This window comes from Pararge aegeria, chromosome W, assembly GCF_905163445.1.
Source record: "Pararge aegeria chromosome W, ilParAegt1.1, whole genome shotgun sequence".
NCBI classification, from domain to species: Eukaryota; Metazoa; Arthropoda; class Insecta; order Lepidoptera; family Nymphalidae; genus Pararge; species Pararge aegeria.
The window spans coordinates 1,442,611-1,707,030 of NC_053207.1; the positions used below are offsets into that span (position 1 = coordinate 1,442,611).

The 264,420-nt window shown below is 35.4% G+C and overlaps 12 protein-coding genes and 1 long non-coding RNA gene across 13 annotated transcripts; 7 read left to right on the forward strand and 6 right to left on the reverse strand.

Moving 5' to 3' along the window:
- The first annotated feature begins 8,861 nt into the window (after positions 1–8,861).
- Positions 8,862–9,916, forward strand: LOC120635919. Its single transcript, XM_039907130.1, has one exon. It carries the CDS (start codon positions 8,862–8,864, stop codon positions 9,900–9,902), a length of 1,041 nt encoding a protein of 346 aa, XP_039763064.1. The 3' UTR covers positions 9,903–9,916.
- Positions 9,917–11,735: 1,819 nt separating this feature from the next.
- Positions 11,736–12,500, forward strand: LOC120635921. The gene has a single exon (XM_039907131.1). It carries the CDS (start codon positions 11,736–11,738, stop codon positions 12,498–12,500), a length of 765 nt encoding a protein of 254 aa, XP_039763065.1.
- Positions 12,501–35,982: 23,482 nt separating this feature from the next.
- On the reverse strand, positions 35,983–37,559 carry LOC120635922. Its single transcript, XM_039907132.1, has 2 exons — positions 36,089–37,559; positions 35,983–35,990 (listed from the first exon to the last, which is right to left on the reverse strand). The coding sequence occupies exons 1-2, from the start codon at positions 37,557–37,559 to the stop codon at positions 35,983–35,985; spliced, it is 1,479 nt and encodes a 492-aa protein (XP_039763066.1).
- Positions 37,560–45,170: 7,611 nt separating this feature from the next.
- LOC120635923 (uncharacterized protein K02A2.6-like) lies at positions 45,171–48,998 on the reverse strand. Its single transcript, XM_039907135.1, has one exon. It carries the CDS (start codon positions 48,996–48,998, stop codon positions 45,171–45,173), a length of 3,828 nt encoding a protein of 1,275 aa, XP_039763069.1.
- Positions 48,999–57,016: 8,018 nt separating this feature from the next.
- LOC120635924 lies at positions 57,017–62,353 on the reverse strand. The gene is made up of 2 exons (XM_039907136.1): positions 60,832–62,353; positions 57,017–60,561 (listed from the first exon to the last, which is right to left on the reverse strand). Exons 1-2 carry the CDS (start codon positions 62,351–62,353, stop codon positions 57,017–57,019), a joined length of 5,067 nt encoding a protein of 1,688 aa, XP_039763070.1.
- A 15,714-nt stretch (positions 62,354–78,067) lies between these two features.
- On the forward strand, positions 78,068–79,082 carry LOC120635949. The gene is made up of 3 exons (XR_005659319.1): positions 78,068–78,403; positions 78,489–78,572; positions 79,021–79,082. It is a non-coding gene; the product is annotated as an uncharacterized LOC120635949 (long non-coding RNA).
- A 42-nt stretch (positions 79,083–79,124) lies between these two features.
- LOC120635947 lies at positions 79,125–81,373 on the forward strand. Its single transcript, XM_039907156.1, has 4 exons — positions 79,125–79,184; positions 80,020–80,260; positions 80,366–80,554; positions 80,903–81,373. The coding sequence occupies exons 2-4, from the start codon at positions 80,074–80,076 to the stop codon at positions 81,166–81,168; spliced, it is 642 nt and encodes a 213-aa protein (XP_039763090.1). The 5' UTR covers positions 79,125–79,184; positions 80,020–80,073; the 3' UTR covers positions 81,169–81,373.
- A 5,442-nt stretch (positions 81,374–86,815) lies between these two features.
- On the forward strand, positions 86,816–90,992 carry LOC120635948. Its single transcript, XM_039907157.1, has 2 exons — positions 86,816–87,067; positions 90,863–90,992. The coding sequence occupies exons 1-2, from the start codon at positions 86,846–86,848 to the stop codon at positions 90,950–90,952; spliced, it is 312 nt and encodes a 103-aa protein (XP_039763091.1). The 5' UTR covers positions 86,816–86,845; the 3' UTR covers positions 90,953–90,992.
- A 7,911-nt stretch (positions 90,993–98,903) lies between these two features.
- Positions 98,904–113,432, reverse strand: LOC120635944 (ankyrin repeat and zinc finger domain-containing protein 1-like). Its single transcript, XM_039907153.1, has 11 exons — positions 112,975–113,432; positions 111,961–112,170; positions 110,979–111,145; positions 109,250–109,525; positions 107,282–107,504; positions 105,938–106,076; positions 104,364–104,670; positions 103,216–103,376; positions 101,330–101,471; positions 100,861–101,013; positions 98,904–99,495 (listed from the first exon to the last, which is right to left on the reverse strand). The coding sequence occupies exons 1-11, from the start codon at positions 113,096–113,098 to the stop codon at positions 99,352–99,354; spliced, it is 2,046 nt and encodes a 681-aa protein (XP_039763087.1). The 5' UTR covers positions 113,099–113,432; the 3' UTR covers positions 98,904–99,351.
- Positions 113,433–115,754: 2,322 nt separating this feature from the next.
- On the reverse strand, positions 115,755–120,368 carry LOC120635925. Its single transcript, XM_039907137.1, has 4 exons — positions 120,283–120,368; positions 119,057–119,420; positions 117,104–117,251; positions 115,755–115,981 (listed from the first exon to the last, which is right to left on the reverse strand). The coding sequence occupies exons 1-4, from the start codon at positions 120,366–120,368 to the stop codon at positions 115,788–115,790; spliced, it is 792 nt and encodes a 263-aa protein (XP_039763071.1). The 3' UTR covers positions 115,755–115,787.
- On the forward strand, positions 120,270–121,966 carry LOC120635926. The gene is made up of 2 exons (XM_039907138.1): positions 120,270–120,843; positions 121,388–121,966. Exons 1-2 carry the CDS (start codon positions 120,496–120,498, stop codon positions 121,964–121,966), a joined length of 927 nt encoding a protein of 308 aa, XP_039763072.1. The 5' UTR covers positions 120,270–120,495.
- Positions 121,967–121,976: 10 nt separating this feature from the next.
- Positions 121,977–123,695, reverse strand: LOC120635935 (protein ANTAGONIST OF LIKE HETEROCHROMATIN PROTEIN 1-like). The gene is made up of 2 exons (XM_039907147.1): positions 123,156–123,695; positions 121,977–122,991 (listed from the first exon to the last, which is right to left on the reverse strand). Exons 1-2 carry the CDS (start codon positions 123,603–123,605, stop codon positions 122,170–122,172), a joined length of 1,272 nt encoding a protein of 423 aa, XP_039763081.1. The 5' UTR covers positions 123,606–123,695; the 3' UTR covers positions 121,977–122,169.
- An 8,989-nt stretch (positions 123,696–132,684) lies between these two features.
- Positions 132,685–198,018, forward strand: LOC120635927. The gene is made up of 5 exons (XM_039907139.1): positions 132,685–133,356; positions 185,696–185,884; positions 191,985–192,256; positions 195,776–196,310; positions 197,119–198,018. Exons 1-5 carry the CDS (start codon positions 132,685–132,687, stop codon positions 197,935–197,937), a joined length of 2,487 nt encoding a protein of 828 aa, XP_039763073.1. The 3' UTR covers positions 197,938–198,018.
- The last annotated feature ends 66,402 nt before the right edge of the window (positions 198,019–264,420 follow it).

Here is a 264,420-nt window from a genome sequence, read left to right on the forward strand (position 1 = left end):
AAGAAACCCATCCTACAGCCTAGAACTCTTTAATTTCCGATAGATCACTACTTACACTAAAAAATAATTAAAATTGAAGCCTAGAACACTCGTACTTTAGACTGCATATCACACGTCAATATTTTAATGTCTAAAAAATTAAATAACAGATAGTATAATTTTTTTGGCAACCCTATAGACCACACAGCCTAGAACTCTTTCATTACTGATAGAACACTTCTTACACTATAACACAATTAAAATTCAAGCCTAGAACACTCGTACTTTAGACTGCATATCACACGTCAATATTTTAATATCGAAAAATTAGATTACTTGATTTGTATTTTATTTAAGAAACCCATCCTACAGCCTAGAACACTTTAAATTCCGATAGATCACTACGAACACTAAGACATAATTAAAATTGAAGCCTAGAACACTTGTACTTTAGACTGCATATCACACGTCAATATTTCAATGTCTAAAAATTAGATTGCTTGAGTTGTATTTTTTAAAAAACCCATCCTACAGCCTAGAACTCTTTAATTTCCGATAGAACACTACTAACACTAAGACATAATTAAAGTTGAAGCCTAGAACACTTGTACTTTAGACTGCATATCACACGTCAATATTTCAATGTCTAAAAATTAGATTGCTTGAGTTGTATTTTTTTTAAGAAACCCATCCTACAGCCTAGAACTCTTTAATTTCCGATAGAACACTACTAACACTATAACATAATTAAAATTCAAGCCTAGAACACTCGTACTTTAGACTGCATATCACACGTCAATATTTTAATATCGAAAAATTAGATTGCTTGAGTTGTATTTTTTTTAAGAAACCCATCCTACAGCCTAGAACTCTTTAATTTCCGATAGATCACTACTTACACTAAAAAATAATTAAAATTGAAGCCTAGAACACTCGTACTTTAGACTGCATATCACACGTCAATATTTTAATGTCTAAAAAATTAAATAACAGATAGTATAATTTTTTTGGCAACCCTATAGACCACACAGCCTAGAACTCTTTCATTACTGATAGAACACTTTTTACACTATAACACAATTAAAATTCAAGCCGAGAACACTCGTACTTTAGACTGCATATCACACGTCAATATTTTAATATCGAAAAATTAGATTACTTGATTTGTATTTTATTTAAGAAACCCATCCTACAGCCTAGAACACTTTAAATTCCGATAGATCACTACGAACACTAAGACATAATTAAAATTGAAGCCTAGAACACTTGTACTTTAGACTGCATATCACACGTCAATATTTTAATGTCTAAAAATTAGATTGCTTGAGTTGTATTTTTTTTAAGAAACCCATCCTACAGCCTAGAACTCTTTAATTTCCGATAGAACACTACTAACACTATAACATAATTAAAATTCAAGCCTAGAACACTCGTACTTTAGACTGCATATCACACGTCAATATTTTAATATCGAAAAATTAGATTGCTTGAGTTGTATTTTTTTTAAGAAACCCATCCTACAGCCTAGAACTCTTTAATTTCCGATAGATCACTACTTACACTAAAAAATAATTAAAATTGAAGCCTAGAACACTCGTACTTTAGACTGCATATCACACGTCAATATTTTAATGTCTAAAAAATTAAATAACAGATAGTATAATTTTTTTGGCAACCCTATAGACCACACAGCCTAGAACTCTTTCATTACTGATAGAACACTTCTTACACTATAACACAATTAAAATTCAAGCCGAGAACACTCGTACTTTAGACTGCATATCACACGTCAATATTTTAATATCGAAAAATTAGATTACTTGATTTGTATTTTATTTAAGAAACCCATCCTACAGCCTAGAACACTTTAAATTCCGATAGATCACTACGAACACTAAGACATAATTAAAATTGAAGCCTAGAACACTTGTACTTTAGACTGCATATCACACGTCAATATTTTAATGTCTAAAAATTAGATTGCTTGAGTTGTATTTTTTTTAAGAAACCCATCCTACAGCCTAGAACTCTTTAATTTCCGATAGAACACTACTAACACTATAACATAATTAAAATTCAAGCCTAGAACACTCGTACTTTAGACTGCATATCACACGTCAATATTTTAATATCGAAAAATTAGATTACTTGATTTGTATTTTTTTTAAGAAACCCATCCGACAGCCTAGAACTCTTTAAATTCCGATAGATCACTACGAACACTAAAACATAATTAAAATTGAAGCCTAGAACACTTGTACTTTAGACTGCATATCACACGTCAATATTTTAATGTCTAAAAATTAGATTGCTTGAGTTGTATTTTTTTTAAGAAACCCATCCTACAGCCTAGAACTCTTTAATTTCCGATAGATCACTACTTACACTAAAAAATAATTAAAATTCAAGCCTAGAACACACGTACTTTAGACTGCATATCACACGTCAATATTTTAATATCGAAAAAATTACATAACAAAAAGTTTAATTATTTTTGGCAACCCTATATTCCACACAGCCTAGAACTCTTTAATTTTTGATAAAACACTACTAACACTACAACACAATTAAAATTCAAGTCTAGAACACTCGTACTTTAGACTGCATATCACACGTCAATATTTTAATATCGAAAAATTAGATTGCTTGAGTTGTATTTTTTTTAAGAAACCCATCCTACAGCCTAGAACTCTTTAATTTCCGATAGATCACTACTTACACTAAAAAATAATTAAAATTGAAGCCTAGAACACTCGTACTTTAGACTGCATATCACACGTCAATATTTTAATGTCTAAAAAATTAAATAACAGATAGTATAATTTTTTTGGCAACCCTATAGACCACACAGCCTAGAACTCTTTCATTACTGATAGAACACTTCTTACACTATAACACAATTAAAATTCAAGTCTAGAACACTCATACTTTAGACTGCATATCACACGTCAATATTTAAATATCAGAAAAATTTTATTACTTGAGTTGCATTTTTATAGCAACCCTTGACATACCACAGCCTAGAACTCTTTTGTTTCCGATAGAACACTACTTACACTATAACATATTTAAAATTCAAGCCTAGAACACTCGTACTTTAGACTGCATATCACACGTCAATATTTAAATTTCAGAAAAAATTTATTACTTGAGTTGTATTTTTTTAGCAACCCTTGACATACCACAGCCTAGAACTCTTTTGTTTCCGATAGAACACTACTAACACTATAACATAATTAAAATTCAAGCCAAGAACACTCGTACTTTAGCCTGCATATCACACGTCAATATTTTAATATCGAAAAATTAGATTACTTGATTTGTATTTTTTTTAAGAAACCCATCCGACAGCCTAGAACTCTTTAAATTCCGATAGATCACTACGAACAATAAAACATAATTAAAATTGAAGCCTAGAACACTTGTACTTTAGACTGCATATCACACGTCAATATTTTAATGTCTAAAAATTAGATTGCTTGAGTTGTATTTTTTTTAAGAAACCCATCCTACAGCCTAGAACTCTTTAATTTCCGATAGATCACTACTTACACTAAAAAATAATTAAAATTCAAGCCTAGAACACACGTACTTTAGACTGCATATCACACGTCAATATTTTAATATCGAAAAAATTACATAACAAAAAGTTTAATTATTTTTGGCAACCCTATATTCCACACAGCCTAGAACTCTTTAATTTTTGATAAAACACTACTAACACTACAACACAATTAAAATTCAAGTCTAGAACACTCGTACTTTAGACTGCATATCACACGTCAATATTTTAATATCGAAAAATTAGATTGCTTGAGTTGTATTTTTTTTAAGAAACCCATCCTACAGCCTAGAACTCTTTAATTTCCGATAGATCACTACTTACACTAAAAAATAATTAAAATTGAAGCCTAGAACACTCGTACTTTAGACTGCATATCACACGTCAATATTTTAATGTCTAAAAAATTAAATAACAGATAGTATAATTTTTTTGGCAACCCTATAGACCACACAGCCTAGAACTCTTTCATTACTGATAGAACACTTCTTACACTATAACACAATTAAAATTCAAGCCTAGAACACTCGTACTTTAGACTGCATATCACACGTCAATATTTTAATATCAAAAAATTAGATTGCTTGAGTTGTATTTTATTTAAGAAACCCATCCTACAGCCTAGAACACTTTAAATTCCGATAGATCACTACGAACACTAAAACATAATTAAAATTGAAGCCTAGAACACTTGTACTTTAGACTGCATATCACACGTCAATATTTCAATGTCTAAAACTTAGATTGCTTGAGTTGTATTTTTTTTAAGAAACCCATCCTACAGCCTAGAACTCTTTAATTTCCGATAGATCACTACTTACACTAAAAAATAATTCAAATTCAAGCCTAGAACACACGTACTTTAGACTGCATATCACACGTCAATATTTTAATATCGAAAAAATTACATAACAGAAAGTTTAATTATTTTTGGCAACCCTATATTCCACACAGCCTAGAACTCTTTAATTTTTGATAAAACACTACTAACACTACAACACAATTAAAATTCAAGTCTAGAACACTCGTACTTTAGACTGCATATCACACGTCAATATTTTAATGTCTAAAAAAATTGAATAACAGAAAGTATAATTTTTTTTGGCAACCCCATAGACCACACAGCCTAGAACTCTTTAATTACTGATCGAACACTTCTTACACTATAACACAATTAAAATTCAAGCCTAGAACACACGTACTTTAGACTGCATATCACACGTCAATATTTTAATATCAAAAAATTAGATTGCTTGAGTTGTATTTTTTTTAGGAAACCCATCCTACAGCCTAGAACTCTTTAATTTCCGATAGATCACTACTTACACGAAAACATAATTAAAATTCAAGCCTAGAACACACGTACTTTAGACTGCATATCACACGTCAATATTTTAATATCGAAAAATTAGATAACTTGATTTGTATTTTTTTTAAGAAACCCATCCTACAGCCTAGAACTCTTTAAATTCCGATAGATCACTAATAACACTAAAACATAATTTAAATTGAAGCCTAGAACACTCGTACTTTAGACTGCATATAACGTCAATATTTTAATGTCTAAAAAATTAAATAACAGATAGTATAATTTTTTTGGCAACCCTATAGACCACACAGCCTAGAACTCTTTCATTACTGATAGAACACTTCTTACACTATAACACAATTAAAATTCAAGCCTAGAACACACGTACTTTAGACTGCATATCACACGTCAATATTTTAATATCGAAAAAATTACATAACAGAAAGTTTAATTATTTTTGGCAACCGTATAATCCACACAGCCTAGAAATCTTTAATTTATGATAGAACACTACTTACACTATAACATAATTAAAATTCAAGTCTAGAACACTCGTACTTTAGACTGCATATCACACGTCAATATTTAAATTTCAGAAAAATTTTATTACTTGAGTTGTATTTTTTTTAGCAACCCTTGACATACCACAGCCTAGAACTCTTTTGTTTCCGATAGAACACTACTTACACTATAACATATTTAAAATTCAAGCCTAAAACACTCGTACTTAAGACTGCATATCACACGTCAATATTTTAATATCGAAAAATTAGATTACTTGATTTGTATTTTATTTAAGAAACCCATTCTACAGCCTAGAACTCTTAAAATTCCGATAGATCACTACTAACACTATAACACAATTAAAATTCAAGCCTAGAACACACGTACTTTAGACTGCATATCACACGTCAATATTTTAATGTCTAAAAAATTAAATAACAGAAAGTATAATTTTTTTGGGCAACCCTATAGACCACACAGCCTAGAACTCTTTCATTACTGATAGAACACTTCTTACACTATAACACAATTAAAATTCAAGCCTAGAACACACGTACTTTAGACTGCATATTACACGTCAATATTTTAATATCGAAAAATTAGATTACTTGATTTGTATTTTTTTTAAGAAACCCATCCTACAGCCTAGAACTCTTTAAATTCCGATAGATAACTACGAACACTAAAACATAATTAAAATTGAAGCCTAGAACACTTGTACTTTAGACTGCATATCACACGTCAATATTTTAATGTCTAAAAATTAGATTGCTTGAGTTGTATTTTTTTTAAGAAACCCATCCTACAGCCTAGAACTCTTTAATTTCCGATAGATCACTACTTACACTAAAAAATAATTAAAATTCAAGCCTAGAACACACGTACTTTAGACTGCATATCACACGTCAATATTTAAATTTCAGAAAAATTTTATTACTTGAGTTGTATTTTTTTTAGCAACCCTTGACATACCACAGCCTAGAACTCTTTTGTTTCCGATAGAACACGATTTACACTAACATATATAATCTATGCATAGCACATTCGTACCTTCCTGCTGCAATGATGAAGACTGTGGTTGTTCCAATTGTGAAAAACAGAACTGGGGACATTTGTGACAGGACCAACTACAGGCCGATCTCCCTTGCTACGATTGTTGCCAAAGTGCTTGACAGTTTGCTTAGCACCCAGCTTGACAAATATATAAGCCTACATAATAATCAGTTTGGTTTCAGACCTGGTCTTTCTACAGAGTCAGCCATTTTATGTTTAAAGCAAACTGTCAAATACTACTCAGTAAGGCGAACACCTACTTATGCCTGCTTTCTCGACCTTTCCAAGGCATTTGACCTGGTTAATTATGATATTCTGTGGCAGAAACTAAAGGATACTTGTATGCCCGAAGCATTCACCAGGATCTTCAAGTTTTGGTATAAGAATCAGATAAATGTCGTGCGATGGTCCGAGACATATTCAAAGCCTGGAGTGCGGAGTTAGGCAGGGGAGTTTGACCTCCCCAAAGCTCTTCAACCTATATATTAATGCACTAATAGAGGAACTCAGCAGCTCTCGTCTCGGATGTCATATCGATGGAATATGTTTCAACAACATTAGTTACGCAGATGACATGGCAATGCTGAGTGCGTCTGTCTGTGGATTGACAAAACTGTTAGGTATTTGTGAGAACTATGCCAGAAGTCATGGCTTATACTATAACGGTAAGAAAAGCGAATGCATGGTTTTTGAGGCCAAAGGAAAAGCACTGCTTTCTTTCTTCTGCTTTCCAATCGGGCATGCTCTAAGGGTTTTATATAAACTATTTCCTTAGGCTAAGTTTACTAACAACTTAACTTAATTTTAACTTTGTATTTTACTAACCATTTATGATCCAAGTCGGTCGAAATAAATGAATTTTATTTTTATTTATTTTATTTATAAATAAAATTCAAGCCTAGACGCTGCCCACTTAGCACAGTATCTTTTGAATAAAGTACGTAGCTATACGTGCTACAGTAATTGTGACTGCGGTTATACAAATCGGCGTGAATACACATTTATAAGTGTCAATATTGACAAAATTCTCTGCCATGGTTTTCGTCATACACAAGAAGCAATCAACGATTGCATAGCTATTCAAAGATCTTGTTTCAACTGTCACAAGGAATTAACATGCCTATTTAAGTACGGCTCGCATTTAGTACTCGATATGTCAGTCATTAGTGATCCTGGTTATACAAACCAAAATAATATTTACCGACTAGATTCATTTCAAAAAATAATTACAGTTCGTGAAGCTTCATATATTCTAGCTGCTGTTATTAATTTCAATAAACAGCAGAAACATTATGTCACATACGCACTGGCCGGCGAGTTCTGGTATAAGTATGATGGCCTCAGAAGCAAACGCGAATCCGCCACTTCAAGAACTAAAATAACACCCCATCTTATTATATACACAACATGTGGTACCAGAAATGCCCAATAATAATTTACATGAAGCCATAGTCATGCCATCTAAGCCGAAAAGCTGGACAAAAAAAAACAGAAAATTGATAATTAAATGACCTGTAAGTGAAATTCAATCATAATTATACGAAGGTGCTTTGTCCGAAGGGGATTAGTTAACCTAACTTATATATACTTATATAGATGTAGTCTCACATTTGAGTCGCCACTACTGAACACTATTTTTGAGAAAACATTTCATATATGTGTGCAGATATTTTTTAATTTTCTTTGTGGGTAGGAAGTACTTTTGCTTGTCGGTCCACCTTTGGGACAACTTATTCCTTTTAGAGTTATGTATCAATATTTTCGGAACTTCTCTAGTGTATGATACCCTGGGTGGGAGGAAATAACTAATCCCCTTCGGACAAGGCACCTTCGTATAATTAAGAGTTTGCATAAATGATAAGTTTGCAAAGTCTCAGGGTTCAAATACCTCAATGGGTGTCCCACAAGGCTCGATTTTGGGTCCTTTTCTATTTTTAGTGTATATAAATGATCTACCGTACCATGTCAGTGGAACATGCGACATTGTATTGTTTGCAGATGATACATCTCTAATTTTTAAGACTGATAGGAGTAAAGATAACTCTGACGAAGTAAACCGTGTTATGTCGCATGTGTCGCACTGGTTTACAGTTAACAACTTACTTTTAAATGCAAAAAAAAAACAAAGTGTGTCGAATTTATCTTACCAAATGTAAAGAAAATTGATAAAAATATAATGATAAATGGTGAATCACTAAAAATAGAGACTTCCTCAGTTTTTCTGGGCGTGACCTTGGATAATAAGCTACAGTGGGGTGCCCATATAGATTCACTAGCGGTTAAACTAAGCTCGGCTGCCTACGCAGTCAGAAAAATTTGACAGATTACTGACGTTGAAATAGCTAGGCTAGTTTATTTTGCGTACTTTCATAGTGTTATGTCCTATGGAATCTTGTTATGGGGTAAATGGGGTTGCTAGCAATTAATAAAACAATATCAAAGCCGACTTTGATCATGTCCGTCTGCTACGTTTGCAATGTAAAAGTAACTGTTACCCAAAAGCGAGTGAAATGTTCACTAGCCCAATGTTCATATCTGTATCACCTAGAATGTGTGGAACTCCCAGAGGACTCACCAGCCGTGCGGAGTAAGTGGGTTTGCCCAGCTTGCGTGGCTTCGCGACCGAAAGGAGATAACAGTAATACACCGGTGCAAAACAAAATACCGGGATTGTGTGACAAAGTGGACCCCCCTGCCTTTCCTGTAACTCTGTTTTCTGATAGTGAGACTATGGTGTCTGTTAATGCGATGCAAGACTTAATTCGCGCTGAAATTAAATCAATGGCATGTGGTATTAATGACTTATTGAGGGAGTCGATAGGCAAGGAACTTAAGAGTATAAAGGTTGATCTGTCAGAGTTCAAATCCTCTTTTGAGATGTTCAGTGCCAAATATGAAGAAATCTCCAAAAGGGTGGACAACATAGAAATAAATTTAAAAATGTTAAAGTCTACTAAGTCTGAAATTAATGCTGTTTGTACATCTTTGAATAAAATTGAAATTGAACTGAACACAAAAGAACAATGGGCCAGGAGGTCCAATATAGAAATCATTGGGGTCCCTGAGAAAAAGGGAGAAAACCTATTGGTTATCTTAAAAGAACTCTGTCTAAAAGCTGATTTCCCTATAAACCCGGATATTGACATTGATTTTGTGACCCGTGTGGCTCCTAGTATTAATAACTTGAAGAAGCCCAAGCCCATTATAGTGAGATTTTTAACCCGCCACAAGAAAGACAATAGCCTGAATCGCCTCTGTAAGCTCAAAAATCTACAAGCAACTGAGATTGGATTTGTTGGGAGCAACTCTTCGGTTTATTTTAATGACCACTTAACTCGTGCTAATAAAGTTCTCCTACAACAGGCCAAAAAACGTGCCCAGGAGATGAACTATAAATATACTTGGGTCAAGCATTGTTGTATTCTAGTGCGTCGTGATGATACTAGCCCTATTATAAATATCTTATCTGCTCAAGATTTAAACAGTATAAAATAAGTGATTTATTGTTTTTTGATTGGGCTTATTATTATTTTCATTATGTTTATGAAGCATTTGTTACAATGCTCCCTGTACTGAGTTTTGTCATATTATGTTCATACCTTGTAAATGTTTTTCAAGTAGTCTTAATTTTATTATTTTTTGATAGTTGTTTTTTCATTTTAAAGCCTATATGTAACTTGGTAATTGTAAAGTGTATAAGTTATGTATATTCTTACCTTGTTTATTACATGGTATTTTTTATGATCCTTAAGGAAGTAATAATAGTTACAATTTATTTTGTTAATGTTCTGGACAAAATAATGCATGTGGTGGGTTTAAGCTCCAGATTGCTCTCTGCAAAGGGAGATCATGCCTGTGCCAGGCAATGGCTAGGTGGTATACTGGGGTTGATGTTGACGTTCATTAGATGCATTTTTTGTCTTTACTTGTTACATTTATCTTCCTTTTATACATTATCTAGGGGTTTAAGAGGTATTTTGATTCTCGGGTGTAATGCTAGCTTCAATGTATGTAGGGATTTTTATAACTTAGGTCACAAGTTAATCTTTGTTATACTATGTGTCATTTGTTATAAAGAATTTGTTTCAGAGAATACAAATCAAACATGTTGTGGTTGTTATGTGGGGCATTTGCCCACAAACCCTTATTGGTGCAGTACCAAGGTTCCAAGACTTAAATCATACTCTCCTATGAAACAGGATGACTGTGCCTGGCAACTGGATGTTTATAGGTGGATGATGTTGCTGCTGCTTTTTAGTTGCTCTTTATATTATTTATTTTATGATTCATACTCTAATTTTTCATCTAATGGTGTTAGAGCTATTACAAAACTAAGGTTTAGTTTAGATTTTTATACCATGGTTAATAGGACAATTTTTACTAAGCTCTTGGCATGGGTAAGTTATGTCATAATACTTTTTTATTATGATTTTTTGGTGATGATTTGTAACTTTTATTATTTAGCTCATAAATCAATCTTTAAGCACTTATTTGAATGGACAAATAGATCTAAAATTCAGATTAACTTTTTTTTCATCTTTATGTATCCTTATTATTATAAAACTTTTCATTCCTTTATGTTTGTTATTGAAGTGTCAATTTCAACCCTGAATTTGAGTAATTTATGTTATTTATTTTATATAATCCAAGTTTATGTTAAAGGGTCATTCTAAAATCACAATATATTACCAAAATGTACGAGGCCTGCGAACAAAAACACAGTCGTTTTTCTCGAGTATGCTTACTTGTGATTCTGATATAATTCTACTAACAGAGACATGGCTGCTGCCTGGTATTAATAGTTCAGAACTTTTTGATGAACGTTATAATGTTTACAGATGTGACAGGAGCTATGATCTGCGTGGTGACTCGCTGGGTGGGGGGGTTTTAATTGCAGTCTGTTGTAGTCTTAAAGTGTCTGATGTTTCTTGCATACCTTCTTTAAATGCCGTAGGTGATATATTGACTCTTATTATTACAGTTGGTGAGGGGTCCCTAAAACTTCGTTATCGTTTGTTCATCTGTTACTTTCCACCATGTTCTTTACTGTTTGATGCTTTGACTGAGTTCTTTGAGAAGGTTAGTAATATTGTTATTGTTATTGGTGCATAAAAGTCAACACATATTGTAGAGAGCTCTTCAATATTTATTTACTTTAAAAATAGGAAACAATAGTATTAATTTATAAAAATGTGTTAAATGACACCCACCTTCCAGCAGTTACTCCTTAGCTAACTCTTAATTACCCTTTTGGACACCACCTAGTGAGTACCACCACCACATATAACCTATTGTGAATACCATCTCTATAACACAAGCTACAATATAATGGACACTATCAAGCAGTCTCTTCAGGAGTTGTCTCAGCACTTTAACACTACAATGGCTGAATTCCAGCACAATTTGAGCACATCTATTCCTGCCACTAGCCCAACTTCAAATATATCTGCTCAATTCAGCATGTTCAGAACTTTTGTGCTATCTGCTCTTGAAAATCTGCAGCAACAGGTTGAACATCTCTCGAAGCAGCAGGATAAACTTGAAATGAACAGCAGAAGAAAGATCTTACTAGTTCATGGCATTCCTGATGTTAACGGTGAGGATACCTTAAAATTAGTGGTTAAAACTCTGTCCGACCACCTTAATATGCCTGATCTATCTGTTGCTGATGTCAGTCGTTGTCATCGCATGGGAAGCATTAAGTCTGGTAAACAGCGGGCCATACTTCTAAAGTTTAAACAACTGTCCCTCAGAAATCAGGTCTGGTATGATAAAACCAAGCTTAAAGGTACAGGAATAACCCTTTCCGAGTTCCTTACCAGGGACAGGCATGCCATTTTTATGGAAGCAAGACAACGCTTTGGTGTTTCTAAATGCTGGACCAAAGATGGTTCCATATTCGTCGTACAGTCAAATGGATCGCGCCGCAGAATTGTTGCGAAATCTGAACTCGACAGCATTCCCTGTGGTTCTGATGTTCAAAGACCAGCACCAAGTGCTGTGGTGGCAAGCTCTGCCGCTGCGCCACCGAAATCTCGACCAGCAGCTCTGCCAGCACAAGTCAACCGGTCCAGGCGTATCGTCAAAAAGTGATTTTTGTCCTAAGTTAGCATTAAGATCTTTTCGTGTCTCTTGTCCTACCTATACTTGTATGTAACTTATTTACTATTAAGTATTGCTTCGTAATTTCTTGTTTATATTTGTTATCTTGTCAAAATCGGGGTATGTAAATAATTAATAGTTTGTTCAATTCAATTCAATTCTTGTTTATGGCTTTTGTCTGCGCCAACTGGGCACAAGGTATTTCGCCAATGTCTTGTAGATGAAGAAGGCACGAAGGAGATTGATCGGTGAAACTAATGAAAAGTTAATTTTGAATTTGTACCAAGAAATAGTTGTTATTAGCTAGTTAGCTCTTTAACCTAAGGACACAGACAACACATGCATATATATCTTACACGGATATTTTTTGTACATTATACTTTAATTTTATTACTTACTATATATTTACATAAAAATCTACAATAAGGACTGAAAACAAACATTAAAAAACATTTAACACTCAAAGGACGGGGGACTTTGGGAGGAAGAATGGTGGGATTATGAAGGTTAACTCATGTTTCTTGGGACGTAAACTTTTACAGTTCCACTGTAGCAGGGTTATTGGGCCCATTTTGGAGTAGTTTAAAAAGTTGGCTTAAGTTTTTGGCAACGTTGGGCGGTAAGGGAATTTCACTACATGGAGCGACAATACTAAGTAGAAATTCGGAGATAAACTCAAGCATTTTACCTTGGGAGGGAGGGTTCTCAACATTGTTGTTGAGAGCGCATCCATTAGGAAGGGATGAGGAGTAATCACCGACAATAGTCTGAACAGCTTTTTTATCGTAGCCCTTTGCTAGAGGAGCTCGGGGACGAGGAGAGCGGAAAACTGTTTGCCGGTAGGAGGTTTTGGAGGAAGTTACATTAGTAGGAGTAAACATTTCTTTTGTTATCTCAGCATAGGACCTGCGGACAGGAGGAAACTGAGATGATGCTTCAATGTAAGATTTATTATTCTGAGACATGACCATTTTAATAGATTGCTGCCTGGAGAATTCTGGGCAGTCTTTATCAGTAGCAAAATGACTACCAGAGCAGTGTAAACATGTAGATAATTCCTTGATGACCAAACATGAGTCACCTGTATGGGGCTGAGCACATCTGTAGCATCTGGGCTTAGATCTGCAGATTGTTTTAATGTGGCCAAAACGGCAGCAGTTCTGGCACTGTATTGTTGGAAGTTTATATGTTTCAACTGGCAGTGAGGTGTGGTATGAATATACCTTAGCAGGAAGCATTTGCCCCCTGAAGGTTAGGACAACAGATTGGGTAGGCACCCAAGTGATGACACCCTCTGTGACAGATTTTCTGTTCAGTCGCCTTGATTTCAGAACCTCACCACAGCCAGGCGGGAGCTCTAGCGAATCAACAAGCTCGTCCATCGACCAGTCCACGGGAACTCCTTTCACCAGCCCCATTCTGGTTATGTTGTATGTGGGAATTATAGCTCTATATTTGCATAACTTCAAAACTGGACTAACCAGAAAGTTGTTGGCAGCTTGGGCAGAAGTAAACTCTACAGTAATTTTGTTGCGGCCTATATTTTTGACGCCGTCGTGGATAATTGAACCAATTTTGTGTTTGTGCAAGAATTGACCGAAATTTATAGCCCGTAATGACGCTCCAGAGGATGGGTCCTCCACTTCCCGTGAGACTTGGACGATAAAAGGCCCATTATCATCGTCAGAGTATGACTTGGCGCCTTCGGTGAAGGAAGGATGTATGTAAAGGCTTTGAACGGATGGGTTTACCTGAGTAGGATCAGTTATAGTTTTTTTGGCCGCATATACGTTGGTATCCTCTCCTTGTCGTTTGCGAGACGAGGCTGATGCCCCCGGGTCGGGCGGCTCAGGAGGTGTATCTAGATCCATTTTACTGGAAACACTATAACTACAGACACATAATAAATATTTAACCAACACCAAATACGGTTAGATTTATACGAATATCACCAATAACAACTATTTCTGCTGCTGTGTAAATTCACATAAAACACCGAAATTACACCGGAATCTCACTAACACGTGTGCACAAATTGACAGGCCAAGTTACAGTTCAATATAAACAACACCAAATCCTTTTCAAGACGAGTTTACAGTAAAATCAAAGAAAAATTTGAGAAAACCGCGTCCGCCATGTACGAAGTTTCCCGCCGAAAAACTAATAGTTTGTTGTGACACTAAATTTGGTCCTGTTGACTCGACAGTTTGACACTGACATTACAGATGACAGTACCAAAGATAATGCAAACGTTACGTCACCTACATGGCCTATGGTCATGGTATGGGCTATTGACGCGTTCCGTTTAACATATATTTGAATAGTTTAATTCAATAATAACCAAGTAAGTCAATAGATAAAAATTTGCATTATTGCAAAGATTTCATTTTTCTGTTTTTATTTTATTTTTATTTTTTATTTTTTATGCTTGTGTTTGAACTACTTATTTATTTAAAGATAGGTTTAGTTTCGGCTGATGGTCGCCACATGGTGTGATAAATACCAATTTTTATGTTTTTGTTTTTTAAGTCGGTTACTGCTGATGGGTGGTTTTTTTGGCGCATATTAGTATTGTTTTTATTTGTTTCTGTTGTAAGATATAATTATCAAACTATATTTTGTATAAATATTTAAAATCTATATATTATACACATATTTATATATCTATAAATAAACATATTTAAGTTATGATTAGCGATGACGGTATGTGCAGTGATGGGTCGGATGGCGGTAGTGGCGTTTTCTCAGAATGCACCTCAACATCTGATGACAGTTTCCACAGCACTTCTTTTTCTATAAATTCGGCTCTAGACTCTGCCTTCTCTCCGCACTCTAAAAGTTTTAATGTTATTCATATTAATGCGCAGAGCATCCCTTCCCACTATCCAGACCTCTTAACTTCTTTCGACGTTAAAGACATACATGCTATCCTGGTATCGGAAACGTTTCTCAAGTCTTGTCTGCCTTCAACTTCATATTCCTTGCCAGGATTTCATTTAATCAGAAATGATCGAACTGGGAAAGGTGGGGGAGGGGTAGCCATATATCTCCGTAGCCACATCCCCTTCTCAATTTTAAATAAGTCGCCTTCCCAATACTGTGATTCTTCTGAGCATATTTTTGTTGAGGTTCTTTTTGGTTCTCTGAAGCTTTTGCTTGGGGTGTTTTATAGTCCGTCACTGCGTGTTGACTATTTTGATAGTTTTGAGATTTTATTAGATAGTTATGTCCCAAGTGTTGATCACACTATTATTATGGGTGATTTTAACACTTGCCTTATCAAGAATGACTCACGAGCTAGGCGCCTGGTAAGTATAATTAATAGCGCCAATTTAAATCTGCTCAGCACTAATGCAACTCATTTTTTTCCCAACTGCGTACCTTCACAACTGGATTTAATGATCGTCTCTTCACCTGAGCGTATGAATGTGCATGGCCAGCTTCCAGCCGAAGCTTTTTCATATCATGACTTAGTATTCTTATCCTATAAAATTCGCCCGCCCAGGGTTAAACCTACAGTCGTGATGCGGCGAAGCTTCAAGAGCTTTGATAATGATAAGTTTATGCATGATCTTAGCCGGATTGACTGGGATGTTATTTTGGATGCCCCGGATGTAAATGATAAAATTTCAATCTTTAATTCTCTTCTTATTGATCTATTTGATGTGCATGCGCCTCTTCGGCCAATTAAACTTAAACATCTTCCAGCTCCTTGGCTTACTGTAGAAATAAGGGGTTTGATGGCGAAGCGAAATGCTGCTAAGTCGAAATTTAAAATCAATCCATCACCTGAAAATTTACAAAAATATAAAAAGGCACGTAACCTTTGCAACAAGACTTGTCGCGATGCTCAGCGTAACTTTATACATACTTCTTTGGATAGCAAGGATTCAGCCAAGATATGGAAATTTCTTGACGCTATGGGCATTGGACGACAGCGTAAATTATCCGTATCTGGTTTCAATATTGATACTGATGCCCTTAACAAACATTTATCCACAGTAACAATATTAGATGACGTAACCAGAGCTCGGACCCTGAATAAAATTTCTTTGCAGCCTAAACCTAACCATGCAGTATTCAATTTTGACGCTGTCACTGCTGATGATGTCAAAAAGCATATTATGGCTATCCAATCTGATGCCATTGGTAGTGATGGTGTTAGTCGCAAAATGATTATGCTAGCTCTTGCTTATGTTTTACCTGTACTTTGCCATATCTTCAATAGTTCTCTCTTCTCTTACTCTTTTCCTAATGTGTGGCGGCTGGCACATGTCATACCTATTTCGAAAATTAACCAACCTTCATCTTTTTCTCATTATAGGCCTATCTCTATTTTACCTTTCCTGTCAAAAGTCCTGGAGCGCATTGTTCATGGGCAACTATCTCTATTTCTTAGGAAAAATAACATTTTAAGTCCCTATCAATCTGGATTTCGTCCTGGACACAGTACTACTACAGCCCTTGTTAAAATTTGCGATGATATTGGATGCGGTATGGATGAACAAAAAGTAACAGTCTTAGCATTACTCGATTTCTCTAATGCTTTCAATACAGTAGATTTTGAAATTCTTCTGGCTATTCTTGATTCCATAAATATATCCTGTAATGATTTAAATTGGTTTCGTTCATACCTCTATGACCGTAAACAGTGTGTACGTATTGATAGTAAGTGTTCTTCTTGGTGCAGTCTCAGTGCTGGTGTCCCACAAGGTGTTGTTCTTTCTCCTCTACTTTTTTCCATTTTTATAAACTCATTGACAGATTTGCTTTCGCTGTCTTTCCATCTCTATGCTGATGACTTGCAGATTTATACGCCAACCTCTGTTGATGACATATCGGGGGCTATCACTCGTTTGAATTCGGACCTGAACTTAATTATAGTCGTAAAAATGTAATAGGCCCGTTTTGACATTTGTCATCGCGACGTAACTAGTTATGGAACCATAAGACTCTGTACTCGATACTCACGATAAATCAATTCAAGTTTGTATCAGTACTTGATTGATATTATTATGTATTGTAAAGTGTTCGTTCGTTCAAAGTATTCCTTTAACTTCACAGCCAATACGCGTGACTGGCTGTTGACTATACGTCCACTTTTCAACATGTTGAAACAGAGTTAGTACTATATAACAACAAACACAAAAATCGAGTCAAATCACTATGTTTAAATTAATGTCCAAATTAGAAGAGCCATAGTTAACGTAATAGTAAACAATATATATCAAACTTAAACGAGCGCACAGTCAACTTTACAAGATATGGAACGAAAAATTGCGCAGTGCGCGCGGGGACGCTTCAGTCATGTGCCGCTTGGTCAGATACATCATCTCAGACTCATTATTTAGAACCCATTTTGAGAACCAAGCTTATTCTTTGCAGTAAAGATAACTACACAATATTTAATTTCGATATTCAGTAAAAAAATGGTTACAGCTCTAGTATAAAAAAAAAAAAGACTGAGAACGTAACTGTTTTCGAAACGTTTCGCAACAATTATAAATTGCATGCTACTATGAAGTAAGCGCAAAAAGAATACTCGCGATATATTCTTTCATATTATTTAACGTCCCAAAAAAATTTACGTATTTTTTAAAACACTGTATGTAATTGATTTTTATTTTTTTGTTTCTTTCAATTTCGTTCCAAGTTACATTCTATGGTCTTGCACAAATGTCAAAACGGGCCTATTACATTTTTCCGACTATAGTTCATGGAGTAAATCGAGTGGGTTGTCTATAAATGCTAGTAAATCCCAGGTCATCTTAATCGGCAGCCGGCAGAAAATCTCTAAAGTTAGCTTCTCGTCTCTTCCTTCTGTAGTCTTTGATGGCGCTATACTTGAGTTCAGCAGTTCTGTTAAAAACTTGGGTATTATCATGGATAATACGCTCTCGTGGGGTCCTCAAATATCCGAGCTTAGTCGCAAGATCTACGCTGTAATTGGTAGGCTTAAAAGGTGGAAATACTTTTTACCTATTCGTACCAAAATTTGTCTGGCCCACTTTCTTTTACTTCCTATAGTGGACTACGCAGACACGTGTTATTCTGATATACCCCAGTACCTTCTTAATAAACTTGAGCGGCTCCAAAATCTAATCATAAGATTTATCTTTTGGCTTAAGAAATTTGACCAAATTACTCATTACCGTCAGCAACTCAAGTGGGTAACTGTTAATGATAGGCGAAATATCCATATTCTTACTTTACTTTATTCTCTTCTATATAGTCCTATCTCTCCGCTTTACCTTAAAGAGCGTTTTTCCTTCTCTCAGCATCTTGTCAGTCTCCGGTCAGCGAATGACAACAAGCTTGAGATTCCCTTATCTCGCTCTCAGCGCTATAACGAGTCATTCACTGTTAAAGCTGTAACACTGTGGAACTCGCTCCCCTGGGAAATACGTCATTCCGAAACCATTCACCTGTTTAAACATCGCTTAAAGAATTATTACTTATCTATGTAATTGAGTAGTATGTAAGTTTATAATAGCATAAATATATATAACATATATCTATCATAGTATATATAAATTTATGTTGGTATTTGTGTAGTTAATATGTAAATGTAGTATGTATGTTCATGTAAGTTTATATTACATTTCTTTTTTTTTTTGTTTTTTTTGTAACTTACTTTATGCACCATCCATTTTCCACTCTTTTATCGGCTTCGTACGCTCAGGTTGCCTTTAAAAGATCACTTTTAGTGATAAGGCCGCCTTTGCACCCTAGCACTAAGTACTATTACTGTTTTCCTTGTATTTTCCTTTTTTTGTTGTGTTGCAATAAAGTTTTTCTATTCTATTCTATTCTATTGTTCTTGAACATCCTGATGATAGATTTATAATCATAGGGGATTTCAATATTGGTCAGGCCCAGTGGACTGATTCGAAGGAGTCAATGAACCTTTACTGTGACATATCTAATCCTTTAATTGAGTCCCTTTCGTCTTTCTTATCCTTTAATAGTCTACAACAGTTTAACTCAATAAGAAACGACAAGGGTAGGATTCTAGATTTGGTGATTGCTAATTTTAAGTGTAATGTTTCCACCACTGATTTTTGTTTGGCTGCCATTGATCGTCATCATCCGGTGCTAGATATAGAGTTTCTTGTTAGGTCAGAGCCTCAACTTAGTTCTCAACCGCGGGTTGTACGCTTATTTCATGCTGCCGATTATAATGAAATTAATTCTGCTCTTGCCGGTATCGATTGGATTGATATTTTAAATGTGGGGAATATTGATATGGCTGTATCATGTTTTTATGATATAATAAATGATATTATATAAAAGTATATTCCATCTAAAAAAGTTTACGATAATAATAAGTATCCTATGTGGTTTAGTAGGCCTCTCATTAAGATAGTTAATGAGAAACTTAAATTCCACCGTAAATGGAAGCTATACGGTAATTTTGATGACTATGACACCTTTTCCCTCCTAAGATTGCGGCAAAAGAATATGCAAGAAACATGTCTAATCTCTTACCGTCGTCGTGCTGAAGAAAAAATTCGTAGTAATAGTAAATATTTTTGGAGCTATGTTAAGTCTAAGAATAATATTTCTTATTTTCCTGATACGATGTATTTTGGTAATCAGTCTTCATCCCAAGGTAGTGTGATTTGTGATTTGTTTAATAAATACTTCCATTCTGTTTTTGAATCTGACGGGTCTACTAGCGCTCCAGAAGAAACAGAATGTAACAACACTGTAAATTTGAACTCTGTAAATATTTCACCTTCATTAGTATCTTTATATTTAAAAGAAATAGACGTTACTAAAGGCACCGGTCCTGATGGTATACCACCAAAATTTTTACGAGAATGTCGCATCCACCTATCCGTCGTGTTATCTGTTCTCTTTAACTTGTCATTAAATATGGGCAAAATGCCACACATCTGGAAGAAATCATTTATCATACCAGTCTATAAGTCTGGTGACAAGCACAACATTGAGAATTATCGCCCAATCTCGAAACTTTCTATAATACCCAAGTTGTTTGAGAAAATAATTTATGACTCCATATATAGTAGAGTCCGACCTCGCATAATTAATGAGCAACATGGCTTTGTTAGTAAAAAATCAACTGAATCTAACTTGTGTGAGTTTATTGATCAAATTATTTTAGCTATGGATAGTGGTTACCAAGTGGATTGCATTTATACTGATTATTCGAAAGCATTTGACAAAATTAGTCATGAGTTGCTTTTAGTCAAATTATTTAAGTTTGGTATTCATGGTGACCTACTCCGTTGGGTTGAGTCCTATTTGCGTGATAGGAGCCAAGCAGTCGCCGTTAAAGGTTTCTGTTCATCATTCATGCCTATAACATCAGGTGTCCCGCAAGGGTCACATCTTGGTCCTCCCTTCTTTGATATCTTTATAAATGATGTTGCCCAAATTTTTTCAAATTCTAGTTGTCTTCTATACGCTGATGATAATAAAATTTTTAAAATAATTATCAACGAAGCTGATTGTGATGCCCTACAATATGATCTTGATAAATTGTGTGCATATTGTCACTTGAATCGTTTACAGCTAAATGTAAGAAAATGTAACGTTATTTCATTTTCACGTAAAAATAAGAATTTAATCACAAGGAATTATTATCTTAATAATATATTAGTAGAAAGCGTACATTTTATAAGAGATTTAGGGGTTACACTTGACTCTAAATTAACATTTAAAACCCATATTGAGGATATTGTTTCAAGGGCTTACCGTCTATTAGGTTTTGTCATGAGAGTTGGAAGAGAATTTGAAAACTATAATACTCTTATACTTCTTTTCAATTCTTTGGTTAGACCATTATTGGAATATTGCTCTGTTGTTTGGAATCCGAGATACAATATTTATATTAATATGTTAGATAACTTGCAAAACAAATTGTCTAAGCACTTGAGGTATCGTTTTTCGGGATCCAGGCAGAATCCATTTACTTCAGACTGTCTGAAACCCCTCCAAGCTCGTCGACAGGTTCGTGATATTGTTTTTTTGTTTAAAATTTTAAGGAATGAAATTGATACTCCAAAACTACTTAGTAAAATTGGTTTTGTTTGTCCAAAGAATATTATATCTAGGCGAAAATCCCCTCCATTTTATTTGCCCTTAGTCAGATCAAAATACGCTCTTAATAGTTATATTTATAGAGCTACTCAAAGCTATAATAATAATTTCTCGGATTTAGATTTATTTAATCTTACTCTTGCTCAGTTAAAAAAACATCTTTATTCTAAATTCTAACTTCTAATTGTTCTACGTAAAAGTTCTACTTATGTTTTCACATATCTACTTGGATTGGATGGATATTGTTAATAAGGGTATTCCCTTATTTACATTATCTGTCAATAATATGTGTTTATACATATTTTAAAGTTTTATAATTATGTTATAAGTTTGCTGTCAATTTTAATGTATTTCGTTAGATTTATTAGCGGCTACTTAATTGGTGTATGTGTTATTTTCTTTGTACTAATTTTAAGTATTAAGTATACTGTTTGGGCCTTAATAAATAAAATAAAATAAAATAAAATAAAATAAAATAAAGCAGCTGATATCGAAACTATATTTATATTGCAGAAAAGAGCTGTACGGTCAATATATAAACTTAAATCACGCGAATCCCTCCGTGAGAAGTTTAAAGAAATAGGCATACTTACTGTAGCTTCACAATATATTTATAACAATATAGTATTTGTAAGACAACATATTAGTCTTTATAAACAAAAAGTGGACATAAACAGTCGACTTACAAGAAATGGTCATAAATTAGTGTCATCTGCATATCGTCTGCGTAAGGTACAGGGATCATTTGTGGGATTGAGTATACGCTTTTATAATATGATTCCTAAGGTGGTTTTGGACCTGCCAATGCACAAGTTTAAAGAATTTGTAAAAACACATTTATTACAGCGAGGTTACTATACAATTGATGAATTTTTTAATGACAAGGTTGCTTGGAAGCATCCGGCTCCGCTTTCAGCTCTCACAAGATAGAAAAATGAATGTTAAAATGCAAAATGTAAATTGTTGATGTTGGAAAAGAGCAACTGCTGAGTTTCTTGCCGGCTTCTTCTCGGTAGAATCTGCCTTCCGAACCGGTGGTAGAATCACTACAAACAGACAGACTTGACGTTTCAAAAGTGCTTATATTTAGGCCTACTTGAAATAAATGAATTTTGAATTTTGAATTTTTTGAATGATTGAATTTCACTAACAGGTAAGCTCATTTAATCATCAATTATATATCAGTGCCTTGTCCTTGGCTGTAGGATGGGTTTCTTAAAAAAAATACAAATCAAGTAATCTAATTTTTCGATATTAAAATATTGACGTGTGATATGCAGTCTAAAGTACGTGTGTTCTAGGCTTAAATTTTAATTGTGTTATAGAGTAAGAAGTGTTCTATCAGTAATTAAAGAGTTCTAGGCTGTGTGGTCTATAGGGTTGCCAAAAAAAATTATACTTTCTGTTATTTAATTTTTTAGACATTAAAATATTGACGTGTGATATGCAGTCTAAAGTACAAGTGTTCTAGGCTTCAATTTTAATTATGTTTTAGTGTTCGTAGTGATCTATCGAAATTTAAAGAGTTCAAGGCTGTAGGATGGGTTTCTTAAAATAAATACAAATCAAGTAATCTAATTTTTCGATATTAAAATATTGACGTGTGATATGCAGTCTAAAGTACGAGTGTTCTAGGCTTGAATTTTAATAATGTTATAGTGTTAATAATGTTCTATCGAAAACAAAAGAGTTCAAGGCTGTGGTATGTCAAGGGTTGCTAAAAAAAAATACAACTCAAGTAATAACATTTTTCTGAAATTTAAATATTGACGTGTGATATGCAGTCTAAAGTACGAGTGTTCTAGACTTGAATTTTAATTGTGGTGTAGTGTTAGTAGTGTTTTATCAAAAATTAAAGAGTTCTAGGCTGTGTGAAATATTGGGTTGCCAAAAATAATTAAACTTTCTGTTATGTAATTTTTTCGATATTAAAATATTGACGTGTGATATGCAGTCTAAAGTACGTGTGTTCTAGGCTTGAATTTTAATTGTGTTATAGTGTAAGAAGTGTTCTATCAGTAATTAAAGAGTTCTAGGCTGTGGTATGTCAAGGATTGCTAAAAAAAAAAATACAACTCAAGTAATAAAATTTTTCTGAAATTTAAATATAGACGTGTGATATGCAGTCTAAAGTACAAGTGTTCTAGACTAGAATTTTAATTGTGTTGTAGTGTTAGTAGTGTTTTATCAAAAATTAAAGAGTTCTAGGCTGTGTGGAATATAGGGTTGCAAAAAATAATTAAACTTTCTGTTATGTAATTTTTCGATATTAAAATATTGACGTGTGATATGCAGTCTAAAGTACGTGTGTTCTAGGCTTGAATTTTAATTATGTTTTAGTGTAAGTAGTGATCTATCGGAAATATATATATATATATATATATATAAAAATAAATATAAATATACACAAATACATACAGAGCAAATATATTAGTTTATGACTCCGTAGATAAATAATATTCCTTTAAACGACTTTTGAAGATGCTTAATGATTTAGACTGTCTTATGTCTCTTGGCAATCCATTCCAGAGTATAACCACCTTGACTGTAAAAGAATTTCCATACGCATGCGAGTGACTGGCAGGAACATGCAACCTGTTGTCATCCTTAGCCCTCAAATAGCACTGAACATTGCTACCAAGAAAGTTGAATCGCTCTTTTAAATATGGTGGCGTCTGAGGATAAAATAAAATAGAATATAAAAGACAAAGAGCGTGCAAGTTCCTACGTGATCGAATTGGTAGCCAGTTTAACCGAGAACGATACTCGGACACATGATCAAACTTACGTATACCAAAGATAAACCGTATACATACGTTCTGCAGCTTCTCCAGTTTATCGAGCATGGTCTCTGATAAATCCAAGTAGCAAATATCAGCATAGTCTAAAATAGGTAATAGAAGAGAATTAGCTAAGAGAATTTTAGTTTTTAACGGTAGAAACTTCTTCCACCGTCTCAAGTATCCAACAGCGGCAAAAATTTTGCGACTCATTTCAGAAACTTGAGGTACCCAAGACATTGTATTGTCCAAAATTAGCCCAAGGTCTCTGACTGCACTGTTCCAAGGTATAACAGTACCTTCAAATAGAACAGGTGGTAACCTGTTATATGATAGAGAGGAAAGGAAATAAGAGCTGCCTATTATAGTTACTTGAGATTTACTTGGATTTACTTGGAGACCAAATGACCGACACCAAGCCGCAATTTTATTTAAATCAGTATTAATATTATCAATGGCAACGGCAAGATTATCAATAGCCGCCGATGCATAAAACTGCAAATCATCAGCGTAAAAATGATAGGACGAAGATAAAACAGATGACACTGAGTTTATAAAAATTGAAAATAGAAGCGGAGAGAGAACACCACCCTGAGGTACTCCGGAAAGAAGTGGAAGAAAGGAAGATAGTTTACTGTCCGAACGAATACATTGCTGACGATTACATAAGTAAGACCGGAACCAGTTGACAACGTGAGGTGAAATGCTGACTGTCTTTAGAACAGCCAAAAGTAGATCTAAGTCTACGTTGTTAAACGCATTACTGAAATCTAAGAGAACTAATACGGTAAGGAGTTTATTGTCGATAGCGAAACGAATATCATCGCAGACCTTGATCAAGGCTGTTGTTGTGCTATGACCACGACGAAAACCGGACTGGAGGGGGCTTAAAATATCATATCTGGTAAGATAGAGGCTAAGTTGCTGATGGACAATACGTTCGAGAACTTTAGACAGAAACGGAAGAATGGAGATAGGCCGAAAGTTTGAAGGATTTACAGGGTTACGAACTTTAGGAATAGGAACTACATATGCTTTACACCACACGGTGGGAAATGCAGCTGAAGTAAGTGATGAGTTCAGTATGTGAGACAATACTGGCAAAACACCATCAAGCGCTGCAATTATCATTCTCCTACTTATCCCATCAACCCCAGTCGCATCAGATTTAATAGCAAAAATATGCTTCTTAACTTCATCGACGGTTGTATCACTGAACTGGAATTCAGGTCTTTCGTGTGTAGGCAATGAGTAAAGATAATTAAGCGTCCCTTGTTTAATTAGCGCATTGAATGAACATTTGGCTATAAAGTGTTTGTTAAGGCTCTCCAAGTCAATGCTTTGCGAATCTTGCTGACGCTGACGACCGATTCCCAGTGAAGCCAGAAATTTCCAAGCTTTGTCGGCATTTTTTTGATCCACTGATGAGTGAATATATTCACGCTGAGCATCTCGACAAATTCTGCTACACCGATTCCGTAGCTTTTTATATTTTGTCAGGTTGGCATCTGTCGGATTTAACTTATATTTACTTTTTGCTTTATTGCGTTTGGACATAAGCAGCTTGATGTCATTAGTGAGCCATGGTGCAGGAATATGCTTAATTTTGATTGGCCGGAGCGGAGCGTGTATATCAAAAAGTTGGGTCAAAAGTGAATTAAATATATTAAGCTTATCATCTACAGAAGGTGTGTCAAAAACAATATCCCAGTCAATATTATTAAGATCTTCCATAAATTTATCATTATTAAAATTACGAAAACTACGACGCATAACAATAGTCGGTTTTGCCTTAGGAGGACGAATTCTAAAGGAAACATAGACCAAATCATGATAAGAAAAAGCCTCCGCCGGCAGTTGTCCATGTGCGTCTACAAGATTTGGAGAAGAAACAATCATGAGATCTAATTGGGAAGGAAAACAGTTGGGGAAAAAATGAGTAGCATGCGTAGGTAATATTTCAAGATTAGAGCTGTCAATAATAGACAATAGACGTTTTGAACGATAGTCATTTTTAATAAGGCACGTATTAAAGTCACCCATAATGATAGAGTGGTCCACTGTTGTTAAATACTCTTCAAGTATAGTCTCTAAAGTATCAAAATAATCAATATGAAGCGAGGGACTATAAAAAACCCCAAGTAGAAGTTTTTTTGAGTGTTGTAGGCTTGAATTTTAATTATGTTATAGTGTTAGTAGTGTTCTATCGGAAACAAAAGAGTTCTAGGCTGTGGTATGTCAAGGGTTGCTAAAAAAAATACAACTCAAGTAATAAAAAATTTCTGAAATTTAAATATTGACGTGTGATATGCAGTCTAAAGTACGAGTGTTCTAGGCTTGAATTTTAATTATGTTATAGTGTTAATAATGTTCTATCAACGTTTTTGATAAAGCCTATAAACACTTCAACAGCCTAGACAGTAGATCTAAAAGGAACGTTTGTAAGTGGATAAAAATCAATACAGGATTTGCGACACTAAAACGATTGCAGTAAGAAGTTTTACTAAGACCGAAAGTTTTGTTTCGATACGCGAAATCGACTACGACTGCGAGCGTGCAAATGTGCTAAGGGTAAAAAGTCTTTCCCCATCAAATAAATAAATGAAAATATCATAATAATGTACTCAAGACTCCCCAGTAAACTGGTTAAAAGTAAAAGTCTTTTAAACTGTAATAAACCACATCCGAGCATGTTCACATTGAAATTGCCTGGTCTCCCCGTCCTCCCGTGTCAAACGGATGGTAACCCCTTTAGACCCTGACCTATTACCCCCATCTCTCCCATCCCCCTTAATTCTTAAATCTAGACAGATTACGAGTCTTAGAATATCTACGTCGAGTTTGTAAACACTTATTTTTCTTCAGTTAAAGGCAAATCCGCGTAACTATTACGCACCAACGCCAACATTAATAATCAATCAAATCCAACATATTCATTAAAATTAATTTTGGTCAGAACATTTCAATTATAAGTATAGGTATTAAAGAAAATGTAGATAGAGCGAAAGTACAATCTCATGTTAAATGTTTTTAAGGAGAAGTAGAAAGCTTCTGAAATCCATTGGTTGATATTATAGTGTATTCTTAAATCTAAGTAAAAAAAAAAAAAAAAACTGCATTGATAACCTCTTCCTTTATTTGAAGTCGGTTAGAACTATGAAAGAAGAAATAACCTACCCTACCCAGTAATGCGGAAGCGACTTAGGAAGAATAAGTTAAAAGTAGTTAATAATTAGTATATACAGTGGCGTGCATTGCATATATGCAAATAAGCAGTGCATACCCTACCCTCAGGGTCTTAAAGAGCCTTCAGATAGGACCATTAAAGTTTTGCAATTAAAAAAACACTAAGTAAAAAATATATGAAAGCGCCATCTAGTAATGAGCGGCCAAACTTCTAGGTCAATTGTCGCTAGACAGGCGACAGCGCAACCAGCGCGCGCGAGGCGCATAGCGTACAAAATAAAATCTTCTACTTCGTATTTTAATTTTTAACCGTAAATGCTAAACATTTACCTTTTAAAACACGTAAAAATCTCATGTTATCTATTGCAGGGTAAATCAATTATTATGAATCACTCGACATATGACGCCCTCTACTGTTGCATAGAAATATCAAATAAAATAAGCACGCCCAAAGAAAGAATCGTTCTGCTAGATGTGTGCGTGCAAGTTAGTAGTGTGTGTCGTGTAATGTTATAATCGTGCGCTTCTACTTACAAGATTAGCATCGGTCTTGTGTGAACAGTTTCATTCATAAATTCTCTATTCTCTAATTACGTGTTTCATTTTTTCTATGAATAAAATGATTTGCTTGGTTTGTTATTGTTGTTAAAGGTCATTATTCTTTTTTTTAGAATTAAAAACATTATTCACAAATGTAAATACCTTTTAGTGTCTTTTAAGAAAATTAAGGATCTAATATTATCGAATTAGTCTTTCGTTTTGAAAATAATCTATGAAACCAAACGCTGTCTCAATTTTGAAAAATGAATAATTTAGGTTTTCCAGGAATCATTGGAGAGTGAGTGGTGACGCCATTTTTACTTTCGGGGAATCATCACCATAAAATGGAATTTTCTTTGTAAATTTAGTGGACTGTATATTTTAGGGTTTGCTGGATTCTTTTCCCCTTTTTAATGTTAAACTATGGCTTTAAAGGATATAAAACAAGGGATAACTAGGGTTGGACAGAAAAGTATTTGCACGTGGACTTACAGTTCTTCGTAATGCAGTTTTCCCTTGATTTCTCGTCACTTCACAAGGTTTCACAAGTTATCACTAAACACTAAAGCACTGATGTAGGTTTAAATACTATTAATCGTCCAGTACAAGGTTCTTTGGCCGGCCGACCATGTGGTTTTATTGAATGGATTAGCGGAAGATTGACGTGCGTTTGCCGCGGATATAGGTGTGCAACTAATTAGCGGCGTGATGCGGAAAGATAAGGAAGCGGATATATAAAAAATGGAAGATGGAAATCCATAGTGTAGCCATTATCTATTACTTCGACCACAGATTAATGAGAATTTATCAAACATCCCCCGGACATGAAGGAACCCTTCATAAAACGGATATAAACATAATTGCAACTTATAATACGACCTAATATTGTAAGTATACTATACAAGAGTAATGCGTAAAGAGCAATAAAATAAATTAACTAAAGCATAATAAGATTAAATGAGAACTAGTGATAAAATTATTGAGTTGGCAGCGGACATAACTTAACGATAGGCCGGATATAAGTCCCGTTCTTAGTTTTTATTTGAACTACGCGGACAACTCCATCTTTGCCAGGTAGCACCTTAGTAATGACCCCAAGTGGCCACTGTAAGGGCGGCGCGTTTTGTACAATAACTATCACAACAGTCCCTATTGTAAGCGGATTCGTGGGAGTGTTCCACTTTTGACGCACTTGCAAATTGTGCAGATATTCCGTTCTGAATCTCTTCCAGAATGACTGAATCAGAGAATCCAATAAAGAAAATCTAGACAAAAGACCAGCGCGTTCTCCAGTTACGTCTGGAGCTGGAATGAATTCCAAAGGTACGGTTGAAAGAAAATGCGAAGGCGTTAGCGCAGAGGGTTCAGAGGGATCTGAACTTAAAACATACAGAGGTCGACTGTTAAGTACAGCCTCAATTTCATTAAGTACAGTAAGCATTTCCTCGTATGTCAGAATTTGTTTGCCGATTACGCGAAAAAGTAGAGTTTTAACACTTTTAATATTACTCTCCCAGACTCCTCCAAAATGGCTTGCAGTTGGTGCATTAAGTTTCCAATCTATACGATATTTAGCTAATTTGGAACTAAAGTCCTTATAATAATCTTCTGACTTTAAAAAGGTATGTAACTCATTCAAATAAGCCTTGGATGAAACGAAATTGGTCCCTTGGTCTGAGTACAGGACTTCGCAATTTCCTCTCCTGGCCTGGAATCTTTTGAAACAATTTAAGAAGGCGGCAGAACTCAGATCAGAGGCTAGCTCTATATGAACCGCCTTTGTAACCAAACAAACAAATAGGCATATATATGCCTTCTGACTACGTATGCCGCGTTTCCTAGTCAATGTGATATAGAGAGGTCCAGCGTAATCTACACCTGTGTGTAGGAATGCCTTACTTTTCTCTATCCTACACTTAGGAAGGTCAGACATAAGTGGAAATGTAGGCTTAGGATTATGCCTAAAACATGCATTGCACTTATGTATGCGTTGACGTACCACACAACGAGCGGATAATATCCAATATTTTTGTCTCAATATAGACAGAAGCAATTGAGGGCCAGCGTGTGAATGATTACGATGATAGTGATCAATTAACAGATCTATTATGTGTCCCTTCTTGGGTAATAAAATTGGGTGTTTATGCGAGTAATCTAACGACGAGTAAGCAAGACGTCCACCCACTCGAAGAATGTCCTCAGAAACAAAAGGAAATAATTTTCGTAATTTTGACAAACATGGTTTATTATTTTTAATGTTGTCAATATCAGTCTGAAAGACTGAGCGTTGTACTGTGCGAATTATCAGTAATTCAGCTGCTTCAGCTGTAATAATATCTCTGCGCGGAAGTTTTTTCATGAATCTGAGTACATAAATCGTGGCGTGAAGAAATTTAGTCCAAGAAGAACATTTAGATCCAAGCTTTATAATTGTATATTCATCGTGCGATATTATTAAGTGCGTTGTAGTTTTCTCCTCAACAAAGGGCGACTTCTGAATCAGAAAACGCGAGTACTTCCTTTATTTTGATGCGGGTTGACAATATATTATATACTGAATTTACAAGTCGAGCAAGCAATACTATTCCATTTAACTCTAACCTAGCTAGCGTGACCGTTGGTTTTACCGGTGCTACACAGGATTTAGAGCAAATAAGTGTAATTATAGGCCTTTGATTTCTGTTTTTAACGTATAAGTATAAAACAGAGCCAAATGCTTGCTCACTAGCGTCAGAGAATGCGAGAAGATAAATTTCAGAAGTGTCTTCTATTCCAACATGACGAGGATACTTAAGATTCTGAATAATAGGCAGTTCAATTATATAATTTTGCCATCTTTCACATATGTGTTGAGGGGGACACTCGTCCCATCCTATTTTTAGAAGCCATAACTCCTTTATGAGTAATTTAGCGAATAAAATGACTGGACCAACAAGACCTAGAACGTCATAAAGACGCGCGGTAGCTGAAAGTATAGCTCTTTTGGTACAATCATTTTGCGGTTGCGAAACTCGTAAAAATAAATTCATCAGATGCGGGAAGCCAATGAAGACCAAGAATCTTAAAGGAGTCATCAGTGTCAAGAGAGATCGACTCAGATTGGCGGTGAAATGAAGGAATGTGTCCGAGCAATTCAGTCGAATTGCTGGTCCATTTCACTAAGTCAAATCCACCAGCCTTAAACAGTTGTATCAACTCTTGAGCTATCTTTACCGCTTCATCTAGAGATGAGGCGGAAGAAGCTAGGTCATCCATGTAGACGTCTCTCTCAACAACTGATGCAGCGAGAGGCCATTGCTGGCGCTCGTCACTAGCCAGCTGGCGCAGTGTGCGTAATGCCAAAAAGGGCGATGAGCGGAGACCAAAGGTCACTCGAGTAAATTCATACATTTCAAGTGGGTCCTTTGCTGAAGATCGATAAATAATGCGTTGATATTTGCGATGCGGAAAATGCGGACATTCAAAAGAATGTTAAATATGTCTGCTTGCAAATTGCAACCAGTATACAAAATATCATTTAAAGATAATTTCCTATTTGCGGAGGGTTCTTCTATTTTAAGAAGAGAATAATCAGTGGGACAAGAACCATCTAGTACGATTCGTACCTTGGTACTCTTGTCTTCGCGTATCACTGGATGATGCGCTAAGATATAACCTGGTGAAGCAGGTTCATCAGGTGGTAAGCGTGTGAGGATACCCTTATCAAGGTAATCCTTAATAACTTCATTATATCTAATATGAAGTTCGGGATCTCTAATGAATCGTTTTTCCAGATTGAGAAAACGCTTCTTTGCGGTAAAATACGAATCACCTAATAAATTAGGATCTTCTTTAAAGGGAAGATCTACCGAATATGCTCCGTCCTGTTGCTGTACAGTGGAAGCCGTATATATGTCCTCACACCTTTGTTCATCAGGACTTAAGAATTTGCGGGAAGGAGGCTCTTCTATTGTCCAAAATCTCTCTAACATTTTATCTAAAGGTTCACTCGTGAAAAAACACAAAGCGCGGGAGTTATTAAGTTTAGATAAAATAGGTGCATCGCCCATAAATATATAACCCAAAGAGGTTTCAAATGCGGAAGGCATATTTTCATAACCATTTATTTTATCAGCCATTGCTATTTTGCGATACACATTTACCCCTAGTAATATATCAATTGGACCAGGTTCTGCGAAATCATCATCAGCCAGAGGTAAATTTTTAATAGGACCATCAATGGCTGTGATGTCTACATGAGAGTCAGGCAGTTGAGAAGTGATTCGCTCAACTACAAGAGGGCGTATTGAGTATTCATTCGCGTCATTAAAACGAGATTTAAACGTAAATTCTGAAACACCAATTATTTTTTGCGATACTCCGCCGATGCCTTGAACTTCAGAAAAACGACTCTGAAAGCTAATAGGTAGCGAATATTTTTCACAGCAACTGATTGAAACGTAATCTCTTTGCGATGCGGGATCCACTAGGCATCTTATAAGATGTGCACAATTATTTTTGTCATACACTCTTATTTTCGCAGTACCTAACAAAGTGGTTGTTGTGACGCGTTCTAAACAATCATATGATACGTTACATACCAAAGTGGTATTCGTGGTCTGAGATATAAAATTATTTTTATTTAGTGTATTTTCACTAGAGGAGCTCGTCGAAGGTGCCTCAGTAATAACTGATGACACGCGAGGCGAATTAATTGCGTTAGGAGATGTGGGCGGTTTACCTATGTTAGATTTGGACGTTTTAGGTAATAAATCTTTAGCGTTGTAATTATTGCGTTCAAAATGCAATTCAGTATGATGTGATGCCGATGAGCACTTTTTACAGTTTCGCTGAGAAGAGCAGTTTAAAGTTTTATGATGAGTCGACAAACATCGGTTACAAAAGTTATTATTTTTTACATGTAAATGCCGCTCATGCGGAGACAACTTCATAAATGCAAGGCAAGAATAAAGATGTGTGTGTTGACCAATTTTACACAAACTGGAAGCTGCACTATTTAAAGTATTTACAGTTTCTGTACTTACAAAACTTTTGGTAGAAGGCTTCGGAATCGAATTACCCTTATTAGTTCTATTTTGAGGTAATTCTAATCCTTTATAAAGAGAGCGCGACATTACTTTATTCTGTTCCTTCACAAATTCTATAAGACTCCTATAGGTAGGAATTTGTTTTTTGCGATTTATTATCTCAAACATTTTAACTGTATCAGCATCTAATTTAAGCGTGGCTAAGTGAAAGAATATAAAATCAGTAAGATCGATTTTTAATTGTTTGAGAGCTTCTACTGAAGAATTAAATGTATTTATAAAGCTATCTAATGAATTAGCATTAGTACTAGCAAGCGGTTTAAATTGCAATAATTGGTTTAAATAAGCGCAGGCTAACGAACGCGGATCGTCGTATTTTTGTATTAACGCCTCCCAAATAATAGGATAATTTTCTGCGGTGGCTGGCAGTCCTGCACATACAGATGCGGCTTTCCCTTTTAACCTACCAACTAAATAAAATACCTTTTCATTATTGGTTAAGTTAGGATTATCATGTATCATGTTTTTAAACTGCTGGTAGAACAAAGGAAATTTAGTTAACTGACCGTCAAACTCCATTAAGTCTATAGGCGGAAGATGGGATTTTAATTTAGGAAAACTAGAAATAGGACGTGCGCTGTCATTCTCTGAACTCGTATTAACAACATTAGAGTGACGCTCCATTATTTGTTTGACATAGCAAAACATTTCTTCAAATGAAGTCCACGATTGGTAATTAATCATAGCCTTTGGATTCAACATTAACTGCGCCTCATTGAATAAATCTAAATTTAACTCAAACTCTTTGCGTAAAGTGTCTATGTTTGAAGCCTGAGACAATAAAGAAGGCAGCTTACTGCTGTCCGATTCGACTTGAATAGCGGTGTCAAACATTATTTGCATACGAGCAAATATAACGTCCCGTTTGCCTTCCAACAACCGTAACTTACATTCTTCCTTGCTATATGGACTTGGTGAAGAAACCGACTCTGGTTTATTTATTTTGAAGGAGTAAACCGAATTATAAAAATAAAAATATAATAAAAAAGGTATTGTGTTTGCAAATGCGTCAAGAAATGCGTAAAATATATAAAGTAGTTGCAGTCTTATAATAATTTTTTTTTTTTTTTTTATTAACGATAGGCCAGCGTTTGACGACAATCATGCCCGTTAGAAAGCAATGATGAGGTCTAGGTTGGAGCACGCTTGCCTAGAAAAAGCCTATTCACTCTAGCCTTGAAGGTACCTAAATTATACGTGGCAGGAAACACAGTTACCGGGAGGGCGTTCCACATCTTAGCGGCACGTATCAGAAACGTGGATAAAAAACGTTTCGTGCGTGTTGATGGGATATCAACCACATAAGGATGCCACCGCTCTCGGTGTCTCGCTGTTCTGTGGTAAAACGGGGAAGGGGGAACAAGATTGTGAAGTTCCTGAGCACACTCACCGAAGTATATCCGGTAAAAAACCGATAAACAGGCAACATTGCGTCGGTGCTGGAGACTATGTAGTTTCGCCTGCGTTAACGAATTGTCGCCTATAATTCTCCTGGCGCGACGATCCACCGAATCCAAAGCTTCAAGTTGGTACTTGGCAGAGCCACCCCACAGGTGACTACAGTACTCCATGCAGGTTCGCACTTGAGCCTGGTACAGTGCGAGGCGTTGACCTGGCGTGAAGTACCGCCTAACCTTATTGAGGATACCAAGTTTTTTAGCTGCCACTTTGGCTTTGGACTCGATGCATTTGCCAAAATTGAGATTGGATGAGATGTTGACACCCAAGCGCTCAATATGGTCGCTAATTGGTACGGATACACCCCGGAAAGTGGGAGCCAAGGTGAAAGGGCTCTTTTTTGCGGAAAATAAACACGACTGCGTCTTGGCAGCATTGAACTTAACCAAATTGGCGTCACCCCAATCAGACACCTCTTTTAGAGTCAAGTTAATACGCTCCACCAAGGACTCTCTATGCTCAAGGATATCATTAGCACTGGCCCTAGGGCTGGACAAGTACCTCTCCGTAACGGTGCTGTCATCAGCGTACCCAAAAAGATTGGGATTCAAAAGATCGTTGATGTGTAGCAGAAAGAGAGTAGCGGAGAGGACAGATCCCTGAGGAACACCGGCATTGACAGCCATGAGGTTAGAAGAGTGGCCATCGACAACCACTCGAAAAGACCGTTCCCTCAAAAAATCAGATATCCAGCTGCAAAGGCCAGCAGGTATTCCGTAAGCAGAAAGCTTACTGAGAAGGCCGCCGTGCCAGACCCGATCAAAAGCCTTGGAGATATCCAGAGAGACAGCAAGTGCCTCACCGTGTTTCTCAATGGCTTCGCCCCATGTATGAGTGGCATTCACTAGAAGAAGAGTAGACCGGTTCTTACGGAAACCATACTGTCGGTCTGATATAAGATCGTTTCCTTCTAGGTATGAGAGGAGCTTGTTATTGAGTACACGTTCCATAGTTTTACAGAGTATGGACGTGATGGCAATAGGTCTGTAATTGGCCGGGTCCGCACGACTACCTTTCTTGGGTACTGGCTGCACATTCGCAATCTTCCAAGATTTTGGGACTTGAGCAGAATTTAGAGAGAGTCGAAACAAGCGTGTCAGCACAGGAGACAACTCAGGAGCACAGTTCCGCAGGACAACTGCAGATATACCATCTGGGCCACTGGCTTTACTCACGTCAAGGTTGCGAAGTGCTTTTAAGACCTCGTGCTGGTGTATATGGATCTCAGACATGACTGAGTCGCACGGTAGAAGGCGGCGCGGTGGGGGGGTACTTCCAGCATCCAGACGAGAGTTTTCCGCAAACAGAGATGCAAGGAGATTTGCTTTTTCTGCTGCAGACACTGCCAATGACCCGTCAGGTTTCTGCAAGGGCGGCAGCGAAGAACGACAAAAGTTTGCCTCGACCGACTTCGCGAGTGACCAGAAAGCTTTACTACCACTGGGAAGAGCAGCTAGTTTACGTCCAATGCGATTGGTGCGGCCGAAGCGAGACTTTTTGAGGACCCGCTTGTAGGATTTGGCGGCAATATTGAATTCTTTTTTCTTATCCCTGACGTCCAAAGCCTTATGAGCACGAGCATCCGCCCAAGCTACGAACGCAGACTGTTTTCGTGCCTCTGCACTGGCACATTCAGCGTTGTACCACGGGGGAGTTTTGCCAGCTAGTGATACGTCAGAGAATGGTATGAAGAACTCCATTGCCTGACGTATCACGCCTGATATAGCTTTCTCACAGCTCGAAGGGTCTTTGGAAGAGAAACAAATTTGCCGCCAAGGATAGGATGCAAAGAAATGACGCATCTCATCCCAATCTGCCAACCTGTATCGCCACACTCGTCTCTTAACAGTGGAATCAGAGGCGGGAGGGTAGTAGTTTGATACAGACTTCACCAGACAGTGGTCGGAAGTACCTAAGGGAGCTGAAACTGACACCGAAAAACTGTCTGGGTCGGTTGTTAGCAGAAGGTCCAAACAATTGGGTGTATGACCGTTAACATCAGGTATCCGCGTGGCTACGTGAACGAGCTGAGAGAGATCTAACGATAATGCAAATTTGCGCGCCTCTCTCCCAGCATGATCGGTTTTCTGGTACGGGTATAGCCACTCTTGGTGGTGGGCATTAAAATCCCCCAGAAATACAAGCCTAGCAGTCGGATACCGACGCTGAACGGTATCTGCCCTTTCGCAGAGATAGTTGAACAGCTGAGTGGTCTCCTGGTCGCCGCTATGCGAACGATAGACGCACGCATAAATCGTACGCTCTAAACCCGTATCTACCAAGCACCACAGAACAGAGAAGTTTGGTACCTCCAAATTACGGAGACGTTGGCAGCAGATGTTGTCTCGAACGTACATGCAGACCCCTGCGCGAGGTTTAAAATTGTGCTCAAGCGAGTACCCGGGGTACTGCAGGTATCCTACATCTGCAGGACTGACTATTTGCGTCTCCGTAAGGAAAAGCATATGCGGCTTAGAGGTCTCAAGATGGTGATGAACCGCGTAGAGATTGGAGTGCAGTCCTCGAATGTTAGAGAGGTGCACTGTGAATGAGAGGTAGTGCAGCCGCTGTGTAACCTTACTTCTTTTTCTGTTACGCTTCATTATTATGTGGGGGTAGTGGATAGGTAGGGGAATTGGAAGTTGTACGAGATGCAGCATTTTAGATACCATGACCTTCGTCACCGCGACGCTGATGGTAGACTCGACTGGAGACCGCGGGGACGCCCGAACCCCCCTGGGAATCGCCATCGGGACCTCTCTCCGGTCGCCAACCGGCACGATGAAGGCCATCCCAGGATTTTTCGCGAGGTGGCGGGGCAGCCTTTCATAGGTGGCTAACCTACTAATTGGGCCCCCTACTACCTGCGGTCGGCCAGCGGTGCACCGTGCTTCGGATCCCGCTGCTCTCCAAATCGAGACGCCCGGCGCCATGACAACACGGATCAAAACCTATCATCAAATGCAGCACAACTGTACAAACCCATTTCCCCTCAATTAGCTACTACGAGCATCGCTCCGGAACACGACCAGTCGTATGACACAGTAAATCGTGACACATGGCAAATCATTTAGCGGCGCGGCTTTGCTCGCAGGGTGGTATTTCAAGCCACGGACCAAACCTACCACCTTTGTTTTTGTTGCTCATTTTGCACCACCCAGGGGCCACGTGTAGGGTAACGAGGGTTCCAACCTGTCTTTGGTAAAAACCTACGGACGCGAGCAACTCTGACCCCCAAAAACATAATAAACACACAACCCCTTTATAGACGCGAGCGGTTAAATAAAAGCGTTATAATGCTATTTTAAAAACTAAACCGGCAAAGAACTAGGTATAACAATTAACAAGTTAGAGGTCATGCGTGACCTTGAATGCAGCGAGCGACAAAAACGACTGCGGCCGAGCGAATTGTTTGGTAGGTATGATGCGTTTGAAATAGATATCTTTACCTACGATTCATCCGTTTTTAATACTAAGTAGCGGGATAAAACTATATAGAAATACGAAGCAAGCGGTGCGGAAAAGAGATATATAATTATAAAATACTTAGTACTTCTTTACTTAGTAAACAAAACGTTAAATCTATTATGTAGATAATATCTTAGCGGTATTAAAATTACAAACTGAACTAGTGAATACCTACAATATAGCGTACTTTAAGTTGCATAGACTAATAATAATTCCGAACTTTAAAGCCATAGAATGTAATGATTAACGAATTTAAATCCTAAAATTATGAATTTAAATCGAATCGGCCGATCTTCGGATCGAATGACTAAAATTTATGAAATTCCATGGAAGTGATCAAATATTTTTTATGAAATCGGCTCGAAGTGACCAAATTTTATGGTGACGCCATTTTTACTTTCGGGGAATCATCACCATAAAATGGAATTTTCTTTGTAAATTTAGTGGACTGTATATTTTAGGGTTTGCTGGATTCTTTTCCCCTTTTTAATGTTAAACTATGGCTTTAAAGGATATAAATCAAGGGAAAACTGCATTACGAAGGAAGAACTGTAAGTCCACGTGCAAATACTTTTCTGTCCAACCCTAGTTATCCCTTGTTTTATGCCCTTCCAATCCTACTACTACACACACAGCGTCACCTTGTTGCGAGTTAACCCGGGTTTCGCCACAGTCTGTGAAGCCTGATCGGCCTTTGACCGTGACCTTTTTCGCACTTTCTTGTCGTACATGATCCACTTCTAATCAGCTTCTTCAAAAATGGTTCGGTTTCATTACGTCGTAATAAAGAATCACTCAATCAATGAGTACACGGTTCATTAGGTTTCTTTCAGTGAGCTCGTGAGGTACCCAAATATCCAACTTTTTTATGTACCCAGTTTTTTTTCAAATGTGCCTAAACTGTTTTGTGGTCAATTCCCAGTTCTTCAGCTACATTGTACCTACTGATTTGCCCATCTTGGTCCACTTTTTCAAAAATGGCATCCATTATATCCGTCATAGGGCTCCTCCTAACCAGAGCGAGGTGCATCTTTGACATCAAAATTTCCGGATTGAAACGCTAAACCCAAATTTTTTTCGCGGCTTGCGTTGCATTTTTACCTTTTTTGTAGTAAAATTTTAAAAGGTAAAAAGGAATTTCTTCATTAGATTCACTCATCTTCACACATTTTCCTAATTTGATACCAAAACCAGCCAGATACAAATAGTATAGCCAAAGACATTTTATTACATGTTCATACATACTATAATGCGAAAAGACTTTTTCCCCAACCTATTAGATTTATTAGCTATAAATTTCATAAATAGTTCATAAATAATCGCTTAAATAAGCTTAAGTTATAAAATAAACACTGAAACAAGTATATACATTGAACAATTTTTAATATTATTTTCTCTTCGTTACAGACAGTGGCGTGCATTGCATATATGCAAATAAGCAGTGCATACCCTACCCTCAGGGTCTTAAAGAGCCTTCAGATAGGACCATTAAAGTTTTGTCATTAAAAAAACACTAAGTAAAAAATATATGAAAGCGCCATCTAGTAATGAGCGGCCAAACTTCTAGGTCAATTGTCGCTAGACAGGCGACAGCGCAACCAGCGCGCGCGAGGCGCATAGCGTACAAAATAAAATCGTATCGTATTTTAATTTTTAACCGTAAATGCTAAACATTTACCTTTTAAAACACGTAAAAATCTCATGTTATCTATTGCAGGGTAAATCAATTATTATGAATCACTCGACATATGACGCCCTCTACTGTTGCATAGAAATATCAAATAAAATAAGCACGCCCAAAGAAAGAATCGTTCTGCTAGATGTGTGCGTGCAAGTTAGTAGTGTGTGTCGTGTAATGTTATAATCGTGCGCTTGTACTTACAAGATTAGCATCGGTCTTGTGTGAACAGTTTCATTCATAAATTCTCTATTCTCTAATTACGTGTTTCATTTTTTCTATGAATAAAATGATTTGCTTGGTTTGTTATTGTTGTTAAAGGTCATTATTCTTTTTTTAGAATTAAAAACATTATTCACAAATGTAAATACCTTTTAGTGTCTTTTAAGAAAATTAAGGATCTAATATTATCGAATTAGTCTTTCGTTTTGAAAATAATCTATGAAACCAAACGCTGTCTCAATTTTGAAAAATGAATAATTTAGGTTTTCCAGGAATCATTGGAGAGTGAGAGAGTTAACAATAAATATGGTTTCTATTTATTGTTTACATATCAAAATAAAATAGCGTTCGTACCCATACTTACAAAAAATTAAAGACATATTTTGACTAATTTCGATTGCAATATTATCATTAGCATATTCGATCGCCATTATTGTTTACCTTCGAACAATGCTGTATGGCGTTGGTGATAAATAAACGGTTCAAGTGCATAAATTCAGTAACTTATAAAAGTTTGAGTAGTGATAGTTTAATGTGTTAAGGTTAATTTATAGTTTATTCATTCATTTTATAATGAAAGCATATTCGTGCGGTCTTTGTTTGGGTTCAGTGTGCCTGGAAAAAGTACTTAGAGAAAACTTTAATTTCTATCCCTACTTATATCGTAAAATTAGAAATCATTCGCAAAGGAAGGAGTGTACCAATGTTACAAATATCCCAAAAAAAGGTGATAAAGTAACACGTATATTTAATAATAAATATTACGAAAACTATTCTTGGCTAAGCGGCTTTGTACACACCAATCGATTAATTTGCTTTCCTTTTGTTTTATTGTCCAATATACGTAAAGTGTGGAATGATAAAGGATATTGTGATCTTAATAATTTTCATAAAAACGCTAAAAACTTGATATGTTGGAAAAATATTATCATCATCAGTGTGCTTAGAAAATGCTGCCGAATGGTGTGTCATAATTTTGTGACGTAAATCAGGGTATGTACTTTTATTCAATTAGCAGTAGATAGACGATAGTATTAAATCAATCAAAAATATAACTGTCGTAAAGTAATTTGATAATAAACCGACATACCTATCTAAAATCTAAATTTTAATTTTACTTTATGTTTGTGTTGAACACCTTGTGCATACCCTGGGTCCAAGGGCTATGCACGCCACTGAGTATATACCTTCAAAGAAGATAGCGGGCGTGTAGTTGTCCTGCGTAGTAGTCATACATAGCGCATGCCACGGATCGACCGAACCGTGCACGTACGCGACCCGACCGGCGGGTATGTTTAAACCACCGAACTCTTCATTAGTCCACTCAGCACACGCGTTCACAAACACAGAGTCAAATCTGTAACGAAGAGAAAATAATATTAAAAATTGTTCAATGTACATACTTGTTTCAGTGTTTATTTTATAACTTAAGCTTATTTAAGCGATTATTTATGAACTATTTATGAAATTTATAGCTAATAAATCTAATAGGTTGGGAAAAAAGTCTTTTCGCATTATAGTATGTATGAACATGTAATAAAATCTCTTTGGCTATACTATTTGTATCTGGCTGGCTTTGGTATCAAATTAGGAAAATGTGTGAAGATGAGTGAATCTAATGAAGAAATTCCTCTTTACCTTTTAAAATTTTACTACAAAAAAAGGTAAAAATGCAACGCAAGCCGCGAAAAAAATTTGGGTTTAGCGTTTTCAATCCGGAAATTTTGATGTCAAAGATGCACCTCGCTCTGGTTAGGAGGAGCCCTATGACGGATATAATGGATGCCATTTTTGAAAAAGTGGACCAAGATGGGCAAATCAGTAGGTACAATGTAGCTGAAGAACTGGGAATTGACCACAAAACCATTTTTGACGGAGCTGATAAGAAGTGGATCATGACCGAACCATTTTTGAACTGGTGATGAGAAGTGGATCATGTACGACAAGAAAGTGCGAAAAAGGTCACGGTCAAAGGCCGATCAGGCTTCACAGACTGTGGCGAAACCCGGGTTAACTCGCAACAAGGTGACGCTGTGTGTGTAGTAGTAGGATTGGAAGGGCATTATTCATTATAAGCTGTTACCACCAGGCAGGACCATCAATTCTGAATTCTACTGCGAACAACTGATGAGATTAAAGCAAGAAGTTTAGAGAAAGCGGCCGGAATTAATCAACAGAAGAGGTGTGGTTTTTCATCATGATAACGCTAGACCTAACACATCTTTAGCCACTCAGCTAAAATTAAGATAGTTTGGCTGGGAGGTGGTAATGCATCCGCTGTATAGTCCTGACCTTACACCTTCAGATTTCCACCTGTTTCGGTCTCTTCAGAATTCTTTAGGCAGTGTCAGGTTAACATCACGAGAGGACTGCCAAAACTACTTGTCGCGGTTTTTTGATTTCAGAAACCCCAAAATTTCTATAGCAATGGGATTATGTCCCTACCTACCTATGCCTAATTTATGCAAAGGAAGAAAATAAATTCCAAAAACTTTTTAATGATGATAGTACTTCTAGAAAAAGAGGTAGTATTTAGATTTTATTACAACGTTCTACATAGATACTAGTTTGCGAAAAGACTATTATTCCCGCAACCCACTTTTCCGCAAATTTCTCCCTATATCACATTTCAATTTGTATGTCCACTTAAACTAACTTTATAACATTACTATCAGCAGGTGGATCAACTGAATTCCAAACTTTTTTCTCCAAAAGTGACAGATACTCTACATTCATAGCTTTTTGCCACCAGAGGAGTTTGATAACTTTATTGCCTACACATATGTTTGTGGCTTCTCAAAAATTCTGGTCTACATACCTATTTTATAATCGCCATATTTCGTCGGCGGTGTACCACGTGTACTGCGGATGGATGGATCGGCAGCTGACAGACTCCTCTGTACTAGTCGCCACTTCCCCTCCAACTATAGCGCCGCCGACGTCTCGCGTCGTTTTTTCTCTCTTCCGCCTTTCCTCAGCAGAAGACTCGGCATCAGTAGAGGCCTGCTCTACCTCACTGTTGTTGCAGCAGTCATCGCCAGACTCACCATCTGTTAATTCATATCAAAATCATGTGATTTATTTATATTATATAAGACGAGAATAACGATATTCATCAATGTCAGCACATTTATTTTCAATAAAAAGTACATTAGGAATGTGCTTTTTACTATACAGAATAACCTTCCTTGGATTTATTTAATGGTTCTATAAATCGGTAACGCTGAATAACCGACAAAAATGCACAACTTTCTCTTAGCGTTCAATTTATTATGTAGACTAGACTGCGGGATTAATGAATAGGCAATGCATCCAAAAACAAAGGTTTCCTTTACAAATAGTGTGTCGGGACCACACTTCCTCAGTGTTGCTTCTGGTATTCAAATACATCTGCTGAGTACAATGCGGTAAGGTAAGCTGGTGAGCTGTTCCCTTCTTCTCTAGGAAACACTTAACACTGCCCCTATGGTAATTCAAAATCAAAACCAATGTTATCAAAACGCAGGCATTTTATATGTTACGCACTTACGTAATAATTATTTGATAAAGCAATCTTACACTTCACACATTTTCTTGAATAAATATCTAAAGTTTTGAAGAGAAAAATTATTAGTAGTAAGGGCGAGTAAGTACCTTGCATTTCCACAGCTGGAGTCTCTCATAGGGCTCCACACGTCACTATGGATGAGTTCCAAGGGTCGGCCAACACGTTTCGTAGATCTTTTCGGAGCCCGGGCCACAGGCTTTCCTTCCAGGCAGGCGCAAACTTGTTGAAATCTTCTTTGTCATCCTGAAATGAACATACCTTTAAGACAATGATACCCTAACCGTCTATGCCATAAATCAGTATTCATGTTAAGTGTTATTAGACTTAACTAACTTTGCAATATTGACTTCCTGCGCTTGATGTAGGACAGTCATCGATTGCTCTTTTGCAAAACAAAACATTCATTCTATCAGTGACGTGCATAGAGGGTATGTAAAGTATATGCAAATGATACAAAATGAAGAAGGTCTCCAGTACGAGTTATACAAAACTTAAGGATAAGCATTGTAAGAGTTACAAAAAGCCTACCCGTAAGTATTTATAGATCTTACTGGAGATTTTCTTCATTTTATATCATCTGCATACCCTGTACATAGCCTCAATGCACGCACTGCATTCTATATACACCCACATAGATTAGCAGATATAACAGGCTGGTGTTGTATACTACAACTGTCATGGACAAAACACCCATCTACATTCATGATCACAACCATGCCTCTTTCACATAATTTAATAACAGAAAACAAATTTTGCAGACAACTACGGAACGTTAAAAACATTGTTTAAGGTTTTATCAAAGTTATTTATGCTGTTTACATGAATATCTGTAGAGCTCTCCAGTTTAGTCGCTCCATCATCACAAGTGATCATCCTTTTCCATCCATCACCACGGAAAGATCTGGAGCAGTCTTATTCCTAGCCAGGACTGCACGGACAATGTGATCAAAAGAGTTAGTGTTTAAAATTATACAACTTTAGGAAGTAACAGTTTCTACCCTTAGTAAAAGTTTGTTCACTGGCAATACAGTACAGCGTCGCTGGTACAGTTGCTTTCGAGTATTGTAGCAGTATACTTCAGTTAAATTCAATGTATATCCAAACCCTGTTTTAAAGCCTATAAACACTTCAACAGCCTAGACAGTAGATCTAAAAGGAACGTTTGTATTATGTATAAATAATACGATATTGCATAGTAACACGTTTATTGAGCTAGGTAGCAAAACTTGACAGTCTATACATGTGTTAATTAAACTACCCACTTGGTTTTACTTTTGTTAAGAAAAGGTAAACAAATGATGTAGATACTTATATATGACATACCTTTCCCCCAAGTATGTCATGTAAATTAACTAAAGTTTAACAATTTAAATCAAGAAATCCACAGTACACTATTAAAAATATAACATAAAATTAAACAAATAAAGTAATCAATTTATTCATTATTTTCATTAAAACAACTGGGTCTAGAATATGGAACTTTAGAATGAACATTTCGTTTAGTTCTGATCTTCCCCCCTGACGTTTCAATTTCAGCTGATTTAGGTATTCCTAACATCTCTTCCCATTTTTCTGCACTTGGTATTTCAATAATAGGATCATTTTCTGACTCTTGCTCTGATCCGCTTCCTAAATCATTATTCTGTTCATTTTGATCAATCTTATCTTCCTCAGTCTCTGCATTACTCCTCTCATTGTTGTTTCCACCAAGTATGTCACTTGTTTTCTCTCTATTAATTTATATAATACTTTAATTATTTGATCTATATGACGCCGTAAAACTGCACCATCTTCAGTTTGTACTCTGTAATTAGATGGGCCATCTTTTTCGAAAACTTGACCAGGTAACCATTTTGGCCCGTTTGTGTAATTTCTGTACATTATTTTTTGTCCCACATTAGTTTCTCTGTTTTTCTGTTGTGCATTATTTATTATTTGACCTTCAACCTTTTTATACTGCAGGCTATCAGGGTGCAAAGAATCTAAGACCGTGCGTAGGCGTCTATTCATCAAAAGTTCCGAAGGGCTTTTATTTGTTTTAGAACACGGAGTCACCCTAAGACCTAGTAACATATTTGGAATTTTTATTTCCCATGATCCATCCATCTTCCGAAGCTTTTCCTTCACTGTCTGTACCATCCGTTCTGCCAAGCCATTAGTGGCCGGGTGATAAGGTGCGGATGTCACATGTCTAATTTTGTTAGATTCTAAAAACAATTTCATTTCTGCGGACACAAAAGAAGTTCCGTTATCTGATACCAGGGTTTCACAAATACCATGAGTAGCAAATAAGTTCCTTAAATGACGAATCACTGATGCCGAGTTAGTACTATTTGTCATTAGCACTTCAGGCCATTTAGAAAAAGCATCAACTACTATAAGAAAAGTTTTATTCATAAATGGTCCTGCAAAGTCAATATGTATTCTGGACCATGGTCTTGAAGGAACGATCCACTCGTGTGATGATCTTGGAGGCATATGCCTATTTTCTAGACACCGAGTGCAATTATTTACTAATTCATTTATATCATCGCTCAATTGTGGCCACCACACATAATTTCGGGCCAATGCTTTTGTGTGCACAATTCCATTATGCGTAGTATGCAGCATGCGTAAGATGGTTTGTCGAAGAGGTCGTGGTATGACGACACGACAACCTAATAATACACAACCATTTTGTAGAGAGAGCTCTGATCTATGTAACCAATATACTCGTAAATCACGATCGTTAACTTTGTTTGGCCATCCGCTTTGTAGAAAGTGAACAACTCGGGAGAGAGTTTGATCTTTCTTCGTTTCAGAGCATATCTCAAGCGCGGTAAAAGGGAAATCACTAAGATTTTCCGCCATCAGTAGTATTTCATAGAGAGGTTGTTCCTCTTGATCTGGAACAGGTAGCGGCCATCGACTTAAACTGTCTGCATTGCCGATTTCAGTTCCTGGTCGATAAGCAATGCTATAATCGTGCGCAGTTAATGCTATTGCGATTCTTGTCAAACGAGGTGATAAAATACATGGCATTGGCCTTTTTGGATCGAATATTCCAAGTAGGGGCTTGTGGTCGGTTATCACAGTAAAATTCCTCCCCGCTAAATAATTGTGAAACTTTTTAATGCCAAACATAATGGCAGTCGCTTCTTTGTCCAACTGTGAATACCGTCGTTCGTGGGAATTTAATGTCCTAGAACTCATTGCGATCGGTCTTTCTTGTCCGTTTTCCATCACATGCGATAGCACTGCCCCAACGCCATATTGTGAACTATCACACGTAAGAATTAGTGGTTTGTATAAATCATAATGAACTAATGTGGTTTCAAATGTAAGCAACTGTTTAGCTTTATTGAATGCATCTCGTTCCCGTTGAGTCCATTGCCATGTTTGAGACTTATCTAGTAGTCTATGTAATGGCTCAAGTATAGTTGCCTTGTGGGGTATAAACCTTTCATAAAAATTATACAGTCCTAAGAAAGCCTGTAACTCCTGGACATTCTGTGGTTCTGGCGTCTTCACTACAGCTTCTATTTTACTTGGAGCTGGGTGGATACCTTCTCCATTAATCACAAAACCTAAAAATTCTACTTTTTCTTGAGCAAATTTACATTTGCTCTTGTTAAGACGAAATCCAGCCTTTTGTATCCTGTCTAGAACTGTTTCAAGTCGTTGTTGCATTTCCAGCATTGTAGGACCACTTACAATTATATCATCAATTAAGACTGCCACTCCTTGAACTCCTGCTAGCAATGCTGTCATGAGTCTCTGGAATATTCCAGGGCAGGCTTTGACTCCAAAAGGTAACCGATGTACGGAGTAGAGACCCTTGCATGTGTTTAATGTTAACATTTTAGCAGTGCTGTCTTGAACTTTCACTTGTGTGTATGCTCTATCAAGGTCTAAGGTTGTAAAGAACTTCGCACCTGCAACTGTAGCAAATACCTCATTTGCTGTTGGCATGGGGTAGGTGTCCGACTCAGTTGCTTGGTTGACAGTACTACGGTAATCTCCACATAACCGAATGTCTCCAGACTTCTTTATTATTGGCACAACAGGTGTTGCCCATTCTGAATAAGATAAAGGCCTCAGTACACCTTCAGCCACCAAGCGATCAATTTCCTCTTCAACTCTAGCCTTGATAGCATATGGTACTGGACGAACCTTGAAAAACTTAGGTGTAGCACCAGGTTTGAGATGTATGGTCACTGGATCTCCCCTAAATGTGCCCAGTCCATCCCTGAAGATGTTGCTGTATTTTAAAATTGTCTTCTCAATGTTCACAAGATCACTGTTAGCTATAACATTGATATTCAATGCAATATTCAATGGGCCCAGCCAATCCCGTCCCAGAAGATTGGGGCCCCGACCCTTTGCTATAATAACATTTAGTGAACATTTGATGTCTCTGTATTGAGCTTGTAGTTTAGCTTGGCCAAGTAAGATTACAGGTGTATCTGTCCATGTACGTAGAGTAAGGTTCACTGGTTGAAGAGTTATATGTTGGTTCTGATGTTCTATATTCTTCCAAGTGCATTCATTTACTAATGAAAAACTTGCACCTGTGTCTACCTGCATCACAACAGGTATATTCTCCAATGATACTTCAACAACAAATGGTAATACTTTGTTTTCACAGTTAATGCTGTAAATACCATTCAAGTGTGTATCTGTGTGTTCATCATTTGTGAAATTAATATTTCTCTTTAAAGATTTCTTCTTTACCAAGCAAATCTTCTCAATATGGCCTCGCTTCTTACAGAACCGACAGGTGGCATTTATAAATCTACATTCACCACCATGACGATCACCACACCGAAAACATAGTCGTGTATTTGATCTAGTTTGTACTGCATTTATGTCCATCTCTTCCACTGAGGAGCTTTGAGTTGTTGTTGCTGCTGCACAGTTTGTACTTGTGCTGCTATTTTCTGTACCCATAGATGAATGAATCATATGGTAGTCTTTTCCTGCAGTCTCTGCTGCTAACATGGCATCAATAACATCTTGATAATGCAGGTTATCTTTTTTCAAGAGTTCATATTGTAGACGACGATCTTTCATACCACACACAAGCCGGTCACGTAGCATCCGTTCTAATTCCATAAAATTACATTTTGAGCTAATTTTCCTCAACTGTGCAATATATTCTGATGCATTTTCATTAGTATTCTGGTTCCGTGTGTAGAATTTATATGACATGGAGATTTCATTTGGCTTTGGGCTATAATGTTTTGTTAAAATTGTTTCAATTTCAACAAATGTCACATCACTAGCTTTCCTTGGTGTAATCAAGGCCAAAAGAGTCTCAAAGACTTCCGCTCCACACACAGTAAAGAAATTCGCTCGTTTGGCGCCGTCTAACATGATGCCATTAGCCTCAAAACAAAACTTTAACCGGTCGATGTAATTGTCCCATACATCCGTTTTTTGATTAAATTCATTAAATTTCACTGATTTGTGGTCCATTTTAATTAAATTTTCGCCTCGTCGCCACTATTATGTATAAATAATACGATATTGCATTGTAACACGTTTATTGAGCTAGGTAGCAAAACTTGACAGTCTATACATGTGTTAATTAAACTACCCACTTGGTTTTACTTTTGTTAAGAAAAGGTAAACAAATGATGTAGATACTTATATATGACAGTTTGTAAGTGGATAAAAATCAATACAGGATTTGCGACACTAAAACGATTGCAGTAAGAAGTTTTACTAAGACCGAAAGTTTTGTTTCGATACGCGAAATCGACTACGACTGCGAGCGTGCAAATGTGCTAAGGGTAAAAAGTCTTTCCCCATCAAATAAATAAATGAAAATATCATAATAATGTACTCAAGACTCCCCAGTAAACTGGTTAAAAGTAAAAGTCTTTTAAACTGTAATAAACCACATCCGAGCATGTTCACATTGAAATTGCCTGGTCTCCCCGTCCTCCCGTGTCAAACGGATGGTAACCCCTTTAGACCCTGACCTATTACCCCCATCTCTCCCATCCCCCTTAATTCTTAAATCTAGACAGATTACGAGTCTTAGAATAAGTTTCAGGCAAATCCGCGTAACTATTACGCACCAACGCCAACATTAATAATCAATCAAATCCAACATATTCATTAAAATTAATTTTGGTCAGAACATTTCAATTATAAGTATAGGTATTAAAGAAAATGTAGATAGAGCGAAAGTACAATCTCATGTTAAATGTTTTTAAGGAGAAGTAGAAAGCTTCTGAAATCCATTGGTTGATATTATAGTGTATTCTTAAAACTAAGTAAAAAAAAAAAAAAAAAAACTGCATTGATAACCTCTTCCTTTATTTGAAGTCGGTTAGAACTATGAAAGAAGAAATAACCTACCCTACCCAGTAATGCGGAAGCGACTTAGGAAGAATAAGTTAAAAGTAGTTAATAATTAGTATATACAGTGGCGTGCATTGCATATATGCAAATAAGCAGTGCATACCCTACCCTCAGGGTCTTAAAGAGCCTTCAGATAGGACCATTAAAGTTTTGTAATTAAAAAAACACTAAGTAAAAAATATATGAAAGCGCCATCTAGTAATGAGCGGCCAAACTTCTAGGTCAATTGTCGCTAGACAGGCGACAGCGCAACCAGCGCGCGCGAGGCGCATAGCGTACAAAATAAAATCGTATCGTATTTTAATTTTTAACCGTAAATGCTAAACATTTACCTTTTAAAACACGTAAAAATCTCATGTTATCTATTGCAGGGTAAATCAATTATTATGAATCACTCGACATATGACGCCCTCTACTGTTGCATAGAAATATCAAATAAAATAAGCACGCCCAAAGAAAGAATCGTTCTGCTAGATGTGTGCGTGCAAGTTAGTAGTGTGTGTCGTGTAATGTTATAATCGTGCGCTTGTACTTACAAGATTAGCATCGGTCTTGTGTGAACAGTTTCATTCATAAATTCTCTATTCTCTAATTACGTGTTTCATTTTTTCTATGAATAAAATGATTTGCTTGGTTTGTTATTGTTGTTAAAGGTCATTATTCTTATTTTAGAATTAAAAACATTATTCACAAATGTAAATACCTTTTAGTGTCTTTTAAGAAAATTAAGGATCTAATATTATCGAATTAGTCTTTCGTTTTGAAAATAATCTATGAAACCAAACGCTGTCTCAACTTTGAAAAATGAATAATTTAGGTTTTCCAGGAATCATTGGAGAGTGAGAGAGTTAACAATAAATATGGTTTCTATTTATTGTTTACATATCAAAATAAAATAGCGTTCGTACCCATACTTACAAAAAATTAAAGACATATTTTGACTAATTTCGATTGCAATATTATCATTAGCATATTCGATCGCCATTATTGTTTACCTTCGAACAATGCTGTATGGCGTTGGTGATAAATAAACGGTTCAAGTGCATAAATTCAGTAACTTATAAAAGTTTGAGTAGTGATAGTTTAATGTGTTAAGGTTAATTTATAGTTTATTCATTCATTTTATAATGAAAGCATATTCGTGCGGTCTTTGTTTGGGTTCAGTGTGCCTGGAAAAAGTACTTAGAGAAAACTTTAATTTCTATCCCTACTTATATCGTAAAATTAGAAATCATTCGCAAAGGAAGGAGTGTACCAATGTTACAAATATCCCAAAAAAAGGTGATAAAGTAACACGTATATTTAATAATAAATATTACGAAAACTATTCTTGGCTAAGCGGCTTTGTACACACCAATCGATTAATTTGCTGTCCTTTTGTTTTATTGTCCAATATACGTAAAGTGTGGAATGATAAAGGATATTGTGATCTTAATAATTTTCATAAAAACGCTAAAAACATGATATGTTGGAAAAATATTATCATCATCAGTGTGCTTAGAAAATGCTGCCGAATGGTGTGTCATAATTTTGTGACGTAAATCAGGGTATGTACTTTTATTCAATTAGCAGTAGATAGACGATAGTATTAAATCAATCAAAAATATAACTGTCGTAAAGTAATTTGATAATAAACCGACATACCTATCTAAAATCTAAATTTTAATTTTACTTTATGTTTGTGTTGAACACCTTGTGCATACCCTGGGTCCAAGGGCTATGCACGCCACTGAGTATATACCTTCAAAGAAGATAGCGGGCGTGTAGTTGTCCTGCGTAGTAGTCATACATAGCGCATGCCACGGATCGACCGAACCGTGCACGTACGCGACCCGACCGGCGGGTATGTTTAAACCACCGAACTCTTCATTAGTCCACTCAGCACACGCGTTCACAAACACAGAGTCAAATCTGTAACGAAGAGAAAATAATATTAAAAATTGTTCAATGTACATACTTGTTTCAGTGTTTATTTTATAACTTAAGCTTATTTATGAACTATTTATGAAATTTATAGCTAATAAATCTAATAGGTTGGGAAAAAAGTCTTTTCGCATTATAGTATGTATGAACATGTAATAAAATCTCTTTGGCTATACTATTTGTATCTGGCTGGCTTTGGTATCAAATTAGGAAAATGTGTGAAGATGAGTGAATCTAATGAAGAAATTCCTCTTTACCTTTTAAAATTTTACTACAAAAAAAAGGTAAAAATGCAACGCAAGCCGCGAAAAAAATTTGGGTTTAGCGTTTTCAATCCGGAAATTTTGATGTCAAAGATGCACCTCGCTCTGGTTAGGAGGAGCCCTATGACGGATATAATGGATGCCATTTTTGAAAAAGTGGACCAAGATGGGCAAATCAGTAGGTACAATGTAGCTGAAGAACTGGGAATTGACCACAAAACCATTTTTGACGGAGCTGATAAGAAGTGGATCATGACCGAACCATTTTTGAACTGGTGATGAGAAGTGGATCATGTACGACAAGAAAGTGCGAAAAAGGTCACGGTCAAAGGCCGATCAGGCTTCACAGACTGTGGCGAAACCCGGGTTAACTCGCAACAAGGTGACGCTGTGTGTGTAGTAGTAGGATTGGAAGGGCATTATTCATTATAAGCTGTTACCACCAGGCAGGACCATCAATTCTGAATTCTACTGCGAACAACTGATGAGATTAAAGCAAGAAGTTTAGAGAAAGCGGCCGGAATTAATCAACAGAAGAGGTGTGGTTTTTCATCATGATAACGCTAGACCTAACACATCTTTAGCCACTCAGCTAAAATTAAGATAGTTTGGCTGGGAGGTGGTAATGCATCCGCTGTATAGTCCTGACCTTACACCTTCAGATTTCCACCTGTTTCGGTCTCTTCAGAATTCTTTAGGCAGTGTCAGGTTAACATCACGAGAGGACTGCCAAAACTACTTGTCGCGGTTTTTTGATTTCAGAAACCCCAAAATTTCTATAGCAATGGGATTATGTCCCTACCTACCTATGCCTAATTTATGCAAAGGAAGAAAATAAATTCCAAAAACTTTTTAATGATGATAGTACTTCTAGAAAAAGAGGTAGTATTTAGATTTTATTACAACGTTCTACATAGATACTAGTTTGCGAAAAGACTATTATTCCCGCAACCCACTTTTCCGCAAATTTCTCCCTATATCACATTTCAATTTGTATGTCCACTTAAACTAACTTTATAACATTACTATCAGCAGGTGGATCAACTGAATTCCAAACTTTTTTCTCCAAAAGTGACAGATACTCTACATTCATAGCTTTTTGCCACCAGAGGAGTTTGATAACTTTATTGCCTACACATATGTTTGTGGCTTCTCAAAAATTCTGGTCTACATACCTATTTTATAATCGCCATATTTCGTCGGCGGTGTACCACGTGTACTGCGGATGGATGGATCGGCAGCTGACAGACTCCTCTGTACTAGTCGCCACTTCCCCTCCAACTATAGCGCCGCCGACGTCTCGCGTCGTTTTTTCTCTCTTCCGCCTTTCCTCAGCAGAAGACTCGGCATCAGTAGAGGCCTGCTCTACCTCACTGTTGTTGCAGCAGTCATCGCCAGACTCACCATCTGTTAATTCATATCAAAATCATGTGATTTATTTATATTATATAAGACGAGAATAACGATATTCATCAATGTCAGCACATTTATTTTCAATAAAAAGTACATTAGGAATGTGCTTTTTACTATACAGAATAACCTTCCTTGGATTTATTTAATGGTTCTATAAATCGGTAACGCTGAATAACCGACAAAAATGCACAACTTTCTCTTAGCGTTCAATTTATTATGTAGACTAGACTGCGGGATTAATGAATAGGCAATGCATCCAAAAACAAAGGTTTCCTTTACAAATAGTGTGTCGGGACCACACTTCCTCAGTGTTGCTTCTGGTATTCAAATACATCTGCTGAGTACAATGCGGTAAGGTAAGCTGGTGAGCTGTTCCCTTCTTCTCTAGGAAACACTTAACACTGCCCCTATGGTAATTCAAAATCAAAACCAATGTTATCAAAACGCAGGCATTTTATATGTTACGCACTTACGTAATAATTATTTGATAAAGCAATCTTACACTTCACACATTTTCTTGAATAAATATCTAAAGTTTTGAAGAGAAAAATTATTAGTAGTAAGGGCGAGTAAGTACCTTGCATTTCCACAGCTGGAGTCTCTCATAGGGCTCCACACGTCACTATGGATGAGTTCCAAGGGTCGGCCAACACGTTTCGTAGATCTTTTCGGAGCCCGGGCCACAGGCTTTCCTTCCAGGCAGGCGCAAACTTGTTGAAATCTTCTTTGTCATCCTGAAATGAACATACCTTTAAGACAATGATACCCTAACCGTCTATGCCATAAATCAGTATTCATGTTAAGTATTATTAGACTTAACTAACTTTGCAATATTGACTTCCTGCGCTTGATGTAGGACAGTCATCGATTGCTCTTTTGCAAAACAAAACATTCATTCTATCAGTGACGTGCATAGAGGGTATGTAAAGTATATGCAAATGTTTATTTAATTTTCATTTTCATTAATTCTTCATTTTATATCATCTGCATACCCTGTACATAGCCTCAATGCACGCTACTGCATTCTATATACACCCACATAGATTAGCAGATGTAACAGGCTGGTGTTGTATACTACAACTGTCATGGACAAAACACCCATCTACATTCATGATCACAACCATGCCACTTTCACATAATTTAATAACAGAAAACAAATTTTGCAGACAACTACGGAACGTATTAAACATTTTTATCAAACTTATCTATGCTGTTTACATGAATATCTGTCAGAAAAGAAAAAGTCTTTCCCCATCAAATAAATAAATGAAAATATCATAATAATGTACTCAAGACTCCCCAGTAAACTGGTTAAAAGTAAAAGTCTTTTAAACTGTAATAAACCACATCCGAGCATGTTCACATTGAAATTGCCTGGTCTCCCCGTCCTCCCGTGTCAAACGGATGGTAACCCCTTTAGACCCTGACCTATTACCCCCATCTCTCCCATCCCCCTTAATTCTTAAATCTAGACAGATTACGAGTCATAGAATAAGTTTCAGGCAAATCCGCGTAACTATTACGCACCAACGCCAACATTAATAATCAATCAAATCCAACATATTCATTAAAATTAATTTTGGTCAGAACATTTCAATTATAAGTATAGGTATTAAAGAAAATGTAGATAGAGCGAAAGTACAATCTCATGTTAAATGTTTTTAAGGAGAAGTAGAAAGCTTCTGAAATCCATTGGTTGATATTATAGTGTATTCTTAAAACTAAGTAAAAAAAAAAAAAAAAAAAACTGCATTGATAACCTCTTCCTTTATTTGAAGTCGGTTAGAACTATGAAAGAAGAAATAACCTACCCTACCCAGTAATGCGGAAGCGACTTAGGAAGAATAAGTTAAAAGTAGTTAATAATTAGTATATACAGTGGCGTGCATTGCATATATGCAAATAAGCAGTGCATACCCTACCCTCAGGGTCTTAAAGAGCCTTCAGATAGGACCATTAAAGTTTTGTCATTAAAAAAACACTAAGTAAAAAATATATGAAAGCGCCATCTAGTAATGAGCGGCCAAACTTCTAGGTCAATTGTCGCTAGACAGGCGACAGCGCAACCAGCGCGCGCGAGGCGCATAGCGTACAAAATAAAATCGTATCGTATTTTAATTTTTAACCGTAAATGCTAAACATTTACCTTTTAAAACACGTAAAAATCTCATGTTATCTATTGCAGGGTAAATCAATTATTATGAATCACTCGACATATGACGCCCTCTACTGTTGCATAGAAATATCAAATAAAATAAGCACGCCCAAAGAAAGAATCGTTCTGCTAGATGTGTGCGTGCAAGTTAGTAGTGTGTGTCGTGTAATGTTATAATCGTGCGCTTGTACTTACAAGATTAGCATCGGTCTTGTGTGAACAGTTTCATTCATAAATTCTCTATTCTCTAATTACGTGTTTCATTTTTTCTATGAATAAAATGATTTGCTTGGTTTGTTATTGTTGTTAAAGGTCATTATTCTTTTTTTAGAATTAAAAACATTATTCACAAATGTAAATACCTTTTAGTGTCTTTTAAGAAAATTAAGGATCTAATATTATCGAATTAGTCTTTCGTTTTGAAAATAATCTATGAAACCAAACGCTGTCTCAATTTTGAAAAATGAATAATTTAGGTTTTCCAGGAATCATTGGAGAGTGAGAGAGTTAACAATAAATATGGTTTCTATTTATTGTTTACATATCAAAATAAAATAGCGTTCGTACCCATACTTACTGTATGCGCCAAGTTATATTAAGTTATTTAAGATTTTTATTTCGAATGAGTGGACTGTATTTTTTGCGGTAAATTGGTGTACAAAAGAAAGATACAAGGAATCAGAGCACAAGGAAGACAGCACTTACTTGACCTTATTTTTCATGGGTAGGAGCACGCCGTCCGTTGATCCAAATATTCCTCACGAAGTCCTCTCTTCTCGAACACCACCACTTATGTTATATTTCGGCACACACATAAATATGGGAATTATGCTTAAAAGGATCTCATTGAAACTTTTAAGGTATATTATGATATTTTATGGCTTATTTTCAGGCAGCCAGTAAACTCGTATTGCCCGTTACTTTTCGCAATCGGAAAGCAAGTCGTCCGCAAACGTCTTAATCGTTTGCTTCCGTTAATTTAAGTGACAGCTCTGCGTTCTAGTGTTTTTGAGGCGTATGAGGGCGCCAGTCTCTTCACGGAGAATCGTTCAGTGCTGTTTTAGGTTGGACATGGGAGAATAGGAACACCAATGAAATTATAAATTATTATTTAAGACTTAATTATAACTTGGCGCAACCATCCACCCGCCCTTAAAGGGTCACCTTTAAGAAAAGCTCTCATAAGGTATGAGGTAGAATTGCCTCTTTTAAGAACGCGTATTGCGCATGGGCGTATTTTATATAAGTATGTGTATATTTACGAAAGTATATTAAAAAATATTAATTATTTGTAGAATTATTATAAAAGAGAATAAAGTCTTAACGTATGAGCTACTTAGTACTAAATTATGAAACTATAATTGTTACGCTTATTGCGTCGGAAGAGGGCATAAGCGAACGACCGGACGGACGTAAGTTCTCCCGGAAATTTTAACGGTCGCTACGCGTATGACGCCGTCTTTCGAGGGATGCACTTTCTCTACTACTGCTAGAGGCCAAGCCAGAGGCGGTACGTTGTCATTTATAACTACGACGACAGTTCCCGGCGTAATAGGTACGGAAGGCGTATTCCATTTCAAACGAACTTGCAATCCGTGCAAATATTCCATCCTCCAACGATTCCAAAACGATTGGACCATTTTATCTATTAACGAGTACCTGTCAACCAAGTTAATTTTTTCTGGATTGACATCAGGCGCAGGCAAGGAGAATAGAGGCGCAGTATGTAGGAAGTGACTTGGAGTAAGAGCCGAAGGTTCGGCAGGGTCAGAGCTTAGTATTGTTAGCGGACGCGAATTGAGAAGACATTCGACCTGAATGAGCACAGTGCAAAGTTCCTCATAAGAAAGGAGCTGTTGCCCTATGACCTTGAACAGGATCGTCTTAGTCACCTTGATCATACTTTCCCATGAACCTCCAAAGTGTGGGGAATTGGGACAGATGAATTTCCAAGTTATGCGATTTTCAGCGCATTCCTGCTCTAGCTTCGGGTAATATTCTTCTCTTAGAAATTTATAGAGGTCCCGAAGGTAAGAAGCAGCACCCTGGAAGTTTTTAGCATTGTCGCTATGCAGCACCTGAACAGGACCACGACGTGATAGGAATCTTTTAAACCCGGCGAGGAAACTGGGGGTGCTGAGTGAGGTAGCAACCTCAATGTGCGTAGATCTCGTAGTGAGACACGTGAACAGCACAATATAAGCTTTCTCGCTGTGTACGCCACGGCGGCGTACAGGAACGTATGGTATAGGACCTGCATAATCGCAGCCGGTGAAACTAAAGGCTTTCAACGCTGGACGTGTACGTATATCAGGAAGATCCGCCATCAGCGGAATGGTTGGACGCGGTTTAAATCTAAAGCAAGTATTGCACATATGTACTCTTTGCCTGACAATACGGCGTGCCGACAGAATCCAGTACCTCTGACGAAGCAGGGCCATTAGGAGTTCGGGTCCAGCATGTAAATGTTTAATGTGGTAATAATCAATGATTATATTTACCACGTGGCCATTGCGAGGCAATATAACCGGATGTATTTTTTCAAAGCTAAGTCCAGAGTTGGCGAGACGACCACCAACGCGGATAAGTCCATCATCAATAAATGGTCTTAGGCGATTAAATGCCGGTGAATATGTTTTATTATTTTTAATAAGAGAATATTCTTCAGCAAAATGCTGATTTTGCAGAGCGCGAAGCATTCTATTCTCTGCGAAATTTAAGTCGTCAGCGGTAACTGCACTAGTGCCGCGACGAGGCAGTAATTTAGCAAATCTACAAATGTATACAATTATACGTAGAAGTTTGCTCCACGAAGAAAAACGGAGAGCAAGCTCGTGTAAGTCGTTCGGGAGTATAGGTTTACACACAGTGTGTATAAGAACCTTCTTCTCGGGTATGTCTTCAATAGACTCTCCCTCTAGAGTTTTGAGTGGCCACTGAGACGGATGCATTGATGCCCATGGTGGACCATGCAGCCACAGAGGGTGTGAGAGAAGCTTCTCAGGAGTTACACCTCTCGATAGAATATCAGCAGAGTTCTCAGTGCCAGGGCAATGATAAAAGTTGTCTGGTGAGATATTCTCAGTTATCTGTACAACGCGATTCGCGACAAAAGTCTGCCATCTATGCGGTGAACTTTTTATCCAATATAGGGCGACTTTGGAATCGAGAAATGCATATGTAGCCTTGATTGGAATACGCTCAGAGTAAGTGTCATGTACTGTACGAAGCAATTTCGACAGTAGGACGCCACCTAATAGTTCGAGACGAGCAATTGAATGAGGTTTCGTCGGCGAAACTTTACTTTTCGCACAAGCAAGACGCACAGTGTTACCAGTAGGGGAGCTAACGTGTAAATAAACGACAGCACCATAGGCTGCGAGACTAGCATCTGATAGTCCCAGGAGAGTAACCTCACAGTCTGTTGTCACGCCCACATGACGCGGTATGTGTAGCTTATTTAGAGCTGGCAACTCATCGCAAAACTGTCTCCACATCTTAATGATGTGTGGTGGAGCTACAGTGTCCCAATCAAGATTTAATTGCCAAAGCATTTTAATTAATATTTTGGCATACACGACTGTGGGAGCAACGAAGCCCATTATGTCCCACAGACGGGCAACAGTCGACAAGATGGAGCGCTTAGTGCATGTCACATCGTCGGGCACAGAAATTTTAAAATAGAAAGCGTCATTTCCAGTATACCAATGCAGACCAAGTATTTTATGGTGCATGGTTTTGTCAAACTCCACTTCAGTCGGAAGTTTGTGGGACGCAGGAAGGTTATCTAAGACCTCGCGAGAATTGCTGTTCCACTTAACTAATTCCCACTGTGCACCCTTAAAAAGATCGATCATCTGCAGCGACACAGTGACTGCCTCTAGTTCGCTTGGAAGCGAGAAAGCTACGTCATCCATATAAAGCGCGGGTAGCACAATGCTATTCGCTCGTGGATATTTTGCGCCGTCGTCATTCACCAGCTGTCTTACCGTGCGCAGTGCATGGAAGGGACTGGAAGTGAGACCGAAACAGACTCGATTGAACTGGTATAGCACAAGAGGGTCTTGTGGATTAAAGCGGTATAAGAAGCATTGATAGCGACGATCAGCTTCGCGCATAACGATTTGTAGAAACTGTTCTCGGCAGTCGGCTGTCATTGCCACTGCATGCAGACGAAAATTCAAAATTATTTTAAAAAGATCTCCCTGTAAATTTTGACCGGAATGTAGCAGATGGTTCAGTGCCTTTCCAGAACTAGAACGACAAGAAGCATCGACGACTAATCTCAGTCTCGTCGAGAGTTTGTCTTCACGTAAAATCCCCGTGTGTGGCATCACGTAAATCGGAACAGGATCTTTAGAATCATATGAAGGCGCGGGAGAAATATAATCTTTCGCGAGATAACCTTTTATGACGTCATCATATGCCGACCTGAATTTATTCGAAGCTTCAAGCTTTCTTTCGAGGCAGATGAAACGTTTCTTAGCTATGTCCAAAGAATTCCCTAGGGAATATAGATCCTCTTTAAATGGCAGCCCGACAACGTATCTGCCCGTATCGGGATCTCGGACAGTAGTCGAAGTGTAGAAGTCTTCGCATTCATTATCATCAGGATTCTGAATGGAAGCGGAAGGAAGTTCTTCAAGTTCCCAGAAACGCTTGACTAAAGAGTCAATAGCAGGAGGCTCTTGAACGAAACAACATGTCAAGGCCGTATGAGTATTTATAGTAGGTATCGTAGGCGCATTGCCCATGAACACCAGACCTAACACCGTGCGCAATGCAACGGGCACCGACGGGTCGCGACGTGACGTATGGACGTCGTCGGGGAGAAGCAAATGTGGAAATAGGGAAGCTCCTATTAAAGCATCAATTTTATCAGGTACGCCGTAACTCGCATCGGCAAGCGGAATACCTTTAAGGTGTGATAGGACTGCCGTATCTATCACAGCCGTAGGTAATTTGTCTGTCACTTTATCAACAACAAGTGGCGAGATATTAAAACTAACGTTATCATCAAAACGCGAATAAAACGTCAAGTCAACCGAGCTGGATTGTACAACCTTCTCAATTCCACCGAACCCCTTCACGATAGTACGTTCTGTGAATTTAGTTTGCAAACCCAAGCGATCACAACATTCTTTTGAGAGGAAATCGGCCTGCGAAGCAGAATCCAACAATATACGTATAACTTGCCGTTCACCATTACAGTCGTAAACAGCAACTTGTGCGGTAGCCAATAAGACAGTAGTTCGCTTGTCTTCCACACGATTCATTAAATTGCTATTATACACCTGCGTAGCGCTTGTAGACGGGCTTACGCGCGTAGCGCACAGTGCTACGTCGGCGCGATCATCCGCTACGGGCGATGACGCGGTAACGGTAGGTGCGTTCGGTGGCGGCATGACGGTATTCAACTGAGGCGCGCGGGAATGTTCCTCGCGCTGGTCAAAGTGCAGCCTTTTGTTATGTTTCTGACCACACGAACAGTGCGGGGAGACTTCACATTGCCCGACTTTATGTTTTATAGACAGGCAGTTCACACAGGCATTCTTCTCCTTGACGCACTTAAAACGTTCTTGAGGAGTTAATAATTTATTAAAGTCAACACATTTATATAAATGCGCATGTGTTATATTTCTACATAGACACTTGGACGTAGGCTTATCAACCGTGCTTATATAGGCCTGATACTTCGGCGCATTGCCAGAAGTCCCGTTATTCAAATGTTTTATATTTTTATTATGACGTGTATTAGAAGGGTTTGTGACATTCGTATTCGTACGCTCAAACACCTTCGCGCGTGTTGTGATAAATTCCACAAAGTCGTCGAAAGTAGGTATATTCTTGCCGCATTTAATTTCAAACGCGCGTACACTCTCAGTATCGACCCTTTGTGTAGCTATATGTAGTATGATAAGATCAGCTAGGTTCTCTAACTTTAGGTTTTTTAAAGCGCTTACTGCGCCAGCGAACCGGTCTATGAAATCTTCAAAGTTAGTCGCAGAGGGAGTCTGAAAACCCTTATAGCGAAATAATTCATGTAGGTACGCGGAAGTCAACATACGTTTATCATCGAACCTATTGACGAGTGTTTGTAAAATGAGCTGATAATTCTCAGCGCACGGAGAAATTCCAGCGATTGCGCTTTTTGCCTTCCCTGTCAGCTTCGGTAACAGATAAAATAGCTTTTCTGCATCTGTGAGTGATGGATTATTATCTACTACTGACTTAAAGGTCGTATAAAACATCTGAAAAGATTTAATGTCACCATCGAATTCTAATATTGATATGGGAGCTAGCTTCGGCTTGGCTTTTAGCAGCGCGGAGGTCGCATTATGTATTTCTGGTGTCGTATTTAAAGTTGAGCATTTTGTATGAGTTCGTTTGACCCTATTATACAAAGTCTCAAAAGCATACAGACTTTTGTAATCAGGTTTTGCATCTGAATTTAAGTTTAATAAACGTGTATTATAATCGTCTACAATAGACTCGTACTTTAAACGCAATGAATCAATTTGTGAAGATTCGTCTAGAAAATGTTCTCTTTTTTCAACGTTCGTATGAACATCGGGTTCACGAGATAAGTCAAAGACATTTTGCATGATACCGAATATAGCTTCACGTTTAGCAATTAAGATAGACAGTTTAGTATCCTGAATCTCCTTATCACTTTCGCTAGTTTTAGAATCTACTTTAGGAGGCATTTTACTAAAGTGTAAGTGAGACAATTATCTAACAATCACGAAATACCTATATTTTTATGTGAGTATGATAGGTTAATAGCCAATCATATACTGGTAAATTAAGTAGGTCGCGCGGAGTGCGGATAATATGCGCAAGCGCGCTTCGCTCGATATTACGCGTGGTCGGGTTATATCGAATGTTCGATCGACCAGAGGTTCGTATAGACAAATCTCGACCTTATATGCTAGGTCTTACGACTCTTGAGTAAATGTTTCACAACCGAAGGTACTACGATAATTAATAATTGCAAGTTTTAAGATTTGTTTTAATTGTTAATTCAATTTAAATACACTAATATTTATCGAAATATACATAAATATGTGTAGATAATTAGTATGTCTAACTGGGGAAATAGCTAGCTCAATGCTATAATGCCGCTTATGCCAGTATTAAGACAAAGAAAATAGATGACGCAATGACCTATTTTATTTAAAATTATATTATTTCAATTATTAGAGCCTATAGAAGTATTCTAACAAGGAAACTAATGCTTCAATACGTTAATATGAAGGAAATGCTGTAAATATCCGGCTCGAAGGACCAAAATAAATATGTATGCGCCAAGTTATATTAAGTTATTTAAGATTTTTATTTCGAATGAGTGGACTGTATTTTTTGCGGTAAATTGGTGTACAAAAGAAAGATACAAGGAATCAGAGCACAAGGAAGACAGCACTTACTTGACCTTATTTTTCATGGGTAGGAGCACGCCGTCCGTTGATCCAAATATTCCTCACGAAGTCCTCTCTTCTCGAACACCACCACTTATGTTATATTTCGGCACACACATAAATATGGGAATTATGCTTAAAAGGATCTCATTGAAACTTTTAAGGTATATTATGATATTTTATGGCTTATTTTCAGGCAGCCAGTAAACTCGTATTGCCCGTTACTTTTCGCAATCGGAAAGCAAGTCGTCCGCAAACGTCTTAATCGTTTGCTTCCGTTAATTTAAGTGACAGCTCTGCGTTCTAGTGTTTTTGAGGCGTATGAGGGCGCCAGTCTCTTCACGGAGAATCGTTCAGTGCTGTTTTAGGTTGGACATGGGAGAATAGGAACACCAATGAAATTATAAATTATTATTTAAGACTTAATTATAACTTGGCGCAACCACTTACAAAAAATTAAAGACATATTTTGACTAATTTCGATTGCAATATTATCATTAGCATATTCGATCGCCATTATTGTTTACCTTCGAACAATGCTGTATGGCGTTGGTGATAAATAAACGGTTCAAGTGCATAAATTCAGTAACTTATAAAAGTTTGAGTAGTGATAGTTTAATGTGTTAAGGTTAATTTATAGTTTATTCATTCATTTTATAATGAAAGCATATTCGTGCGGTCTTTGTTTGGGTTCAGTGTGCCTGGAAAAAGTACTTAGAGAAAACTTTAATTTCTATCCCTACTTATATCGTAAAATTAGAAATCATTCGCAAAGGAAGGAGTGTACCAATGTTACAAATATCCCAAAAAAAGGTGATAAAGTAACACGTATATTTAATAATAAATATTACGAAAACTATTCTTGGCTAAGCGGCTTTGTACACACCAATCGATTAATTTGCTGTCCTTTTGTTTTATTGTCCAATATACGTAAAGTGTGGAATGATAAAGGATATTGTGATCTTAATAATTTTCATAAAAACGCTAAAAACATGATATGTTGGAAAAATATTATCATCATCAGTGTGCTTAGAAAATGCTGCCGAATGGTGTGTCATAATTTTGTGACGTAAATCAGGGTATGTACTTTTATTCAATTAGCAGTAGATAGACGATAGTATTAAATCAATCAAAAATATAACTGTCGTAAAGTAATTTGATAATAAACCGACATACCTATCTAAAATCTAAATTTTAATTTTACTTTATGTTTGTGTTGAACACCTTGTGCATACCCTGGGTCCAAGGGCTATGCACGCCACTGAGTATATACCTTCAAAGAAGATAGCGGGCGTGTAGTTGTCCTGCGTAGTAGTCATACATAGCGCATGCCACGGATCGACCGAACCGTGCACGTACGCGACCCGACCGGCGGGTATGTTTAAACCACCGAACTCTTCATTAGTCCACTCAGCACACGCGTTCACAAACACAGAGTCAAATCTGTAACGAAGAGAAAATAATATTAAAAATTGTTCAATGTACATACTTGTTTCAGTGTTTATTTTATAACTTAAGCTTATTTATGAACTATTTATGAAATTTATAGCTAATAAATCTAATAGGTTGGGAAAAAAGTCTTTTCGCATTATAGTATGTATGAACATGTAATAAAATCTCTTTGGCTATACTATTTGTATCTGGCTGGTTTTGGTATCAAATTAGGAAAATGTGTGAAGATGAGTGAATCTAATGAAGAAATTCCTCTTTACCTTTTAAAATTTTACTACAAAAAAGGTAAAAATGCAACGCAAGCCGCGAAAAAAATTTGGGTTTAGCGTTTTCAATCCGGAAATTTTGATGTCAAAGATGCACCTCGCTCTGGTTAGGAGGAGCCCTATGACGGATATAATGGATGCCATTTTTGAAAAAGTGGACCAAGATGGGCAAATCAGTAGGTACAATGTAGCTGAAGAACTGGGAATTGACCACAAAACCATTTTTGACGGAGCTGATAAGAAGTGGATCATGACCGAACCATTTTTGAACTGGTGATGAGAAGTGGATCATGTACGACAAGAAAGTGCGAAAAAGGTCACGGTCAAAGGCCGATCAGGCTTCACAGACTGTGGCGAAACCCGGGTTAACTCGCAACAAGGTGACGCTGTGTGTGTAGTAGTAGGATTGGAAGGGCATTATTCATTATAAGCTGTTACCACCAGGCAGGACCATCAATTCTGAATTCTACTGCGAACAACTGATGAGATTAAAGCAAGAAGTTTAGAGAAAGCGGCCGGAATTAATCAACAGAAGAGGTGTGGTTTTTCATCATGATAACGCTAGACCTAACACATCTTTAGCCACTCAGCTAAAATTAAGATAGTTTGGCTGGGAGGTGGTAATGCATCCGCTGTATAGTCCTGACCTTACACCTTCAGATTTCCACCTGTTTCGGTCTCTTCAGAATTCTTTAGGCAGTGTCAGGTTAACATCACGAGAGGACTGCCAAAACTACTTGTCGCGGTTTTTTGATTTCAGAAACCCCAAAATTTCTATAGCAATGGGATTATGTCCCTACCTACCTATGCCTAATTTATGCAAAGGAAGAAAATAAATTCCAAAAACTTTTTAATGATGATAGTACTTCTAGAAAAAGAGGTAGTATTTAGATTTTATTACAACGTTCTACATAGATACTAGTTTGCGAAAAGACTATTATTCCCGCAACCCACTTTTCCGCAAATTTCTCCCTATATCACATTTCAATTTGTATGTCCACTTAAACTAACTTTATAACATTACTATCAGCAGGTGGATCAACTGAATTCCAAACTTTTTTCTCCAAAAGTGACAGATACTCTACATTCATAGCTTTTTGCCACCAGAGGAGTTTGATAACTTTATTGCCTACACATATGTTTGTGGCTTCTCAAAAATTCTGGTCTACATACCTATTTTATAATCGCCATATTTCGTCGGCGGTGTACCACGTGTACTGCGGATGGATGGATCGGCAGCTGACAGACTCCTCTGTACTAGTCGCCACTTCCCCTCCAACTATAGCGCCGCCGACGTCTCGCGTCGTTTTTTCTCTCTTCCGCCTTTCCTCAGCAGAAGACTCGGCATCAGTAGAGGCCTGCTCTACCTCACTGTTGTTGCAGCAGTCATCGCCAGACTCACCATCTGTTAATTCATATCAAAATCATGTGATTTATTTATATTATATAAGACGAGAATAACGATATTCATCAATGTCAGCACATTTATTTTCAATAAAAAGTACATTAGGAATGTGCTTTTTACTATACAGAATAACCTTCCTTGGATTTATTTAATGGTTCTATAAATCGGTAACGCTGAATAACCGACAAAAATGCACAACTTTCTCTTAGCGTTCAATTTATTATGTAGACTAGACTGCGGGATTAATGAATAGGCAATGCATCCAAAAACAAAGGTTTCCTTTACAAATAGTGTGTCGGGACCACACTTCCTCAGTGTTGCTTCTGGTATTCAAATACATCTGCTGAGTACAATGCGGTAAGGTAAGCTGGTGAGCTGTTCCCTTCTTCTCTAGGAAACACTTAACACTGCCCCTATGGTAATTCAAAATCAAAACCAATGTTATCAAAACGCAGGCATTTTATATGTTACGCACTTACGTAATAATTATTTGATAAAGCAATCTTACACTTCACACATTTTCTTGAATAAATATCTAAAGTTTTGAAGAGAAAAATTATTAGTAGTAAGGGCGAGTAAGTACCTTGCATTTCCACAGCTGGAGTCTCTCATAGGGCTCCACACGTCACTATGGATGAGTTCCAAGGGTCGGCCAACACGTTTCGTAGATCTTTTCGGAGCCCGGGCCACAGGCTTTCCTTCCAGGCAGGCGCAAACTTGTTGAAATCTTCTTTGTCATCCTGAAATGAACATACCTTTAAGACAATGATACCCTAACCGTCTATGCCATAAATCAGTATTCATGTTAAGTATTATTAGACTTAACTAACTTTGCAATATTGACTTCCTGCGCTTGATGTAGGACAGTCATCGATTGCTCTTTTGCAAAACAAAACATTCATTCTATCAGTGACGTGCATAGAGGGTATGTAAAGTATATGCAAATGTTTATTTAATTTTCATTTTCATTAATTCTTCATTTTATATCATCTGCATACCCTGTACATAGCCTCAATGCACGCTACTGCATTCTATATACACCCACATAGATTAGCAGATGTAACAGGCTGGTGTTGTATACTACAACTGTCATGGACAAAACACCCATCTACATTCATGATCACAACCATGCCTCTTTCACATAATTTAATAACAGAAAACAAATTTTGCAGACAACTACGGAACGTATTAAACATTGTTTAAGGTTTTATCAAAGTTATTTATGCTGTTTACATGAATATCTGTGCTCTGTCTCTGGCTATTCTGCGCCATCCTTTTGGCAGGTCATCTTCCCACCTTTTTTGTGGCCGTCCTTTTTTCCTCTTGCCAACTCTAGGGTACCAAGATATAATTTCTTTAGTCCATATTTCTTTCGAGGATCTAACCACATGGCCAGTCCAGCGCCATTTTAGCCTCTTAATCTTTCTGGGGACATCCATTACTCCTGTGGCCTTCCTAATTTTCCTTATGCTCCACTTGTCTTTCAGCTTAATATTCAACATGCTCCTTTCCATTCTATGTTGGCATACTTTGAGCTTCTGTTGGTGAGCTTTTGTCAATCCCCAGGTTTGACATCCATAAGTGAGGATTGGGAGAATACACATGTTATATACCTTGGATTTGGTTGGCATTAGAATATCTTTGCTTTTTAGTACTTCTTTGAGTGACCAGTATCGAGCCCAGCTGTTGTTCACTCGCCTTTGCAATTCCTTGTCCATCTGCATGTTTGGTGAGATTATTTGTCCTAAATAGACATATTCGTCCACATATTCTATCTCTTGGTTGTTTACTTTTATAGTTTGTTTATGCCTATTTGTCATAACCTTCGTTTTGGAAGTGTTGATGGTGAGACCTGCTTTCCGGCTTACTGATGCTAGTTGGTTTAGCATTTCTTGTAGTGTCTGGGTCATCGGTAAATAGCACTAAGTCGTCTGCGAATCTCAGTTTGCATCCATTTATATTAATTCCCAACTCTTCCCACTGTAGATTTCTAAAAATTTCTTCTAGCACAGCTAAGAAGAGTTTAGGAGACAAAGGATCTCCTTGCCTTACTCCTTTCTTTATTTTGAACTCCTCTCCAATTCTTTCCAACTTCACTTTTGCTGTGCTGTTGCTGTATATATTTCTAATGAGTCTGATATATTTATTTTCTATTCCTTGACTGGCAAGGGCTTTATATATGTAGTTGTGAGAAAGGGAATCGAATGCCTTATTGTAGTCTATAAATGATATATAGTATGATTTACCATACTCATTATATTTTTCAACAACTTGTTTCACTACATGTATGTGGTCTACTGTTGAAAAATCAGCTCTAAAACCCGCCTGATCTCTAGGCCGTTCTTCGTCTAACCTTTTAGTGAGCCGGTCTAAGATGATTTTAGAAAATATTTTATAAATTGTTGTCATTAGGCTTATTGGTCTATAGTTGTCCATATTGTCTCTGTCCCCTTTTTTGTGAACTAGCACTATAGTTGACCTGGTCCATTGTTCTGGAACAACTTCCTTGTCCAAGATGTTATTGAATAGGTTAGTCAGTGGGCCAAGCAAAATGTCTAATATCCCCTTTAGCAACTCGCCGGTCATTCCGTCCTCACCAGGGGCTTTATAGTTTTTTTGAGATAGAATGGCTTTCATGGTTTCGCCTTCTATGTGGGACTTCCTCCACGTTTGGGCCCTGGGCCGATATTGATAACTTGTTGAGCTATAAAGATCCCTGAAGAAGTCGGTGGCGATTTTGCAGATCAATGCTCTTTTTGACGTTTCCATTTCCTTGTTTCCTTTGTTTTTACCCTTCATTTTTGGTATCCAAGAAGAATGATTTTTAAGTTTATTAATTGCTCTCTTGATTCCTTGATTGTTTTTTCGATTTCAAAATGAATTCTGTTGAGACGTGTCTTTTTCTTATGGTGTCTTATACTTGATGTGATCTTTTTACTAATTTTTTTTTTATCTTTTTGATGTTCTTTTTTCTATCTGTTAACAATTTTGTTCTTTCGTTTATTAATATCCTTGCGTTATTTGTATATCCTATTCTGTCCTTATTTGTCCGTTTCATGTTATGTGTTAATTCAGTTCTTAGTTTGGTTAGTATTTTTTCAAGTTCATTGTATTTTTCTTGGGTGGAATAGTTCGATTTAAGGTTGTCTAGTTGTTCTTTAGCTTTATTTCGTATATTTTCTGGGATTGGAATAGGTATTTGATCCGATATGTTTTTTATGCGTTTTCTTGTTTTCCGCTTGTTAGTTATTTTTAAGGTGGCTCTAACCATCCTATGATTTGTACTAAAATTGAGTTGATTTATAATGCTAACATCATTAAATAAATTAGGCTTGTTAGTTAATATAAAATCTATTTCATTTTTATGTTTCCCATCCGGTGAGATCCATGTCCATTTCCTGTTTATTTTTTTCTTGTAGTAGGTGTTCATTATTCTTAAATTTTATTCAAGAGCAAGATCGATTAATTTTTGTCCGTTTTTATTAAGCTTGCCTTGGCTATAGAGACCAATGACATTGTTTTCTCCTTCTTGCTGGCAACCTATTTGGCTGTTGAAATCTCCCATTACAATTTTGTTTTTGTTGCTTTCTTCAATGGTGTCCAGTAGCGATGCATAAAATAAATCTTTATCTTCTTCCTTGGCTTGTTCTGTGGGTGCATACACTTGTATAATAGACCATGGATCTTTTCCTTCTTGTAAAGCCAAATCTAAAACGGCAATTCTTTCTGATTTACTTCTAAATTGTATAATTGATTCTTTTAGTTCCTTTTTGACCATAAAACCTACTCCATGTAGTCCTTTAGTTTCCCCTTTATAGTAAAATATATAATCCTTATACTCTCGCACTTCTTCACCTAACCGTCGAATTTCGCTCAATCCTAATATATCCCAGTTTATTTTTTCTAGTGCATTCTCTTTTCCTTTTATGGCGTTCAATATATATTTGGGTAAAGGTTTAGGTTTAAATGAATTTTCAAATTTTTCTAATTTTCCTAATTTTTGTAAGCATTCCAGAGGGTGTTGGTCGGACATCCCAAGGTGACCAGCCTGATTGGGATCATTTATTGTTGTTTTGTTTTTTCTTCTGTTTCTGACTTTTTAGTTTTCCGTTTGCGGTTGGTGTTACTTAGTTGCTAATTCTTGCTGCTGGTTCCACTAAATGAGAGCGATCTCGCTTTGTCAAAATAGTGAACTCTGCCCATTTTAGTCTTGTTGATGTTCAGTTTCTCGTCATTAGGTAAGTTTGGCGATGTTGTAGGTGACCTTTTCCGTTTTTCTTTGTTTTCTTTTATTATTAGTCGATCGTAGGAGATAAACCCTTCTTTGCCTTTTTCTAGTTCTTCTTTTAGTTTATTCTTTAATTCTTTCCTTTTCAATAGTACTTCTTTGGGATAATCTTCTGTTACATATAATTTTCTGGAAGATGCTTTTTATTCCTTAGAAGTTCCGCCAGTACAATGTGAGTGACATGCATATAGGACGTGTTTTACCATCATTCTTTTTCCCTATTCTTTGAACGTTACTTATCTCCCACTTATCCCAAGCTTCTATCCCTGTCTTCTCACTAACAACGTTCAGGGTTGTAATGACACAATTTAGTAGGTCAGTTAAAGTAGTTTCGGTTTCTTTAACACTGGGATAATTACATTATTTTTCCTTGATTGTCTTTCCAAGTGCTGTGTTTTGGCTTTCAGTGTTTCTACCTCCAGTTTCAACCCAACTATGTCTTTCACAAGAGGTTTTAGTTTTTCATCCATGGTTACATTCATACATTGATTTATATTAGCCGTTTGTTGACTCATCTCCTCCTTCATTTTATTCCATAATAGTTGAAATTGGGGGTCCATTGCTAATTAAAAACTACCAAATTAGTAGTAGTTTATTTATATCTGAGCAATGGCAATACTACCTCTGGATGTCAAGTGTCATGTTATGTCTAATAAAAGTCGTTGGTTGTTGGTTTCCTATAGACTGATGCAAGTCATTCATACATAGACAAACTTTCACCTCGATGTCCATAGATGGCGCTACTTGTATTAATTAACATTATATTTGATAATATTCTAACACCCCCACTTTATCAAAATAACAACACTTTCAAAGTATTACATACAGTGGAGAGGTAAAGCTACACAAAAAAAACTTTTAAACTCAATATACAATAACAAATACAGTATACAGTCCTGCCTTGGCTATTCTAAATTAACAATTCCAAAATCTTTCATGAACTTATAATGTTTAACAGCTGGCAGACCTTTGGTTAGCAAGTCAGCAGGCATGTCAGCTGTCGACAAATATCTAGCTTCAATTATATCATTTCTTAAAACTTCTCTGATGAAATGATACCTGACATCAATATGTTTGGACCGTTTATGTGACTGATCATTATTTGCTAACTTTAATGCACTCTGACTGTCATTGTACATAATAATTTTTACACAAATGTACAGGAACCAATTATTTCAAACTCTAACTTCTGTAAATATATTGCTTCTCGACATGCTTCCGACAAAGACATATATTCTGCTTCACAACTACTAAGAGCAACAGTTCTTTGTTTCTTGCTCTCCCAAGAAATTACAGCGCCTGATTTAGTGAAACAGAAACCAGTATATGAGCGTCTGCCAGTATTGGGCAAGTGATGCACTTGCCCAATCAGCATCCACAAAACCTACATGCTCTGCACTTTCTTTAGAATATTTTAAACAATAGGTTTTAGTCTGTGATAAATATTTCAGAATTCTTTTTGCACAATTCCAGTGTACATAAGAATAACAGTTGTTAAACTGCCTTAAATAACTGACTGAAAATGAAATATCAGGACGAGTTAGGACAGCTAAGTACATTAAACTTCCTATTAATTTTTGATAAGGTAGCTTTTGTTCACATACATTAGACTTATCAACATTCAATTTACATTCTATAGGAGTTTCTACTGACATTCAGACATATAAAATTTTTCAAGTAACTGATTAATATACTGTTCTTGATCTAAAGTAATTACATTGGTGCTTTTGTTAATGTTAACTCTCATGCTCAAATAATTTCTTACTTGACCTAAATTCTTTATTTTAAATTCTCTATTAAATTATCAAATTCAGACTTACAATTTGAATATACTAGAAAATCATCGACATACAGTCCAACTATAGTTTTCTTATTATCACTATGATTTTTAACAAATACACAGGGTTCTAATTTACATTTTCTAAATCCTGATTTACATAGTATCTCCTCAACCCTTTTATACCATGCTAGAGGTGATTGTTTTAATCCATAAACAGCTTTTCTCAACTTTAAAACTTTATTTGAATTATTTATGGGAAAACCTTCAGGTAAATGCATAAATATGCTTTCTTTTAGATGACCATTAAGGAAAGCTGTTTTCACATCTAGATGAGTGATATCCATGCCTAACTGGACACTTATGGCAAACAACAAACGCAGGGTTGAATCACTGGACTGAAGGTTTCTTGGTAATCAATACCAGCCTTCTGGGTTAAACCCTTGGCTACAAGCAGCGCACGATATGACACTTTATTGTCTGAGTCAAACTTTTTTTTAAACACCCACTTACATTGCACTACACTCGCGTTGCTGGGAGTATCGACGACTTCCCATGCTTGATTGTCTTGGAATGACTGCAGCTCCTCTGCCATGGCCTGCAACCACATCAGTCGCTCTGGCCCACTGATGGCCTCTGCATATGCCAGTTCATCTTCTCCTGTAGCTGTAGCACACATGTTGACAATACCGTATCTATCTGGCTTTCTCCTCTGACGCTTCTCTGTTACTTCTGAAACTGGTGTAGTAGAGTATGCGTGTGGTATATCTGAAGCTTCTTCTGTACTCTGTGGAGCTGAACTAGTCTGTTCAGAGTTCAGGTTTTCTCCACAAGCTTCTGACTCTAAACTTTCTTCTTCTTCAACATCCAAATAATCAGATTCTGAAGAACTTGATTTGTTTAGGGGTTCAAGTTTCACCACAGATTCCTCTACCAACTCCCCCACTGAATCTGTGCTTTCTAGAGAAACAGTTACTGTCTCTTGACGCTTGGGTTTTTCTTGTATTATAACATCCCTACTTGTGGTGACTTTGTTCTTTACTGGGTCATATATTCGGCAACCTTTGACATTATCACTATAACCAACAAGTATATGTTTTCTTGATTTTCTGTCCCACTTGGCTCTTTTTTCTTTTGGTGTGTGCACCATCACTGGACTCCCATATACACGGAAATGTTGTAAATCTGGTTTCCTAGCAAACCACATCTCATATGGAGTCTTTTCAATACCTGAAGCTGTAGACCTGTTTTTGAGATATACTGCAGTATTTGCAGCTTCTGCCCAAATTTTTTTTATCTAATTCTGCTTCAAAAAGTAGGCATCTAGCTCTCTCCACAATGGTGTGATTGCTTCTTTCACTGAGTCCATTCTGCTCTGGTGTGTAAGCATTTGATTTTTGATGAATTACCCCTTCATGTTTCAAAAAATCTCTAAAATCATTGAAGTATATGAAGGTCATTCTGGTGAAGTCATCAATAAATAGCAAAAAATATCTTGCACCACCAATGGATTTGCACTCCATCGGTCCACAGATGTCTGAGTGCACAATCTTATGCGTAATCTTGATTGTTTGCCTTCACAGCAAATTTGACAGCTAGACTTACTTGTCACAAATTTGTCTGAGTAATCCATTCCATTGACTAAACCTTGCTTCATCTTGTTCATAGCTGTACTGTTTAAGTGTCCAAGCCTTCTATGCCATGTTTGTCCATCTACTGTTGATGATGATAACAAACAAGTCTCATTTTGCAAGATTAACTTGTATACATTATTTACAAGTTCAGCTTCCGCAACTAGATTGCCTAATCTGTTTTGTATGAGGCATCGGTTGGGTTCAAACACAACACTATTTCCATTTCTTATCAATTCACTGACTGATAGCAGGTTAGTCGCAATAGTCGGTACGCACAACACGTTCTTCACTGTAACCTTGTAACCGAAACTCGTCGTGACATCTACGTCGCCGGCACATGAAATAAATAAACTTGACGAATTCGTCCTATTTGTCAACCAACTTTCGTTTGTAGTTATATGTGTACTGGCTCCCGAGTCAACATACCAGTCACATTTAATCAAGTTACCGCTCAGAAAAACAACACTAAATGCATTTGTTTGCTTTTTCTTCTCTTTTTTTTCGTTTCTAAATGGACATTGATACATGAAATGTCCTGATTGTTTGCATTTGTAGCATGTTATTGTTTTATTATTTCTGTCATTTGAGTTTGACATTGACGTACTCGGTGCATAGATATTCGGAGTGAGTCCGCCATTTTTGCTATTGCTGCCAACTTTACCAAGTTTCTTTTTCTGCCAACTTCGAGCAATAAATGCTGAGTTGTCATTTCCATTCACTTCAACAGAGCCGCCATTTTCCATACCTAACAATTTTGTTTTTATGGAATCTGCCGTGATCTGGAACCCGGAATGCTCTATTGCCATGATCATTGGCATAAACTTATCTGGTAAACCAGCTAGTAATAATGACCCAACCCAATCATCGTTTATAATAAATCCAGTACCGCTTAATCGGAGCGAAGTTTCCACAATCTGCGTAACGTAACTAGTCATATTTGCACATGTTTCTAGTCTGATGGAGATTAAATGACGTAACAAAGTTATTCTTCTTGAAAATCCGCGTCATCAAATAGAGCTTTGAGTTTTGACCATAACTCCTTTGTTGTCTTCGTCTCCTTTATGCGCACAAACAATGATGTGTCAATAGTCAGGATCAATTTTGCGCGTGTTCTGGCATCTGCTACTGCCTGTGCTGCATCTGTCGCCGCTGCTTCTTGCTTGAGGTATTTGTCAGTGTCCTCAAGAACTAGCAAGTTTTGTACGGCGAACGCCCAGTCATCATAATTTTCACGACCCTTGAGCTTTGGCACACTCGCAATAAGACTTGTACGCGTAAAATAAACTAACAAACTAACAATAACTCTTCTAAAAACGCAATAACTTTAATTTACTTTACAAAATCTGAGTAGCCCATAACCTAATAAAAGTCGTTAGTTGTTGGTTTCCTATAGACTGATTTAATGCAAGTCATTCATACATAGACAATAGACAAACTTTTACCTCGATGTCCATAGATGGCGCTACTTGTATTAATTAACATTATATATGGAGGGTAGAGGTAAGGAGGATCATCTGTGTATATGAAAGTGTCGTCAAAATGTATTAAATTAGGATGGCGCCACATTTGCATCAAGGTAACTCTTAAAAGAAGCGCCAAACCAAATATTGTTAGAGTAGGCTTGAAAAATAAACAAGGAAGTAAGGTTATATTTACCACAATATTTTGTACAACGTAAGTTGTTGAAATTCTCAATAATTAACTACTTTAGTCGATAATGACATTAAATTTTTTAACTCGGCATACTTCAATTCATCTACGATTGCTACATTCATACCATACCCTGTGCATCCACCAGCGCCATTGTGGAGGATTTTTGAACTGTTATTTAGCGCATACACTGGACACTTTTTCAACTTTTCTCCCATATAAGATGACTCTCCTTACCTTTACCCTCCATCATGGAGTACCTCTATACTCCATGCCCTCCATACAACAAATGAATAATGCAATAGCAATCGTCACAGATTATAGATACATAAAGTCAAAGACTACAAACGTAACTTTTTTATTAAAGAGAGGCGAGTAAAGGATACTAAACATACAGCCATCTCGCGAGTTTATTAGTAGTTAACTCTTTAACCGGCAGCACTCTTATAATTCAAGCACATTCAACTAAATGCAAATAATTGTATGGTTTATACCAAAACAGAAAAAATCGAATGTCGATTTACAAGGGTGATATATCGATTCAGTGAATCGACACAGTACTTCATATCGATTTAAAAAAACGATATTTTCTGCATTATAATAATCGAAGAATCGATTTTTCGATTCTTCGATTAATCGATCTCAGATCGCCATCCCTAGTATAGTGTACAATCTATGGACACTGCAGTGGTAAAAATATGAGTTTCGTAATAAACACGTTAATGTTCTATTTTCTATTTATTCCGTAGTGAATCAAAAGCAGACATTAAAATCGATTAGTAGTATACCTTATTAGTTTGCTTGTGAAATTATATTGTGTTAACAACATGGAGTACCAAGACCAGGCAGATTACAATAATATTATTGATAAATAATAAGCACCTTTGGCGAAGTTTTAAGCAGAGACGTTATGAGAGATGTTATTATACAACATCGTTGAAAACTTTGGGGGAGACCGTAAGTAAAATTTATTTGCCATATTTTAAAAACGTATTGTGATACACACACTCGTGAATTACATCAAACTCATTTGGACGCATCCATCTGTGTGTTTGTAGGTGTGCATGTGTTTGTATACGTATTTGTGTACAGTACTGTATATGATACATATTGCGCGCCTCTTTCTATAAGGCTATCGTTAGGGCGCAAAGCTAAAAATCTGCTTAAAACAAGCCTTATGTGTATGCTTAAAAGGTTCAGTTTAATTTGCAGGTAAATTGTAAACTCTTACTAATATTTTCCCGGGATGCAAACCCTGCATTGATTTATTTGGCGACTGCGCAGTATTGATTATTGCCGGTCAGACCGAAACACAAACATCCTTTGTTCTGCCCAGGGGTATGGAGGGTAGAGGTAAGGAGAGTCATCTGTGTATATGAAAAAGTGTCGTCAAATGTATTAAATTAGGATGGCGCCACATTTGCATCAGGGTAACTCTTAAAAGAAGCGCCAAATATAAATATTGTTAGAGTAGGCTTGAAAAATAAACAAGGAAGTATGGAGATACAAGGAAGTAAGGTTATATTTACCACAATATTTTGTACAACGTAAGTTGTTGAAATTCTCAATAATTAACTACTTTAGTCGATAATGACATTAAATTTTTTAACTCGGCATACTTCAATTCATCTACGATTGCTACATTCATACCATACCCTGTGCATCCACCAGCGCCATTGTGGAGGATTTTTGAACTGTTATTTAGCGCAACAACTGGACACTTTTTCAACTTTTCTCCCATATAAGATGACTCTCCTTACCTCTACCCTCCATACCCAGGGGGTAACAACTTTGTATGAAGCTATGACAGACTGTATGTGGAAACATTTAGAATGAAATGGTAGATATACAAGAGGAAAAGAGAAAAAAAACAGTGGTGCTACCATTAGAAAAAAAGTCGATGGAAATTTAATAATCGATTTCATTAATCATCATTATCGACTTCAGTGAATATATTTTTGTTAAAAATAATAGTAAAACAATCATATTTCAAAATTTTACTAATTTCAAAACTATAGTTTGATAAACGTCATGTGTTAATTTGTTTAAAATAGTTAAAAATCTTTTTTACATAATCAATTTCAATCGATGTTTTCTCGTATTGCCAGCAATCGGTACTGGAATTTAGAGTAGTGGCAATAAAACAAGTGAATGTCGGAACCGGATATTATGTTCACAAGTTTACATGAAAAGTTTTCGTTTGGAGCGAACGGCAATTTTTCATATTTTCTTTGTAAAAAGTTTTTCTGTTCCGAAGTGTTTCTACTTTTCTCTCCCTGTTTGCTTGAGGAAACTCGCAGCAGTGCGATTGAGCCTAATAGAACAAGACGACGGACTAATTTTATTGTGAGACAGGACTCTTTTATTATTGTGAGAAAGGACTCTATTCTATTGTTGTTTAACATGGCAGATAAATATAGAAAGTGTGTGAAGTGTGGTGTATCTGCTGCGCAAGACCCTACACTTACTTTTCATTCTTTCCCGAGAGCTGGAAAGGCATCTAATTTAGCAAGATAGGTAATATAGTTTATGTAATTATCACTTCGCCGTTTTATTAAATGACTAAAATATTTCCTAAAAACACCATTAATTTCTTTAACTTCTAAAGTGGTTTTGCTATATTACTTACTAGTGTTGTTATTTTGTTTCAGGGTTCGGCTTTGGGCTGAATATTGTTTTGAAAATATTGCTGAAGTGGAGTTGAAAGACCATAGGTTAATTATAGAGGCCATAAGTTATTGTGTAGTAAGCATTTTGATCGCAGTGCCTTCACAAATGAGACGATGAAAAGGTTAAATCCTAATGCTGTTCCAAATTTGTTGTTCCCACCATTATTAGCTGAATTGTCACAAATGGAAGATTCAACGGTATGATATTTAAAACTTTTTTGTTAATTTTATAAATTTTTTATTTAAAAAAGGGTTGTAATTTTTTCTGCATTTTTTATTTCAGACAACTTCAGTGTCTACTGTGTCTTCATCTTTTATACAATATCTGCCTAACTCGCCTCTAAAAGTTCAAGCACAGCAATTGGACGTAAGTATCATGCATCATCTATAGACTAAAACAGTACACTGCTGGACTAAAGCCCTCAAGAGGGAAGGGTATGTCTATAATCACCATGCTGGGCAGACGGGTTAGTGATTGCATTACTACGAATAGTTTTGCCCGCAGCTTCACTCACATTCAAATAGATAAATGTAAATAAAATTCAGGTTTTTTTTCTACTGGAAGAAATCTTGTTTTCTTCATTTGTGACAATTTGCATTCAAAATTTTCATGATGATCACTTGAACAGTGAGTGTGAAAGTGTAACAATCAATCTGTCATAATCTTCACCAACATCATCATGCATGCAACTTTCAGGCATGTGGGTTCCTTCACAATGTTACTCTTCACCATCAACGCAAGTGACATGTAATTGCTAAACAAAGTAAAATATACAAACTGTAATATAAATTAAATGGATATTTCTGTATTCCAGATTACTTTTGTGACTCAACCTGTCAATTTGAAGAACACAAAAATTAACAAACATTTTAAAAGGTGCAAGAAGTATATTAATAAAATACACAGACTGAAGAAGATGTTAAAAAAAGGCAAAAATTCTGCAGCAAGTAGAAAATCACTATTAGACTCTCTCAAAGAGTAAGTACTTAGAAAAATTAAATGAAAATTTAAAACCTGCATTTGGTGTGCTTTTACAAAGCCAAATGGTTAATACACCTAGAAAATTAAATGGTCGTTGCTGGACTTTAAATGAAAAAATCATAGCACTGGCTATGTATAAAAAATCCAGTGCATGCTATAGATTGCTCAGAAGATTGTTTTGCTTGCCAAACCCTGGTACTTTAAAAAGTCTTTTAAATAAAGTAAATTTACCTTGTGGAATTGACAGTAAAGTTATGGCAAATTTAAAGGAAATTACACTAACACAGTCAAAAACTGATAATTTGTGTACATTAATGTTTGACGAGATGGCAATTCGAAAAAATTTGTTATATAATCCAAGAACAGACAAGATTGAAGGATACCAGGATCATGGTTCCCAAGGTAGAAGCCAACAAATAGCATCACATGCATTGGTTTTTATGTTGGTAGGATTAAGAAAAAGGTGGAAGCAACCAATAGCCCACTATTTCTCAGGAGAATCGGTAACAGCTGATAGACTTCAAGCAATTATTAAAGACTTGCGTAGATAAACACTAATATTTTATAACTACTCCCTTTACTAAACTTTGTAGTTATTCCATATACAGTAGAAGTAGGGGTGAGAAGTATGATCAGCAAAATTTCAATTACCTTCTAAAAGATACCTTGAACAATTACTGTAATATTTTAACATATTAACTTTAAATAATATTAAACCTATACATAATAACCCTACCTATAAGCAGAGGAACAGATGGTGGAAAGTACCTTTGTATTATTCTATGCAGATACCTGTTTTATATTTATTTAATCACATTTTTTTTTATTTTAGGTATTGGCAGAATGTTACTTAAACAATTTAAAAGTTGTAGCAACAGTGTGTGACATGGATGGAGTAAATGTAAGAGCCATAAATTCCCTAGGGTCCACACTAGGGACACCTTATTTTCAACTTCAAGGAAATGAAATTGTGACTATTATGGATCCCCCACATCTCCTCAAGTGTTTTAGGAACAACTTTTTAAAACACAATATTGAATGTCCAGAAAATTTTTCAATACATGGAACAACAGGTACTATCTAAATTTATATATTATGATTAAATTGTATTCTGCAATAGTAAATAAGACAATAAAAAGTAAATTGGTAGGTACTGCAATGTTGTTTTACGATTTCAGGACTGGCAAAATGGAAGCATATCCAAGACTTTTTTAAAGTGGACAATAAAAATCCCAATTTCGTATTAGCACCTGCACTCACAGAACAACATATTAATCCAAATGGGAAGCAAAAAATGAAAGTGAAGTTAGCAGCACAAGTTTTAAGTCATTCGGTTGCTGCAGGATTGTTTGCTAAAGTGTCTTCAAGTAAGTTGCTTATATATTAATGTGTATCTTGAGTTGCTACAAATAGGACAAGTCCTACATATCATAACAAAAGACCTTGAATTAAAAAAAACCATAAATGCACACCCTTTAGCATGGTAAAGCAACAGTGAGCAGCAGCAGTGTCTACATTATTATAGATTTTGAACTGATATATTCAGTAGTTACTTTAGTTTGTCAGATATTTATAACAACCGAAAATTGTATGACAATTTAGTAAAGGAAATAAGCAGGCATAGAAATTTACTTTTCCTTTGTTCAGATTAATTTATGCTTATTAAAATTAAATTATGGTTAGTTTGATATTTTATTTCATTTTGTATCTTTCAGATCACATTTCCCCTGATGTTGTAGTTACAGCAACACTCATCAGCAAAATAGATTCTATTTTTGATGCATTAAATGCTGAAAGTCCAGATTTAAAAAGAGGGAAGAAATTTTCATCAAATCTCAGTAAATCAAGTGGACATTTAGAGCTATTCTCAGAATTAAAAACATTTTTTAAGAATGTTAAATTTATTGGGGCTTGTGTGTACCCCTCCTTCGGCCAATGGGTGGATACGAACAATTGGGGCTGTAGAAAGGCTTTGGCATAATTTGCAAAAATTAAAAATACTGGCAATTTCTACCCGAAGACTAAACCAAGACCCTTTAGAAAATCTCTTTGGTTGTATACGGGGCCACTGTGGTTCCAATCCTAACCCAAATGTGCAATAATTTATTGCTGGTTTGAAAACCAGCATTGTAAATAGTTTAAAATATAAATGTAATAGTAAAAATTGTGAAGATGATGCTAACACACTATTAACTATAGTCGTAAAAATGTAATAGGCCCGTTTTGACATTTGTGCAAGACCATAGAATGTAACTTGGAACGAAACTGAAAGAAACAAAAAAATAAAAATCAATTACATACAGTGTTTTAAAAAATACGTGAATTTTTTTGGGACGTTAAATAATACGAAAGAATATATCGCGAGTATTCTTTTTGCGCTTACTTCATAGTAGCATGCAATTTATAATTGTTGCGAAACGTTCCGAAAACAGTTACGTTCTCAGTCTTTTTTTTTTTTATACTAGAGCTGTAACCATTTTTTTACTGAATATCGAAATTAAATATTGTGTAGTTATTTTTACTGCAACGAATGAACTTGGTTCTCAAAATGGGTTCTAAATAATGAGTCTGAGTTGATGTATCTGACCAAGCGGCACATGACTGAAGCGTCCACGCGCGCACTGCGCAGTTTTTCGTTCCTCATCTTGTAAAGTTGACTGTGCGCTCGTTTAAGTTTGATATATATTGTTTACTATTACGTTAACTATGGCTCTTCTATTTTGGACATTAATTTAAACATAGTGATTTGACTCGATTTTTGTGTTTGTTGTTATATAGTACTAACTCTGTTTCAACATGTTGAAAAGTGGACGTATAATCAACAGCCAGTCACGCGTATTGGTTGTGAAGTTAAAGGAATACTTTGAACGAACGAACACTTTACAATACATAATAATATCAATCCAGTACTGATACAAACTTGAATTGATTTATCGTGAGTATCGAGTACAGAGTCTTATGGTTCCATAACTAGTTACGTCGCGATGACAAATGTCAAAACGGGCCTATTACATTTTTACGACTATAATATGACCACATATTTAAAAACTAGAACGCCTGTACCAGTGTCATCACCTAATCAGTTGTATGATATTGATGTTACTGACATTAATGAGGACACAGAGGATAATGCGGAGAACTAGGCATGTGCCTATGTATGTGGATTTGTATTTAAAAAACTTAAAAATAATACATGTTGCAAAGAAATTATGCTATCGAATTCTATAGAACCAGTGCACATATTTAATAGTTTTAAGGCATATAATGAAAGAAAGTCTAGCTTGAACTATGTTACTGCTGAGTTCATACAATGCGTTGAGTTATGTGCAACTTACATTAATGAATTTTTGAATATGAATTCACATACGGGAGAGTTAAAAAAAACATTAAATATAAAATTAAAGGACAGAATATCCTTCAGCTGGTTAGATGGATGCATGACTCATAAAGTTGAAAACACTACTCATATTCTTAATAGTGTGTTAGCAATATGCATTAAAAGGTTTTGTATTTTAAAAAACAGAACTTTTGCGGCAGAAGCTAGTAAAAATTCATTACTAAGAAAAATAACTATTTTAAAACATGTATAAAAATAATAATAGATATAACCAAATCCTATGTTGTTTTTTCTTCACTCTATCTGCATACGAAAAAATAAGTAAAAAGAACTATTTTGCAAACTACGATGGCTGGAATAAAAATATGTAAAACACCGAATTATTATTCTACGGTGTTTTAAATATTTTTATTTCAGCCATCACAGTTCACAAACTTCCAAAATTTCATTCAATAATTTCCCGCCACAATTTTCGTTGTGTGGAACTATTAAATAAATAATAAATAAATAAATATACTACGACAATACACACACCGCCATCCAGTCCCAAAGTAAGCGTAGCTTGTGTTATGGGTACTAAGATAACTGATGAATATTTTTATGAATAATATACATAAATATTTATAATATACATATAAACACCCAGACACTGAAAAGCATTCATGTTCTTCACACAAACATTTACCAGTTGTGGGAATCGAACCCACGGCCTTGGACTCAGAAAGCAGGGTCGCTGCCCACTGCGCCAATCGGCCGTCAAACTATTAATAGATGGCGTGGCGGCGAATAGTCTGCACATTTTTGTATGTAGTTGTACTTCTTCTCCTTGGAGTAATATTGTTCTGTGGTTCTGCCTTAGTTTGAATCTGAAGTTACATTTAGGTATGTGATTTAACCCACATTTAATGTATTTTACAATCTATTATGATCTATTATGTACTGCAGTGTTTTAGAATGTTAGTGTCTTTTATACAATATTGATTGATTTAAAGGTAATGATGTTTGTTGAATATCTGCTATTTTTGTTTTCAATGTAAGGCCTTGCTTTTGATCTGTGTTAGTTTAGTTATACAGTTAAACTTGATTTAGATGGTACCATAATTATTGATATGTCTTAAGTGTAAAGTGATGCTGCTATCCTATTGTAGTATGTTAGGGTATGTTTCTTTCATTATTTCTTCTTCTTTGCCACTGTAATCTGAATATTTTTAAAGTTATAGTTCTTTACACCTAATGCACCAAAAATTATGAAAATCAAAATCTTATTATATGGCTATTTCTTGAGTGTGTGTGTATGTCACTGAACTCCTAGATGGCTGGACCAATTTGAATGAATTTTTTGGTATACTTATGTTTGGGTGGCACCTTGGATGGTTTAGATTCACAAATTAGCCTGACAGATGGCGCTGGGGTCCGCTAGTATATATATATATATAAATATCTGCAGCTATTTCTTGAGTGTGTGTGTATGTCACTGAACTCCTAGATGGCTGGACCAATTTGAATGAATTTTTTGGTATACCTACGTTTGGGTGGCACCTTGGATGGTTTAGATTCACAAATTAGCCTGACAGATGGCGCTGGGGTCCGCTAGTATATATATATATATAAATATCTGCACTTATAATAAAACTGTAATGGGTCGAATTCTGTACACTGTACTGCACATTCTGTAATTTTTTTTTGGAGGGTACTCTATAACCTATATTGAACCCTAAACTGTAATATTTTTCTGTATCTGTGCCGCGCATCATGCTGTAACTACTGAATGAATTCAAATGGAACTGCACAATTTGAGTTCATACTACAAAGTAGGACATAGGATACTTTTTTATCCTAAAACTCAAATCTGAAAGTGAAAGCTTTTTACAATTTTATAACCATAACTCTGTCAAATGTAAATCAATTTAAATAATTGTTTTGTATAGGATAGGTTGACATTCAACTTTGATAGTGAAATTGTTTGACAATTTGTCACCATAACTCTGTAAAATGTAAATCAATTTAAATATTTCTTTTGTATTGGATAGGTTAATCAGTTTAGTTTTGCTCAAATTTTGTGTAGATATGATGAATATGATTAGAGATACAGGACAGATCTCCTCAGCGGGCAGCAGAAAACCCCTCATTTAAGGCATAACAATACTGAATACATGAAGTGTAACCACATTTACGATGACTTCAGCGCTAGGACTAAATAAAAACTGTTAGAAATTTTCATGGTAAACTATTAGCATACAAATCAACTAACAATGCGAGTTTGTTTCTTTTAACGATTACTATTCCTTGTAATTGATAGGAGCTGAGACTAATGGATAACAAATTATCTTTCATACTTCCAAAGACGGGCACCCATCCATTTACTGACTTGGGTCATCATAGCTTACCAACTGCTATCGACTAATATGTAGTGCTGCTTTTATGCCAAACATTATTAATGCAGTCATTTGATATGGGGAATTCAAAGTATTCAATGTATAATTTAATCATTTTAATAATCCTCAGGCCGGGCATTTGCGATTTAAAATAGTGGGTGCCTAAAGCTCCAAGAGCAACTGCGAATTTCTTTAAATATGTTGAAATAGTATCTGTACCTAATATCATAGTTTTGAATATTAGATCCTTCCAGTACAATTGAACAAGAAATTTGTTTGGTATCTGATTTACTGATGTAGGTATAGAGTATATAGCAGTATGCTGCATCTTGTATTTTTCGCGGACGTCAAATCTAGTATAATAAACCGTGGGGTTACGGTAGATCAGAATACATTTGTTGTCCTCTGCCTTCGGATGTTTTACGGGGCGTCCAAGGGAATATAACAGGGATTGACCAGCAGCATTCCCCTCGTACTTCTACCATCTGCTGTCATCATTAACCCCATCTTTATGCATCAGATGACATAAAGCAAGTTGCTTTGGAACTCCCTTCAAAACACCTATTTCAGCAGTGGTATTCAGTGGGCTAAATTGATGATGATGATGATGATGTTACCTATTTTTGTTATAGTTACTGCACCACTCTTAATGATCATATATATATAGCTCGATGGTCAGAGGGCGCCACATAGCAGGATGTGTGCCTACACCTGCCATGCCCTGCATTCACCTGATGGTTTACCGTTTACCATTGGGTGGACCCTCTGCTAGCATTTAATACTTCTTTAATTACAATATAGCTTAGTAACATAACAATTAATAGCATGAATGCATGAATGAAGCTTTATTTCTTAATTTTTGACTGTTGTCCTGTCTTTGTGAGTATCTTTGAAAGAGCTGAAGTTTCTTAAAAAATTGTTGTTGTTGTTTGTGATTCAAGAAGACGTTTCTTAAAGAACAATGGCGAAATCTTATTTGACTAAAATTTAAGCGCCTAGTGAACACACCTTTATCTATATTTTATCAAGCCTAAAACAGTAAAAACCGGGTATTAAAATTCATTTTATACAAAACTTAATTGACTAATAATTAGTTATCTATTTCCGATTTTGTAGTTTGTAGATACTTTATTTTGTTTGTAGAAATTCTGTTCGATATAATCACCCTTAAGCTCAATAGATCTATGAATGATTTTTTCTAAAACATCGTAAAAATATTTTTTATCCAAATGAGCCAAATTTTTTACCCCTTAAGTATTTTTTTAATTGAAGAACCAATAAAAATCACATGGGGCCGGATGGCCTCCTTCTATTTTTCTAGTATTGTTGCGTAGTATTCTCCGGTTATGGCCCTTCCTTTTTCCTTGTTATCAATCAGTATTATCCGCTTACAATCCCAATGCAATAACCATCGACTTTTCCGCCGACTCCGACACTTTGAATTTCTTTAGCGGTGGTTTTCCCTTTTTTTGCCATTGCATAGACTTGCTCTTGTTTGGACTCAGGCTCTAAGTGATGAACCCATGTCTCATGGCCGGTAACAATCCGCTCCAAAATCTGCGCAGGTTCGTCTCCACAGAACTAAAAGAATTGGTTTGACGTATCGACGCGTTGCCGTTCCTGAAGTGGTGTGAGCATTCTCGGTACCTATCTTTCACTGACTTTTATCACAGCAGGTTCAATTTTCTCCATAGTTTCACTTTTCTTCCGGATTGACTTGTAAAGCAGTCGAGTGTTCGTAAACGAATAACGCAATATAGCTGAAACTCAATTTATCATTTAAGACCCTATTTAGTATGACACTAAGCGAGTGCACCTATCCTCACTCCATCCCCTCTATTCCACGAACTTCCCCCCTCGTATATAATAATTAAAAATAAAGATATTTGTCTAATAATAATTTTTTAACGATTTTCCACAGTCAATTAGCAAAAAAACAAGCAGAAATGACAAAAGCAGGCAAAGAACCCGAAGTACCTGATTTCAAGAAATTTATGGATTTGGATTTTAAAAATAAAAAATTAGAAGAGTGGCGTAACAATCTGCCAGATGACCTAGCCGCCAGATTGACAAAGGAAAAATTATATAACCTATTCCAGGACGTTTCTTATGACATCTTATCTGAACTGCTTATGGCTCTTGATAATAATTTCCAAGAAACTGTTGAGGTAAGTAAATTTTTATAAAGTTTACTCATCTTGTGTGTTAATTTACAAGTAATAATATTTATTTAGGTAGATACTTGCTCACTACCATCGCTTAAAACTTTATTTGTAAATGTCAGTTTTATTTGACTTACCTTGGCTTCCCTATGTATTATAATTATGAAACAAAACGTCAATAATATTCGGTTGTTACTTATGATATTGGCATTTTGTCGTAACGGCCACTTTGACCTCAAGTGGTTACGTAAACGCTTTGGTTACGAATTCTAATTTAAAATTTATACAACTATTTACTCAATCTTTGGTGTTTTGAAACCCCTTTACTTCATTGGTTTTTTTCTCTTTTTCTTTGCTTTCACTCAGTTTACAAAATGAAACGAGTTTCCTTGGCACCAGTGCTGCAGAAACGGCTCGAAGGACTAATGTAATAAGTTTGACGGCGGTGTAGCAACAGAAAACACAGTGCGTTTTTGGTTCTAACGTTTTCGTTCTGGAAAGGAGAATGACCAGCATAGTATGGATCTTGGGCCACTTTCTAATATTTCTGTATCTGGATAAATGTTATCATAAAATATCTTGATTATCCTTATTTCAATTTTTTTTTTTTAATGGAACCCCAGATTCAGAGGAAAATTAAGGTTATCTTCAATGAGAGTCACAGGGCTCCAAAACACAACACTGCATTCGTTTATGCTTATACGTAGGAAATATAATTATTATCTCAACTCGACGTAAAAAACACAAACCTGCATGAGAGTGAAACTAATTAAATTCAATGCAGGCAATAATGACAGTGATATAAATACGGGTGCATTTTCGATACATCTCGGTCTTGGATAAGACTCAGACGATGCAAAGATACCTCCGGGTGTCTTAGATGTGACCGATTTTTTTTTTTTAGATTATATAAATATAGATTTTTTAGAGTTTTTTTTTTTTATTCTTATTGATTAAAGGGCTTTTATTTTGCACAAACATGATATAAGCGAAATAGGTCTAAATTTATTCGAGTTTCCTGCTTTAGGGATAGCAACCACCTGTATTCTACGCCACTGGCTAGGAATATAACCTGTCCTGAAGATGAAATTATACATTTTAAGTAAATATTCTTTAGCACATACAGGAAGATTATAAATCATAGAATATGTAACCCCATCGTCCCCTGGTGCAGTGTCCTTCTTTTTTAAACAGCACCGTGTTAAGTACTTAGGTATATGGTTGGATCGGTCGTTATTGTGGAGCAAACATATTAATGAGTTAAGTCAAAAAACAATGAAAATTTTGAATTTACTAAAAATTTTAACTGGTCCGTCTTGGGGGGTCCACCCGAAGCATTCAAGAAAACTTTATATATCTTTGCTCCGTAGTAGACTTGACTACGGGTGTTTTTTATATGACAATAGTGCAAAAAGTCACATACAAAAGTTAGACAGAATACAAAACCAGGCATTGCGAATAATTGGGGGTTTTATTAAGACCACACCCATTCATGTAATGGAGTCGGAGTTATGCCTACCGCCGCTGTATCTGAGAAGATATTATTTAGCAACTAAGTACTGCTTTAGAACTCTAAGCTTTTCTAAAAATACGACTATTGAACTGTTAAATAACTGTTATACACTCCGTCAAAATAGTAGGTATTGGCGGAGAAGAAAGACTCCATTAGTGCCTATAATTTATAATGAAATTAAGCATGAGAAGTTACATTCATGTAGTTCTCTGCAAATGTTCACATTGAATACTTGGGTCACAAATATTGACATTAATAAGGTCATAAGTACAGACTTGGATAGTATTAAACAGGCTAAAAGGTTTTATGAAATAAATTCGTTAAGAAATTGTATTGTACAGGAATTAAATAGCAAATATGGTGATTATCATATATTATATACGGATGGTTCTAAATCAGACGAAATTTCGGGAGCAGCGTTTCATGACTCCGGCTCTAATAACATTTTATTTAAAATAACTTCAAATGTTTGTATTATGTCAGTGGAATTATTTGCAATCTCAGAGGCTTTGGCATATGTGGAAGCGTCGAGATACAAAAATGTTGTGATATTTACTGACAGTAAAAGTGCCTTGCAGCATTTAGCTCGGTGCGCCTCTGGGCTCAGAGGTGTTCCGGTAGCGTATGCCATTTTGGCAAGGATTAATAACGTTTTGCAAAGTTTTGTCGAACTGAGACTGCAATGGATACCATCGCATATAGGTTTAAGAGGAAACGAGAAGGCTGACCTGTTAGCAAAAACTGCATGTTTGGAGGGAAGTGAGGTTTTTGTAATGCCAAACTACGCAGAGGTAACCGTGAAATATAAAAGTAAAATTTATGATATGTGGAAAGAATATTTTGATAGACGTCCTAAAGAAAACGGAATTTGGTATCGAACCATACAGAGTCAGCCTCCTCGAAAGCCTTGGTTCGAAGTTGGTAAGTTAAATAGGTCTATGATCAAGATAGCGCATAGGTTGCGTTCTGGGCACGTTCCATCCAATAAATTTTCATTTTTAATGCGGAAATCGGATTCTCCAAATTGTGATGTATGTGGGGTAGTGGAAGATGTACACCATTTGTTGATCGAATGTGCCCGTAATGATCAAGGTAGAAGGACATTAATAAGGGATTTAAAATTAAACCTTAGTGATATAGGTGTGTTTCATACCATCTTGTCTTCCCCAACTTCTGGGGAAGCCAAAATGATATATGATTTTTATAGAAGTAGTTATTAATAAGTTGTACAAGAATAGAAAGTTACGATAGGGCTGACATATTTTGATAAATAAAAGCCCTTTAATCAATAAGAATAAAAAAAAAAAATCTAAAAAATCTATATTTATATAATCTAAAAAAAAAAAATCGGTCACATCTAAGACACCCGGAGGTATCTTTGCATCGTCTGAGTCTTATCCAAGACCGAGATGTATCGAAAATGCACCCGTATTTATATCACTGTCATTATTGCCTGCATTGAATTTAATTAGTTTCACTCGCATGCAGGTTTGTGTTTTTTACGTCGAGTTGAGATAATAATTATATTTCCTACGTATAAGCATAAACGAATGCAGTGTTGTGTTTTGGAGCCCTGTGACTCTCATTGAAGATAACCTTAATTTTCCTCTGAATCTGGGGTTCCATTAAAAAAAAAAAAATTGAAATAAGGATAATCAAGATATTTTATGATAACATTTATCCAGATACAGAAATATTAGAAAGTGGCCCAAGATCCATACTATGCTGGTCATTCTCCTTTCCAGAACGAAAACGTTAGAACCAAAAACGCACTGTGTTTTCTGTTGCTACACCGCCGTCAAACTTATTACATTAGTCCTTCGAGCCGTTTCTGCAGCACTGGTGCCAAGGAAACTCGTTTCATTTTGTAAACTGCGTGAAAGCAAAGAAAAAGAGAGACTCAAAAGGAAGATGTGAGTTAAAAGTAACTGCCATTCTCATAACAAACCTGCTACTATTTTTTACTACATCATCATGAGTGTTCAGATTAGGCTGAAGCAGCACTATTAGGCTTCTCTATATAATTACTTTATTAGCATAAACCTTTCATTCTGTATTTCATATATTATTTAATGTATTAATACAGTATAGTTTACATTTGGTATTTATACGAGGTATATCGGTGCATGTCTATGCATTGTTACTCTTCGTATCAGTAATTTCTTTAAGTGCCTACTTTTTTTTTTAAATATATTTAGCTGAAGAACATTTTTATGAATATAATACGTAATAAATATAATATACAGACACTGAAAAACATTTATGTTAATCACACAAACATTTTCTAGTTGTGGGAATCGAACCCACGGACTTGGACTCAGAAAGAAGGTACGCCCGTTGCGCCAGTCGGCCGTCGTACAGTCGCCAGCTCTACTTGAATTTTGCTCACAATCGAGGGCTTCTGGAAGAACACTCTTTAGAGATAAGTTGTCCTTGTGTACGTCCTGTCCTGTTTGCGTTAATTTTTTAATTTTTGTTACTAAATAAATAAATAACTAGCACCTTTTATTTCGATCACCAACCCTTCCGTTAGGCAATTCCCAGCTGTGGACTGTTATAGGCTTTTATAGGTTGGTTTTAGGGAAAAATCTATGGATCGGAACCCCGAATACATATTCGTTTTTAACAAAACATGCTTCAACAATCACGCGACCGATGTACCGAGAGTGGAAAGTACGTCGGGTTTTCATATTTTCCTATTTCCGCCGAGCGATATGCCCGTCGCGAATTCGATGCAACGTTCCGTGTGATAGATTTTGCTTTAAAGTTTTCCATTGTTAACTATTTCTACCATTTTCTCATAGCAGACTCTTAATATATTTCTTGGCTTATAGAGTCTTATCTTCATCATCACATAGACCGATTGATGATTTATGTGATGATGATGATGATGATGATGATGATGAAACTGTGTAAGGCAAGCACTGCTAGACATAGGTCATTTCTAGGGGGTTCCCCGTGACTGTACCTTAGCCACGTTTTCACGTAGGATCGCTACTTCAGCACCTTGTGACGCCTACATCCATCGGTCATCGCGGAAAGTGATAATGCAGTCTCAGATGATAGCGACCTAACATGCTAGAGGCAGTGGCGTGCACAGGGTTTCCGACCAGGGTATGCATAAAGCAGGTACATGGCATGAAATGGAAAAAATCCCCTCCAATACGAGTTATATAAAATAATTTGGGTATGCAGTGCTTATGTGCATGTATGAAGTGCACGCCACTGGCTAGAGGCATTTATATTGAATAATACATTGAACTGGGACACTAAACCGCGTGGTGGAACGCATTCGTGGGTAGCATGGTAACTAGCTAGGACCGAATCCTTCTTATCACCAGATCAGACAGAAGAAAATTCAAAAATTTACCATTCCGAATTTTCCCGGGCATAGAACCCGTGACTTCCCTTTCATAAGGCCGCATAGCACACCACTGCGCCAGGGATGTCTAACAACTGTCCGCACACACACACACACACACACAGCTTAGAAAGTGGGGTTCTTCTATGAGCGATAATAGCCGTCGGATATTCCATGCAATATATCAATATACTTATATTGTAATATGGATTATAATAAAGATTAGTTTTATAATATAAATCGACAAAAAAAAACATTTTTAATAGATAGCAGTACCATCTGATTACAATATAGGGCCAAAAGAGATTGAAAAGTTGAGTAAGTATCATTTATTGAAAACTGAAGTCAGCCGTTTGTGGGATACTAAAACGACTGTTATTTCAATTGTTGTAGGTGCAACAGGTTTAATCGCTAAGAGTATTACAAAATATATAGATAAGTTAGGCACGAACATTCACATCAGCATTCTTCAAAAACAAGCAGTCATACATACGTCAATCATTCTCAGCAAAGTTCTAGGTGACACTGTGTTTTTACACAATACTCAACCAGACCAGCGCGTACAAAACACACAACAACCATCAATTACTCTAACATTAATTAAACACAAAACACGCGGAAGTCATCAAGCGGAATAAATAGATCTTACCCAAATCATACACAGACTCATCACAATAGACGACGACAGATAGGCAGAGGGAGGAGAAGAAGAAGTACAGAACACCATAATATAGTTACATAGAATTGGGATATAGATATCGTTTTTCCTGCGAGTTGCGGGACGCAATAATGTATAACAATAATTTATAACAGCCGACACAGGAAGTCGAGAAAGTGAAAATCACGAAGAAAACAAATAAGATTAGTTTTAAAGTCGTTCATTGTTAGGAATTTAATCTTTTACTCAAGACCTTCTTCCTGTTGTTTCTTGACTTGAAAGTTTACTTGGGTTAATACTATGACCTCTAAACGAAAGTAACATTGACCCATGAACTTCATCATTACCAAATGCTCACCTTATTATTGTCTCTAGGGAAATAGGTTCTTCCTACTTTGAGGATAGCCGTAAAACACTGACCTCTATGAGCGTACTATCGTATAATAGAGGTCACTGCCGTAAATGTACCCAAACCAATCTGGCATGTTGTTGCATAGACCTTAGAATAAAATGTTTGCTTATTAATAGGGTGAATATATGTAACGAATAGTAACTCTTTTTCTGATAGTAAGTACCTATCTAAGTTTTGACTTTATGATTAGCTTACATTATTATTGCACTTTGCAAATTGCCGTTAAAAATTACAAAGTTACCTGAACTTTGTTTAAAGCAGATACCGTTTAGTTAAATAGAAGAAGAAGAAGAAGAAAAAGAAGTCTTTATTGCACATACAAATAGAAAGCCAGGCACAAAGGCGGCCTTATCGCTAGAAGCGATGTCCTCCAGACAACCTTTGGTTTAAGAAACATTACATAAAACGGAATATTGCAATACCCGAATTTGCTAATTATATACATTACTTGTACAATGCATACTAATACTACATATATATAGTTAAAGCATATATATTTATATAAGCCACGTATAAGTCCAATGAGTGTGAGCGAGACAATGCGAGAAAACATGATCGTGTTTTGGCAGTCGACTACTGTTAGTAGTCAATGACCACCAGTAAACAAAAAAAAAATTTAAAAAAACTTATTACTGTTCACACCTTTTAGTACTTTTATATAATTTTTCCTTTATGCACACCAAAGACACTCACATTATATTCTATTTTTGATTTTAGTTTTTCATGTTTAATAATTTTAGATTTTGTTTATTATTTACCTCTTTGATGCTTTTGTATTTCACGATGCCCTTCAGGGGTAAATAAGCTTGTGTTAATGTAAAAATATCTTTTGTTTGTTTATATGTTATTGTCCTTTTTTATGAATATTTTGTTATTTTTTAGTCGCGAGGATTCAGTGATAATGGGGCTGGCTGAAAACCAGTGCTGCGCGCTATAGTATGCAGCTATACTGAGCCAGCTCCTTTGTCACACATTTATTTTTATTTTTATTCTTTAACAATTTTTTTTTTTTATTATATAGACAAGTGCTTGACTGCAATCACACCTGATGGTAAGTGATGATGCAGCCTTCGATAAAGCGCGCTTGCCTAGAAGATGCCTATTCACTCTTGATTTGAAGGCACCCAGATTATAGGTATCGGGGAAGACGGAAGATGGGAGGGCATTCCAGGCCTTTGCGGTGCGGATGAGAAAGGAAGAAGCAAAACGCTTCGTACGTGTTGATGGTATTTCAACAACGTAACGGTGCAGATTCTTTCGGTACCTCGCAGTTCGATGGTAGAAAGGTGATGTTTTTATGATACAAATGTAACATTTTACACAAATGTGTGACAATAAAGACGATTTTTCTTTCTTTATTTCGGCGCGGCGCTTAATGTCATTCTATCGCGTTCTGGTTGCTACCACAGAGATGATAGTAACATATTAAATCAACGTAACAGAGTCTACCTGCCGGAGTACGTAGTGCTATACAATACTCTTTGTTCATACGTTATTGATTATAAAACGTGTACTTTTCCTCATTGCTATAGTGTGAATTATTTCATGAATTGCATTCTGAAATAAGTAGTCGAGCAGAATATTAAGAGATATTTATTGTAACTTGCCCGGCTTTTCGGCTTCTATGGTATTACCGCCATAGCTCCCAACGGGAGGGTTTGCCCACAGAATCGAGAACATACATTGAAGCATCGAAAACCACTCCATTTTAGGATGGTTTCTCGAACAAAAGGTTAGTCACTTCATACCATTGAGCAGAAGATGAGTTATTTTTATACCATTAATTTTCTAAGCGTTCACCATAAAATATGAAAATGTGAAAAAGTTTGTAAGCTAGCCACATTCCGCGGGTGTAAAGTAAGACGTGCGCGGGGCGTTTTCACTGTTTTCGGACACAATGCACTGCACACAATAATGTCTGAATGAGGATTCTGTATGTTTTTAACATGAAGAAAATCTCTTGCACGAGCTATAAATACTTAAGGGTAAAGCTTTTTATAACTTTTACAATGCCTATCCTTGAGTTTTTTATAACTCGTATTATATATCATCTGCATACCCTGTGCATACCCTCTATGTACGTCACTGGTGATCACAGTACTTAGATAGTATTAGTAGGATTTTGATGCCCGTTCACCGACACATTCCTTAGTCTCCCTGTACGATAACCGCGGTGGTGACAATTATACTCTGATCTGCCGTCTACACACGGCATCTTACCGACTGTCCTTACTCTGTAGATATTTATAGAAGTACTAGCTGTTGCCCGTTTTAAAAAGTAATTTTTCAATTTCTCCACAGTAACAATACCTTAAACAACTGTCTGATCAGTCTTAGCTCCTTCTTTCACTTACAAAGAATAGTAATCGTTAAAGAAAGAATCGAAATCGATGTGTTAGTTGATTCATATGCTAAAGGTTCACGAAGAACATTTTTAACATTTTTTATTTAGTCCTAGCACTGAAATCCTCATAAAAGTGGCAGCAATTATGTATTCAGTATCGCTAAGCCTTAAATGAGGGGGTTTGCTGCTGACCGCTGAGGAGTTCTGTCCTCTATCTCTTAATGTCGGGATAAAATATCCTATATTACTTCTAATACTTTCAAGAATATGTGAACAAAGTTTCATGAGGATCGGTTAAGTAGTGTGCTAATAGTAATAATCTTTATTTCAGTCATCATTTTTTTGTTAGTAAAAATACATTATTTCTGTAGAACTAAAAGATAATAAAAAAATGCATAATATTATTCGAAAAGCGCCGACCCAAAATAATGGGAAAAGAATAGAGCAAACAAAATAATATTATTTGAATATGCGAATCAGTGCCGCTCCAATCCATTTAATATAGCACACAGCTGCAGCAGTAACTCATATACCTGCTGTCCAGCTATCATCTCCAGGATGCTGTTGGTGTACCCACGCAACCTTCTCACCAGGGAGCCACATCCTTTGCGCATTGTGGCATAGAAGCAGTCGACTCTCGCTTCCGCAAACATCCCTGATGCGCTACAAAAGCTGGGCAGCTTCATCAACATTAAGAATGCATTAATATACTGTACTCGGAGAGCGTTGTAAGTTTTCAAATAGTCCTGGCCTACTTGAAAAAACGTGTAGCTTTTAGCCAAGGTTTTGTTTACTCCACCAATCCGCTCCAGGGTGGTGACTACCTGAAACCCTCCTCAATTATGGGAGGGATTATTGTTATGACGATGATGATGAACCAAGGTTTACATATGAAGAGCACTAGTAAATATATCACAGTCCTACTACAGTTATTTGCTGTTACTTTTTCACTTTCCCTTTTTTGACGGCCGTCTGGCGCAGTGGGAATCGACCATGCTTTCTGAGTCAAAGGCCGTGGAAAATGTGTGTGTGATGAACATTCATGTTTTTCCGTGTCTGGGTGTTTATCTGCATATTATAAGTATTTATGTGTATTATATTCATAAATATATAGATGGCGTTTTGTTTTGTCGTAGTAGATTTATTTATTTAGTTTATTTTAAAAACTTTAAGATAGGACCTACATCATTCTAGCCCTGTACCTTTCATATGTAAATCTAACTTCAAGTTTTAAATCTCACAAAAACTTCCTTCGCTCAATAAAACACATATATATCATGATAAAAATGTATTGCTATTACAGTTACATTGTAAATCATATTATTATCCCTCAAATAAGTTACTTATTGTATACAATAAAACATTATGCACTTTAAATTACAGACAACTGTAGAATGTACGACTGTGAAGGTTCAATTAAGGCTTTTACCTAAAGCCGCGGACTTTTTCATTACTTTATGTGATTGAAAAACCAAGATCATATCAGTGTGGCCAATGTCAAAGTCAAAACTTTTCTATAAAAGGCACTTTTGATGCGTGTTCAAATATTTTTCCTATTGAAAAAGACCTTATCTATTTTTATGTAACTCTCCTATAAGTGGGAAGACATAGCATTGGGACAAGCCCGCACTGCAAAAGAATACGTGCGATATTTTACCTCACGATTTATACTGCTGCGAATAAATTTAATTTAATTTGAGATTTTTGACAGTATTTAAAAAGTTCACGGCATATACAGAGTTATAAAATAGTATATTGTATGGGTATCTTTGTGTGATAGTAAAATATAGAATTGCAGAAAAAATATGCACGGTTTTGCAGTGCGTGCTAGTTCGTTGATTTTCCCCCATTGTGTCTCCTTAAATTTCCGAGTTTTCGAAATATCCCACTTCTAACACCAAATATTGCTAAGGGACGGCTAACTTGTCGAATTAGCGTTTTTTGTGTTGACCCAGGTCAATAGTCAGGATCTCTCTCATAAGAGAGTGAATTAGAATATTTATTGAATGGTCCAGTACTTTTGTAAGAATTCCAAATAAAAGAGCTGCCTTCCAATTTGCTCCACGGAATGAAAACAAATAGGTGTTTTATTGTGCGCTGATCAAGAAAATCACCGGATTTGCGCAATACAAATCCCAGCCGTCTGGTGATTCTGAGCTCAGATATGAGTATGAAAAAATTAATTTTATGTCAAAGGTGGCGATTACGCGATTCACACAAATACGTTGATGAAAGTCGCTCTGGGAAAATTGTCTTCAACCATCCTATATGAACGCAAAACAATTACTTCAAGACGTTAGTGATAATCGGGACAAGGCACGGGGGCTGAGTGACACCTATATTCAAATTTCCACCAATACTTATCTTGGCAGTAAAACATGGTAAATAATCAGTAAACCAATGGGACAGTTTTTAACATCGATGACTAACAATGAACAGATGCATGATGCGTTTCTGCACGCCAGCCTGCACGCCAACGCGTACGCATGTCGTCCGTCCGTAAAGTTTTGTTTTCAGAAGTGGGATAATCAAAAAAAAAAGTTGCTTGCAATGATTGGAAGTATCCGACCAGTAATAGAATTTCCTGCCTTCATTTACTGCACTTAAAATTGCGGATCATAGCGCACTAAAAACTACGCGAAACTTAATTGTTGCGTGACCTCAATAATAGCGTGATTTTAGTTATTTGAGATTGATCTTAGACATTAAGCAAAGTTGAATGACACGCGTTCTTTTTATTGTTTGATCTTCACTATATCTTAGTTTTAAACTTCGAAGTCTTAATCCTAATCTAGGGGCAGTACTTTAAAGTGGTCCCTTTTAATGAAGGCGAAGATGGATGAAGATCTTCGGAGATGGTGGACGGAACTTCTCAGTAAACCAAACATGTCACTCGCTATTGCAATTGTTCAGTTAAAGTTTTATACATCTTTCTAAGTAACCAGAAAAATCTTAACCTTCTTTTCTGGTCCCTACCCTTATCTCACACGGTCAGCAGAAAACGTCTGATTCCACTAACTTCTATCAGCCGTCAACTCATTATTTATACTACTCCTCTAACACTTAATATTTTAATTTGTAACTATTAGAAGCGTCTTAAGCTATAATGCCGTTATTCACCGAAATCTTGTTCCAAGTTACGATTGTAAAACCAGGAAAAATAAAGTCTTTAAAGGTAGGTAACCAGTACTTATTTAAAAATTTGTGTCAAAAAGCCGTAATTTTACGACGGACCCAACAACCCCTCTGTAAGTACTTTTAAAAATATTTGACTTTCATTTTATGGTTAGGCATTATAGCTTAAGACCACAGGCTACTACAGCAAGTTGTCGTAACTATATTTTAATATTTATTAATATATAAATTAGAAACTTAACAACCCCCGACTTTCAATATGTGATTTTAGACTCTGAGATGGTGATAACAAAAAAAAAACCCGGCTAAGTTTGTTGTGGGCTCTTCTTAGACCAGGGCGCGTTTGGAACCCTCCTAGCTTTAGTTTTAATTTAACAAATGCAGTTATCACCATCACTAACATTAAGATGTTAAATGTATGAACGCTTCATAAGTGCCTGTAATAAGGTCTACATGAATAAAATAATTTTGAATTTGAATTTGTACATTATTCTACAGGCCCTTATGTTTGATTCACATATTGAGGAAGTTGAGAAAACAATAGTAATTTGCTATTTTACGGTGGCGGCCATCTTGGATTTGAAATTTGTCACAGTGCACAGTATCGTACTAGTTAAGCTCTTTAAATTGATACCCATATTTTGACAGTTGTAAAACAATATATTATCCGCCATCTTGGACCGATTTGCATCTTAGGACAGTTTCGACCAATTCACCATTGTAACAAATAAAACAAAACCAAAATCGATTCCACCGTTCTGGAAACACCATGCCACAAACAGACTCACGCACAGACACCTCAAAATCATAACAACTCGTCGTTTTGCGTCGGGGGTTAATAAAATGAACTAAAAAAAACTTTTTTTTTTACGCGCTATTATGCAAAGGTCGTAAATTCCGATGGTTCTGTAAACACTTGATGGAGCAAAATGAATAGTTGTTGTACTCAAACGGAGGCCTTGGGAGCTTCGACCCGCATAGGAAGCATCTCATTATGAGATCAGCTCTTACCTGTAAAATATTTTTTTTTTGTATCATAAAAAAGTAAGTTATTATTGATCCGTATTCAGATTGGTCAGAAAATTGAAACACATCGCAGGGCAGGTGTTTTTATTATTTCACTGTTGAAAATTAAAGAAAAGAAGTACATATATAAATAAATGATAGGTAAAATAGTAATAAAGCTGCATTTCATCATTACCGGCCCACTACGAGGCACGGGACTCCTCCCACAATGAAAAGGGGTTAAGGCCGTAGTCCACCACGCTGGCCCAGCGCGGTTTGGTGGACTCCAAACACATTTGAGAACAGTAACTCTGAGGCATGCAGATTTCCACACAGTTTATTCCTTCACCGTTGAAGCAAGTGATATTTTAATTTCTTAAAAAAACGCACATAACTTAGAAAACTTGGAGGTGCGTGATGGGGTTCGAACTCGCACAAGCTCCTACGCACTATCTGCTCCTACACTCCTGCGCTATCGCCCCTTACTTCATACGCTTATTCCATTTAAATTTACAAAATGTTTCAATTCTTCCAAACTACATGTGTTAGTTCTTTGTTAGTGTGATTTTTAATAAATCCTAAGTTAGTGTATGTTAGTCCTTATGTTAGATGAATCCCAAAGGATGGGTGAAAGCCTCCTCCATATCTTTCCACACTTTTCTGTCTTGGGCAGCTTTCATCCACTCCGTCCCGATATCTATATCCGATGTGGATTATATAAAAAGATGGGGTCATCTTTTCTGAGGTGTTGAGACTCATCAATATCATATAATAGTCAACTGCTGGACAAAAGACCTCTCCCACCGGGAGGGTTAGCTCATTATCACCACGCTGAGCAGAGATGGATAATTTTTCGCAAAAGATGGTATCGCTAGTATGATGGCAGTAAACAAAATACCTGTTGAAGGTTGCATTAGTATATTTCATAAGGAATGACTCTGTAAAAATATTAAATCAAAAGAAGCATGTTTATTTTTCCATACAAACTAGTTAAAATATTTACTTTTGACAACCCTATTGAAGATACAAAACCGACACGCGCATAGTATCTACGCTACGCGATACTACGATACTTCGATACGCGAGTGACTTGATTTTAATTTTGCATGTGATGGAAAGGATGTATGTATGTGTGTATTTGCGTAGTATATTTGTAATGATTTTCTTTCTTTCAGTAAAAACTCAAATATTATTAGCGTTTCGGTTTTACAGATAAGTCTCAGAGATAGTAAATAATGTACCTCTAAAATACTTTGAAGTAATATTTCGGTTTTCATGTACACGTTATGTGTGTATAGTTTCTATAGAAGTATTTATAAATTATTTGTAGAAGAATCGAGAATTCGAGTAAATAAAGCATTTTAGGTTTACCTTCTGAACATCAGTCATGTTCAGGAAATTATTTATCTTGTTCTTCTCAGCTTGTTTTTCCTTGTCCCGCTGTCTCTTTGCTTTCTTCTGCTGCGCTTTCCGCTCTTTCTCTTGCTCAAGCTGTTCCGGTGTGACAGGGCCGGGGATGTGAGACTAAAAAAGAGAGGGAGAAAGAAAGAGAAGTTTATTAAACGTAGTATATGTCTGTGGTAAGAGAAAGTTTCCGCTCTTTCTCTTGCTCAAGATGTTTCTGTGCGAGAGTGGAGAAATCTATACCAATATTATATCATCACAAGCTGGTGCCCGCGACTTTGTCCGCTTTTGTTTTTATTTAGTTTTTTAATACACTAACATTAGTGTAACATGTTAAATGTATGAACGCTTCATAAGTGCCTGTGATAAAGTCTACATGAATCAAACATTTTTGAATTTGAATTTGATACATATATATTAATTACATATAACTTACCTTATTGTAATTGTATTTATCCGGAAACTGAGCCTGAAACAAACGGAAGGCAATACGCGTGTCCTGGTGGGGAGATGCGGCGTATGGAGTTTGAAGCGCGTGGTTACGTATGCACGGGTCACCACCGGCGGTGAGGATTTGACTGTAAAAAACGAGAAATTTTGTCGTAGCTTTCCGTAGAAAGAGAACATCACCGCAGCTTCCAGAAAAAGAAGCATTCAAGCAAGCAAAGTGCTTATATTAGGCCTACTTTAAATAAATGAATTTTGAATTTTGAACTAGATGGCGCTGTTTAGATTCCACACAAATCTTAGATAGCTTTCACGCGATCAAATAGGTAGACTTATGTAAACTTACACCTGCGACTTAAGGCGAGTTAAGTACAGTACGAGTACCCAAAGGTTAATTGAAGTGAGTGGAAGGCGACGACGATATTGTTCCGGCCGATAGAAATCTTAATAACTTAATGGTGACGTGTTATGTACGCGTCACCTTGTCGTGTTAAACAAAACATTTGTAATATCTCTTAAAAATAGTCAAAACGGGTAATTCCACCTAGTCGCATGACTGTTTTAGTAGACTATTTTTACCAAAAATTTTAGTTTAAAATCTTTACACTGGCGACTTTTTTTTAATTCCTCAAGTTAGCCCTTGACCGCAATCTCACCAGCTGGCCAATTATGATGCAATTTAAGATGGTAACGGGCAGTTACCATTATGTAAGGGGTATAGCAGTTGTATTGCCATACCCCTAATCGGTTTCCGCGCGACATAGTACCGGAACGCTAAATCACTTAGCGGCACGTCTGTCTCGGTAGGGTTGTAACTAGCTACGGTCGAAGCCTCCCAACAGAACTTATAGTAGTTTTTAAACCACATTGCCAAATAAACAAATAACTTATGCACGACGTTGTGAAAAACAAGTGCAAGATTTTAAGTATTGAATACTTAAAATCTACTTCTTTCTGTATGTTTCTGTTTTTGTTATATTTTGTATATGTTAATGTTTTGGTATACAAATAAAGAGTTTAATAATAAAAATAATAATATAGTGATGTTGTGATATAGTGCTAGTATATCGATCAGTGCGCCGTGCAATCGTTGTTGACATAACTATTCCACATGACGATAATCTGGTGAAAGCTGAACAGGAAAATTATCTAAATACTTGGACCTTGCTGACGAGATTACCGCCATGTGGAATGTTGAGTCGACCGATATTGTTCCGATCGTCATTTCAGGTCAATGGTCTTCTCGCGAAAAGCTTCGACCGACATCTTAAGAAGCTTTCGCTTGGTTGTTGGATCTAGGGTCGGATACAGAAGGCAGTAGTCCTTGAAACGGCGCGTATTGTGACGAGGTTCCTCACTCTGGAGCCCTGACCGCCGCGCCGGTTGCTTGGGCATTCAAAAGCCCCGCAAGCGGAAGGTGGAAGTTTTTTATTTAATATTTAAGCATTGTTAATAATTTTAAAAAAATAAAGAAAAAGGATAAATTATAGAGTCAATAAAATAATAAAATACTAAATGCCATTTCTAGTGTATTGTTATTAAGATTTCTATGTTCTGGCCCAACTTAGCGTGGAATGAGAGCTTTAATAAAACAGTTATATTTGACGGCCGACTGGCGCAGTGGGCAGCGACACTGCTTTCTGAGTCCTAGGCCGTGGGTTCGATTCCCACAACTGGAAAATGTTTTGTGTGATAAACATGATTGTTTTTCAGTGTCTGGGTGTTTATCTGTATATTATAAGTATTTATATGTATTATATTCATAAAAATATTGATCAGTCATCTTAGTACCCATAACACAAGCTACGCTTACTTTGGGGCTAGATGGCGATGTGTGTATTGTCGTAGTAAAAAAAAAAAAAATTATATACTCACGTCACCATTTCAGGTTTCTCCGCAATAGCCGCTTTGTGCAGTGCGGTGTTGCCATCCACTGGGTCTTGAGTGTTGCAAGCCGCTTCGAGTTCAGCTGCCTCGAAATCTTCCAGTATAGTCTCCAAGGAGTTTAGATCCTTGCCCGATATTATTTTCCACATCTGTGGAGAATCGTATCGTATTCTTTAAAACATAATAAAACCCTAACAATCACACCTTCATTAAATAAATATATTACATCAATGCACACATCGCCATCTAAACCAACCTTGTATTATGGGTCCTAAGATAATTTATAAACAATCTATACAACGTGTAACCGAACTGCGAAATAAATTTGAAGGATGCATAAGTATATTTCATAAGGAATCACCCTGTAAAATCGAATCGAAAGGAGCATATTTATTTTTACATACAAACGAACTCAAAACATTCTAAGTGTTTAATTATGACAACCCTATTGAAGATAAAAGACTGACACGCGCATAGTACCTACGTTGACGCGTACCTAATAAAGTGATAGGAGTCACATTATTTTAATTTTGCATGTGATGTTAGGGCTCTATCTTATTTCTTTATTTCAGTAAAAACTATGGCAGTGGTTTACTCAAAAACTATTAGGTTTTCGGTTTCTATAATGTACCTCTAAAGCCTGTGAAGTATTATTACGATTTTCATTTTAAGCAAAAACTTTGTAAAACTTTTTATGAAAATTGCGCGGACGGAGAAGTGCGACATTTTGCCACACTTATAGGTTATGGAGAAAATACTTTTTTTTTATTACGGTTAATTAATGCATTAAATCAATAAAAAAAACACACCCTACCACGTATTTAAAACCAACGCATGCACACCGCGCTAAAAGTGATGATGCAATCTAAGATGGTAGCGGCCTAACCTATTAGTGAGTATGGCAGTTTTATAAAAACCCACAACCCTTATCAGTTTCTACGCAACATCGTACCGGAACGCTAAATCGCTTAGCGGCACGTCTTTGTCGATAGAATTACTAGACCAGCCCAGAGGAAATTTAGAAATTATAAATTCCCAAATTACCCTGGCCAGGAATCGAACCGGTGACCTCCAACTTAAAACTATGGCGCTCACCGGTAGGTCATCAAAATATAGTACGAATGCTACTGACAAACCTGTTTAACATTCGCTGATATTTTCAACGGCGGCTTCTTGACCGTCTGTTTAACTTCTACCTTCTTTTTCTTTTGCACTTTTACATTATTTTCTTTTTTCACAGCCACGTTAGTCTGCTCACTATCGGAGGAGTTGTCAATCGCGCAGTCATTTAGGAGGTCTTTTCGAGAGTCAGTGATCACCCCGTTGGTGCTTTGCTCTGAAAGGGTCTTTATCCAACCCACTGGAGTCTCAGAGTCAATGAAACAAGGTCCTTCGTCTTCGCTTGATACGATTTGCGTGGGGAGTTCACGGGGTGTGCGTTCCCTGAAAAAAATAACTTTTACTGAAATATTTGTTACTGGAATAATGTTACTAATCGTAGATTACTGTTACTGGTAATATGAAGGCTTATTGGTGGCCGTGATAGGCCTATTTAAATAAAGAATTTTAGATTTGAATATATGTAACTAAAATATCCACAAGGTACTAAACATTTTACTGCAATAAGTAAATAAAATTGATGACTCTTAAGCAAGCTTTCTAGACTATATTATACATAATGACTAATTTTTGAAAAACTGCCCTATTATGTACGGAAGTATCTACACTATAAATAAATAAATATAATACGACAATACACACATGTCCATCTAGCCCCAAAGTAAGCGTAGCTTGTGTTATGGGTACTAAGATGACTGATGAATATTTCTATGAATAATATACATACATACTTATAATATACAGATAAACACCCAGACACTGAAAAACTTTCATGTTCATCACATAAATATTTTCCAGCTGTGGTAATCGAACCCACGGCTTTGGACTCAGAAAGCAGGGTCGCTGCCCACTGCGCCAGTCGGCCACTAACCAACCAACTATCCAAAAAGTATCTTATTTTTACAGAAATTAAAGGTTTTCTTGATACAAATTGCAAATTATATTTAAAAACGTATTTGCTGTCAAAACGCTGTCACGGCCGCACTCGTGACGCCATAGACAAATTAGACGTTGACTTAGTCCGTGTTCCAAAGCTAAAGATTATAAATTTTGGTATTAGCAACAAAAACTTCGCAACTTATAGTTCGAAATCACAAAATACTTGATATACGAAGAGATGTTCTAAACCCAAGCGGTGTAAAATTATGATTATATAGACGTGACGTCATAATTTTGAATTCAGCGTTTAGCCTGTCACGACAACGGCTCGTCAGATTTTGCAGTTTTATTTACTGAAAATAAATACCAATCTCACTTCGAATATAACAATACATTCTTTTTTTTTTTTTGCCTCGGTTTGATGAGTCTTGATATATCATTAGATAAATACAATATTTAAGAGATTCTTTGTTACTGTTATCATGACTATTGGGGTTACCAAAATATAATCTAAAGTATACTTTAGATTACTTTATTACCAATATTTGCTATGTTACTGTTAAACTGTAGTAAAAAAAATTACATACAAAAAAACCGACTTCGGTTTAAATGGTATACCAACTAAAAATAAATTACATTTTAGTTTTAATTAAACTTGATTGCTATTGCTTTAAGGTACTCAGGTTAGAAGTAGATGGTTTAGGTTACTTACCTTGATTTAGCTCTATCGATCGGTTTGCTCTGACCCTTCTGCGTTTTCTTGTTACGATCAATGCACGTTTCAGAGCCCGTTTTAGTAGCTGGCTTGCTGGTCGAAGCGATCAATGCTTTTTGGAATAGCTCCATGGTATCTAAGCACACATATTTACAAGCATAAAATTTCATGTTTTTTTTTCACATTAAAAAAAATACAAACATGAGCTTCACTATTAAAAGGCCAACAAACATTAAAACATATTTTACTTTGACAATTTTTTTTTTCAAATCGAAAAGTATAGCTCCCGCCCTTATCTTATACAACGTGTTAATGAAAAACTAAATAAAACTTCACGTGCCTTAGAGGTATATTATATACTGTCTCTGAGACAGATACAATAAATATATTATTTACTGTCTCTGAGACGTATCTGTGAAGCCGCACCGCTAATAGTTTTAGAGCACTACTTTAGTTTTTACTGAAAGAAATCAGGTACAGTCCTAACATTACATGCCAAATTAAAATCATGCGACTCCTATCACTTTATAAGGTACGCGTCGCGTAGCTTAGGTACTATGCGTGGGTCGATCTTTTATGTTCAATAGGGTTGTCATAAGTAAACACTTACTGTTTTTTATGAATTAGTTTGTATGGAAAAATAAATGTGCTTCTTTAGATTTAATAATTGTACAGGATGAATCCTTAAGAAATACACTTGCATCCTTTAAATGGATTTCATAATTCGGTTACCCGTTTTTTATTTAAAAAAAGGTCCTCATTTTAGTTTAAACTAGATTTTTTGTCTACTTAAAAGTTATGTCATCCTTGTCGCAAATTAGCGATATTATATATTTACGAGTATATATATATATTATTACATTTTTGTTTTGTGGAACTGAAGACTAAACAGTGACGCAGAAGATAAACTTACAGCGAATAGGTCCTACGTCTAATATAATTAAAATTAATAATCAAATAAAAGTTTAGTTTCATCATGTCAACCCATTACCGGCCCGATGCAGGTCACGGGTCTCCTCTCACAATGAGAGGGTTTAGGCCGTAGTTCACCACGCTGGCCCATTATGCAAAACTCTCAGGCCATGAAGCTTTTGTTACAATGAAGCTTAATATTTTTAATATTTTCAGTTTTTACTACTAACACTTATTTGTTATTCTTAACCTAAACCGCCTAGTCGTCCGGATATTGTTTTTCTCCGAACCAGAGGTTTAGACCAATGGCAAAGCAAAACAGGCTGTAACTTTTTTGTGAATAAAGTTTTGTTTTTAATTCGATTAAAAGCCTCTGGTGTAGAACTCCAAGCATCCAGTAAGTACAAATAATTCTTGTTAATATCTCACCGTACACCTCCACGCTGGCAACTGTTTCATGGACCCTCTTCACTTCTTTATAAGTAGGTTTACGGGTTGGAAAAGGTAGCGCCCTCACACGAGGGTCCTCCCGGGTCAATGGGGAATTCTTGCCGAATAAAGCAGATTGGTTAAGCGAGCCGGAAGCGCGGTAGAGTATTAGGTAACAACCCCTCAGGTCTTCTATCCAACTGGCCATAATGTCTTGGACATGCTGAAAATGGAATATGAAATATGAGAGATAAAAATATGATTAATATTTGCTACTTCTGACAGCCCCCTTATTGCCACCGGTTAAAGTAACATTATTCCAATATTAATAAAGTTTTTTTAGTCTGTGGGAATTATAATCTGTAGTCTGTCGCCACCAACAGTGTACATATTTCTCATGTAATATAGGACATATTGATGCGTACAAAAAAATGTACACAGTTAAAGCAATACAATTTTTCTATTCTATTCTATTCTATTTATAATAATTATTTTAACCAATTGACTGGACATAGGTCTTCTGTAGGTAGTTCCACAATCCAAGGACTCGCCTGATATCGTCTGTCCACCTCGTTGGAGGCCGACCTGCGTTACACAAAAGGGGCTGGAATTTCGACCTTAATTCGAAATTCCAGCACCTTAAGGCCCCAACGTCCATCGGTTTTCCGAGCTATGTGCCCATTGCCACTTCAGCTTCGCGACTCGCTGGCTAGTTCTTCTACAGATCTCCTCATTTCTGATTCACGTAGAGATACTCCTAGCATAACTCTCTCCATAGCCCGCTAAGTGACTCTGAGCCATCTTATGTGGCCCAAATAAGCGACCACGTTCCGAGATCTCCCAAATTAACTGTCATTTAAAAATAATACTGCGTTAAGCAATGGAAGTAGGCCGCTAGATTCGGTACAGTTAATCTTTACTAATAATCTAGTTATTTCTATATCTTATCTATTATCGCGTAGTCTCTGGAACTAACAATCTGATTTGTAAAATCTTAATTGTATTTCATATCTCAATTCTTGGGCGAATTCAAAAGATTGTGGGCTATTTAAAATCACGTTGCAACAAAGCCGAGCTAAAATAAGAAAAGTTAGAAACGCTTAGTTATAAAGTCAAAGTCAAAGTCAAAAGTATCTTTATTCAAGTAGGCCCATAGGTGGCACTTTTGATGCGTACATAAGGATTACACGGTAGTGAGATGATGGCGATAACCACATTCGTAAACTTAAAACTAAAGCTACGAGGGTTCCAAACGCGTCCTGGTCTAAGAAGAAGCCCACAACAAACTTAGCCGGGTGTTTTTTTTTTGTTATCACCATCTCACAATTAAAATTCATTTTGTATTATTAGAAGAGCAACGTAGTTAGAGCAATAATTTACACCCAAGCTTTTTTATCGTTTACGTAGTCCTTTATACTATAATAGGACTTTTCTATAAGCTTACGTTTAATACAAACTGAACTTTTTAAGAGACATCTCCAAGATGTCAATTAATGTTAAAGGCGATGTGACACTGTGGGATGCATTAATATGTAGTTTATAGCTCTAACTAGTTTGCTCTTCTAATAATTTTAAATGACAATGTGAGATGGTGATAACAAAAAAGAACACCCGTTTGTTGTGGGCTTCTTCTGAGACCATACCCCGGACTACACCTTAGCCCTTTCTTGCAATCGCACATGGTGGTAAGTGAATTTGCAGGATAAGATGGTAGCGTGCTAGCCTGTTAGGGAGTATGGTAGACATACTCCTACTTGGTCTCTACGAGACATCACATCTGCACGCTTAGCGGCACGTCTTTGTCGGTAGGGTGGTAACTAGTCACGACCAAAGTCTCCAACCAGACCAGACCAGAAAATTTTCAGAATTATTAACCGAATCCGGGATCTCCAACTTAAATTCACAGGCCGTTGCGCTAGGCAGGTCGTCAAAAAGGAGTCATAATGTTTAGACAAATAAACAACTTACTTGTAAAAATTGCGCCTGATTGTACCTCCTTAAACTTGCACCAGAAGACCTTGGGGCATTGCCGTGCTGATCTCTATTAACTTGAGCCTGGCCTTGTCCCCTCCGAGTCACATACGAATGATGGGTCTTATGAACAACAGGAACTCCTCCGGAGAAGATGGCCCCAGCAAAGTGGCCACCGGAAACCATCAAGATCGCCCAGCGTTGATAGCCACCGATCGCGAGACGTTGGCAACGCTCAACCCACGCATCACCTCCATCTGTTGACAGCTCCTCCTACAAATTTGTGCAAATCTTGAGGAAATCTGTTGGTATAAATTAAAAACCTTTTGTGTAATATAGGAACCGAAATGCATTATGACAATGTACAAATGTACAGCTGGAGAGTGTTTTTGCGGTGAACATGAATGTTTTTCAGTGTTTGGGTTCATTGTATATAATAAGTACCCACAGGTACAGAATAAGAACGGTTTAGACCGTAGTCTATGCTGGCCAAGTGCGGATTGGTAGACTTCACATACCCTTGAGAACGTTATGGAAAGGGCTCAGACATGCAGGTTTCTTCACGATGTTTTCCTTCCCCGTTCAAAGGAAAAGAAATTAAGAAAGCAAATAACTTCAAAAGTTAGTGGTGCATGCCAGAGCTCGAACTCTGTCTCCACGAAAGAAAAGTTGAAGCCCACAGTTACCCACTAGGCTATCGCCGCTTCTATTTGTTTATATCATCTATCTTCTATATTTATAAAAGAGAAAGTGTGTGGGTATGTTCCGTATAGGCTCCGAAACGGCTCGACCGATTTCAATGAAACTTTCAGGGAATCTCCGGATTGAATCTCTTGGCGAGTAATCCTGTAAAGTTTGGTGACGATCGGAGCACTCCTATTTTTGAACTGTCACACTGTCAAATAAAGCTTTTATTTACTATGATGATATTCTATTGTTGGGTGTACATGGGTGTAGATAATGATCTTCACCCGCTCGAGAAGAGAATAGAAGAGAATGAATACTGAGAGAAATAAATGATTTAATATATTATGAGACTTAAATTAAAAAATGAATGATGTAAGTTTATTGTTTAAATAATATAAAGCAAAATCTAGCCCGGCGAAGCTGGCTGGGTACACTAGTTCATAAATAAATATTCATCAGATATCTTAGTACAAATAACACAAGCTATGGTTTCTTTTTTTTTAATTTATTTATATTTATTTAGTGATAAACAATTGTAGACAGTAGAATGATCTAGTTTCTTAAAGGAAACAGAAACCAGTCCACTCAGACAGTCATATGTCTCAGTCATGAGCTTTGCGCCTTCAGAACATGCAAATTTAAGAAAATGTTACACACTCTTAGACTAATTTTAATATATCAGGAACTAAATGTAAAGCTGAGAAATTTGCTAGTGTTGTGAAATAGGCAATGTCAACTAACAGTTTATTAAGGATTTAATTTTAGTGCCTTGCTGGCCCAGTTGTTAGCTAGCAAGAAATGTCACTTTACAGGTTTGATTCCCAATTCAGGCCTTGTGTTAAAAAATTCTCAGTAGCAGATCAGGGTTCATATATTTATTGGCTTCGAATGTTAAGCCAATACTGATTAAATTATTATTTCTATCATGTGATAAGGATCACTATAGAAGCCATAATATATAGAAGCTAATAATCAAAATTATTTTCCAAAAACTGATTTCTACTTCCTACCAAGTGATAAAGTAAGCAAATATAAATACCTTCTTATGATGTAATATACACCTGTATACACAGAAAACCTTGCCCTTGTAATTGGTAAAGAACGCCTTACAATGCCTAGTGGCAGCCGCAAATAAGTTGCTTGCAGGATTATTGCTGCTGCCGCTCTCCGTCTCGGAATCAGTTCCTGAATCACTACACTCATCATCTGCAAGATACAATAAAATAAAATTAGTATGATGCCGCATAGACATTTGGTTATGAGTTTAAATGAAAAGCCCAATAAAAAGTTAATCCTCTACCATCTTCATCGTTACTTACCACCAGGTGAGATTGCATTCAATGGCTAACTAATAGGAAAATACAAAAAAAAAGCAGGTTAAGCAGGTAGCTGTTAAGTATTTTATGCAGTTTTTTTTATCTATAATTAACCCTGTTTAAAAGTGGGACAGACTAGTAACAGAGTGGTTTTCAAATCACACTGTAATTTCACACAGGAGAATCGGTGATAACCCAGTGGTCAAGAGCTTGACTTCACTTTTGGTGGGCCAAATTCGAATCCCACCACACACATCTAACCTTTCAAAGTGTGTGGTTTTTTAAATAATTAAGATATAACCTGCTTCAATGGTAAAGGAAAACATTGTGAGGAAACCTGCATGCCTGAGATCTTTCCATAATGTTCTCAAAGATGTGAAGAGTCCACCAATCCGCACTGGACAAGCATGGTGGATTACAGCCTTAATCCCTTCTCATCGTCTGAGGAGACCCATGCCCTGTAGTGGGCCGGTAATGGGTTGATATGATGATGACACTGACTGTATTTTACTGTATATTGATTATTAATAAACTAGTTTCAAGCTTTGCAGCTGTTAAGAATTATTAGATAAGAATGTGATACAACATGAAGGAAAATTGTAGAATAGTGCTGTGTAGTAATACAAAAAAATGTAAAATACTGAGAGTTTAAGGTGAGCAGATGTAGAGAGATTCTTTCTCCTAATTAAATAATATTGTACGTACCATTTCTAGAACTAAACTGTCCTAAAGTCAGAGCAGCTTTTCCAAAGAGTTTCCTTTTCAAGTTATGGGTGTGCCAGTGGTGTTTATAATGGGCGGTTTGCTGGGATCTAGACGTAAATGGGCCAATTCCACAACATGAGCAGCAGTTGCCATCTGTAGCACCATTGATTGTCAAAGTGTTTAGACGTTTTAATACACTGGCTTCATCCACTGAAAATAGTTAATGTAAAATTATATTATATTCAACTAAACTTTTCCTCCTCTGAGACATGGACCCTGAGAGTGCCTGAGAAGAAAAGGAGAGGAGAAAGTTGGGAGTGAAAAAACTTAGCATCAAAAAGCCCCTACCTTGTTCAGTTCAAGCCTGAATTCACAGTTTCTTTGGACACATGTCCAGGCGTAATGAGATGTCCATTGAGTGCCTGGTGGTTCAAGGTAGAGTAAAAGGCACCAGAGCATGTGATAGGTCAGCGATTAGATGGACAGGCCAAGTGAAGGCCTCAATCGAGGCTCCTCTACATGAATTCTCATGAAAAGCTACGGTTAGGGAACAGTGGCATGGAATTGTAAAGCGAGCCACACACCCAGTTGTTGAAATTTTGTCTATCCTCAAAACTTTCAGTGTTACCCAAGTACATGCATGGCTGTTAGCAACCTAACTGTTACTCTACAATGTAACTCTCCATCCTTTTAACTTGTGGTGTGAAGGACAAACAAACACACTTTTGCATTAATCCCATTAGATAGAATTGTCTACATACAAAGTTAAATGGTAGGGTGTTGCTTTGTAAATTGGGCAAGTGTTTCTAAACAAGTTGTGAGTATATTCAACTTTTTTCATTACACTTTTTTTTAGTAAATCTTAAAATTGAATATATCCAACATTATTATTATTATTGTACATTAATTTATTAACCAAAATTGTACAAGTAGTGGTTAATATGGTGCAATCATAAATTCTTACTAATTTTACCATACACCAATATGGATGAAAAACAAGTGAGCATAACTTACCAATTTGATGTGATTCAGTTATCATACAAGCAGCCACCCTTATGCCTCTAAGCAACTTTTCATATTCATTTAAATCATACACTCTCACCATGTTCGTTTTAACTACATCCGTTTTCGGTGACATTGCGAAATAAGCTTCTACTACTTATTTTAGAAATATACGATAATGCCAAACACGTAACTCTTAAAAGATATTCCAAATTTGATTTTATATGTTATTTAATAATGTAAGCACACTGTATTCTAATATCACATGGCGGACTTCAGATTCCTATACTGTATAAGTCAGAACTCAGAGGGTTATTAAAAATTGTTGTGTAATATGTATTTTATTACTAAGCTTTATAAAACTAAGCACATTTTGTAAAAAAAGAAGTCAAACCTAACCATTTACCTACATTAATCAGTCGGCTGACTTTAGGTTTTGTCAGTTCTTCTGTCAAATCTTTTGACAGTTGCTGGACAGTTGCTACTTGGTTGCTGTCTGCCATCTCAAAAGAATTGTCAAGTTGACAACATCGATTAGGTAGGTATCTGCAAACATGACAGTTTGGCCATACCAAATGGCAGTGATCTAAGCCATTGATATCGAGAATGAAAGACACTAGCTGACATTGGCTAATCTGTGTAAAGCCAGAAGAAAAAAAAGAATGAAAGATATCGAGTACATGTAAAAAGCTTGCTCTTCTTGTTTTGATTTATGGATTTTCGTAGTGCCAAAACAGCACAATGTACTTTGCCAGTATCAAGTAGCTTGGAATAGACACAAACTAGAGAGGTCAGTAAAAAAAAAAAAATGTCTGCTGCTATAGTAGTTGTTCGTGAAAAGCTTGCTATTTGACAAATATTATTTTTGATAGCCAGACTACAGATAAAATAAACTATATTTTTAAACTAGAACCAAGGCTGTAGGTACATTCTTGCTCTTTTAGCTCTCAATTACTTACAGACTATAAAAACGTTTCAAATAAGCCTACATATAATTCAGACTAAGACCTAGATTTTAAACAGACAATAAAAAGCGTTTCAAATAAGTCATCTCATAATATTCAGGACTAGGTTAGGTTCCTATTTTGTATTTTCAAGTTGTATTTATATTTTCAGTTACGCATATTTAATAAGTACCTATTTTTGGTTTTAAGTAATAACCACTCTTTATTTTTAAAGAGACTCGATATGTTAAAATATCGTATCAATACTGTTATTTGCACAGTAAATTTTGTTTGGTATACCTACTATTAATTTGCCTCCTTACACTGTTGTGTTTATATTCTCTTTGACTAGTACATTGCTAAACATGATGCACGTAATAGGCTTGTTTCGAATTCTCGTAATAATAAATAATACAGTGACAGTAACATGAGCTATTAATTGTACTTACCTACCTATCGTACCTATTAAACCTTGCCGACGGTTGGGGATTTCCAAATATTTTACCGACAACGTTGACTTGTCTGTAGAACCTAACCTCCTAAATTAATCTTGATGATTGAATTTACTAATTATACTGTATTCTTCCCAGTAAGAGCTAGTTGACTACAATAGATAAAGTCCGCAAATCAGCATTGGATTAGGGTGGTGGGTCAATAAACACCATAGCCTAATTCCCCTTCCACATGGGGCAGTGTCCTATGTGGGAGGATAAGAGAGTGTGGAGTTCGTCTGGTAGTAAGAAGTTGGGAAACTAGCGGAGAAAATATTAATGCATTACACTGCAACTAAAAAAGTTTGCCCTTGCCTACAATCTCACCTGATAGTACTCGTAAGTGATGATGCAGTTTCTACGCGACATCGTACCGGAACACTAAATCGCTTAATGGCACGTCTTTGTCGGTAGGGTGGTAACTGGCCACGGCCGAAGCTTCCCACCGGACCAGATCAGAGAAAATTCAGATATTATAAATTCCCAAGTTGCGGTAATCGAACCTCGTACTTAAATCCATAGCGCTCACTGTTGCGCAAAGCTCGTCAGGTCTGGTGGAAGGCTAAGGCATGGTTGGTTACTAGTTACCATTTTACCATAAAAGACGTGCCGCCATGTGATTTGCCATAGGTTACAATACCGTGTGGAAACCATAGGGATATTGGTTTAGTATAACTGACATACCTTTATACTAAACCAATTATAACAGGTTAACAGGTTAATTGAAACAGGTTAACCCGTTACCGTCAAAAGCTGTGGGTTCGATTTCCACAACTGGAAAATGTATGTGCGATGAATGTTTTCAGTGTCTGGGTGCTTATTAGTATATTATAAGTATTTATCAGTGATGACTTACGGTCCAGAAACTTGGTCGCAAACTATGGGCCTCATAAGAAGGCTCAAAGTCACTCAGAGAGCGATGAAAAGAGCTATGTTAGGAGTATTTCTACGTGATCAAATCAGAAATGAGGAGATCCGTAGAACAACCAAAGTTACCGACACAGCTCAATAAGTCGCTTAGCTGCAGTGGCAATGGGCGGGGCACATAGGTCGGAGAGCCGATGAACGTTGGAGTTGGTAAACGCAGCGTTGGTCGACCCCCAACCAGGTCGACATCAAGCGAGTAGGTAGCCGCTGGATACAAGCGGCCTTCAAAACACCTATGTCCAGTGGACGTCAATCAGTTGATTTGATGATGAAGTATTTAACTATATTATTTATAAAAATATTCATAAGTCACAAGCTACGCTTACTTTGGGACTAGTTGGCGATGCGTGTATTGTCATAGTATATATTTATATTTATAAAAGCAATTTGAAACTTCAACTCTATCTTCAACTCTAGCGACGGTCTTCACTATCGAGTTCAAGAAAGCACAAGAGTTTTTTTACTATTTCCTTCCCATAAACTTGGGACGGCCATATCGGAACTCGCTAACAAATCTGAAGTTCTTCAGTATGGCCCTGAATTTCCCCTTTTTCTTCAAACGGCCCATGTGCTGCAGAGTCCTGATTGCGGGCATAAAGCGATACACTGCGTTCATCTCGTCACCCATACAGAATAGGAACGAGGATTCCACGTAAGCTAGAAAAGAAAATAAAAATCGTTTCGAAAATTTTCATCATCTCATCATTCTCAGAGAATAATTAATGATTCCACTTCTAGATACAGACCTTTCATAGGAGAAAAGATTTAAAAGCTGATTTAATCACGCCAGGGTGATTACGACACATGCTTGCGATAGGCGTAAATGTTGCCATCTTTGCTGTCAAACGTTACTTTTGCATATTAATTGTATGCAAAATTGATGTATGGCAGCAATAATCGCAAGATTGAAGCCCGTCTCAAGCCTTTTATGAGGTACGATTTCAATCTGCCTTAAGTAAATTTTCAATATTTAATCTATCCGTGATCCGATTTATTACTTAGCAACGTTGTTGTTAGCGGTGATAGCGCATTGGGCACGGGAATTCGAGTTCGAATCCCAGCACGTCTAACTTTTATAAGTTATGTGCGTTTTAAGTTCCTAATTAAAATAGCACTTGCATCAACGGTAAAGGGAAACAGCGTGAGGAAACCTGCATGCCTGAGAGTTCTACATAATGTTCTCAAAGGTGTGTGGATTCCACCAATTCCTACTGGGCCAGCGTGGTGGACTACGGCCTTACCCCGTTCTCATTGTGGGAGGAGACCAGTGACCAGTGTAGTGGGCCGGTAATGGGTTGATGTGATGGTGATCATGAACGTTGTTATTTTCAAAAAATATATAAGTATATTAAATTTTTTTAACAAATAACTACTTGGCTAAGCAACTTATCATCATATTACAGATAAATAAAAAAAAAATATAAATATACTACGACAATACACACATCGCCATCTAGCGCCAAAGTAAGCGCAGCTTGTGTTATGGGTACTAAGATAACTGATGAATATTTTTTATGAATGATATGCATAAATACTTATAATATATAGATAAACACCTAGACACTGAAAAACATTCATGTTCATCACACAAATATTGTTCAGTGGGAATCGAACCCACGGCCTTGGACTCAGAAAGCAGGGTCGCTGCCCACTGCGCCAAACGGCGGTCAGATAGATTGAATGTAGAAAACGGACGTTAAACGAGACCCCAATTAAGGCCGTAGTTCCTATCTACTTAATATGTAAGAAACTTACAGGAACCCTTTGTAAAAAACTTACAGGAGCTATGTGAGGTACTGCTCTTATTTTCCCAGAACATCTTGCACTGTGCCACGTCCATGAAGCAATGGTTCTGGAACATTAGCGACGGCTCTCGAGCTACCACACCAGGAACACCGCAGACAGGGGCGTAAGTGTCTGGACATTTCTGTATAATAAATGCATATTTAGCTTCATCATGGCCATTATCAACCCACTATCGGTAACAACAGAGCATCCTCAGTATCAGAATTAGGTTTAGGCCGAAGTCCATCGCGCCCGCCAAGTGTGGGTTTGTAGACTTCACAACCCTTTGAACATGTTTAGTAGTAGTAGAAAGCTTTTTGTGACAGAGCTCGTCGTTGAAGTACTACCGCCGAGCTTATGTCTGCCGCTAAGCCGCATTATTGCAATGCTGTGATCTGGTCTGTAGAGCGTGGTTATCGTTTTAATTACATGAGGGTGAGGCACAGAAAGAAAGAGTGGCATTCCTTGCTGTTGCCTTGTTTATATGAGATGGTGTACCACAACACATCTGCTTGGTTCGGTAACTATAATTAAAAAAAAAAACATCATGGAGAACTCTCAGTTTTTATCATGATATTTTCCTTCACGGTTAATGCAATTGATATTGAATTATGTAAAACGCGCTTAACTCAGAAAAGTAGAGCTGGAGATTGAAATCCGTCCCCCCTGTAAGGGAGTCTAAATTTCTAACTACCAAGGCTATTAACGAATTTTTTTGCTTTAAACGAATGTTACCATTTGCCACCTACCTACGCTCCGCCATATTACAAGTTGTGACGTCATGCATCATAACAAAATTCATTCTTATAGAATTACTTAACTAGTAATAACTTGCTTTTTATAATTCGTAACAACACTATCTAATTATTTTATGTTTAACTAATATCGTAAAATATTGTTGTTTAACCGGTGACTGAGCCGTATAAAAGTAGAAGCATTGCATTGTCAAACATTCATTCTGTATCACGTACTTTATGGGGAATCTCTGGCGGTAATAGATCAAATGTAATAAGTGAAAACGAGTATTATTCAAGTCTTATCCCTACGTTCTCCAACACGTACTTATTCGTACTCCGCGATAGTTGATACCTTTAATCTGTCGGTCCCGGTTGTTATTTTTAGTTAGAACGCTACAACCCCCGCAACCCCCAATTCTTGAGAGTCTACCCTCTTATCCTTTAATCCCATGACAGAGGAGGTATTTGTCCGGAATTTTGACATTGATTCCACTACAAGTCAGCCAATATCTCATGTCTGTAATCTTACCAAAACAATGGTGTAAGTTATGATGCAGTCCGAGATAGTGGAGGAATTGCCTATTAGGGTAGGGGCAGATATATCTAGCTCGTACCCAGTGGCATGCATAGAGGGTATGCACAGGGTATGCAGACGATATAAAATAAAGAAAATCTCCAGAATGAGTTATAAAAACTTAAGGGTAGGCTTTTTATAACTCTTACAATGCCTATCCTTAAGTTTTTTACAACTCGTACTGGAGATTCTTTTCATTTTATATCATCTGCATACTCTGTGCATACCCTCTATGCACGCCACTGCTCGTTACCTTTAATTGATCTCTACGCGGCATCGTACCGATCGCTTGGCGGTAGGCTAGTTAGTTAGGACAGTAACTAGCTACAAGAGAAAGTAATTTTGAGAGATCATGTTCTGAAAACCTTCTCCTCGCCCAGTGGCATGCATACAGAGTATACGCAGTTAATGCACTAAGCGGATAATATAAATGGAAATAGTAAGAGTTATAAAAAGCCTACCATTAAGTTTTTATAACTCTCTCTGATTTTCTTTCATTTTATATCATCTGAATACCCTGGGCATACCCTCTATGCACGTCATGGTTATCTCGTAAGGCCTTCGCCCAGCAATGGGATAATGAAAACTGCTAATTATAACAAGAGATTAATAAAATTAAACGGATCAAAAACTTACAAAAGGACATTTATGGTAGCACGAAGAAAGAGTTGGCCTGCAAAAAGTATCGTTGCTGATGTTTTCCGGCTTTGAAATCCAGGGTACAAATACTTGTACCGGCCCCGCATATTTCAGCAACTTCCTTCTAGTATTCAAAGGAACTTCCTTTAAAGGCAAATCAAATACGTGCGACGCAGCAAAGAATGTATCTATGGAATCGTTTATATTGTCGTAATGTCCGAACATTTTACTGTTTACTACAACCAAACTTTCTTTGATTCCTTCTTTATTCCCTTCACTACTTTGCTTATAGGTTTGGTTTTCTTCTCCAACGGCTATAGTCTTGCTGAGTTCAAACACATTTTTGGTAAACGCTTTTTTACTTTTTATATCTTCTTTACTATTATTAAACTCAGCTTTACATAAAAAAAGATCTGTTATTGTAAATGGCAGATCATTGTTACAATTGTACTTAGTCAATTCGCAATTATTTTCAAAAAGTCTTATCTTATAGCCAATACCATCATGCCTTAATCCACATATCTCAGTGTAATCACATATAACACCACATTGATCTGCTTTTTTTAATTCAACGAGAGCATTTATATTTCCTTCACTAATTTTCATGAATTCATCAGATATATTGTAATCTGTTCCAAATAATTGATCACAGTATTCCGTATTAATTAATCCGTAAGCTGAAAGAAAGGTGCATTTTAATCACAGTCATAATTACGATACCGTTTTTAATCATAATCTAAATGACGACGATTAATTGATTCCCAGCTTGTTACATTAACGGCTGTCCGTATATAATTATATTTTATAATCTGCCCATGCGTTGACGCTTAAAATTAAATTTTCGCCAACTGTGCGAAATTAACGCGTTGTATACCTACAAGCGTTACTAAAAATAAATGTTAATAAATTACTACCTTAACGAGGCAGTTTTTAAAACATTGACGTTGTTTTTCAAAGGGTGTATTTAACTCTCTTGCTGCGAAAACAAACAAACAATGGCACCTATTAAAATTAAAAATCCAATAAACGCTGAATTTAATAACGCGAAAAACATAATTAAAACATTACACCTCACTGGTCAAAGGAGTTCGCTCGAAAATGAATACGTATCAATTATTAGGTGCACTGACTATGCAATATGAAATTTTACCAATCATAAAATCACGAATAAATATTGAATATTTCGGTGCAGTGTGTGTAATGCCGCATTTTCATTAGGGGACATTTGTAGCGCGACTCTGTCGCTCGACACGAAATTCACGTGTCTCGCGCGATGTCGCCCGACGTCGTCCGACGTCGCTTGGGACATTTACGGGTCGCGCAACTTGTCGCTAGTCGATGGTCTGCGAGCGTCGACGCGCGCGACTTTCGTGTCCCTCGACAGTCGCCGGACAGGCTTTGAGTGGTGAAAACGTGTGTCGCTTTGTGTTGCGAAAATGGCAGTAGTGTGGTCCAACGAGAATATATTGACCCTGATCGAGATGTATCAAAATTCGCAATTATTGTGGGACACTTCACATCGTGATTATAAAAACAAAATTAAAAAAAATGATGCATGGGAATCTATCGCGACTACATTAGATATACCTAGAAAAGACGTCGAGGGAAAAATGCATAACTTAAGGTCTCAGTTTCTCAGGGAGAGAAAAAAAATTGCAAGCTCAAAATCCACTGGAAGTGGAAGTGGGGATGTTCACAAAAGTACCTGGTTTGCGTATGATTCGCTGCTTTTCCTAGTAAAAGGGTCGACAAGTTCAGGCAGTATGGACACTATGAATACTCAGGTAAGCTCCCGTTAATATTGTTTCTATTTTTTTTATTTTGTACCAGTTTACAAATCATTTTTTTTTGTGCATCACTGGATATTGAACTATAGTGTTATATATTTTTGGAATCTACTCATCATTTTCTAGTTGATGATAGTATACTTAATCTCATTTTCGAAAAATTTTTTCAACTTCAGTCTTTAATGCGGGACCATAGTCACCCCATCAATTTTTTTTTAATTTTACTAGCCTATGTAATAAGCTAAGGATTCTAACAATACCTCATTCATAAAAACCGTTCAGGCGTATAGAAGTTATGGTGGAATATAGGAACTCACATACATACATACATACTTGAACCCTGAAAACAATATACTCCTTTTTTCAAGCAGTCGTATAAAAATACAGCTTATATTCTATAGATAATCTTCCTTTGGTAATAAATGCACAATTAAAATCTCTGTAGTTTTTTATACAATTTATTTTTATTTCTTGTCTTTTGTTCTTCGCCTGCGAAACTGTGATTTAATGTTTGTTTTACACTGATTTTTTCCTTTTATAGTCATCCGAAAGTTCGGTGGCACTCGAAGAAATACCAGTGGCATCGCAAGTATTAACGCAACCACCAGAGGCATCAACGTCGCCGCCATTACCAACTCAACCAATACCGGTGCCGCTTCCAAATACTCAAAATAAAAGGAAAAAAGATGATCTGAGTGAGGTATATGAAATAATGAAGAGCGCAAAAGCCAGGATGGATCAACCAAAAGACGAATTTCAAGTTTACGCCGACTATGTAGCTTCTGAGTTAAGAAATATAAAGAATGAACATGCTGTGCTACAGGCGAAGTACTTTATTAATAATATCTTATTAGAGGCTAGGATGGGAAAATACAACTATGCAGAATACCAAACGGGAAGTAATTCAAGCCATACTCAAAGTTATGGATACCGTTCTGCTCCTCAACAGTCATCCTATTCGACAAATTCTGTTAATGATGATATAGTAACTGCTAATGCTTCTCATGTTAATAATGATAATGAAGCACCAACTGCACCAACTTTCACAGAATTACGACAAATTGAGAATATTGAAGAACTAGTTTCCCACTTTGAATCAGAAACGCAAAACAAAGAATAATTATAATACTTATAATAATACTAATAACGTTGATTTTCTGTCACTTAAACATAGATTTTTAAAAAATAATAGTTAATAAATACTTAAAAATAATGAAAACTTATTAGTTAGTAGTTTTTTTTATATGATGCTAAGTTTATTATCATTTATTCCTTGGTCTTTAGCCCAAAGCTATAAAAAACATCATTCAAATTTCTTGCAGCCTATGATTGAATAGTTTGCCATGGGACACTTCCTTGAGCACTGCAGAAATATTCAGCAAAGAGGTTTCTTATTGTCTGAGCGGATTGAGGAGGAGGTCTGCCTTGCCTACTTAAGTTCCTCATATTATTATTTGTCAACTCCCTTCGCCACGAACCTTCCACAACATTATGACCAGCGTCTTCTAAATCAAATGTGGTATTTGGTGTATACCTCGCGGTTGAAGTTGTATTACGTCTCAGGAAATTATGTAGGTACACGCAAGCCATTACAACTAATTCAGCATTTACTGGACGTAATGGGATAGCTTTACGAAATACGCGAAACACTACAGACATAATGCCAAAAACATTTTCAACAATTCTTCTTGCTCTTGACAGCCTGTAGTTGAAAATCCGCTTTAAGCTTCCCTTTTCATGAATGCCGGGGTAGGGCCTCATCATGTTTTCAGAAAGTGCAAATGCACTATCTCCCACTAGAACGTATGGTATTTTCGGACCACCTTGGACCAGTGGCTCAGGATCTGGTAAATTCAGTTGCTCTTCATTAAGTGCTTTATAAAATGTAGTCTCCTGGAATACTCCACTGTCAGACGACTTCCCTTTTGCACCACAATTAACATATACAAAGTTATACTCAGCATCCACAATTGCTAAGAGAACTAAGCTAAAATTCTCTTTGTAATTATAATAATCACTGCCAGAATTGGGTGGCGCTTCTAGTAACACATGCTTTCCATCTATCGCTCCGATGCAGTGAGGAAAATTCCATAATATTTCAAAATTACGAGATTTCTCTTTCCATTCATTTACATCGGTTGGCGTCTGAAATACAAGAATAATATTAATAAATTAACATACAATATTAAGTATCAATATAAAATTTAAAATACCAATATAGTTTACCGTAACCCTTACTTACGGTAAACGTTTATGGTATTATTACTGTAAGTAAGGGTACATGAGATTAAATAATATTAAATACTTACTTTAACAAAAGAATTTAATGCCTTTATCAATTCTTTGCAAACTTCTGGTATAGTATGACAAATTACTGATTTTGACACTCTAAAAGTATAGGACAATGAACCATAACTATCGCCAGTTGCCAAGTATCTCAATGTTATAGCGAGTCTGATGTGAGGGTCGATAGATTTCCGAAACTTTGTATCTTGCTTGACTACGGCCGGCCCAACCATATTTAAAAGTATCTCAAAATCGGTTCTAGACATTCTAGTAAAATTTTCGAAAGATCCATCGCGCATTCGAAGACTGGTTATTAAACTTGAACTTTCCCTTTGGAGCAAATATTCCCGGACCCACCACCTCTTTTTTTTACGTTTTGCTAATGTCTTCCGAATAATTATGTAAGCTGCACTGAACAACACTACTTCCTCGGGCGACATACTGATCACGACTGGCCAATGTGAACGAGTCATATGTCGCGGGACATTGTCCCACAACTTTTGCAGAGACAACTACGTGAATGTCGAGCGACAAGTATCTGCGACATGTCGCCTAGTGAAAATGCGCCTTAAATCAGTGTACTTGAGCGTGGGGCGTAATGAAGTGCATCGAGGCAGAGGGTGGTGTACGTTACATTTTTACCCTCCATTTTAGTTAGGGCTGGCGGATCACTCTGAATACCGAATGTCTATCCCAGATTTATCCTACCTGGAAACGTGCAATTACTATAGTTATACTTTCTTTTATAATTTGTTTTTTTAATATTTGATTGGTTTCAAGCAGTATTAATGTCTTGAACACTATGCTTACACGAACATAGGTACCTACCTATGTTTTTGTTCCTACGAGAAAAACCTGCGACTTCCCAATATCGTATCGATAATTTATGAGAGACAAAGAGATTTACTCACTGATTCATTGACATACCGACCTACTATTCACGAAATCCCAGAAGCGAATAAGTCTACGAATTTGTGACTTAATAATTAAGTTCGTTTTAGGGTGTTCAGTGAAAAAGTAAGCGTCAAAAGACACCGACGCTCGTGGACAAAAAAACCTGCAGATTTTTTTTAAACAATATGCCGTGCGATAGCGGCAGATCAAAATACGTTTGTCACCACCCCACTTCTCCGGCGGGTGTCGTTCGAGGCGTTAAAGGAACGGAATTTTGGGCTTCCAGTGTGGTGTGGTGTAGATGTTATTAATTAAGCCGTCAGATATGTTTGGTTTTATCGTATTATAGCAAATTAAGCTTAATTCATTGTTTAGCGGTAGATTTTTAGATTTTTTTGTCCCAATGCTGGGCACAGGACCCACCACGCTGAACCAATGCGAGTTGGTGGGTTCACGAATATTATCGCAAGTGATGTTAACCGGGACCGACGGTTTAATGTGCTCTTCGTGGCACGGTGGTTAACGCAGCTAATTTTCTAACTTAATGTTCTCAGAAAATAAACAATACCTCAAAAATTTTGTTCCGACCCGGCATTCAAACCTAGAACTTCAGCTGGATCAAAGAGAACATCATAAGAAAGGATTTTATGAAAATCCACGCAGCCCTAAGGCATAAAAATTGCATAAAAGTTGGATGAAAATTGATAAAATATGTTTACCGTTCGCCTCGTCAACATTGCATCCGTACTTCAACAATTCGCATTCGTTTTGAAATACTTTCAGACGGAATCCTTGCCCCTCGGCCCGCAGTCCGCAAGTCTTACTAATATGTCCGCTCTGGCAGTTCAATCTTGAGCAAAATTCAATTTTCTCCACATCTATAACATTGTTAACCTAGACCAATAAAGAAATTGGATTGCAAAATTGATAACTTTCATTTCAATATATTTATGTTTATTGTCTGGATATTAAATATACATGTTGGAATCTCAAAGTCTGTATCATATTAAACTACTGTAAAAATGATTTGTATATTTTTCTTGGTGCACCAATATCGAGTAATATTTCATATTCTTCATATTTCACTTTTAGTAGGTACAGACTACGGATAATAATCTAGAACAATTTAAAACAAATCCTTGGTGTTTTTTTCAACTAACCAAGTAACGTGAATATAGAATTGAAATACTCGTAGTTAAAGGAGAACAAAAACTCAACACACACAAACCAAAACGACCGCGCTAGCACGTCCGTATTAAAACCTATAAAATATTATTAAAAAAGTCGGAGTAGTTATGAAGCATTTTTAAACACTTCAACTGAAAAATTGATTAAAAGGTCACAGCGCGCAGCGTGAAATAACACATCTTAATTATTCCGACCTTATGCCACGTTTGTTTTCGTCAGCAGGCTAGTCCTGTGTAGACTCAGTTACAATAAAACCCCTTTATTTTACTATGTAACAATAAATACGCATACAATTGATTTTGACATAGTCCTAATCAAGATGAGGGCAACGTAAATAGGTATAGCGATTAATGTTATAAGCGATGCTAGCCCATTAGGTTAGGACTTCGGCTTCACTTTCGTACAGATACTGGGAAACATGGCAGAGCTCGATTCACTGCTCATAATTTCTGAGGTATCATTAGGTTTCTTTAAAAGTGGTACACATTAATTATCGAACAAACAAAGAAAAACGATCAAACTTCATTCGTTTCCTTTTTTAGGGTCAACTAAAAAACTAAATAGGTAAATTCATAGTTTTAAAAGTAAGTATTTATAATTTCTGAATTTTCTCTGGTCTGGTGGCAGGCTTTGGCCGTGGCTAGTTACCACCCTACCGACAAAGACTTGCCGCTGAGCGATTTAGTTTTCCGGTGCGATGTGGCGTGGAAAACGATTAGAGATCACTACCACGATTAGAGATTAGCATGACTACCATACTCCAAAAAATAATAACGAAGTAAGATATTCATATAAAAAAGAATGTGATTGTTCAAAATTAGACATATTTTTTTCTTATTTTACTACTAGTTTAACCCTTTGTCTGTAATTGCTGGTGGAAAGTGATGTACTCTCCACTGCACCAGGGAAGTTGCCAAAACGCTAACACCCGAAGTATATTTTATAGCCAAATGACTTTTTAATATTGTGTTGTAAAGTCAACATCTCCTGGGGATGCTTTGTGGCCGTTTTCACTCACGAAGAACAAGGCAGTCCCTTTATAATCGGGAATTGGTGTCGGTTTAAATTTAGTAGCCAGTTATCTATTTAGGTTTAAAGCCAACAAGAGGGGCATGCCGTAGTGGGTTTAGTTTGGGTATACCCCTTTCAGAGGTCCCACATAACCTCCGTCCTGCCCAAGGGTCCTGCCCATATAAATAATAGGAATCTTGGAATCAGCTCCTACGATTTTCATGAAATTTAGTATACAGGGGGTTTCGGGGGCGATAAATCGATCTAGCTAGGATTTATTTATATTGGAATCTCGGAATCATTTATATTGGACATATGACTATTTTTTTAAGTCGACTCATTCGCGGACGAAGTCCGAAGTAGTAGTAAGTAGTAGTCATGAATAACATGAATGTTTTTCAGTGTCTGGGTGTTTATATGTATATTATAAGTATTTATGTATATAGTATGTGTGGGTACTAAGATAACTGATGAGTATTCATTAAAATATTCATCAGTTATCTTAGTACCCACACAACACAAGCTACGCTTACTTTGGGACTAGATGGCGGTGTGTGTATTGTCATAGTATATTTATTTATTTATTTATTGGCGGACCAAGCGTATGGCCCACCTGATGGTTGGTGGAATACCATCGCCCATAAACATAGCAAGACTTCGTAGGGCATGCTGGGAACACGTCTTGCAACGTGCCGCCCAGTGCCCATAAACCTGAGGCGTGAGTGTTAAACCTCAAAAGCCTGTAATTAATTGTGAGGTGATATTAAACCACGGTCTAAGCAAAATAGAAAACACCTGCTTCTTATAATATGATGGCTCATTTTAATAATGAACCCCTAATAAATTCGTTGGTGAATTCATTTTAGTATTACATTTGAATGACGAAACCCAAAATATGTAGGCACAATGTATGAACACCAAAACCGTGAATATTTCGGCCGTCGGTGAATGTATTTCGGTAACATCAGGTATTGATTTTCGGCTTTGTGTGATTTACATTGTTCCGTGTACCTGCGGATGGCTGAATGCTCTACGTATTTCAGGTATATACTACGGCAGTCAGCACTGATAATTATCAGTAAGAGGCGTGGCTACATCAAGTATCTTGCTTCCGATTGGTAGGTATAGTTCGTATTGATTTATAAACTGGTTAACACCCACCCATGTTTTTTCAGGGTTCCGTTACCATACAAGAAAACCCTGTAAACAATTGCTCACAATGCAAACCTTTCCATAAATTTAAAGCATGCATTCGTTAAAAAATTTGCCCGCGACTTTTTTTCGACGTCATAACATCAGTTTAGCTGCGAAGCCGTGGTTGTTTAACAAAGGTTTTTTTTAATAAAGAGTAAAGCTTTTGCAGCCTTCTTTGTAGAATCTGCCGTCCGAATCGGTGGTAGAGTAAAGCCTGTAAGTATATTTGGCGTTTTAAAATTGTTTATAAAGTAAGCCTAATTGATTTAAATAATTTTATGAAATAATGAATGAAGGATCGTGCGCTCTTTGGCAGTTTAAGTAAGCGTAAATTGTGAAGGAAGAAGGGAACTTCGTACCTCCGGGCTGCTACTGAAAACTTTCGAACAAATACCAAACAACTTTTGGCGCGACCCTAAAAAACCGATATCAAGCTAAAACAGGTTTTCAAGTATCTAGGTCTATGGCAGTGTAAATAAGAGCAAAGGCTCTGAAATGAAATTAACCAATGTCTATCTCCGGGCTTTTCTAATTTTCACTCCAACACTCAGCAAATTCAGGAAGGCACGAGAAAAAAATAAACCGACATAGAGCTTAAAACATAAACCCAAATATCTATTACTAAACGTGGCATCACGTTGAAATAGTTACACAGTGCTTTTCCACGCTCTGACATCAAAAGGTTTTCCCAATTGAAGTATAAGAAAACACTGCATAACTAGCCGCATATTCCTAAACCGACCTCAAGCTAAAACCCACCAACGCGCATTGATACGGCTTGGTGGATCTGCTTTAAACCCTTATATATAAATAATAACGATAATATTAATAATATAAGTTTAATATAAGTTTTTAATTACGGTGCGTGGATCAGAAAATGCTTTATAACTTCCAGATATTTTAATAAATTGATGACAAATGTGCTAAATATTATATTTTAATTGGTGAATTGTAATATCAAGAAATCATTAAAATTATATTTGATTCACAGGCAATTATCATCACTTAGTGTCGGTGGGTATTTTAATAACGGGTACATTTTCGATACGCTTCAGTCTTATGTGAGATTCGGACGATGAAAAGATACATCATGGTGCCTTAGTCGTTATAAATTGTTAAAAATTATAACCACTATACCAACGAGGTACTCGAAAAATCATTGAAAAAAATAAACCATTTCTACCGGACATCGAGCAAGAAGGGGTGAGTCCCCCTATCGAATCGGGGGCAGTGAATTTGCGTTTTATGCTATGTAATTTACGTAAACATGTTTGATACCACAGAATTTAATTAAAACAGACTGACATACCTTTGACGAACCTTCAGAACACAAGGTGTGCTATGGCATAATAAGTGAAGGTCCTAGGTTCAAGCAGGGGCAAGTTGGGAATTTATAATTACTGTACTCTATTCTGGCCAAGACATATGATAAACCGATTTCTCTTTCCAGTACGAAATCGCGTAGAAACAAAGTGCTCCCACTCTAACGAGATGGGGATTGGGATAGCTTGAACTCTGCCTGAGGCAGTAGAAAAGCTTTTATAATGAAAGGTAGCTACCCGTCACTATACAAGCGGCGGCGACCGCCTCAACAGGGAAGCTGACAAATCGCTGTATGTACTCTTGACAGGTAGGCCGCTAACATTTTAGATAGCATCACCAGGTGAGATTGCAGTGAAGAGCTGAATATTCATGAATTAAAAAAATTAAAGACCGATATAACCCTGCTTACTGCTTTAATGCGAATGTCTTATGTCTGTAATGTTTGTTTATCCGCTACGAATGGTGCGCGTATTAACCCACTTGTACTATTTGCGTGTAATTATATTATACGTGTGCACATCGTCCATCCCTACAATCTTTTAAATCTGTATATTTGTTCATGGTAGCGACGGCGTAAACTGCGTTCGTAAACTTAAAACTAACTTTAACGTATACAAAACGTGTTCTTACTTAATAAAAAGCTCTCATAAACTTCGCCTGACGATCTTTTTTTTATCAACGTCTCACGTTTTCGTTTCTGCACGACATAGTACCGGAACGCTATGACTTAGCGTGCCGGTACGAATAATTAACGTCCCAGCAGTGGGACGTTAGTATGCTATTGATTAAGCCCATAATATGAGGCTTGCTTAGATTACCGTGACTTTTCAGGGATTCATAATATTATTACGACTTTCTAAAAAAGCTTTTAATGACTTTCCTTACTTTTTTCTTACTTACCTGATTAACGCATAAAATAGATTAATTACAGAATGATCGAGAAAATACAACTTGTTTTTCGTGTTTAGCTTTACAAATACACCTCTTACGTTTTTAACGCCAAGCTCCTATTGTCATTATAATGAGTTGTTTTTATACCTTTCGAAGGGCAGGTATCAAAGGTTACGTAATTGAGGAAAATTCTCGGGAAAATTGTAATGGAAATAAAAGACGTCTATTTGTTTGGTAATTAATTATGTTCACATGGATTGGATCTAATTATTTACTCCTTTAATTGGTCGACCTCCTTGGCGCGCTGGTGAGTGCGGTAGGATATGGCCTTATAAGTGGGAGATCCCGGGTTTGATTCCCGGTGGGGTATTTGGATCTTTTTTTAAATTTTGGTCTCCACCGTACCGACCATGACGTGTCGCCAAGTGAGCGTTAAGCGTTCCGGTACGATGTCTTGTAGAAACCAAAAGGCAAAGATCATCATTTAAGATGAGATGAAAGTCACGAGCTAGTTTCGAGTGGAGTAGCAAATAATAAAATTTAGGTACTGTTACAGTAATTTTATAAAGTGGGTAACTTTTGATAACTTTAAATTCATATTGGCCAGATTTTTTATAATTTTTTTTAGGTTTTTTTATAAATACGCTATTATTATTATTATTATTTAGTAAAAAAATAGTATTCAAGAAACAATTAAAATTATATTTGTCTGTATGTCATGAATTTATGTTGTACAATAAAAAATCATGACATTGAGTAATGAGTTGGTGGGTATTTTGATATAAATACGACATTATCGATACACCGTCAGTTCTGCATGGACTCGAACCATACAAAGATACCTCCATGTCTCTTAGTCGTTATCAGTAGTGAGATCTAAGAGTTGAATACTAGCTTTTACCGATGACTTCGCTTGCGTTACTACAGTTTTTTGTCAATTTATGATTTATCTAGTCCTTTTCTAAGTTAAAACGTGTAAACAAGAATTCATGACGATGGGCGTAGTAGTTAAGTAAGACGTGAAAGTTTGATTAACAAAGTCACTTATTAGTTAGTCATTCTGTCTCAGTTATAAAAGGGCCTAGAACCCACAGTCCAGCCGTGCAGTAGGACTGCAGATATTTGTAAAAAAAACGGTTAGCCTCGCACAGCTAGAATGTTTCTCTGAATTCATATTCTCAATTCATAATCTTAAATTTTAACAACTTGCATTTCGGTTTTCATTTACACGTTGTATCTATCTATCTACATATATATATATAAAAGAGAAAGTGTGTGGGTATGTTCCGTATAGGCTCCGAAACGGCTGAACCGATTTCAATGAAACTTTCAGGGAATCTCCGGATTGACCTGGCGAGTAATCCTGTAAAGTTTGGTGACGATCGGAGCACTCCGATTTTTGAACTGTCAAATACAGCTTTTATTTACTATAATGAAAACTATTGTTGGGTGTACATGAGTGTAGATAATGATCTTCACCCGCTCGAGAAGAGAATAGAAGAGAATGAATACGGGGAGAAATAAATGATTAAATATATTAGGAGACATAAATTAAAAATTTAATGATGTAAGTTTATTGTTTAAATAAAATAAAGCGAAATCTGGGTACGCTAGTAATATATAATTCAAAAAAGGGTTTCGAAGACCCAACTCGACCGACAAAGTAACAAAAGTAGTCGAGACTGGACTATCAGGGTTAAACGTGTTAACGGCAGCGACGTCGTATTGAATGACGTGCTTAGATCGAGAGTGCCTGTCGATAACGTGACGTCCAGCTCTTTGTTCTGACTTTATATGATCCCCTTTGTTGCGCGAAAATAACATGAAAGCCGAGAGAGTTTTTCCAAGCAAAATATCGGACTACGTCTCAACGTTAGATTGGCATGAACTACTATTTCTCTCGGGAAACACGATAAGCTTTGTTAGAAATAAAAGGAGTACTATTACAACTCTGACAAAAGCCACTGCAATGTATATTTTACCCTTTCAATATCTTTGGTACAGAACAATGGCAGCGCCATTATGAGCGTTGACATGAGCGGATAAGATTTCAGTATGCAACACAACATTGAATTGACAGCCGGTTGGCGCAGTGGGCAACGTCTGTCTGTCTGCATCTAAGGCCGTGGGTTCGATTCCCAGAAATGTTTGTGTGAATGTTGTCATGAATGTTTTTCAGTGTCTAGGTGTTTATAAGTATTTATGTGTATTATATTCACAAAAAATATTCATCAGCTATCATAGAACGCATAATACAAGCTACGCTTACTTTGGGGCTAGAGGGTGATGTGTGTATTGTCGTAGTATATTTATTTTATTATTTATTCATTTATTAAGCGTTATAAATTCAAACAATTGATTTTTTGTTTCCAATTTACCTTAGATTAAGAAAGCAGAGTCGCTGCCCACTGCGCCAATCGGCCGTCAAATGTGTATGTGTGTATGTGTTACTATATATAACAACTCCAATCTTCCTGCAACATTTTAGTTCGACTTTTATTTATAAAAGTTATAATTTAAATTTATCCCTACTAATATTATTAATGTCAATGTAAGTTTGTTTGTTACGTGTTCACGCAAAACTACTTAACCGATCTTCATGAAACTTTGTACACATATTTTTGGAAGTGTTTCATTCACACATGTCAAGCGATAAAGCTAATCACGTTACGCGTTTATAATTAATAAGTATAATTTTTACCTGCGTTACAGTTGCCAAGTTAAGGTTTTTGTATACCTAAGTGACGGGAGAATCCTCCTGAGTGTTATCTCAGCAAAACATTATTGTTTTCGTGCAATAAAAAGATTTTAACTTAGTGATTGTGGTGTCGCAACAATTTTTTCAATCTTTTTTTTTCGTTTCACCCTCATATGTGGTCGATAAGAGTAATATGTGTCACGGAATAGTTCGAATCTGCCTTGCTGCTTGTTTCTTGGACCAAGATCGAACCCCGGTGTGAAAGGACGCAGATTTTAAATTTTAATATTTTTTATTCACATTTTAGTTTTTATTTTTATTCTTTTTTTTTTTTCTCAAACCTTAATTTTACCATGAACTGTAGTGCCTGCAACTCCAGTATTTCTGTCACTCAAAAGCGCGTTAAGTGCTCTAACAGCGACTGCTTGCTACTATACCATTCGGAATGCGTTAACTATGACGAGATTTCTACCCATCGATCTAAGTGGATTTGCCCAACGTGTGTTGCCAGCCGTCCTAAAGAAGATAATAGTAATACTCCAATATCTAATAAGGGAAAAGGTATTCAGCGTGCTGAAGTGGTTCTCTCACCTACATCTGTAGACCTGTCTCTTGATTCTATCATGAGTGAAATACGCAGTTTTCGAACGGAAATGAATAAAAAGCTTGAACATCAGCAAACTACTTTGAGTAATTTCAATGTAGCCTTAAAGAAATTACAAGAAGAGGTCACGGGAGTCATCATAAATTTTACTGGTATTCAAGAGGAACTCAATGAGGCAATCAAATCTCTGAAATTTTTGTCCGATTGTCACGACGATCAAAATACTTTGAATAAAGAATTGACGGCTAGAATATCAAAGCTTGAAAGTGAAAATTCTGAACTACGATCTAAGTCATCTGAGATTGAATTTAAGATATGTCAATTGGAGCAACAGTCACGTGACAGTAACTTGGAAATTCAATGTGTACCCGAACATCGGTCGGAAAATTTACTGACGCTAGTAAATCAATTAGCTAAGGTGGTAAATTTCGAGCTTGGATCTAGTGACATTTTGAACTTCCATAGGGTTGCAAAAATGAATGCCGAATCGAAACGTCCTCGTAGTATCATCGTAAAACTATCAAGCCCACTTAAACGAGATAACTTTTTGGCGGCGGTACGAACCTTCAATAAAAAACACGCTGCCGACAAATTCAATACTTCTCACCTAGGGATTGCTGGGAATAAGCAGCAGGTTTATGTCACGGAACATTTGTCCCCAAATAATAAACGTCTGCATGCAACTACTAGAATTGCAGCTCAGGAAAAAAAGTACAGATACGTATGGGTTCGAGGAGGCCGTATCTTTGTGCGAAAGAATGATGAGTCACCGCCAATACAGATAAAAAGTGTAGACGCCCTACAATTATTGTGATTTGTTTTGTGATTTTATTCTTTCTTAATTTTTTTTTTGTAACGTTCCTACCAAGATTTTAAGTTTTAAAGTTTTAACAGTTTATTTTAAAATATTTTATCAAAATGTAAGGGGTCTCAGAACGAAAACTGATGAGCTATATCAATCCATACTACACACTGATTATGACATTATTGTTTTTACAGAAACTTGGCTTAATGAAACGGTTTTTGATCATGAATTTATAGATGATAGATATATTGTTTTTCGACGCGATCGTGCATCGACCTCTTCGTCTGTTAATAAAAAGGATGGTGGCGGAGTTTTGTTGGCGATTCAAAAGAAATACCAAGTTCATAGAAAGTTTGGGTTTGAATCTATTTGCGAAGATCTTTGGGTTTCCGTTGGTATTGGTAACAATACATTTTTGTACATATGCGCTCTTTATGTCCCGCCCCCGGTAGATTTAAAATATTTAGAAGTGTTTTTACAAAACATGACTAATGTTTGTCAAAACACAGTATTAGCATCACATTTTCTGCTTATAGGAGATTTTAATCTGCCACAAATTTCCTGGATTCCTAGATCTGATAGTCTATCTCTGAGCCCTCAGTCCTCCAATCATGTAACAGTTCATTATTTTCTCGACACATTATCTTTCTGTAACTTACATCAATACAATCCTATTTATAATGACAACAATCGAATGCTTGACTTAGTTATATCTAATTATTCATCGTTCACTGTAACCCAGTCTTTTTCACCATTGCTCCCCATAGATTCGCACCACCCTGCCTTAGTTATCGATTTTAAAAATATCACTGAAAGATTGCTTAAAAGTAATTCTGCTTCTTCCCTTAACTTTAATTTGTGTGATTTTGAGGCCATTAATTATGACTTGGCTCAGATTAATTGGGAAGTGATACTCAATTCGGTTGAGTCCGTAGATGCTGCAGTAGATACATTCTATGGTTTACTGATGCCAATTATCTATTTGCATACACCGATGTCGAAAAGTAAAACTAATAACTATCCTTTTTGGTTTTCGCGCAGCTTGATTAAATGTCTTAAAGAGAAAGCGAAGTATCACTCTAGATACAAAAAATATAAAAACAATAGAGATAAACTTTCATTTGAAATAATTAGAGACCGTTGTGATTTATTAATCAAACAATGTTATACAAAGTTTAAAAAATCTGCTGCAAATCATTTACGTAGTAATCCTAAATATTTCTGGCGATTTTGTAATCATCATAAGACCAATTCTACTCCAATTCCAAATAAAATGTTTTTTAAAAATGAATCTGCTAAAGGCGGTCAGGAAATATGTGATTTATTTTCTAAATATTTTCAATCAGTTTATGATGAACGCACTCTTACTTCTCAAAACTCTCTTATGTACGATTGCAACCTATACTACAGAGAAACAATTACAACGTCTCATGTTAGAGTGAACATAGATGAGGTTTATAAATATTTGCTCACTATTGAAGTTAATAAGGGCAGTGGTCCCGATATGGTTCCTCCGATTTTAATTAAGAAATGTGCTAAATATCTTGTGTATCCCTTAACTTTCATATTTAACCTGTCATTAAGATCTGGTGTATTTCCAACTAAATGGAAAATTGCTCATGTCACTCCAATACTCAAATCTGGCGCGATTGATAACGTTGGTAATTATAGGCCGATTTCAATATTGTCATCCTGTGCCAAAGTTTTCGAAGCGCTTATACAAAAAAAACTTATTTTTCTTCTGAGAAAATATATTAATACCAATCAACACGGCTTCCTGCCGCGTAGATCTACGACTACTAACCTCATTGGGTATGTAGCTGATATCGCTGAAGCATTGGATAATAAAATGGAAGTTCATGCAGTTTATACTGATTTTAAAAAAGCCTTTGATTTGGTTAATCATGATTTATTATTACTTAAACTTAATCATATGGGTATACATGGCTCCCTATTAAGGTGGTGTGAATCATATTTAAAAAACCGATCTCAACTAGTGTCTCTATTCGGTCACAAGTCTGACATTAAATCAATTCCATCCGGAGTTCCACAAGGGTCTCATTTGGGTCCACTTCTCTTCTTGATATTTATTAATGACCTTAGTCTTACACTCACATCAAATTTTCGTTTTTACGCAGATGATCTAAAAATTTATCGCGCCGTTAGAAATAAAAATGATTCTGAATTACTTCAACGAGATATTAATAATATTGTTAACTGGTGTAATAATAATTTAATGGCATTAAACTCCGATAAATGCTTACACATTAAATTCACTAGAAAAAAAATAACAAATAATACAGTATATTATGCGTATAACGACATTCCGTTACGGGAAGTAGAAGTTGTCCGTGATTTGGGCGTACTTTTTGATTGTTCACTATCTTTTCGATACCATTTTGACTCAATCGTGAAAAAAGCTTCAAAATTGTCAGGTTTTATATCCCGTCAGATGAAATTGTTCCGAGACCCTTTTTTATCAATTACTATCTATTATTCTTTGGTACGTAGTATACTAGAATACTGCAGTCCAGTTTGGTGCCCCACATATAACGTACATAGTGTCCGATTGGAACGCGTTCAAAAGCGGTTTATCTACCACCTAGCGTATAACGATAACAAATCTCGTGAGTTGGACTCGTACGAATCACGCTTACGTTCGTACAATATAATGTCACTAAAGAACAGACGTAAAATGCTAGACATGATTTTTTTTTTTCAAAGTCATCAATGGAGACATTGAGTCAACGGAAATATTGGAGAGGTTGAAGTTTTGTGTACCGCGTTCGGGTAGTCGCCTGCAAAATCGGAAACCGTTTCATTTACCTTTTTGTCGGACCAAGGCAGGACAACATGCGCCTGTCTTTCGAATTTGCTCACTTTTAAATGCTTACAGAAATAACTGTGACATTTTTAGTACTTCTTTGACCTCATTCAAAAAACATGTCAAACATTTACTTACATAACTTAAATTAATTTATTTTTCGTTTTAATTTTATATCATCACTATTCATTGTATAGTATTGCAGGTATGCAGTTTTAAATTTTGCTTTATTTGATTAGCTTTTAGATTATCTAAATTAAGCATGCTGTGGTCATTTCTAGAAGGTTTCAATCTCTGTCTTTCTCTTGTATTTATGTTATTCTCATGATAACGTCATTGGTTGTTACCAGTTTAATGATCCAAAAAAAAAAAAAAAAAAAAAAAAAAAAAAAAAAAAAAAAAAAAAAAAAAAAAAAAAGTGTTACAAATAATATAGGATACTTTCTATCCCGTCATTAACCTCGGTTCCTTTGTTGAAAGTGGTTGACGATTTTACACCATACCTCCGACAAATTATAACCTATTTATATAATTATTTTTGTACTATAGAGGTTATAATATGTGTTTAATTTTGCTTAAACTGCGTAGATCTGATGAATGTGGTTGGAGATAGAGGATAGAACTCCTCAGCGGACAGCAGCAAATTTAAGGCGCTACTGAATACATTAATTTTTTTTAGAACTACAACTAAATTGAATGCCACATCAAAAAACAAAATCAAACGCAGACGAAGTCGCGGGCGGGCAACAGCTAGTATAAAATAAAATTTATAAAAACACACGTTTCTTTTTAAAGTTCTTTCTATATATTTTCTATACATACTTTACTAAAAAGGTATGACTAGTTGATTTACATTGTGAGACAAGAGAAAAAAAATTGAGTGTACTAAATTTAGAAGGGCGCGTTAAAATTAAAATAATTACTGCATCGCTACGAGATGTTCATTTCAGAACGCATAGGGTTACATATGCAATTAGCAGCACCTACCAACATCAAAGGTCTGCCGTCGACAGGCTCGTTCAATCAATATCGAATATGCTGCCCCAGGCGCTTGTCAATATGTCCGTAACGTCCACTTGCACCGGAAGCTTGTTTCAGTATCATGTTCGGACGTGTTTATAAACAGGATACATATATATAATACCTTTAAACGCAAACAGTTCTTGTATACATCAAAAACATATATGTTTTTTTTTCTTTGTTCCAATACTAGTTAGCCCTTGATCGCAATGACGTTAACGGGCTAACCTGTTAGGGGAAATGGTACCGCTGCGTTGGGAGGTCGTCAAAATGTATAGAAATAAACTAGCGGACCCCAGCGCAAACTGCCGGGCTGATTTGTGAATATAAACCATCCAGGGTGCCCATACCAAAAAATCGTTCAAATCGGTCCAGCCGTTTAGGAGGAGTTCAGTGACATACACACGCACACAAGAAATATATATATAAAGATATACCAAAACAATACACATGTCGCCATCTTATCCTCAAGTAAGCGTCGCTTGTCGTACCTACTAAGTGGAGAGATGAATATTTTTATGAATATTATATTTACATAAATACTTATTAGGTATATACAAATAAACACCCAGACAATGAGAAACATTCATATTCATCACACACACATCTTCCATTTGTGGGTATCAAACCCAGCAGCCTTGGAATTAAATATGTAATATTATGTATAATATATATATATGTATATATATACACATATATATAGGGGTTTTTACATAATATAATACAGGGGTTTCGCGGGCGATAAATCGATATTGCTAGGTAATACGTCGTTTTACCCGTGTTTTCAGGAAATGAACCGTGTTTTCGTGACAATATCATTAGCTCGGGTGGAAAATCGGGCGGTCCCCAAACCACAAGAATCACTGTTGAACTAAAGGGTTGTCACAACGAGCGGATTTCGCAATTATCACGCTGGGCAGTCGGGTTGATTTCGAGTCCAGATTATTGTTTTTTTTCCCTCTTTTTGCTCGGTATTTTTTTCCTGATTCACCGAAAAGAAATGTGTAGCAAAAGCGTGGCCGCGCTGAACATCTGAATTTTGTTAGATTTTTTTTATTTAATGAAATCATCAATCAACCAATTGAGGGCTTTTAGAAAAAAACCCACGGTCCTGTGCGGCTTGTTTCCAGCGGCTCCCAACAACTCGCTTGATGTCGTCTGTCCACCTCGTCGGCGGTCAAGCTGCGTTTACCGGTGCGGGATCGCCATTTCATCACCTTTGGACTCCAACGTCCATCGGCTATGCTCGGAGCTAACTTGCCACGACTCGTTGAACTATGTCGATAACTCTATAAATAGTGTCGGTAACTCTTCTTTGACAAAATACGTAAAAATATTAATGTTCCTTGGCTCGATGAGAGGATACCTGAAGCCTTAACAACTAGGCTATCACTTTTTATTAGACATGTAAATATTTTATTATATCTAAAATAGTTAATTTATTTTGGAAACGTTTCATTTTTTGTTTGTGCTTGGATCCATGAAGGAGCTTACAGCTAATTATGAACGGGCGTGTTCAAAACTGCATAAACCGACCGACCGATGGGAAAACACGCGTACTAAGCTTCTTAATATATACAATGCTGCGAAATGTAATGCTCGGAATTTGGCGAAGACACAGATCTGCTGAAAAATGTAGTTACCACCTATACAAAGTATTAGTAGATATAGGTAAGTAGTGTTTTGTTGGAATTTAGTCGGACTTAGTGCTTACACGTCGGCGGTTTCCAACGCGCACCTGTATAGGAAATATTATTTTCCCGTCATCACAAAGCATTCTGTAATGCGCTTAAATGAATGCGAAACCGTATGAAATACAGAAATTGCTTTCAAATTATTTGAACCGTTCCCCTCACATTCGCTGCATTACGAAACTCGCAAGCTCTCAAAATTGTGCACGTAAAATACCTGAGCTGTTTATGAAGCTTAATTTAATAACACATTATTATTGCGTAATATTGCAGTTTTATTAAAAGTCAACTTTTTATCGGTTTATTTTGACAGGGCACGGGTCTTTTCTCAGCATGAGAATTGTTTAGGCCGTAGCCCACCACGTTGCCCAAGGTCGAGTTGTTCGACTTCACTCGTCTTTGAGAACGTTATGCGGAACGCTCAGGCTTCCTCACGCTGATTCCTTCACTGTCAAAGCAAGTGGTATTTAAATAGCTCAAAGTAAAATAATACACAAATAAAATCTTATATACCTCCTGCCACACTGAGAAGTTAAGGCCGTAGTCCACCACGCTGGCCCAGTGCAGAATGGTGAACTCCACACACCTTAGGTAACATTATGCAGAACTCTCAGTTATGCAGGTTTCCTCAAGATGTTTTCCTTCACCGTTGAAGAAAGTAACATTTTAATTGCTTAAAATGCACGTAACTTAGAAACTGCGCTATCGCCTATACCTACCAAATCACTGCTGGACCAAAGGGCTGTCGCAACGAGAGGGTTTAGCAATTATCACGCTGGGCAGTCGGGTTGATAACCGCAGTAAATGGTAGCATTAGCAGAGATGACGTTGCTCTCCGTCACATTCCTTTAGTCGCCTCGTACGAGACCAGCGGGAACAAGAGGGGTAGTGACAACTTTATTCAGATCTACCTTCACCACACGGCACAAAGTTTCAAATTCATTGAAATACTCATTATTCATTGCTGAAGCGGTGTCATCTAGCTACAGCGCCATCTAGCTACGTTGTTAAAATATTTGGTTGAAATGGGTTGTTACATTCGACAGAAATCTGATGGTAAAAGGAAAATGAAAGCGGACGAAATAAAAACAGAAAAATTTAAGCCCGTTCACGTCTAGCTTGGCTTTTTGGAGTACCATAATAATTCCTCGGTGTACGAGGATTTTTTTTATTAGATTATCCAGCGTGTGTGAAATGCAATTAGGTCCGAGCGCGTCGGTGGATGGGGTGTCTGTCTATTAAGGATCATGATGTGATGAGAGTCGTAAACAAACTGATTTGCATGGGTCTTTTAGTACCTATTGTTTATTTACACTGTACTCTTTTACAGATTTAACAACAGATTTCTTCGAGATATAATGTTAGTGTAGATTAGTGATTTGCTTTAAAAGGAAGGCAATTTTTGTAAAGTTACTTAACCGTGGTTCTGTTACTATAGCCCGTTAATTCAACTAGCTTGAAACTTAATTATCGGTGCACCTCGATGGGCTTTTTTATCAGTTTAACTGCATTCAGGCGGAGGAAATGTAGTTACGTACGAGAGGGCGTTTTGGAGTGACCTTTCGTAGCGGCTAATGAGTCGAGTGGGAAACGCGTAGCATTTTAAAAGGTTTCACATGTGATACTATTATTATTTATTATTATTTATTTATCTACTCAAACTCATATTTAAGTATTTATGGTATATTAGGATATGTATTAGTATATTTATTTTTTTTATATTTATCAATAGTATTTTTAATTTTTTTTTTTATTTGTGTAGTCTGGTTTATGTATTAGTATGTAGATATTTGTATGTATGTACTAAATAGTGTACCCCACCTATTTGTTTTCTTTTTAGTTTTCCTAATCCTAAGGTTGCCTGGCAGAGATCGCTACTTAGCGATAAGGCCGCCTTTTGTATCCTGCTTCATTCTTCATGTGTTTGTTCTTTTTTTGTCTTGTTTCTTTGCTTGAGTGGTGTACAAATAAAGAGTATAAATAAATAAATAAATAAATAAATAAATATTTTGAGAATCGATACAGTGCCTGTATCGTATGCAGAGATGTTAATACTTACTAATATTATGCGAAAGTGTGTCTGTTTGGTTTGTCCTCAATCAACTTGATTTTTGGCATGGAGTAAGTTGAAAAGACGGAGAGTAACATAAGCTACTTTTATGCCCGAATAATAAATGGATTCCGTGGGATTTGTAAAAGAATAACGCATTTCCTGATGGACATGTGTTATTATTACCTGAGGCGTAGGTCTTAATCACTGTAATTACATCCTTCAGACCAGTTGCGTGCACTTCATACATGCACAAAAGCACTGCCTACCGTAAAATTTATATATAACTCGTTTAGAACATAAGAGGTAAAATAATAACTGTCAACTGCTAAATGGGGTGAATAAACTAACCAACTGTTCGAGAAACACAACTAAAGTGGAGTGGTTTTTGATGCTTTAATATTAGTAGTGAACACGGTTTCTGTATGTTCATCATTCTGTGCTGTATCCCTAATCGATTATGAAGTCATCGTTTCGCTTAGGCGGTATAATACATAATCCGCTGTCGGCACGTCTTTAATAATAATAAATATACGGTTAATATATGGTTGTTGGATCAAGGGTCGGATACAGAAGGCAGTAGTCTTTGAAACGGCACGTATTGTGAGGAGGTTCCTCACTCTGGAGCCTTGATTGCCGGTTGATTGGACATTCAAAAAAACATGTTTTTTCTTATAAATTTTTAAGTGCTTTTTTTTTCAAGCATTGTTAGAATTAAAAAAAAAATTAAAATCAATAAATGATAGAAAGTTATAAATATACTGCGATAAAACACACTTCGCCAATTAGTTCCAACGTAAGGGTAGCTTGTGTTACAAGTACTAAGATAACTGATGAATATTTTTTTGTGTAATATACCTTGCACTATCCCGTTATCTCGTATGTTATATGTTTCTTCAAACAAAGGTTGTCTGGAGGAGATCTTTTTAAGCGATTATTTTGTTGACCTGGCTTTCTATTTATTTGTATGTGCAATAAAGACTTCTTCTTCTAGACACTGAAAAGCATACTTATTCGTCACACAAACATTTTACAGTCGTGGGAATTGAACTTACGTTCTTGGAAGCAGAAAGCAGGGTCGCTGCCCACTGCGCCAGTCGAGCGCCAAACCCTAGGAAGACCTAGAAAATTCAGTAAATTAATAATTTCTCAATTTTTAATGCCACGCCGGTGGCATTAAAAATTAAATCCACAGCGCTTACAACAGGGAGGTGGTTAAAAAGAGTTCTGTCTCTCGATTATTTTTCGCCCTTCGCCCGCCCTAGCCCACTGACATAATACACCCTCTCCGGCTGCCGATGAGTATTTCATTAAAGCTAGACATCTATAATTGTATGTATCGTTTCGTATTTTTATGAAGGGTAAAGGTTTAGATCAATAGTGTTCTCGATATGTCTCATACAAAACCTCACTGTATGTTGTTTAACTAAATCGATTACGAGGTTTCGATTCCTAAAACTTTTTTGATTGGGTTTATTCACGGCTAAGTTTGTGAGTGTGGAGTTGGTTAGGTCCATAATAATATACACAAACCTAACTGAGAATGGGTGCTCAAGTATCGGTCAATCTAAACTTAATACCGATCTTAAAATGTTCACACGGCAGCTTGAATTTTACCTTTCGTTCGCACGTTTGTATAAGATTAAAGCATTATCCGATGATGCATCCAGAAAATAATAACTAATATCTCAAAATCTGTTGATCGACAAAGTTGTATTACGAAGAAAAGTTACCCAAACTGCATTTGAAGACACATTTACAGCTTTGACTAGAAAAGTTTAGTTAAAAAACTGTACACTTAAACTGCCCATTTTTATTTAAATTCAAATCTAAAAGTTTTGAAATCTCTAGTACCGACGGCGGCGTGATAAATATCGGGGTCTCGAGGTGCATAACTGGAAATTCCAGCATTGGTTAACCACTCCAGTAGGTTAGTACGCCCTAGTTGATATCAAGACTCGCAAGGAGTCTCTCTTGACAAGTAGCTCAAAACTGTGGAGTATGAGATGTTATAACTTTAGTTTTCAAAACTATCAGATTTAAATTGTGCAAAAATGGGCAATTTAAGCCTTAAGTGGGGTAACTAAATATTTATAGTGGATGTTTTAAATGTGTCTTTACTTGCAGCCAGTTTGAGTAACATTTCTTCGTAATACAACTCAGTCAATCAACATAATGTGAAAGTTTAATCGTTATTATCTGGATTGCATCATCTCATGCCAACGTGCACGGCTGTGTGGCAGGCCTAGTAGCAGCCTAGAGTTTAGAGTTACAAGTTAAATTTAGATTGGCCGATACTTGAGAACCTGTTTTAAGTTCGATGTAGTCTTATTAATACGGATTTATTTAATCCATTTTTGAGATGCAATCGATTGAAATTCGCTTTTAACCTGGAGCTCTCTAAATTAGTAATGGAAAACTAAAACCTCTTCCCGTGCAAGCGCGAAGACAAAATTCCATAGTACGATAGATCTTAGGATGCAAATTAAGGAGTAACCTAATTAAAAAACAACAGGTGGGGTCTCAAGGTGCTAAAGTGGTGCATGACTGGAAAGCTTAAAGCATAGGTTTACCACCATAGTAAAAGAAAAGGCGAGTTTAAAATTTGCAGGGAGTGTTCTCAAGTCGCTGTTCACAACCAACACAAGAGTGAAGTCTATGAATAGCATATATACTGAAGATACTATAAGATTATCTGACTTTGCGCTACCGATAAAGCCGTGCCACTAAGCGATAAACCGGCATCGCCAGTACGATGCCGCTTAGGAACTTACTAGTATGGGATTAATATGAATGCCATACCTCTAAGAGGTTAGGCTCTAGGTTGGAACTTGGCCTGAAACACAGCCGTGTACGTTGGTTGGAGATAAACGCATGCCCGGTGTATTCCAGAAAATAACGAATTAAATTTAACACCCAAACAGACTGCATTTGAAGGCAAATTGAAAACTTTAACTGGAGATTTTTAGTTACATCACGCTTCACTGAAATTGCCCACTTTTGTTAAATTTAAGTTTTAAAAGTTTTGAAAACGCTTGTACCGACGGCGGCGTGTAGATAAATTGGCCTACCAATATTAAAACACCTAATGCGATAACCGTTGGGCTCCGAAGGTGCAGGAGTGGTGAATAACTGGAAAGCCCAGCATTGGTTCACCACCGTAGTGACGACAAAAGACGACATTAAAAGTCCACATAAGACTGTGGAGTGTATGAGTGGCATATATATTTGACATCTCAGTGTCAAAATTAGCGCTGTGGTATTATAAAAGGCAGGTTCCAGGTTCTACCTCCGGCAGGAGCAGGCATACAGTGCCAACACTAAAACGGAAAATGGTTCTTATTTTCAATATTTTTGTTGTTGAGTTATATGGAATTTTTAATTAGCTGAGAAATTATTCAGTTAGGTCAGTATGGTATCAAAACTGGATACCGATCATAAAATAGCGTGAAAGGTTGCATACTGCATTCTCTGGGTTGAAACTTTGCCCGACATACTGCCGTCCACGCCAGTATGAGATGAAAGCATGTTTCGATGATGTATTCCAGAAATTAAAGTTGAAAGTTGCATAGTTATACGAAAAAAAGTTATACAAACTGACTGCATTTGAAGTTTCATTAAAAAAATTCACTAGAAAATTTTAGTAACGCAACTGGAAATGTTTAGTTACACCACTTTTCACTTAAATTGCCCATTTCGCTTAAATTTAAGTCATAAAACTTTTTAAGATCATGTTCCGACGGCGGCGTGTAGGTAAATTGGCCTACCAATATCACACATCTAGAAAATGAGATAAACTATTGGGTCTCAAGGTGCAGAAGTAATGCTCGACTGGAAATCCTCATACATCTAGTAGATGGACAATGCATATCAATAGTCGCAAAGAGTCGCTGTTCACAACCGGCACGAGTTTGTGGAGTATATGAGTAGCATATAACATATGGGGCAAACTTTGTGAGTCAGAGGTGAGCGCTGTGGTTTTATAAGTGGTGGGTTCCGGGATTTATCTCTGGCAGGGGCAGGCGTCTAGCGCCAGCAGGTAAGATCTATTGCTGTCCCAAATAATATCTTCATACTTACACAAAAAAGCATAAATCAATAGTTTCACTGTGTCAAGTCCATAAGGCGATTTCTACATGAAATAAATAAATAATAATTATTATTTTAATATTTCTACTTTTAAGTCAGTGAGTTACGCAGTTTCATACTTTTACAGTGATCATCGTTTCATTCATTAGTGGTTAAGTTATGTTATTGTTCACAAATAAATAAATAAAATATAAAAAAATACGGAATTTTCAATCATGTCAGAAATGGTTTGGTTTGGTCCGTATTAAAAACCCGGAATCGGACTAAGAAAAAGTTCTCAAGTATCCATCAATCAAAACTTGATACCAACCTTAAAAAGCAAATGTCTGGAAAATTATTATGATCTCTGAATTTTCTCTGGTTTTGTCTGAGTGGGAGGCTTCGGTCGTGGCTATATTTTGTCAACCTACCAACAAAATCGTGTCGCCAACCGACTAAGCGTTCCGTTATGCTTCACGTATAAACTGATTAGGGGTATAGAATTAATTCAACTGCCATACCTCTAACAGATTAGGGTCTAGGTTAGAACTTGGCCTGCAACACTGCCGTCGTTATGAGATAAAAGCATGCCCCGATGATGTATTCCAGAAAATAATGAATGAAATCTCTTATCCTGTTGATTAAATAAGGTTGTAATACAAAGAAAAGTTACCCAAACCGACTGCATTTGAAGATTAATTGAAAAGTTTTACTGGAAAAGTTTAGCTACACCGCTCTTCACTTAAATTTCCCAGTTTTCTTATATTTAAGAGAGAGAGATGAGTTCGCAAAACTTTTAAAGTTTTGCGAACTCATCTCCCGACGGCGGCGTGAAGACAAATTGGCCTACATCTAGTGCGATAAACGTTCGGGTCAAAAGGTGCAGGAGTGGTGCATAACTGAAAAGCCGAGCATTGGGTCACCACCATAGTGGGTGGAAAGTCATGTTCCAAATTCGCAAGCAGTTTCTCGCACTTTATATCCGACAGATAACTGTGGACTGTATGAGAAATATATTACGTATAACTTTTGTAGGCTTAAACAAATAAAACTAAAAAAAAAAAAAAAGTAATAAAAAACAAACCAATATGTTTACAATTCATGCGAGCTTGCCATCTGTAATCATAAATCTGTTTCTTTACTTACATCTCTGCAAAGTTGTAGCACTCTGCTTGACAAATGTAAGAAATAAAATATTTTTTTCATAATTTAACTCGACACTGTTACAGTATATTGTATTATCTTACACTATATTCTTTGATATGATATGTAAATTGATTTTTTAAAGAAAATATCCTAGATCGTATCCAATCACAGCTATTGCCTGCATTTATACACGTGTTAGGAAATAGGGAATTATAGCACTTTATCTATGATAAACCCGATGATTATATTAAATATATCAACAAATCATAGTTTGTATACTCATTGATAATGTATTGAAAATAGAATAATGGACTTTAGTAGACTGTCAAATAAAAGTATAGGATCTATGGCGGGAGACGCGAGTTTGACAAGTTAGATTGGCGGCAAAGAAAAAGTGAGGACGGATTTAAATTAATTAATTGAGAAAAGGAGATTAAGTAAAGTATTGTGGATAGAACGTTACAAATTGGGAATAGATGATTTATAATGGAAACGATAAACGTAACGAAATACTGTTGTGGCGGAACAAGAGTTGTATATACTGGTGATGGAGTTGAGATAAGTTGTTAAAAGTTGTTGGTACTATGGTTGTACCTGATGTTGCATCAGATAAGTATATCTCATCCTTTGGGTTATTTATTGGTATCATATATGGAGCCCTAGCATTATTTTACACACACAGTTTATGTAGCAGAGGTTGCTCTATACAAACAACTTGTTCCAAAAGTCCTGATGTTATAAGTGATCATAGTAGTTATGTTTTAACTGTCTTAAAATATGTCTTGTATCAAAGGGCCTAGCGTTATTACATATGATGTTGTAATTGTGTTTATAAGTTGTTTTAATTGATTGAATAAAAGAGCAACGGTAGAGTTTCTTGCCAGTGGTCTTCTCTGCCGAAGACAGCATTCCGAACTGGTAGTAGAGTCATTTGAAGGTAACAAGTAATATGAATTATAGAGAAGCCTAATATACAGTATTAGAGTCAGTCTAGTTGTTTTATTTCACTCCTTGGGAAGTCAGGTTTATCTAGTACTGACCCACAACACTGCTCTAAAGCAGGTTGGTGGGCTTTAATGATGTCTTTTATAAAATGAATACTTTAATATGAGAAACTAGGTATTTAGCTTCAATAATACTGTTAATTAATGAAAGATCTAAGTGCCATCCTGAACATTGTTGGTATTGAAGTGAATAAGTGAATACCTGGGCCTTTCCATTTCCTATTTTTTTTTAGCATCAGAAGTGGGATCCTATTCATGTCCAATTTATGCCTTTCTCTAATGCAGATTTACTTTTTTTTAGAACCATCCTGTGAAATGTGGACATAGTAAAGAGTTTGATGTTTATGATGATGCCTCAACTTTTTGCTGCTATGTGCTGAAACAGAAACACTCTGGAGACAAAGCACCATGCTTGTTGAAATTCTATACAAGGATATGTGGTCCGGAGAACCAATTGATGTGATATTTTTATTTTTTATTTTTGTTGTTTCTACTTTGCAAAGATAGTACTTATTATTTGAAACTGGTATGGCCTAGTGGCTCTTTTTTACTTGGAGTCAAAAATAAATTTGATTTATATTTGTTTTGTTTGTTATAAACCAACTAGTCAAGTTAGCCAAACAGAATGTGTGATAAGTTTGATTAATTTGAATTATCAAGTTTTATTTAATTAATAAGGTTAGCCAAATGGAATTTGTGCTAAGTTTTATTATTAGTCTGTCCAGGTTAAAATAAATTAACTGGTCAGGTTAGCCGAACGGAATGTGAAATAGATTTCTCTTTTGATTCTTATTTATTACATACAAGATTTCAAGTTTATATTGAGCAACTAGTCAGGTTAGCCGAGCTGTTAACTTTTATTTAGGAACTTTTCTATGTACTTCGAGATCGAAGTACTTGTCAGGAAAGCCGAGATAGGAGAGATTATGTAAATTATTCAGAACATATAAAAGAATACACAAAAAACAAAACAAAAAAAAAACAAAAAAAAAAAAAATTTGTTGGTAGAATAGAATAGAATATGATTATGTATAAGAACAATACATATAGGGAAAATGACTACTGAATAGCTAAATGAAATAGTTTAGTGTCTATGTTGGATTGTGCGAAGAAAATAATTGGGAGTCAGCTTAAATGTTATGGGTTAGGTTAGTAATCTTTCAGTATGATGGTTAGAGAAGTTCTTAAAATTATCTAAGAATAAATACAAATATAAACTAAATTAATGTTGCTGCTGCAAAGGAAAATATATTAGTTGCATTATAAATAATTATATTATACTTAGGTCTACAGTTGTTTAAATTTTCAATTTCTATTTGAAATTTTAATAGTCCTTGTATGATAAATGATTCTGTTAAACAGGTGGTTTAATTGATGTTTAGATTGAAATAAAACATTGAATAATAGAAATAACAATTGAACAAACATTGAATATACTTTGGCTTTTATGATGAGATGATAAAAAAAAAAGATGTAAACTAATAGAAATAATTCCATCGTAGCGTTTTTATATTAATTTATTTATATTTATCTTATATATTACTTGACTTGGACAGTGGAAAAAATATGAATATCACCAGTGGGTGATGATGTTATTGATATCACTTGAGAGTGATGATGATGTGGATATCACCAGTGGGTGATGATGTTATTGATATCACTTGAGAGTGATGATGTTGTTGATATCACCAGTGGGTGTTGGTGTTTTGGTATATATTGGTTTGACTATTAGACTGTACCGATTGCATCTGTGACTAAATGAGACTAACAATGTTAATGACAGAATTGATGGGAAATACAATTACCTATGTGGATATTTTGATAAAGTTGGACTAGAGGCAAAAGGATAAATTGTTTGAGATTTATATTGAGATGGAAATATTTGGATTGTGATTGTACATGTTAAAATGTACAAGATAAATGAAAATGAGTATTTTTGATTTACATTGTTGAAAATTAATCATTTTACTTTATTAGAAGTATTATATTGTTGTAATATGTTAAATGGTGTGGAATTTTAAAGAAAATTTTTTTTTTTGGTCTCTTTCACTTTAATTATTAATGTTTTGATTATGCCTATCTTTTGATATAATATTGTTTACAGTTTATTGATAAAAGTGTATACAGAATGTAACTGATTTGATGATATTTGTGCTTATATACCATTTAAACTAACGTTATAGAGGTGTACATAAGATTATGTACTTGTTGGGATATTCTATGTACCTAAGGACTTATGATACAAAACATATACCTAAAAAAGAATAACCCTATGTACTTCGAGAACGAAGTACTTGTCAGAATGGCCGTGTTAGGAAATAGGGAATTATAGCACTTTATCTATGATAAACCCGATGATTATATTAAATATATCAACAAATCATAGTTTGTATACTCATTGATAATGTATTGAAAATAGAATAATGGACTTTAGTAGACTGTCAAATAAAAGTATAGGATCTATGGCGGGAGACGCGAGTTTGACAAGTTAGATTGGCGGCAAAGAAAAAGTGAGGACGGATTTAAATTAATTAATTGAGAAAAGGAGATTAAGTAAAGTATTGTGGATAGAACGTTACAAATTGGGAATAGATGATTTATAATGGAAACGATAAACGTAACGAAATACTGTTGTGGCGGAACAAGAGTTGTATATACTGGTGATGGAGTTGAGATAAGTTGTTAAAAGTTGTTGGTACTATGGTTGTACCTGATGTTGCATCAGATAAGTATATCTCATCCTTTGGGTTATTTATTGGTATCATATATGGAGCCCTAGCATTATTTTACACACACAGTTTATGTAGCAGAGGTTGCTCTATACAAACAACTTGTTCCAAAAGTCCTGATGTTATAAGTGATCATAGTAGTTATGTTTTAACTGTCTTAAAATATGTCTTGTATCAAAGGGCCTAGCGTTATTACATATGATGTTGTAATTGTGTTTATAAGTTGTTTTAATTGATTGAATAAAAGAGCAACGGTAGAGTTTCTTGCCAGTGGTCTTCTCTGCCGAAGACAGCATTCCGAACTGGTAGTAGAGTCATTTGAAGGTAACAAGTAATATGAATTATAGAGAAGCCTAATATACAGTATTAGAGTCAGTCTAGTTGTTTTATTTCACTCCTTGGGAAGTCAGGTTTATCTAGTACTGACCCACAACACTGCTCTAAAGCAGGTTGGTGGGCTTTAATGATGTCTTTTATAAAATGAATACTTTAATATGAGAAACTAGGTATTTAGCTTCAATAATACTGTTAATTAATGAAAGATCTAAGTGCCATCCTGAACATTGTTGGTATTGAAGTGAATAAGTGAATACCTGGGCCTTCCAACCTCTATATTTTTTTAGCACACGCATGTGGTGGAGATTTTGGTATGAGGTAAAAGCATTTCACGATGATGGATTTCAGGAACTAACGAATAACATATGTTGAAATTTGTGTAAGGAAGAAAAATTATCCAAATAGACTGCATTCGAAGGCACGACATAAAAAATTGACTACATTACACAACTGTTCATTTAAATTGCCCCTTTTGCTTAAATTAAGGTCTTTAAAGTTTTGTAAACTTATGCACCGACGGCGGCCTGTAGATAAAGTAGCATTAAACAACTATAGTGTGATGAACGTTGGGATCCCAAGGTGCAGGAGTGGCCCACGACTGGGAATCCCAGCATTGGTTAACCACCCCAGTAGATGGACATCAAGAGCCGCATGGAGTCGCTGTTCACAACCAACACTAGACTATGAAGTGTAACCTTTGTGATGCAGAGGAGAGCGCTGTGATGTTATAAGTGGGAAGTTCTGGGTTCTATCTCCGGCCAGTGCAGTCAGAGAATTTATAATTTCTGTATTTTCTCAGGTTTCGTCTTGGTGGGAGGCTTCGGCCGTGGCAAGTTATCACAGTGTTCCGGCACGATGCCGCGTAGTAATTGATTAGGGGTGTAGAATAAATAAAACTGCCATACTTCTAATCGATTAGGAAATCAAAACTTGGCCTGAAACACTGCCGTACACGTCGGTATGAAATAAACGTATTTCCAAATAATCCACTTAAGAAATAAATGAATACTTTATAACTAAAAACCATATTTTGTTTATTGACAAAGTACAAAGAAAAGTTACCCAATCTGACTGAATTTGAAGACAGTTTTACTACGTTTTACTATGTCCACTGACATGCAGCCGAGATGATGATGCTGATGTTGAAATTAGGTATAAATTATCAATATATCACATATACCCGTCTGTAGGGTTAAACAGAACGTATTATTATGCCCAGCACTGACATGATGATGATCAAAAGTAACGATATAGAAATTGGGTATATATTATCAATAACTGTAAACGGCTGTGTCCTAACTGACAGACAGACAACCTACAACACAAAAAGGGAACTTCAACCTAGGAATTTGAAATTCTGAGACAAAATTCCAAATTCAAAATTCATTTATTTCAAGTAGGCCTAATATAAGCACCTTTTAAACGTCAAGTCTGTCTGTGTGTAGTGACTCTACTACCGGTTTGGAAGGCTTCTACCGAGAAGAAGCCGGCAAGAAACTCAGCAGTTGCTCTTTTCCAACATCAAAAATTTACATTTTACATTTTAACATTCATTTTTCTATCTTGTGAGTGATGAAAGCGGAGCCTGATGCTTCCAAGCAACCTTGTCATTAAGAAACTCATCAGTTGTATAATAACCTCGCTGTAATAAATGTTTTTTAACACATTCTTTAAACTTATGCATTGGTAGGTCCAAAATTACCTTAGGAATAAATCGAAATAGTTCCTAAGCTTACCCAACACCCTCCATATTATATTGTAACGCATACACTTCCTTTAGCCCTAAGGAGTTCGGTGGTAGAAACTTAGAAAGGTCAGGGTAGATGCAAATAGTTCCTGAAAACACTTTCCAAATTGTATTGTAACGGATACTCTATATCTCTTGATCCTTGTAGAGCTATCGAAAACAAATTGTAAGGAAAACTCCATTTTACTTAACCTGTTCTTATTACAAACGTTTCTTTGTTTGCATTACTTAGTATGACAAATTGTGAAATATTTAAATAAACAAACAAACGTTTTGTGTGCTAAAATAAATAAGAATAATAAGGGGATTTTTTTATATGTTTTCTGTTATTGAAGTTGAATATAGTTTGGGGCTAGATAGCGATGTGTGTATTGTCGTAGTAAATTATTTATTTAATGCAAAAAATTGTTTGTATAATAAGACAACTAAATAAAAAAGGGTTCAGTGTAAAATAAACTACTATATATTAAAACGCACATAAAAGAATCCGGCGGCGTATCGACAAATTGGCCTAGAAAAGTTTAGTTGAACTTCAGGAAAAGCGGGGAACTTCGGGGAAGCGAGGGAAAGCGATGGAGAGCGAGGGGAAGCGAGATGAAGTGCCGGAAAACGCCCCCCCCCCCCTTCATTGGGCGGATAGTCGTATAGGGTGCCGCCCACCTAGCCAGCCGGAGAGCAGCCGAGAGCAGTCGTTAAGAGAGCTTCGACCGAGTAACACGTCTCACTAACTAAAAGCACACTAGCTCACCTAGTTATATATAATATATATATTATGCAAATAATTTATATGAATATCAATAGTCAAGAATTTTAATGAATTGAGAAAATTTTAATAAGTGATGTTTCTAAAAGTTAAGTTCGTGTTTCATCAAGAGGACTGCGGTAAGTACAACATATTATATATACACTACTATGTCTATTTATGTATGTTTATATAAATATATATGTTCTAATTAAACTATAGTGTTTTTATTATTTTTTTTTTAAGTATATGTGCACTTTTTTTTTAATTTTTAATTTTGATAATTTTGTTTTTAAAGTTTTATTTTTATTTTATGCACTTTTAACGTTATTTATTTTTCTTTTATTGTACAATGCTGAGTTTTATATTTATATTTCGATCAAAAAAATGGTTGTGTTTAAATTGTTTGCTAACCGCTGCATAATGTTGCAGAATACGTTGCTATCGGAAAACTTCACTTTCAAGAACCACGGTGCGATAAGTGAACATCGGAAACAGACAGAAAATACCGGAAGAGCATAACGGGACAATAAATCTGCAGTATCTTTTGCAAGCAATAAGTAATGAAAATGCTCAGTTATCGGAATGAACAATTTCGCATTTTTTGGAAATCCCTTGTTTACTGCAGCGGCATATTTACTTCAAGAATCAGCAGGACAGCGGCGCTTGAAAATTTTTATTCTTTAATCAACCCGTTAAAAAGGTAATTATTATTTCTAATATTCAATTATTAATTATTTCTTAATATATTCGAATATTTTAAAACTTGATTAGTTTCCTTTTTGTTTTAAATTGATCTTTGCGCCGTATAAATTGTGACATTTTTAAATTAAAGTATAAGTACTTCGGAAACGGTATTTTATTTTTATTCGTAACAAAAACTAAATTAATTTGTGTTACAGGTCTTTCTTTTCCTGGGATATGAAGGTCAGTAGTAGTATAACAGCTATATTACAGCAGCTGCGGAGACTTCGGAGAAAAATATAACTTTATTTTTTTTTCCTAACGTGGTTTGAACTCTGCGATGCAGATATTATAAGCCTATTTGCATTCATCGATTGCCTGCGAAAACTACAAGGTGTAATTTAAAATACACTGAAGCACAGAAATCAAAAATGAATCCACAGTTTGTTATTCATCGAGACGCAGTTCAATATGTAAAACTACAGTTAGACGACGTGAAAATTTTCTAGCTGCCACCGGAATCGCGCGTGCGCTATCAGCAAATGTAATTTTATTTACGAGTATCATCCAAGCAGATTTTACTCACCTGAATCATCTAACCACACCGACCGAACGGCCGCTGGCCCGTCTTCTTTCGTCCAAAGATTGCGCGTAATTTAGATAGGATATAGGATATTGAGACGGATTTAGAGTTTTTTTTTCTACTAGGAACACAGCACGCGGTCTAGTATGCCTGGTCTGCAGTAAGTCACGGATGGTTGCGAAGATACTATACTATAGTTTTTAGGAATTCAATTGTAGTTTTTAGCAGTTTAAGTTGGCAGTAATGCACGCGAAACATTATGCGAAAACTCCTCGGAAAGCTAACACTGACCACGATGATGTTTGTGGGAACTGTATTATTTGTAAAATAACTAGGCAAATTTTGTGTAAGCGGTCGCCCTTTGGCGTTTCAGCCAAATGTTTTAAAATTGCGATGTCCATTCTTTTGTTATGTTTATGTGTATTTTGCATCGATCAATAGTGAACTGGAATCTATCTATACTTATAATAAAACTGTAACTGGAAGATTTCTGTACATTTAATATATTTTGAAAATTTTGATCGGGGGATGCTTTATAATCGATACTGAGTCCAAAACTGATTTTTATTTAATTTTTGTCCGTCTGTCTGTCTGTCTGTCTGTCTGTCCGTCCGTCCGTCCGTCCGTCCGTCCGTCCGTCCGTCCGTCCGTCCGTCTGTCTGTCTGTCTGTCTGTCAGTCTGTCTGTCTGTCTGTCCGTCCGTATGTCTGTCTGCCTGTCTGTCTGTCTGTCTGTCTGTCTGTCTGACCGTCTGTATGTATGTCTGTCTGTCTGTCTGCCTGTCTGTCTGTCTGTCTGTCCGGGCATCACGTAAAAACTACTGAACGGATTTAAATCAAATTTGGTATAGTGGTAGCTGATATCCCGGGTCAACATATAGGATACTTTTTATACCGATAAACAGTAAGCTTCCTCCGGGAAATGGGATGAAAATTTTTATCAATTTTACTTCATATCACCGTTAAATTTGCACCGATTTTGATAATTCTAAATATGGATGGATGGATAGATGGATGGATGTTTGTTACGCTTTAACGCCACGACGAATGAACCGATTTGGCTAAAATATGAGATACCTACAATATACTCTGGAATAGCTCATATACTTCTTTTTATCCCGGAAAAGAAAACAGCTTCTACAGGATAACATTTTTTTCCGCTTTTGTCTTTCAAAATCCGCGCAACGGAGTTTTAGATTGACGTGGATTTTTGGATAGGCATAATTGAAATATTACAAAGCTTTTCAATTTTTTTTGGTTGAACGCGCTAATCTCAGAAAATGCTTTTTCAATTTTTATTCTTTTTTTGGATTGGTAGTAACAATTATGGCTATACAACATCACGCTACGACCAATGGCTAATATCATTAATGAAAAATGTTGCATCCTTTTCGAGAGATTCTCATGCGTGCGATGCGTGAACGGTAAACGTTACGCCAAACGACGGAAGTATGAAGTAAATACATCAGAATTGTCGGAATTGTTGTTTCTTTAAAGTTTTATAAAACAGTCCGCGACAACTTACGACAATTTTTTAAGTCGACTCATTCGCGGACGAAGTCGCGCGGGTCCGCTAGTGTTTAAATAAATTAAATTTTATCTATGTCCAGTCTGTCTTACTGGAGTAGTGGTAGCACTGTGGTCTTCCAAGTGGGGGACCCGGGTTCGATCGAGCAAAAACAACTAGCCAATTTAAATTTTTGTAAATTATTCTTCGTTCGGTTAGTTAGGGGCCTTCGGCAGTGCCTAGTTGCTACCCTATTGACATAGATGTGCCACTAAGCGATTTAACTTTCCAATACGTTACCGCATAGAAACCAAATAAGGCTGTGCGTTTAATTTAACTGCCTTACTATTAACAGTTTATTTTTATCAAGGGCTAGCATGTAGGGGAAAAAGATATTCCATAAATTATATTAAAGTGACGGCACTTTAATTGCTTTTTCGGGCTTTAAGCACAAACATATTGACTTTTAGTTAAACTAAAGGATATTATATTGAGTGAAATCTTATTTTTCAGTCATTTTTAGACTATTTACAGCACATATCTAGTTCTTTATTGATCGAAAGTTATGTTTTGTACATTTTTAACTAAACTTTCCTTGCGAATTTATTATATAGGTATTGGAAAATACTCACTGTAATTTTATTAGTATTAATAGTATATGGACAATGCATTTATTCTATACTTATAGGCGAATGTCAAATGCGGGTGATTAATAAAATTAATTTGTATATCTACATTTGATATTGGATACAATCTTATGTGAAAATGTAATTTACCCAATACCAGAAATAATGAGCTTCTTCGCTTTTAACACTACTGTTTGTTCTATTTAATTGCTGTGTGTATAGAACAAAGGTGATTCCTTTGTTCACAATAATATTATCGGAAAATTTATTCAATTTCTATCATGACTGCTAGTTATTTTAACAAAAGAAAAGTCTTTAGGCCAAGTGGGACATTAACTAAATATGAAATACCATTCTTCGAGTTTCCTCTTAATATTGATATCATTATATTCTTTACTACCATCTATTATTTGATAGTTAATATGGGCGACTTCAACCAAGTACCAACTATTTTAGGTATATAGATACCAAGAAAGTGCTAGCTTGGTTTTGTGTCGGATGCTCGTCATGCAGATAAACGTATTTGTAGTTCCGGACAAATAGGGCTGTCTCTATCCTGGAAATTGGATGATGTAATATTTTTTCGTATAAAGTACCTACCATTCTAACATTTACCAGAACTCGTGTAAATTTTTCTGTGCGATCATTGCATTTATAGGCCGTCAATGATGAATGGTGAATAGGCTGTAGGTACATCCAACGAAGTAAAAATCTTTGCGTTCGTATACTTTTAACTACAACCGCCTTTATATTGGTCTAAGTCTACATACTTTGTTCTTCAATCGGTCTACAAATGTAAATATTCCGTAATTAAGTCTTTTGACTTATTAAAGTTATTATCATTCAATTGAGAAAGTCTATTCTTAGTAACACCAAGATGAGGTGATATCAGGGCTGGCTGCCAATACCGTGGAACGCCTCAACGGCTAAGAGGACTTGTTTAAGTATTCAAATTTGATAGTCCATTTTTAGTTCAACGGGATTGGCTCCTGGCCAGTAATCTCCTTAACGGCGAAGAGCGTGGACATGAAATTTTGTACACGCATTCAATTTTGATAGTCCATCCCAAGTTCCGACGACGCATAGCTGCTTCACTGGGGGTTTGATCACGACAAGGAGATACACCTCAACGGCTAACAGCACAGAAAGGATTGTTTATCCCACGCAATGTAATGTGATACTCCATCCTTCCATGACACGGCTACTGCCCTCAGGATTGGCTCCTAATAAGTGATCTCCTCAACGGCTAAGAGCGCAGGCACGTAATTTTGTACACGCTTTGTGATAGTCCATTGCAGTCCGCTGCATAACTGCTCCACTGGCTCCCGATGAGGAGAAACTCCTCAAATTTAAACTTCAAATGAGATACTATGTGATACTATAACTATGACATAGCTGCTTCTCTTAGGTTTGGCTCCCGGTGCTAACTCCTCAATTTCTAAGAGGGGGTTGGCTATCGATAAGACAAACTCCTCAACAACTTACAGCTCCGTCGGGATTTTCCAACATACGCATTTAAATGTAAAACTCTATTCTATGCCATGGCTGCTGAACTCAGAGCTGGCTCTCCTATTAATGTCACAATAGAGTGAACGGTCCGTAGAACTAGGCTAGGAAAAGTCCGACAATCATCCAATTTTATTCTAAATAACAACGATTCTTTCTGTATAAAAATATTACCCTCAAACTTAAATTTACTGCAGGTCTTGTATTTATTTATATAAATCATTACAGTTTTTGGTTGGTCATAAATAAAAATAACCTGAAGTTAACTTAGCTGAGGGTCATTAGTCGACCGCATCGTTGCCGTGTGGTGACGGCAGATCAGAATACAATTGTCACCACCCCAACTCTTCCCGCGGGTGTCGTACGAGGCGACTAAGGGAATATAACGGGAAGCGAGCAGCAGCTTCCTCAATACTGTTATCTATTGCAATCACTTACCCTTCCGCCCAGATTGGTGATTATGGGCAAACCCTCCTGTCGGGAGGTCTCTAATCCACCAGTGGAATTATATAGGCTATTAAGGATCTGGTATTCAGAAGTCGTCCTCTACTGAAATAGTCGTCCTCTACTGATTTTAACACACAATTTAAAAGAAAGAATATAATGAATCTACTTCAAATTTCATCACTCAAAGAGAGGTAGTAGTCCTTCAGACGACTCTTACATATCGGAAGGGAACTACTTCCACGGATTTCAGCAGGCAGATTGTTTCAGAGCATAATTGCCTTAAAGGTGAAAGAATTACTGAAGAACTTCGTACAAATTAACATGTGCATCGCTAGCCTAGCATGCTTGTATTCCCCAGCCGTCCGGTCCCAATCAGGCCTCAGCACGGCTAACTAGGTACGAGACAAAAATTATATCCCTCGATTATATCATCAGGCAAGGGAAAAAATTAACATATCCACCAGCCAAAGCATGGCAACGTGGACTAGGAGAAGTTTTAACCAGTTTTTTATTACACGTATACTATAATGTGGAAGAAATAATTTTGAATCCTTTCCCCGGGGAGAAAAAGTTCCCTGTCCATGCTAGGGTTTTGACATCGTGATGGGGACCGGAGGAATGGGAGTTGTGGACCTGGACTGGTGATTTCGTTCGAATAACAGCTGTGCGTTTGCATGTATACCACCCATACTTTTTTAACATACTAGTAAAATAATAATTATTATATTATGCTTCGTACAATATAACAGACGTATTATATCATTCTTTATTTGAAAAGGCACACTTTCCAGGTGATCCCATTTAAATTTTATCAAAATCGGTCGAGCTGTTATTAAAAAATCAACAATAATGTAACTCAAAGTAGCAGATTTTCGCTTATAAAGTTCACTATTTGGCATGCGCTGTATCAACAAATATGTACTACATGATGAAAGCACTCATAATTACCTACAAAAACGTCCGCGAATAAATATATCGTTTTATTAACTGATGGGCCGACCTCCAGCGATCATACTTTCACTTGTGATTCGTTAAGATATGTTCGTATATATATAAAACGAAAGATTATCTTCGAGAATTAAGGTATTACTTCACACAGTTACACTTACAGTGTTTTATCGGTCATACTGTCACTTGGGTATTCCGTTAAGGAATGTTAATACACTTTAGATTGTCCTTTACATTTAACGTATCACTTATTACTTTTCATGATCATTCAATCGTTTCATCTGCATGGGTAACGCTATTTTTTTCCGAATGACGTATGTTAAAAATGCAGAGTAGAATGTTGCTAGCCATTCTTATACCGAGGGTGTCGTAAGAGGCGGCTAGCGGGAAAGATTAGAGAACCAATAATGAAATTTAGAAATGTCCAGCCAAAATATAATAATTACTTAATTTATTTTTTGTTTTAATAATAGTAATCCAATAACATCGAAAAGAACAAGTATGTGCTTTTATCCGCAAGCAGATGTGTAATAAATGTAAATAAATAACCATTTATAAGGAAATGACATTACTTAATTAATGGTTATTTACTAATTAAGTATCAATTACTTAATAAATAATCATTAGGATTTCGCTTCTCGTAAGTTTTTTTTAAACTCATTTTGATTACATTATTTTTTTTCCAATTTATCACAGTGTTACTAATTCATGTAGGGGTATAGGTTTAAGCAAGGCATGTAATTATGCTCCCTTAAAGAACCTTTGATTTAGACTATGGAAAACGAATAGCTATAACACAAGCTATCCGGCGGTTTCCACTGCTAAATCTAGGTTTTGCTGCTTAAAGGACAATGAGTCCTTTAAGCAGCAAAAGTAATCACACTTAATGTATATATTAAAATATATACATAAGAAAAGACTTAAAACAAAAGTTATGATATACAATAAGATACAATAACATACTGTAAATTAATCCAAAAGTTTGAAAAACTAGAAAAAAAAAAATATAAAACTACAAAAAGACAAAAAAGAAAAAGTTTTAAATAAAAATAAGTAGACTAAAGTATCGCATCGTATACTTAGATCATAGATATATTATAATAAATGAAGGAATAAGTTTAAAAGGTAGTAGCTTTAAAGTGTAATATTTAAGTAATACGTACGAAGTATAGTCATTAATAGAATAGTTTAAAATAAATAATATGCTAATCAGTTGAAAAAGTAAATTAAAAAAACAAAATGAAAAAGAAAAAAAAACAATAATCAAGTTTTAACTAATAGTCAAGTATTAAAACTTGAATGTTAAAACATTATCATACATTTAATGCATTTTCAAGTAGATTTTATATAAAAATACAAAAAAAATATAAAAAAATGCCTAGAAGTTAGTTAGACTAAGGTATAAACAGCCAGATTATAACAATTATAATATATTATATAAATAAGTTTGGAAGGTAGTCGCTTTAAAATTAAATATATAAATAATACTTATGTTGTATAGTCTTTCATATAATAATTTTTAATGAATAATATGCTAGAATAGGACACTTTAAATAAGTCCAAAAGTTTCAATAAGTAGATGAAAAAAAAACTGAAAAAATACAATATAAAAAAAGAAAAAAAAACAATAATTAAGTTTTAATTAATATTCAAGTATGAGAACTTGAATATTAGTTAAAACATTAACTTACATTTAAGGCATTTTAAACTAGGTTTAATATAAAAAAACAAAAAAAAATATATATCAAAAAAATGCCCAGAAGTTAGACTAAGGTATATACAGTTGCATCATAAACATTATAATATCTTACATGAATAAGTTTAGAAGGTAGTAACTTTAAAATTAAATGTATAAACAATACTTATGGTTAAAAAAGACATGATAGATTAAGTAATTATTAATGGTTCCTTGCATAATATGAGAACTGAAATCAGGGATTTAGTAGATGTTTCTGAGTCTCCTAGGCACCAAATAACAGCATGAAATCATCCATTTAATTTGTGTCTTTTCTAAGTGGGCATTAAAAAAAATTTCAAAGCAATTCTTTAGCAGGCCGATGCTATTACTGGCTCCCTCTCTCTGGACCTTAAAGCTCCGATATCCCTCATGAACTCAGCATAGGTTCCTATTTAGGTACGCTGATTCAGTATCGATGCGTACTTAGGTCGGGGAGCGTTGAAATAGCATTGTTCGCGATACACAGCTACTTAAAAACTATTATGTCACGTTACGTTATAATTAAAATGTTCATTTTACCAATATAATGTTTATTAAACTGTAAAGATGAAAACAATGCTGAAAGGAATAAACGGAATTGCTATCAAGGATGCACCTCGATGAAAGTTTCATGTCCGAAAGTCACAATTTGACCAGAACCGCTATAAAAATCTTATGGAAAGAGTTATCAACTCATCAGGGATCTAAATGCCGGCAGACATATTTCTTGGGACAACAATAAGTTTCAAGTTTGAATAAAATGATAAAACAAAAAAAAATACCAAAACATGTTTCCAAAATAAAATAATTAAAACAAATAGTAAATAAAAAGTACTAATAAAATATGAACACAAGTCTTAGTTTCATAATGTTTTCTATGAAAATATAGATACATTTAGACATGTCAATTTAGTTCAATTTGGAGATTTATGTTATTATAGATTCTAAAAACTATTTAGTCATGATTACTTAAAAATAAATTAGAACTAATATAGTTTTAGTTTTTTTTAAGTTTTTTTTGTTTTTTTTATTGGCATTCAGCCAAAAAATATTTAAAAATACAAAAAAAATATAATATATTAAATATATTACGACAACGCACACATCGCCATCTAGCCCCAATGTAAGCATAGCTTGTTTTATGGGTACTAAGATGACTAATGAATAATTATATGAATAATATACACAAACATTGTCCAGTTGTGGGAATCGAACCCACGGCCTTGGCTCAGAAAGCAGGGTCGCTGCCCAGTGCGCTAATCGGTCGTCAAAAAAAAACAAATATTAGGAATTAAAGTTATTATAGTTCAAAATATAATTATTCTAACATATTTATTATAATGCTATATTACTATATTAAATGAGGTAAAAAAATAGAAAAATAAAAAAAGCCCAAAAAAATGATAAAACTTGTAAAAAATAAAAAAAAAACAAAATTTGGTAAAATAAAAAAAAAGTATGTGCGCAATTTTAAAATAAGTTTTAACGCAGCAAAAATAAAATAATAAAAAAAAAAAAAGACAGAAAATAGAAAAAAAAACACAAAAACCGTAAAACAAAAAAAAAAGGAGTTCTTGTAAAATAAAATAAAATAAAACTAAGTATTATTAAGGGTACTATTAAGATAAAAAAGTGTACATAAATCTCTTAACGAAACTTATTTGACAGGTCTAAAAAGGCCGAAAGTAACACTATCCTCTTCACAACGTTCTCTTTAGGATAGCTCTACTTTTAGATCGAACACTATATAATTTTTGATGAAACTACAGTTTTATTAAGCATAATAAATATACAAATTAGTTAGTTTAATGTTACTATCAGTATTAAAATGTAAAATTTCAAAATGAAAAAAAGTAGGTTATTATTAAAATAGTAACAAAATTACTAAATAACCTCGTAATAAAGATTTTAAAATATGGAAATTAATTATTTTGTCTGCCAGCACTTATTTCCCGAGATTTTCATCCCGATAGCTTTCATCGAGGGCATTTTATCAACGACTGAGCGTTGTTACAGCACGCAGTAAAAAGTTCTAATCTCACAATCGAGTTTAAAAGCTTTGACAACCTCCCAGGCGCAGTTTTTTTTTGTAAGTCGGAGGGATCAATTTCCGGCAGGGGCAATTTAGGAATTTATAATTATTGAATTTTCTCTGGTCTAGTCTGGTCGGAGGATTCGGTCGAGGCTAATTAACGCTCTTCCATGGAATGCGTCGTTAGAAGTCCAAAACCTCATAACAATGCGTATAGGTTTTATAAGCTCTTGTCAATATAATTTGAGTCCTTTAGGAGAAATGCTTGAAATTTGACATAAATGATTTATGACTATGAAACGAATAAATTCCTTAGTAATTTACCTTTTACGTGTTAGTGTTTTGATAATTGAAAACTCAATCATATTCTCCACTGAGGATCCGAGGAGGATTTTTTGTATCTTAATCTCTAGTAGAGTGGAATAGCCAATCACATCAAGTGGCAGTAGTGGGTCGTGCCATGAAGAATAACATGATAATTATTTCACTCGACGCGCGTTTTACAGCTTTGCTTTAAAATGCGTTCTATAAGCATGTCCAGGTTTTATTATATAGCTGTTGTCACATCTTGTGGCTTGGTTGGACTGAAGTTAAACCATACAGGTCCACATTCAGGCTACGAAATAATCGGGAAGTTGTAACTACTACTAACAGTAAGCTTATAATATTACGACTGCAGAAACTGTACACATTCGAGTATCACAACACTGTAACGCCAAAGTAGAATACAAACTTAAGTAATAAATTTGGGAACTAAAAACCAATGACACTATTGCGAGCTTGTTAGTTTAAGGCTACTTACTAGATCTCGTTAATTTAAAGACCTCAGTAAATGTTTTATTTTTGATTTAAAATAATATTTTGAGGTAAAATCCTGAAGGATCGGCAATTACTTAAAAATCTAATAAGACGGGTTATTGACTGCACCAGGGTTCTAAGTTCTTAAATACTTCAGCAAACAATTAATTTGGTAATTCTGAGGACCAATGGTGCGAGGATATTTGACACAATATCTGTGGGATTTCGAATAACATCTAATAAAGTCTGCAATACTTATGATGTTCAAATATCTTAAATATCAATAAAATGATTTAAAGCAGTATAAAATACAAAAAAAATTGAAATAGACATTACACCTAGACAGACGTCCACCATAATAATATAATAAGATCCCATATCATACTACATTATTATTATAGTGCGTCATTGACCATATTATCAATATTATTAGACATTCTAAAATGGATAAAATACAAAAAAAAAAAAAAACAAAAAATTACAAAAAACTTTGATAAAATAAATAAGTTAATTGATATCTCTATCTCACTATCTTATTATGTGTTAGGAAACATTTGCTGATTAGTTTAATATTTTAATAATGTTCTTTGTTAATTTGTTTAACGTGCTATGTATTCCATATTACATATTACTAATGAAATCATAAAATAAAGAAAAAAAAGAGAAAATCGAAAATCCAAAAAAAGACCCTAGTACATATTTAATTTAGGTAAGCATTTTAGTAAATATAAATATAATTAATTAATGCGTAATCAATAATAATGGTTATAAAAAAATTGTAAAAAAATAACAAAAGAAAAAAATAATAAAAAAAAAACTTCATTTAGGTATAATTAATATCACAACCCTAGATTAAAATTATATTATGAAATCATAAAATAAAGAAAAATAAAAAAAGGAAAAATCAAAAATCCAAAAAAAGTTTCTAGTTCATATTTAATTTAGGTAAGCATTTTAGTAAATATAAATACAATTAAGTAATGCGTTATCAATAATAATGGTTATAAAAAAATTGTAAAAAAATAACAAAATTAAAAAAAAACATTTAGGTATCCTATTATTAATATCACCACCCTAGATTAAAATTTTATTATAAGTGCTCTAGTTATAGGTCTTTATTTTGTCATATAATTGTAATAATTGATCAACCGTCATTATTTTCATAATTATTTATAAATATTACACGATTGGCGGTTCGATTCCCGGCAACAGGGTCATTTTGGGAATTAATAATTTCTGATTTTTATTCTCGTCTGGTCTGGTGGAAAGCTTCGGTTTGGGCTAGTTGCCACTAAACGAGAAAGACGCGCCGCTTTAAGAAATTTTTAGCCGATTTGGGATATGGGTTTTATATAACTGCTAAACTCACAAACAGTTTAGCCCGCTATCATCTTAGATTGCATTATTACTTACCACCAGGTGAGATTGGCTAACTGGAAGGGCTACTTGTAGTGAAATAAAAAAACCAATACTTACTAAAATTAAAAAAGATTTCATCCTTAAAGTTGTTATATTCAACTGTAGTGTCTCATATTGTTCAAGAAATCTAGCATCATTGCCCCTTGGAATATCCAAACTAATTAATATTTGGCTTAGGTAGTTGCCACTCCATGGTTCCTCAATACTATTCAACTCAATAAAATAAGAAATAAAAAAATTAGACCAAAATATTATTAGAAAAATAAATTCTTATTTGACATGCTATTTGACGGTTTCTGTTATATTTCTATTATTTAAGTATTCTCCAGTCATCTGGAAAATACTTAAAATACCAAAAGCAATTTATTTAAAACTATGTTTGTTGTTGAATAACGCAAGATATCTATTAGTTTAGAAATTGAATAGGTTCATATCCAACCAGAAACATTAAAAGAAGCGAACGGACTTCTAACAAATTGTCCATGAATTGAATCGCTGATTAATACAACGATACGATCGTAGACAACATATAGTAGAAAAACCGCTAAGAAGGTAGTCAAGAGTAACAAGACTCTTCTCCTATCTAGGGAACATGATGGTCATGAGACAAAATGCATATCTAATTGTTTTACCCATTTTTTCACGGAACACATCAAAATATATTATTTATTTCTCAAATTGTTCTATAGTACTTACATATTTAACAATTAACATCAAACATCGAACATCAAACTGGCAATACGAATAATTATTGGAATGGAGCAATGGAGCAATTTGGCAAAAATAAGAAGTGAGCTCAGGTGAAACCTTTGATTTTGGTTTTATGAAATAAATGGAGAATAAATTACTCATTTTGTCCGATGGCTATAGCAATGAACACTATATTTGGAAAAAAAAAATATTTCATACACTACCCACATTTCATGCAATTATAGCCTTTTAATATATAAACAAAATTATATCCGTAATCATTGATTTAATATATTACCTAGTAAGGCACCTACATTATTTGGGTCATTTATTAATCACGGAGAATCTGTATTATGTTACAGTTATACAAAACAAACAACTATTTTTTTGTTTATCACTAAGTTTTTACTAAGCTATCCGCACAATTTAAAAATATTTCTATAAAAAATTCAAGATCATGTAATAGATAACTTCATGACTACTTAACATGGGTTTTTTATAAAATAATCCATGTTAAGTAGTCATGGATCCTCGGGGTAGCCTAAATCCCTAGAGGACGCGTCCCCAGGTGGCGGATAGGAGGATGCTCGATGGAGAGTCAAACCTCCATAGGGTAGGAGGGAAATAAAATACCTCCCGCGGACCAAAAGGCCGGAGATGGATACTCCGTTATCAAACCCCGCACGCAGGCTTCTTCAACATTTATAGGCTGCGTGCGTGCTGGGTGCTCAGGATGGAGTGCTCAGAAGGGACGGCAGCGGATGAGCCCCTAGCGGGCCAACGGTGCCCGAGTCTCGAAGTGAGTTACATCCTTGGCGTTAGGTGGCAACCGGCTGTGCAACAAAAACCAACAAAAGCTTTAACATGATGATCTTGAAAAAACAATAAGTACGTAAACAACTAAAGAATTACTAGCTCGTGCCTCCTAAGCGACGTCGGGTATCCCCCAAAGGCGACAGCAGAGCTAATTAGTAAAGCAACAATGATCGAATCACGTGTTATTAGCTGGAAGATTGGTACGAAGACATTACGCAGTGCTTAATTAAGAATAACGTCGTATCGACATCTGCTATGTGCTAAAAACAAAATAGAAAGAGGGAAAGGGATTTAAATAATAGTACTTGAAGTGGAAAAGATGCTGTTTTAACCAAAAAGTTATAAAAATGAATAAAGCCAGTGTCTCTTGCAGCTTCACAGACATCTAGCCTCGGATAACCTTTTTTTGTATTTACGCGCCACTAATCGTATGACCTGAAACAGATAAACAAGTTTTGTAGGAAAAATTGAAGATCCTTTGGCTTTGGCGTTGTTATTCCACATATCTGTCTCTCAGATGTCAGACAAAGACAAGGAGAAACACCTCAACGGCTAACATCATAGAAAGGATTGATTATCCTACGCATTGAAATGTGATACTCCATCTTTCCATGACACGGCTACTGCGCTCAAAATTGACTCCTAATGAGTGATCTCTTCAACGGCTAAGAGAGCAGGCACGTAATTTTGTACACGCTTTGTGATAGTCCATTGCAGTCCGCTGTATAACTGCTCCACTGAGGGTTGGCTCCCGATGAGGAGAAACTCCTCAAATTCAAACTTCAAATGAGATACTATGTGATACTATAACTATGACATAGCTGCTTCTCTTAGGTTTGGCTCCCGGTGCTAACTCCTCAATTTCTAAGAGGGGGTTGGCTATCGATAAGACAAACTCCTCAACAACTTACAGCTCCGTCGGGATTTTCCAACATACGCATTTAAATGTAAAACTCTATTCTATGCCATGGCTGCTGAACTCAGAGCTGGCTCTCCTATTAATGTCACAATAGAGTGAACGGTCCGTAGAACTAGGCTAGTTAAAGTCCGACAATCATCCAATTTTATTCTAAATAACAACGATTCTTTCTGTATAAAAATATTACCCTCAAACTTAAATTTACTGCAGGTCTTGTATTTATTTATATAAATCATTACAGTTTTTGGTTGGTCATAAATAAAAAAAACCTGAAGTTAACTTAGCTGAGGGTCATTAGTCGACCGCATCGTTGCCGTGTGGTGACGGCAGATCAGAATACAATTGTCACCACCCCAACTCTTCCCGCGGGTGTCGTACGAGGCGACTAAGGGAATATAACGGAAAGCGAGCAGCAGCTTCCTCAATACTACTACTGTTATCTATTGCAATCACTTACCCTTCCGCCCAGATTGGTGATTATGGGCAAACCCTCCTGTCGGGAGGTCTCTAATCCACCAATGGAATTATATAAGCTATTAAGGATCTGGTATCCAGAAGTCGTCCTCTACTGAAATAGTCTGAAGGGTAGATACTTAAGGGTAAAATATAATAGCGCTCGGAGCCAACTGGGTGGTAACTGGATATTATCTTGTCGTATATTGCAATTTACATCCAAATGGACATTATTGAGATACATTATTGAGATTGAGCTTACAACGGTAAAATATTAAATCAATGGTTATCGAACTGTCAACTTTTTAATTCTTGACAAGAAAATGATCATATTTTTTCTTTAGTTTTGTACATAAATATCTACATACGATATAGCAAAATGTAAATTACACACAATCAATACAACACATATCATATTATACAGTCAGATAATCCTATCCTAACTAGTAGCTGTACTCAGTATCTAATATTATAAATGCAAATGCGAATTTCGAGAACGGGATAGTGCCAAGAGTGGTGATACATAAATACCAAAATGTAAAGATACAAATATAATTTAAATAAAGATACGTAATATATGAATTCTACATAATAAATATAAAGATATAACAAACATAATATATATAAGTAGATTTTAACACACAATTTAAAAGAAAGAATATAATGAATCTACTTCAAATTTCATCACTCAAAGAGAGGTAGTAGTCCTTCAGACGACTCTTACATATCGGAAGGGAACTACTCCCACGGATTTCAGCAGGCAGATTGTTCCAGAACATAATTGCCTTAAAGGTGAAAGAATTACTGAAGAACTTCGTACAAATTAACATGTGCATCGCTAGCCTAGCATGCTTGTATTCCCCAGCCCTCCGGTCCCAATCAGGCCTCAGCACGGCTAAATAGGTACGAGACAAAAATTATATCCCTCGATTATATCATCAGGCAAGGGAAAACATTAACATATCCACCAGCCAAAGCATGGCAACGTGGACTAGGAGAAGTTTTAACCAGTTTTTTATTACACGTATACTATAATGTGGAAGAAAATAATTTTGAATCCTTTCCCCGGGGAGAAAAAGTTCCCTGTCCATGCTAGGGTTTTGACATCGTGATGGGGACCGGGACTGGTGATTTCGTTCGAATAACAGCTGTGCGTTTGCATGTATACCACCCATACTTTTTTAACATACTAGTAAAATAATAATTATTATATTATGCTTCGTACAATATAACAGACGTATTATATCATTCTTTATATTATAAATGCGGAAATGTGTTTGTTTGTTTGTTCTTATTTCACGCTCTTACGAAGCAAGCCTGTCGTGAGATATTTTATCATTCTACCGGCTTCTTGCACTCGACATTGGCCGAGGATGGCAGAGTGAGTGCTTTATTAACCGACTTAAAAAAGGAGAAGGTTCTCAACTCGTCGAAATATTTTTTTTTATCTATGTTACCCGATTACTCGAAGACGCCGAAACCGATTTTAAAAATTCTTTCTTTGTTTAAAAGGGCACACTTTCCAGGTGATCCCATTTAAATTTTATCAAAAAGCGGTCGAGCTGTTATTAAAAAATCAACAATAATGTAACCCAAAGTAGCAGATTTTTGCTTATAAAATTCACTATTTGGCATGCGCTGTATCAACAAATATGTACTACATGATGAAAGCACTCATAATTACCTACAAAAACGTCCGCGAATAAATATATGGTTTTATTAACTAATGGGCCGACCTCCAGCGATCATACTTTCACTTGTGATTCGTTAAGATATGTTCGTATATATATAAAACGAAAGAATATCTTCTAGAATTAAGGTATTACTTCACACAGTTACACTTACAGTGTTTTATCGGTCATACTGTCACTTGCGTATTCCGTTAAAGAATGTTAACACGCTTTAGATTGTCCTTTACATTTAACGTATCACTTATTACTTTTCATGATCATTCAATCGTTTCATCTGCATGGGTAACGCTATTTTTTTCCGAATGACGTATGTTAAAAATGCTGAGTAGAATGTTGCTAGCCATTCTTATACCGAGGGTGTCGTAAGAGGCGGCTAGCGGGAAAGATCAGAGAACCAATAATGAAATTTAGAAATGTCCAGCCAAAATATAATAATTACTTAATTTATTTTTTGTTTTAATAATAGTAATCCAATAACATCGAAAAGAACAAGTATGTGCTTATATCCGCAAGCAGATGTGTAATAAATGTAAATAAATAACCATTTATAAGGAAATGACATTACTTAATTAATGGTTATTTACTAATTAAGTATCATATTACTTAACAACATATAATATTACTTAATAAATAATCATTAGGATTTCGCTTCTCGTAAGTTTTTTTTAAACTCATTTTGATTACATTATTTTTTTTCCAATTTATCACAGTGTTACTAATTCATGTAGGTATAGGTTTAAGCAAGGCATGTAATTATGCTCCCTTAAAGAACCTTTGATTTAGACTATGGAAAACGAATAGCTATAACACAAGCTATCCGGCGGTTTCCACTGCTAAATCTAGGTTTTGCTGCTTAAAGGACAATGAGTCCTTTAAGCAGCAAAAGTAACAACACAATGTATATATTAAAATATAGAATAATTAGAAAAGACTTAAAACAAAAGTTATGATATACAATAAGATACAATAACATACTGTAAATTAATCCAAAAGTTTGAAAAACTAGAAAAAAAAAAATATAAAACTAAAAAAAGACAAAAAAGAAAAAAGTTTTAAATAAAAATAAGTTAAATATAGATTTAATGCATTCGTTTTTATATGAAATACAAAAAAATATTTAAAAAAATGCTTAGAAAGTAGACTAAAGTATCGCATCGTATACTTAGATCATAGACATTATAATAAATGAAGGAATAAGTTTAAAAGGTAGTAGCTTTAAAGTGTAATATATAAATAATACGTACAAAGTATAGTCATTAATAGAATAGTTTAAAATAAATAATATGCTAATTAGTTGAAAAAGTAAATTAAAAAAACTAAATAAAAAAAACAAAATGAAAAAGAAAAAAAAAACCATAATCAAGTTTTAACTAATAGTCTAGTATTAAAACTTGAATATTAGTTAAAACTTTAACATACATTTGCATGCATTTTCAAGTAGATTTTATATAAAAATACAAAAAAAATATAAATAAATGCCTAGAAGTTAGTTAGACTAAGGTATAAACAGCCAGATTATAACCATTATAATATATTATGTAAATAAGTTTGAGAGGTAGTCGCTTTAAAATTAAATATATAAATAATGCTTATGTTGTATAGTCTTTCATATAATAATTTTACATGAATAATATGCTGGAATAGGACACTTTAAATAAGTCCAAAAGTTTCAATAAGTAGATGAAAAAAAAAAACTGAAAAAATACAATATTAAAAAAGAAAAAAAAACAATAATTAAGTTTTAATTAATATTCAAGTATGAGAACTTCAATATTAGTTAAGATACACAGCTACTTAAAATCTATTATGTCACGTTACGTTATAGTTAAAATGTACATTTTACCAATATAATTTTTATTAAACTGTAAAGATGAAAACAATGCTGAAAGGAATAAACGGAATTGCTATCAAGGATGCACCTCGATGAAAGTTTCATGTCCGAAAGTCCAAATTTGACCAGAACCGCTTTAAAAATCTTATGGAAAGAGTTAACAACTCAACCAGGGATCTAAATGCCGGCAGACATATTTCTTGGGAAAACAATAAGTTTCAAGTTTGAATAAAATGATAAAACAATAAAAAAAATACCAAAACATGTTTCCAAAATAAAATAATTAAAACAAATAGTAAATCAAAAGTACTAATAAAATATGAACACAAGTCTTAATTTCATAATGTTTTCTATGAAAATATAGATACATTTAGACATGTCAATTTAGTTCAATTTGGAGATTTATGTGTTGTGGGAATCGAACCCACGGCCTTGGCTCAGAAAGCAGGGTCGCTGCCCACTTGCCAATCGATCGTCAAAAAAAAACAAATATTAGGAATTAAAGTTATTATAGTTCAAAATATAATTAATCTAACATATTTATTATAATGCTATATTACTATATTGAAGAAAGAAAAAAAACAGAAAAATAAATAAAGCCCAAAAGAATGATAAAATTTGGTAAAATAAAAAAAAAAGTATGTGCGCCATTTTAAAATAAGTTTTGACGCAGCAAAAATGAAATAATAAAAAAAAAAACAAAAGATAGAAAATAAAAAAAAAAACACAAAAACCGTAAAACAAAAAAAAGGTGTTCTTGTAAAATAAAATAAAACTAAGTATTTTTAAGGGTACTATTAAGATAAAAAAGTGTACATAAATCTCTTAACGAAACTTATTTGACAGGTCTAAAAAGGCTGAAAGTAAGACTATACTTTTCACAACGTTCTCTTTAGGATAGCTATACTTTTAGATCGAACACTATATAATTTGTAATGAAACTACAGTTTTATTAAGCATAATAAATATACAAATTAGTTAGTTTAATGTTACTATCAGTATTAAAACGTAAAATTTCAAAATGAAAAAAAGTAAGTTATTATTAAAATAGTAACAAAATTACTAAATAGCCTCGTAATAAAGATTTTAAAATATGGAAATGAATTATTTTGTCTGCCAGCACTTATTTCCCAAGATTGCCATCCCGATAGCTTTCATCGAGGGCATTTTATCAACGACTGAGCGTTGTTACAGCACGCAGTAAAAAGTTCTAATCTCACAATCGAGTTTAAAAGCTTTGACGACCTTCCATGCGCAGTTTTTTTTGGTAAGTCGGAGGGATCAATTTCCGGCAGGGGCAATTTAGGAATTTATAATTTTTGAATTTTCTCTGGCCTAGTCTGGTCGGAGGATTCGGTCGAGGCTAATTGACGCTCTACCATGGAATGCGTCGTTAGAAGTCCAAAGCCTCAAACAATGCGTATAGGTTTTATAAGCTCTTGTCAATATAATTTGAGTCCTTTTGGAGGAATGCTTGAAATTTGACATAAATGATTTATGACTAAGAAACCAATAAATCCCTTAGTAATTTACCTTTTACGTGTTAGTGTTTTGATAATTGAAAACTCAATCATATTCTCCACTGAGGATCCGACTATTTCAGGCTCCTCAAAAGATAAGGTGCAGAAAAGACACAATACATGTATATTTTTTGTATCTTAATCTCTAGTAGAGTGGAATAGCCAATCACATCAAGTGGCAGTAGTGGGTCGTGCCATGAAGAATAACATGATAATTATTTCACTCGACGCGCGTTTTACAGCTTTGCTTTAAAATGCGTTCTATAAGCATGTCCAGGTTTTATTATATAGCTGTTGTCACATCTTGTGGCTCGGTTGGACCGAAGTTAAACCATACAGGTCCACATTCAGGCTACGAAATAATCGGAAAGTTGTAACTACTACTAACAGTAAGCTTATAATATTACGACTGCAGAAACTGTACACATTCGAGTATCACAACACTGTAACGCCAAAGTAGAATACAAACTTAAGTAATAAATTTGGGAACTAAAAACCAATGATACTATTGCGAGCTTGTTAGTTTAAGGCTACTTACCAGATCTCGTAAATTTAAAGACCTCAGTAAATGTTTTATTTTTGATGTAAAATAATATTTTGAGGTAAAATCCTGGAGGATCGGCAATTACTTAATAATCTAATAAGACGGGTTATTGACTGCACCAGGGTTCTAAGTTCTTAAATACTTCAGCAAACAATTAATTTGGTAATTCTGAGGACCAATGGTGCGAGGATGTTTGACACAATATCTGTGGAATTTCGAATAACATCTAATAAAGTCTGCAATACTTATGATGTTCAAATATCTTAAATATCAATAAAATGATTTAAAGAAGTATAAAATACAAAAAAATAGACATTACACTTAGACAGACGTCCACCATAATAATCTAATAAGATCCCATATCATACTACATTATTATTATAGTGCGTCATTGACAATATTATCAATATTATTAGACATTCTAAAATGGATAAAATACAAAAAAAAAAAAATTAAAAAAAAACTTTGATAAAATAAATAAGTTAATTGATATCTCTAGATCTCATTATGGGTTAGGAAACATTTGCCGATTAGTTTACTATTTTAATTATCTTCTTTGTTAATTTGTTTAACGTGCTATGTATTCCATATTACATATTATTAATGAAATCATAAAATAAAGAAAAAAAAGAGAAAATCGAAAATCCAAAAAAAGTTCCTAAGTAAGCATTTTAGTAAATGTAAATATAATTAATTAATGCGTAATCAATAATAATGGTTATAAAACAAAATTAAAAAATACACTTCATTTAGGTATCCTATAATTAATATCACAAGCCTAGATTAAAATTATATTATGAAATCATAAAATAAAGAAAAAAAGGGAAAATAGAAAATCCAAAAAAAGTTACTAGCACAAATTTAATTTAGGTTAGCATTTTAGTAAATATAAATATAATTAAGTAATGAGTAATCAATAAATAAGAATGGTTATAAAAAAATGACAAAATTAAAAAAAAAACATTTATTATTAATATCACCACCCTAGATTAAAATTATATTATAAGTGCTCTAGTTATAGGTCCTCATTTTGTCATATAATTGTAATAATTGATCAACCGTAATTTTTCTCATAATTATTTATAAATGTTACACGATTGGCGGTTCGATTCCCGGCAACAGGGTCATTTTGGGAATTAATAATTTCAGATTTTTTGTCTCGTGTGGTCTAGTGGGAAGCTTCGGTTTTGGCTAGTTGCCACTAAACGAGAAAGGCGCGCCGCTTTAAGAAATTTTTAGCCGATTTGGGATATGGGTTTTATATAACTGCTTAACTTACAAACAGTTTAGCCCGCTATCATCTTAGATTGCATCATTACTTACCACCAGGTGAGATTGGCTAACTGGAAGGGCTACTTGTAGTGAAATAAAAAAACCATTACTAACTAAAATTGAAAAAGATTTCATCCTTAAAGTTGTCATATTCAACTGCAGTATCTCATATTGTTCAAGAAATCTAGCATCATTGCCCCTTTGAATATCCAAACTAATTAATATTTGGCTTAGGTAGTTGCCACTCCATGGTTCCTCAATACTATTCAACTCAATAAAATAAGAAATAAAAAAATAGACCAAAATATTATTAGAAAAATAAATTCTTATTTGACATGCTATTTGACGGTTTCTGTTATATTTCTATTATTTAAGTATTCTCCAGTCATCTGGGAAATACTTAAAATACCAAAAGCAATTTATTTAAAACTATGTTTATTGTTGAATAACGCAAGATATCTATTAGTTAAGAAATTGAATAGGTTCCTATCCAACCAGAAACATTAAAAGAAGCGGACGGACTTCTAACAAATTGTCCATGAATTGAATCGCTCATTAATACAACGATACGATCGTAGCCAACATATGGTAGAAAAACCACTAAGAAGGTAGTCAAGAGTAACAAGACTCTTCTCCTATCTATGGAACATGATGGTCATGAGACAAAATGCATATCTAATTGTTTTACCCATTTTTTCACGGAACACATCAAAATATATTATTTATTTCTCAAATTGTTCTATAGTACCTTCATATTTAACAATTAACATCAAACATCGAACATCAAACTGGCAATACGAATAATTATTGGAATGGAGCAATGGAGCAATTTGGAAAAATAAGAAGTGAGCTCAGGTGAAACCTTTGATTTTGGTTTTATGAAATAAATGGAGAATAAATTACTCATTTTTTCCGATGATTATAGCAATGAACACTATATTTGGAAAAAAACATAGGTCACACACTACCCACATTTCATGCAATTATAGCCTTTTAATATATAAACAAAAGTATATCCGTAATCATTGATTTAATATATTACCTTGTAAGGCACCTACGTTATTTGGGTCATTTATGAATCACGGGGAATCTGTATTATGTTACAGTTATACAAAACAAACAACTATTTTTTTGTTTATCACTAAGTTTTTACTAAGCTAACCGCACAATTTAAAAATATTTCTATAAAAAATTCAAGATCATGTAATAGATAACTTCATGACTACTTAACATGGGTTTTTTATTAAATAATCCATGTTAAGTAGTCATGGATCCTCGGGGTAGCCTAAATCCCTAGAGGACGCGTCCCCAGGTGGCGGATAGGAGGATGCTCGATGGAGAGTCAAACCTCCATAGGGTAGGAGGGAAATAAAATACCTCCCGCGGACCAAAAGGCCGGAGATGGATACTCCGTTATCAAACCCCGCACGCAGGCTTCTTCAACATATAGGCGGCGTGCGTGCTGGGTGCTCAGGATGGAGTGCTTAGAAGGGACGGCAGCGGATGAGCCCCTAGCGGGCCAACGGTGCCTGAGTCTCGAAGTGAGTAACATCCTTGGCGTTAGGTGGCAACCGGCTGTGCAACAAAAGCCAACAAAAGCTTTAACATGATGATCTTGAAAAAACAATAAGTACGTAAAGAACTAAATAATTACTAGCTCGTGCCTCCTAAGCGACGTCGGGTATCCCCCAAAGGCGACAGCAGAGCTAATCAGTAAAGCACCGAAACAATGATCGAATCACGTGCAGCTGGAACATTGGCACGAAGCCATAACGCAGTGCTTAATTAAGAACAACGTCGTATCGACATCTGCTATGTGCTAAAAACAAAATAGAAAGAGGGAAAGGGATTTAAATAATAGTACTTGAAGTGGAAAAGATGCTGTTTTAACCAAAAAGTTATAAAAATAAATAGAGCCAGTGTCTATTGCAGCTTCACAGACATCTAGCCTCGGATAACCTTTTTTTGTATCTACGCGCCACTGATCGTATGACCTGAAACAGATAAACAAGTTTTCTAGGAAAAATTTAAGATCCCAAATGGTGGAATAACAACGCCAAAGCCCAGCGGCTTTGCCGTTGTTATTCCATATCTGTCTCTCAGATATCTTTCGGATAACAGACAAAGACAAGGAGAAACACCTCAACGGCTAACATCACAGAAAGGATTGTTTATCCTACGCATTGAAATGTGATACTCCATCTTTCCATGACACGGCTACTGCCCTCAGGATTGACTCCTAATGAGTGATCTCCTCAACGGCTAAGAGAGCAGGCACGTAATTTTGTACACGCTTTGTGATAGTCCATTGCAGTCCGCTGTATAACTGCTTCTCTTAGGTTTGGCTCCCGGTGCTAGCTCCTTAACTTCTAAGAGTCGCATTCAATTCTGAGAGTCCATCTCAGTCCGTTGCTTAACTGCTTTACTGAGGGTTGGCTATCGATGAGACAAACTCCTCAACAACTTACAGCTCCGTCGGGATTTTCCAACTTACGCATTTAAATGTAAAACTCTATTCTATGCCAGGCCGCATAACTCAGAGCTGGCTCTCATATTAATGTCACAATGGAGTGAACGGTCCGTAGAACTAGGCTGTTGGAAAAGTCCGACAATCATCCAATTTTATTCTAAATAACAACGATTCTTTCTGGACGGCCATATAAATATAATACCCTCAGACTTAAATTGACTGCAGGTCTTGTATTTCTTTGATTTTAAATCGTTACAGTTTTTGGTTGGTTTAAATAAAAATAACCTGAAGTTAACTTATCTGAGGCTCATTAGTCGACCGCATCGTTGCCGTGTGGTGACGGCAGATCAGAATACAATTGTCACCACCCCAACTCTTCCCACGGGTGTCGTACGAGGCGACTAAGGGAATATAACGGGAAGCGAGCAGCAGCTTCCTCAATCCTACTACTGTTATCTATTGCGATGCTTACCCTTCCGCTTAGAGTGGTGATTATGGGCAAACACTCCTGTCGGGAGGTCTCTAATCCAGCAGTGGAATTATATAGGCTATTGAGGATCTGGTATCCAGAAGTCGTCCTCTGAGAGAGAGAGAGTGAGCTTACAACGGTAAAATATTAAATCAATGGTTATTGAACTGTCAACTTTTTAATTCTTGACAAGAAAATGTTCATATTATTTCTTCAGTTTTGCACATAAATATTTACATACGATATAGCAAAATGTAAATTACACACACAATCAATACAACACATATCATATTAAACAGGCAGTATCTTATATTATAAATGCAAATGCGAATTTCTTTGGTAATTTTTTTACGCTTTTACGCCTTAACTCAACAGGCCATCTTGAAACTATATAAATCTTACTGCATCCAGGAGATGGATATCGAATTATTATTACAGACTTCTAGTAACCTACACATATAACATATATAATTTCTAATATAGAAAGTAAAGTTATATGTAAAATAAAACAAAGAAGAAACGCTTAATTGCACGTATAACATACAGGAAAAGAAACAGTAAGGAGTATACAGTACACAATATAGACATGCAAAGGCGGCCTTATTGCTGCAAGCAATCTCTTACAGGCAACCTATGTAGATAGGACTAACAGCAAGAGAACGGGATAGTGCCAAGATTGTTGATACATAAATACCAAAATGTAAAGATACAAATACATATATAATATATTATATAGTTATTATATATATAATATATAGTTATATAAATTCTACATAATTTATATAACGATATAACAAACATAATATATATATATGTAGATTTTAACACACAATTTAAAAGAAAGAATATAATGAATCTACATCAAATTCCATCACTCAGAGAGAGATAGTAGTCCTTCAGACGACTCTTACATATCGGAAGGGAACTACTTCCACGGATTTCAGCAGGCAGATTGTTCCAGAGCATAATTGCCTTAAAGGTGAAATAATTACTGAAGAACTTCGTACAAATTAACATGTGTATCGCTAATCTAGCATGCTTGTATTCCCCAGTCCTCCGGTCCCAATCAGGCCTCAGCACGGCTAACTAGGTAGGAGACAAAAATTATATCCCTCGATTATATCCACGAGCCAAAGCATGGCAACGTGGACTAGGAGAAGTTTTAACCAGTTTTTTTATTATAATGTTGAAAAAAATAATTTTTAATCCTTTCCCCGGGGAGAAAAAGTTCCCTGTCCATGCTAGGGTTTTGACATTGTGATGGGGACCGGAGGAATGGGAGTTGTGGACCTGGACTGGTGATTTCGTTTGAATAACAGCTGTGCGTTTGCTTGTATATCACCCATACTTTTTTAACATACTAGTACAATAATAATTATTATATTATGCTTCGTACAATATAACGAAAGATTATCTTCGAGAATTAAGGTCACACAGTTACAGTGTTTTATCGGTCATACTGTCACTTGCGTATCTGTTAAGGAATGTTAACACACTTTAGAGTGTCCTTTAAATTTAACGTATCACTTAGTACTTTCATGATCATTCAATCGTTTCATCTGCATGGGTAACGCAATTTTTTTCCGAATGACGTATGTTAAAAATGCAGAGTAGAATGTTGCTAGCCATTCTTATACCGAGGGTGTCGTAAGAGGCGGCTAGCGGGAAAGATCAGAGAACCAATAATGAAATTTAGAAATGTCCAGCCATAATATAATAATTACTTAATTTATTTTTTGTTTTAATAATAGTAATCCAATAACATCGAAAAGAACAAGTATGTGCTTATATCCGCAAGCAGATGTGTAATAAATGTAAACAAATAACCATTTATAAGGAAATTACATTACTTAATTAATGGTTATTTACTAATTAAGTATCAATTACTTAATAAATAATCATTAAGATTTCGCTTCTCGTAAGTTTTTTTTAAACTAATATTGATTACATTATTTTTTTTCCAATTTATCACAGTAGTTACTAATTTATGTAGGTATAGGTTTAAGCAAGGCATGTAATTATGCTCTCTTAACGAGCCTTTGATTTAGGGTATGGAAAACGAATAGCTATAACACAAGCTATCCGGCGGTTTCCACTGCTAAATCTAGGTTTTGCTGCTTAAAGGACAATGAGTCCTTTAAGCAGCAAAAGTAATCACACAATGTATATATTAAAATATAGAATAATAAGAAAATACCATTATAATATATTATATAAATAAGTTTGGAAGGTAGTCGCTTTAAAATTAAATATGGAAATAATACTTATGTTGTATAGTCTTTCATATAATAATTTTACATGAATAATATGCTAGAATAGAACACTTTAAATAAGTCCAAAAGTTTCAATAAGTAGATGAAAAAAAAAACTGAAAAAATACAATATAAAAAAAGAAAAAAAAAACAATAATTAAGTTTTAATTAATATTCAAGTATGAGAACTTCAATATTAGTTAAAACATTAACATACATTTAATGCATTTTCAAGTAGATTTTATATAAAAATACAAAAAAAATATAAATAAATGCCTAGAAGTTAGTTAGACTAAGGTATAAACAGCCAGATTATAACCATTATAATATATTATATAAATAAGTTTGGAAGGTAGTCGCTTTAAAATTAAATATATAAATAATACTTATGTTGTATAGTCTTTCATATAACAATTTTACATGAATAATTTGCTAGAATAGGACACTTTAAATAAGTCCAAAAGTTTCAATAAGTAGATGAAAAAAAAAACTGAAAAAATACAATATAAAAAAAGAAAAAAAAACAATTATTACGTTTTAATTAATATTCAAGTATGAGAACTTCAATATTAGTTAAAACATTAACTTACATTTAAGGCATTTTAAACTAGGTTTAATATAAAAATACAAAAAATATATATATATATAAAAAAATTGCCCAGAAGTTAGACTAAGGTATATACAGTTGCATCATAAACATTATAATATCTTACATGAATAAGTTTAGAAGGTAGTAACTTTAAAATTAAATGTATATACAATACTTGGGGTGTAAGTGGGTGTGGCTAGTACCAGTCAGCCTCCCAAATTGCCAACCTCACCTGCACGTGGTGCACCCTGCCGTTTAACCGACGAGGCTCTGGCGACCGACAAGTGGCGGTATAACCACTTCGAATTGGCTAGGCTGAACAAATGGCACAGACCGGTGTCGGGCAGCAGCGACGCCGGGGCGATCAGTCTAGCCCTGCGATGACCAACCCGCCTGCCCAGCGTGGTCATTATCGGGCATATCTTTAATGGGAAGGAGTTTCAACTCCCTACAAAAGACCTATGTCCAGCAGTGGACGTCTATCGGTTGATGTGATGATGATGATACAATACTTATGGTAAAAAAGACATGATAGATTAAGTAATTATTAATGGTTCCTTGCATAAAATGAGAACTGAAATCAGGGATTTAGTAGATGTTTCGGAGTCTCCTAGACACCAAATAACATCATGAAATCATCCATTTGATTTGTGTCTTTTCTAAGTGGGCATTAAATAAAATTGCAAAGCAATTCTTTAGCGGGCCCCCTCTCTCTGGACCTTTAAGCTCCGATATCCCTCATGAACTCAGCATAGGTTCCTATTTAGGTACGCTGATTCAGTATCGATGCGTACTTAGGTCGGGGAGCGTTGAAATAGCATTGTTCGCGATACACAGCTACTTAAAAACTATTATGCTATTATGTCACGTTACGTTATAGTTAAAATGTACATTTTACCAATATAATTTTTATTAAACTGTAAAGATGAAAACAATGCTGAAAGGAATAAACGGAATTGCTATCAAGGATGCACCTCGATGAAAGTTTCATGTCCGAAAGTCCAAATTTGACCAGAACCGCTTTAAAAATCTTATGGAAAGAGTTAACAACTCAACCAGGGATCTAAATGCCGGCAGACATATTTCTTGGGAAAACAATAAGTTTCAAGTTTGAATAAAATGATAAAACAATAAAAAAAATACCAAAACATGTTTCCAAAATAAAATAATTAAAACAAATAGTAAATCAAAAGTACTAATAAAATATGAACACAAGTCTTAATTTCATAATGTTTTCTATGAAAATATAGATACATTTAGACATGTCAATTTAGTTCAATTTGGAGATTTATGTTCAAAGTATATCTAATAATTAAGTAGATTCTAAAAACTATTTAGTCATGATTACTTAAAAATAAATTAGAACTAATATAGTTTTAGTTTTGTTTAAGTTTTTTTTTGTTTTTTTTATTGGCATTTAGCCAAAAAATATTTAAAAATACAAAAAAAATATAATATAATAAATATATTACAACAATGCACACATCGCCATCTAGCCCCAAAGTAAGCATAGCTTGTTTTATGGGTACTAAGATGACTAATGAATAATTATATGAATAATATACAAAAACATTGTCCAGTTGTGGGAATCGAACCCACGGCCTTGGCTCAGAAAGCAGGGTCGCTGCCCACTGCACCAATCGGTCGTCAAAAAAAAACAAATATTAGGAATTAAAGTTATCATAGTTCAAAATATAATTATTCTACCATATTTATTATAATGCTATATTACTATATTAAAGAAGGAAAAAAAACACAAAAATAAAAAAAGCCCAAAAAAATTATAAAACTTGTAAAAAATTAAAAAAAAATACAAAGTTTGGTAAAATAAAAAAAAAAGTATGTGCGCCATTTTAAAATAAGTTTTGACGCAGCAAAAATAAAATAATAAAAAAAAAACAAAAGATAGAAAATAAAAAAAAAACACAAAAACCGACTATTTCAGGCTCCTCAAAAGATAAGGTGCAGAAAAGACACAATACATGTATATTTTTTATTATCTTAATCTCTAGTAGAGTGGAATAGCCAATCACATCAAGTGGCAGTAGTGGGTCGTGCCATGAAGAATAACATGATAATTATTTCACTCGACGCGCGTTTTACAGCTTTGCTTTAAAATGCGTTCTATAAGCATGTCCAGGTTTTATTATATAGCTGTTGTCACATCTTGTGGCTCGGTTGGACCGAAGTTAAACCATACAGGTCCACATTCAGGCTACGAAATAATCGGAAAGTTGTAACTACTACTAACAGTAAGCTTATAATATTACGACTGCAGAAACTGTACACATTCGAGTATCACAACACTGTAACGCCAAAGTAGAATACAAACTTAAGTAATAAATTTGGGAACTAAAAACCAATGATACTATTGCGAGCTTGTTAGTTTAAGGCTACTTACCAGATCTCGTAAATTTAAAGACCTCAGTAAATGTTTTATTTTTGATGTAAAATAATATTTTGAGGTAAAATCCTGGAGGATCGGCAATTACTTAATAATCTAATAAGACGGGTTATTGACTGCACCAGGGTTCTAAGTTCTTAAATACTTCAGCAAACAATTAATTTGGTAATTCTGAGGACCAATGGTGCGAGGATGTTTGACACAATATCTGTGGAATTTCGAATAACATCTAATAAAGTCTGCAATACTTATGATGTTCAAATATCTTAAATATCAATAAAATGATTTAAAGAAGTATAAAATACAAAAAAATAGACATTACACCTAGACAGACGTCCACCATAATAATCTAATAAGATCCCATATCATACTACATTATTATTATAATGCGTCATTGACAATATTATTAGACATTCTAAAATGGATAAAAAAAAAAAAATTAAAAAAATGAAAAAAAAACTATGATAAAATAAATAAGTTAATTGATATCTCTAGATCTCATTATGGGTTAGGAAACATTTGCCGATTAGTTTACTATTTTAATTATCTTCTTTGTTAATTTGTTTAACGTGCTATGTATTCCATATTACATATTATTAATGAAATCATAAAATAAAGAAAAAAAAGAGAAAATCGAAAATCCAAAAAAAGACCCTTGTACATATTTAATTTAGGTAAGCATTTTAGTAAATATAAATATAATTAATTAATGCGTAATCAATAATAATGGTTATAAAAATTTTTTTAAAAAAATAACAAAAGAGAAAAATAATAAAAAAAAAACTTCATTTAGGTATCCTATAATTAATATCACCACGCTAGATTAAAATTTTATTATAAGTACTATAGTTATAGGTCTTCATTTTGTCATATATTTGTAATAATTGATCAACCGTCATTATTTTCATAATTATTTATAAATATTACACGATTGGCGGTTCGATTCCCGGCAACAGGGTCATTTTGGGAATTAATAATTTCTGATTTTTATTCTCGTCTGGTCTGGTGGAAAGCTTCGGTTTGGGCTAGATGCCACTAAACGAGAAAGACGCGCCGCTTTAAGAAATTTTTAGCCGATTTGGGATATGGGTTTCATATAACTGCTAAACTCACAAACAGTTTAGCCCGCTATCATCTTAGATTGCATGATTACTTACCACCAGGTGAGGTTGGCTAACTGGAAGGGCTACTTGTAGTGAAATAAAAAAACCAATACTTACTAAAATTAAAAAAGATTTCATCCTTAAAGTTGTTATTGTTCAAGAAATCTAGCATCATTGCCCCTTTGAATATCCAAACTAATTAATATTTGGCTTAGGTAGTTGCCACTCCATGGTTCCTCAATACTATTCAACTCAATAAAATAAGAAATAAAAAAATTAGACCAAAATATTATTAGAAAAATAAATTCTTATTTGACATGCTATTTGACGGTTTCTGTTATATTTCTATATATATCTTAGTATTTAAGTATTCTCCAGTGATCTGGGAAATACTTAAAATACCAAAAGCAATTTATTTAAAACTATGTTTATTGTTGAATAACGCAAGATATCTATTAGTTTAGAAATTGAATAGGTTCGTATCCAACCAGAAACATTAAAAGAAGCGAACGGACTTCTAACAAATTGTCCATGAATTGAATCGCTGATTAATACAACGATACGATCGTAGACAACATATTGTAGAAAAACCGCTAAGAAGGTAGTCAAGAGTAACAAGACTCTTCTCTTATCTATGGAACATGATGGTCATGAGACAAAATGCATATCTAATTGTTTTACCCATTTTTTCACGGAACACATCAAAATATATTATTTCTTTCTCAAATTGTTCTATAGTATTTACATATTTAACAATTAACATCAAACATCGCACATCAAACTGGCAATACGAATAATTATTGGAATGGAGCAATGGAGCAATTTGGGAAAATAAGAAGTGAGCTCAGGTGAAACCTTTGATTTTGGTTTTATGAAATAAATGGAGAATAAATTATTCATTTTGTCCGATGACTATAGCAATGAACACTATATTTGGAAAAAAAAAAATTTTTTCACACACTACCCACATTTCATGCAATTATAGCCTTTTAATATACAAACAAAAGTATATCCGTAATCATTGATTTAATATATTACCTAGTAAGGCACCTACGTTTTTTGGGTCATTTATTAACCACGGGGAATCTGTATTATGTTACAGTTATACAAAACAAACAACTATTTTTTTGTTTATCACTAAGTTTTTACTAAGCTAACCGCACAATTTAAAAATATTTCTATAAAAAAGTCAAGATCATGTAATAGATAACTTCATGACTACGTAACATGGGGTTTTTTATTAAATAATCCATGTTAAGTAGTCATGGATCCTCGGGGTAGCCTAAATCCCTAGAGGACGCGTCCCCAGGTGGCGGATAGGAGGATGCTCGATGGAGAGTCAAACCTCCATAGGGTAGGAGGATACTCCGTTATCAAACCCCGCACGCAGGCTTCTTCAACATATAGGCTGCGTGCGTGCTGGGTGCTCAGGATGGAGTGCTCAGAAGGGACGGCAGCGGATGAGCCCCTAGCGGGCCAACGGTGCCCGAGTCTCGAAGTGAGTTACATCCTTGGCGTTAGGTGGCAACCGGCTGTGCAACAAAAGCTTTAACATGATGATCTTGAAAAAACAATAAGTACGTAAAGAACTAAAGAATTACTAGCTCGTGCCTCCTAAGCGACGTCGGGTATCCCCCAAAGGCGACAGCAGAGCTAATCAGTAAAGCACCGTAACAATGATCGAATCATGTGTTATTAGCTGGAACATTTGCACGAAGACATTACGCAGTGTTTAATTAAGAACAACGTCGTATCGACATCTGCTATGTGCTAAAAACAAAATAGAAAGAGGGAAAGGGATTTAAATAATAATACTTGAAGTGGAAAAGATGCTGTTTAAACCAGAAAGTTATTAAATTAAATAGAGCGAGTGTCTATTGCAGTTTCACAGACATCTAGCCTCGGATACCCTTTTTTGTATCTACGCGCCACTGATCGTATGACCTGAAACAGATAAACAAGTTTTCTAGGAAAAATTGTGGACATGAATCATTTACCTGTAACAGATCAGAGAATTATCGGATGAAATCTTATAGGACATGTGGGCATTGGCACTGATGTATTTGTAGATCATCATGGGGGCTTTGATTATTGATCGTAAAATAAACTTTTATTTAAAAATATTTTGCAGCAAATCGAAATCTAGTGTAAGTAAAAAATATTTTAAGAGGATCACGTTATTACCTGAAAAGGTGGGAAATCTAAAACACAAATTGACTTTATAAAGACATACAAATAATTTCAAACACATTAAACTGGAAAGCTATTCCAGTCGAATCATTAAAATTGCAACATTGGCTTACTATTAGCAACTTTACAGCTCACGACAATAAGAATAAGAAATCTAGAGTAGAGGATTAAATGTCAGGAACAAAGCACTGAAAAGGGAAGCACTTTTAAGAATAATATACTAGAGGTAGCGACTTGTCATTAGACGACTCGCACACGGTAAAATTGTCTAAATTTAATGATGCCTGTACGCCCAAGTAAAAACTAGGCTGGGTATCTTCTAGAGTTCTCTGCATAACGAGAAAGATTCCAAATGGTGGAATAACAACGCCAAAGCCCAGTTGCTTTGCCGTTATTCCATCTCTATCTCTCGTATGTCGGATACAGTTATCCGAAAGAAACAAAGATAAGAAAATAAGTTAGAGTAAAAAGGCGAGTAAAAGATTGCAAGAAGATCATTGTGATAGAAAAGGAAAATGCAGAGATGGGCCTTTAACAGCAACTAAAACTAGCTTCTGACGGATATACCTATTTAAAATAGCTAAACAAAGGCCAGTGGCGTGCATAGGGTTTTCGGTCAGGGTATGCATAAAAAAAAATAGGTACTGAACATGCTATTTTGATGTTACTGTATAATTTTATTTGTGAGTAGGTACCTAACCTAAAATTGTTTGTGATACCCATGTAGATCTTCTCATCATCTCCTATTTCCAATAGGTATAGTAAGCTCTGAGACGACCGACTAGCGAGTTTTTAAAATTGTCTGCCATTGCGGCAATTACATTAAATAATGTTTTTTAGTGTAAACAATAAACAAACATAGGTATTATTATAAATAAATAATGAAACAAAACATTGATCACTGCTATTCGCCTGTTTCTGTAAGTCAGTCAGAGCTCTTTTTACGTGCCGCTCCTTGTAGGTGCATTCCTTCCTTTACGAATAATCTCAATTAAACGTTAGTTAAGAATTAGCTCTAAACTTACCTACATTTTCCAAGCACACTGAACCATCAATTCACACGCCGAATATAAGAACTTTCTTACACTAAGAATATTCCTCACAATCATTTACAAACAGTACACTGTCACAAAGGTTAATGTTAACAATAATAATTGTAACTATTTACAAACAACCGTACAGCAAACGAAAAAAACAGTAATTAATTCTAATTCGGTGAATATAAGTTGTTATGACAGAAGGTAAAAGGTAAACAATAATGGCGCTGAGCGATCGCCAGCGATAATGAGAATATCATAGTCAAAATATGTCCGTAATATTTTCTTAGTACACAAATGCTATTAAAAGTTGTCATTTGAAGAATATTACTTCATCAGTTACCAATGGCACCTGGTATACGTTAATAATTTATTTAACATAATTCGGCAACTTTTAATTTGGTTATTTTAATATACTTTTTGAATAATTTAGGTACTTATAAATTTCTAAAGACCTTGAATGTAATAAAATTCATTGATAAATTTTTTAACTACAAAAAAGAATTATTGCCGTTTAAAACAATAACAAACAAAGCAAATTACTTGTGCTTATAAAAAAACAAAGCATACATTTGGATTTCAAATTTCCGTAAGCAGTGCTTTTAAGATTTGCACACAAGCGAAACCCCTATACTGGAAACCTGGAAAACTCGCACACATAGAAAGAGCCAAATATTGTGTAAGCACGCACGCGATTATATCACTACACACCAGAACTTCCTTGTGTGCTGGTGCACACAAGTAACGACAGATGCATTCAATCGCCGTGCTTCTATGGAGACCGCGGCGGCGCGGCGCATTAATTCGAGCGACGAATAAACGATTTGCCCGGCAATGGATACTTAATCGTGAAAACCCCAGCTAATTTTATGAGATTTAAATTATATTTAAAGCGTTATTTTTTATTTAGGGATACTGTTTACAACTCAAAATTAAAATATAGTCGAAATATTATGCAGTTTGTCTATTTTAGTTCTAAACCATGACACGGGACTTGTCCATTGATTTACATAGAAGTGCGGCCGGTTTTAACTAGATGGCGCTTTTATAGTTTTCTATAAATTGTTTAATTTTTTTTCAATCTTTAAATTTTAAGTCGTCCTTATGGTCTGAGAGGCCCTGAGGTCAGGGTATGCACTGCTTATTTGCATCTATGAGATGCACGCCACTGACAAAGGCATACTAATATGAAGGATTTTAAAACTACTCAAGACATCAAAGAAAAAAGGCACCCTAATCACATTACGTGAATAGGTGGTTCGAATGCATTGCAAATTGCAGAGTTCCTTAGACTGTCTGAGTTTGAAGAAACAAGCTTACAAAGATCGGAATCAAATCACAATCAAGGAAGTCAAATAGACTACTTTCATGATCAAAAAATCTAAAAGCCTGATGACAGTGACAGATGTAGTCTGTTTAACTAGTTTTTTTAATAATATCCTCACAGGTGAAGTAATACCTGATGCTCGAAGAAACCCACACTTTTTCCCTTTTATAAAAATAGGGAGGACCTAAGAGTGTGCGGAATCTTCCGGGGGATGAAACTCACTTCAGAAACTCCTTCTGAAAAAATCTCTGAATGAGTGCCCAGTGAACGTATATAATCACGTTAACGGAAAACTAATTTGGTTTCACAGCGGGAAGAGAAACCATGTATATTTCATGCCGTAAGACTGGTAATGGAAATGGCGAAAGAATACTGTCAAATCAGTTTAACCGAGTGCCGAGTACTGTGAATTAGTGCAAGAATACTGGTTTAGACATCTTGGTGGATAAAAAGTATCGTTTTGCAAGTTCGACTTTCAAAAGAAAACCCTGAAAGTACGTACGAAAACGGCTGGTTCTAAGGACCATTAATAAGATATTTGACATCTACAAAGCTTGAATCATGATACATCAATCGTCACCATCATCATCAGCAATCCGTGGACGTCCACTGCTGGATAAAGTCCTATTGTACGGGTGTTAACATTTCACGATACTTTGTAAGGATGCTTAAACACATGGACATCCAAGTCACAATGTATATCGGTAGTTACATTGGTATCTCAGATGTGATAACGATAGATAATTTTACGAAGTTTAATCAAAGTGGTGAATCTATAGCCTGCTTATACTGGCTTTATTGGATATTAACATATTTCCCGATATTTGCCTTAAAACCATTTCAATACTTTTATAAGTTTAGTCTTAAAGAACTTGGACGTAACCCGTTGAACAGTTTCATGATGCCAATGAGTGATGAGACCAATTGAACCGCAGACGTCACTGTTCGTCGAAACCGTTTATAGTAAAAGCCGTGTGGCACCGGTAGAGTAGAATGTTCCACCCTTTCCTATCCCATGGGTGTCGTAAGAGACGACTAAGGGATATCGGAGAACCGTATACCACCTTCAGGTTTTCCACTTGTAAGCTAGCTAGCTGGCTTAGCAAACTTCAGCGTCCTCAGAGACCTGATCAACAAAAGCCTCCTACCAGATTCCATGTTATATAATCAAGATAATTATAATAAGTGGATGTGTACCAGCAGTGGAACCTATCACTAATGATATAATTTAATGTAATCCATCATTTTGCACGTGATTCATACTATCTTCACTAATATAATACTAGATACATTAAATTAAATTAATAGATAAATAGAAAATGTTAGTTTAAATTAATCCATTATAAAACAAAAAAAAAAAAAGTAGTACACTAATACTACTACTATTATTAATACTATTAAATTTTACCCATAAAGAAATATAACGAATACACACTTAAAATTTTGTAAGAAATATAGTATGACAATATATATATGATCCATAAGAACATTTTATAAAATATTCGATGTATTTTATAAAATAAAATGTAAATAAATTGTGTGTTATATAATAATATGAAATGTAAAAGCAGCATACAGGTTGTATATAGTAACTATTAAGAAAATTCACATTCAATTTCATTAATTCATCAACAATTCTTAACTACGTTCACGCTATTCATTATTTCATTATTGTAGTACTTAATAAGATTTAATACTATAAATAATAAGTTTAGATTCTGGACAACAATTACTAACTTCACTCTTTTAGTAATATTTATTTATAAAAAAACAAAAAGAAAAGAAACAAATATCCATTAAAAATTCATAAATAACATAATAGTTATTAACAGTTATGAATAATTAGATATTGGATAGAAGCAGGCGTTACTTTGCGGAAATCCATGATATATTATGAAAATTAAGCTTAATTTGCTATACTCCGCGAAAAGCAGAAGAATCTATATGGTGCAATTTATAATCTTAACAATTATTCACTGTAAAGTCAACATCTGAGGATGCTCTGGTTTCGGAGCGAAACGTGCGTAGAGGGTACATTGCCGAAGATCTGTTTGGTGTGGAGTTTAAGGATTGAAGAAATTATAAATTACACCATACAGATTCTCCTGCTTTTCGCGGAGTACTTGTAGCAAATTAAGCTTAATTTTTATAATGAACGCTTAAAGTCAAGTTAGCGCAGTTTGGCTTTCAAAACATATTACTTTAAACTTAAGCACGGCGACAAATATTTATAGGATAATCTATATGTATATGTAGTTTTAAATTCATTATATTAAATTAAGCCTTTTATTAAAAAAAAAACATAAAATAAAAAAGTGTTAGTATATATAATAATCCGTAAGTAAATTTTTATAACATATCCACTCAACACTAAATAGGTTTATTAAATATAGTTACTTTTACGAAAATTTACATTCATCATAGAAGTTGTTAGCCGAACAGACTCTGGCTTTTTTATTATTCACTTTTATGGAGTGAAGTCACTGAACCATTTTCAAACCAAGTGAAAGTTCTTACAAACCAAATGCAATTTTCCACCATCCACCCTCAGCCTACATAGACCCACAACGCTGCTCCATTGCGTGTCTGTGGGTCTATGCTCTTTAATAACTGCGCACGATGACTTAACGCCTCTCTGAGTCAAGGTACTCGTAGTTTACACCACCGTTTTTCTAACTACTGAGAATTTCTTAACAATAAACTCAATACCTAACAAATTTCCGGCCCGGGATCCTAACTCTGGGTCTCGTGATCCGTAGTTGAACATGCTAAGAACTGGACCAACGAGGTAGTTTACGGGTTAGTTTTAAATCCATGTTAGATTTTTTTATAAGTTAATCAAATAAAATTCCTAGCTTGTGGTCTGATAGGTTGTGGTTTTTGTAAAGTACGCGTGTTCTAAGTTTGTAAGCCACATGTTGCTGCGCAAATATTCATTATATTTGGTACATGTGCAAACGTCTATGTAAACCAATTTCAGTGTGGCCAAGTTAAATCATACTACTCCTGCTTTGAGCCAAAGTCTGATATTGCAATTGTGTTAGGTGGGCGGTCTATCCGACATCCCTTCTTTATACTCACACAACCTTAGCGCCACTCTTAACAAGAGAAGGCCTAAACATCTCCTTCACGACCCGGACGATCAGATTACTACTGACAATGTAATCAATAATGTACACACAATCAACCTCTGCACGACGAGGCCCCTGACTTCTGACGTCGTCCGGATGTGCGCTCACACAACGGCCTCTGAGGCGTGCGGACTAATCACCATCCGAAACCCCGTCACTCTAATATCCCCGTCGCCTGAGCCGAGGTTCGCCCTCAGGTGGACAATCCCGTCGCTTCTTCGAGTCCTAGGGCTCAAACTCTTCCTGGCAGAACCTCTTTCCGCAATAATAATTATTAAAATATTATGTGCAACATCAAACTTGGACTTTAATGTTTAAAATTTTATTTTAATTCTACGTTTTTTTTTTTAACTTTAGAACCTTATTAATAAGTAAAATAATTTTGTATTGCAGTTATATTTAAAATGCAATTAATTAATTTTGAAATTATTTACAAAAGTTGTGAGACCTGTAATAAGGTGAACATTTACTTAGCTCACAACGTAGAAACTTCGACAAGAAAAAATATATAAGCTTTTGGTTTTCCTAAATAAATAAATAAAATAAAGTAAAAGAAGGTTGTTTGCAGCACTTTTTTGTAGTTCTATCACTATCATTTTTCGTGAAAAAACATAATGTAACCGAGTGAACAATACAGGCTAACCTAGTATGGGATACCAACTCAAATTATATTTGTGGCAACACTGTTTAAAATTAATAAACATTTTTTAATTGATTTATTTAAGCGCGTCTTCTGTGGTATGATTACCATCTTTCTTCTGCGGTCATCAACTATTGTGCCCAGCGTGGCGTATATGGACAAACCCTCCCGTTAGAAGAGGCCTTTAGTCCAGCTGGGGACTGTTATAGGCTATTGACCGCTCACTCACTTTTGTAATAGCAGACTTGGTGCCCTGGTTGACATCAAAGACGTTTACATCTCGGATATCAGTGTGTACAGAGCACAGGATGAAATAAAAATGTACAAATAATAAAAAAACACATTTAAATTTTAAGATAACTGCTAGACTAGTTTATACTGACATAATTTTTAGAATACGATTAATAATTTAAGATAACAAAACAAAATTAAGTATACAAAATAATAAAAAACAATGAATTGGATAAATAAGTGCTATATAGGCTTTAGATTATTATAAATGAATTCGGCGTGAAGGCAGAGGAAGGCACTCATAAATTTACGTATTTTTTAAAAATATTTTTTTATTACAATAAAATATAAAAAAGAAAACAAAAAAATTAAACATAGGTAGGTACGCTATGAACTATACCTACCTATTACAATCTTTACTCTTCTATACAAAGTTATTAAAAAAAAATATAAAAAAAAGAAAAATATAGTTAAAGAAAATTAGGCAGGCAAATTATTCATAAGTTAGTAATGTTAAGTATGACATAATTATTCAGAGCCTCGAGCATTACCAAAAATAAAGAGTAGTTGTAGTAGTGAAATATTATCATGTGAAATATTATCACCGGTAAAAATTTCGAGCAGGTCCTAAGACAACCTAAGTTAGTATAATTAAGTATAATTAAGTTTTTTTACTGCTTTACTATTTCCAGAAACGAAAGAGCTGATTCTGAAGGTACTATGTGCATTAGGTGCATAATATGTTGGTATTACGTTGAGATCAAATTATCCACTCGTACGATTTAAGATAATTCACCAGGCGACTTTGCGGAAATTTGTTTTTGTCATATTTTAATTTTATTTGAACTATATAGTGACGTTAATATGCATCCTTAGCGCATTAAAAAAGAAGTAGCCCCTTACGCCAGTGGTGGTAAAGCTTTGTTTTGTTCCGTAGCAAAATGTTTAGAAGCGAAAAACTTGATCATCTTAGACCACATTCGCACTTCCAATAAGCTGAGATTGTGTCCAAGCGCCAGTCAATCAACAAAAAGAATACTGATAAAACATAAAATGTGATATCAGAATATATTTGAAGTAGGCACCTTCTTTTATACTCGTAACTTTTTGACGATGGGTTAACTAATTCATAATTATTTATTCCGTAACGTAGGCTCGCAGTATGATCTGTGATATAGTATATATACCACAGATAGTACCCATATTTGTACCTAGTAGATAGGTGATACTTACGAGTATTCTGTATAGTGATTACAGGAGCTTTGTAATGTTTCATTCATAGCGATATATTACATAACGATGTACATAAGCGGTATTCTGTTACTACAGAAGCTAGGTTATATAGGTTCAAAGCAATTCCTTGAAGCAATACTCTAGCGAAGTAGTAACACCGTTAAAGTGATAGCCTAAGCTAGCAAGAGCTTAACAAACCTGCGAACGATAAAAGTACATTTTATTTTTTATAACTTGTCTTATAGTGTAAAGGATATTTTCATTAATTTTTAGCGTTAAAAAACAAGTGCGATGGAGTAAATAAAAACACAGATACACTAATTGTCGATTGGCGCAGTTTTCAGCGACCCTACTTTCTGAGTCCAAGGCCGTGGGTTCGATTCCCACTACTGGAAAACGTTTGTGTGATGAGCATGAATGTTTTTCAGTGTCTGGGTGTTTATGTGCATATTCTAAGTATTTATGTATATTATTCATAAAAATATTTATCAGTAATCTTAGTACCCATAACTACGCTTACTTTGGGTCTAGGTGACGATGTGTGTATTGTCGTAGAAAAAAAAAGAAAAAAAAAACATGTAAGAATGTTTTTTAATATTTAACTTATTCAAATTTAAAGATAACTTTTGGTAAGATGTCGCGTAGAAACCGATTAGGGCATTTGAGATCACCATATAACCAAGTTACAACCAGCACCATAAGCGCTATATTCAACACTGAAATAATATCAGGATAACTTTAAAAACATTTTAAAATCCACTTGAAAGACTTCTTAGGCTTAGGTTCTTTATATACGAGTTTATTTTTCACACACTCTAAACTATTAGCTACCTAGTTTTTACCTCTTTACAGTATATTCAAACAGATCGTGCATCTTTCAGCCGAATAATCTTTCAATGGGTTTCGGCGAGTGTTTTTAGGCTGAAATCGATGGTGGGTTTCGTGTTGGTTTAAGTGTTATAGTGTTCCTACGCGCTCGCCCAAAAAATAAAAGATGTTTAAAAATATCTTTTGGTTTCGAAGACGTTTTAGATTTTATTTAGTTTGTTTTAAGTTATATTTATAAAACAAACTTTTACACTAAAAGGTAACAAAAATATTATTTACATTATAAGATCGTTACGAAAAAATATTTTAGCTGTGTATCGGATATCACATCATGCGAGTGCCGAGCTAGGATTAGGGTATCACAAAAACGTGCTTTAAAAGATATATGTACATACGTAGACACTAAAGCTTTACTACTACCAGACCAAATGACGAATGTAAATTCACGTTCTATATACCTTCTCACTTATATAAGTTCACTTAAAGATCCCTCCATTAATTAAATATACCTTATTAATGGAGAACTTTTTCAAGAAAAATCTCCAAAAACAGATTAAACTACCAATAATAACGCGCAGTATGTCAAACTCCCAACTTATTATTCCACAAAGTACGTACGGAAGGCAGACCCTGGATTGTCTAGTGCCGACTTTGCTGAACAGCTTGCCTTATAAACTAAAGCAGGAAATAAACGCTAAAAACATAAAGGAGAAACTTAAGACATTTTACTTTCAAACTAATAAATGTAATAATAAAGCCACGGATACACTAGGGGACAAATGGAGCAACATGTTGCGGAACATGTTCCTCAACAACTACGTGGAATGTGCCGACATACATGTCGCGGAACATTTCGTCGACCACACTTCTCAGTGTTTATAGAAATGTCGCCCGAGGAGGTTGTGGCTATTAGTGCTGCGTACATAGTAATTATATCGAGTGTGTTGAAACGTAAGAGAAAGAGAAGGTGGTGGATGCGGAATTTCTTATTACAACGAGATAGAAGAGTTAATATTTTAAGTGATCTCCGAATGTCTGACGGATCGTTTGTGAATTTTACTCGCATGTCATCATCTGATTTTGAAATATTATTGCAAATGATCGCACCTTCCATAGCCAAACAGGATACAATATTACGGAACGCTATTAGTCCTCATATCAGACTAGCCATTACATTGAGGTACTTGTCGACTGGAGATTCTTATGCTTCTTTGTCGTACACTTTTCGAGTGTCAAAACAACTAATACGTAAAATAGTACCAGAAGTTTGTAAAGAACTGATAAAAAAATTGAAGATATTTGTAAAGGTAAGTTGAAGAAAACGCATAATTTTATTTATAATTGTATTTTAATCTTCAGTAAAATAAATTTTAAAGAGTACAAGATGGATATAGCGATCAACGTAAATTAATTAGTATTAGTGCCATCAATGCTATTAGTGCTCGAGGAATCCATATTTGCAAGTATATTTTGTATAATATGCTCTTCAGAAGGCTCGGGGCTAATATCACTGGATGCAGTGCTATAGCCCTGTTGAACAACTGACTGGCTTTGATTATTATAACTTGTACGGTATTTTCCTAAGCGTGCATCTAATAAAATATTATTAATATAATATTTAGCCATAATTACACTATGTTCGTCATTTAATGCACGTAACTCAGTTCCTACGTACTGTCCATAAACATCGAATTCATCTCGGGACATCATTCTGTTTTTAGCAGCATGCAGAACTTCATAAGCCTCCTCCAATCTATCTTCATTGGGGTGGCTCCTCTTCCGAGTTGGTCGCGACGATGAAGGTGTTAGTGCAGGGGTTGTGGGTTGCTCTGCTTGATCAATGGTACTCGTAGATTGCGATTCTAGTTGATGAGGAGATTGAAATTCCGGAACGGAAGATTGAGAATGTATAACGACATCTTCATCCGGAGACGAAATCGAGTTTTGGCTTTGTGGACTCTGAAAAATTAATGATATAAATATTAAGTTAATTATTATAATAAGAATATACTAAGTATAAAACACGTAGTGTATTATATCAAACATCTGTTAGACATGAATCCTTAATTATTAGTACGCAAAAATAGTATTTAATGTATCATTATTTCTTTACAGATCCCAGCTACTCCAAATGAATGGAAAACCAAGGCTAAAAGCTTTGAAAATATATGGAATTTTCCGCATTGCGTTGGATCTATAGACGGTAAACACGTTTTAATCCAAGCTCCTTCGAATTCGGGAAGTGACTATTTTAACTATAAGGAACAATTTAGTATTGTCCTATTGGGTATTGTCGATGCAAATTACAATTTTATCTATGCAAATTGTGGTGCTAAAGGAAAATCTTCTGACAGTGGAGTATTCCAAGAGACTGCTTTTTATAAAGCTTTAGCTGATAACCAACTCAACTGGCCAACTCCAGACCCAATACGACAAGATGGGCCGAATATGCCTTACGTACTTGTAGGAGACAGCGCCTTTGCACTGACAGAAAACATGATGAAGCCATATCCCGGTAATCATGACGTGGGTACAACAAGACGCATTTTCAACTATCGATTGTCAAGAGCTAGAAGAATTGTCGAAAATGTGTTCGGTATCTTAGGTGTTGTATTTCGTATATTCCGAACTCCCATAACCATCCTACCCTTTAATGCTGAAGTTGTTGTAATGGCGTGCGTATACCTCCATAATTTTTTAAGGCGAAATAGTCAATCGAGATCACTGTACAACCCACATGGGACTTTTGATTCTGAAAATGTGGATCACGATATTTTAGAAGGATCTTGGCGCAGAGAAACTGGCTCTGTTAATATGTCGAATTTAAATGCTATGGGAAGACGCTACCCTGAATCTGCAATGGAAATAAGAAACAAATTTGCTGAATATTTCATGAGTGAAGAAGGACGTGTTCCCTGGCAGAATAATTTTTAAATGAATAAACTAGTATTGTACTATATTTTTTCTTTTAATGTTACTGAACAACGTCAATCCTTTTAGAAGTGAAGTTTTGTGGGTGAGGTGTGTACAAATCTTAGTTTATGTAAATATTATAGGTACGTATTAATTTGTTACTTTTCCTTTCCTTGTGTGTCCGTACAATAAATTATAAATAAATAAATATAAATAAATTATAAATAAAAATAAATCCGTTTGCGCTAAATTTGTCGCAAGTGATGTGACCGTGATTACTGATTACAAATGACAAAATAACTAAAGTATGACTTACGTTTGTGTCCAAAGTGTCCAAGCTTCCAGAAGTTGTGGCTCCCTTTAGCAAAAATTTCATTGCATCGTACGCAAACCATGCACTGGACTTCACGTCCTCTCGTCCACTACCAGTAGTTTTTGACGATTTCACTTTCTTCCTTTCTCGGACAAATTGCGAACGCAGGGTATGAACTTTGGTTTCTATTTCTTTTCTAGGCAATTTAAGCGCCTTGGCAATATCCTCCCATGCATCATTTTTCTTTATTTTATTTCGATAGTCACGGTGTGAAGTATTCCACAACAAGTCACGACTTTCGTAAAGCTCTATAAGCAAAAGCACGGTATCATTTCCCCACACTACAGACATTTTAAAGGCACGTTGCGTACGCGACTACACTCAGTGACAAATGGCGCAACACTGACGCGGGACACGTGCGCTCGCTCTCGAGGCGGGAGCAAGCAACATGCCCCGCGTCACGTACAATGTTGTGGGTCATGTTGCGGGACACTATGCAACGTTGCAGCGTCACGTATATTTTGTGTTGCGCGTCATGTTGCGGGACAAAATGTTCCCTAGTGTATCCGGTGCTTAAACAGCTGGAACATCCTGTGTAAAGTTTACTCAAACGATAAAGTGCGATATGTGGAACTTGTTGAAACGCGATCATTATTTTTTATATTTTTTTAGAACTACCCGTCATATTTTGTATGTAGCTTTAAAATACTTTACCTACTTATAATTCCGAGCGCTTAACGTTGAATACCGGTGTACGGATAAACCCGACTGGGTTTTTGTTACGCCGTAACAGATATTATTATGTTAACATAAAAAATGTATATTTTTCATTAAATAAATAAATAAAATCCACGGAGCAATCAGTTGATTTGCAATCTGTCGCCTACTTACCACATATAACTGCATATATAAATTCAATGAGGTATTCAAGTTACTCGCACGAGCTACTAGTGCAAGCTACATGTCCATGCGCATGTTACTTAGGTACATAAGTTACTGGGGCTTCTTATTGCTTTTGTTGCGAGCTTTCTCTGATCGATCGCAGCGCTGAACACCTATTTATTGTTTTATTTTCAATATTCTTTAAAACCGCTAAAAAAAATGTCTGTAATATTCTCCCTTGAAGTCAATTAATTCTGGTTTTGGTAAATTACATTCTAATGTTCTGCAAGCCATCTGAAATGTTATATTCATATTTGTACTTAGGTTTGAACTATGACTTGTAATCTTGAATGTATTGTTTATTTTGAAGATATGTTTGTACAGTCTGATGCAAACTTTATGTCGTCGAAGTAAGCTTTGAGCGTAGTTTTGCGCCTGTAGTTTAACTGTACGCGTATCGTCCCGATGATATGCTGAAACCGAATATTCAATTCTGTAGATCGAAACACTCGAAGTTCGAGAAATCATAAAGTTTGAATAGGACTGTAGGTACTAATCTAATGCTTGCATATGATGTACAATTTAAAAATGATTTGTATTGTTTTTTTGTTTAGGGAATATTCACAATATTCCCTCTATTTTAAAAAGGATTATTTAAAGAGATATGTAAATTTGCCTTCTTTAAAAATTGTATTTGTATAACAGAGCACACAATAACATTAATTAGAAGATAGGTACCTTCACACATAACTGTGCTTAAAGAAACTGTTGTAATTTGCCTGTAATTTTTACATGTACTTCTTTCAACTCTTATACTTCAGATGTTTTGCTTTGTGACATTTTAAATCATAATAAGACCGCCACCACGAGTTTTATAAACCTTTTAAAAATTTCCGCTTTGTTTATCTAAATGCTGTTCTACTCAGAGCAATGGCTCTATCTTTTCTGTAATATTTTCAAAACTTAATTTAAACGTGTTCAAATATACTTTTTAAAAATGACTGGCTGATTAGATTATTATTAATAATAATAAAATTTAATTAGAGGGGATAATACACTTATTTTTATCATCTGTAGGTATTCATAATTTATATTACAGTAAGTTCAGTAGTTAGTAGGAGAATAATTAAAGTGTTATATCCCTCATAGGTAAGATACAAATATTTTAAAGATATCATATCACTTAGATATTTTATAAATCTGGAGATTATAATTACAATGTAATTACATCGTAGTAAAACATATATTTTATAAACATCGAAAACATAAAACACATGCGTTTCCAACTCCGTTTATACCATTGTAATGATTGACTTCATTAAAAATTTATAAAATGTAACAAGTAATATATGATAATACTAATTCCTAATAATGTAAATAAAATGGTAATGGTCAATCAAATAGTTGCTTTTGGGACATTGAAAGTTTCCGTTTCGGTTGGATACATTGATACATTCGGTTAAGTTGGTTTGGTCTCTCTGTGTGTTAGTTGTCTATACATCAGAAAAAACTAGCATATTTGTTATGCAAGCGAAACATTAAATTGTTGACGTCTCGTTCTATTCCATACTGTGATTTTTGCAATTATTGTTTTTGAATGTTCCCACGGCGTATAATTTCGGCACATGTTGGTTAAATTATCATATTGTATTTGAAGAAAAATAGCACGATTGTTGATTAAGATTAAATAATAAATATTGTTATCCAATGTCAATAACATCCGAAGTTGATTTAGTTTGAATTTGTACATACATTACACCTAAGACTGTACAATATAAGAGCCTACGAGCGAGTTCCAAGCTGATTGTAGGACTTCCAAGCCGATTAACGAATAAGCACAGAGTTTAGATTCGAATCTTTAACCTCAATGAGAAGTAAGCTGATGCATAGTCATCAGGGTCTGATGATGGAGAATATCATGTAAATAAATATTGTGTACAATAGGTTGGGGAAAAAGTCTTTGCGCATTATAGTATGTATGAACTTGTAATAAAATCTCTTTGGCTATACTATTTGTATCTGGCTGGTTTTCATCTCTGGCTGGTATCATTTAAAGTTTAAATTTACAGAAAGAAAAATGATTGAAAAAAAAACGAACAGCTGATGAGATTAAAGCAAGAAGTTGAAAGAAAGCAGCCGGAATTAATCAGTGGAAGGGGTGTGGTTTTTCATCATGAGGACGCTAGACCTCACACATCTTTAGCCACTCAGCAAAAATTCGAGAGTTTGGCTGGGAGGTGTTAATGCATCCGCCGTATAGTACTTGCAACTTCAGATTTCGACATATTTCGGTCTCTTCAGAATTCTTCAGGCAGTGTCAGGTCAAGATCACAAGAGGACTGCCAAAACTACTTGTCGCGGTTTTTTGATCAGAAGCCCCAAAATTTCTATAGCAATGGTATTATGTCCCTACCTACAAGATGGCAAAAAGTTGTCGAACAAAATGATACCTACATACTCTAGTTAAATGTAAATAAACTATACTATACTAAAAAAATGTTTTGAATTTTCATAAAAAATGCGAAGAAACTTTTTCCCCAACCTAATATAATAGAAAAGTTATAATATAATTATAGTCTGATATAAAAATACTATTTAATTGAAAAAAAATTATGTATATAAGTAGTCTAATAAAGAAATATTATTAAACGGAATCATACCTATTATCCAGTTAATGAACTTAGTAGGAGAATGCTGAGCTATAACCGGCTTCGTTTCTGTCATATTAAAATCCTAACTGCGCACGAAAGACAATTGTGTGACGTATAATTTTCCTGTGATATTATACCGAAGATCTGTACGCTCGCAATCTCAATAGTTTTCGAATGTCGCAACCCTGTAACTTCAGAGTAAAATATGATTTATTCACCTTGTTTAAAGCTCAAATTCATTATCTTCGGCAAGCGCCTGGCAAAACTTTTGCTAAATAAAAATCAGGAGTACACTTTTATTTTAATTTGACCTTATGGTGTTTCGGTACTAAAATGCCAGCGTGCAAATTTGATAAGCACTAAACTGACAGGTCTGGTGGGAGGGTTAACTCGCAGCTAGTAATGCAAAAAAGTACCGATATTTAGTGTACCGGTACGATGCGTAGTAAAAAGTATTGGATAGAAGCATGCGTTACTTTGCGGAAACTCATAATATATTATGAAAATTAAGCTTAATTTGCTTTACTCCGCGAACAGCAGGAGAATCTGTATGGTTTAATTTATAATTTCTTCAATCCGTATACTCCACACCAAACAGATCCTCGGCAATGGCAAAAAAATCGCGGTCTAAACGGAGAAAAGTATTGCAGTTTACTCAAATTCAATCAGTTTGCAAGCAGCTTCGTGTAAGAACGTTAAATAATACGGCGGTACTTCATTCCTAGTTCTCCAAAGGATGCATCAAAACGAAAGATAAGAAAGCATCCCACCAGATAACCTGTAAAAATTTTCTTAGCGCTAATTTTTAAATTGTATTCATCAAGTTATCAGGCAATTTTTTAGTTGTTCCGAAATTCTTAAATACACTGTAATTTAAGTCAGGGCAATACAAACGCGTCCAAGCTTGCGTCGTACTTTTGTTATGTCTCAAACCAGCATGAATATAATTAGTCAAAAATTGGCATGATATCGTGCACGCAAGCTGGAAGCCCTTGTTTGGCCTTAGATATAAGGTATATATTAATGTGAATTTCATAGATATAGTGACTTTAATTAGATTAGTCTATAGTTTTTCACGAGCGAAGTCATGTTTCGCATATTTGTATGTGCCACTATCATGAACTAATAATGATCCTTCCGATATTTTCATGCATTTTATAATTTATTTATTTAAAGTGTATATTATATAATTGTTGAATAACAGTTTCACTAAATAAATGATTTGTTCAAAAGTCTAATATCCGCCGTAGACCAGTTCGTAGGTGAACGGGCAAAAAAGTTTTCTCTCAGTTTTAATTTACTTATTCTGTCTATTCTCGTATTACAAAGAAAAGTCCCTTGAAGTTTGCTTTTTCTTCTAGCCAAAAAATATGAATTTGTCGCTCTAACTTTTTTTGCCTTTCCACCGCCGATACTTAACTGACGAAAGCTGGACAGGTGACATTCGACGTCTCCATAATCTGGAAGTTACATTATTACTACCAAAGACTTCGCACGTGAAAAATACCATAACTTTATATTTCTAGGTTAATATGCTATAAGGATCGCAGTGCTTTTAATGTAGTTTGTACCCTCCCCAACCTACTTACAAGTACTGTGTCCTTTATAGACTAACCATCATCACTTCTACAATCAACAGTCAAGAAAGAAGAGCAAAGCAAAGAACTTGATTCGATGAAACTATTCTAAACAAAGAAGATTTAAAAGCCACAACTTAACCACAAAGTCTTAGTTACAACAGTACACAAGATTGAAACGGAGATATTACGGATTGAAAGAAAAAGAACGAAAAATTAAATAAATCAGACAGACCATTGCTGTCCACCGCAAATGCTAAGCTACTTCCAGGCATCAGGGTAGCCTCATGCCTGGAAGTAACTTAACTATTGCGGTGCTCATCTGATATGTAATCCCTACAAAGTACTACAACTAAAAACTATAGGTAACACCCTTGAAGTCCGGTATAACAATGCGATTCACATTATATTGAAAATGATGAGGCATAGTTGTGCGTTGTACATATGGTGACCCTTTCCACTATGCTGCCATACGGAATACTTAGTAGGGTAAGGAAATGTTCGCATTTCTAATAATTCATTACCTGACAGGATTTTCTCCAAATAGCTTCCCACCAGAAATTAATACATCGTTTAAAAACGAAAACACCGCCACATTGTCTTAGAAATGCAACTGTATGTTAAAAAGGAATCCCTTTTTTATTTTATTTACTATTTTATGCAGAATTTTCAACAAATAGTGGCAGAATTGCAAAAATGATTCTGTAAATCATTAAGGTGTAGAGGAATTAAGAAATACTAAATAAAGACAGCTTAACGCGTAGCGTAGGAGCTTTATAGAAGTCGGAGCCTGATTTAACTGCCTCACCTGATAACCGAAGTACTTGTACTTTTATGCGCAAAAAAACAGCACCCTGCTTGCTTTGTTGTGCAAAAAGAATTAGTTCGTTGACTATCGACGCGGCGACTATCTGTGAAGTAATAGGTTAAAGTTTTATTTAAGCTTTTTGTAAGTTTTATTCCAATATTTTGTATGTTAAAATTAAATGAAAAGAAAATACATTCTTTTCTTAATTTTTTTTTTTTTTTTTATAAATTTTAATTTTAATTTAATTTGAACAAGTATGATGTTTTATTGAAATAAGAATGCTGCAAACATCTGAGGAACTGTGCCTCGCTGCGGTTGCTTCCAAGACATTTTAGATTTTATTTAGCTTTACATAGTTTATTTTAGGTTATATTTTTAATATATTTGGGTGTTTATATGTATATTCTAAGTATTTATGTATATTATTCATAAAAATATTCATCAGGCATCCTAGTAACCATAACACAAGCTACGCTTACTTTGGGGCTAGATGGCGATGTGTGTATTGTCGTAGTATATTTATTTATTATTTATTTATAATAATAAATTTTAATAAAATATTGATAACAAACTTGATCAAATTAAATTAAAATTGTATTTTAATTTCCTTATTATGATATTGGTTTGTCTGCCTCTAAACTCAGACTCTGATCACATATGTTAGCTTACTATCACGACTAATCTAATTAACCGGAATCGGTGGGTCAACACTAACAGCAATGTTGAAGGACTTATAACTTAAAGTCTATTTTTCCTTATATGGTTTATAATGTAAACAATGTCTGTTACTTTTTAGTTCTTAGATCTTTTTTGACGACCTCCCTGGCACAACGGTGTGCGCTGTGAATTTAAGTAGGAGGTCCCGGCAGAAGAACTATCGAAGTTAGCTGTAACGAAAATTTATTCGTTATTCTCTTAGTTACTTACTAATAATGTGAATACTAGAAATCATCAGAATTGCAAAATCGAACTTTCAATCAGAGTTCTAGTTCGTTTATGACACGCTCTTATGACAATTACAATTGTGAATTTTATTATTTTGTAATAAGAAAGAAGTGATAAAGTTTCTGATATGATACTTACAGTATCGATGATAAAGTTTTGACGCTACAAAACAAATATCTAGCCTTAAACTATTACGAAGTGAGAGTGTAAACAGACGACGCACAAAACTGCTTTTTATATGGGTACCCGAGAAATACTAAATAATTCTTAATATAGCTTGTCACTACGAGTTTTAAATTTGGCTATTGGTCCTACAGTATTTCAATTAATAATTATACAATTTACAAATTACAAATAAAAATAATTGCTACAGTATACAACTTATTATACGTTTCTACAATAAACAATGAGCGTTAAATGTTACTTTTTAGGTAATGTTACAAAAAAGTGTCGATACAATCGTCCCAGTTTGTGCTACAGTTGGTAAAAATACAATTATAAATAAAATCTTAAAATAAAAATTGACTGAAACAGAAAAACCCAGCATATTATAATATGAGGTTATTAATTCATAGCATCTACACGATGAAATATCTCGGCTAAGACTAATTATTTCTTATTGCCATGTTTAAAATTTTGAACAAATTTGTCATTTCATTTAATTATTGTTACTTGAGAAAATGCTTTTGCGGAATAGTAAAAATAACTTTTCTATTAACAAATCCTTCTGGAAGGACATACGCATATAGTATTACCTGAGATCCGTATTTTCATGGTAGTTTCACCAAAAAAATAGTCATATGTCATCATCTGAAAATGTATGGTGTGCACTTCTGGAGATAGATTTGTATGTAGAGTACACTGCACTCGCTAGGGTACTAGAGAAAAGAGTGCGTACTACTATTTAGTATTACGTTCTCTAACTACTCTTTCATCTCTCTCTTTTTACAAAAATCAAATTTGCTAATTTCATTTACACAGCTTTTCATTAAGGGTATTAGTTAATTATAAATGTGGAATTGAGAGAATACATAATGACAGATTATATAATTGGAAAGCAGTATGACGATTTTTATGTAATCTGGTATATAAGATATTGTTTAGGAAAGTAGTGTGAGAAAGGTAGTTCTACGACATAACTTCGTAAGTTTCTCAGAAATTAAAGAGCTTCGGACGGGTTCTTAATTTGTTAGTTAAAAAGTCCTAAATAAGAAGTCATTGCTCGATCAGAAGCCTAAAACAATAACATATTGGGAGGGTTCCAAACGCGCCCTGGTCTGAGAAGAGCCCACAGCAAACTTAGCCAGGTTTTTTTTTTAATCACCATCGCACAGTCAATGAAGTTAGAGGAATTCATACCCAGGCTTTTTTATCATACATGTAATCCTTAATATTATATTAGGATATAATATGTCTTGTTTCTGTGACCTACCCGGGACTAATAACTTTTTGTCCTACCAAATATGGAATCTGTGTTACTTCTGTAGTTGCCCATATGATCTACGTCAGTTTCACCTAAAGTAAATAATTATATTATAGCAAAAAACATATCATGAACGTTGATGACCGCTGCCCATCTTTTAATAAATTTATGAGAGCCCCGTTACTGCTCGACTTCTTTCTGTTTCCAGGTTCTGATGAAGCGCAAACAGATGTTGCCAGAGCGTCGTGAGATACAGCCGTGTCACAGGATGGCCGATACGCTACGCTATTAACATGTTGTGACGTCACTACAAGATTCATTGATATATATAATGTTTTTCCAAATATAATAAATAACTATATATTTTGTGAAATAACTTACCGGAAACTAATATCGTAAAATATTATTATTGGTTCGTTTTGTTGTCAACATTGTAAACAGTACCTGAGCCGTATAAAAGCAGATTTGAAAAAATGAAAGAAAAAGACTTTTTACACTATTACTTGGATATTTAACTTTCATCTTATTTGATATGTGTAATACTTATAAACATATCACATTAAGCTGGAATGACAATATCTGGGTGACCGCACACTTCAATGGCAGTGAAAAAAGAAGAGGCACATAAAAAAAGGTGTGAAGCCGCAAGTTCTTCGTTTTTATTATTTACAATTTACATTATATGTTTTTATCTTTCTTTGCATATCTGACAATTATAATTCAAGAATAACATTTCCAGAGAATTAGACAAAATTAACGGCATGCGTGAATCAAATCCGCGTACGGTACGGTTTTATATAAACGTACTTTAAAATGAAACGTAGAAATAGTTAAGACGATAATATAGCTAGCACAAATTTTCTAGATGAACAGGTATTTGAAAAAACTATTGCCGTCGCGCTAAGCCTGTGTTTCCCCGTAGAGTGCGATAGGGACTGATGGAGCTCCGAACGGTTTGACCTATAAAATTCGTCGTTTCGTATAACCCTGTTTTCTTATCCAAAACTGAGCCGATTCAAGTATTTTTGGCATACAATTTTAAGAAAGATTACACCTTCTCTTTCTTTCTTTCGAATTTTCTTTTCATGTTTGTCTTTGACTCCTCTGAGCATTGTGGTAAAAAAGTGTATTTTGTCATTTTACAGTGTTAGATTTTCTTAAGTATTTAGCTTTAAGAGGCATTTTTAGGTGAAGGTAATATGGGAATACATCTGTATGGAGAATTCCGCATATACTTTCGTCTTATTTTGTCGAGTTCATAATATGACAATATTTGTATAGTATTTTATGTGTTGTACAGCCCATACATTGTTGCCTTATACATTAAAAAAATTTGTTTGATTCATTTCAACCTATTATTGAGATAATAAAAAACTGTGTTATCATAATCGAATGTAGTTTCTTTTGTATAACTTTTTTTTTCACCCAATTAATTTATTTTTATAGACTGTTAAAAAAAAATAATCACCTGGAGCCTAGGGTTACTCTAAATGGACTAGAACCCAAAGCCGTAAAGCAATAAGTCACATTTCTCCTAATACATAGGGGATATTAAGGCCTTCTGATAGCTGCATACTATTACGACTACGTATTAAAATATTGATGGTAACATAAGAGCACCTTTGCCCATACCTACAGTTACCGAATAAGCAGGCATAAATAATGTCAAACTAGGACAATACTAAAATTAAATCATTAGGTAAACGAGTGTGCAAACCACATATTTTATTGCGATTGTTTTTTTAGGTACATATCGAATGATTTGAAAAAAAGTCTTTTAAAAATTAATGGTACTTAACGTTATTCCACTAATGACCTAAAATAAATAATGTATGTGTTTGCAGTAATAAATAAAGTCTTAAATTCTTTACAAAGTAGGTACTCATCTAAAGAAATATAGATTGTAAAGTATCTCTTGAGACTGGAGGTAAGTTTCCCTTTTCACGTTATGATACGCTATCCTTTTTTTATTTCAAAGACTGAACGAACGACCAACCGCATCCTTTTAATATAATTGCCTCGCTTAGTAATTTGATTTCGATTTGGTTCCTAAACTCATAGTGAACTACTTCTTTGAATTCGTTTATAAATTGTTAGGTATCGTAAATTCTCTTTACAAGTTTTAAAATCGTTAGCCAATGTAATGCCTTGAAAAGTGCTTTTTTTATTCCACTACAAGTTAGCCCTTGTCAGTAATCTTATCTGGTAGTAAGTGATGATGCAGGCTAAGATGGTAGCGGGCTAGTCTGTTAGGGGTATGGCAGTTACAAGTATATTAAGGTTTGTAAGCGGAATCGTACCGAAATGCTCGATGGTAGGCTAGGCACAACCGAAGCCTCCGACGAGACCTGACCAGAGAGAAAAAGGAAGTTATAAATTCCAAAACTGCCCCTCGCGGGGATGAATACGGGACTTCCAAAGAGCATACAATCATCACCTTAGGGAGGTCCTCAAAACTTCAAGCCACAGGTTTTATTAATGCCCGCCAGCCCTTATTGGGTCATCTGCACCAGTGGGTCATTTGCAGGTAAGGATAGTTAAGAGTTATTTTAACAAGGTAACTATAATATGGATAATGATAGGGTATGAAAAGGTTGCTTCCAAAGCAGCCAGCTTCGCTGTCATATACCACAAGCTAGAAAAATTACCAGGTAATTAAAAAGTTTTTAATTTAACTGCAAATTTCAACATAGAATAAAACCTCTGAAAGTGGTTGAACTTCTCAAAATAATACTTAAGAGTATACGGTATGACAGGGGATCTTAGTTACGATAGGTGATGAAACTTTCATTATCAATATCATATCAATATCATATCAACCCATTACCGGCCCACTATATATATGGCAGGTGTCTCCTCCCACAATGAGAAGGGGTTAAGGCCGTATTCCACCACGCTGGTCCAGTGCGTTGCTTGAGAACTCTCAGGCATGCGGGTGTCACCTCACGATGTTTTCCTTTACCGTTAAAGCAAGTGATATTTTGATTTATTATAACGCAGATAACTTAGAAAAGTTAGAGCTGCGTTCTGGGATTTGAACTTGGCCACCCGAATCTTTAAATAAAATAAATAAATAATAACATAACATAGGCACAGATAATGTACATGGATGATATTAACATTATCTGTGCTGCCATCAAAAAATAACTAATGTCAAAAGCATAAATGAAAACCAATAGATTTTTTTATAAACAAGAATTTAATTGAACAGATTTTTATAAAATGAATAGAAAAGTGATCGCGCTTGGTGCATAAAATAACTACCCATTTATTTTATCATTAAAGAATATATCTCAATATTATTTATAGTACTTAATTTATGCATAAAAAAACAAGTACTTCCCCGGACGAGCTCTGTCACAAAGAACTCTATTACTGCTAAAAACTCTTTACTACCATGCATGCGTCCATACCTAAAACTCTGCATTAAACTTCTTGTTAATATTGGCTACTTGATGTTCATTAAACTGTGGTGAATTCAGTGTTCATTCGTAGTTTACTAGTTCCCCCTCGACGCATTCAGCCACCGTGGCTGAGATGCAACTGGTTGCCAATTATTTTGCCCGCGTTTGGATTTACGCCAAACCTAGTAAAAGCTGAGGGTGAATCGTTTATGGAAACCGAAAATGTTACCGTTTATTCGAGTGTTAAGGAAGTTGGTACGTGGTTTGCTTCGCACATTTTATTTTTGAATAAAGGTTACATAATCCACTCGTTTTTTATCTGTTTTTTAATTCTGTACTAGTATTCAACCTGAAGGTGGGAACGCGCTTATCTATGAAACTACAGTCGAAATTGTTAAATCTTTTTTGCATTCGATAACCTATTCCCAAAAATTATGGGATATTGAGGATCACGCTACAACCCTTAAGATATTTCTAAATCAAAGAGCGGGCGATGCGCCGCGGTGGGTTTAAGTATATTGTATAGCGCTATATTGTATATTTCTGGGATAAATGTATTTTTCGGAAGTTGTACGCAGAACATGTCGCTGGAAATCAATAGTCGTTTATTATAAGATGTAAAATATAAAAATATGAAAGGTACTCCCCCTTTGATATGTTTATATTTTGTAGAGTTAAATACGAGAAACAATATTTCTTTTACTGTTTTTGGTCGAACATAATTATCTTTTATGTATTTTTGTGCGGTGAAGTCAGATTAGAATACAGTTGCCTCAATCGCTTCTCATCCCGCGGGTGTCGCACGAGGTGACTGTAGGAATATAACGGAGAACGGTTAGCAGCTACTTCTATGCTATTATAAAATCATTTTATGGGATAACCAACCCGTATACTCTGGGGTATGAATATGGGCGAACCTAGGGAGTGGCGTTTAATTTAGCAGTGGATAAAGGCTATTAACGATTAGGAAGTTTTATATAACAACATGGTACGGAACCATTTGTGTGTAAGCTGTATTTTTTTTACCGCTACAAGTAAGCCCTTGACTGTAATTATAACTGATGGTTAGTAGTGATGTGGTTAAGATGGTAGCGGGCTTACCTGTTACCTTTGGGTACGACAGTTATTTAAAACCCATACACTAAATCTTTGACGCGACATCGTATCGGAATGCTAAAGCGTATGACCTCTTTGTTAGCAGGGTCTAAGTCTCATAACAGACCAACTAACGAAAATTCAGGCATAATAAATTCCCAAATTGTCACTTCCGGGGATCGAACCTAGGACCTCGGTATGTAAAACCACAGCGCTCATCACTGCACCACAGGGATCGTCAATAATATATATTAAATAGAAATCCTTTTAAAATAGTTCTTAGATTCGTTTCACAGTCACAAGTCGCTAATGTAGTTTATATTAGTTGCGGATTTTTTAACATTTTTATTTACTCCACCAACTGTAACCGCGCTTAATCAAACTTACGCTTTCAAGAAAATATGTTTGAATATATATTATGAAAGAAAAAAATTGTTCAACCAGTTTTTTCTGCTTTTTATTGCAAATGAAATTTGATTCAGCCCGGGATTCACATGGGAGCGAGGCTGGATCTGTTGGAAAAGGCATTTTTTGAAATTCTTTTTCTGAAAATCGGAATTGGTTTTGGTTGGAAATATTTTACGGCTGCATATATGTTCCCTTTGAGAGTGCAATACAAGCAAAAAGCATGTGGACAAGCCTATTACTGTCAGCCAGCTATTCAAAAGTTGTACAGAAATAATTTATTTTTAGAAATATCATTTATGAAAATTAAGCTTGAATTGCTATACTCCGCGAAAAGCCCAAATCTGTATGGTGTAAAATTCAAAATTCAAAAATTCAAAGTTCATTTATTTCAAGTAGGCCTAATATAAGCACTTTTGAAACGTCAAGTCTGTCTGTATGTAGTGACTCTACTACCGGTTCGGAAGGCAGATTCTACCAAGATGAAGCCGGCAAGAAACTCAGCACTTGCTCTTTTCCAATGTCAACCATTTACATTTTACATTTTATAATTCATTTTTCTATCTTGTGAGAGATAAAATGCTGAGAGCCGGATGCTGCCAAGCAACCTTGTCATTAAGAAATTCATCATTTGTATAATAACCTCGCTGTAATAAATGTGTTTTAACACATTCTTTAGACTTATGCATTGGTAGGTCCAAAATTACCTTCAATCCTTATACTCCACACCAAACAGCTATTCGGAAATGTACCCTCAACGCACGTTTCGCTCCGAAACCGGAGCATCCTCAGGAGATTTTGACTTTACAATGAATTATTTTTGTCTTAACTATTGTTCATTGTAAACACCTTACAATCAAAAATGATCAAAAGAAATGATATTTCTTGGATAGAATCAGACGTTACTTTGCGTAATTCCATTATATATTATGAAAATTAGGCTTACAACAATGTTGAAATGTTGACTTTACAATGAACAATTGTTGTCTTTAGTATTATTCATTGTAAAGTCAACATCTCAACATCTCAACATTGTGGTAAGCTTAATTTTTATAACATACTAGCTGTTGCCCGCGACTTCGTCTGCGTTTCATTTTGTTTTTTGATGTGGCATTAAATTTAGTTGTAGATTTAAAAAAAAAAAAAATCAGTATCGCTAAGCCTTAAATGAGGGGTTTGCTGCTGTCCGCCGAGGAATTCTGTCCTCTATCTCCAACTCTCTCACAGTTTGAGCAAAATTAAACACATATTGTAACCTCTATAGTACAAAAATAACTATTTTATATGTTATAACTTGTCGGAGTTATGGTGTAAAATCGTCAAACACTCATACCCTCTTCCAAAAGAGGGTCTCCTTCCTCTTCTTCTTTGTTCGTCTTCCTTACATATTCTAAGGTACGTAATGATCCATCTCGTCGTAAGAAAGTTAAAGACCGCTACTAATTTATAAGTGAATAGAGGACCCAGAGAAGTGGATTAATTAGGGTATCGAATAGTACTTACTCTGCCAAGATTATAGCGACGTGAAAGAAGAAGCCGCCCCAGACAACCTACCGGAGATTTTTAGTATAATTTATGAAAATTAATCTTAAAATGCTATACTCCGCGAAAAGCAAGAGAATCTGTATGGTGTAATTTATAATTTTCTCAATCCTTATACTCCACACCAAACAGTTCTTCGGTAATGTACGCTCTACGCACGTTTCGCTCCGAAATTAGAGCATCATCAGGAGATGCTGACTTTACTTAAGTCAACATTACTTAACAATTTTCATAATATATCATGGATTTCCGCAAAGTAACGCCTGTTTCTATCGAATAATTTTAGTATAAGTAAAGTTTTTTATAACACAGCTCAACGGGTAGACGGGCTTCAATGGTAATTATCACGTTTTAGTAGTGATAGTAACCGCCAATCCACACTGGGCCAGCGTGGTGGACCCGTGCTCTGTAGTTGGGTTGATATGATGATGATGAGTTATGATAGTGCCGGTTGATTTAAATCGATAAATGCGCGTAGGTACAACTTTATGGTTTCTAATTTCACGGTGAACACAGTTTTACTAACATATCTCAGCCCGAGCCGGAATTCGAAGCTAGGACCACACGATCTGTAGTCAAACATGTTACCTACTAGTTCAACCAGGTACTTATAAAATCAGTGTTCACAAAAGCACTCCGAACTTAATCCCGATAACATTGCATACGAAAGTTACATCTGTGTGAGTAGAACGTCCCAGTGTAAGTGGAATATAGCTCAGATGTTTTCGAACACACAAAATCAATAATCGACGATGCAGCGCCCGGGATTTCAAGGTGAGGGCTCGGAGCTTTATATTATCGGCTGCATTCGAGTTACCTGATATTTTAAACTGCGTAGTTAGTAATTTACTTATTTATTTGAAAATTTGTAGAGTTTTCCGTGATTGTTCCAATAACGAGTGCAATATGATGCATTCTAAAATGCTACCAATTTGTAGCAGGTATTGATTTGAATTCTTTGGAATATGGTTTTGATGGTCGTACCCTAACGCGAAATCGCTTGGTGTGTCTTTAAAGAAAATTCAAATGTGCATATCATCGTATATTGCCGGTTTGGTGAATAAATATAAAGGAAATTATAAATTTGTAATTTTTTTTATTTTTATATAGTGTTTTATTTTTCGACAGCCGGTTTGCGCAGTGGACAGCGACCTTTCTGTGTCTAAGGCCGTGGGTTCGATTCCCACAACTGGAAAAATTATTGTGTGATGTACATGGATGGGAAATGAAAACCGATTTAAATAATTACTTTTGTACTTTAGAGGTTATTAAGTCTGTTTAGTTTTGCCCAAATTTCGTGTAGATCTGATGAATGTGATTGGAGATAGAGGACACGACTCCTCAGCGGACGGCAGCCAACCCGTCATTTAAGGCTTAGCTATCCTAAATACATAAAGTGCGTAGAATTACACCTAAATCGAATGCCACATGTCTTTGGAAAAACAAACGCAGGCGAAGTCGCGGGCAACAGCTAGTATAACATATATTTCTTGATTATAAATATAGTATTTCCATAAACACTCTATAATTATTAACATTTTAGGACGTACTGAAGCTAAAGCATTTCACCTCAGCACCCCCACCTGAACCAACTAAGCATACCTAACTTGTGATTTGAGTGGGTAAATCAACAGTGCATTCTGTCAATATTAGAATTTCAGTCTGAATCTTGAACTATTGAGGTTTCAACTATGAAATCTTAACTGTAAATGTATCTTTCTCATAATTAAACTGAAAGTTAGGTTGTTTTATGAAAATATTCTTTACAATGAATATGAATCATTGTAAAGTCAACGTCTCCAAAAGATGCTGCGGTGTCGGAGCGAAACGTGCGTAGAAGGTATGTTTGGTGTGGAGTTGAAAAAATGAAGAAAAGATTGAAGAAATTATAAATTACACCATAAAGGTTCTCCTGTTTCCCGCGGAGTTTAGCAACCCGACCCTGCTTTCTGAGTCCAAGGTCGTGGCTTCGATTCCTACAACTGGAAAATGTTCGTGTGATGAACATGAATGTTTTTCAGTGCCTGGGTGATTATCTGTATATTATAGGTATTTTTGTAAATTATTTATAGAAATATTTATCAGACATCTTAGTATCCATAAAACAAACTACGCTTAATTTGAGGCTAGATGGCGATGTGTGTATTGTCGTAGTTAATTTATTATTTATTTATTTATAATAAGAAGAGTTTAGGCCGTTCATCACGCTAAACAATTGCGGATTAATAGACTTCCTCGCGATGTTTTCTTTCACCGTTAAGAACGGGATATTTAATTTCTTTAATTAAAACGCCCTTAACTCCGAAAAGTTAGACATACGTGCCGCGTATCCAACTCTGTCGCCCTAAAGCAGGCCGAAGTTACCCTAGGCAGTGGCGTGCATAGAGGGTATGCAGATGATATGAAGTGAAGAAAAACTCCAGTACGATTTATGAAAACTTAAGGGTAGGCTATATATAACTCTTCCAAAGCCTATCCTTAAGTTTTTTATAACTCGTACTGGAGATTTTTTCATTTTATATTATCTGCCCGCTTAGTGCATTTACTGTGCATACGCTGTTTGCACGCCACTGTCACTAGGCTATCATAGTTTTGACGGTCGTTTGGCGCAGTTTGCAGCGACCCTGCTTTCTGAGCCCAAGGCCGTAGGTTCGATTCCCACTACTGGAAAATGTTTGTGTGATGAGCATGAATGTTTTTCAGTGTCTGGGTGTTTATATGTATTTCCTAAGTATTTACGTATATAATTCATAGAAATATTCTTCAGGCATCTTAGTACCCATCTCATGCACTAAATATTACCTATGTATTTATCGGTTACTGGTATAGTATCAACCGCTTACGGATAGTAAGTATCAGTACTTATGGTGCATAAAGTGTAGCTGTCCCAAACAGAAAGCTTAGTAGCTAAAACTCCGGGTTAATTTTTGAGGGGCCAAGTTCGAAACGGAACACGCACCACTACTTTTCTAGGTTATGTGCGTTTTCTAGCAATTCAAAATATCACTTGCCTCAACGGCGAAGGAAAATATTGTTAGGAAACCTGCATACCTGACAGTTCTCCATTAAGCTCTTAAAGGTCACACACCTTTGACACACACGAGTCCACAAATTGACAATGGGCCAGCGTGATACACTTTGGCATAAACACTTGGATTGTGGGAGCGGGCCCTTAATGGGTTGATATGATGATAGAAAGTTTGTGTGGCGAAAAACTTTGCTATCAGAATTTAATATAAGTCAAAAAATAATGAACAAATAGCCATTGCATTAATCGCAGTAAGCCGATGTTACTGGTTGAGAGTTCAAACGGATATTAAGTACAGTCAGGTGTGAGGATGACGCACGTGACCGTCAGCACACTGTGTGCACGTCGGCATCATCAAAGGGCAGTGATTGAAGCGCTGACTTTGTGTTTGTCAATACAGCGCGGTGCGCTTTATTAAAATATCCACTGCGTGGTTCGGGGTTTACACTCAAAAGGGCAGGCGGTTTGGGGGAGTATCCCCCTACCTCACGCAGTACAATATATAGCTGTATCTCTCATTACAATTATAAAATTGTAATAGTTCATCTGTTTAGTTTTTGGCACCTGAATGATACATTTATGATATTTCTGTGACATTGACAAATTATGGAGATCTCTTGGCTATGCAGGTTGGCTCACATTGCTTTCTTTTACCGTTAGTTCACAAGTTTTGCCGAAGATCTGATTGGCGTGGAGTATAAAAATTGAAGAAATTATAAATTACACTTGCACACACATACAGATTCTCCTGATTTTCGCGGAGTATAGAAAATTAATTTTGACGGCCGATTGGCGCAGTGGGCAGCGACGCTGCTTTCTGAGTCCAAGGCCGTGGGTTCGATTCCCACAACTGGAAAATGTTTGTGTGATGAACAGGAATGTTTTTCAATGTCTGGGTGTATCTTATCAGTATTTATGTATATTATTCATTAAAAAAATATTTATCAGTCATCTTAGCACTCATAACACAAGGTAAGGCTTACTTTGGGTCAAGATGGCGATGTGTGTATTGTCCTAGTATATTTATTTATTTATTATTATTTATAATTAAGCTTAATTTTCATACTATACCTATCATAGATTCCCGCAAAGTAACGCCTGCTTCTATCCAATACACAAGTTTTGATTAAAACGCACATAACTCCGAGAAGTTCAGAGAGGCGTGCCAGGGATGTAGCTCAGCTTTGACTCATGAGCGGTAATAGGGAGAGGGTGGAAATTTTTGATCAAATAATAAAATAAAAAAAATTGAGGAAATAGAAAACAAATATTTTTTTCAAATGTTTATGCTCGATCTTGGTTACGTTAATATCTACTATATAAAGTTACAACGGTTTTGTGTTCACGACCGACTGGCGCAGCCAGTGGGCAGCGACCTTGCTTACTGAGTCCAAGGCCGTAGGTTCGATTCCCACAACTGGAAAATGTTTGTGTGATGAACATGAATGTCTTTCAGTGTCTGGGTGTTTATATGTATATTATAAGTATTTACGTGCATTATATTCATAAAGATATCCATCAGATATATTAGTACCCATAACACAAGCTATGCTTACCTTGGGGCTAGATGGCAATGTGTTTATTGTTGTAGAATATTTTCGTATATTTATTGTACTGTCTCGACTTTATATAAGACTTTTTCAGGCCTAAGTAAGCTTTCTTCTATCGGGTACTTATCCATGACAAGGAATTCGTTACTTATACGATCAGCTGTATCTGTGTCGATAACTGTTCGCTATGATAACCATATTTTAAGACCACCATTCCACAATTATTGTTTGAGCGACGCGGCGCTTTGAGACCACTATGTGGCACTCAGCTCCCCTATGAAGTGGTGCAGCCAGACGTACAGACGTAAAGGCGGTCAAAGTGCAAATTTACCCAAGTAAATTAAGTAGTAAGTAAGAGAACTCTCTCGCAGTCCTGAAATCAATATTTGCTGTCGACGTCGTAGAAATTTATAATTCAACTACTGTCTTATTCGAATCGTATCATAGCTTTCATGTGCGATTTTGATTATTGCATCTACTTTTCACCCATGTACAAAAGCAGTGATAGCCTAGTAGTTAAGACTTAAACTTTTTCAGGTTCGATCTCCGGTACGACCTCTCACTTTTTGGAGTTCTGTGCTTTACGTACTTTCGTTAATAATGTATACACGGAACATTTACTGCTTTATATTTTCTAAACTCAATACTATAATGTACTGGCATAATAACAGATTTCTGTATGTCTTATGCACTAAAAATTTTGGATGGCTGTATACATTGCTAAAGCGTATATGTTGATATAAAGTCACGCGTATATGTTGATAATAACTAAGCGAGCTCGTGATGATGGCTAGACAAACACCTTTTGCATACATAATAAATAATCCTAACTTATATTATAAATGTGAAAGCGTGTTTGCTGGCTTGTCCTTTCTTCACGACCTATCTGAGCAAGTCAACTTAATTTTCTCAATTTTTGGTATGGTATTAGTTAGTTGAAAAGACGGTGAGTAACATGGACTACTTCCTATCCCAGAAAACAATCGGTTCCTGCAGGATTTGTAAAAAACCGTAATAAACGCGGTGACAACAGCTAGTGCATTGTCAAGCATATGCAGTGCGTGTGTGTGTGTGTGTGTGCGTGTGTGTGCATGTGTGTGTGTTTGTGTGTGTGTTTGTGTGTGTGTTTGTGTGTGTGTGTGTGGGTGGCCCTAATATGAATTCAACAACATACAACAACTTACTGAACAACGGACTTACTGAACAATATTCATTCAACATAGCTTTGTGAATAACTATTAACTACTTTTTTGGAATCAAATCTATCCATTTTATGTGTGGAAAGCGTTTTATTTAATTTATTGTATAGAGTCTAAACTGCGTGCTGGTTTAAGGTAGCCAGCAACTACGTTGCGAGAGAGAGGTTGCTGAGGTTGGGAAGGTTGCGTGCGAGCGTGCGTGCATGCGTGTGTGCGTTTGCGTGTGCGAGAGCGTTCATATTTGCGTGTTCGTGAGTTTGGGTGTGAGGGTATGTGTGTAAGTGTATGAGTTTGTGTGTGGGTGGCTCTACGTCATCATTGGATAGTTCTTGTGGTCTTCGTCGATGTCATACAGACTTGCTAAACTTATAGTGTCGTGTACAAAGTTCGTTTTCGTGTATTTCGATGACTTCTCATATAAACCGTGGTCAGTGGCGTGCAGTTTTAAACAGGGTGGCCTAAAGCAAATGGACAATATAAAATTGAAAAATCCTCCTCATGAACGAGTTATATGAATTGAAGGTAGTCAGTGCTTTTGTTAAACACAGATCTCTGGACAATAAGGAAGCCTAGTTGTATCGTTAGCAATATGCGTCCCCCGATGCATACACGCGTGGCACTATTGTCTGGTGCCGCGTGCGTGACCCTCGTCTGCATGTAATCGATTCGTCTTTTTTTTAAGTTTTTAAAACAAAAACCTGTATTTTTAATATTGCAATCACAATATCTGCAGAAACAAAACGCATCTATTAAAATGAGTGATTAGACGCTATCTCTTTCCCTCTCTTTAAGGACTCCCATCTTTTATTTATTTATTTTATTATATAAAAAAGTAGGCACGGAATATTGATAAAATCTGTGATTTCCACATCGGGGTTCCCTGACTATTTTTGATAACTCAACCTATTTTATAAAGTAAGGCAGGTAGGTTTTGACCTCTATTATACTATTATAATATAGCTCAGTCTATAAGGCATTGAATAATAACAAGGTCTCGTTCCAGAAGTTGTAAAAAATCTACCATAATTATCGAATAATAAAATTATCGACCATAATAATGAGTGCTACGAGTACTTGCCTAATGTCATCATCCCACATTTTCTGAGATTCTTGCCGGCTTTTCCCTATATAATCTGCCTTCCGAACCCAAGGCAGTCCCTGCAAATAGACATACTTGACGTTTCAAAAGTCCTTATAGAATAAGCCTACTTGAAATAAATGATATTAGAATTTGAATTTATCTTAGCCCTATCTAAAACTGTTTGAGTGGTTATAGCTGTAATAAGTAATATTTCTATGAAGAACGTGTAAATTGGGAATTTATAATTTCTTCTGGTCTGGTCAGGAGCGACGAGCGATTTAATGCTCCAATGCGTTGTCGCGTAAAAAGCGATTAGGGGTATGACTACCGTACTCCCTAATAGGCTACCATCTTATACTGCATCATCACTTTCCTCCAGCTGAGATTGCAGTGAAGGGCCAACTTGTTCTAATAATTTTGACTATAGTGGATTTATTATATGTAATTATATTGAAATATTCTATATTCAACATCAAAGGCCGCCAAGTAGAATTTGCTACCAGTTGCATGCCAACCACCCAGCCCCCCACAAAGCCCGCGTTTCGAGGGGGTAAAAAGGTTTCAAGTGGAATAATAATGAATACTTTCACAATAGGAGTCTGCATTTTGTTTGTACTCTGACACTGCTTTGTAATAAAATTCCGTGTTTTTAATGTAATGTTAATAATTTGAACGCACCTCTTGCTAAGCTCTTAGGCAGAAAAAAACAAGAGTAAAACACCCTTCTCGCGCCAGTGTAAGATACGAGTAATAATATTGTAGTTAGACTTAGATATATTTTGATATATTCGGCACGGCGCGGTAGGCAGTGAGCCTGCTTTCCGAGTCCAAGGCTGTGTATTCGATTTCGACAACTTGAAAATGTTTATGTTATGAACATGAATGTTTTTCAGTGTCTGGGTGGTTAACTGTATGATTAATATGTACATATGTATATTTTTCATAAATATTTATCAGTTATTTGAGTACCCATTACACAAGTTACGCTACTTTGGGGCTAGATTGGAATATGCATATTTTAGTATTATATTTATATATGTACAAAATATACAACGTGTAAATTTGAACCGAAATAATGCTTCACATATTTTAGAGGTGCATTATTTTCGGCCTCTGAGACTTAACTTAAACCGAAAAGCTACTTTTAGAGCTAAGCTAAGCTAGTTTTAGAGTGAATCACTGCCATAGTTTTCACTGAAAGAAACCAGATACAGCCCTAACGTCACATGCAAAATCAAGTCAAGTTATTAGGTACTCCTCCTGTCAATTTATTAGGTAAGTGTCGCGTAGCGTAAGTACTATGCGCGTGTCGGTCTTTTATCATCAATAAAGTTGTTGTAAGTAAACACCTACGTGTGTGTAAGTGTGTTTTGAATTAGTTAAATGAACACGTGGAGTACGTGAGAGCCCAGTGGTTAGGACTTCGGCTTCACTTTCGTTGGGCCGAGCTCGAATCCCAGCATGCACCTCTGACTTTTCAAAGTGCGTTTTAAGTAAATAAAATATCACTTGCTTTAACGGTGAAGGAAAACCTCGCGAGGAAACCTGCATGCCTGAGAGTTCTCCATAATGTTTTGAAATGTGTGTGAAGTCTACCGATCTGCACTTGGCCAGTATGGTGGACAACGGCCTTAACCCTTCATACCGTGGGAGGAGACCCGTGCCTTGTAGTGGGCGGGTAACGGGTCGATATGATGATGATGATGATGAAGAATATAGACCCTCAACGCTGCTTCGGTGGGCTAAAGGGCTTCAACGATTACGTGTTACTTATAATACCCGTGCACAATTTTCACATTAAACTTCCTCGAACAACGTTTTAAATTCTTCTGCTCTTGTACAATGCACATCCCCGAACTTCCAACGTTCCTTGAGTGAATATATACTTAGCACGTGTAAAGCCAACCGCGGAAGTTATTTAGCATACTTCACTATAACACCAGCAACGGTATTTAACACCCCTGACGAAACTAAACGCTCCGAAACTTCAGCGGTTCTTAAATTCCATTACAACATTATCTGTCCATATACATTTTATTTCTTGCTACTGAAGGACTGTTGTACCGAAAACACCTTTTCTTTTTTACAGGCTAATTTTATAAATAAGCGAAGTCGTGCGACCTTGTCCGGGCATAACTTCTGATATTTTTTTTATACCTACATTTTTCCGCTTTCCTTCACAATATACCCCGACCCACCGCCTTACCTCGTCTACTGCCCTCTTCAAGAACTGAGCTATTAAATGTAAAGGTTTTTTTAATCAATCTGATACGAGATACATCAGTCAGATATAGTTCATACTAACAAATAAACTGTCGTCCCCTATTTAACCCAATTGGGGGTGACATTTTAATAGATCCAAAAACATTTATTTTACTGACCAAATGAGGTGACCCAAAAGCTGGCGCTTATTTAGCCCAACAGCTAAGTCTAGCAATTCAAAGGGGCAATAGCGCCAGCATTTTGGGTACTATGCCCATAAGTGAACAGTTGGACAATGAAAATGACAGACTTTCATACAAACTTTGATCCCCTATACCACTTTAGGTATGAAAATTACAAAAGTTAGTATAGAGCCTTCCTCGATAAATGTACTATCCAAATCATAATTAGTTTTGCAATTCGAACCCGTAGTTCCTGAGATTAACGCGTTTAACTTAACGAACAAACTGTTTAGCATTATTATATTAAAAATAAATATATTATAGATATGTAGCTATTATGTATGTTTATTAAAATAGCTAGTGACTTATTTGTTGTTATGTATATTACTAGGTGTTTCCCGCGACTTCATCCGCGATGAAATTTCGATTTGCCCTGGAGATTGGAAGAAATCCTACGCCTATCTCCAGTAGAACCTTAAAATCAGTTCCATGATGTTAATTTATAAGGTGACAATCAGACAGAAATACATCTGAATTATAAGAGCAAATTTAAAAAAAATAACGTTAAGAACCTCCTAAAAAAGGATATTAAAGATAAGCTGTATCTCAGGGTGACTTAGGCCACTTTGTCGACGTAGAATTCCTGATTTGAAAATTAAAAAAAAACCCCTATACTTTTTAATATTAAAGGTAATTCAAAGAAATAATGGAACTTGCTGGAGGAACTCGAAGGGGCTTTGAACGGCGACTTTTTGTGAAAGGATTTATATTCTGTCCCGTTTTGTATCTATTTTGTCTATATTAATTTTACCCTAGCTACCTACATTTAAATAATAGGAAAGTTCTTTGAGTCAACACTAAATCTGATCAAGATGAAGACGTTTAAGTTCGTCTGCCTTTTCAAGAGGCTTTTATTATGTTGAAGAGTATTGTCTGAGGCAGGTACGGTATATTTTAATAAGAGCTCCTCACTTCGTATAGCTGGTTATTTCAAAGAATATGGTACTGCGCGCAAAGGAACAATCAAAAGTTAGGGCTGAGAAAAAATTAGAAGCTTTTAGAATCTAAGTTGATTTTAGGATAAAATTTCTCTATGCATAATTTTTCTTACACTATGTTAGGCGTCTTTGAATACTAATTCAAGCAATTATCAATTGCTCTACAAGAAAAGTGTATCTACTGTATTAGCTCCTCATCAGAAAAGTTCGACGAACTTTCATTTCAGGTTTTAAATTGTACTGGGGGATTGATTATTTGCTTCTTAACTCCTGATCGATTAGAAAGAAAGAAAGAAAGTATGATTTATTTACACATACAACAACTACATAAAACGGCACATTGAGTATAACATGTAAATTAGCGGCCTTATGACTAAAAAGCGAACTCTTCGAGGCAATCAAACTGCAGTGGACAAGGTAAATGACAGGTGCGTAATGGGTGCAACAATAATTTCTTAAATTACAGAATTAAACTACAGACATATATATGCATCCTCAAATATATAAATAAATTCTTCTATAATATACTAGCTTCTGCCCGCGACTTCGTCTGCGTGGACTTCAAAATTGGATCTAAATCTTAGCACGGGTACTATTTGAGAGATCGGTATAGAAAGTACATGTCCGACATGCATACCAAATTTCAGAGCGGTATGCCCGCGGCTTAGCTTTTAAAAATTTTAACTACTTAAAAAATCGGGATAAAATGTAGCCTATATTCTTTTCCATATCAAACGATACATGCATGCCAAATTTCATGCAAATCCGTTCAGCCGTTTTTGCGTGATTGAGTGCAATGAAAAGTATGCTATATTATTTCTAATACCTACAAGAATATGTATAAAAAGTTTCATGAAGTTCGGTTCAGTAGTATTCGCGTGAAAGCGTAACAAACAAACTTACATTCACATTTATAATACTAGTAGGGATTGGGATAAGTAGGATAAGTAGGGTTTTATACAAACACACAATACAAGGAGATAAGAAATATAAAAAAGAGATTTTGACGACCTCCCCGGCGCAACGGTGAGCGCTGTGAATTTAAAATTTATTTAATTTATAATTTCTGAATTTTCTCTTGTCTGGTCTGGTAGGAGGCTTTGGTCTTTGGCTGGTTACCGCCCTACCGACAAAGACGTGCCGCTAGCCCGCTACCATTTAAGACTGCATCATCACTTGCTATAATCTTGCTAAAATAAGGTTAGATTGCAGTCAAGGACTAACTTGTAGTGGAATAAAAAAGAGTAAAAGACGGGCAAAAGCAAACAGAAGCGAAGGAAAATAGGTAAGGAAATGTTTTGATAGGACTGAAGGGAAGGAAAAAGCGGAAAACAGGTTAGACAAATTAAAGCTTAGAGAGGAAGAAAGTTTGATTTAACTTTTATAATAAAATAAAAAAGTTTATTTTGGTAAGAAACAAAGTGGTATCAATATGTCGCTGAAGGCTTCTTTTAAGAGTAGTATTAGTCAGAAGACTCCCCACTACAATTACAGTTAATATAAACTTAACAAATTACAAAAGGAAGGTAGGTATACAAACAAAACAAGATATACGACGTTATACGTGTTATTACACAAGATTATTTGTTTACTACGAAGTATTTGTAGGAATATTGAAACAATAAATTATACTACCTTAAACGTTCATGGTAACTTACCCCTTTTTCATTGCGTGATTTAAAAATTGCACACTGTATTTTACCCTGACCAAAACAGAATTTCAATCACGAATGCAATACTCATAATTCTAACCGTCATCAGATGATTAACAGGTTTCATCTACTTTCATTATATTATCAAAGGACAGTGATTGAAACACGCCCTTTGTATTTGACTAGCCCATTGCAGTTAGTAACTGTACACATCTTAATTAATCCTGCCCATGCGCCCGTAATAATATGGAGTGACCAAATGTTATTGGGCACTCCGTATTATTGCGGCTGTGGGGAGAGGACTGATTAATTACATGTGAGTACTTAGCTAAATTGCACTTCGATATAATATGTGCTCATTCAATAGTGCACTAATCCTAAACTAGAGTAAGATTAGGGTTTAAGTAGTTAGCATGTTGTGAGTTGTGACAGAGCTCGTCCGGGTAAGTCGTAATGGAAAGTACCGCCATGCTTACTTCTGCCGCCAAACAGTATTGCTATGTTCCAGTCTGCATGGCGGTGTAATTATAGGCACATACAATTATAGGTTCAGGGTTACGGGCCGGCGCTTTGCAGGACGAGTCCCGTTGCATACATATTAACGAAGCTATAAGCATTGCATAAGGTGCTGATACGTAGAAATGCTGTCTCAAAAAAACTCTATACAATAGTCAAAGTCTCTAGAAGTATTATAAAAGCTGTTTAGACTGCATCTTGCACAATAAGGTGAAAGGGCTCTTAATATAGGCACTTAATTTATCTTTTGATATATCATAAGAGTTTTTACTTGTATTTTCATTTATTTAATATTTTTTAATTTAAATAAACTAAGACAAAAGGTACATCGCCATCTAGCCCCAAATTGTAATGAAATTGTAATTTAACCAATCTAAGATCTAAGTAGAAAAAAGGTTAAAACGCCATGACAACATTTTACATTTAATACATTTTATATTCATATAGATAGTAGGTGTATGAAATATTGTGGATATAAAAAGATATAAACGCTCAGATATTTTTTCATTTAAATATTGTCAGTCAAGAAATACTTGGGTACCAGAAAATACATACAAGCCAGTTCGACGTTCTGCGCTCAAAAGACCGATTAAAGTCGCAAACGTGCCGAGAACGCAATACAAACTGCGAAGAATACGTGAAACAGAGCGGCCTTTACGAAAGATATAATGCCGTCTGTGGACATGGTAACCATAACTAAATAAGCGGGTAATAAGTTGGGCTAAATAAGCGTCACTTTCTTTTTGTTGTGACGAAGTTTAGGTTGTAATCACCCCCTCTGAGTGGAGAGTACTACGGCATGCCCCTCTGAGTTGTTTCACGAGACGCCCGGGGAACCCATTGTATACCAAGCGTTTTGGGTCAACTACGTAGTTTGGTAGTTATAGACCCGCAACCGGATATCATAGATGAGGGATCCGAAGAATCACCCTAATCTGTTATATGTATTGACATGTAGTTGTTCGAATATGTTTGATATTATACCACCTGCAGTCTGTTTTCCTCATGTTTTCCTAGTCGTAGGGTTGCCTGGCAAAGGTCGCTACTATGACATACAGGCAAATTATTTCCTTAACCTAATGTGGTGTAAAATTAAATCTCAATAATAACTCAAAGCAACGTATCATAGTATAAATAACTAGCAGCTCAAAACGGTTTTGCACCGCTATAAATTACAAATAAAAGAGATATTTTTTGGTGACTTGGTTGTAATTTTTTTTTTCTACCGTAATTCGGCTGTATTATACTTATATGTTGTTTTTTGAGTTCAGTTGTCATTACCTCTTCTCTTTCCGTGGGTGTCGTACGAGCAGCATCATTTTTGCTACTACTATCATCTACTGCGATCACCAACGCGCGTGGTGTTTATGAGCAAACTCTCCGATCAGGAGAGACCTCTTTTCCAGACAATACATAATATAAATCTGTGAAAAAATTATTTCAGCGATGGTGAAATCCGCATCAAAATCCTTTGCGTGGTTTAGGAGGAACTTGCGGATAAACAAACAGACGCGTCAAGCTACTTTGTCAGTAGAGACGTTGTTAATTAATTACACAGTTTTTTTTTAATTTTAAATAAAATATTACGTTTTGTAACTGTCGTTACATCCCTACATCAGACATCCCTTTGTACAATATACCCAATTAATACGCTCCGCAAACCAAATAGGTTTTAATGAACGCAAAGCATTCTATACACGTAGTGTTTATCATAACATCCTCTCTGATTCTATAGACAAATTGCAGAATACAATGATGCCAATTCTTGTTGACACTGCTAGTCGCCTTTTACTATAAAATGTCGTTTAGAGACTGCAATTATGATGTCGGATGGGAGGCTACGGTCGCGGCTGGTTACCACCCGGTACGATGTAGCGTTAGCGATAATTCAAAATCTAACTTGTAGTTGAATAATTGTGTTTTTATTCAAATAAAAAGATTTATGAACAGTACAAGAATTTCCAACTATAATTTATATACAACAATACACACATCGCCATCTAGCCCCGAAGAAAGCGTAGCTTATGTAATGGATATTAAGATGACTGATGAATAAATATTCGGGACCGCACGATTTTCCCCTGAGCATCATATTCAATTTCAGTAGGGTCGGTAGATTATATAAAATACCGCAAAATTATTAGAAAAGTAAATTGTAAGCAGTATGTTCTCGATTCTCAATCTTTCGACTGTTTACTTTCGTTCGTTGGAATTTCGAGTGAAAAGAAAATCAAGCGAAATAGATACTTCCACTACGAACCTAATAAAGGCAACGAAATAATGAAACTTGGTACCTAATTATGAAAATTATGAATTAGAAGGCTTTGCGGTAATTTTTATTGTGTACTAGCGGAACCGGCAGAAGTCGTCTTGCCCGGTAAAGCAGCAACTACCGGGTCAAATTTTATTTTCAATTCATCCAGGAACCTACTGAAACACACACACAAAATTTCACCAAAATCGGTCCAGCTGCGTAAGGGGAATTGGGTGACAAACATATTGCCGTTGTTTTGAGTATTTTTCTCACCGTTTAAACCTTGCTTGGACTTCCACGGATATTTCAAGACCTATATTAGCCAAATCAGTCCAGGCGCCGTTCTTGAGTTTTAGTGAGACTAACGAACAGCATTTCATTTTTATATATTTAGATTATGTAACAGCAAATCAAAAATTTTCCATCTTGCCAAGAAAGCGTACAATATTTGTCTCGATGAATAATTTATATATTAAATCTCCATATTAAATCTCTATAAATTCTTGACGTCTTTAATATCGCAGACTTAAACGATAGTTCACTAAGTTCATGATATTATTACGCAGTACAAATACTAATTTTACTTACAGCACTGATCGTCACTGCATTTTACAAGCTCAAAGGGTTTTGTTCTTTGCAGCTTTCGCAATAAACCTTTGTCGCTAAAAAGCTTTGAAGCTTTATGATTAAAATCTTGAAGAAGACTTTGCTTGTGAGCTTCCGCTTTGTTTATTATTTTACTATTGAATTCTATTTTCATGTCTCCGTGGAAATTTTGAAATTTTGTGGGTGGTCCAGGATTCCATCCGAGGCTGGGACAAATGTTCATTTATAACTTACTAGCGTACCCAGCCCGCTTCGCCGGGCTAGATTTTGCTTTATTTTATTTACACAATAAACTTACATCATTAAACTTTTAATTTAAGTCTCATAATATATTAAATCATTTATTTCTTTCCGTATTCATTCTCTTCTCGAGCGGGTGAAGATCATTATCAACACCCATGTACACCCAACCATAGAATATCATCATAGTATAGTAGTGCTCCGATCGCCACCAAACTTTACAGGATTACTCGCCAGGTCAATCCGGGGTTTGGGCTGAAAGATTCATTTAAAACGGTCCAGTCGTTTCGGAGCCTATACGGAACATACCCACACACTTTCTCTTTTATATATATAGATAGATGATTAGGTCTGGCCTGGCCTGGTAGGATTGAGAGTTCTTTCTGTGTCGGTAGAGTCACCACCGTACTGATAAAGACGTCAAGCGTTTTGGCGCAGCAATACGATGCCGTGTAGAAACCGATTATATAAATATATATATATATATATATATATATAAATTCTACGACAATCGGACATCGCCATCCAGCCCCAAAGTAAGCGTAAGATGATTGATGAAAATTTTTCTGAATATTATGTATAAATACTTATAATATACAAACAGACACACAACACTGAAAAAAATCATGTTCATCACACACACATTTTCCTGTTGTTGTAATTGTACCCACGGCCTCGAACTCAGAAACCAGGGTCGCTGCCTACTGCGCCATTCGACCATCAGTCATATCTTGACTGATGGTCACTGACGGATGTCTCACTACCAGGTGAGATTGCAGCCAAGGGTAATATTGAAGGGGAATGAAAAAAAAATGATATTTTTTGTCTACCAGACTGACTATGTCTTTTTTTACATCATGGCGCCTCCTTGTTCAAGGTCATCTATGCTTAATACCTAGGCTTCAGGCCGCTAACATTTTAGACTGTATCGCCACTTACAACAAGGTGATATAGGGGTAACGTTGCTCAGTATCAACGTCATACCGAGGTACCTGCGTTCATACGGAATCAGTTGCCAGACTTTTATTTGTGGACTTTGAGTGTACGCGCTTTGAGTCATTCAAACTGTTTCACAACTTTGTTTATTATTTGGAGTGGAGTTTCAACTGCTTCTAGTTCACCACTGCTATGATAGCGATATCGTTTCGAATATCATTTATTTCAAGTATGCCTAATTTATTATAACTTTTAAAAGTCTATACCATCTCGAATCGACTTTAAAAACGATTTTGAATTCAGATTCCAACGGGAAGATGCAGGCAAGAAAAAAAAAGAAAAGCTTCCATCATTTTACAATTTAAAATTCATTATTTTAATCATTTTAGCTTAACCGAGATGAAAACGAAGCCAACTGCTTTCCACCAACCTTATAAGTAATGAACGTGGCATTTGAATATTCTAATAGTACCCTTTTTGTACATAGCAGGTCTGTAGTGACTCGAAAACGGTTCGGAAGGCAGATTCCACCAAGTAGAAGCCGGCAAGAAACTCAGCAATTGCTATTTTCCAATATCAACATTGCATTCCACCAACCTTACATGTTATATAATAATAATTAATGAACATGGCATTTGAACATTCTAATAGTGTAATATGAAAGGCAATTGCAGTGACTCTACAGCGGTCTGGAAATCTAACCGGAAAGAAGCCGGCAAGTAACTTACCAGTGGCCAGTTTCCAAGGTCGACATTTCAAATTTATAATTAAAAATATCTATTTTAGTTTGTCGGAGATGAAAATGGATCCGGCTGCTTTCCAGCAACCTTATAATTAATGACGGTGGCATTTGAATATTTTAATACAAGAATATCAAAGGTATAATAGATATGAGTTACATGGTATAATTCAATGAACAACACGTGATGTTTCATTTCACCCGCGCCGTGGCGTCGCGCCGTCGCCTTGCTACGAGTACCTTGATAAGTGCGCTACAAGATGTCGTGACGCAGGTACACAAACTGCGTAGCCTTGTGTACCAAGGATACTTATAGATAATTTGTAAATTGGATAAATAAATAATTAAACTTGTGGTTACTTATAACTTGATATGTGCTAGATGATTTTTAAATTGATTAGCATTTTAATATGATAATTAAAATGATTATATAAACCATTGCCTCCTACAAAAAGAAGGGTTTATAATAAAATAAAAATAAAATAAATCATTTTATTTCAGGTCGGGGACCCATGTACAAAATTTAACACAAAAAAAATATAAGACAGATTTTAATAATAAACACAAAAACAATAGTTAATTAAAATCTAGAATTCAAAATTACAATCAATTAAATTTCAATTAAAAAATAAATTAAATTTCAATATATGTCATAATAATGTGTAATTTATGTCATGGTCCACCGCGCTGGTCAAGTGCGGGTTGGTGGTCTTCCAACGCCTTTGAGAACATTATAAAGAACTCTCAGGCCTGTGAGTTTCCTCACGAGGTAGAGTGAGACTGTAGTGCTGACGAATATTTTTCAAAAATAATTAAAATTTATTCGATTCACAGCCGTTGTTCATGAAATTGCGTCGGTGGGTATTTAGATATAAATATGGGTGCATTTTCGATTCACTTCAGTCTTGCGAGAGACTCGTACTTAGTCATTATACAAGGTTTCTTCCCACGAGATGATATTTTTGCTACAGGTTACTAGAAACTCGATGCAATAAATGTGTAAATGTATAGTTGTTATAATATTATGAGCTTATTAATTTTGGTGTTTTAGTTTTAAACCAATCACACTGTGCTATTTAAATAGCATTCATTGCTTATTTAAAATATATCCAAAAAAAAAAGTTAAAGTAAGCCAATGTTAAGAATCTAAAGAAAAGTTCACACTTTATGAACGTCATGCAAAATTTCTGACGGTCTATTTTTGATTTTGTTTTGTTCATTAAGGGGAACGAAAACTGGGGGAAACGTTTCTTTTCTACCTTTCCACAAACAAAGCTACACTGTTTAAGGATAGCGTATAAAGTATATATTTCGAAGGTAACAAAATTGAAGGAGGAAAATAAATTCGACTTCGTAACATTAAAAAGCGTAAAAGTTTCTCAAGAACCCAGCCCATACTTAGCCCAGTTGCGTAAATAAATGTTCACGAGCGCGTACCCGTGAAGTCGTTAAACATGAAGCTTACGAACGGAAGCCAAAGTAATGTTGTTTCATCACCTCTCTAAGGTGCGTCAAAAAGTCACGCTTACGTCAAAAGCAGAAAGTTTGGTTATCGTTAAATTTTGAGAAATTTAAAAAAAAGTGTTTGCGTTTAACCTTTACGCGTGATTGAACAAACTCTAGTTATTTTTCATTAATGAAAGAGTAAAATGTTCCTTGGATTTTCATTTAAATTAATAGGTATTCGACTGCGCCATTGTTTTACATTTTATATTCTATTTAAAATTCATTATATTAATGAATTTCACATTTTATAAATATTTTCATTTGATAATACAATAACAATTTGGCTCTCTGGTAGAGATCGCTTTTTGGCAATAAGGCCGCCAATTGTACAACTTAATTTCAATGTGTAGTTTTATGTCGCGGTTGTATGTGTTTCTTGGTGTGAAATAAAGTACCTATACTTTCTTTCCTACTTTCAATTTATTTAAAGAATACGAATTCACAAGAAGAACTTCCCATCCCGAGTATCAGAGAAATTAGCGGCAATGGTAGCGCGATACAATAAAATCATCGTTCAAATAATAAAAACATGTTCTTTAAATGCCTCTCCATTGCTTACAGGTCAGCAGTCTGATTATTTTAAATTCTCTGTGTCCGTTACGACTTGGAATAGATCTCCGACGGTATTGATTCGGGTTCACTAACGTATATTTCGTAGGACTTCTTTCGCCTTCCAACCCCTCTTTTTCCTGCAATCTTCCTTATCATTATGGTTTGAAGCAGTAGGTGCCTTTCGTGACGAAGTATATGAAAACAATAAATAAAAGTAAACTAACTACTGTCTTCACAGGGCTAACAGAATTTTCTTAGAATATGGGATGTTTCCTAATTCAAATCTCATTTCCATCCATGGGGGTAATGAATTTCATTACAAGGTTAAGCCTTATGAATGTTCTGCCTTACTTTACCTTCAGAAATAATATCTTCTTGTTTCTAGGCCTTGTCGAGTAAGTTGTGCGAAAAATAAAAAATACGGAGAAATGCCATTTAAACGGAATGTAGTAATGGAATATTCTATTAAGTCTCCAAGCAAAAAACTAATAAAAAAATACAGATGTAAAGTAAAGGAGCTTCTATTTCAAGTTCTATTTCCATTTTCTAATTAACTTAATCAAAACAAGATAAACCTTTAAAAGGTAGGATTACAGGAACATCTAATAGAAAATAATTTATTGTGCATTTTAATAAGGCTATTCTATACGCTCAGGTAAGGTTTAAAAGCTTGATACTTCAAAGAACACACAGTTCACTTACAAGAGCACTTAAAACTAATCACATCAATTTTTTTATTAATTTTATTGGTGATTCGAACCTATATAAAAATAAAAATTTACTACTCTGAGTAATGATGTCTAGAATACCATCCAAATGCGGTTGTTTTCTGATCTATTTTATTTTAATACAATACTTCTACTTCTACTACTATTGAATAATTGTTTTTTGGTCATGATTTATTATTATTTTTTTAACTTTCATCCACTATTACACAATAACGCGTTATTACTCTGTTTTCTTGGCTCCTTAATGATGTAAATAGTCTATAGCCGCCCTGAAGAATTAGGATGTCTTATGCAAAAATAATATTTAAATCCGACTCGATAGTTACACAGCTTAGTCTATCACAATTGGTATAAAGATATATAGAAAAGACATAATATATTCAAACTCATTTGATAATAGATATTTATAAATATTAATTTCAGTGAATGCTTGGTGTTTCTTGAGATTGAACTGCAACGAGACTCTTCATATTTCAGAATATATAAATATACTTTATAACTAGAAAAACTTAAGGTACCAGCCCTAAGTTGTTGATCAAAGATTACAGTAATATCTCACGCAGTATTAAAATTGCTAAAGGAATCTATCCTTTACAAGTTTTTGCTTTATTAAATTTACATCAAAGATGTTTCGACGACGGACTCAACGTAAAACACAACTTTGGTAGCTACTACAAAATAGCAAGATAGTCGCGTAGAGAGAAAGAATTTAATTTTCTTTGTTAGTGTTTACTTGCTTTTTCAATTAACTGGCCGGTCAAATGACGTCGACGCTTCTTGATCGATGAATCTTTATTTTGTAAAGACGTAAATTACCCCTAGGCTAGAATACTTATTTTACAAGTTTAAGATTTTTTTGATTACAATACTTTTCCTTTATTTTGTGCCATTCTAACTTTCTACCTATCTATCTTTGCAGAAGTCCATGCTATGAGTAGTTTTTGTCGTAGTAGAGCTTTTTGTATTATGAAAATTAATAATATATATATAGTACTAGCGTACCTTTCATTGAAACAATGAACTTACATCACTAAATTTTTAATTTATGTCTCATAATATATTAAATAATTTATTTCTCTCCGTATTCATTCTCTTTTCGAGCGGGTAAAGATCTATACCCATGTACCCCCAACAATAGAATATCATCATAGTAAATAAAAGCTGTATTTGACAGTTTGACAGTTCAAAAATAGGAGTGCTACGATCGTCACCAAACTTTCCAGGATTACTCGCCAGATCAATCCGGAGATTCCCTGAAAGTTTCATTGAAATCGTTCCAGCCGTTTCGGAGCCTATACGGAACATACCCACACACTTTCTCTTTTAGGTATATATATAAATTTCTACTGTTGTTCGCGGAGTATAGCAAATTAGGCTTAATTTTCATAATATAATAATAATATTAATAAATACACTTTTATTGTACACCAAAGAAAAAAAAGTAGTTACAGAGATATAAATACATATCAAGAGAGTACAATTTGGTGGCCTTATCGCTACATAGCGATTTCTTCCAGGCAACCAATGGCGTAAAAGGAAAAAAACATAGAAAAGAGGTAGGTGGTGCAATAAATAATATTTAAAATTATACAAATATATAAATATAATATATATATATAACTATAATATATATATAAATATATTACATACATACTATAATATATATATAATATATTATGGATTTCCGAAAGTAACGCCTGCTTCTATCCAATATTTAAAAACGGAGAGCTTGTCGTGTCAGAGCTCGTCCGGAAGAGTACTACCAACATGTTAAGTTCTGCCGCCAAGCAGCATTTCTGTGTTCCGTTATTAAGGCTGCAGTTGCCCATGTAATTACAAGCACATGAGACTTAACACCTACGCCTCAGGTTAATAGACACAGGGTGCTTTTTAGGACGTGTTCCTTGCATGCCTTGCGAAGTGAATGAATGAATGAATGAATACACTTTTATTGTACACCAAAGAAAAAAGTAGTTACAGAGATATAAATACATATCAAGAGAGTACAATTTGGTGTGATGCTCTGTTCATAGATAAGTTATTTCACTTACCATCAGGTGCGTCAACTGCTCGTTTCGACAATTATTACGAGTTTAGCGAGCTGTAGAGCGCGAAAATAAATAAAAGTGTGCGTAAGAAAAATGTGAAAAAAACTTATTCTTAAATTAAATAACCTAGAATTAAAAGAACAATGGCGAACTCCCAAACAAGTTTTTGTTGAGGTTTTCTTGTTGCGTCTATTAATGAAAAATAAGTTATTACATATTACATACAAGTGTTGAGTTCGAATTCCTTAACATTTCCTTCTAAAAGTCAACTTTTAAATAAAGTCACTAAATAAAGATATTAAGGTTTGAAGTTGTTAACTTAATTAATATTGGAATGCTTATTTAGTGTTTGTAACATCCAAACTTCGTAATCATAATTAATATAGAAGACAAAAGTTCATTATATTTTCATGTAAGATCTCATTAAGCATGAATCTTTACAAACCTCATATAAACTCATTAGCGTTTGTATTAAAAACAAAATTCGCGATTTTATTAATTCATTTGCTGTTTATATACTCTTTGATTTCATTTCGTCGCGCACAGATTATAATATTCTTTAGACTAGTCAATTGAGTTCAAAATAAAAAAAAAGTTTTTTTTGAGACTTAAACAAGCCATAAGCATCATTTGGAAAATATAGAATAATATCTTCATCGGTATTATTCACATTTGTAGACGCTCACGAATTCTCCGCCATTGTTCTTTCGTATTTAACTAATCATCAAAAGTGCCTTCTATGGATACAGAAATATTTGTCTTTGCCTTTTTCTTGAGATTCACTAATATCGATATAAAAGTAACTTAACCTATGACGAGATTCTTTGCTTCGCTTCCTCTTACCCTCAGGCCAAAAACGGACTGGGGAGTTCACCTTTGAACCGCGCCGGCAAAGGTGTTCTCACGTAGGAACTAAAGTAGGTTGTACTCCGTGACTTAAGCTTATCTACGGTCAGCTGCACTTTTACCGCACGACTGCCTTACACAGCTATATCCAGACGTTTCTTGTACGTGTCCGAGATGTATAGGATGCTTTTATCATCACACAATACCCAACAACTTTTGACTCGACCCGAGAATCGAACGGCAACATTGTGCAAATAAAATAAATGACCAATAACATATTATAGAAAAACTTTATTGCAACGAAACACAGAAGGAAAACACAAAAGAAAAGTAATAGTACTTAATGCTAGAGTGCAAAGGCGACCTTATCACTAAAAGTGATTTTTTAAAGGCAACCTTCCCAATGCCCTCGTGTCTATACTACGCTTACTAATGCCCATGCAATGTAATCAAGCAGATAGATATCTATTTTTTTTATTCTATATCTTAGTATACTATATACATAAAAGTATATTACTTCTTCATTTTCGCCTGCTGTTAAGTGAAGATGGTAACGGGCAGATCTGTCTCTGATCTCAGAGACATTGCATTTATATTAAGTCCATACTCTCGGTGTATACGCGACATCGTACCGGGACGCTAAATCGCTATGCGGCTTTGTCTGTAGGGTGATAACTAGCCACAGCCAAGCCTCTTACCAGAACAGACCAGAGAAAATTCAGAAATTACAAATTCTTAAACTAAATAATAATAATAATAATAAAAACATTTATTAATCTTAAATATTACATTTCAACTTATTTCTACTTAGTATTTCCAAAGTATCAATTGTTTTGGTACAAAATTACGTTTTATACTAGACACCGGTTATTTGATTGTCTTGGTCTCCAGCATAGGCCACCCAAGCGTTCTCCTCAAAGATCTATCTCTTGCCTTCCTCTTCCAAATTGTTCCTGCCACTTTTTTAATATCATCTTCCCACCTACGATACTTCTCTTTTTATATCCAGGACACCATTCCATTATTTCTTTTGCCCATTTTTCTGTCCTATTTCTTATTAAATGGCCAGCCCATTTCGATTTAAGTTTTTTGATTCTGTATTTTATGTCTATAATCTTGGTTCGCTTCCTAATTGTTGTTAACCTAATTTTATGTTTAATATACTTCTTTCCATTCTGTGTTGGCAAACTTCAAGTGATTTAATATTTTTATTTTTGCAACTCCAAGTCTGACATCCGTAAGTCATACTACGGGCAGTATACATGAATTAAATATTTTCTTTTTTCCTTTCATTGGTATATCTGGGTTTTTCATGACATCTTTTAGAGAACAATATCTTTTCAAACCAAATGCTGCAGGTCAAATCCACGTCACCAGGTAGGTCGTCATCATCGTCATCACATCAACACATTACTTGGCACGCGTCTCCTCCTAAAACGAGAAGGATTTTGTTTTCTCTTTATTTAAAGAGCTTAGTAACATAATGCGACTATGTCGCACAGATATTCATTCTCTTAATCTAAAATATGTTCTATTTATATATATTAGTTTTGATTCTGATCTAAGAGGAAACGCTAAAAAGCTAATTATAAAAGAGAGAAGAGTATATAAAATACTTAAATAACTAACTAGCAAACTTATTCTAAGTTGTTCATTACGTACACATTTCAACACAACGTGATAAATATCCTCAATTTCCGCACATGTGGGGCAATAAGGACCTTCATTTTTTCCAATGAGGTAGGCAAATTTATTTGTTGGAATATGGAGAAGGGTTTAGGCCGTAGTCCACCACCCTGGCTCAGTGCGGATTGGTGGACTCCACACGCCTTTGAGACCATTATGGAGAACTCTCAGGCATACAGGTTTCCTCACGATGTTTTCCTTCACCGTTAAAGCAAGTGATATTTAATTATTTAAAACGCACATAACTTAGAAAAGTTAGACGTGCGTGCTAGGATTCGAACTCGGCACCCTGAAAGTGAAACCCTTACCACTATGCTATAATTGCTTCAAAGAAAGAAAGACGACGGCCGATTGGCGCAGTTTGCAGCAAACCTGCTTTCTGAGCCCAAGGCCGTGGGGCCAATTCCCACTACTGGATAATGTTTGTGTGATGAGCATGAATATTTTTCAGTGTCTGGGTGTCTATATGCATATTCTAAGTATTTATGTATATTACTCAAAAAAATATTTATCAGTCATCTTAGTACCCATAACACAAGCTACGCTTACTTTTGGGCTAGGTGGCGATGTGTGTATTATCGTAGTATATTTATTTATTAAAGAAAGAAAGAAATTTTGTATTTGCCCACCTAATTGCTTACAATTGTATACAAAAATACAACTAACGACCAGTAAACGTGTGGACAAATAGGGTCCCGCCACAGCACGAAGCCGCAGCGAAAGCGAAAGAAATAAAAGGACCTAAAATACAAGCAACAGCCAAAGGGATGCCCATAAGTGAACAGTTAGATGGCTTATACATTTGCAAATATAAACGTTAGTAGTTGGCTATTTTTCTTTGTAAATATTTTCATAAACATTCGCCGCGTGTATCGGGTATTGAAGTGACGCTCGCTATTGAATTAACGAAGAAACCTGACTAGACGTCCGTCCTGACCTCGCCTGATAGCGGGCCACGCTGTCGCACCTGCGCGCTTTCGCAGATAACTTTGTGACCTCCGATACTCCGACATGTACTCGTAATTAGCTCGTGTGGTGACAGTAAATCAATAGAGATAATGGAAAAGAGTAAGCGCTCAGTTTTTTGCCGGCTTCTCCTCGGTAGAATTTGCTCTCTGAAAAAAGTTACTAACCACAAAACCGTAAAAGTAAATTTACCACTAGTGTGGTAAAGTTACTACAAACAGACATACTTGACGTTTCTTATATTATAATTAGGCCGAGTGGCGCAGTGGGCAGCGACCCTGCTTTCTGAGTCCAAGGTCGTGGGTTCGATTCCCACAACTGGAAATGTATATCAAATGGTATCTGTATATTATAATATATATGTGTATTATATTCATAAAAAAAATCATCAGCTATCTCAGTACCCATAACACAAGCTACGCTTACTTTGGGGCTAGATGGCGGTGTGTGTATTGTCGTAGTATATTTATTAATAGGCGTACTATAAATAAATAAATTTTGAATTTTGATTAGAATACTGTTGTCACCACCTCTTCTCTTAGATTTTCTTCATTATATATCATCTGCATACCCTGTGCATACCCTCTATGCACGCCACTGGGGCTAACCTGTGAAGAAGTATGGCAGTTGAATTTAACTCATACCCCTTTCGCTTTCAACTAAACGCTAAGCAGCACGTCACGCATAGACCAGAGTAGAGAAAAATAGGGAGTAATATATTTGCAAACTAGTACTGCCGGAAATCGAACTAGGGACCTCTAACTTCAAACCGCTCTAACTCATAGCGCTCACCGCTGCGCCAGAGAGTTCGTCATAAAAACAAAACTCAATAAATAACCTAAAAAGGTGAACGAAAATAAAAGTATCAAATAAATAAGAACCCACTTACCATCTTTTAAAAAAAAAAACTTGATACTAATATACAAAGGGTGTATAAAGCAAAGAGCCAATATAAATGTGAACTCAATCTTGAGTTAGTAATTGCTTAGATATGCCTTCATAAGGACGAGGGCATGACATCAAAGGTTGTTTACAATTTTATTATGGCGAGCTGCCCCGGCCCGGTTGAGGTGCATCCCAGCTGTTTCCATGACAACCCCGGGTCTCCAGTTACCTGTACTTAGCCTACAGTCTAGACCAAAGTATATATGGCGAGCATATGGAAAATGAACTCTATCTCTTTGGTAATAGAGCTGATATCGGTTGATCGGAAAGATGTATGACCCCGCAATCAAATGTTTATTCTGATACTTATAGTTTCGTATCTTTAATAGCCATGGGGTTTCTTTCGAGTACCATATGATAACTTAAAATATGAGTTTGCTTATGTTTTCCAAATCAATGGAATTGAATTTGTTTCCAACTGCCTGTTGGTATTATCGTTAGCATGGTTAACTTCAGACGAGGTCTTTGTTCGAACTGCCTGTCAGGTCAAAAATTTCTCGCTATATTTGTTTTTTTTTTTGTCAAAAAATTTTTATTAGAGCCCGGAGTTAGAAGAGGCAATGCCAAGCCACGTGCATCGGAGAGCACGTAAAGCTGTCTGTCCTGGTTGTTATCACTAGCTAGTGGTAATAGTTAAATCCCACCAACCGTCTTCGAAGCAGCGAGGTGGGTCTATTCTCTGGAACCCCCTCCCCTTGAAGAAAGAAGAACTATGACGAGATAATGGGTATAATTACTAATGGGGTTATGTTTTTTTCGAGTACTGAAGATAAAATATGATTTTATATAAGTATTTCAAATGTATGGAAAATAGAATTTGTCTTGCTCCTTACCTTATGCTATATTCATTATCTACCTTTACTATACCAACCTTTCATCATTCATGCATATAATTTTCTATACAAAATGGTATCCATGTTTCACATCTGCCACGCGTCCTATGACGGCTCATCTTTTTTTTTTGTAGGCCAAGACCGACCGTACCGACCGTAACCGACGAAAAAAGTCTGCAACGAATACATAACACATTTTTTAAATAAAATCAAATCATTCGAATAGAATATAAAAATATTCAAATTCAAAAATGTTTTATTCACGTTGACCTTATGTATATATATATAGGCACTTATGAAGCGTTCATACATTTAACATGTTACCACTAATGTTAAGTGATGGTGATAACTGTATTCATAAACTTGAAAGTAAAGCTAGGAGGGTTCCAAACGCACCCTGATCTAAGAAGAGTCCACCTGTAGGTCGAACAGTCTAATTAATATTTAGATATGAAGTTTATCTTAGTATAATATAATAGGATTTCACTATTAGCTTACGTTTTATATAAACTGTTATGTTATAAAATGGATTATAATTTTATGCAGCCAAGTAAACTGCACTACAAGTATATTTTTAATTCTAATATTAATATTGTAACAGTCTTTCTTTTTAAATATTTTTATGTACATAAATTAAATTTTCAAAGATTTATTGATTAAGCACCGTCATAATTTCATCGAAGTATGTGCACAAACGAAGATAAGAATAGAAGAATGATAGTTATGACGAAAATGAGTGTAAAATCAGCATTGATAACACTATCTTTGCGATTAGTAATTTTGTAATTATAAAATAGACAGTACTGATTATAATCTAATCAAAATAATCTGTGTCAACTAATATAATAGTCATAAACCCGGTTTCGTTTTATTGACTAGGAAATATCTTTAATTTAAAGCGATGTTTTTACCCAATTAATTTTCCCGGTGGTCTCTCATGCTATTTTGATGGGAGGTCGGGAATTAGTACTCGTTTATAAGATGGATATGAAACTGGACACTCACAAAGGCCTTTGTTTGCATTCGAGGGGATTATGTTCACAGCTCTTATTAATTTGATGTAGCTTTGAACGATATTGACTGGGTTTTTTATCTTTTATTTTGCAACTGTTTTACAGGTTCGCTTCGAAAAAAAAGGCCTACGCTTTTACCTATAGGTCGTAGCGAGATGGTATAAAGCTATATAACCTAGCGGATACGTCGTGTCGTGCCCTGATACTGAGTATGCATCTACAGACACATCTTGTAATCTATTGAAGTGTGTCTAGCTTTATTTGTGTCTGTGTCTGTGTTGTGCAGTGGCTTCTAATATATATAATAGAGTTTATTTTATTTTATATATGCATAGTAAGCCTACTTTATATATGTATAGTAATGTTTTATATTCGCCAGATAGTTACCTAAATTAATTAATATTTTTACAGATGTACTAAAAAGTCTTATTTAATTATTGAAAAATTCAAATGAATAAGAGTGCATTTGCAATACATTTGAGTCTTATATTGAGACTCAGGCGACCATCATATACTCTGGTGATGGTCACACCATCACCAGAGTATATGATGAGATACAGAATTAAGGAAAACAACAGTATAATAAAGGGATACTGCTCTGGACGTTTAACCCTTGTTCTGACCCTAGATACACGCCCGAAAATAATCCGCACGACACTGGTATTGACACGGAATGGGGAAGCTTCAATTGGATCATACAAAACTGTACTACAGTACAGTATAGTCGGGCGGTCTGTAGACCGGTAAAGCATTAATCCACCTTTACAGCTTCGCCCTAAGCACTCTTAAGTGTCTGTCTGTGAAAGCGAAAATATATAGGTACTTACACTGTGTTCGCGAAGTTGTTAACTAAGCGGATTTGGTACCTTTAGATATAACATCCCGGCGATACAGACAAAGCAAAACATGTAGTTTTCCCTCACGATAAACACACGTTATTTTTCGCGCACGTCTAGGAGATCGCTATCCATGTTGTCTATGTCAACATTCATCATCATAGTGACCCATCACCTACACACTCCAGGGTACGGGTCTTCTCCCACAATGGGGTTTAAGCAGTAGTCCACCACACTGCGGAGTGGTGGACTTCACTAGCCTTTGAAAACATTATCGAGAACTTGAGGCAGGCAGGCTTCTTCAGAGATAAAGCAAGTGATATTTGAGTTGCTTAAAACGCACATACTTACAACTTAGAAGCGTTAGAGGTGCATGCTGGGATTCGAACTCGGCCCCCAAAATTGAAGCCGACGTCCTAACCACTAGTCTATCATCCCTTTCATGTGATAATTAACATCACTATGTCCCACTGATGGTTTCATATGTTTATAGTTTATTTACTAACCGATTTATGTGTCTGATGGGAGACTAGTTACAAACCTAACTGCCAAACACGTCGCACCGTGCGATTTGGCGTTCCTGTACGATGTCACGTAGAAACCGACTATGGTATATGGTGATTATATAGTATAGGTTTAATAAAATTGCTATACTCCGAACAGATTAGCCCACTACAATCTTAGACTGCATCATAACTTATAACCAGGTTAAAGAATGAAATAAATAATAAATGAATGAATAGAAATTCAAAAGAATTCTTCCAGATAACCAATGACGTAGAAGCAAACGCTATGGAGCCTTGGTAGGTGGTGAAAAAAAAAGTTCTGTCCTCTTTCTCCAACCACAGCTTAATGTCGGGATAAAAAGTATCCTATATTACTTCTAACCCTTCCAAGAATATGTGTACAAAGTTTCATGAGGATCGCACTAGTAGTTTTTTTCGGGGAACCAAACAAACTTACATTGACATTTATAATATTAGTAGTGATCGTGATAGGGATAGGGATATATAAATATATTTTTGTATGATCATCATATCAACCTATTACCGGTCCACTACAGGAAACGGGTCTCCTCCCACAATAGGAAGGGGTTAAGGCCGTAACCCAACAAGCTGGCCCAGTGCGGAGTGGTGTACATATACGAGTATGTATGACATTATGATATGAATGCATAAACTTAAAAATAAACAAATAAATAAGAACAAAAATTATAAACCTATACTCAATACATACATATGAAGATACAAATACACTTCTACAGGTGTAGTCAAGGGCTAACGTGTTGTAGAATAAACAAAAAAAAAAAATTCAGATCCGGAAATCGTACACAAGACCAAATCTATCTATCTATCACTAGATCAAAGAGACAGCAAGACAACACTATGTAAATTGTAGAGCCTATGTACAGAAGGATTTTTAATCTCGTACATGCCAACTATCAGATACAGTACACAGTCAAAAATCCATTATCCATATCTGGCCCTCTCCGCGCCTGTATTTAACATTAAGCCATCAATATCAAAATAGCTACCCTAACACGTACTCTTACATTAGCCCTGATCGCTTAGATTTGTCCAACAAATAATTACGCCAACTTTTTAAAGCGGAATATTTTTGGGTAGAATTTTTTTGAAGTTTCAGTATGAACCTTTTTTTTTGGTTAGATAGCAAATACTTTAGGCATACTTAAACTAAGTTTTCCACTGAAACAGTCTGATTCTCCGAACAAACACATGCACACACAAACACACACACATTTGATTTGGAATATTTTTTGTCTTAGGTATATAATATTTGGAGTCGGTTGGTCTAGTTGCGAAATTCAGAATTTGCTAAATTAATTTGAATTTCGTGCCTAACGGATCCTCAAGTAACAATAAAACAGAGTGGCTTTTTTCTTTTAAAGATATTACTCAAGGATTATGAAAGTAAAGGAAGTTGGAAATTTTAAAATAAAATCAAGGCAATGTTTATAAACTAATCGTGCCTAACGGATCCTCTAGTTACAACAAAACAGAGTGGCTTCTTTCTTTTAAAGATATATTACTCAAGGATTATGAAAGTAAAGGAAGTTGGACATTTTAAAATGAAATCAAGGCAATGTTATACACTACTCGTGCCTAACGGATCCTCTAGTAACAACAAAACAGAGTGGTTTTTTTCTTTTAAAAATATTGCTCAAGGATTATGAAAGTAAAAGAAGTTGGACATTTTAAAATAAAATCAAGGCAATGTTATAAACTACAGGTGAGTGATTGACGCTCGCAAGTCAATTAATACCGTACAAATTATATTCGGACAGGTGAATTCGGTAGACCCTAGGCTATCAAAGGGTTTAGTGTTACGCACTACCCCACGGCCACCGACTTAGGGTGAGGGTTCCAATAATGACGAAGGGATGAAATGCCAAACTAACAATATGCTTGTACTAATACCTATGTGTTGTTATTGAAAAGCGAAATCTAAAATACGAGGGTCAGTGTGTAAAGTGAGTGTGCGCTACAAAGTTTTTGGAAATAAAAAATGTTTTAACTCAATAATATTATAAAACTTACTTAATATGAATGACGTAATTTTTTTATGATTTCACTTCTATTGTTGCCGCACTGAGCGTAAAATTATGGACAATCAGCAAATATTAAAACAATCAGTTCATACTGAATTTGTTTTAATATTTGCTGAAGAGCTTGCAAAATTCACCCAATTTACTCGCTCACGCTTTATCAGTTACAAAGTCCAAAAAGCAAAAACATTTGCTAAATCATGTTAGCAAATGTTTTTGGCCGAGAATTATCATTTATTTTTAATTGCTGTAAGTACACAATAAATACGACAATACACACATCGCCATCTAGCCCCAAATTAAGTTAACCGTCAAAACACTAACATTTTCCAGCTGTGGGAATCGAACCCACGGCCTTGGACTCATAATGCATGGTTGCTGCCCACTGCGCCAATGGGCAGTCATGCTTTTTTTGGTACCTAATTTAATAAAATAAATGAAATAAAAATAAATCATTAATACTGTTTTGTAAAACGGACACTATGTCGAGAAGTACCTAGAAGTCCTTAAGAGATCGTTGCCCACAGAGACTTGTGGGTAGCAGTCCGTTAGTGAACCACAAATAAGCAATAAGGCCGACTTTTGTCTTCTTCTTACTGTAAGCTGTTAAGCTTTTCTTTGTGTTCTGTGTTCTAACTTTCAACGTAACGTTGTTCCACAATTTTAATTAATTCTTATACTTACTAAACAAAGCATTTACTTTATTATGATTTACTCAACTAAAAAATAATTTTTTTTTGATTATATCAAATTATAGTGCTTCGAATGCAAATGTTTGTGAACTTATTTCTTACTTAATCAAGAACTTTCCCTGAAAATGTATTTATTTCCGTGGGATACAAAAGTCATCATCATCATGCTATTAACGGCCCACTGCTAGGCGTAGGCCTCGCGTCTCATAGGAGTGACGGTTTTAGAGCATAGACCCGCCACGCTTCAATGCGGGTTGGCGGGTTGGTAGATAAAAAAGTACACGCAACAAATGCACTGGCAAAACGCTACGATAGAAAAAAGACAACATGTGCGTTGTCTTAAACTTAGCTTGAATCACACTGATTCACTAGAATCTTTTTAACATTTTGTAAGAGGGTGAGTAGGCAATAAGCTATAGCTTGATACTGTGTTATATAATAAATATAAATATATATATTGTCTGGCGGGAGGTTTTGGCCGTGGCCGTAGATAGCTACCCTACCGAAAAAGACGTGCCGCTAAGCGATTAAGTGTTCCGGTCCGATGTTCACGTAGACCACTAATCTCTTACTTCTAAGATCTTTATTTCCTGGTAGAGCTTGCAAAATTCACCCAATTTACTCGCTCACGCTTTATCAGTTACAAAGTCCAAAAAGCATAAAAAGATAAACTCCAGTCGGGTCATAAAACTTGTGTCTTTTTCAACTGTTGATATTTGATACATCTTAATACAAAATGATGTCGCAGTTGCGAAAATCATAAGATTGCAAAGCCGTAGAAAATTATTACCCAGTTAAAATAGTCAAAGATAGACATTTAGTGAAATTAATTTCAATCATCTTCAACGACGTTCGAAATCGGATTACAATTATTGAGAAGAATCCATACAAGTAGAATTCAATTAATGGAATAATTTGATTCAATATTATATGGCAAAGTAAATTGTATAATTAAACTTACGTGCCCCGTCTATAGTAAACCTATCTATATTTTACAAATCGCACTGGTAATATCTGATTAGCTTCTTTAAATATATGATCAATACTCTTCAGCTTTGCCTTCTTTGCCTTCCTCGACTACATTTATTTTATTTATTTATTAAGGTCACTAACAATATAATAATTAACCATATACAGTAATAAACTTGTACAATATTTAACACATTCCCTTACATGTACATCTATAACAAGTGACCATGACATTCACAAAAATTAATAATAATAATGACATGTAAACACAGCAAGAACAAAAATAATCATAAAGATAGGAAGGAATAGGTGTTCTGCATGTAATATCTATCCTAAGGGAGGGCTTTCCGATAGGTAAGCAATAAGCTTTTTTTAAATACCGGGTAGGAGTTATGAAATATGTCGATGCCAGGTAATAATCGTGATATTACGTTGTATTCAGCACATATGTGGGCTATCGGAGCTTGTTTTCTAAGATGCGTCCTAGCGAAAGGTATATGAATATATATATATATTAACTATATTAACGTAATCTACCATTAAATGAGATCAAATTTTTTGCACGACTTACAGTCTTCGGCTGTTTTAGCCACGAAGTTAGTTCCAGGAACGGCGTCGTTGAGGCATCTGCTACCGATGTAACTTTATTGCCTCGTTCATTACCATCATCATCATGATTAGCATCTGTCATCAGTTCATCATGTCTATAGCATCCCACTTCTGAACACAGAATTTCTTATAGGGGAGAGTGTTTTAAAACATAAACTTACCACGCTGCTCAATATTGGTGGGCTTTATCGACTGCTTAAAGTGCTCTATAAAGTGCTCTAGCAATAAAATATCGTCAATTAAATAACTCCGAGATTTTTGCACAAAAAACCCCGAATCCCTAAAAATTCTCGGCCCAAACTGGTACCGGACCCAGGACTTTGTGATCTTCAGTAAAACATGCTAAGCACTAAGCCAACGAATCAGCTGTCCTTTATTTAATATCCCTCTGATGGGCACAAATCTCCTTTATCATAAGAGATATCGAATTAGAGTTTCCACCCTACACACTGTTCCAATGGGGTTTGGCGGGATATTGTTGAATCTGTTGTACACAAAGCTCCAAACTAAGCTTAATTGACAGGTCTAAAATTAGGGTTATCTTTTTTTACCATGCTAGAATAGCCCTACTTTTAGATCCGCCAATTTCGTTTAAACTAGAGAACTGAGTACAAGAGAGTAGGCACTTATAAATATATAAATATTTGTAATATTTAAATATTTGTAATATTTAAATATTTGTAATATTTAAATATTTGTAATATTTAAATATTTGTATGTACATAAGTTCTGAGATGTCTCCCAATAAGTTCAAAGTTTATATAAAACGTAAGCTTACAGATCCTATCATAATATTATGGATTACTTAAACGATAAAAAGCTTGGGTGTGAATTGCTCTAGCTTCATAGCTTAATATAAATAAACTGTGAGATGGAGATAACAAAAAAAAATACCCGGCTAAGATGGTTGTGGGCTCTTCTTAGACTAAGGCGCGTTTGGAACCCTCGTAGCTTTAGGTTTAAGTTGGCGAACGAAGTTATCACCATCCCCTTTATGTAAACATATATGTATGGACGCTTTATAAGTGCCTGTGATAGGCCTACATGAATAAAGAAATTTTGATTTTTTTTTTACTACACATATTATAATAAACTTATCCAAGTTTGGCAGTCTGAATGCAAAAAGTAATTAGTAATTATTAGCCTTTCCAGCCCCCGTATATAGTCCAACCATTTACGCCTTTGACCGGGACCTCTCTTACAAAAAAGGTACTATTTTTCACAGATGTATGTGTGTGTGTCTCCTTGCATGTGTGTACTTAGTATTTTCCTCGCATAAATGCGCATCACTGGACATTTATTTCTTTTCTTTATAAGTACAAAGAAAACTATCACGTTGTGTTAGAACTTCTGCCTCAAAGCATTGCAAGGAAATGGGTTTCCTGCTTACCTATTTAATGATGTATTTTATGTACCGTATATTTTTGTGCTTATTTTATCGAAGGATGTCTCAGCAGCATCCGGTGGACAGATTTTCTCCTTCCAAGGCGAAAACATTTTATGATATTAGCGGTATTTGCTGCCACCTCACCCACAATTTATTCCAATTGCAGACTTTAGTGTGTTGATATATTCAACTTCAAAATACCATTTCCCAACTCCCATTTTGTCCGTGTCGAAGCGAATTATCGTAGGTTTTATAACAGATATCTTTGTTGTAAAAAAAGTGTGTGCGTGTAACCTTTAGGCGCGATTGGAGCAAAACTTTTATTATTATTTATAAAAAAAAAGAAAAAGTAATATGTTCCTGGAACCCCATCATTTTATATTATATTTAAAATGCATTAATATCACCTTCTACATGTTATAAATATTTTCTTTTGTTAAGTAGAATAATTGGGTAGAAAATTTAAGGTTAGATCAGCACATGCCAATATAACCTTGTCATTTAATATTAAAGAATGTCGCAATCGTCAGAAATAAAATAGTTATTAATAATTAAAATAAAATAATCCTAATTGATTATGATATTTGTCTCTAGCTGGCGTATAGGCTAGTAGTGAAGAATGGTGGAGTATTAGACATATACTTACGACCAATCCAAATTATTATTTCTGTCCTTCCGTCAAAAAAAAACTGAGCTACTTTTTAGTCGCATCTCAAGAAGTTTCACTTCAAAAGTAACTCTTGAAAATGTTGTCTCTACATCACATTAAAAACATACACATGGAGATTTTTTTATAGTAATAACTGATGGACCTAACTAACGGATTAAAAGGAACAAAGAACACGTCCTGCTATGTCCACCACCCTGAGCCTTAGTTATAAAGCCGCATGTGCCTGTAATTCTACCGGAAACCATCCCCTCCTGAACGGAATACAGCACTCCAAATTTTTTTTATTTTTATTTTATTTTAATTTTAATGCTGCTTGGTGGCAGAAATAAGCATAGCCGTAACTAAAGTCTGTTTTTCTTAATCGTCTTCAACAACAATATTTTTGTTACTTTATAGTCTAAAGTTCATTTGAAACTAACACCCACGATTCTGCAACTTAAATGGAGATGGGCGGGTCACATTTAAAGATGTCAAGATAGTAGATGGACAAAAATTGTTACGAACTGGCATCCCATGGATTGGTAGAGAAGACCCGGTAGGCCATTGAAAAGATGGGAGGACGACATCGCGAAAGTTGTGGGTAAGAAAGACATGGAGTACTCCAAATGAAAAAATGTGGAGGAGGCTTTTACCACCGCTGGCGGTCCTTACATAAATGTTCTAAATTAGATAGTATAAGTACAATAAGGGCAATATATAACTTAGTTAAGCAAACATTATAAATAGAAAATAAGAATTTAGGATTAAGGAAAATTTTATTTAACTCTATTATATTTAGCAAGTAAGGTACTTAATTGTAAGGAATGTAAATAAAGCTTTATTATTATTATTATTATAACACCCACGGCTTCGCTCACATTAAGTTCACTTTTTAAAGTGGTAAAATTTAACTTCAAAGATTTAAAAAATTTCTTGCTGCTAATAGAAAAATATAAAATAAATAAATAAAAATAAATATACTACGACAATACACACATCGCCATCTAGCCCCAAAGTAAGCGTAGCTTGTGTTATGGGTACTAAGATAACTGATGAACATTTTTATGAATAATATACATAAATACTTAGATTATACATATAAACACCCACTGAAAAACATTCATTCATATGAACGTAAATTATTAAAAAAATCAGAAACCTCCGTATAATTTTTCATCCCCTACTTCAAAGGCATCAAGCCTTTGGAGTAGGAATTTCTAGAATTTGTGAAACACATTTTCTGTATTTTTAATCGAAAACCTTAAATCGATGTTTCATGGATGTAACTTGAAAAATAAATTGATAAATGAAGAATTCTATACAAACTTTCATCCACCATTGAACCCTCTTAGTGTTGGAATTTTCAAAAATCCTTTCTTAGCAAATGCCTACGTTGTAATAACTTTCTGTGTGCAAAATTTCAGCCCGATCCGTCAAGTGGCTAGAGCTGTGCGTTGATAGATCAGTCAGTAAATCGCCTTTGCCTTTTATATATAAAGATTTGTTAAAGAAATAAGAGAAACACAGATTTACAATAAGAAAAACCCTTTTTATTGTGATTTATTCAAATTTATCGCACTTGCTTTTTTATGTTTTTATTTATATTTTTAAAACATTCTTTACATTAAAAAGTCATGAAAAGATTTTGTAAATTATAGGACAACTTACAAAAAGTGGAGTAGCTTTTGCTACTGAAAATTAAACGGTAACCCTATTGCAAAAAACTACATATGCGTCGAATTAAGAGTCTGCAGCGCTCTTTTGAAGTCGCGTAGACCATTAATTTACACAATACACGTGGGGTGTCCACACGTCGCACCGCGTTGGATGGGGCGTTGAAATCATGTTTTATTCACTAAAGTTACTCTCGTGCCTCGCCAACACAATCCAAAGTAAAACAATGCAACAAATTAATAACCCAGCTTTTTACATCCTATGGTTTTACAGAGTTTGTTGTTTAATATATAAAATGTACGAACTTTTTTGTTCAACACATGTTTCGCTATGCAAAACTATTCGATCTAATACAGAAAAATAAGGCATATAAAAGGCTAATTAACTACAATTAACTAACAATAATTTTGTATCTCTTATGCGCCTGCATAAAATTTTACTTTTAAGTTTTTATATCCTTCTCAAAACAATTTTAAAAAAACTTATCTTTTTTTATCATTTAGTTGTTTTATGAGTGAGAGATCTCGGATTCGATCACCGGTAATGTCAATTTGGGAATTTATAATTTCTGTTAGTTTTCTTCTGGCCTGCTAGAACTTAGAAGGCTTCAGCCACGGCTTATGTAGGTACTTAGAAGTGTGCCGAGTATAAATCAAGTAGAGGATGTCTTAAAAATCAAAGAACTGCCACTACCGCTTTTGAGATATTAATTTATGCACCCCTTGAATAACCACATACCTATTGAGATTAAATGGAAACACCGCAGATCGAAGATTACAGTTTAGCGAAATAATCGGGACGGATTACTCAACTTCCTCTTCAAGGCACGAGGGTGGCCCATGCCAAATATTCTAACTTTGGGTAAGGAAACTTGGTTAATATGTGCATTTTGCATATCGTCTGAGAAAAGTACAGAAATCCGTTGTGGGGTTCAGTACATGCTTTAATAACGTGATACCAAACACAAAATTTAGACAGCCGACTGGCGCAGCGCGACCCTGCTTTCTGAGTCCAAGGTCGTGGGTTCGATTCCCACAACTGGAAAATGTTTGTGCGATGAACATGAATGTTTTTCAGTGTCTGGGTGTTTATCAGTATATTATAAGTATTTACGTGTATTATATTCATAAATATATCCATAAATATATCCATCAGCTATCTTAGTACCCATAACACAAGCTATGCCGAGGCTATTATACAATTGATGAAAATATTTCTTAGTGATACCGACTAAGACACCATGAAGCATCTTTGCATCATCAGAGTCTCATACTAGATTGAAGTGTATAATAAATGTACCCGTATTTACATCAAACTAAACATTGTCACGATGTCATGAACATTGGCCTTGAATCAAATTTAATTTAAATTATTTTTTCGAAACTATTCATTAATTAAACAAGAATCGATTGTACAAAATATGCACATTCGTAAAACTGCTGATCAATTAAAAAAATATCTCGCACATATCAAGTTATCAGAAGTTTAATTATTTCTCATGTCAATCCATTACCGGGCACGGGTCTCCTCCTACAATGAGAAAGATTTAGACCATAGTCCATCACACTGGCCTAGTGCGGATGGAGAACTCTCAGGCACGCAGGTTTCCTCGCGATGTTTTCTTACACCGTTGAAGCCAGTGATAATTTCATTGCTTTAAACGGACATAACGTAGAATAGTTAGAGGTACGTGCTGAGATTCGAACTTGGTACCCAAAATTTAATTACTGTAACATAAGGTTGCTTGGAAGTAAGCCGCTTCGCTGTAATCTTAAAAAAGAAGGGAAAATTATTTAATAAATTTGAACTGTGAAATTGTGTTGGAAAAATCAACTGCTGAGTTTCTTGCCGGCTTCTTCTCGATAGAAGATGCCTTTTGGACCAAAAGTAGAGTCACTACATAACGGACAAAATCGACGTTTCAAATATACTTTAATTTAACGTACGAAATTAATAATCAATTCTCGTGTAAAGATACCTCAGAAAAATTCCCATCTGAGATATTTTATAGTTCAATCAATTTTTGGAAAGAAGCATGCCAATATTTGATCATCGGATTTAGTTTTGTATCTTGTTATTTCATAAACCTTCAGAAGAGAGAATATAAGACCCCTGAAGCCTCTGATCGTTTGATGCCAATATCCAATCTAAGATCCGTCCATTTTGACATTACTTCATTCGGTGACAACAACCTTGTCCGTTCACAGTTATTTTCCATAATCTATATACCTATATACGTATAATCTGTACATATGTGAACTTCTTGGGTAAACAAAAAGCGTGAAAATGTGTCATCATCAGCACACTCTTCCCCACATAGATTTAGTTTTTTACTTTCTTGAATAGTAATTATAGTGATTTAGAGGCAGGTACTTACTTGATCAGTTATTGGAACATTTATAAAGGTGCACTATATGCAGAATTTTGAATTTGAATTTATGTAAACAATACACGTGGATATTGCGTCGGTTGGGGTGTTGCAATTATATTTTACACAATGAGTTGACCCTCGCACATTGTTATACGCCGCCACTATCCAAAACAGAACAAGGTTACAAATGGTAAAAATGGTTCAAGGTAACACTTGTAAAATTGTCCTGTTTGATGTAAAGACAATTCTAATCCTGTTCCATGTCAACCGTGCTATGTCGCATGTGTCTCACGGGTTTACTGTCAATAACTTACTTTTAAATGCTAAAAAAGTCCTATGGGATCTTGCTATGACCCATAGCAAGATCCCGTAGGACATCCCAAGCAAAAACAGCTGATATAGATACTATATTTTTATGTCACAAAAAAGAGCGGTCCGATCAATATACAAACTTCCGATCGAACAATTACGCAAATCTATTCGTGAAAAATTTAAAGAAATAGGTATACTTACAATAGCTTCGCAATAATAATTTAAACTCTATTAAATAAAACATTAGTCTTTATAAAAAGTAAGTGGGTATCCAATTTCGACTTACTAGAAACGGACATTAGACTTTAGTGATATCAGCATATCGTCTTAGGAAAGTGCAGAAAACCTTTGTGGGTAAAAGAATATATTCAGCATATTCATTTATAACATGATCAATATAAAATACAGATAAACACCCAGACACTGAAAAACATCCATGCTCATCACACAAACAGTTTTCAGTTTTGGGAATCGAACCCATGGCCTTTTACTCAGAAAGCAGTGTCGCCGCACACTAAGCCAACCGGCTGTCAAATTTATATGTGCGACACGGTACACAAAAATCGCGGGGGTTCCCAATTCCATTTATTAGTTATATTTAAGTTATCTTGTAAGCAGCTGGATACGAATATGATTGCTTCCAATTATAATTAGAAGCCATCATCTTCACAAACAACACAGTACAATCATTGACGTCACCTTGTCACTAACGAGAAGCAAATCAAAACAAGATACCCGACATCTTGAGCAAGATATAATAAGGTTACTTGGGTTACTTGTTTTACTTGGCTATGATAATTCGACTTTTGAGAAACTCGTTGGCATGAGCGTTGTCGTCTTATAAATAGAAGGTCCCCGTTTTGATCCTCGGCAGAGGCAATCTGGGAACTTATAATTTTGGCTTTAGCCCTAACTCTTGTCACTCTACCGACAAAGACAAACTGCGAAGCTTTCCGCTATATTATCGCTAACCACCAAGTGAGATTTAAGCCAAGAGCTAAGATTAGTTAACAATTTAAATAAGATAAAATTCTTAAATCCCTCCATGACCGTCCTTGGCTTTCTACTCCCTGACCTCTTCAACAGCCTTTAGCATATGCTATGGGTGTTTATATATTACAAGGTTCCACACACACAAGTAGCACCCTTTCGTAGAGCCCGTCTTTGTCCCGGTGAAACGGTGAACCAACATAATTTGTTTCGCTATAAGGCAGTTTGTACCACATAAAACTGGAGCCAGTTTGATGTGGTGTAAACTGCCCTCACGTTCCATCGTGTAGACTTCAGCTAGTGTGTATACCGTAATGTGTATTTCAGACCAAATAGGATCACTGCTTCCCCTTTTATCCGAAATGAATATCGCTAATTCGTTTAGATTTCCATTTAAGCCAATCGGAATATCGCTAATGATCGCTGACGTTCATCTGATCCAATCCGAATGTCGTTAATTAGAGTCGACGTTTATCTCGGCTGGCGAATGGACAATAGGACTTAGCTTTTAGCTGGACAATGAGGCTTGACACGGCAGGCACACCATCCTATTGCCTACGAAGCTTTGGCAATTTGATGATTCGATCTGATTATTCCGGAGGACAAATTAATGCCGACGTACTTGCTTTATGCATCGAATTTAGAATGCTAAATGGAATTCTCAATGAAAATTATAACCCTTGTTATTAAAAGTCTATTCTTTCTTACTTTAGTGAAAAGTTTATTTTAAATAGTTAAGAAAACAAATAAAAACAAACTCTCAATAAGAAATTTAGCTTTTGTTTGAGTCGGTATACTTCCTATATGGTGGGACCACAAGTCAAGGTCTATTGAAGGGATCCTGGAGTAATCGAGGGAACTCTTTAAATATTACAGGGACACCTGTAGTGATTTTTATTTAATTTATCACACTTTCTTTTGTTATAATTTTAAAACATACTTAACATCAAAAAGTTATGAAAAGATTGTAACATTGAAAGACAAGTTAGAAAGCGAAGAGTTTGAAGCGGTGATAGCGCAGTGGGCAGGAGCTCAACTTCTCTTTCAGGGGGCCCAGTTCGAGTCCCAGCACGCACCTCTAACTTTTCTGTGTTAAAAAGTTATGTGTTTTTTAAGTAATTAAAAATAACACTTGCTTCGACGGTGAAGGAAAACATCGTGAGGAAATCTGCATGTGTTAGGAAATAGGGAATTACAGCACTTTATCTAAGATAAACCCGATGATTATATTAAATATATCATACAAATCATAGTTTGTATACTCATAGTTTGTATACAAATCATAGTTTGTATACTCATTGATAATATATTGAAAATAGAATAATGGACTTTAGTAGACTGTCAAATAAAAGTATAGGATCTATGGCGGGAGACGCGAGTTTGACAAGTTAGATTGGCGGCAAAGAAAAGTGAGGACGGATTTAAATTAATGAATTGAGAATAGAAGATTAAGTAAAGTATTGTGGATAGAACGTTACAAATTGGGAATAGATGATTTATAATAGAAACGACATACTTAACGAAATATTGTTGTGGCAAAACAAGAGTCGTATATACTGGTGATGGAGTTATAAGTTGTTAAAAGTTGTTGGTACTATGGTTGTACCTGATGTAGCATCAGATAAGTATATCTCTTATATCCTTTGGGTTATTCAGGTATCATATATGGAGCCCTAGCATTATTTCATACAGATAGCTTATGTAGCAGAGGTTGCTCTATACAAACAATTTGTTTCAAAAGTCCTGATGTTATTAGTGATCATAGTAGTTATGTTTGACCTGTCTTATATGTCTTGTATCAAAGGGCCTAGCGTTATAACATATGATAATGTTGTAATTGTGTTTATAAGTCTTGTTTTAATTGATTGAATAAAAGAGCAACGGTAGAGTTTCTTGCCAGTGGTCTTCTCTGCCGAAGACAGCATTCCGTACTGGTAGTAGAGTCATTTGAAGGTAACAAGTAATATGAATTATAGAGAAGCTTAATATACAGTATTAGAGTCAGTCCAGTTGTTTTATTTCACTCCTTGGGAAGTCAGGTTTATAGAGTACAGACCCACAACACTGCTCTAAAGCAGGTTGGTGGGCTTTGAAGATTTCTTTTATAAAATGAATACTTTAATAGGAAGGAAGAATAATAGTCAGGAGAATAAATGATTACTGCTAAGAAACTAGGTATTTAGCTTCAATAATACTGTTAATTAATGAAAGATCTAAGTGCCATCCTGAACATTGTTGGTATTGAAGTGAATATCTGAATATCTTGGCCTTTCATTCTTTATATTTTTTTTAGCACATGCATGAGAGTTCTACATAATGTTCTCAAAGGTATGTGGAGTCCTCCAATTGTGGAAGGACACTCGTGCCCTGTAGTAAGCCGGTAATCGGTCGACATGATGATGATGATAAAGACGAGTCAGAAAAAATGGAATGTAGGTTCTCAGGTTTGGAATTTGGTTTGGTTATATTATATTATTTATGCAAATATATTTATAAATAAAGCTTTTAATACTTATCAAAGCTTAATGGGATATCCGAATAATAAATGTAAAATTCAAAACATTGGTAAATAATAGGCATTTATTTGTCAAAATCCCCATTTAATTAATTAATCCTACCTGAAAGGCAGACCCATCCCTGTAACTGGCCAACAAAACAGTGCAAAATATAATAGGAGTGCATTCACTAGATTAAAATAATCCGTCTGGCCATCCATTAGGAAAATCCCGGGGTACGTGATTCAGGCTGGCTGCGTGTAACTGGCTTAACCCTACCTATAATGGTCCGAAAGCAGGTGGTAAATTTTATGGAGGTGCTTGAAAAAAATTTAATGTTCGTGGAACTATGATTAAAAGTGGTATACAGCCTAGGTGAAACATTGCAAACCTTTTGATTGCATTGATTAAACAACGTCAGTGGCTAGATGGGTACAACTTTGGATGTTTAATTTAACCATTAACTTTTGCCGTGGTAGAACGTTTCGTCATCAAACGCGACAACTTAGATTTTTTTTTCACTATTTTAATTTTACATCTTCCGGGATAGATCCCGGTAAATTGCACTAATAAACCGCAATGCTTGCCACAGCGCGAGGGTATTGCCAATATTATATTATAATCTAAGATAAGAACCACTTCATATTGATCATTAACTCTGAATAAGTTAAAATAACGGAACAATCTGAAACTGCGTTGTGCATCTGTACTATCTGTAAAAATGCCATTGCTCAGCTGTGGAGCGTTATACAATAATTCACCTGCCTCTTCTCTGAATAATGCAATTACACTTGTTTTATGTTGGACAGGAGGCTCATTAGAGTCCTAACAGCAAAGACACACCACACCGCAAAGTGATTAAGGGATAATATTTTATCTAAAGCCGATTAGGCTCATAAACTGACCCTTCTTATAACCAGCAACCTATTAACATGAACCCACTAGGTACTAGTGAGCAGGTCTAATAACGTAAAAAAAAAACCATATAAAACAGCTACCTAAAATTTCCCACTAGCTCTCCAGTCAATATCTGAAATGGACTTTGTTGGCTGTGAAAGGTATTGTACTTTCGGTATTGACTATTGGCTTACCGTCCACTAACATCAACGTGTAAGCATAAATAAAAATACACGAGTATTAAAATTTTTATTCAAACGCGTGTCGAACTCAACTAACCCAGGACTTAATGTTTTTAGGTTTACAAATCCTGACTGACCACTTCGACATTCATAAGTATAATAAGTGAATTTTTCATCGAGAACCTATATTAAAATAATTATCAACATATCTATATCTTTAGCATTAATAAAGCTGATGATCTTTATCTTTTGTTTCTTTGAAGACTTCGGTGAGATTTTAATAAACCGAACGAATAAATCTATTTTACGCGACGCGACGCGTCATTGGGATATTTTGAAATGAAATGAAATGAAATATTTATTTTGCTAAATATGGGTTAATTATTGGTGTTTAGGATGTAAAGTTCCAACATATTCTGTTAATACATTAACATGCAAAATTTAGACATTAAGATTTGGTTTAGACATTAAGTCCTCTTAATATTAATCTTATTTGTTTTCAATTATATAAAATAATGTTCTGAGATTTATAGTGTCATATTAAATCATTGTATTAGTTATTTAATCACAATTCTAAGTTTGAATGTCAAATAAATGTCAATTAAAGTTTGTATGGGATTTATTTATCAGATTTTGTAGACTGAAAATAATTCTCTTAATCCTTTAACATTATCAGCCCATTACCACCACAGGGCAAAAGTCTCCTCTTAGAATGAGAAGTGTTAGGTCTAGGGCGGATTGTGAGACTTCACACGCCTCTGAGAACTTTGTGAAAACTCTCAGGTATGCTGGTTTTCTTACGAAGTTTTCCTGCACCGTTATAGCAAGTGATATTCTTTCATTGCTTAAAATAAATCACTAGTAGACGTATATGGTACTTGCTTGTTGAGAAGTAACCTCGTAGGCATATAAGGCATATCTCGCCTTCCTACTTTTTAATTTTTAACAAATTTACTGGAGGTATTGTATGACTCTGGCACTCATTTGATGTAAAAAATTACACAACACAAGCACTATAGCTATTAGCTTAGCTAAACGACTGCATTAAGTACCTGTCGTATTTTCGGAGACTCTTTGTCTTATTATATTCACTTGAAAAGCTCAACGCTAACAATATACAAATTTTCATACCAATCGTCAGACTTTTCCGAGGCTATCTTTTTCTTTAATTGACCCGGACAGTTTTCAGAGAGTCGCAATATCATATAAAAAAAGCCGTTTTATTTTGTAACAATTGAAATATATTAGAAATATGTACACATCACACAACATTCATATCGTACAAATATAGATACATAAATATTATAAAAGCACGTAGGTGTTCAAGCATACAAAGGATTTTTGTACTCTTTGCAGACGAAAGGACGATCACACCAATTTGTAGCTCGTTATGAGGCTTTCAATACAAACATGTATCAAAAGTGGGATTTGAACCCACACTTTTCAATTGAAAAATATTAAAAGGTAAAAAATAACCTCTCAGTTAGTGTGTCTGTAAAAAATAAAACCTTAAAAGTAGATTTGAACTGCAATTATTTAAATTAATTAAATTTCCATTGTGTACCCAACAAAAGTGCCTTTTCTTTAAGTATATTTGAATGAAGAAAATTTTGATCTTGACTTGAAATGTCCTTCAAAATGAACAATAACAAACGTGTCAAAGATTCATTAAGAAGGTTCAAAGAAATTTTATTGAAATGTTCGAAATACGTGAATTTTTTTAATGAAAATTATATCTCAAACATTTATTTTATTTTATAGTTCTTTTATTTGCATTAAACGTCATGAAAAAATCCATGGCATAACAATCTGTTTACGGGAAAATACACCAACAATAAACATTTTTCATCGTTCAAGGAAAGTACTTCAGATAAATACCTTAATTGCTATAATACCTTCTCGAACTCCACGGCTATTAATATTTTTCCCGCTAGTCATAATAATTGGCATTAAAAAATAATAAAAAGAGCAAACAATTATGTAGATATATATTTTCAAACAAAATGAAGAGGAATGGAAGAAAATTAAGGATTGTAATTATAATATTGTAGACATCGAAAACATACAATATTATAATGCGATTTCTAACGACACAATGAATTAGGTACGGTTCAGCTGTTTAATATGTGGAAGAACGGTGAAGAATGATGAGTAGAATCAGAATATTCCAAAATGTAACAAAGCCACTAAGTATTTATTTACTTATACTCTTTATCTGCACACTAAAAGTTAAAAGAGGAAGACAGATGGAGTATACGAAAGGCGCCTTTATCGCTAAGTAGCGATATCTGCCGACGGCAGAAAGTGCATAATTAAAAATACATACATACGAATATATTAAAAAAAAACAACTAATGTACAACATGGAAACCGGAACAATAATTTACAGGCTTTAGAGGTTTATTATGTACTGTCTCTGAGACTTATCTGTGAAACCGAAAATCTAATAGTTTCTCAGTAAACCACTGTCATAGTTTTACTGAAAGAAATTAAACACAGCTCTAACATCATCATATTATGAAGTTCATATAGATATAAAGTTCCAAAATATGTTTCTTATAAACAAATAAATAAATATATTACGATGATATACACATCGCCATCTAGCCCCAAAGTAAGCGTAGCTTGTGTTATGGGTACTAATATTATGAAAAACATTTAAAATAATCACAAAAACATTTCTCCAGTTGTGGGAATCAAACGCGCGGCCACGGCATCTTATACATCACATCACCATGGCAGACATCAACATGAAAAATTTAAACGTTAAATTATATCAAAAATAATCTTTAATGTTATCCATAACAACGGCTGAAATCTTGAAGAGGTTTCCAATCCTCAACGGCAGAAACATTCATAAAAGAGCTGTAAACCAATGCGGCTGAGCAGTTTTGAGAGTACCTAAATAAACCTATTACAAATCAGTTTAGCAGTCTGATGGCAGACATAGACAGATAAATCAGTCAATGTTATTTGAAAGGCATCTCGCCGTTGTTTTAAGAGACATAATAAAAATGCTACCTTGCTGGGCTTCTTGAGAATTTTTAATGAAGCGTAAGAAAAATGAAAAAAGTCGCTTGAATAGTTTTTCAAGTGGAAATTTCCAGAACACTGCGGTACGAACAATAGCGGCTAGCGAGTTTATGACTGCCTATTGTTTGCTCACCCAATCGGATTATTGAGCTATTACGTGACGTTTTATCATCATGCTTGCGTTTTGTTTTTTATAATTATTTATTGCACAAGAATAAAAAAAGTAACATGTACATAGTATAGTCGTTATTTACCAGTCTGAACTTTGGAAAGGTGGACGGTGAAAAAAAAACTTAAAAGATATACGATGTTAAATAAATTAGAGTCTGTAAAAAAACAAAAGAAATTATATATTTCGAACATATAATTTGAACTGTTCTCAAAGGTGTGTGGAGCCCACCAATCCGCACTGGTCTGGCGTGATGGACAACGGCCTTAACCCCGCCTCATTGTGGGAGGAGACTCGGGCCCTCTAGTGGGCCAGTAATGGGATGATATGATGATAATGATTTAGCACACAAACTATAACTAATACGAGTTGTAGGTATAAGAAACTTTTACCTTTCAGACATCACGCAATCCCTCTATCGAATAATATGGACTTATCCTGAATAAAATACTTATAAATAAATAAATAAATAAATATACTACGACAATACACACATCGCAATCTAGCCCCAAAGTAAGCGTAGCTTGTGTTATGGGTACTAAGATAACTGATGAATATTTTTATAAATAATATACATAAAATACTTATAATATACAGATAAACACCCAGACACTGAAAAACTTTCATGTTCATCACACAAACACTTTCCAGTCGTGGGAATCGAACCCACGGCCTTTGACTCAGAAAGCAGGGTCGCTGCAAACTGCGCCAATGGGCTGTCACTTTATGAAAAATTAAAAAATAACCAACGCACATAGACATTGGACATCAGTCCATTAATAAAAATGTGGAATTAATTGTCAAAGTTTTAGGGAACATGGTGTATTTCTGAAGTCCCAACAGTTTTACCTTCCAAGTTTTAGTAAAATCGCTCCAGTCTATTGCTTGAAGCACGACAGTAAAGCGTGTTCAACATTGCAGATAGGTTCGAGTTATGTAAAAGTTACCCAGTTCTAGCGAGACGTAAAGGATTTAAATTGACGCATCAACAATCACAACAAAATATGAGTTGGATGTTATTGAATTGTAACTCGATGGAAACTTCCAGAAAAGTTTCTGTATGGAAAAGCTCTCGCGTAGGGCTAGGATCTCTGAGCGGAAAATCGCGGTGGAATTTTTCGCGCGGAATTCAACTGCATCGTGTCATATCAGATATGTTGGGGGCCATGACGCCATCCCCCCGCGTTTGTCCACGCCATTTCTACGTTGGAAATATGTAAATTCAGATCGTCGGAGTAAGCGTATTTGTATTGTGTAGGGTGAGTTGTAATAGACTTTAAAAATAGAGTTAACTTTTTTAATTTACTCTTATGTCGTCGCTTGTTTTCTCACCATTTACACACATGATATGTACAACTTTACTCGTAGGATGAGTAATGATTTCAATCATAAGCTGTGTTTGAAAGTTTATGCTTTAAAGGTCGTCCCATATAAGTTAGGTATTTCTTGCTTAAACTCTATACTAAAGCATTCATTGAAGATTACAATGAAAGCACGTTTACTTTAACCTTTTTTTTAGCTTCTAAAATTTTCTTTATTTTTGTTTGTACACGGTTATTTCTCTAACTACCAATTAGACAATGGCCCTTAGGGGAGTCGAGCAAAAAACTTTTTATAATGAACCAACTGTTTCTTGTAGGGATTCGTATCCTATATCTAATGATGAAAATCACCTTTCAATTTAAACTATGTTCGACATAAAATTCTACTAAAAACAACGTTCTTGTAGTACGCAGTTTTCACGTACGAAGGTCCATTTAGTAAACGCAAGCTAATAAATACGCACATACGCATCTTTTTTAATAAAATAAAGCCAATGATACTCGCATAAAATAGCTCTTCCTGGAAGTTAAAGAATTCAAACATCGGCTTTGCAGAGTTTAAATTTATAATATTTGTAAATTTGTCCTTTATAATATTAGTAGAGATACGCCCTATTGATGCTTTTTATAGTAAAATGTAATAATCGAAAGAAACCGAAAATGCTTTATAAGTTCTTTCTTGTTTATTATTGTCTACACTGACATTAATATAATGTTTTCTTTTAGTTTTACAATAAAACTAAACCGAAATTATTTATTATTTAATGTAGAATGTAGTATCTACTCGACTTTTGAGAACAATAGTTTCGTAAGTTTATGAAGTAAAATACTGAGTTGGGTACGACGTGGTAAAAATCAAAATTCAAAATTAGTGTGTAGAGTGTTGAGCAGCTTTTTCTAATGTATACAAATATACCAAGCATGCCACAGATATAGTCGATCGGTTTCGCGGCTTGCTATATGGTTACCCATACTCTTACTCCTGTCGCGTGACGCGATTTGTCCCGTAGCCAGCGCGTTAGAAAGAAACAAGGAAAAAAATTCGAAACAATTCTTGTAAACACTTCGAAGTCACGAAATGAAATGCAACAAATTTATCGCATACCGTTTCTTGATATTATCTTGCATTTTCCTCTTTCATTTACCAATTCCTTTTTGTATTTTATTTGTCAAAAAGCGTCACATTTTCAATTCTCGCTTCTTCTTTCATAAAATACTTAAATTATGTTTCATAAATGAAAATTTCTTCTTTGTGAACATTTTTGCCGTTAGCTCATAATAATTTATAAAAGATAAAATATTTCATAGTCACTTTGGCTATTTTATAGCGAATGAGACGGGCTTCATTGTAAATTCTACAAAATTGTACGTAGGTACTTGAAGAAATATGTATAAAATTAAACGAAAGAATCTTCCTCGCGCTTGACCGCTTCGCACAAAAGATATTTTATTATCACAGTGCTGTAAATATTTTGCTCAAGACTACAATGGAAAATGTACATTCTTTGAAAGTATAAAAGAATTTCTTGGTTCTTCCTAAGCTCACGTAAAGTTATTCTCGAGACAAAATTCCTGTATTATTATGTGACAATGCTGCTCAATAGATCGCGAAAAACAACATTGACAAATTTAATTTTATGCAAATAAATGCTCTTACTTAGTAGGGAGGTAGGGACATAATCCCATTGCTATAGAAATGTTGGGGATTCTGATCAAAAAACCGCGACAAGTAGTATTGGCAGTCTTCTCGTAATGTTAACCTGACACTGCCTAAAGAATTCTGAAGAGACCGTTACAGGTGGAAATCTGAAGGTGCAAGGTCAGGACTATACGGTGGATACATTAACACCTCCCAGCCAAACTCTCTTAACTTTTGCTGAGTGGCTAAAGATGTGTGTGGTCTAGCGTTATCAGGAGTAAAAACCACACCCGTTCTGTTGATACATTCCGGCCGCTTTCTCTCAACTTCTTGCTTTAATCTAATCTCGTCATATGTAATT

Bases quoted from the DNA above. Each gene is read 5' to 3' on its own strand.
- LOC120635925 (XM_039907137.1), bottom strand. From the start codon at position 120,368: ATGTCCCAAGCGACGTCGGACGACGTCGGGCGACATCGCGCGAGACAC. The intron at 119,421-120,282 runs GTCCCCTAATGA...AGATATAAAAAG, and splicing joins GACAGAGTCGCGCTACAAAT to TAAAAAAGCGTTTACCAAAA. The intron at 115,982-117,103 runs GTAAGTTTTTTA...TTTCTTTTCTAG, and splicing joins CAGTACCTCACATAGCTCCT to CTTACGTGGAATCCTCGTTC.
- LOC120635947 (XM_039907156.1), top strand. From the start codon at position 80,074: ATGGATGGAGTAAATGTAAGAGCCATAAATTCCCTAGGGTCCACACTA. The intron at 80,261-80,365 runs GTACTATCTAAA...TTACGATTTCAG, and splicing joins TTCAATACATGGAACAACAG to GACTGGCAAAATGGAAGCAT. The intron at 80,555-80,902 runs GTAAGTTGCTTA...TGTATCTTTCAG, and splicing joins GTTTGCTAAAGTGTCTTCAA to ATCACATTTCCCCTGATGTT.
- LOC120635923 (XM_039907135.1), bottom strand. From the start codon at position 48,998: ATGGACCACAAATCAGTGAAATTTAATGAATTTAATCAAAAAACGGAT.
- LOC120635944 (XM_039907153.1), bottom strand. From the start codon at position 113,098: ATGTCACCGAAAACGGATGTAGTTAAAACGAACATGGTGAGAGTGTAT. The intron at 103,377-104,363 runs GTTTGTCAGTAG...GATTCTCCACAG, and splicing joins TATCAGCGAATGTTAAACAG to ATGTGGAAAATAATATCGGG. The intron at 101,472-103,215 runs GTGAGTATATAA...CGTTTTTTACAG, and splicing joins GAGAAACCTGAAATGGTGAC to TCAAATCCTCACCGCCGGTG.
- LOC120635922 (XM_039907132.1), bottom strand. From the start codon at position 37,559: ATGGCGCCGGGCGTCTCGATTTGGAGAGCAGCGGGATCCGAAGCACGG.
- LOC120635924 (XM_039907136.1), bottom strand. From the start codon at position 62,353: ATGCCTCCTAAAGTAGATTCTAAAACTAGCGAAAGTGATAAGGAGATT. The intron at 60,562-60,831 runs GTATATTGTTGG...CACACCTTAAAG, and splicing joins TGGTGAACGGCAAGTTATAC to GTATTCCGCTTGCCGATGCG.
- LOC120635926 (XM_039907138.1), top strand. From the start codon at position 120,496: ATGGCAGTAGTGTGGTCCAACGAGAATATATTGACCCTGATCGAGATG. The intron at 120,844-121,387 runs GTAAGCTCCCGT...TTCCTTTTATAG, and splicing joins TGGACACTATGAATACTCAG to TCATCCGAAAGTTCGGTGGC.
- LOC120635948 (XM_039907157.1), top strand. From the start codon at position 86,846: ATGACAAAAGCAGGCAAAGAACCCGAAGTACCTGATTTCAAGAAATTT. The intron at 87,068-90,862 runs GTAAGTAAATTT...AACATTTTCTAG, and splicing joins ATTTCCAAGAAACTGTTGAG to TTGTGGGAATCGAACCCACG.
- LOC120635927 (XM_039907139.1), top strand. From the start codon at position 132,685: ATGAACTGTAGTGCCTGCAACTCCAGTATTTCTGTCACTCAAAAGCGC. The intron at 133,357-185,695 runs GTAAATTTCGAG...ACGCGTCCCCAG, and splicing joins TAAATCAATTAGCTAAGGTG to GTGGCGGATAGGAGGATGCT. The intron at 196,311-197,118 runs GTAAGTTGAAGA...ATTTCTTTACAG, and splicing joins AATTGAAGATATTTGTAAAG to ATCCCAGCTACTCCAAATGA.
- LOC120635921 (XM_039907131.1), top strand. From the start codon at position 11,736: ATGGACACTATCAAGCAGTCTCTTCAGGAGTTGTCTCAGCACTTTAAC.
- LOC120635919 (XM_039907130.1), top strand. From the start codon at position 8,862: ATGTCCGTCTGCTACGTTTGCAATGTAAAAGTAACTGTTACCCAAAAG.
- LOC120635935 (XM_039907147.1), bottom strand. From the start codon at position 123,605: ATGACTCGTTCACATTGGCCAGTCGTGATCAGTATGTCGCCCGAGGAA. The intron at 122,992-123,155 runs GTAAGTATTTAA...CTTGTATTTCAG, and splicing joins CATTAAATTCTTTTGTTAAA to ACGCCAACCGATGTAAATGA.